Source organism: Pyrgilauda ruficollis, unplaced genomic scaffold (assembly GCF_017590135.1).
Source record: "Pyrgilauda ruficollis isolate IOZ18807 unplaced genomic scaffold, ASM1759013v1 scaffold16, whole genome shotgun sequence".
NCBI classification, from domain to species: Eukaryota; Metazoa; Chordata; class Aves; order Passeriformes; family Passeridae; genus Pyrgilauda; species Pyrgilauda ruficollis.
In genome coordinates, this window is record NW_024514764.1 from 6,849,386 (window position 1) to 7,137,743 (window position 288,358).

Consider the following 288,358-nt stretch of genomic DNA (forward strand, 5'->3'; position numbering starts at 1 on the left):
AACACCTGGTGATGGCTGGGAGGCTGCTCCTGGGTCCTGGGACTCAGGAAGTGCCAGGGCAGCTTCTGCAGCCACGTCCTTGACAGCAAGCAGTGACCTGGTCAGAGGAGTATCCCCGCTGAGGGGAACCTGGGGTAGAAGTTCATCCAAAAGTTGGTAGAAGTTGAGGTAGAAGTTGATCCACCTGGCTCTGGTTGCTCTGGCTGCAGCAGAGTTTTCTGCCAGCACAAAACAACTAAATGGCTTTAACCTTTGCATTTAACATCCCTTTTTGTCATGCAAGAGTTCCTTCTTCCAGAGGTCTGTTTTCAAGCTGCTCCAAGCCCCTTAGCATTGAGGTGAGGTGCCACATCTCAAAGATATGCACTTTGATGGATGAATTATTCTCAGAGTGAGAGAAGGCTGTAAAAGAATTGCACTTGCCTATTCTTGATGGTCTCAAAGAAAGTAAATTCTAAATTTCATTGGAGGAGGTGGTGAATTGGAGGTGAGTTTGCTGTGCTGAGCTGTTGGTTTGGAGCTGGAGCTGAACCACTCCCCTGCCATCTCTCCCAAACTGAGGGCATCCTCTGCTTCCCTTGTAGCACTGAGCTCTGGATCATTCACCTCTCTTAGCTCCATTCAAAGAGTCAAACTGTTAAAATGGTTGGGGAGGACTGTTTAAGAAACTCTTCACATCACAAATTGCACAGTAATGAAGTTCTTTGCTAGATATATAATGAAGAGCTTTCAGGTTTCTGCCAGTAGCTAAGTAAATCTGTAATTATCAACTCTGCAAGGTAGAAATTTGGGATGAGGAAGGCTGATCTGGTGCTATAAATACATTGGTTGATAGTGTAATATAGATCACATATGCCTCTCTTGAGAATTAGTGTTTAGGTGCTCACATTATTGCTGCCTAAACTGTAAAGTCAGCCCAGGAAAGTTGAAAACGTGCCCTGGCTTGCTGCTCATTCATGTCGACTTCCTACAGACTCTTCTGGCTTTTGGTCAGTGGGAAGGCTGGGGGCTGTGAAAACTGAAGGCAGGGTCAGCCCTTTGCTCCTTCCAGAAGCACTGGTAAACAATTGCTGCCATTCAGGGCTGCAACAGCCTTTTGGCAGAAGACTTCTTCCTTTTTCTTTTTCTGTGTCATTGACACTGAAGCATTCATTCTTGATATTCCTGTCTAGTTAATGACCACTTTTAACAGCTCTGTCTTCCTGAGGAAGCTCAGAGGGGCTAACCTAAGGCCAGCCTCAAATTCATCGACAGGGAGGCACTGTTGTGTGGGTTTGGGCCAGGACACAGAATGTAAATAATGATTTCCTGATCCTAATGGGCAGAGGGCAGAAATCTAAGGCCATTCTTTGACCTTCTGCAAAACTCAGCCACAAAAAGCAGATATTGCTCTTCTGTCAAAAAGGGAAGCAAGGGCCAGAGATATCTAAGAAAATAACTTCTATTCCTTGTTGAGACTCACCTAAAAGAAAACCTTTGCCCCTCAGGTGCTGAAGTCATGTTAAGAAGTCTTGCTTTGTTTTTTTTTCCCCAGTGATATTCACCATCTATTTTCAAAGATTAAGTAAATATATGACTTTACTTCATATCACCACATCCCTGCTCTCTGTCCGACTTTCCCTACAGGTGACTGAAGCAAGGCATATGTGCTGTCAGTGTCTGAGAGGTTTTTATCACCTCTAGCTGGAAAAGAAGCTTTGTTCTAACCTACCTTAGGTTCGGTAGGGTTAGACCCTACCACACAGTGCTGTAACTCACCTGTGTTTGATGGTGCTTTGGACAGGACTGAGAGTCCACCCTGAGCTTGCAGTGTGGAGGTTGAAGCTCCTCCTGCAGCACCTCCTGGCTCCCTGCACAGTCACTAAGCACCAAGTTCCCTTTTAGGTGTTTTGGCTTTTTCCTCCCAATTTATGCAAAGAAACTTCCCTCTGTCTTACAGGACTTGCCAAGCACTTGTCCCAGTTCTGGCAATCATGTATAAAGAGAGATGAATGCATCATAAAATGTGCATGGCTTGGAGAGAGTTTCTGGTCTTTTGAAGAGGTCTGCTTGCCTTCCCCGCAGTAAGGCACTTTGAGCCCTGTGGATGAAAAGCCCAGCACAGTGCAGAACAATGAAAGCACTAACAGTATCTGGGATAAATCCTAGAGGATTAGGCAGGCCTGAGATAATTATCGTTTTCCAGCAGAGGAAAGAGGCAGCAAGCTGTGTAGACTTCTGAGTTTTATCTCTTCTCTTTTTGCCCTCAGAAGAGGAACTTTCATGCTCAGTTAGTATGAAAAATATGTAATGAAACTCTACAGCAAGTAACTTAGAAGCTAAATAACTCATTAGTACTTCTGTCCTCCAATTATGTCCCAATTTGTGCACCCCATCAGGCGCTGGTTAAATCCTCCTTTATTTTGTGTTTCTGTCCATTACACCAGTGATCACTTGGATGCCTTTGAGGTTTATCTGGGCTGTGCCTGGCTGGGAGTGCAGACTGGAGCATGGAGCTGCCTTTGGACAGAGTTTCCTGCCCACAGCTGTGTGCTTTCCAAGATTGTCACTACCAAAGGCTGTCCTCTCCCTCCCCCCAGGGTTATAATTTGCAGTGAAGCAGTGACAGAATCTCAGAATGGCTGAGGTTGGAAGCCATCTCTGCAAACTGCCTGGTCCATCACCCCTGCTCAGAGCAGGGTCAGGTTGAGAGGGTTACCTGGGGCCATGTTCAGGTTTTGAATATCTGCAAGGATGGAGACACCACAGCCCCCTAGGAAACATGTTCCAGTGTTTGCCAGAGACATCAAATATAGGATAAAAAATGCCAAACCTTTTCTTAGGTTTGAATGGATTCTCCAATATTTAAATGAGTGTCTCTTGTCCTGTCACTGAAAAGAGCCTGGCTTAGTGTTTTTACTGCTTCCCATCAGATATTTACATGCATCAAAGACACACTGCCACTCCTGAGCCTTCTCTTCCCAGCCTGGGCAAACCCATCTGTCCCAGCCTTTCCTCACGTGAATGATCCAGCCCTCAGTCATTTTAGTAGCCCCTCACTGGACTGGCTCCAGTACTTGCCCAGAACTGGAGGAGCAGTGCTGCAGCCCTGTCTCCCCAGGGCTGAGCAGAGGACATTAATCACCTGTGTCTGCTGGTGGTGGTCTTCTACCAATGCAAGTTGCTGGAAATATTTGCCTTCTTTACATCACAGGATTAGGCACATGGCTCGTTCATGTTCAGCTTGGCACCCACCAGTACCCAGATCCTTTCTGCAGAATGGCTAAACCTACACGTTACCCATTTTTCAGAGAGATGCAGGTAAATGAAAATGTTCTTATCAGTAGAGTGGTTTTGCTTTTCTTTAAGCAGGCCCTTTGATCAGAGCTGTGTGAAAGAGCCACCCCTGCATGTTTGTATTTGAGAGGGCTGTAACCTGTGGTACACCCGAGCTGTGATGTCCCACATGCTGCTCCCCTCTTCCAGCACTGCTGAACGAGTGGTTCCTGTCCTTTGTGCAAACATGAGTGTGACAGCCTGGAGCTAGCTGGCCATGAGCCAGCAGCCAGCACACGAGCAGCTCCATCAGGCAGAGCTCAGCAGAGGCACTGGCTCAGGTCCTGGGGAGCTGGGCTAGCCCAGCACAGCCCTTCTAGCAGGGCTGGTTAACCTGAGCCTTGCTTGTCACTGCTCTCCTGCTGCCAAAGCTGGAGCTACTCTGGACAGGGATGAAGTGCACTCTATTTATTGCATGTTGTAAATGTGCCTGTAGGTTGTTGTCTCACTTAGACTAAATTCTATGGAAAGGTTTGGATACTTAATTCTGTGCCACCAGCAGGAATTAAGCATCCAGCTCTACCTGAGGATCTGGTCCTGAGGCTCCTAGGTCAGTGTTGCTCAAGAGATATTCAATATGATTCAGTGGATATAAATCATCATTGTTCTCTTTATCTGAAAAAAGGCTGCTTTGATTTATACCAGCTCAGGAGCTGGTGTGCTGTTTGTGTAGGAGGGTGCTTGCACTCCTCCCAAAGCCTGTGGCTGTGTCTCAGAGTGATCTGTATTCCACTGCAGCGTAAAGTTTTTTCAAAATTTGGGAGCCATTTGCAACTTCAGTGCCATGCTGTGACATGATGCATTGCTTTGTAAACAGGGCTTTAAACAACTGAGGTCTTAAATCCATAAACTGTCTGAGGCTTGGCAACACTTTGAAAATCTCTTTGCCAAATAACATGCATTACAGTACCCTCCAAACAAGATCTGACTGAAATGTTCAGGTTCCTTTTGACACTCTACCAAGACATTATGAGACTACCTAGGGCTTATTTCCCATAAAAATAATAAGATAAATGTATTTGTGCTGTGTGTAAAGTGATGCATCTGAAATACATGACATGCTCACTCCCTTTGATGTTTTATTTCCTCTAGGATAGCATCCTTTTTTTAAAAAAAATAAATTATTGCTATCAATTTTGTGTTTGGAACCTGCTTGCTAAGACATCCCCCAGATGTAATATCCTCCCTGAGACACTTCAACATTTGTGCCTCTTCTCTTCCCTCTCAGCTCTCTGCTCTCCAGATGGAGCCCAGTGGGGATGGTTGCTGTAGGTACTGATATGTCTTCTGTTATTTTTGTGAACACATTTCAATTCATCTGCTTTCAACAGTTGGGGCTGTTCTTCCCCTCCTCTTCATGAAGACATGGCTATATTTTTCTGCAGTTCTACTTTTCACTAAGGCATCCATACGACCATTCTAATTTATCATTTCACAGCACTTTGCTGCTTTTAAACACTAAGTTGTGCAGGAGCACTCGTGTTTGTCAAGTGATGTGGCTGCCTCACACCTCACAGAGAGCTCCAACTGCTGCCCAGGCTCTTGGTAATGAGCTTTCTCCAGCCTTGATTAGTGTGGTTACATGTGCTGCTGCTCTGCATTCTTCTTTGAGACGCGTGCTTAAGCCTTAAAAGCAGGGGAAAAGTGAGAAGTGAACAGGCAGAGTCCTTTGACACAGGTTTGATGTTGATTTTTGGCTATGAAATCCTTAGTCCTGTAAATTCTGCTTGTTTAAAAGACAGCCCTGAAAGCTGACTGGGCAAGTGCCCGTGGACACAGCAGCCCTGAGGTGCATGCAGCAGCTTGGTTTTCCTGCTGCAGCCACTGGAAAAGCAGCAGTTCCTAAGTGGTCATACCCAGGGATGGCCTTGTTGTGACCACGTGCCCAGCTGAAGTGTATTGTGACATCTGAAAGAAAACAGGAGTTTTAGGGAGGCAAAAGCTCTGCACCCTGGTGCAGGGTGTTAAAAAAATAATCAAGAACATTTTCAGGGTACACGTGCATGCCATTCAGCAGGGAAGCAGTTAATAACCCAATTACTTCACAGCATCCTCTTCAGCTTCCATTTCCACTCTCCTTTACAGCAGTCTAAGGGCTGTTTCCAAAGTGCCCAGACATTCTCAGAGCTACCTGGTGAATCATAAATCTGCAGACTGTGTTCTCTGAAAGCCAGCAGACACAAATGATGTAAAATGAACTCCTGCCTTTTGCACTAACACCTCTTAACATTTATTTTCTCCCTTAACTGACTTTATGGACTCGAGGAAGGAGTAGTATATTTTGGAATTTTTCTTGTTGGGCTTTGTATTGCTCATTACACACCCAACTTTTCATCTAAGAGGAAAGTGCTCTTCTGTGGTGGTCCAGAGGCCACCTGGCACTTGAGGAAAACCAGGAGCTAATACCCAGAAAATACAAAGCATGTCTGGAGGTGGGACAGTTTTAGACCTTCCTTCTGGGCACAAAGCCATCATGCATTATTTATCATATACTGAGCAAACAGAGAGAGCAAATCAAGATCTCAGCCAAGTCACTGATGAATTAGGATGCCTGTATCATCCCAGCCAACACTGCTGAGTGAATGACTGTAAGAACCCATCTGTGTCTGGGGCCATCTAATTGTGGAGGTTATTGGCAGAGCCTGGTTTGGGGCCAGCACAGTAGTGCCCATCCTGTCATTTTGTCGTTGTTCCTCTCAGATCCATCACCCAACTTTTCTGCACACAATCACAGTCAGACTTGTCTCAAAGGGGAAAAAATGTGTTTAGTAATCTCTTTGGTTCTCTCTATGCATGGGCTTGTGGAACCTGAGTGGTTATTGACCCAACAATCAGTGACACACGACTGGAGATGGAGCCTTTTTTGAGCTGTTGTTTAATTTTGGCATGCACTGCGTGAAAGAGCAGCAGGGTGGAAAGGGTGTTCTTCCCTCCTGCCATTCTTCCTTCAGATTCATTCCTAGGCTTTGATCCTTGGCTGCCCAGGATGTGAAAAACAACTATTGCAAGCCTTTGATAGATAAGCAGGAGGTTCTGAGGGAGGAGGATATACTGAGTGGTGAGTAAGAAAGGCTTTATGCAAACTGTTTTTTACTTTCATGTCCCCTGGGGTGGGCTCAGCTGAATTCAGTCTCCATAAGGGTCTCTGATGCCAAGATATGCCCAACCTGGAACACTTCCATCCCTTCCTCAAGCTGCACAGTGTTAGCAGGAGTATAAGAGCAGCTGTGGCCTCTGATTCTCAAGTCCTGCTTGTTCCTGGAGCTCCTGAGCAGCTCTGAAGGTTGGCCCCTGCCTGTTTCACAGAGAGGTGAGGGGCAAGCAGCTCCTCTGAGGTCTAAAACCAGGGGCTGTTTAGAGAAATTGCCTTCAGCTCCTCTGTGGGTGCTGTTGTCAGGGAGGGGGCCTGGCGTAACCCAGATTTGGCCACTTCTAGTTCTTCAAAATGCCAATAAACAAAAGTGTGGCAAGCAGGCAGATATCTGCCTCCTTCCCAGGCTCTGTTTCTCAAGGTATACAAACCTGAATAGAATGATAAAAAAGTGGGAAAATTTACAGACACAGCACACAATAAGAGAATTATATTTGGAAAAATTATGGAAATTTTGTAGAAAATCTATAATTTGCCTGAACAATGTGAACAAGCAAACCACCTTCTATCTGACTCATTATGTCTTATTGAGAACTGAATTGTAAGTCTTCCTTGTTCAAGCATGATTAAGACTTACATGTCTCTTGTTGGCAAGATTTCCTATTGAGCAGAGTAGCAGCCAAAGAAAATGATGGTACAATTTTATGTGATTAGGACAAATCCTGCAAAATCCGGGCAATTTTCACTAACTATGTCAAGACAGCAACTAAAACAGAAACTCTGACACTTGTCAAAGCTTCATTGTTGGATCAAACAAATGTTTCTAATTGGTGGAGTCAAACTGTGTTTATTCATATCTCTATGTTTTCTTCAGTTTTGGTTTTTTCTTGTAAACATCTGTTGTTTTTCTGTTACTGCTTACGTAGTCTTTTTGTGCACATTTCCAAGAGTGAAAACATAGTTCATTCCTCTTCAGCTTCATTTAGGGGGTCTTCTGCACAGTTAATTTTTTTCTTGTAATTTTCTTTATTACTTTTCAAATAAATTCACAATAACAATTGGGAAATAATTAGGATAATCCAATAGGATTTACAAAAAGCCTTGTGTTGGAGATCTTGTCATGCCAGTGTGAGTATTCTGTACATGCCAGAGATGAGAAGAAGAAAAACAAAACCAAGTCTGCAAATTAATCTTAAACTATTCGCTTCTTCAGCAACTGGAAATGTAAACATTTAGCTCAAGGAAAAAAAATTAAAGAGGACAGTAAAAGAAAGAAAAACATAAATATTTGGTAGGTTTGCTAATAGCCTTTGAAGGCATAAACAGTGCTGGGCAATAGACAGCCAGTGGAAATGCCAAGAGGAGGATTTGTAGCTGGTTAAGCCAAGCTCAGGCACTGTCCCTGTCAGTCCCTTCTGGTTTGGGATGAGCTCACAAGGGTGTGCTATCAAAGCCTCAGGCTGTGGAGTTGTCTCCATCTGTAAAAAGTCTTGATCCTGTTTACTTCCTCATGGATGTCTGCACCTGATTTTTGCTGTATTTATCTTGGAACCATCCTGGGTTTGCAAGCACAGGGGTTCATCTGCCCTGCTCTGCTGCCAGCCCAGTTGAAGATCATGAGTTCCTTTGTTTCAGGTGACTTTATACTGTTGGCCAAGAGTTTCTCCTTCTTCCTTAACCCCTTGTAGTTCATCCTTCTCTGTGACACCCAACCTAGCAGCCTCAAACTGCCACGAGGAAAGGACAGCCCCCCAAGACACACGCAGGTCACAGAGGGGAGAGCTGGTGCTTGGGTTTGCTGTTGGCTCTGGACAATATCAGCCTCTCTAAAAGCCTTTGTTGGTCAATTTGATTTGCTATCAATATGCTAATAAAATCAACTTCTCACAGACATTTCTTTTGTCATATCAGAGGGAGCTTCTTCCAGCCCAGCTCCTGAGTTTTTCTCTGGGACATGTCTGTGACTGTTATTTCTCTGTTTTTGATGGGCAGGTGCATGACTGCACCTAGCAATAAACTCCCCTCAAATCTCAGGTTGCTTTCTGAATGAAACTGCTATTACATGTAAATAGGATATATCTCTTTCTTTATTTTATCATCTTCTGCCTTACATGTCTGTCTAATGACTCAGTGCCTTGTTATCACATCTGCTATTTCTTTTCTCCAGTAATAATTATCAATTATCTGGTTTCTTTTAGAAGTTTAGTTTTGTCATCTTTTTCTGTGCTATGTTACTCTCCACTATTCTCTAAATAAATTTAAATACCAGAAATTGTTAGCTGCAGTTTACATGCCCTTTAATCCAAAATGTTACAGGCTAAATATTTAAGTTAGACCAAGATGTCCAGAAATATTTAGTGTCATTTTAATTTTAGAGCAAAATTAAATGTTTTTACTCCATTTTGCATCAGCCTCCTCTCTTTTGTTTTTAGCATCAAGATTCGGAAAACACCTACTACATTTTCTTAAAATTTGAAATCAATGAAATTGTCAGGATAAAAATATGATGCAGCTGCATGAGTGGTAGTGCTGAAAAAATAAATTGCTCTCTCCTTCTCCAATCCAATATTCTTCCTTGAAGTGAAATCCCTTGCAAAATGAAGGCCAAACTCAACCTGGAGAATCACCTGCAGAAATATCCTGACTTGGGCTGTCAAATAACTCTGACTTCTTTTAGTTTTTAGTGTGGAGACTGGTTCAGTAGTTTGTTTCTTAAGCAACACTTCATGTCTTTCATAATTTTACCTAGGTTATTTTTAAAAGTATTTTGGTGAGACCTAGGAGCAGAGTTTCAATGGTTTTGATCATTGCCTGCTTCACCCAGCAGTTGGCCAAGATAAAATGCTACTTACTGCATTTTGTACCCTGTATGATTCATAGAGGAGGAACAAAGGTAAAACTTGTAGAAAAAAAAAAAACCCCAACAACAAAAACCCCAACAATCAAATCCCTGTGAGCAAACATTTGCACAAACGAGCACAGAGCAGATGTGTGTGATGTTTTGAGGAGAGCTCAGACCCCAAGGATGGAGTAAGGATGGGCCCAGCAGGGAGCTGTGGATGAGCGTCTTCAGGGTGAAATACTTTTCCTAATATAGACTCCTGGAATCTATGAGATGCATATACAATATCATAATTTCCTGTACTGTAACTTATGTCCATTGCTGTGAGTCCTTCTGCCAAGATTTAACTCTTTCAAGGCAAAGTTTAATAAACAACCATCAGTGTGTTACAGCTACTACTCCAGTCCAAATAATAAGCAGGAGGGCTCTTCTTGAGATGGAGTTATTTAAAATGAGCTTCTTAAAGGTATCATCATGCCTAAAAGTGCAAATTGGAACCTACAAGCACTGTAACCTCTGGAGCAGGTGTTCTGAAATCCCGCCAGCCATGGCACCCTCTGTGGGTGTGTGAGAGGCTGGTGCAGCAGCACGGTGCCTTGGTAGGTGAACACAGCACAACAGGTTGTTTCAAATAACAGGCAGAAGGCCCCAAGAAGGAAGTTCAAGCTGGAATTTGATTCTGTGTGGGCATTTCCACAAGAGAAAGGTGCAAAGAAGTTGGCTGCAAATGGAGCAGGCTGTTCTCAGGTGCCCTGAGGAATACAAGGGAATACAAGAGCAGCAGTTTCAAACCAGCTTTCCATTATGGTTGGCTCAACTTAAACAACTGAGCTGGGTTTTCTTGGGTGTTTAATGTATCCAATATCTATTGATTTCAGCTGGTGTTGGTACATGCTTGACTATTTCAGAGGTGTTGGAGCAGCTGCTGTGCCCAGCCTGCTGCACGTAATTGCTGAGCACAACAATCTCAGGGCTTGTTTGGCTTCCCTGCCCTTTCCCAGCTCACTATCTCTTGCCTTATCCTTGCACTGCAATGCCCTTAGGACAGGACTAGCTCTTGTGTTGTGTGCAGCAATTGAAGTGATAAAGATCCTGGCTGTGCCTGGTGCTTCTAGGAATTACTGCAAAAAAATTCCCATAATTATTTATTAATATGGTATGCATCAATGCAAGACATTTCATTGGCTTTAATAGGCTTTGGATCAGATTCCTTAGTACCTCTGGCCTTTTTGGGGTTCCATTATTCATGAAGGAACATGTTTAATTCAGAGTTAGGGACTGCCAATATAACGAGTGTACCTTGTGCTTTTATCTGTGGATACAGAAGTTATCCCTGAGCTCGGAGCTGCTGCATCTCCGTGGATGAGAGCATGGCAGACCCCTCCTGAGGGTGCTGGTGTTGGTGTGAAATAAAGCTGGAGTTTTTCCACCCAGTGTGGAGGATTTTCTCTCTTTTGCCCAATGATGGGCAGCGCTCACCTTGGGCCTAAAAGGCAGCTCTGCCAAGTCAGCAGAGGAGTTTTACAGGTCAAAGCAAGGGTCATGCTCTGCTCCATCCTATTTTCATTCAGGGGCAATTTTCTTGTCAACCTTCCATTATCTTTTCCCCAGCTTTTACTTGAAGATAAAAAGAAACAGCTTATAATTCATTACAGTTCATTAAAATGAAAATAAAATTTATTTTGCATCAAAATGAAAAAATATGACTTGTTCATTATTAGCATATAAATGGTATTTTTTATGTCACTCTGCCACAAAATCACTTACATTTTCAATGATCACAGCACACAAAATTAATTTTTGATAGCCTTTTGTGATTTGGTTCAAAATTCTCATTTCTTTTTGTGCATTAACAGCAAACTGTATCCACTGCTATTCATACCAAATTTTAGATAATGAAGCAATTAAAAATACATGGATTGAAGATCTTATCTCATTTTTCCTCTGGCCTATTTCTGCTTCATTATTCATGAAGGAATATGTTTAATTCAGAGTTAGTAATTGCAGATATATCTAGTATAAATTGTGCCTTATATTCTTTTACCCAATTTCAATTTATTTTAGCAAATAGATCTATGGGGAAAAAAGAGCAGGAAAGACAAAAGGGCAAAAACTACATCTCAGTGTCTCCAAACAAAACCTTACAGGTCTATTGCTTGTAAAGTATGTCTGCAACTCGGGGAAAAGTTGAAGCAATGAAGCTCTGTACTTGGCATATTAATAACCTGGCATTCATATCAAATAGCTGAATTAAATTATTCTGATTTGAGGCAGTTTGAGAGACCCCAAGCCTCAGTGTTACTGTCATTCTGCTGCTTTATCCACAAAGTCAAAAAGTCCCAAATCAGTGAAACGCAAAAATAACAGAGATATAAAAGTAGCAAATAGCAGAGTCAAAATAAAATTAAGGTGTTTTAGGCAAAGCAGAGGAACCTTGGGTTGCCAGAAAGTGCAAATGAGTTTGGCTGGTGTGTTTCCATGTGCCTGGAGTGCGATGTGTAACAGCTTGATAAAACATTCAGATCCTGCACACACAAAAATCACGAGAGCTGTCCCTGGGTTTGGGGTCCAAGGCAATAAAAGCAGTCCCTGCAGCAGAGTGAGCTGGGAGGGGGCTACCAAAGGCTGCTCTGGGCCAGGTGGCTCCTGCCTGCCCCTGCCAGCAGTGCCAGGGGCTGGGCGGAGGGCAGTGAGGGATGGCAGAGGACACGGGCAGGAGAGGGCTCGGAGCAGCCAGCACAGCCCAGGGCTGCCAGGGCAGCTGTGCCAAAGCTGAGTGCCTGAGCTGGGGCACGGCTGAGGGGTTCGGGTGGTGCCTCTGGAAACAGCTCTTCGTGGGGAGGTGCTGCCAGGATTAATTTTAACCAGAACCGTGAAGGTTAATTGCTGCTGGTTACTGCAGTGCCAGGGGCCTCTCGTTGGGTTGTAGGCTGTGCTCAGGAGTTGTCACAACAACCCCCTTGTCCTGAGCCTTCTGCAGAAGAAAAGAGTGGCATGATGTGGGTGAGGCTGCAGCTGTTCCTCTGACCACACCTCAGAGTGCTCTGGAAGAATCTTTTGTTTGAATTTCTAAGGACACAGCCCCAAAACTTCCTTTATACCAGTGGGACTTTGTGTACGAATGTCTCAGACTTGAAATAGAGTTTGTAGAATTAACAAGTTGGATTTATTAAACATTGTGATCAGCACTTTCTGGTGCAATTATTAATGCAAATATTTCAGCCCAGTTATTTGATTAAATGAATAACTTGCAAAGTGATGCATAACCTTTTCTGCGTAGTCCTTGATTCATAATTTCAATAAGTTAATTAATTACAATCTTATTTTCTCTCTTAATGAATTCTGGTTAGCTTTGATGGCTTTGGAAGCCTTAAACATGTTGTGAACGATTCTCAGTTAAAGTTTCAGAGGGGCTTTATGTTCCACAGGAAATGGCTTTTGCAAACTCTCTGATCACCTTTCCATACAGAGCACTAACAAAAGTTCTGCCCACCTGCTGCTCCCTGTGGGGAAAATCCCTCCCTTCATGGATGAGCATCCTGAATTTCCTAGATGGCACTGACAGGCACTGCTCTCAAATAAATCACAGTGCATTCAGTTGCTGTGACCAACAAACCTGAGCTGTCCTGGGTGAGCCACACAGGGACCCGTGTCCCCGGAGCCCTGTGAGGCCACGCAGGGTGTCACCCTGCCCTGTGTCACCCCTGGTGACCCTGAGCATGGCCCAGCCCTTGTGTCCTGAGGCTGCCCACGAGTGCCTTCCCTGCTGCCAGAGCCTGCTCTGCTTGAACCTCGCTGTGGGCTCCCCACACGCTGCTGAAATTAAATATAATGCAAAATCCTTCCAAGTGCATGACATCTCTTTTCCTGGAATCCTGTCCTTACAAAGTGCACTAGAAGCAGAGTTCCTGGAAGTGGGACTGGTGCACAGAGAAGGAGTTTCCAGCAGGGTTGTGCTGTGGGATGGCTGTGGCTGTGCTGAAGCTGACCTGCTGATGGCTGCTGGGGACATCAGGGTGCTACCAAGCCAACAGTGCTGCCCCTGTAGGAGGAGACAGCTTCTCACCAAATGGCCCATGCTTTTCCCCACTTTGGCATGGTGCTTCACTTGCTCCTGCAGTTTGACCTTGATTTTTTTTCCCTATTCTGTCCTGTTTGGATTTGGTCCTTTATCTTTTACTGTATCTTTCCAGATTTAGGCTGATTTTGGAGAAAGGTGGATGGAGGCCACGTGTTTGGAGATTATTCCATTGTCTCAGATTATTCCATTGTCTCCTCCATCTCCTCCTCCTTTTGCTCTTTCCTTTTTTGCCACATCAATGTTTCTGATCTGCCTTGCCCCCCCATCACCACAGTTTACTCCCTTTCCGTTGTTCCACTTTCCTCCACCCTTTTGTGGGAGGTGGCATGAGAGAAAACACCACTGAGCTCAGAGCAGTCATCTCCTTGCCCTCCATCTATGCTGTAAAATAGGTGACAAAGCAGCCCCAGCAGGTGTCCTTGAGAGAGACCTGGAGGCTGGAGAGGCTCAGACACTGAGCTAATAACCATCTCTAATTAAGAACTGGGTAGTTCAGATACCCATCAGACACACTATCTGGTCATAAGCATGAGCTTGGCACAGGCCTGGAGCTCCCCTCCTCAGTGTCCTAGTCTGCACTGAACGGTCATCTAAACAGTCCCACAAAGCAAGGCTTCATCAGCTTTGCTTCATTAGAAACTAATTAGAACCATCACCCCAAGCTGGAAAGATACCTTTGAAGTACAAATATTTCCTCAGATTTTCTTAATCAAGGCTTTCTTTTTATGCCCCTCTATATATGCTGATTCCAGCCAGCACATGAACTAGAAGTCCTGGAAGGCTGGGAGGGAAAAACTCCTCTTGCTGTATTTCCAGTTGGATGAAAACCAAAAATCCATTGGAAATCTCATGATTTCCAGCAAAATGTACTGGCCAAGAAAATCTGGAGAAATTGCAAAAAAAGCATCCAGATGTCTGGATAAACCCCTGGAATTAAAAAAAAAATCGTTGGAAGTGTTTTTTTTTGTTCTTTATACAGAGAATAAAACCTTATTTATCAATATTAGTAAACTGCTCAAAGAGCAGGGTGCCTTAAAGGCAAAGGCAAAGAATTAGCTGTGTTGTTTGTGTTGATAAGCTGATGGGCCTAAGGGCTTGTTTGGCCTGGACAAACAAATATTCTAATAGGAAAGCAAATTGTGAAAGGCAACTTATTCAAGAAGGTAACCTGTGCAAAAGAGAGAGGGGTGTGTGTATGGTTTTTCTCACCTCTCCCACACTGGCCAGGGAATGTCCTCTGTCAGTGTCAGGAGCAGTGCAGGGACACCAGTGCCACTGTCCCCTTTTCCTCGTGCACCAGGGGTCAGGACAAGTGGGTGGCCATGTTCTCCTGCATTCCACACTGCCCTGAGCTGTGGTTGGAGGTGGGGAACATAACCTGAGGTACAGACCCAGGATGAGACCTTTATTCATACAGTTTCAAGATGCCCCCCATGAATTCAGTGCAGAGTGGCTCAGATCTCTGAAGAGCAAGCTGTGACGTGGCCTTGCTGTTTCAGATGGTTTTGTTGTTTGCTCTCTGCATCTTTATTAGCAGCACTCTGTCAAGGCTGCTGCATTAAGCATTGATCCACCTTGACAGTGGGAGCAGGGTGTGCATGTTGAAGGGCAGGTGTCACCCCTTGCCAGCAGCACCCTCACTCACAGATATTTAACCATTCCTTAGGCTCCCAGGAAAGACACATGGAAAGGGCCACTGGTGCTGAGAGGGCACAGAATGGCACTGCTGACTAAAGCATGGCAGGCAGGAAAACTGCACTCCTGAATTTCACACCTGGAAACCTGCCAAGCAAGAAGGAACCTCAGCCAGCCTCGCTGCTCTCCTGTCGAGGTGCCGTCTGCTCGTTCACGTTTGCCAGGTGGGAGCTACTTATCATTTCACAGCAATTCTGCAGGCTGAAGCCTGCTGACCTGTGGGGAAATTACTCAAAGGGCATTTTATAGCACTTGAAGCTTCAGCTATGCCTAGTGATAGGCTCACTGCTCTAGTTTTGAAGGTGCTTCCTGCAGTGATTCTTTCATGAATTGCCACTTCATGGCATAGTTTCAATTTCTAAACATTCTGGGATCCCCTTGAAATAGCCTTAAGGGAAGTGGCAGGTTCTGAAAGTCTTGATGTCCTCTTGAAAGCAATTCAGATGCCAAATGTTGGTCTCAGTATTGGGAAATGAGCAGAGGGCTCTGCCTAGCTTGGTGGTGACTAAGGGAGAAGGGGTCTGACCTTTGAGGGTGTTTGAAAGGGAAAATACTAATTGCTGTGTTTCTGTGAAGGGCGTGATGAGAGGCACAGATGGGCAGGGTGTTTGCTTCTTTGGCTTCTTGTTTGTAATTTAGCTAAAGGCACTGGGAAATTTCATTGGCAGATCAGAAAAAATCTACAGCAACCTAAGCAAGGCACACAGCCCTGGCAGCTGCCTTTCTGAATATTTTAACTCCCCGCTGCAAAACTCTCCCCACCTTCCTAAGTGGAGCAATCTTCTCACAGCCCGGCTTCACTGGGATGCTCTCAGATTTTCTCACTCTATCCAAAGTGCCATAAATATGAATCTCTGGTCGCTTTGCTCCTCCTGAGCGGGGGGCTGCTCCCTGGCCTCTCCCTGTGGCTGTGCCAGGTTTGTCCCAGGCCTGCTGGCCTCAGGCCGGGCAGTGATGTGCAGTCCCCGGCGCTGTGCGGGACGGGAGCAGCCAGCGCTGGCAGACACCCTCAGGACATGTCCCCTCTGCAGCAGGGGCTGTGTCCCTGCCACGCTGGCCCTTCTCTGTGCTGCCGGCCCTGCAGACCCCCGGAGGCCCTGCCTGCAGCTCTTGGCAGGGCGATGGGGCCGGGCTGCGTGTCTGGCAGCGCTGCAGGCCTGGGAGCAGCGCAGGGGCTGCAGGGCTGCTGTTCTGTGCCAGCTGGCGCTGCTGGGCAGGCACTGAGGGGAACAAGCCAAACACACCCCGATGAAATGGCCCAGGCAAACCTTCCCACAGCCCCACCATTCCTCTGTGTTCTCCTGGCTTCATAAAGCACCTTGACTTCAAGGTGTCTGCTCACTGCGCGTGCGAATTTGGCTTGAACATCTGATAACTTTTATTTGTAAGTTTTAATTTTGGCAGAGTTTAGGTGTGGGGTTTTTAAAAATTTATTTGAATTCCCTGGCTAAGGAAAAGTTTGAGGTTTAAATTACACAGTCGCATTAACAGCAGTCTGTATGTTAACTACAGTAGTTGGTGGGCTTTGAAAGGTTTGCTATAAATCACCTCAGCTCATGGCATTTATATTCACTGTGGCTGTAGCTGCAGGACAGCCTGACACCCAGCGTGTGTGCCCTGTGCGGGAGGAGTGCACTTGTCCCATTTTGGTTCAATCACAAATATCATATGTTTTTAATTCCCTTTTCCTCAAGGGCTTTTAAAATGAGAGCTAAGACAGGCATTTGCAACTTTTTTTTTTTTTTTTTTTTTTTTTTTTCCCCAGGGCTGAACTCCTGTGTTTCAACATAAAATTTTTAATCCAGCAGTAATGCCTGGGTGTTGCCTGGACCTCCAGGGACTGCTGGCATGTGTTTCTCCAAAACTGATGTGCCTGCTGCAAGCAATTGTTCTCTGAAGTCTGTTCAAGCTCTCAGCTTGTTCTCCACATCCCCCCACCAACCTGACAGTGCCTCAGCTGCTCCTGTGATGGAAATGCTTGATGGCATGTTAATTAGTGCATCACCTTGTCAGTTCTTTGCAGTCTCCCATCTACCTGGCCCTACCCTTGTCTTTTCTCATCTCTTCTCCCTGGGCAGTGACCCCTCTGGCTGAGCTGCCTGATGGATCTGTGTGTGCCCCAGTCATGACACTGCTCCTGAGAAGCACAGCTTGTGAGAATGTGTGCCCTGGGAGGCCACCAGCTCACTTTCAGGAGATGCTGGGGCAGTGAATAGCCCACACAGCTATTCCCTCCTGTTCCCTCCTCCTCGTGCCCCTCACCCCATTAAGAAGTGAGCCAGTGATGATGTGCCCATCCAAACCCCAGAAGTCCCTGAATGCATCACATACATGAATAATTTTAGCACCCTTTCCTCTCCAGTTTGAACTTTCTGTCACTCCAAGAAGAGCTCAGGAAGGATCCCATGGAAGCTCTCCCTGCTGTGGGTATTCCTGGTCTCCATCAGGAGCACTGGAATCTCTCCAGGCTCTTACATCAGCTGGCAGATGACTCACCCTGGGTGTCTGCATTTCTGTCAGTGCTGAGGACACAGCTGGGCTGGGGAGCTGTGCTCAGCCTCCTCTTTCCAGAGTGAGGAAAGAAGGCTGAGCCAGCTCCTGGTGCCACTCCAGGGGGTTCAGGAGGGTGTACCAGTGTCCCATGGGAGTCTGTGGGGCAGGTCTTGTCTGCATGGTATTGGATATGATTAAGAAGTGGTCAGATATTTTTCTTCATCCTCTATGACACACCACCTCCCACCTTCTATTTCTTCATTCATCTGTGGAAATTTTAGTGTTTGTGCCAGTGAGACCACAGCAAAGTCTTTTTCAGCTTGTCCCATTGCTCATTCTGGAAAGCTGGGCCAATCTGACTCCCTCATAACCTTATAATATCAGAAAATGAAGTCCAGGGTTTCCTTTCTTCTCTGTAGTCCTATGGTCTCTCTTCTTTTTCCAGCATTTGTTAGTTGGACCATCCTGAAATTCCATTTTTGGGAGGTGTGCTCCTTCTGTGTGCATTTCTTTCATGTTTTAGTTACACCTTTGGGGTATAATTTGGTTTCAGTTTTTGAGCAAATGATTGGCAGGATAAGAAATAACTCAGTAATACATAGTGAGGGATGTCAGTTGTTCTTAAAGGTGGCAACCTTCAAAAGAATTAAGATAACTTTTATGGGAAATAAATTCTTGTTCAGTCCAATGGATAGAAGAGGCTGTGGATTAAGTGGGGCCAGTGCCTAGATAAATTACTGGAATCAGTTAATGGGGGCAAAAATGTCAGGAAAAGCCAAAATGGGCTGCAGGCTGCTTTCCTGCTGCCTTCTGGGTGCATGAGTGCAGGTGGGAGCTGGAGCCCAGACCAGTATGTCGAGGATTATTCTTTACACCTGGGTGACTCTCAGGCTGGACACTATTGCTTAACAGAGCTCAGCTCTGTGTCTGGTGTTAGTCATGCAAATAGCACTGAGAAGCACTTAACAGGGGGAAAAAACCCAGAGAAATGGGGAAAACAAAATAGTTCAAGTCCTAGAAAAAAAGCTTTGGGTTTTGATTGAGTTTTGAAAATAACTGGAGCGTGAGAATATGGAAAGGTGAGGAAGGACTGCTTGAAAATGATCTGTGAGGAAAAAGCAAATTTAACCAGATTGAAAAGGGTAAGGAGAAAAGAAGGAGTGGTGGGCTCAGACAGTCTATGGAAAGGGCCCAGTGAAGCCAGGAGTGTCTGTGAGAAAATGGAAGAAAAGGTGGTTTTGGAATGAGGAAAGCTGCAGGAGTCATGTGAAGAAAGCAGAAGTGTCACATATATTATTTTTTTTCCAAGTGATTTCACCTCATTCACTTTTCAAGCAGGAGGGTGAAAGTCTCAAGCAGGCAGAAAGTCTCTTGAAATGTTCATTGCTTTCAGCTTCCAGCCACCCTGGAAAGCCCTCCAGAGCAGGCTCTCACAGTAATTCAGCACATCTGCCTCTGGCTCCAAACGTGGGGGAGGCTTGGCTGTGCTCGGGGCAGCTGCTGGGACAGCCTGGGAACACGAAACCAGAGCCTGGGGCACGGGGGAGGCTGGGCTCTGGCTTGCACAGCAGCAGGCTGCAGAAGGGTTCGTGCCAATTCTCATGATGCTCAGATGGATTCATCTATCACTTTGTGGTCTTTCTGCTGACACTGCTTGTGAGGGGTCAGGCACCCCCTAACTGCTGGTGATGGGCAGCTTTCCATCCTGAAAATCCCACTGGAAGAAGTGATTTAGGATTATGGAAATTGGTAGCTCACCCTAGAAATTCTTGTGCAGCGGTCTTAAAAAGGAATTAATTGTATGGTTACATGTGTGTTTGTAGAGTATCCAGGCAAAATCTAAGTACTGAGCTTTTGGGCTTGTAATCTTGCAGAATATGAAGGCTTTTCACTGGAAATGCACTTGGCTGGTAATTTTCAACATTAAGACCAGCTGCTTTCTTGCAGGCATTTTAAGTGTTTGTAACTCTGTACTATTTTTTACCTTTTCTAGCTTTGTAATCATGCAGTTTTCCCTTCATTGGGTAAGAGCAACTTCTTGATGGGAATACTGTGGGTATTCTTTTTCCCTCCATGAGGGTTAAATGCAGAAAGTGGCAATGATAAGAAGTTGTGGGTTTTAGTCTATCTTCCCAGGGTCTGAAAGCTCAAACACATGTATAAAATAATTTAAAATTGCTTTGAAAATGGTCATTTCCTTTTCTGGATCCTGGATTATTTGTCTCTGTTGTCTGGGTCATGCACCACCTGAGCACACCATGCACAAGGTGAGTCACTGGAGCACCTTACCCTCTTGGGGTAAAATCAGTATTGGGAAAAGCATTTTGTTTTGCCTTCAGATCTTTGCTCTCTAATGCACTGAGTGACTCTGCATTCAGTTCCAGTAGCTACATGTGCCTTGCCTGGTACTTGAACATCTCTGGCCAGAGGTTCAGGTCATCTGCCAGCCACAGGCCTCTTTCTGCAGACCATTTCCCCAAACAGTGTGGTGTCAGAAGAAGGGGAAAGCAGGAGTTTGTACCATTTTGTGATCGGTGGCCGCTGGCATTTGACGTTCCAGCTGAGCGAGTTGCCAGCTGGAGCAGCCCAGCCTGCTCTGATTCGGGTGCGTGCAGCACACAGGCTGCCCTGGTGTGAGATGGCCGGGCTCCTGGAGCCACACCACCCTCCCTGTGCAGGGTCCAGCGTGGGGAGATCCCTGCTGAAGCTCTGGAGCTGCTCCATCTGTCCCCTCCTGGCTCGCACAGCCTCAGCTCTGCCTTCCCCTCTGCAGGACCCTCTGCAGGGGCTGCAGAGCCTCAGGCACAAGCCCAGGACATCTCTCAGCAGAGACAGTGACTCCTGCTTGTGGCCCACGTTCTCCCACAGCTGTGGAGCCACGGGCCCTTCCCTGCAGTGGTTACAGCTGTGGAATTCCCCAGTGCTGCCGAGATTTCCCAGCAGCAGTGCCGGGCTCCAGCCCCCATGTGCTGCACTCTGAGCAGATGTTGGAAAGCTTAATCGAGGCATTAGCTCCTGCAGAGTGCTTCAGCCAGCACAGTGGCATTTTGCAGCTACAATAATCTCCCCTTAGCACTTCCAGTTGTGTTACTGCTGCAATTAGCAACGTGTTTATAGCACTGAAAGAGACCACTAAGAGCATTCGGGCTGGCTCCTGGGCACCGAGCAGCAGGGTTTCTAACTTTCACTTGTGATCATTAGCGCTAAAGAAAAATTACACTGACCTTTAAGAAATGGCCAGGAAATTGTTAGAGTGCATGGGATTTAGGAACCAAATGCTCTTCTAAGTTCTTTGCGATATGGCAACCTAAATCCCTTTAAAAATCTCAGTGTTAGATTTCACTGAAAGCAAATGGATTTTTCCTAGATCATTAAAAATTGAGGCTAAAAGGGAGCTCTGGAGGTCACTGTTTTCAACCCCTTGATCAAGGCAGGTAAAGTGTCAAACTCTGCTCTTGACACAGAGCTGAAGTGGGAGAGAGCCAAGAAGCCTTGAAAACACTAGCAGAGATTTCAGTGACCATTGAAAAGGATCATAAATAACTAACTGATACTAACTTTTGAATGGTCCTCCCTGGTCCAAGCTACTGAGCCCCTCTCCAGGCTCTTCCATTGTATAAAGGGGGTTTTAATGTTTTCTGTGCTCACCAGAATAGTGTTGGAGTTTGTACAGATGAAGTGTTCTGTTGACTGCTGCTGGTTACACTTTGAAGCTGCAGGTGTGCAACAGCCCTTTGGAAAGTTGTTTGGGGACAGCATCTTCTTCTTGAATCCCAGGATCACTTAGAAAAGTGGTGTAAACACACTGGACAACTCCTACTTCAAGCACTGATTCCAAAGGAAGGGTGGAGTTTTTTATGACATAAGCTATTTCTTTATATTCCACTGTTATTTCCCTGCTCCATTATTAGCTTGACCTTTCTTCCCCATCTCTAATTTGTTCCCAAACTTCCCCTGTAAAAGAAAAAAACCTCCTCTATAAAGCAGTTACCATGATTAACTATGGTTTTTCTGCCCACAGCCCCTCTCCTTCTCCTGGGGATGCCAAGCCAAGAGCCTGCCATGCCCTGGCATGTCTGGGCTGAAGGTCTGCATGGCAGTGCTCAGATGTGTGCTTCAGGTGCCCCTGTCCTGCACTGGTTTCAGATGGCTCTGAAAGAGCATCTGCTCCTTCAGCACACCGAGCTACTCGTTCAGGAGGTGGCTGCAGTGCTTTTTGTTTACAGAGAAGCCTGGCTTTGAATCTCAGAGGAATCTTCCTGCAGGCGGCCTGTGGCTCATGGAGGAGCTCTGTGGACACAGACATTCACTCCCAGTGGAGATCCGTTTAGGTGATGCTTATTCATCACTCCTGGGAGGTAGGGAGTGGAAGTAGGTGCACTCTGACATCCCAATAAAGAATATTTTAAATTTTTTTTTTTTTTTAGTTTAAAAGTGTAACTTACCAGTGTAAATGGAGAACAAAATGGAGAAAAGTCTGTGATGAAATATTTAAGTTCTTCACATCTTGGTGTTTTCATCTCTGTACCTCGGAGGGACAGCACACTCTCAGAGGCTGCTTTGTAGTGCTGGGGAGCAGCAGCATTTTGTCAGAGCTTGCAGCACCTCCCCTGCCTGCAGCCCTGTGCTGCTGCCAGCTGGGGCAGCTGTGCAGGGGGAGCCGGTGCTGCATCCCAGCCTCCCAGCACAGCCCCTTGTTACCAGAAGCCTGAATTAATCAGCCTGGACAATTTATTAGGTTAGTGAGGAATGACAGTGACCCAGAGAATGAACTCTGGCAGAGGGGTTGAAACAGAAGTTGGGCTTCTGCCTGTCCCCAGAGAGTTTTGAAGTGTTTTATTCAGGGAAAAGCCTGCAACAAATGGCACCACAGAAATGTGGGGATTGCTTGGGGGCTATGAACCAGTGAGTATTAAGGTTGGATTTCCAGAGACATCTGTTTATGCCATCCTCGTCCCTCTGTAAAATTCAGTGGAGAGCATTTTACTGCTCCAGCTTTTTAAGTAGGTGAAAGACAGGCACACAACCCTGTGGAGAGACAAGTTTTAGGGGACTACAATGGATGCAGGGCCCCTGTTTCCTCACCACCTGCAGCCCTCACCCTGCTCTTCAGCCAAGCTGCCCAAAGACTGCAGCAGCCAGGCTGGGTGAACAGATATGGACACTCTGAAAAGAAGTATGATAAGATGGGAGAAAGAAAATCATACCTTCCAGACCCTTTTTCTGCAAAGTCACAGAGGCAAATCAGAGTACGTCTGAACAGCCTGAACCTGAGCTTTTGTTTCAGGCATCTAAGAGAGCTTTTCATTGATGAGGGTGTCTTGTCTCTACATGTGTGCATGACTGCCAGCAGCTCAGAAAGGTTTTGCCTTGGGAGCCAGCAGAGATGACATCCCACACAGTACAAATGAGATGCTTTCACCTTTCCCTGATGTGCTTACAAAAATTCACAGCAAAAAGCTTTCCCTCCCTGCCTTCTCTCATGCCATGGCTGCAGTGCAGGCTGAGCCCACAGGCTGGGAGTGGAACTGAGGAGTGCTCCTTCCAGCCCCTTCCAGCCCCTCCAGCCCCTTCCAGCCCCTTCCAGCTGCCCATCAGACTCTCTCTTGTGTCTGGCCCAAGATGGCAGAACAGCTTCCAGGCATCTGCCAGACACAGAGACTTCTGCTCTTCATCTGGAGAAATGGACTGCACAGCCTGAAAGGCAAAAATCTGTTTGCTGGCATTCATGCAGTATCAAGAAACACGAGAATCTGAGAATTACAGACAGGAACAAAGAACAAAGACATTAAGTTCCCAGTTCTGGTCTTTTTCTGTGCTATTATACCAGGAAGAAAACCCACTGTGACAAATGGACAGTTGAAATAAAAAATGTCATTACACCAGTCTGCTCTATTACAAAAACATGCCTGGGCAGGTAAAACAAAGACATGTGACTTCTTTATCTTTGGTGCTAAATAGTCCAACTTTCACCTTCAAGGTAAACTATTTCCTGGCTTGTAATTTGTAGTGGGGTTTTGATTTCTCAAATCAGCTAGCGTTCTTCATTCATTATAAACATGGATTTAAAAGCAGAGAGTAAAACCATCTAGGGGCTAATTCATTCCTAGAGATTTTTTATCAGGAGCTGGAGTCTTCATTATCTGAATTTTCTATTAGTTGCTGGAAGGTGTGCATTTCTCATAGAGACTACCACATGAAAATGTGAATAACACATAATAGAAAAGTGAGGAGGAAAAAAGGGCCTCTGACTGCCCCTTCAAATGGAGTTTCACAGCTGAAAAAAGGGCAATACCCAGTAACAAGCTTCTGGTCTGCTCAGCTGCATCTGTAATATTGGCATAGATTTTGAGCTTGTTTTTTCCTTGCTTCAATATTTTATCCTTCTGTCACCCACAAGCAGGTCCTTGCGTGACTTTCTGGTGATGCCCAGGGTGGTAGTGCTGCTTCAAGGCACTGTGACACAGACACAGCCTCACATGCCAGTGCTGGGTGACACTTCATGTGCTGAGCTCCAAGGAAACCAGGGAACAGCTCACCCACCACCCACAGCAAGCACAGGGCTGGGGCAGTGCCAGGGACAGTGCCAGGGACGTGCCATGTCCAGGTGCTGTGGCAGCCACAGCTGGCTCTGCGGATGCCTTTGGGCCAGGGCTGAGAGCTGCAGCTCGCTGGGCACTGGGATCAGAGGGAACACAGCACACCTGGGCAGGGCAGGGTCAGGCAGGGCATGCACTGTCTGTGCTGCTGGCTCTGGGTGAGGGACACGGGGTCAGTGTGCTTGTGAAATAACAGAAGAGTGCTGTGAACAAACCCTTCCCTGCTCAGGGCGCTGCCAGCACCCCGCACCACACACTGCAGGGCAGGGCAGGGCAGGGACCCCCTGCCCACCCTGCAACCCTGGGCAGCAACACCTCTGTCATCAGGGTGTGATCGTGAAAGCACAGCCTGGCATAAGGGACTGAGGGGGATCTTTGGAAAACTATGGGAACTGGAGCAGTAAGGGGCTATGGAGAAGAAGGTGGAATTATGGTATATCAGATTGTGCCCTTGGTCACTCCATGGTGGGTGAATGGCTCTTCAGGAAGGAGATAGGTGTGTGGTTATGTGAGTCCTGAGGGTTTGTAATTGCAAATATTATGGGTATTTTTATTGTGTTAATATATGTACTAATATATCATTGATATAACATAAAATATATTAAGTAATTATATTAATATTGAGCTGGCAGGCGAGAGCTGGATGTAGAGATTAGTTCCTCCTCATCCTGCTATGTTATGCAAACCCATAGGAAAATTATTATCTCATTCACTTAATAATATATTGAACAATATCTCATACTCTCAGCTAATTATACCTGGGTCAGGTGGGTATAAATTAGCTGCTGTCATACACAGCAACCAGGTCTGAAGAGACACAAATGTCTGATCCAAATCTGAGTAAAATCTGATAAATCTGGCACAGCTGCAGCTTGCATCTTCACATTGCACCTGGAAGGGAGTGATGTTTCCTCTGTCCCCATAGGGAGCTGTGGGATTTAATGGATGTTAATAAGATATTTGGGAGCCACAAAGGCTGGATACTGAAACGAGCAGTGAGTGATGCAAAACTGATAGACAGTTAAAGAAAATGGAAGAAAATGAATTGAAATCTCTGTGAGACAACTCCACCCTGACCCAGAAAGACAGTATCCTCCAAACTTCACATGCTCTCAGGCAATTCCACTGAAAACATTGACTGCAAATGCCTCTGTGCTTTGTATTAATCCTCAAGGCAAAAGTAAGGTCACTGCTGCAGAAGAAGTGGTAGCATTTTCATTTTAAAATAAGCCTAGGGCTTATTGAATCTCGCTCTAATTAGGAGGTCTTTTTTTTCCTCTCTGTTCTCCTCTCTGCTCATGCTGCAAGACTGGCTTGTTTCCTTGGCCTTGAAGTGGGGGGAAAGCTTTCGTTGGAGATTTTTAAACTTCACAGATCTTTTGCTTCTGGCTTGTGTTTGATGGCTGTGCACAGGTCCCGGGGAGCAGGCTGTGAGACGTGTCTGAGTGGTTTAGGAGCCCTGAGAAGATGTGTCCTGCTCCCCTTGGCACTGCACTGGGACCGTGGCCCCTTGCACTGCTCTGTCACCAAGCACCAGGGCAGGGGCTGAGGAGGGTCCCTGCCTCCCTCTGGTAACACTCTGGTGGTGTAAGGCAGTCACTGGAGCTTTGTGATGCAGGGCATTCTTTGGGTGAATGTTGGCTTTCAAGGCTTGAGATTTAACAGCAATATGTTTGATCCCTGTTGCAAACAGGAATCAGAGGCCAAAGGAAAGCAACTTCCCCAGTTCTGCAGGCTGTGGAGTGACCAGCTGCCGCAGGGTGAGCCCCCTTTGCTGTGGTGAGAGGGGCATGGCTCTGGCTGGGGCACTGTGGGTGCAGAACAGGCTTTCACTGGTGTGGGGAAGCTCACTTAGGAAGAGCTGTGCTTTCAGCACCCAGCTCTCAGGCTGGTTCTGGGACCCAGTGCTGTGTTCGTGGGCATTTTGGGGCATTTCTGCTCAGGACTGGAGCTGATGTGGGGGTGGGTCCCTCAGACAAGCAGGGCAGGAGCAGGGCTGGCTGCAGCTGGGCTGGAGGGCTCGTGGGTCAGGAGTGACCATGACTGAAAAACTGTGGGAATATTACACCAGCCAAGTGCAGGGAGGGCCTCACTTCTCGCTAGGCTACTCCTTTCTCAGCCCAGAATGAACTTTACCAAGTAGGAAGAGGCTCCTCTTTTGCTATCACACTGTCATCATCTCCTCTGGGTTTTTAATTTCCTCTGCCCCTGTCCCATTAACGCTAGGTAAGTGTGCTAGGAAGATAAAAATCAGCTTACAACTTTATGGACAATTGATTGGGAGAAAAAACCAGATTGCTGAGCATAGCTGGCTGAAGCCTGCATATAACCTCTTAAAAATTATTTACTAGATACTCAATAAAGTTTACCAGAACAGCCTTTAAAATTGCAGAGGCAAGAGCCTCAGGGGAGATTTCCCTTCTCCACTCTGTGCCAGCCCAGCTGTGGCTGTTGGTAGCATTAGGAGTAAACACAGCTCCAATCGACACACAGTTGCTTTCTGTTTGCAGCAATTTTAAGTGTGATATTTATAGGCATCTCTGATCTCTTTTGATCCATTCTATCCATTTGAAGAAGCTGTGCTTTGAAAAAAACCACCGTATTCCTCCTTTCAGTGGTGGAATTAGAGAAAAATGCCACGACACCAACTTTCAAAATGCTTCTGATGCCTTTAATGTTTATTTTAGTGCCTAAAAAATATCTGAGGGCCTGATCCAGCAGCAGACATGGGTAAGGAAAGCAGCAGCAGATCTTATTGCACGAGTTTATGGCTAACATGTCTGTGTAGTGCCAGGCTCGGAGGTTATCACACATACTCCCACATAGAAGATTAAGTCCCTGCTGGAGCCATCTGATGTAAATACATTTGTACCAAGCCTGCTCCCCCTGCCTATGCATATTCATGAGGTGCCATGATGCTCTGTGCAGTGAGCACCATTATCAGCCCTGGCTGACAAATGGATCTCTAATGTATGTGTGTCACACATGGATCTCTAATCTAATGTACGTGTGTCACCTATGGATCTCTAATCTAATGTATGTGTGTCACCTATGGATCTCTAATCTAATGTATGTGTGTCACACATGGATCTCTAATCTAATGTATGTGTGTCACCTTCTAATCTAATGTATGTGTGTCACCTATGGATGTGTAATCTAATGTATGTGTATCACCTATGGATCTCTAATCTAATGTACGTGTGTCACACATGGATCTCTAATCTAACGTACGTGTGTCACCTGTGGATCTCTAATCTAATGTATGTGTGTCACACATGGATCACAGGAACTTTGGAGGGAAATGCGTTCCTGGGAGCTGAAATTCCTGCTTTTGTTACAGCACAGCACAAAGAGAGGATGGTACAAAGTCTGCCGAGGCTGGGTGGCACTCAGCATTCACAAACTGCAGACAAAGGCACCTCCCTGTCGCTGGAATTGCTGCTGCTGTCTGGAAGAGGAAGCTGTGCTAGGAGCAGGAGAGACTGGTGCAAGAGAGGTGTTTGGAGAAGAAAATAGCCCCTCTGAAGGACCTTGGCTGAAGCCTGGGAGAGCACAGACCCTGAGTAAGGCTGCAATGGAGTTTCCTGAGCACGTGGAGCTCAGCATGCCAAGGCACACAGTAACCAAGGCTCTCCAGCCCATCCAAATGGTGCCTTCACACCTGCACTGTGCAGCCACACCATGTGCAGCTCCTTTGCCTGTTTTTAAAAGAAAACATACTCTTGAAAGCAAAGGTGTTCATAAAGAATTCATGCTGAAAATGAACCAGGACATGCTCAGGGTGTGGCTCAGAGGCAGCCAGACCATTCAGCTGGTGCTGGATGATCAGAAACTTCTCAGCTCATGAGCCTTTCCTGTGCTGCACATATTTACACATCCAGAGGGCTATTTTGTGCTCAGTACTGAGGCTGAACAGGGCACAGCACAACTGATGCTGCTTGCTTTGTGCACACAATAAACCATCAACAGATGGTGGGTAGCTGGTATCCTTTCTGTGTAATTCCAGAATCCTGCCGAAGCAGTCTCTAATAAGCACCACAGGTAACCCAGAGGCTGAAGAACCCACATCATCCCTTCATATTGACAGTGCAGCATGAGGAGCTTTAATGAAATCATTGCTCTGTTGATGCAATCAGGCCATGGCACAGAGTCACTGCCCCCAGGGCTGCAGCAGTTGAGAGCAATCAGTTCTGTGTTAATCTTGTGCAGCACAAGAGCATGCTTGTGTTCTGAGCTGAAGAGCAAGTGATGATAGAAGCCATATAAACAGCACCCATAAAGGCAGCAGTAATAACCTGGTGCAGTTTTTTCAAGATTGTGCTATCCTCTGTAGCCCAGCTTCTTCATCCAAACAAAATTCTACCACATGAAATCCATTGGAAAGCTCATGTCAACCCTGAACACACATAATTGTTATGCCTCATTAATTTGGTGTGTTTATTTGAATTGGCTGGTGTGTTCCTAAAAGACGTAATCTAGCATTAAAAAAAAAAAAAAACCAACTGATTGCTTCACAGAGCTTTGAATGGCTCTAAGTGAAAACTGCTCTGATGCTCATTTGTCTTTCTCATTGGAATGCAATGGATAGCTCACAAATGAACAGGACTGGAAAGGTGTTTAATTTATGAACCAAGATGTAGTTCTAAATAATGCCTAATTAAATTCATTCATGACCTGGCATGTGATGCCTAGCTTAGCCTGGGCATTGCAAACCATTAGTAAACACTTTAATTGTAATAATTGCCGCTGGCAGTAATTATTTCCAGGAAGGCAGCTAATTTCAATCAGCAGAGGGAATCTGAAAGGTGAGGAGCACGCGTCCTTGTCTTTCTGAAGTACCAATAAAAGGAGCTGCACAGCAGAGTGACAAATACTGGGCAGTGCTTTGTGGGTGAGGTTTGGAGGAGCTGAGGACACTTCCCAGGCACTGGAACACCCCTCCTTCAGCAGCAGATCCAGAGGGAGCCACGGAAGGTGCTGCCAGCCCAGAGGCTGCAGGATGGGATGATTTTGGAAGATGTAAGGCACAGACAGGGGGATGTGCATGCAGTACCCTCCCTGTTACTGCCATGGCTGAGATGCAGTGGCTGCCTGTGCTGTCTCTGGTTCATTATCTGGGCCAGGAGCCAGCACTCTGCCACACTGCCAAGGGGGAGCTGCCAAACTCTGAGGGAGCTGTTTAGGCTGGCCTGAACCACCTCCATGTTTGATTTCTGGAAGATGGAAAAAACTGGACCTCTGTCCAAAAACTGAGAATTGAGCATGGGATTGTTGTGAAATGCTGCAATTAGACACAGAGCTGTAGACAAGGAATAAAGTGCACCATTATATCTTTGTTAAATTAACTTTTCCACCAAAACCCTGTGATGCTCACTGGGAAGATGTCACTTGTAATTTTTTTCCCTGTGCACTCAGCGTGGTTCTGTCTTACAGGCACTTTAGCACTGAATTAATTACTACATTAATGGATGTCTATAGTCCATTAGTAAATTAAGACCTGATGCTAATTCTCTTGGGGGGAAAGAGAAGGGTGTCTATTTAGTACCAAATCATTCAGTTCGTTGCCAATGGACTCTAAGTGTTCAAAGGCAGGAAGAGAAGTACATCAAAGACACTTTAATTTGAAAAGCATAGGGGAAGCTGATCTCCAGGCCTGTCCATGTTACAGACTGTACAGCAACACATAAATTAACTTTGAATTTATAATCAACCACATCACTAGGGAGTGGGTAGGATGAACCTCTACCACCAGGCATTTTCTTGAAATAGCACCTGACCATGCAGGTTTTGGAAGGGTACAGGTAACCTGAAATTTTGTGGAGATATCAATTTAAATGAGGGAGATTTTTCCTGCCTGCTCTCCAAATCTGACAGATTTGATCAATCATCCTTGAACTCCAAAATAAATTTAGGAGAAGCCAGCAACACAAGGGCAAAGAAAACAAGGACAGGAGTAAACACAACATTGTTAAAATTGGCAGAAGTCCGCTTTGGACCCTGCCCAGAATCCCAGGTTTGTCTGTACGTGTCAGGAGTGCTGCTGTTGTTCTGGTGGGGTTTGAGGTCACCCATGGCAGTGGCTGCAGTGATTGTGGCCAGGTTTGTGTGCCCTGCTCCATCCCCTCTCCCTGCCCTGGGAATGGGCAGCCCTACCAAGGCTGCTCTGCTTCCTGCTCAGGAGATCCAAATAACATCTGCATGCTCAAACCCACTCCTGCCAGAGCTCTGCTGCCTTTCTGCTCTAGAAATGCGAGCCACGCTTCTGCATTTTACCTTAATAGTATACAAAAATGAAATTTGTTCCGTAAGGGAGGAAGTCACCATCCAAAAGCTGTTCATGTGGGTTTTTCCTCTCTGCCAGCAAAAATATAACAGTTAATTAGGCTGGAAAACCCAAAGGAAAGTGAATTCTGATGGCCAATCATGAAGTGGCATGGAAAATATCTCCATGACAACAGAAATTTATAGCACTTCAATTTTAATATATCAATGGATAAGGGTAGTTTCACAGGCACTGTGCAGAAGATATACCCCCTCCTTCTTCTCTTGATAGTCCCTGGATTAAATGGGAGCCATGTCAGTGTGGTCCCAGATGTGACAGAGAAAACAATATCATGAAAACTGAAAGTTCTGAAGGCAAATACATCACCAAGGTGAAAACTGACTCTGCTGTGTAGGACAAACAGGTGGTCCTTTTTTTGGTGAGATACTGCAGTATATCACAGCGATTTCTTCCCATATTTTAGTGCTATGCTTGCCTACTCAGGGCTCAGCTCAGTACATGTGGCACAAGGAGGTGCCAGTTCCCATCCCAAGAGCACAGTCCACCTCTTGCAGAGGTTATCAGGGATTGCCATCTCCTGATGTTACTGTTTTATACCCCATGATGAATTCCAGGGTGCAGAAGAGAAAAGCAAGGAAAAGATGAGTTCAGGGATCATTGATATGTATCCCAAAGTCTGACCTACATTCTCTGCTCGTGAGGAGCAGGAGTATTATGCTTCCATCTTAAATACTGTATTCAATGTATTTTGTAAATTCATCCATGGCCATGAATGTCTCTTATAGGAAATGTCTTGTAGTGTTTAGCAGTGAATGAATCATTCAGACATCCATGGATATTTCATTGATAATTTCACTAAAATTAATTTATTTGTATTTTAATTTAAGAATCAAACTTAAGTATGATAGTATTGGCTGTTGGAAATATTTGCCTTTTTTTCTTTTAAATCCTAGCAGGAAATATATCACTTTTGATCAGATTTTATAGGCTGCTCCTGCCCATAAAAGAGCATCTCATGCCTTCACCTACAAAGAGCTCATCTCTCATTTTCACACACTTGAACCTGTTTTGTGTGGCTCCTTCCCACCAGCCCTGCCTTGGACTTGGCCTCCTGGGCAGAGCTGGCTGGGAGTGCTCAGGGAGAGATATGTGTCTATAAATATATGAAAATGGCAGGGTGAGGAACCACAGCCTTCTGGTTTGTTTTCTGTAATACAATATGGAAAGTGCTAACAGGATTAGCCTTTTGTGATGAGTGATAACAATATATTAAAAACAAATGTTAACAGGCAGTATGAAATTGCTAACAAAGTAGAAATTTGCTAATAAAATTCAATGGACTTAATTGAAACTTTGATAATGTATCTAGCCTTGAGAACCCTTTTCCACAGAGCCAGCAGTGGGATAGTGAAAGAGGAGGATTTTCAGTGCAGAGCCCAAGGCTGCCACGCTTCTGAATTCTTACGCTGCTTTTCCTGCTGCAAAGTGACCCCTGGCACCTGGGAAGTGAACATTTGCAGGTTTTCAAATAATCCAGGAAGGGCTGAACCCTGTCTGAATGTGTTACCTGTGTGGAAACCAAGGTGAGCAAGAACCTACCCGAGCCTCCCTGAGCCTCGGGGCTCTCTGGTGATACAGTGGCTACAAGAATGGGTGGAAAATTTGGCTTCAGGGCACATTTTGTTTACTTCTGTGTATTGCCCTAGGCAGCTCTCAAATTATCCAGGCTCCCATGAATCTGCAGAGCTGTAGGAGGACTCAGAGATCTGGGTGAGCTGAGGGTGAGCAGACTGGGGTCAGAGCAGGGTGGGACCTGGGGAGAGCAAATAGCTGATGCCTGCCCTGCAACACCCTGCGCTCCAACTCTGCAGGGAATCTGGGCTGGCCTTGTCCTCTGGCCATGATATAGGCATTTCAGTCTTCAGAAAAACTTGGGAAATTCCATTACTAAAAACATAAATAGATTCCAAACCAGCCCATTTGGGAAGGAAGTGAGAGCAAGGGCAGAAAGATGAGAAAATGCATGGAGGGAACATTGGTAAAAGCAGACAAAGGAATCTAAAATGCAGAACAAATAAATTAATTGGATAAATAGTAGGACAAAAAGAGGCAAACCAGAACAGAGACACGTGTCCTGTAATAACTCTTTCAGAACTACTCAGATTAAAGGAGAAAGTAGAGATCAAATGAGCTAATTTAAGCAGATGCCAGGCTCAAAGGATAATGTGAACCTTAATTACTTACTCTTACTCTTCCTTCTCTTCTTAACTAAGTCAATTTCCCAGACAGTATTTTTGAGTTTTGCCAGACAGGAACCCAACTGCACATTTCAACCAAGGGCTTTGGCAAGGTCCTCTTCCTCAGCATGTTCTTCTTTCCGTTTTTCCTTAGATTTAATTATTTTCCAGCCTGGCCTACCTGCTCCCATGCTGAAAATCACTTTAAAAGGTATTTATGAGCAGTGCAGGGAGTGGCTCAGATGCTGTAAGGCCCTGCTCCTCTGTCAGACAGGACATCCTTTGCTGTTCCTTAACCTCATCTAATCCCCATGGCTGCAGACAAAGCTCCTGCCACTGGTTCTGCTGCACCCAATTTCTGCAAGCTTTTAGAGCACTTCACAACATTTTCCCACTCACGTTTGAGCTTTCATGTACTTCCTCAGTGTGGGACACTTGTGAACTTCAGGCTCGTTTCAGAGGGGTTAGGATCCCCTGGGGCACTCCTTTTCCTGCTGGTGAGCTCAACATTTGCACTGTGGGGCCGCCCACCGAGGGCTGGGAGAGTTCAGTTCTGAGCAGTGTCCATTGCCCACATCACACTCCAGACTGAGCTTCTTTCTACTCCATGTGAATTTTCAAGATGTTAAAGAGTCACTGTATCTCCACAGGAGTAAATGGGAAATGAATGTCTAGTGAGGTGCAACAGAAAATTAGAAAATTACATTTTTTAATAGGTTTGCATTTTAAATGAATAATCAGTCCACTGATAAGATATAATTTCTTGGGACCACAGAAAAGATTCAAGGAAAGGCAGTATTTTCCTTTTGTCTCACAAGTGACTCTCAGCTGAGAGAAATAACACTCTTCCTAGAGCAGCAACTATAGCAACAGGAGGATTTGACTGGGTAGAGGTCAGGGAGTATAAGCTGTTTTTCACTGCTGATTTTAACATGCCATCCTCACAATTGGCTATTACTTGTGGTGTTAGGAGCCCTTTGTTGCGATTATATTTCATCTGCTGCTACGGTGTGCTGAATAATTAAAGCTGTCAGCACAAAAATGAAGTATCTATGCACCTTTGAGAACAACTCCAAAATAATTTGATGTCCCAGTTATCACAAGAAAATTATTAACAAAAGAAGCTACCCACAGGGCAGGAAAAGAATATGCTTTGGGAGCATCTCTGTGTATTTTCCACATCATATTGCCTAGGACGTTGTCACCAGAGGCAGTCACATGAAATTTCCTGGTAACTGCAGGTGGGTGGTTTCTGTAAGGGTGTTGGGGGTAAATTTCATGCACCTCCCATCAGAGTAGGAGAGCACAAAGCAGGGGCTTGCAGGTGAGGCAAAGGGGTGTTCCTGTGCCCAGCCTCGATGCCCATTACCCCGTTGGCCTTCAGGAGGGAAAAGGTTCACGACACGTCTTCATCTTCACTGCCCAAGGCATGGCCTGACCTGCTGTGGTGCTTTGTGGGTGCTGTCAGATCCATCAGCTCAGGGGCACCTGTGTCCCACCAGGATGCAGGCAGGCAGAGGAAGGGCTGAATGGTCCCTCTGTTTTTTCCCACTGAGCACACCTGTGAGCACTCTAAGGTCCTTTTCTGCTATGCTGTGGGAACAACCTCATGTTATTTTTGAGGGGTAGGACAATATTGGGAATACACAGCTTGCTTTACAGCCACAATAACAATTAGAGATTAAAGAACATTGGCACAGGCTTCTCCAAACAGGAAATTCAGGAGGAGCAAAGCAAAAGCAGCAGCACTTTCCTGGGGATGGATGGGGGGTGTTCATACACCACGGGCTGTGTGTTTGCTCTGAGTGTGCCCCCCATAAGTGTCAGGCTATGGTGACAGAGGGATTCCCCTGCCATTTGTGGCTTTCTTCTGCAGGGAGGGACACACACAGCTATCAAGGTCTTACTGTAGCAGAATCATGCCAGAAAAACACTCACTCTCTGAAATTCCTGACTGACATTAACACAACCCTGTTATTCCAAGCACTCAGAATCTCAGTGCACAGCTCAGTACAGCAGGCTCCAGCTGCTCATATTGTAGGACTGCACTGGAATTGTGTGAAAAATGTGCAGCTAGAGGAAAATACAGTGCATAACATTCTGGGGCTGGCAGAGTTTTCACAGGGCTGTAAGAACAGGCTTAGCTTTGCCATAACCTCCCATGGAAGTGCTGTGCTGCTTCCTTTTTTCATTACACCTGTTTTTCGGTCCTCTGCATCATAAAGGAAATGGGTGCCTTGTGTGGTTCTGTACAATAATATCCCTGTAGCTCATACTGAAGTTAAAGATAAACCCTTATCTTCTCTGGGTTTCTTGCATGAAGCTCCACAAATCCTGAAGCCACTAAACACAGGCAGACTTGGGTCTCAGTGGAGCTTCTCACCTATTCAGTCACACAGGTTTGTCCAGAGGCATTTAGCTGCTCAGAGGCACAGAAACCTGAGTAATGCCTGTTTGCAATTATGTGTTGTAGCTGGGCACATGGCTCAGCAGCAGAGCTGCCATTTGCACCCACCAGTGCCCCTGGATGTCACCCATCTGGCCATGTGCCATGGGTTAGCTCCAGGGGCAACTCAGCCCCACAAAGCCACTCACTCTCCCACGGTGGGCTGGGGGGCAATCAGAAGGGTAAAAGTGAGAAACTCATGGGCTGAGATAAAGACAACTGAATAGGTAAAGCACTCAGAGCCATCAGGACAACCCTGTGCTGAAGAAGGGCAAGAATATTTCATCTCTAAGGCCAATGGAAAGAGTAATTTCCCCAGAAGCCAGAGCTGCTCTAGGTTGTCCTTTTGCTGGAATCTTGGTTGTGTCTGTGTTGAGCTCAGGAAGTTATCACATGCGCAGAGGTTGGGGTGGCTTTAGCAACAATCCTGTTTGTGTTTGTGCTCCGCATGGAACAGTTTAATATTTGGGTTTTTCATGAAGCTCCAGTGTCTGCTTTTAATAAAATGGCCTGCAAGCAGTCAGATTTGCTTTTGTATAGGGGAATAAATGACTCTTGCCTTTTGGGGTCCCATTCCTTCAAGGCACACATAACAAGCTGCTTTGCCCCCTGTTTTTGCCTAGGGCTTCATTTCACTGTCTAGATATACCCATATATATAAATTCTGCACTAAATACAGAGTGTGGAATAAAGTGTATACGTGCATGTGTATGTATCTGGAGTCTGGAGACAAAGAAATACATCTATATATAAATACATGGAGTTCTGTATATAAACATACAGAGTTAACCTCTTGGTGGGGGGATTCAGCTGTTGAGAGGCTGTTGCCCTTGGTGTCAGTGTCTGTGGAGGAGGCAGCACAGCAGCACACAGGGCTTGCCTGAAGCTCCTGAGGGCACACAGCCCTGGGATGGAGCCCCAGGTTTGCTGCTTTTGCTGGGAGAAGCTCACGGGGCTGCAGGAGCTGAGCCACGGGGACATCACTCAAATCCCATGTCCTGTTCCCACTGCTGCCGTGCATCAATTTATGTTTAGCTTGTGACTTCTGCCCTTGTCTTCTTTCCTGCCAGCCTTTAAGGTTTGTTGTGCTTGTTTGGCTTACCAAGGCCTTACAGCAAAGCCATCTCCCTCTGAACAAAGTGCACTGCAGTGAGTGTTTGGAGCATCCAGGTGATGCCTCCTCACTGGCACTGGGCTGGCTGTCCCCGCATGGCCACTGCCCACGCGGCACATCCATCACTGCCTGTGCAATGGGAATGGCAGTGCTGCTCCTCCCTGCTGCCCTTCCTCCCCTGGGGACTTTTCCCCATCCTGGAAATCAGTACACACTGCTAAGAATTGCTAACCAAACCTCCAGCTCTTGAAAATGGACATAATGTCCTTCCTTCTCCCTGCTTAGATCCCTTGTTCAGTGCAACTCCCCTGTCCCTCTCTTGGCATTTAGCCATTTGTGGGCTTTCTACAGGTTGATGATTATTAAGAATATGTGCTCATATTGCATCGCTGCACTCTGCTGCATGCCTGGAAGTGATGCCACTTGCCACAAGGACAGCAGATGGACAGAACATTATGTAAAGAAAATTAATCCTCCTGTGGTGGGAGTTCCCCAAAATGGCAGAAAATGAAGGCAATAAATTAAGTGCATAAATATTTGCATCAAAGTCTAAACCTGCAGGGCACACAGAAAGGGCACATATTGTTAAATCTCCCATTTTGTATTGCTTTATCAGGCAGGGCCATTATTGCATTGTAAAGGATATATACTTTCCCCCTCATAAGGAGGAGAGAACTGTACAGCACCAGTGAATGAGGTTATAAATTGCTGAGATATATAAGGCTTGATTCTGAGCCCGCTGGAGCTGGGGTCCAGGCTCTCATGCTGAGAAGGTGTGCATTTGGTTACACTTCTGTCCCTCTCTCCTTATTTCCAATTACCTAGAAGAAAATAAAAGACTTAGAGCATTACAGATGGTGTTGTTTAAAGATGTGGGGGCCAGCTTTTTGGTTATAAATAGGGATTATTTGGGAAAAGCAATGGACAGTGCAGTGTTGATCAAATGTTGAGGCTGTGTCTTAGCTTTGGGAATGTCCCAGGCAAAGCAGTCTGATACTGAGTGGACAAGCTGCAGCTGCAGTGTTTGGAAACAAATGAGGGCCTAATTCATTCCTGATGTCTCTGATGTGAACAATCTGAAGGGGAAAATAATCAGCAAATGTTACAGTCAGCTATTTCTGCTCCAGAAAGGCAGAAGAAGCCACAGCACAGAGTACCTCACACCCCTGTGGGCTTTACCCCTTCAAAACCGTGTAGGCTGGTCAAAAAGCAAGGGCAGGATCTGCCTTCTGTGAGCTGACACACTGTGAGAAATCCTGTGCTATGTTCTGTGCCCTGAAGAATGTATTTCCATCTGTATTTCCATCTAGATCATGTTAGGATCTAAATCAGACCGATCTTCCAGTTTAATGGTTAAATGGAGAATAATAAAACATTTCTATGAGTTAACATGGGGCTGATAAATGGAAAAATAGGAAAATAAACAGCCAACAGCTCCCATGTGGGATCAAACAGGATTATTTTTTTGTCAGATTGAAATGAAAATGATGTTTGTCTAGGGTTTTTTCTGTTGTTGCTGTCTTTCACCCTTCCTTAAAACAGAGATTAAACTCAATTCCAGAGGAATTTACTTTAGAGCCCAGCAGCAAGGTTAAAAGCCGAGACACTGTGTGTTTTACCTGAAGAGAGGAAATGTTCTGCAGTGTTGTCGAGGCTGAGAAGCAGAGATGTGCTGGAGTTGAGTGCAGTGGTCACAAGCCCTGGGCAAGCACAAGAGCCCTGCCCAGCTCCTGCTCTGGGGGCCTCTGTCCATCCATCCCTCGTGGCTCCAGGTCTGGGCGTGACTGGGACTGCTCCCAGCTCAAGGCCAGTCCTTGCCATGGGGAAATCAAATCCAACTGCTTCAAGGTAATAGTTTACAGGAGGAAAGCCTCATTTCCCCCCAAAAGTACAGCAGGAAAAGCCCCAGCTCTTTGTGGCTCTGTGTGGGACACAGGGCTGGGTGCTGCCAGGTGTGCACATAAGTAGGACTGGAGAAAACAGAGCCATGGAACCTGTTGGGTTTTTGGACTCTTTTCAAGCAATTAACCTTTAAATATTAGCTAAATCCTTATAAAATGGTGCTGAGCCAAGTCCTGTTTCTCTGGAAGAGAAAGACTCAAGGTTCATGGAGGAATGTAAATTGTCAGTATTTCTTTATATATTTCTTCCATCCCTTTTATTCAGGATTGAAAGAGTTAATATAAATTGGACTAATTTTTTGCTCTGCCCTCAAAAAATTTTTTTTTTGCTATAAGAAAAACATTAGGTATGTGAATTCAGTGATGTTTTGCTACAAACCTCCTGCTTACAAAGAATGTACTGAGGATAAAAGAGTCCAGAGAGTTTGGTGTAGTGAGATTTGATCTGGGGGACTAAAACATCCACAGTTACCAGCTCAAGAAAAAATATCCTCTTTTCCTGCTCTGAGCAGCCTCCCAGAGCTCTTCTGGGAGCATTAGGGGCACTGCTGGTCTTGGGGGCTCTTTCTCAGCCCCTGAGATGCTACAGGTGTTAATGGAAATGACAGGTTTTGGCTATCTGAAGGAATCCAGGACTGATTTATTCCCTCTAAAAGAGTTCTGAGGTGCACACAGAGCAGAGCTGAGCTCTTGGACAGCACAGAGCTCCAAGGGGAGCATTGCTTCTCCATCTCCTGTGTTCCCCTGCCCCTCCAGGCACCCAGCCCTGGGGCTGCTGGGGAAGAAAATGTAGAAAATGCCATTCTCCTTTGGGGAACTTTATTTTGACTGTGCCCTTAAATGGAAAGATTTTGAATGAAAGCTATTTCCACAGGAACCAAGAATTCAGGGTGTTTATTTATCTCCTTGTCACTAATAAAACCAAATTGCCTGTTAAAAATAGTCCTTGTGCCTTATGCAAACAGGCAGGGGATGATGCAGCAGGCAGGGAATGAGACAGGAAAATGAGTGATCCCAAAATTACTTCTCTGTCTGCCACAAGGTTTGGGAAAGGTCTCAGGTCTCTGCCTTGCCATGTGCAGCCTTGGAGACAGAGCTTCCTCCTGCCAGGAGGTGTTTGCTGCTGCCTGGGACGTACCAGCCCTGTGGTCACTCCAAACAACCAGGCTGGGAGCCACCAGTGCTTTTCTGCAAATATTGTTAGTGCCAAAACCTCAAACAGGGCTTGGGCTCCCAGGATGGCAATATCCTCAGGAGCTGGTAATTGAATATAACAATTCCTGTGAAAAGCAGTCATTTATCTCACATTAGGTGTGATTTTTTTACACCAGACCCTCCTGTCAGAGCCTTCGCAATGTACCAATCTCAGGGAATGCTGGGGCTGCTCCTCCTGGTGCAAAGAGCTGAAGAGAGGAGCCACAGAGCTCCTTCCCTTGCAGCTGCACCCTGCTAAACCGCAGCCATGGTGTCTCCAGTGGGAGAAAAACCAAAATCACTCATGTGCTGGAGCTACCCAGTGGGTTATTCAACACTTGTGTAACGAGCTGCAGCCAGGAGAAGCAGCAGGGCTGTTACATCACTCCTTGGATCAAAGGTCTTGGTAAAGCTCCTGGTGGGTCAGAAGAGGAACGAGGCTCAAAGTGCAGGAACAGGAGAAAGGATGGGACAAACCCTCAGAAGCAGCGTGGCCCGAGCCCACACATCATCTTTCAGCTTCTCCCCAGTCACATTGGCTCTCTAATGTTTCATTTATGCCCAGCTGAAGCAACTCAGGCCCTGCAGGGACAGATGGGAAGAGGCAATGCTGGAGCACATGGAATACATGAGGGAACTGCTGCACGGGCTTGCATTTGCAAAATGTTTTTAAACTGCATATTTGTCAGCATATAAATGCAACACTGAAAATCATTAGGAATAAAACAGCAGCAGGAAGCTGTGGACATGACCAACAATTGGCCTGGAACCTTTCATCTTTGTCCCCTGAGCTGTATCTGATTGTGTCCATGTCACAGAGGCCTCCTGAGGGCTCTCCTCGTGTGACACAGGCATCACCCAAAGGGCTGTCACTGTTTCAGAGACACCAGTGCCTTTTCCTTTCTATATATGTGTGTGTGTGTGTGTGTGTCCCCAGCACGCTGCAGCTCTGTCCCCACTGCAGGCAGGAAAGCCCTGAGGCAGCACGTGGGGCACGTGCTAATATTTATCCCTTTGCTGGTATTGATTACCCCCTCAGGGACTTACAAATAATTCAGTCTGAATAACAGCATCCAGAGAGTGCAGCTGCAGTGACTGGTGATGCATCAGGGAGATGAAAAGAGCCTTCCCTGGAAATTTTCATGCATGGACAGGTGCTCTGCTGTGTGGGTGGACATATTTCACCACCCTTGCCATGCAGTGATGGATGGGTGACAAAACAGCTCCAAAAAGACAGGATAGGAAAGTTACAGCACAAAAGAGCTTTCATGAGATTTACCTACCCGTGAAGCAAAACCAAAAATCAGGACAGGGTCATCATGCTGGGATCTGGTTTTCGGAGCACAGCTTGGGGTCCCCAGCCAGCAAAGGCTTCATTCTCTTCTGACATATTCTGATGCTGCAGCTGATTTCCCAGTTAGGTTTGGAGATGACAGGGCTGTCACTCAGCTGTGCTTTTTCACAGTAGTTTAAAAGTCAGATAGTAAGCAAAACTCCCAAGCTCCTGATGATGCCTGTCTCAGGAGGGAGTTTTCTCACCAGAGTATTGACTGGTGCTCTGCTAGAAGGCATATATTAAACCCCAGGTCTCCAGGTAACTCTAGCCCCAACTCCGCTGAAATCCAGAAGAAAAGGGAATTCCTTGAAATTATGTGTTGCTGAAAGATTTTCTGGGGTTAAGGTGAGTGAAAAGCTTTGTCCTAACATGATCAGAAATGTCACAGAGAGAATTTCAGGCCATTCAAAGTCTTTCGGCTTAACAGCACCTGCACAAGAGGGGATCTGAACCCTTATCCACCAAAAGCTGAGGTCATAGACCCTGTATCATCTTTTCACACTGAGCTCCCAGAGGAAAATATTAAGAACAAGAGAAAACCAAACTAAACAAAAAATACCCCAGACTTACAGACAATGCTCTCCCTCTAGCATGCTCTTGAGATGATTCTATTAGCCTTTAAGGAATTGTGTCTCATATTTCCCCCATCCCTCCTTACTTTGCAAATACCCTAGAAGACCTTCAAGGGTTGGTCCAGAGCCCTGTGCATGGACAGGAACTCTCACGGCACTGCAGTTCTTCCAGCATGTCAGAAAAAATTCCTTTAAGCGTCCCCCAGTGTAACTCATCTGAATTAGTCCTGCTGCTGGTTGTGGGAGGAGAACCACTTGCAAAGCAGGGAATGAATCACTTGAAAATGAATATTAAGCTTGTTTGGAAATGAAACCAAAAGAACTGAGTCAACACAGACTCCCTTCCCCGTGGGATTCAGAGCTGCTCAGCAATCCCCGTGTCCCGGCAGCGCTCCGGGTGTGTGCAGCATCCTCTGACAGCCCGGCTGCAGGGCAGCCACCGTGCCCCAGGGTGGCAGTGGCATCCCTTCCTGGGCTCTCCTGGCACCCAGTGGCAGGGGTGAGCTGAAACACAGTGCTCCAAGTCTTCCACTCCACTCCCCAGGGGCCGTGCCCTCACCTCCCTGACAGGGGGAATGAGTCTTGCTGTCTTTCCCCTGGCTGTGACAGCACCAGGCTGCTCCAGAACTCTTGTTCATCCCCATCCAGACACAGTGGGGCAAGGCAGGATCCTGCATGCTCCAGGGTGTGTGGGATGGCTGTGCTGCTGTCACCCTGCCAGGCTTTCTGGGCTGCCCAGGGGGCTTTTGGCAGTAATTGGTGGTTTTCCATGGGAGCTACTAGATAATGCTTGGGGTTCTGTGGAGCCACGCTACAAAATAGGGATGAACTTGTCAAAAGACACAAACTATACTGTAATGAAATATGGACATGGAAAGGGGCCAGACTCAGCTCTTCTTTTCACAACAATATGAGTTGTTTCAATGTATTTTAAATAGTTACTGACTTTGTTGTTCATTCAGCTCAAACCATCTAAAATAATAAAAGAATTAGAGGGAGAAAAGGAAGTTAAAGGTGGTCAGAAATCCAGCCAAAACATTCAGCAAATAAAGAAACCCAGCCTGCCTGTGTGTGAGCAGCAGTATTTGGGGTTAATGACACTTTTTGTCCAGACTGGAGCAGAGAAAAGGAAATTCTCAAGACTTAAAAATATTGCTGTAATGTGAACCGCAGTTCTCAGCCAGCTCTTGTTCTGAAGTTATTTATTTGCCATGACTAATTTGCAGTTTCAAATGCGGTCACCGCCTCACACGTGGCAGTGTGGGCACCGGGACTGGAGGCACTTGGAGCCCAGCAGAAGTTCCCATGGGCAGTGCCAGCCCTGCTCTGCAGCCCAGAACCAAGCCCCATTAACCCTGAGTTCCTCAAATGCATTTCCCAGGCGTGCAAACCAACACTGAAGTGCGGATGCAGACTCAGATCACTGCCTCACTATTTCTTGTCTTGCCCTGTTGGGTTTTTTTTTCTTTTTTTCGATTAATCAGCCCAGGGATGCAGAGAAGCCAAGTGTCTTGACAGCACAGAGGTAATTTGGGAAGGGCAGGCGGGCTGTAAAGCTCCCAGCAGTGGGACCAGCGCTTGGCTCAGCTCTGCTGTTGCCCCTGGTTTTAGGGTAAATACGTTGTTAAGTTTGTTCAGCCAAGCATCGCTTCCCATTTTCCGTGCCCAGAGAGCAGGATGAGGCAGGCAGCACTGCAAACACAGGTGGTTTAAGGGTTCTCCCCACCCTAAATCTCCTCTGTGTGGTGAAGAGAGCGTGTCCTGATGCCCCTTTCCCAGCACAGACAGTCTGTACATCTGCCTTTAATTAAGATGGAAAAGGGGGGCTTGGGGGGATTCTGGGTTCATTTCTGTCAGTGACACTTTCAAATTCCTTTAGTTCTGTGTGATGCACATTGGGCATGAGCTGAGATGCACCAGGCAGAGAGCTGGGCTAAAAATAAACCCAGTGTCACTGCTGTGTCAGTCTCTTGTTGATATTTCTTGGTTTGTTTTATGACATCTTCGAGGCCAGTCAAGTGTGGGGGGAAAATCAAAAAAGAGAGAATGTTTGCTTTTTGAGGCTGGATTAAGAGTGAGCTGGTACAAATCATGTCATTTCACTGAGTGGATTCAGAGCATTGCAGTCTCTGTGATGCTGGTTCACACTCATGCTCGAGCACTCTAAATAAGACTTAGCTTGTTCTTGTTTAATAATAATTAGCTTGGGCTAATTCTTAATGCACTAGCACATTGATACCAATTTAATTAAATTAGATGTTAATTAATTAAAGGAATGGACAAATTAAATCAGCACTTACCTATCCATGTGAAAGAAAGGGGCTGTGTTGCAGCTTGGAGTCAGCAAGCAGCAGAGTGCTGGGCTCCCCAAAGAGAGACCAGGGGAATGTGAGGTGTCGATACAGTGGACCTCAGGTTAGTGACTTTCTGGATCTAGGGAGAGAAGGACTAAATCTGACAAAAAAGCTCCTAAACAGGAAATTCTGGAAAGAAATGCATGCTTTTAAATGCATTTGGACATTGCATCAATTGCCTGGGGGTGCAAGGTCTCTGCAGGGAGCAGGTCCCAGGAGCATCCCAACTCTGTGATGGCTGCAGTGCTCCCTGGGCTGTCCCTCCCCAGGGACACCTGCCTCCCCCATGGCTTGGCTGGTCCTGCTGTGGCCAGGCTGCTGGGAAGTAGCTCACAGCACTTTTTTACTGGAGGCAAAAAGTAATTTCTTCCTGTGAAGGCAGGGCTGGAGCCGTCCTCTGCTAATGAATGCAAACCATCAGTGAGCAGTAATGGAAAATCGAGGATGATGTGGCAGGCAGTGGCTTGCTTTCATGGCACCAGAAAAGCCCTTTTAAATTTAAATTTAGCAAAGAATTTAAAGCACATATAGGCAGACTCTATTAGAAAGTGAAATATTTGATCTTGGCTATTAATCTGTTATAAGAATACTTTCATTTCCTTGCCATGTGTATCCAGTGATAGACTTTCATAAATGAGATCACATTAAAATGTACTTTATGTTTCTAGTCAAATCTATTTTATTATTATGCAAGTCCTAGTTAAGGAAAAAAAAACCCAAAACAATTACAGAGGCAGACTAAGAAGAGCACATTATTTTAACTCATTTATACAAGTGAAATACTGCTCCTACTTGAAGGCTACTAAACACCCTACAAAGAGGTTGCTCCATTGCAGCCATGCTACCAGATTTGGGATAATTTATGGGCAGTAGAAATACAAAGAGAGTCTAAAACAGCTCATGTGGTGTGGGGTACTGCTATGTGTATACAGACACAGAGCAGTATTGAGTAAAATATTAGTAAAATACATACTTTTATGTGGATTATATTCATATCAAAGTATTATATTCATATTGAAGCATTACATCTGGCCTCTGTCTTACTGAAATCAAATATATTTTAAGGATGGTCCATAATTAATGTGAGCTGTCACTCCTGACACACTGCACCCTGGGCAGACAAGTGTTTTAGAAGTTTCCATGTGGCCAGGGAGGCTCTGCTGCCCAGGTGCTACCTGTGGACACTGCAGGGATTGTGTCAGCCCAGCTTGGCCAGTGGTGAGGGCTCTGCAGAGCTGCACTGCCTGCCCTGGTGGAGGCATTAATTTAGAGAAGAGACCACTGTCAGCCTGGAACCAGCACAGAGCATCATGATGGATGTTTTAGGGCGAGAAGAAAAAAATGCTTTACATCTTATAACTCACTTTGGCTGATTAGGCACAAATGTCTGTTTTAAACCTTCAAGCCTGGGCACCCAAACCGTGTCATAATCCTGCCACTTTTTGGATGTCTTTTCACTCCATTCAAGCAGCCTGACAGAGAGCCAGCAGGGGCCACAGCATCTGCTGTCACGCTGCTGGAGCAGAAAGCTTTGCTTCCAGATTCACCAATGCTCCAAATGCTTCCCCAGGATGGGGCAGCCATGGTGTACAGTGAATGTGTACATTGACATCCTGCTGTAGCTGAAAAATCCATTCTGGTGTCTTCCAGAAGAGGGTGCAGCTCAAGGCTTGAATCTGAAAAATGCAGGATACTTTTGGATCATGTTAATGCTATTAATAAATTAACCTGAAACTCCTTGCCTGTGAATTTAGGATCCTGGCATGGCTCTGCTTAGCTTGAGAGCTGGCCAGAACAAACTGGTGCTTGGCAATTTACCCCAGGACATGAAGTGTCTGAGCCTTGTCCCCCAGAGTCCCCCAGCTCCAGGTTCAGCCCTTCCCCATCCAGGTGGGATTCACAGTTGGTGCCTCAGCTGTGCCCCAGCTCAGAGCCCTGCAGTCAGGGCAGGGAGCAGCCAAAAGGCTGATTTGGCACCAAAATAGCCACGATCATCTTTCCTGGAAGAATGAAAAATTGCCATCCATGTCTGGTTTTAACTTTAGCACAACCTCAGTGTCTCCTCTTTTTAATCGTTCATAAGACAGTGAAGATTTGCAGCTGTTTGCGTTTGTGAAGCCTCAGATTACTAACAGCCTCTGATTTTTAGAAAATAGGTTACAGATTCTTTAGCAACAGATGAGAAAATGCCAAATTTCAAAATCCCCATTGTCAAGGCAATTAAATACCGCGTTCCTGTTACACTTGGTTTACTGGGCAGCTATTAGCAAACTGCTCTGCCCTAGGTCTTGTGTCATTGTGTGAATTAACCATGTTCTAGACTATAAATAATAATGACAAGAAGAGACCTTAGGCATGGCAGATGCAGGGATGTGGTGAGGGTGTTTCCAGCAGACAGAGAGGCACAGACTTTCCTGCCAGTGTGACACTGCCAGGGTGGCACCCTCTCAGACCAGCCTCTCCATGGCGACCTGGGATTCCTGTGCCTTACAGAGCAGATCTCACTGAAGTCTACAAGGCAAACAAAACACTTCAGCACCTGGTAGCCTGATTTCCAACTCCCCCCACAACCTTTTCTTTAAAGTAGTGGCCAATGACGCATTTGGAGATAATTAAAACAAAAGTTGAGGGTTTTTAGTTTTAATATGCCATGACTATTAGCAGCTGGATTAGGAATCAGCCAGCACAAAAGCAGCATATTTCTTATACCAGCTATAAATAAAACCAGGCTTCAAATTTGAAAGCAGGATTTTTTCCCCTTTTTCCCCCTCCACATAAAATCTTCTTTGTGCCAAGACTAAAATATTAGCACTGTGTTCCATCCTCTCTTTAAACAGACCTCATTGCATGTAAGTGCCAAAAAAGTGGAATTCCTGAACAGCAGGTGAAATGAAAACACAAGATCAAATGCAGTTCTGGCTGCCAAGAGAACCTGCAGTGCGGCTTGGGGGTGCATGAAAAGTCATGCAGCTCCTGGTGCTGTCAAAGACTTCTGGAAGGTCATCAAGGAGTTTTTTCAAGCATCCCACATCAAAAATCTGTGCAGGGAGACAAACCTGCAATACATCATGGGGGTGGTGCTAAAGATACCAATCATCCCTTTTTAGGAGAATTTAACTTTTCCTCCATCACATCTATGGAAGCAGCTCTGTGTGGAGACCAGGCTATGGAAATAAATGTAAGTGCTCACACTGGGTGAACATTAGGCAATGGCTGGTTTGGGTCCATAACCCAGCAGGGAGCTATGGAAGAAATGTGCCTTTCTGAGCTCATCCTTGCACTTAAGGCAAAGGACACATATTTTGCTGCTCCTGGAACCAGCCAGCCCTTGCATTGATTCATATTTCTGCACCCAGCTGGACATCTGTAAGCCCAGAAAGACAGAGTCTTTCTCTTTGGCTGATGCACCCTTTGGGGATGCAGGGAAGGAACTGCTCCAGCACTGCTCACAATTAATGGCCTTCAGAAAACACTTCAGTTGAGCTCCTTGTTGATCCCTTTGCCTACCATTCCTTGTCATCACTGGAAAAGGCAGAGAGGCTCTGGCCCAAAAGCAGACACCTGGATTTGAAAACAAGGATCTGGACGTTTCTCTGGGTCCCACTGTGCTGGCAGTGCTGGGAGCCTGCAAAGTTCATCCCCTTCCACCCCTGCCCTGGGGGCAGCAGCAGGGGAGGCTGCAGCACTGCCTGTGAGCAAGGACTCACAAAGATTCCCAAAAGGCACTCATCCATGCTTTCCCCATAGTGGCTATGGCTGAGAAACAACTGACCAGGCAGCAGCACTGGGATCACAGGTTGGAAGTGCTCAGGCCCATTTTCCCTCCTAAAAATCACCAAGCAGCAAAGATCTTTCAAATAAGACACACATGGGTGGGGTTGAAAATAATACAAAGTGCACATGCTCCTAAAGACAGCCTTTTTTTTTTTTTATTATTTTAAAACTCTGCATCTGAAAACACCATATGACAGAAAGCATTATATACACTGCAGTGTTTTTGGTATAATACAGTATTTCATACATCCATTTCTTTTTCTGCAAAAAAATTTGCTTTGTCGGACAAACAACCAAACTCCCATTGACAAAGAATACAGCTAAGGCACATTGTTTCTGCTAAATGAAAGACAAAAGGGTGCAAAAATGGGTAGTGCAATAATTGCTGAAAATCACATTCTACTACAAGAAAAGCATTCTGACTTTGAACTTTGATTACTGGTCAATTTAAGACATTTCAATATCTCATAAAATACTCCTTTAAATAAATAGCAAAATATCTACATCTTTCAGTGTGTTCCATTTGAATTTCCAATTTTTTTAAGCTTTTTTTTTTACCTGTATATACACGGTTTTCCTTTTTCTTATTCAATAGATTACAAAATATTTCTGTACAATTTTATGCATATTATGATCTATAACAAAATAGTTATTTCTTAAAACTATATTACCACCAGTCTTTGAAAATGACAGAATAGGAATAACTTATTATGGACTATGTTAGGCAATAGAAAAATCCAATCAAATCAAAACAGAACCAAAAGGACAAAGTCAGAAAAATAATTTCTTTACATTGAATTAATTATTTTAGTTTCACAAATCTTGTTTTATATGTAAACCCTTTTCAGTTGCCTTTGGGTTGTATCCACATATGAATACCAACGCAGGACAGGATTTGGGATTCCTAAAAGCACTGCAGCCTGCCGGGAATATTGGTGCTACTCACTGAAACATGACAGTTCTCATGAAGTATTAAACAAACCCAACATATACAAGCCTTAGCAGAAGTCATTGCTTTCTGCTGACTTTGACAACCTTTGAAAGAAGCTCCAAAAGCCAGATTTTCAGAAATGCATTTATGACAAAACAACCATGTTCTAAATGTACGGTTAGATTCCCAAACAACACCCAAAATCTGGCCCTATGTGGTGACGTTCTTCAGATTTTAAAACCATACCATTAAGAGAATATTTCTTCTCCCAGCTACCAGTACAAATCTGAGAGGAATGCTACTACAGCATGTTAAAATGAGTGAAATTACTCTTCAATTTGTCTTGTGCATCTGAGAGCAGTCTGTCCTGTTGTAGTCTGAAGATAAATTAGAAGTTACTAAGTTTGTACTTTGTATGTAATTAAACCAAGTTCCTTATCTACAGCGACTTGCAAGAAACAGAGCTCATAATTTCCTAAGGTTTATATGAATGTCTGAGACTTCCTTTTGCCCGAAGGGAAGGTCATTTTCTTTCCTTAAAGACTGCATTTGTAAGCAATTTCCATTGTATTTGTGAAGTGTAAGCTGACAGCAACACAACTGAGCTGTAATAGAAATCTCAAGGTGCCTTTTATTCATTCCACAACAAACAGAGAAAGTGAGCAAGACACAGACAACACCAAAGTTCCTAACACAGTTTAAGGCCACATTTAGAAAGGATGGAAGTAAGGCTTTCTTTAAGGGGCAACACGCTGGATGCCACAATGGGAACAGACACCGAGCGATCCAAAGCTGATAGGATTCATCCACAGAAAAGCTGAAACAACACCTAAGTTTTGGCCAGCAGGTCTGTGCCTTTTTTTGGATCTAAGCAGGAAAATAAAATGAAATGCCATAGACATCCTCCTCTGGAATATTCCCAGCAAACTGAAGGTGCTCCCCTAGCAGGAGTGCTATTGTCTCAGTCAAGGGTGTTAATTACAACAGAACCAAAGACAAGCCGAGTCATTACAATATACAAATGCAGCGCCAGGAACCGCGCCTAGAATTGTCACTCTGGTATCAGAGGCACCTGTACAGTATCTTGCTGTTTATTTGGCAAGGTTACAAGTAATACTTCTAGGTTGTAACAAAGTAGAAAGAGAATTTGCATAGATTGTACATTCAGTTCAAGGAGATTTCTGGTACCTTTTTTGTTGTTCTCAGGTAAACGTGTTTGCAGACACAGTGAGGTAGCAGCTGTGGTAGCACCCATGAGCAAAAGAAGGTAACCAAGGCAGAAGCAAAGAGCAGAGTGACCAACACACTACTGTTAGTAAGAAGGAACGGAATCAACGTGGTACCTGCAGTGTCACACCATGAGGGTAAGTGCCCCCAACGCCACTGAGACACCCTAATGCTGCCCTGGTCCCGGGTAGCACAGGCTGTAAGGCCTTGTAGCCTCAATTTTAAATGCTCTCAGCCTAATTATTCTTTCCCTTACTGTGGTGATGATGGTGAAGGTTTTGAAGGTCCATCTCTTCTACAATACACCTTTGTAGGGAATTACAAATCAGTGTTTGCTTGCCTTTGAAGATTCTGCAGGAAAATGTGCTGTCCTACAAATTCTTCCTTGCTGTCCTCAATCCTAATTCACATTTCTTTGGCTCCTCTGTGCCTGGCTGCAGCAGCAGCTGCCCTCAGGGCTCAGCAGTAGGTATTCCTGCTCTCAGGAACTCCTCCTGGGCCTCTGGAAGGGCAGTGCTCTGTCCTCTCTAACACTGCATCGCTCCCTACCCTCTCTGTCAGCATCATCCCTGGAGCTGCCTTGGCAGAAGCCTGAGGGTTTGCTTTGCAAAGGCTTTTTTACGTGATGTTTTCAATTGTCATTTAATATGGGCTTAAGTCCTACTAATCCTTAAAACTACACTGGAGGTCTTGAATGGTAGAAGTAAAGACACATATGGATCATTATCTTTTCACAACTGGACTGAAGCAAAGGCCAGTGAGAAAGGTTGCCAACCATGTCCCACAAGGTCTGTCTTATTCTGTTACTGAAATATCAAACAACCAAGTCTCCTCTTAAATATATCAGATTCCCAGGCCTGAAAATCAGGACAAGGTAACTACTGGCTTTCACCAACTCCTTCCTGTGCAAGTACTGAACTGACTGAAGGCTGCTCTGAAAAGCCAACTTTCCTCATCTGCAGCTGGGTTTCTGAAGAAGCCTAGGGGATTTAGCTCAGTCAAGCATAAAACTTCCTGCTCTATGGAAAGTGCTGGAGTTGGCCAAGATTTCATGTGGCCAACTCCTGAAGCTTTGGGAGCTGGGAAGACAACAAAGAGGGCGTGTTAGCCAGTGGCAAGATGGCAATTCTCTGATGGCTGCGATGAAAGAGAACTAGAGAAAGCAACAGAAAGCTGGTCCTCATTGCTGGGCCACAAGAAACATCTGGATCTTGTTTATCTGGATCTTGTCTATCTTGTTTATCAAAGCTGAGATCTCAGGGCATCAATGGTTTTGAGCCTTGCTGTGCAGAAGGAGTCCAGTTTGTTCAAAGGTTTGTTGCAATGCAATTGTGTGAAACTTTTGCAAAGTTTCGGCATCTTCTCTACCCTTTCTCTCTCCCTTAGGTCAGGTTTACACTATCCCCGTTCTGATTCACTGACTTCACTACTGTGCTCACTACAATCGTGGCTAAGAGTGATGGAGGCCTCATTAGGATGGCAATTAGTGCTGCAGGAGATGGAGGGAAAGTGAATGCACATTAGCTGGTACTTTTGAAGGTGCTGCAGGATCACTGTTAATACACCATTAAACAACTGTACAGGCATTGTGCACTGAAGCCAGTACCCAGGAAAGTCAATTTGTAACACACCAATGCACATTCCTGTATCTCTAGGCTTAGCAATAATGAAGGCTTAACAACAGAGATACAGAGGGACTTTCTTGTATAACACTTGCTATCATGAAGGAATTGTTAAAATTCTCTGCTTGCTGAGAGCACAAAAAATGAAGACATAATTTCAATTCTAAAAAAAAACCCCTTGAATATCAGAAAATGAAAATGCAAATATTACTACTCAATGTCCAAATGTCATCAAAGAAAGAATTGGACCAATGTGAAAATAAACTGTCACTTGAGCTATTTCGTTTAGCCTTGGGGTTTAACATTACCATATAAACAGGTTTGCATAATGCTGAGCCTGACTTTGGACATAATTCATTAAATCACGTATGTAGATGTTCTGCATTTTGCCATATTCCCTTTCTATGTAATACAGATTGATCACAGGAGTGTTACATGGCTGTCATGCAGAATGGGCAGGGAATTTAAACAAGCAGAGCATTATACACAGAGGATTAATGTGTGCATATGGAAATATAAACCCCTCCCACTGAAAGGAATTTTGATCAAAGCAGGCTTCCAGCTGGGACCCTGTTCAGCAAGGACTGGCCAGTGTGACTGGAAAAGAAAAAGAACACCTGCAAATTCAGGTGAAGATGCATAACTCTTGTGCTTTGTACCAGCTGTGGGTCCCTGCTCTGAATTCTCCTTTTCACCAAATGTAAGATCTGTGAAGTTATTCTCTTCTGACCATTGACAATGTTCTTCCCAGGCTCCCAGTGCTGCCATTTCAAACCAGAGGAGCCACTAAGCAGGACTAAGTTGGGCTTAACAGCATCACCTTGGAGCCAGCTCTGATCCCTGATGCAGAGTCTGGCTTTATATGGTTTTAGTCACAACTACTGGACTTTGGAACTCAGACACTGAGTCTCATATATATCTTTTGGATCCATGTCTGCATGATAACAGCTATAGTAGAGGTGGCTGTTTATGTCCAAAACTTGACACTGCCCCCAAAAGATGTTCCAAACATGGCAGCTTATCTTTTGATGACTTCAAACAGACAGCATTTATCCCTAGAATACTGTTATACCCTTTATTTATGCTGAACTTTGAAATCCTTATTTAGCACTAGCGCTCTGGAAGTTTTGCCTGAGAAAGGACTGCAGGATCAACCCCTTCAGCTCCACATCTTATATTTTAACAGCAGCACTGGGATTGCCAGCTTGCTACAAAACTTCACTGTTTTAAATGCTTCTCGCTTTTCAGAAAATAATCTCATATAAATTTTCTTTGAGATATTTTAAGCCTAGCATATAATGCAAATGGATATATCAGCAACCATCTGTTTTCTTTCCCTTTTTTGTAGTAAAACAAAATAATTTGCACCTTATTTTTCAAATGATAAAAGTGGCAGCTTTTTTCCGCAGAAGATGTGATTGTTGTCACCTTCTTCTTGGTCTAGTTAATGAAAACTTACAAAAAAAGCACTTAAAAACATTCCTGCTTAAGAATAAAATCATCAGATTTAAAAACGAAGTTATCTGCATGCGTGTGCGTGGGTGCACCCCTACACATGTGCTTATGTGCAAGACAGACTGAAGATTTTGTGGCTACCTCAGGAGTCTTACCGAGAACAAGCACTGCCTGGGCTTGTTAATGGATTTTATTGTGTGCCTTAAATGTGACCTTCTTCATTTAAGCTGCAGGGCTTGGACCGTGCAGTCGCCATTGCATCAGTGTGACTAAAGCCCTGGATTTCACAGTGAGGATTGGAGGTCCCCAGAAAATATGAACTTCACAAAGGAATGTTACATTAAAAACAAGCACTGTTAAAAACCCCTACTGAATAAGTAATAACACTGTGATTCTATTACATAAACCTGTTGGCAACCCTGGTTTCACACACGCTTGCCTCTAGAGCTGGTTGAAAGGCTGGAACATTAACTTTACTGGAATATTCCAATCAGCTCTCATTGCTACAAACTTTCCTAAAGCTACCCCTTGTGACTGACAAAATCAAGACAAAAAAAGAAAGGGAGGTGTGAGGGGAGGAAGGCCTTTTCTTAATAAAGGCAGCTTCAGTTAGTAAAATAACATCTTCAAGCTGCAAAAGCAGCACCTACTAATTAGTCATTGACTAAAACATAAATAATAAATACCTAAATTGTTCCTTCTATGCATCCATTTTTGTGCCAGATAAACATTTCAATGCTCTGCCTTAATGCCAGCACAGCTGACACCACAATTTCAAGTCCAAAGCAAACTGAAGTAGCTTTAAACCAACATGACAGAGATACTACAAGCCACGGGGATCTGTGTGTTACAGTCCTACTGCAAGTGTTGTTTAAAAGGGAATTCAACCTTCCTGTGAGACCTGATTATGGAATGATCTAAGGGTCTGTTTCCCTCCTGATGCGGACACTTCACTTTCAGCAGAAAATTATCCATGCACACAGAAGGGTGAACAGATACCTTTCTTTATTACAGCAACAGGACTTCTTTCCTAATTAACCCAGTGGCTTTTGATGGTCTTTTTTGGTTCTGTTGCTAACTAGAGATTAACACGGCAACAACAACAAAGTGCACGTTTTTGCTAATGTAAAATACATTAGTTGGAGATGAATTTGTATATAAAACCTGTATTTTAAATAGATCTTGGAATGTAAATTAATCTTTCCCTCCTGTAGAAAATGCAGGTTGAAATGATGCAAAAACATGCCTATTTAAAACAGGATACAGCCTGCTAGGAATTCTGAAGACTGGCAAGAGTAGATTGTTGACAGAATAAAGTAAAAGCATGGAGAAACATGGCATTGTTCTCCTTCCTCTGGCTTTGGGCAGCGACCTACATCCTGCACAGCCTTCCAGGTGCCCTGGCAAAGCCTGGAAGCATCCTTCTTTAGGAAGAGATGGAGATCTGAGACCAAGGAAGGGAATTAGTGTTAAGACTTATCAGCCACTACTCAAATTAGGGAAGAAACCTGTTGTTGCTGATTTAGGTCCCAATTTTACAATTTTACTGGTTTACAACTCCACTGCCTGAGAAAAAACTCAGCTCAGCTCATGAGCAAAGGGTGTGAGCAGACACATCACATCCCACCCCAGCCTACACCACACACCTGCTCTACTGGCAGCCTGTGAAAATATTCAGGTACTGGTGGCTTCCAAAAATGCCTGCAGATTTGACAGGGCTGAAATTCAAAAAACTTCTTTGTTCTTTAATAAATACTCTTAGTACACTGACCCTGAACCCGACTGCATGAGACATAAAAGACTACTATAGCAAAACACTGGTTTCATTTAGAGTTTATCATTAAATTTGTCTGAAAAAACCTCTGAAAGGAATCTGAAAGTTTCTGCTTTTGCTCGTTTTCTCTAACTAGGATAACAGGCATCAGCTGTGTCCAGAATTACTTTGTGTTATTAAAAACCCAACTGAGGCTGTACCATAATTATTTCAGATTCTCTGAGGTCATGTGGCCATACAGGCTTCAGCCTGCAGGAACCAACCTCCCCAGGAAGTGTAAGTAGAAGGGAATTTTGATGTGACTTATTCATTATAGCAACATAACGAAAGCCTATGAAACAGCAGAGGCACGGACAAATTTATTTTAAAAAAACCCTTTAGCAGCTGCTCCTTCACTGCCCTCCCCATGGCTTGGTGCTACTGTTTCCAAGCCCACAGGCTGGTGGGTGCAGTGGCACCTGGAATGGCCGGGTCCCCTTGGGACAGCACAGGCTGTGGGATGAGGCAAGCTACTCCCAACAGAGCTGATGGAGAGGGCAGTGCCAAAAGCCTTGTCAGAACTTCAGAACTTTTTTTTTTTGTTTTGGTTTTGTTTTTTAAAAAATAATTATATTTCAGTAAGTAATAAAAAAAAAAAAAGTAACTTTCCCTTAGGTTTCTGAGACCTGGTGTGAGATTCACAGAGAAGCAAGGTTCAATTCCCTTTTAAAAAGCTACGCCGGGGCAGAGCGGAGCGGATGCTACCTCAGGCGGCCGTCGGGTTTGACGGGGCCCAGCTCGGACTTGGGGTCGGGGCTCAGGGAGCTCCAGGCTGTCTGGGCACAGCCCTGCAGCACGGGGCAGGCCGTGGGCCCCACGCTGCAGATGTCCACGGCCGACCAGACGCTGCTGACCAGAGAGTCCACCCAGGCGTCCAGGCGGGCGCCCACGAGCCCCGCGTTGCGCTTGGCCTGGTCGGCGCGGGCGGCGCTGACCGGGATGTTCAGCACGGGGTTCAGGCCCTGGAAGCTCTGCTCCATGTAGGCGTTCTTTGGAGGCCCGCTGTGCAACTTGATGGCTTCCTCTGGAAAGGCAGAAGCAAAGCCCAAAGTTAGTGCATTGAAAAAGCCTCCGCTAAGGATCTAAGGGTACGGTAAATAAAAAGAGCAAGGTTTAGGGGTGAGCTGTAGCCCATTTCCCACACATTGCATCGCAGGGGTTGTGCTCAGCTTCGGCACTCCTCGTGCTCAGTACTATGGATTCTGCTCCTGCAGAATCCTCCTGTGATTCTCATCCTGCAAATGCTGTCTTAGCAGGCAAAGCTCTGACCCTGAAGATAGAGCCACCCTTATTATCAACGTGTACAACCAACCCCAGAGCTGCACGACATCCAGGACTGGCTGCACCTCGAAATGAGGAAACAGTTCAAGGACACCTGGTGCAAGAAGTCTGCCAACCCCTGTCAGACATCCAAGTGCTATTATTGATTTGTCTAGAAGAAAGAGCCAAGATCTCAGCCTGTTTGGTTGTGTTTTTTATTTTTTCCCCTAAACAGACAAACCTTGCCCTGCTGTGGAAAAGCCACAATATTTGTTAGCTCCATCTGCCTACAAAACCCAGGTGGTGCCATTTTTAGCACTAAAAGGACAACACCATGATCTTGGATAGACCAGACCATAATGAAACACAGGTAGCCCCAGCATTATTCCTGGAAGTGCTCCAGTCTCACTGGGAAAGTAGTGTCCTGTGAGAGTTATATTTTCAAGCTCCTGTGCTGAACAGTAGATCACAACCATTCCCTAATGACAATTTGCATTGTGGTTGCTTTCCTTACCTATCTCAGCAAAATACAGTACAATACCCCAAATTTGCAATATTGCAGTAAAAATCATTATCAGGCTGTGACAATCCTTTCAGAGACCTAAACTGGACACTGTGGGTCAGGCTGCCCCTGTCAAAGGTCGTCTGACTTCTGAGAGTCTGAGTGCACCAAGCTGCTGCTTATAAAATCAGGATGAGACCCTTGAAAAACCGAGTGCCTGTTGGGAGCAAATCTCCAGCCATTTCTTTCTGCTCTCAGCTGCCTTCCCCAGCATCCTCACTCTGGCAGCACAGAGGATATGTTTAGCTCTGCCAACAGACACACTGTCTAGAACAGAAAATGGGCCCATTCAGGCTGCTCCAGGCGAGGAAAGCCACTGCGCTCTGCAAGCGTCAGAGGCCAGGAATTACATATTCACAGCTACAATTCCTTCCACATGTCCTTGCTGCTTGCACTGCAGCCTGACACTGAGTCCTTTCTTCCATGCAGAGGACAGCATCTCAGGTGCTGGAAATAAATCCTTGTATTTATTTAGAGGGAAAAAGAGTATAATTGGAGCTTTGCTGTTACATTTGCAAAGGCTTTAATGTCAAATACTGTGCAACTCCATTACTTCAAATCCCCAATTAAAGTGCTCCAGCACATGCCCATCACCATTATACATCACTTAACTGTTCCTGCATTTATTTAAACCCCTCTTTGTATTTAAAATGGTAGATACCCACAATAACCTGTATTCAAAATTAGTTCAATCTGCACACGTGTCAGAAATGTGCTCTGCCAGAGCACTGCAGTTTAAGAAACAGAACAAATACACATGATTAAATTTCCTCCTTTGGAAGCAATTAAATATGGAAGACTTGTTTGTCAACATATTAGTTAAACAGGAACATTCTGAGTAAAAATTCCCAAATAAATAAGAGTTGGCATTACTAGCAGGATCATCTGATTGAAACAGGCAATTCAGCGAGCTTGTTGAATCAAAGCCTGTTGCACATGTGTTTGATGCATGGAACAAGAGAGAGCTTTATTCAGACAAGAAACAGGACGAAATGAAACTTGCTGTTCTCTCTGGCTCAGCCTTGTACGTGTCCCAGGCTTCAGGACTTGGTGGATTATGAGGATTGGAAAGGATGAAACCTGCAGAAACTGCAGGACTCAGTGCTGGCAGAGCAGCAGAGGTTGTGGGAAGGCTACCACTGCCCACAGTGAAAGGTGCTGCTGCAGTCAAGACACACAGAGAACCCTGACCTGGAACAGGTGGGGACTGCCTGCCCCGCAGCAGAACAGCACCCCAAGTTAGGTGTCAGCACGTCCTAGAAAGGAAAAGCTGGGTAACAGCAACCGGAGTGCAGAGTCACATGTACTCATCAACAAGAAATCCTGGGGACCAGAACCAGAACCCTTCCCTGGAGCCTCCAAGTCTTTGCCAAACAGTTCATAGCAGAAAGCAGGGAGGATGCTGCTCATCTGAGCAATGGCACATGGGCTGTTCCTCTTTGCATTAAAGGAAAACTGATAGAGAATCATGACTCCATAATTTACTGAGCTGGTACAGAAGAGAGACAGTGAGGCTCCCAAGCCCTGATATGCTGTAAAAAAGGAGGCTGGAGCTACTGGGTGTGCTCTTGAAGCACTGACACTTCAGCCAAGTGTCATGAGGAAGAGCTCATGAAAAAATAATGGAGAATTAAAGGCTTGCCTCTAAATGTTTAACTACTTAAATCCGTATGGTTAGCACAAACACCTCAAAATCAGCTGAATTGCAGAATTAAGCCAGACTTTTTGTATTGGTGCTGGCCCTTTGACTTCAGGAGGATGTGTATCAATGCAAAATATATTCCTCTGACTTGAAAATATAAATTTAAAAAACTTGGTTATTTTTGACCCCTATTTTTATTTGCTCTTCACCCATATGTGAGGACACATTTCTCAATTGACTCTTCTTGGTCTAACTTTTTTGGATTAAACACACAGCCTATAGCCAGCCACACAGGCTGGGATTTTGGCATTTTTGTGTGGGTTTCTTCATCCTTTTGCAGAAAAAGCAAATTAGTTTAGACAGAGAGCGGGCTAAGGAATGAAAAATATGGTTACCTTGGTACACATTAAGGCACTAGACCTGTGGGTTTTTTAAAGCAACACGAATGTACAGCTTTATTTCTTTACTTGAATTGTGTTAAAACCCTCTGGCAAAGAGGTAATTTTTTATTGACATTTTGTTTGTTTTCTCTTGCAGCAAACAAGACAGTGCTGCATTTGCTCATTGTGGAGCTAATCGACTCCTTGTCAGCTGGATCTGAACTAAATTTCAAAGCAAATCCCTGTCTTCAGGGTTTTTCTCAGAATGATGATTCCAGGGCATGTCTGCTCTTCTGCAGTCGTGCGCCTGCCTGCTGCTATTACTGCGTTTATCAAGAACATGTCATGTTACCTCTGGTTAATTTAAAGAAATCACAGCAGTTCTGACACAGGTTGCCACCCACTTTATAATCTGTATAGATGCAATTAGAATTGATTGAGCCACTGCAAACAACCAAGGGCAAAACAAAGGTTTCCCAGTATCTGCTAATTGAGATGATCTATAAATATGGATTAGGTCAAAAGGCCGTTGAGGTGTCTGAGTGCATTGCCCATGTCTGCTAATGCTGTCAGCCCTTGAAAGGGGGCATAGGGACCAGGCACTGGTATTTGCTGCTCCATGGGAGCAGCAAAGATCAGCAGCCCCATGTCCAGGACATGCCATCAGGCTGGGAACAGAGTGGGAAAGATCTCTCTCAAACCAAAAAAGGAGGTTGCTCTTTTCTCACTTCTCTCCTTGCTTGAAGGAGGAAGGGTTTTTAATGTATTCATTTATTTACAGTCCAGGGTTTACTATCGCCTTGAGGTTTGGGGGCTTTTTCTGCTCCAGAAGTGAACCTGCTACTGGCTCACAATAACCTATTTGGCTTTAATGGAACAGGTACTATCCATTAAATGGATGACAACTCATTATTGGCACTCCAGCTGGGAGAGCGCAGGGGAAACTTTGCTCTGAATATAAACTCAAATTTAAAAATGAAATTGCTTTGGCTTTTTCTCTTTCCCTCACTGTGACCCTGGAAGTCGATCACACTTGGCCTTTAAAGAGCAGGGAAGGGGGGAAAGTGGGATGATGGGGATGCAGAGACAACCTCTACTGAATTTGCTGTTTTCTTAGGATTTGAAGTCTGCTGGGTAGCTTGGATTACAGTCTGTAAACTGCTGGCTAAGTGCTCTGAATGACACATGTGGTTTGCTTCTGCCTCTGCAGTCCCCTCACAGGGGAGCTGGACATCTGGCCTTGAGTCTCCAAGTACTCAAATTCTGGTTGCCTAAAGCTGCCAGCGAAAGTCCCCCATTCCTGTGTGATCTGCCAGTGATCTTACACGGCTCTGCTCCCTGTTTTGTCTTCTCCACATCCCATTCCCTCTTTGTCTTGGCACTTTGGAGAAAGTGAACCTGGTATCTCCAAATGATTTATCACAAATGCACTTAATTTCCTTTTCTTTTCTTTTTTACTTTCTCCAACCAAGCAAATACTTGCAGGCACTCCTGAGCCAGAGTATCTGCTGAAGGCAGAGCTGATCAGTGACACAACTCAAAGCAGAGAACATAGACACAGATTTGGATGACTGGAGGGGGAGAAGGACCAGGAAGGAATAAGTAACATTAGATTATAGACTCTCCACTAAAATACCTTAGGGAGCCATATTTACAGTGGAAATACCCCAAACAATATTCTCAGTAATTCCATGTAAGATCTGATCTCTCACAGATTCAGGTTTTGAAAAGGTCAATGAATCTGTGTTTTTAAAACAATTTGCATTCTATCAGCTACTCACATCTGGACACAGCATCAAAGAAAACTCTCACTCTTGATTTCCCTTTATGGGTTTACTTGCATGCAAAGAATTTAGGCCAAAATTAATAAATAACTGGAAATAAAAAACCCGAATAAACGAGTGGCATATGCTGTTTTTATAAACTGCTAAACAGAACATCTTTGCTGGCAGCTGTCCCATGATTATTTTTTTATTTTGAATGCAATTATGAATTTGAGAGCCATGATACAGGAATGAACATGTTTTTCTTTGATAATTCAAAAGAAGAGCCAGTGGCTCTCTTCATGATGCTGGGAAACCAAAACAACTTTTCCTTGTTGTGCTCTGGGCTGAAGTGATGCGTAGATAAGCAGTGATTTAGGAAATACAGGGATTGTTGTCATGCCCATGCTCTCAGGATACAAGACATTAGTGGATGCTGCCAGTTTTGTGCAAATGCTTTTTAGATTGGCAAAAGCAAATTGCACACAAGATCATGGAGAGATTTTTATGTCTGTAACTTTGTGGACTCCACTTTCTATATCTGGAGTGGATAAGACAGAGGGGGCAGAACCATTATTGAGGAAATGACATGCAAAGTGCTACAAAATGTATCAGTCCAGGGCAATCTTTCTGACAAGGGTTGTTTTTTTATCAGGGCAGGGGAGGGCAGGGTGGGGGTTGGTGGTGGTGGGAAGAAGGATGGTTAGAAAAAGGAAATTTTTAAAGAAATCCCTAATAAAACATATTCCCATCTTCTACTGACAACTCTGGGCTAAGTCTGATGTATTTTAGTTTTATTTTCAATGTCAAGACAGGAAAATAATACTATCACTTCATTTTAGAAGATTCTTGGCAGTTTTTGCATTGTTTACGGTAAGAGAAATTGTTCTTTTAGAAGTTATAATTCTTCTGTCAAACTCTCATTATGCCTTTATTTGGCAGAGAAAAATGTATTTAAAGAATAAAGTGATGACAAACTGACAAAAATCTGGAAATCAAAGGTAAATCATGATTGCCTGCACAGAGCACAACAGTGTCACTGAGACAGAAAGCCTTTAAAAAAAAAAAAAGGGAATTTGCATTGTAAATAAATTCTAACTACAGTGAAGTGTCACTGCCTGCCCCTGTAATTAACTTTCTTCTCTACCTCCATGGCTCAGTCATCTACAGATTACACATCACATCATCAGTAGCAAATCACTCCCGAGACTTTCTTCCTAGACGATATTGTTCCCAAACTTTATATTTCATTCCTGTAGTAGATTCCAGTTACCACAAGAACAAACAGGCTTCTTAACAAAAAATGTGTGCCCAGTGTATCAATGGGTAATACAGAGTAGCTACACAATTTCAGTGGAATTATTCCTGATTCAGAGTTTGAACCAAAGGGAGTTTTGTATTTACACCATAAAGCGCGGGCTTATTTTTGAGGTCTGATACATGTTTACCTGTCCATGGGGCTCTCACATTGTAGGGAAAAGCAGCAAGGTTGCTGGCTACATGCCACCTTTTCCATCCAATTTATGTCTTAAATGCTAAATTACCAAAGAACATGGAATTCATTAATTTCCAGCAGACAAGTTGGTAGCAGCTGCATTCAGAAGCAGGCTGCCTCAAACTTTGAAAATGTATTCCTTCTACACATGGTGTCTGTTCACAATTTATCATTGCCTATTAGCTATTAACAGCAGTGGGTTGGAGGTGGTTTCATTTCTGCTTAAGAAACGATGCCACCAAATGTTAGCAGCAGAAATCAGTAAGTTCACTCTTGTGCTGGAAATGTGTGGAATCAAGCTCCTGTTGAGTGAGATAAGGGCTGCATTAGCTCTCAGCAGTTGTCTGCTGGTGTTTGCATTACAGAAGCAGCACGTTGTGCTGGAAGGTAAATGCCTGACTCAGTTTATTCACTGCCTTGTCAGGAAGAAGAAGTTCTGAAAACTTAATAGGATCATTCATGTATCTAGGAAATTTAAGATGTCTAAAGTTATGAATATTAATACTGGGCAGATGGAACCACTTGAGCACTTTAAGAAGAATGGTAAAGATATTCAGAGCAACAAGCTTGTTTTGATCTTACTGAATAAAAAAACCAGGTGTGGCTGTAAAATGTTCCCTCTTCTCCCAGCACAGTGTCCTGGGCACTGGCTGCAGACCCAAGCATTAGGATGGTGCCTGTGCCATGCAAACATGGGAGCCTGCAGAGCCTGGCAGCCCCAGAATGGCCTCTATATTTGGATGGCTCAGGGCTCCTGTGACAAGGAAGAAAACAGTTTCTTTCTAAAAACTGTCAGTGTGGGTCTGGTCCCAGGACTGTATTTGTAGATATTTCTGTAACACAGGTGCTTGGCAAGTACTGAGCAGGTTTTGGCAGGTATAAGGCAGAAGTGAATGCCTGGACCTGATAATATGTCAGGTGAGCTCTGGCCTAGGGTAATTTTGTCTAATCCAGCATTTTGTATATTAATGCTTTTATTGTTAAATACACAGGCTTTGTCAAGAAAACAATTTGAACACATGTAAGTCTCTAGAAGGAAACATGAATGAAAAGCAGCACAGAAAGGTCAATTTTTCTTTCCATTTCTAAATGATGGCTTTTATAATAGCTGTTAGATTATTGAGAGTCTGAAGTTCTCTGGATTCTGAACTGTGCACAATTTAAAGCTACAAATAGTCTTTTGTTCAAAGTGGCTGTGTTTTACCAACTGGATACAGATGCTTCCACTTTTCTTAGTGCAAAAGTTTCTTCTGACTTAGTATCTACAAAATCCCTTTCTTTAATCCTTTTCCAGTACACTCCTACTTCATTTTTAACAGCAGCATTGACAGTGAATACAGACAAAATATCTATTCCTGTAGCAAATAATAAAACTTACCTTGTTTGATAGGCTGCTGATTTGAGAAGGTGAGAGGAGTAACGAGGAATTTGGTTTCAGCTACCTGTACCCAGTGGTGCAGAATTTTTATTGTCCAGACACCAGGTCGCAGGGGCAAATTCAGAGGTGGTTTGTAGTGAGTAAACTCAGCACTGGATTCAATAAGAATATCATATGTTGCTGCAATCACATTAATGGGATCCACCCAAATGACAGTCACGGTGACATTGGGGCCTTTCCCCCACTTCTGCATCCCCACTGGCTCATCTGTTGGCCCGAGGAGTCCTCCGAAATTCCTGAAAAGCCTTTCCTTGGCATCCCACTCAGTGCCAATCTGAAATGAAAGAGCACAGGGTTGGTAGCATCATCTCTGTAAGCACCTGAGAGCTTTATGGCAAATAAGGGCTCTCAAGAGACACAAACCCTATTTCTCTAATCACATGAATTATGCATACATATAAAAGCAACATGACCTAAGATCATAATGCGTACACAAATTATGAGGCAAGCAAGAAGGCTTGCTTTCTTGCTCCCTTTCTGATTGATAAAAAGGTTTTCTTTATCTCAGAGTGACACAACAGATGATAGCAGCCCTCTCTTCCCTCCACAGAAGCAGTCAACAAGGGACCAAGCTATTGGCTGTACACAGCCTATGCACAGAAAAAAAAGTGACCTATCATCTCCTGGGTCATGAAAATGTATTATACACTGGAGAGATGGAGAGATGAACCCTGCAGCTGCTGCTAGGACCAGGAAAGACACTTCAGTTGCTAACTTCAGGACAAGTCACAGTGTGTCCTTTACTACAATCCACTCATGAGATGTTGTCTCTTTGTACTTCCTTCCTGCCCAATGTGGGAATTTATTTCTTGTAAACTCTTATTGTCATAATAGTGACATTGTTTTTCATTTATTCACTAACAGTAAACCAGTTGATTCACAATCTAGTGTAAATACTTAATTGGCCTTTCTTTTTCCTAGCAACTTTCATGTTGCAGTGCTCTTTGTATGAATTTCAATGGTTCACCCATAACCTGGGGGATGACACAAACTTCCAAGCTGCTGCCACTAACACTTGTGCACTACTGGAAACAGTTTCTCTGACCAGCCAGCCTTTCTTAGGCCAGTGGGAAGACTTCAGTATCCCAGCACTAAAGCCAGCAGGTGTTTATGAGACTGACACTATAGAACCTTTCCATCAATTCTCCTGTGACCACAGGACTGAGGGCTGCACTTCTGCTTTTGGAGGCAGTTCTGGTATGAAACCCCTCAAAGTCCTTCTGGTCTTCTTCTGCCCTACTCTCCAAACAGTGCAGATGACCAAAGAGTTGATTTCTTCCCTCTATAGAAAGTCTCTGTGGGTGACCTCTGGAGACCCATGCACACACAGGCAGGATCCCCACTTTCAAAATATGTAGATATTGCAGATTTTCCCCACAAAGAGCTGCCCTTCTCCCTAAGCTTCACCTTACAAGGGCAAGGTCAGAACCTGCTTTCCTGAAAGCATAAGAAAGAATTGTAGCTCATTTGCTTCAAGAGATTTTTCTTCTAGATTTCACTTCACTTCATGAGAATAAGTGATTCCAATATAATGCCTAAATCTCCCCAAATCCCCAAAACATAATGATTACCTGATGCCTATTACCTGTACTGGAAACTGTCCAGTCTCCAGTCTCTTCTAAATAAATCCCTATGGTTGGCAGACAAATTACAGGAGGACTGCAAGCAAAATGCTACAAGGTCAGTAAAATAAAACCCTCCCATCCTAACTCCATCTGTCATCACACAAATTCCTCCTAGCGGGCTATGACACTGCAGAGTATGAGACAAAATGAGCCTTCCTCTACTCTGCAATCAACACAGCATTTCTGGTATTTCAGAGGTATTTCACCCAGCACACCAGCTAATCAAACCAGACAGCATAGCCCAGATATCAGACCCAAGCATCGAATGCCTCGAGGAGCTGTCAGCGTGCGCTCTCCTGACAAGACTGACTGAATATGTATGGAAATAAGCTGAGAAAGAAAATTTCCTGACCAGGCCTTATTATCTACTCTGCCAGCCTTCACTGAGGTGCAGCCATATCACAACTACCAGCGCTCAAGGGACCTGGAAAGAATAAAGTCACACATGTGAAACCAACCTACACCCTCTTGGGCAAAGAAAATCTGTAAGGAAGCTCTTTCTACCACATTTACTATTTCTTATTGAAGAAGTCATTGCAGAAAACTTACTTCATCCTCAAAAATTAAACATTCACTCCTGACATCCATTATCTCCCCTCTAGTTTCTCATCCCTGAGAAATTTTATTTTTCCACATCTTTCCCCTTGCTCCAACCTCCAGGTGACACTGCTCTATGCCAGGCTGCACAAAAGGTGTTGAGATGTGTTCACACGCACAAAGGTTTATCAGACTGCTCTGTGGAAGAGCTAAGGCTACTTTTGGGGAAAAATTGTAACACAATTGTTGTCTGGTTGTTAAGCTCTGTGCAGGCATGGCACTGGGCTCCCTAAAGCAAGCCAAAAGGGCAGGGGAAGAGGGAAGGGAAGGACAAGTGCCCCTGGATCCCTGCGTGCCCCAGGGCCAGGGCTCACTCCAAGGCTCCACAGGCACCTCGGGGAGGGAAAGGCAGGGAGCTGTACACTCTGTTCATGGGATCTGCCCTTTATGTCTCATTTCCAGCTGGGGACATACTTTCCCATGCTGCACAGCTTGCAGTACCAGCTGCTTTTAGAAGCACAATATTTTATAGGGAATTTTACTTAAAGCTCTGGTTAGAGGTTTATAACCCACTGAACTTTACACAGCAGAGTTCCCAGTACTGAGATATCCGATTTTACAGGGCAAGAGATACTACAGACCTATAACAAATTTCACAGCTCTTTAAAACATTTTGATTAGGCTTTCACTTTCAAATAGAATACACCAAGTATGGATGGAATCAAGCAGTAATGAATATCTGATAAATTATGAAGGGATGTAGCACAGAAACTGACATTTTCCACATCTTTATTTTAATCCCTTATTTTGGGCTTCAAGAGCAAGCACTGTGCATGGGATACACTTGGAAAGCTGGAAACCTCTCATTGGCTCAAAATTTCTGTTTCTATCTCTGTTCAAACCCAGATAAAATTTTTCCAAGATAAATTATACCCTGATTATGGGTTTGTGTCTCATTGCTCACCACAAACAGGACCATTAGGTTCACACAATGCACACTAATTGCCTGCCACCTAGTTTATTTTATTCTCTGTGATGAATCACAAGTCTTAACAAGACCAGAAACAGAATTTAACTGATAGAGGGTGAGCTGAGACTTTTAGTTCTGTGTAGTAATTCAATCCCCTGCCCTGCACAGAGAAGCTGCCTGAACCCAGGCTGGCAGGACACATAGTGTGTGCATTGTGCACGAGCCAGTTTTAGGAGGTGTGGGAGTTCCATGCTTGGAAATCATCTCTTGGGTTTCCTGTAAGTTTATTTTCTTTGACTCAGCCTGCAGGAGCCATGTGCCATCGAAATACTGTCATGAACTCCCCCCAGGTGTGGGGCAGTCCAGCTGGCTGATGGCTTCCCACTTGTCTTTCCAGGGTGTGGGGTGAAATCTGCTCCTCAGGAAGAGAAGTCTGAGAGCAGCAGAGGCAGGGGCTGGAGAGATCCCATCAGCTCTGCTGCAATCTCAGTTGTGCACCAGGGTCACAAATACACTCGAGAGCACATTCAGTGCAGCACATTTGTGTGCTCTTCCTGCTGGCCCCAGTGCTGCGAGCTGGGACAGAGGAGAAAGTTCCCAGCTAAAATAGCCCCATTCAGTTTAAAATTCCTGCCAGATCATGGGGTGAAAGTTTTTGAAGAACAAGCAGTTCTACATCCCAATAAGCATAAATCTTAATTTTATTTTCTGTGAACACTGATGGTTCTATCTTAGCTAAACTGCTAAGTTTGTTTTCCACATGCTGGACCGTGACAAAGCAGTGACATTTTAATAAGCAGTAGCAGATCAGAGCTTTCCAGCCACACTGAAGCTGAAGAAGTTAATGTTGGATTTATAGCAGGGTAACTGAGACAGTTATTTGGCTCAGAGGCAGAGATCCCTGCAGGCCAAGGGAAGGCAGAAAGTAAAAAAAAAACCTATTAAAAATTAAATTATTTACTCTTTACCTCCTGGTCTTTTAAAATACAAATCATCTATGAAAGGAGAGGACAATTAAAGAGGTTAGGTGAGGAAAATAAAATGAAAACAAGTAAGCAGCCACAAAAACTCTTTTTGTTGAGTTTCAAATAGAAGAAAATGTTTCCTTATGCTCAAAAAAGCTCACCAGTGAGTAAATTCTTAAAAGTACTAAATAAGCAGAAGAAATACCCCTACAAATCACAATAATTGGAGCTTGTATGAACATTTATCACTGCATGAAATGGCAGGCTACCATCCGACACATTGATAAATGAAACACACTTTCCATCCATCTCTTTAATGGCACATTAGTGTCATGGATTTGCCATGCACACCAAAACACTGAATCCCACCTAGGCATTTCTTAATTGCCCAAGAAGATGGTAATTTATGGACTTAGCCATAATGACTGGAACACATTTCTTCAATCAATTTTATACCTTAATTGAAATTTGCGGCTTAACAAGAAAAATCATGAAATTAACTGCTCAGACAATTGTGTCTTTAAAACAGAACACAGATGTCAGGTCCTATTAGTGGTCAACTTTCCTGATATATTTTAGGTAGATTGTTTATACTCTATGACAGACACTGGGACAAATTTCTAGAAAAATAACAGGATTTGTGGGAAATCTCAGCTACTGCTGTGATAATTATTTTTTGTTACAACATCAATATTCTGTTCACATGTGGTATCAGTACCTGACTACCACTAATTTTGAGAGGTTTTTCCAGTGTACTCTTGAGAGACACAGTTAAACATGTCACCATTTACGTCTGGAATTGCAGAAAAATGGCATTTTCCCCGGGAGCCTTTCACAGCACTCACAACAAACATGGTGGCAAAACTTTTAAGTTACTTTTAAATTACAGAGCCCCTTTAACAACAATGAAAGGTTTCCATTTATTTTTAAAACAGAAGGGAGGGAGGACACTCAGATTAATGTAAGAAATGAATGTAGAACACAGGCCTGAATTGCCAATGGTGTCTCCTTCTATGATGAGGATGTACACCATGCTAGAAAGCCACTCTCACCTCAAATTTACATGGAAATACAGTTTCCTAAGGCTGCTGATTTAGTGTTCACTCTCATGATGCCACAGGTGCACATGGCTGGCTAGGAACACTCACCTCTGAGAACTGCAACCTCCCAAAATCACTCGGTGGACTTGCAATCTTGAAGACTTTCTTAGGCATCACCCACGTTTCCAAAGTTTCCAGTTTACTGACAGCCAGATTGGTTGCGTGGTGTCTGATCAGGAAGCCTTGGAAACGGTCAGCAAGGAAGTAAAGGTGGATGGAAACTGGATGGCCCATTGGGTAGTATCTGTAAAACAGCACATGCTCATCAGTTATGTAAGAGAATGGAATCTCCATTTACTTGGAGCTAGTGGCTTAAGAAGCATTCATTTCAACTAGAAAATTCACCGCTGTACATGAAGAGATTTCAAATGTGTTCATGACTCATTATCAAATATTTTTAGGCTGTTCCGATTACCCCGTAATGTAAAAATATGTTACTAAGAATACAGGCTCATTAATTCCATATCCACAATTCAAAGCTCTTTAGGACATCCTTCTGTGTGCCAGAGAGCTCCTCTCCCCCACCACCTCTCCTGGTAGAAAGTGGCACTCACAGATTGTTAGGGTGCAGCACTGTTTGCTCAGATAAGCTAGGATAAAGGATGCCCTAGGATTGTGCCTGTGCTCCAGAGCTGCCTTTCCTGCCCAGCAGGGTCAGTGCCTGTCTGCACAGGACAGCAGGGAGTGCTGTGTGACCAGGCACGGACCTCTGGGCCCCCTCCATTCCCAAACCCCTTCCCCAAGGGCAGGGCTCTGCAGGGTGGCACTGCAGCAAAGCACACCAGGATCCCATCCCCATTTTAGGTCTCTGTATTTTAGGGAAAAAACTTCACAATCTTTAAAGACTTGAGATTCCTTTTGCCATGATTTTTTACTCATAATCAAAAAAAGAAAAAAAAACCACCTTGAAAAAGGTCAAATAACTGGGCAAAACCAGTCATTGAGAGATCTGGAAGCCTTCAGTTGCAGTTGAGATTTAAAGAAATTGTAGTCACAGCTTCAAATAATTAAAACGTATGGTTGATTGTCTGCTATGGCCTCAGAAACATCTGTAACAATGTTTGGGTACATATGGATGCATAAATAATTAAAAATGTGTTATTCATAGCTCAGAAATCAAATATTTTGCTACTTTACAGCACTGACATTAACTGCAAAACAAGTTAAACCAACCAGCATCACACCTTCCCAGTAAGTCAGCCAAGACTGACTCCTCAGGCTTGTAACCACAATTAAAGGATGAGCACTAAGGATGAACACCAAGGAGGACTTTCCATTGCATGAGGTCAGCAACACCCCAGAAGGAACTCTCTAGAGCTGGAGAAATCAACATAAGAAGACAGGGTACCAACAGGGCCAGCACTGATGGACTGAGCAAAACCACTGCAAAGCTACGCAGCCAATACCAGCAACAATCTGACTTCTGTTCCCAGTACTAAGACCTCCTGTTTTCTATGTGTGCAGCAGCAAATATTTACAATATCCTCGAAATAGACTGAGTAAATTGCCTCTTGGCAGTGGAGAGTAAAAATGCCTAGAGATGGAAAAAATGAATTAAATCTAAATCACACGTTAATGTTGCTCCCATGGAAGATGCTGACACTCCATCTCCTTCGGTACCCGAGCAGTCTGTGGGGGGCACAGCTTTCTGAGGCTGTGGGCTGGCCCTTGTTAGGAAAGTGTGCAAGGCAGCTGCTCTTACAAACATCCCCTGGGCTGCTGTGGGTGGCAGCATGGGCCTGACTCCAAGGGGGATCCGAGGCTGGAGCCGCTTTCCTCGCAGCATGAGCTGGGGTGCTGCACACACAGGATCAGCCAGCAAAGGTGCTCAGCCCAAATCCATCCTGCCATTACTGCATTAGAGACATGCAAAACCACAGGAGGGAAAGAGGAAAGGTATAGGTGCAAACACCTAGAAGGACAGAGGAGTATCAGAAGAGAGGAGATGTGAATGATAAACCTGAAGATCAGCCATCTTTCTGTGATCTGAACTGGATGCTGACTCACAGGGTCTTGAGGGGGCTCAGGAAGGCATGGAAACGAAGCCTCCACTCTGCATCACTGTTTGCAATTCCTCCCTGCACTGTTTCATGAGGCTCCAGCCTGCTGTAAGGAGCTGTGCTTTATCCTGGAACAGCTGCAGTCATGGTGTTCCTATCTATAATCTGAGCAAGCTTGAAAAGCACCTTGAGTTCCTGTGCAATGGAAAGTTCCTCAGAAACAAAAGTGATAATTGATATAAATCAGCATCAGAATACTGGCAAAAGGACTGAGAACAAAAGTAATGGTCAAATTATTTCATTACCGGTTATACATAGTCTCCATCCTCTTTGCTGGCTTCACTCTGCAGGACAAATGACCCAGGACTTCCTTAGGTCTGCCTTTATTTCATACAAGGAAGGCATTCTACTAGTGATTATTTCTAATTGTTATTGATCTTTTATTGCTTTGCACCGGTAACCTTCACTGACAAAAGTCTAATAGGAATCTGCAGCACTTATTGCCACATCTTTCTAAATGGGACATTGCTCAGCACTTCCATGACTAATTTAGGAAGGTCAAGGCACATTTGGTTCCCTCTCGAGAACACAACAGGGGCAACGTCCATCCATCAAAGCCCATGGAGTGTTTGCGGACTTAGGCTCTACGTGTTTTCTATTAGGATGAAAAAGGGCAGGCTCCAGAAATACATTCTGAAGATGGAATTAAGAGATGGTAAAGTAAGACATAAAAAGAGGAACCATCTCTGCCTTGAATCTAAACAGCTCCAGATGTGTTTGCAAGCAGCAAACATCTACCATGAAGAGATCCTTTTCTATGCAATTCTAACTTCAGGAATTCTTCCTTCAAATCCCTTTTAGACTGAATTCTTCTTAGCCAGGCTTATAGGTGAAAAAGGAATCTAGAATATAGGCAGAATTTCCTTTTAAAGAATAAGGATGTTCATTTGAGATATATTTATCTATCTATATATAGATATATAAACACCTACATACATTTTATGTATTTGATGCTAATAGATCTTACCAGTTGCAGCACTTTTTGGCACAGAGAACTGCACCAAGCAGGCGAAGTGAGCCAAGCAAGCTCTCTGCACTCCATGTGTGCTCCCAAGGGAACAAACTAGCAAGGACCATTAACCTGCCTGTGTTCAGATTTGTTCTGAAATCCTGTCCTCTGCTTTTGGTAAGCATAATAGAGGTGAACATGACCTCTGCTGCTATCACACGGAGAGTTTAGGAGCTGAGGCTATAATACACTTGCTGAAATTAATCAAGGGAAACGCAGCAGTGGGGGTAGCACTGCCCAACTGGATCCTGTCAGTCTTCATCAGGCTGGAGAGGAGCTCCTTAAAAGTGCAGCAAACAGGTCACATAATGTCAACCCGGAATAACCAACGCTTTATTATGGACATAAATACTCCTGGAAATCAGCACTGTGCACTTGCAGCTGCCTGGCTGTAGGCTCCAGCCAGCACAGCCGAGCAGAACGAGCCTCCCCCGAGCCTGGCGGTCCCTGTGTCCCCCGGGGCAGCGAGCAGAGCAGCACTGACCTGCAGCTGTTGTCCCCAGCAGCGTGGAACGAGGTCTCGGCCCTGCGCAGGCCCAGGCGGGAGAAGGAGTGGAACATGGTGAGGGCCACGTCGCTGAGCGCGCCCAGCCCGTCGGGCTCCTCGTACACGTTCTCCCAGTAGGAGCGCAGCCCCGGCGTGCCCGCTGGGTAATTCCCATACAGGTAATAGTCCAGCTGGCCAATGATCTCCTGATTCACCACCGCCTCGAACTTGCGGGCAAAGAAGGTTGGCCTGGCAGTCTGCTGTTGGGACAGGAGAGGAAAAGTCACTTGTGGCAGCAGCTCTCTGGCCACAGACACAAACACAACTTTCACAAAGGCTGTGAGGAGATCAAAGAAAAGAATGAGAAACAATTCTTATCTTAACTTGCTGCACCTGGTATTGTGAATGTGTGGAATGTGTTATGGAGATTTGCTTACCAAAGGGTGGTTTCTTAATTAGCCAGTGGTGATGGTGTTTGGGCTGGATGACCAGTTAGGTCCAGCTGTATTGTAACTGTCTAGAAGAGCAATGGGTTTCTTAATAAAGAGATTATTAATTAACCTTCTGTGAATCATGGAGTCTATGCTAATTATTACCTGGCTGAGGGCCCATTGCAATGATAGACACTGAGTTCCCATTCTCAGATATGACATTTTGTCTTAAACAATGGGTTGGAGCTGAGGACATGAACTGTTTCTCAACATGGGCAAAGATGACTTAAAATGTCACCTTAGGGACCATTCGGTGTTAGGAGTGATGTTAAGATTCAGCTAAAAACTACATAATTACACAATGAAAATCCCTTCAGACCAACAGCCACCGGATGCTGCCTGGCTCACGAAGGCTCTCCAAGTGCAGGAGGGGTGGGAAATGCTCTCCAAACCCCCACATTAGCCTGGACACAGTGCAGCACTGGCACATGTAATGCAGGGAGCAAAGTGTACTGGGGCTCAGAAGAGGCAGAGCAGCATTTTCTGTGTATAGATTTGCTGCTAGGCGGGGGTAAGAGGTCTCTGGGAGAGGTGCCATTTGTGGCTGAGGTTTCTCCACTTCCGAGTGGTCCTGCCCAGATTTTTTCTCAGCGCTTGACATAATCTTGGGCACATAACTGCTTTATATGCTACTCAACTAGCATTAGCTTTCAAAAAGTATTTGTTTTGCCTTGTTCATATTTGAGCATAGGTCCTGAGGTGCCAAGGAGTTCAGGAGTGCCCCAGATGGTTTGAAAATTCTTTTGAGGATGCCCAGTTTTGCTCTGAGATGGCGCATGCTGTGGGCTTTGTGATCTCGGCTCGCTTTGTGCCTCCGTGGGAACAGCAAGCCCCAGCCTTCTGGTGCTGTATGCTCATGTGAGGGGCTCTTTCACCAGAAAGTGTCAGAAGCTGCCTTTTCATCTATTACAATTTTAAACTTTCCTTTCCAGCTCGGTTTACCTGATTTTTTTCTGAAATATTGTTGTGGGTTCACAGCCTGGAGCAGGTCAGGCTCTGCAGTCTGGCAGGAGTTTTTAAAGATTTGCAATTTATTCTGTGCTGGAGAATTCCCTGTGATTGGTGTTTGGGACAGCAGAGCCTCTTTTAGATAACATCTCATTTGCTCTTTTTGTGAGTGCCTGTGTCACTGACTTCAAGCGTGCCTGCTAGACAGCACATTACAGTAAAGAAAAGATCTCTGTTTCAGAGCAGTCATCATGTCTCTGCTGTAGGGTAGCACATTCCCCATCCCACACAGAGCCTGAACAAACATGCTTTATGCAGGGAACCCCGAGGAGCTGGAGGGATGGAATTGCAAATCTGGTGACCTTGAAACAAGTGGCTGTTCATTGTCAATAGGAGATGCACAGGCCGGATACAGCCTCGAGACGGAGTGCACCCCGGAGCACAGGACTCGCTCTCATGTCTGCCTCGAGGAAACTATCACAAAGGAACTGATTAAACCTTTAAAGACAGTCCTGCCAAACCTGGGTGATCAAAACCTCATGACTAAGGCTCCCAAAATCACAAGATAAACTTTAATATGATTGTGCTGATGAATATAATAACAAAAATGGATTTGTCTTGTGCTATGTAAGTCTCTAGCATGCAACTCAACAACTTCTAAGCTTTTTTTTAAAAGATGATAAGCATTGCTTAACACTGAAAGCCAGGAGTTTTGTGAAATTATGAAAGCACCTGAGCTGGAACATTGGAAAAAAAACTTCTGCAATAAACTCACAAGAGTTATCAAGTAATATTGGTACAGTCAGAGATGTGTCAAGCTTCCCTCCTTTCTAGCACAGCCATTTACCAATGCCAAGGAGTCCAAAGAGTTCCTTTGTGACCTTACCATGCAGTGGAATGTCTCTGGGACCAAAACATAGGAGAACTTATCTTTCATTCTCCTGAACTTAAGATCAGACCTTCCTCACATCTCTTTCTCCATCTGCCTGATGGAGTCAAAGCTTCCCTTCCCTCTCCCTGCTGCAGCCATGCATTCAGCCAGCTCTCCACCCAGTACAGGGCAAAGAGCCTCTGCAGGTGTGTTCAGTTACCTGGAACCGGTGGAAGTCTGCTGGTTTGAAGTCATTGGGTGAGCAGCCACACCAGTCAACAATGTGCTTGTACTGACACTTGCAGCCCAGCTTCCTGTTCCAGTTGGTGATGCGCAGGTTGTTGTCCACCATGGAGTCACAGAACGGGCTGTTCTCCAGCACGGTGTGAAAGAAGGACTGCAACAAACACAGAGCACATCACCATATTTAGCTCCTCAAACTTCCATTTTCTCCTTCACTTCAGCTCATGGGCCCAAACCTAATGCAGGTGAACTATTTTAGTTTGAAATGACAGGATTAACAAGCTCTATTGTTCTGCCACATGTGAAACACACTCCATGTGCCTCTATTCCATAGAGCATGGAAAAATCACAACACTCTACAGACCCAAGCAAACTGTAAGAACACACAGCTGAGGTCTTGCTCCAATAACCTGGCACAGAACAACTGCACTTCTACAATGACCAGCTTTGGGAACTGGCAGCCCAAAGGACTCCAGGAAAGGCACCAGTACCAGCAATCATTTTATTTTTATTTCAGCTGTATGAGCAATTCTAAGAAATACCCATTATTTCCCTTCTGTAAGTTGCTCCCTGGTCTAACAGATTTAGGACTATTTTTCTGAACAATGTGCTAATGGCATATTTCAAGTTGTTTCCCAAAACAATTGTCAAAACTGCACCATCACCCTGGTTACTCTGATAAAAATACAGTCTCAGACAGCTCTTATGTGGGTGTCTATCTCCAGCACTCTGAAATGCACTGCCTGTTGAATGGCTTTGTTCTGAAACATGCAGTTCACCCTAGGCACCCAAAGGACATTCTGCCTCCTGCATTTACGTCTGAAATTGTAAGTCTTTATTTGCTGACTCATGGCAGCATGGAATTCCCATTGGGCAATACTAATTATATCATCATAATAACAGCTATTATATAAACCATGCGTAATGGGGACTGATATAGCAGGTTAACAGGTCAGTGAAGGCAGGCCCATTTTACAAAACCAGCTATGTATCTTGCAAGGAAAAACTTGTAGAAAAAAAACTATGGAATACCATCAATTTTAGCTCTGCAAGAGACCATTTTTGGAGCAGTGATTTCTCTTTAAAATCAGCAATAGTAAGTTCTATAAATAACCAGCATAACATTAGCATGGCTGGCCCCCAAATAATCCCCCTACCCTTTTTAATGTTAAATGACAGCCCAGTGAATATGGATTTTATGCTTGAACTGTTTGGTTAAACCCATAAAGGCATCCATTCTCATTCAAGCGAGAGTGGAAAAAAAACCCTACCCAATTACCCATTGCCCTGTGTCCTTTTATGGCAATACAGGAATTTCTCTAGATAATGGATGAAAAGGTTATCAGAGTAGAGAGAAAAGGTGATTTTTAACAGAAATGGGATTAAAAGAAGATTATGCAACATGTGTGGGGAATAATAAACTTCCATCAAAAGATAATAGTTGCTGTGCTCCACCAGAAGCTAACGAGCAAGATTTGCAAGATCGGTGACATCCATCCCTCAAAATGTTCAGGAACCAAGGCAATTATGGGTTTAAAGGCAGTCATCAGCTCTTCCTTGGGCTGGCTGGCTGCTGCAGGATGTGGAGCAGAGCCTGGCAAGCCAGGGGAGCAGTGTACCTGCTGGGGCAGGTGTAGCACAGGCTGCCAGCCACGGCTCTGTGCCCTCCCTGCAGACAGAGCACATTGCTGCACGCCAGGCAAAGCCCCACACTGCTGTGCACTCCCCTTCTGCATCACTTGCAGCCAGAGCGACTCCTGAGTGATCTAAATGATTTGTGACTGTGCCTTCTGGCTGAGTTTTGAACAGAACAATAAACCTTTGTTTGCAGGGTTTATATTTTTAAAGAAAAGTGCTGGATAATAGCAAGGAAAGCTACTTATGAAGACAATTTGCCATCTCTAATATCCTTCAAAAGCTTTGTGCAGGAACAATTTGCAAGCAAAGGGCAGCTGGATTTTTGGTTGTTCGGTAACAGATTAATAGGTTTACAAGTACAAAACAAAGCCACTCTTTACAAAAAGTCCCACAAACAAACAAGGCAATAAACAACTGCAAAAGATGTTCTAACCCTAAGGGGCTTACTCATCATAGAAGTAAAATTTTCATTACTCCCTGTGGGATGCTCAGTGATGCTCCCGCACCTGATGCCCAGTGACATCAGGTGAAAGCCCCTCTGATTTCAGTGAGATCTTTGGGACAAGCAGAAGCATTGCAGGTTTGAGCACAGAGAGGGATTCTTTGCATTCACATACCTCGGCAGGAAGCAGCGTGTAAGAGTAAAACCTCTTCATCTTTGTTACCAGATCATCATTGGAAAAAGTGACATATTCCACAAACTTCCTGTTCAGGAGGAACCAGTCCGACCCTCCATCGACTGTGATTCCTTCTGGGATCTTGCGGTCCCCCAGGCGCCACATGTGCGTGTCACACTCCAGGAAGAGCCGATCCAGCCCCTGTTTTCTGATAAATCTGAGGGAATGCAACAGGAGCCATCAAATGTTAATTTGTATTTTGCTATCATCGGGAGCTTTATAAATAAAAAGCTACTTTCTCAAACAAAAAAGGATCAAAAGGTCACTTGTTTGTATTTCTGTTCTATTCATAAGTAATGTAGGGAGGTTTAATAAATTATTAATCAGTTATATGTTCTGTTACAGAGGCAAAGATCAAGAGATTGCTTTTAAACATCATTTACACCTTCTGCTGTCCTAAGGCTGTGCAGGTGACAGAGCTCTAGGGCAAGAAAGTCCATAATGTTCATCAACTCTGAACAAACCACCACAGAAGAACTGCAACATGAACAGGAACTAAACACATTCTTCTCTCTCTAAATAAATTCAGTTTTTAAAAAAGAGGAAAATGTACATAAAGGTAAAATGACCAATTTTCTCTTATGCTATTATGTCATTAATTTTTCTACAGGGATATAGCCAATAAGGAAGAAATACCATTGTATTGATCTTTGCTGTAGAATGAGCAAGTTTGCTCCGTTTTCAAGTCTCTGGGGAGCAATGTTTTGTTATTGCTGAACCATGAATAAGAGGAGCAACTGCAGAACTGCAAAGTTATGGAAATGAATTATTTGAGACCAATATAAAAGAAGAAAAGCTGGGAAATCAATCTGTGTTTGAAAATGCTTTGGACTGAATGCCCCCTCATCTTTTGAGGCTGTCTGATCCAGGTTTCTGTTTGTTATTCCATTTGGGAATTATTCCCTTGAAGGAGATGCAGGGCAGCTGTGAATTAGCACCAAGGTGGGCTGAGCACCATCCACCCTGGTTGGCTGTGAGCCCTGGGCACATCCCACATGTTCTGAGCAGTAACAAATGCTCACTGACCACACACTGGAGCAACCCACAGCCTCCAGACCTCTCTGGGTGCAGGACCTGCAGGATAACAACAGCTGAGGCAAGAGGGGCACAGCCTGAACCACACACAGCCATGTCAGGGCATTTCAGGATTAGCAAGCCAAAATGACATTTTAGCAGTCCTCAGACACATGCTACTAAAGGTAAGGGAAAAGAATAAAAGTTAAGGAACAAGTACCAGAGCTTTCTGGAGTCCTGCATCTGGAAGCATGAGCATTAACCCCGTAGGCCAACTCCCTGGTTCAAGTTCTGTTCTATACCAATCAAAGAACTGAGATGCAATTATGAAATGGTGCATATTAATTTTCAAAAGGACCGTAAATGACTTCAGGGTCTATGTCCTACTGATAGCTATGTCTCTTTTCACAGTATGAGAAGAGCTTCTCTGTTAACACAACAGTGCTGAAATGCGTAAATTAGAGTTGAGAAATTTTTCTTTCCATGAACAAGTTTCTAATTTCATGTTCCATTATGAAGGATAATAGAAAAGTCTTGCAATTTTAATGCAGTGCTCTGGAATGTAATCTTCAAATTCAATATTTATGCAGTTATCTCCAAATCAAATATTAATGTGCCTGAAAGTTTGGTCATTTATTTATTTCTCTTTAAAACTAAATGCTCATTAGAGTTAATTATTTTAAGAAAATAACAGAACTTTATTGACTATATTTAAATAGGAACATGAAGTTCTTTTCCATGAAGTTATTTCTTTCAACTGCTATCTCTACCAATTTATCACCTTTTACTCTCCTTTTCAAATGGAAGGCTCTTTGATTGCAATAGAAACCCTCAAACAAAAGAAACCACCTGGCTACAACAAAAACTGCTCTAGGTAGAAACTGCCTCAGCCTGTGTGACATGATCCAGCTCCCAGCTCCCTGGTACTGTAACAGCTTCAGCCTTTTTATCTGAACTTGGCAGCAGAGGAGCATGACCATGCTCCCAATGAGAAGGTCCCAGCAAATCCTGACTCACAGCTTCATGTTTTCCAAAGTAGTTGACAGGCTCCTTTTTTTTCTATACGTGCACAGTTCTATGGTTTTTTTGAGCTAATAGCTTGGAAAAGCAAATCTCAGGATATGGAGCGAAATAAGCCAATTCCTGGAAGTACAGCTGTTTTCACAACAAACCTCAGCCCCCAAATCTTATACAGCTGGGTTACTAGAAGAAAGTAAATGTACTTTCCAATCGCTTACCCTCCAGCAAGGCAGCACAACCCAGCTAGAGATCTTCAATGCCTTTAGAGATCTCTAAAGATATGACCCTTTTGCTTGTGCGTCTTGAAACCCTCCTAGAAACATCACACCAGGTTTCAGATATGTACCAGCTGAGCAGGTGTTTTTCAGAAGGATCACCCTTACTGAGCCTCTTCACACAATCACAGCACCTCAATGGAATAAGGCATTAGCAAAGCAAATCATTTCTGTGGCCTACAAAGCAATGATTTGTCCAAGGGGCTGTGAAGACACAGCTCTCCACTGGGCAATGGCTTGCTGCTTGTTTATGTTCCCTGGCAGCCAAGAGACCAAGTGTATTTCAGATCTGCTGGAAGTTAAATAGGAGAGTGCCACATTCACATTCTCTGAAAAATCCCTTCACCCAGGATTTTTCTCCTGGGAAACTGAGAAGCCCCTGAGAAAAAGGAAAACAATTCTTATCTCATTTGCTTCTACTCTGTTTTGCTCACGTAGAATGTGTTTGGAGATTGTTTTCCCACAGGTGATTGTTTCATTGGATCTTGGTGTGAGTTATTTTGACTCATTGGCCATTCAGTGCCAAACTGTGTGGACTCTGGAAAGAGTCACGAGTTTTCATTATTATCCTTTTGTCGTTCAGTAAGTATCCTTTCTGTATTCTTTAATACAGTATAGTATTCTTTAATATAATATAGTATCATAAAATAATAAATTAGCCTTCTGAGAACATGGAGTCAGATTCATCACTCCTTCCTTCATCGGGTACCCTGCAAATACAATAGGAGAGGCTGCTGGCACAGAGAGCTGAACAGCAACCAAAGTGGAAAAGGTGGATGAGGCTCCCTTTTGTCCCTCCAGGCTCTCTTCTAGGAGGACTGATGCTCCCAGCTACTCCAGCAATAGCGATTTCAGCACTCAGGCAGGCAAAAACTTACTCTAAAGCATATTGAATACTGCCTGAGAGAAAGGGAAGGGGTATTTGTATGCCACATAGGCCTTTCCAAGAAATGAAAAACTCTTGGACACTACAAACAGTTCATAAAGATTCTTGACTAGCCATCCAAGAATGATTGCAGCCACCTCTGAAAAGAAAGATAGAAAGATGGAGGGCAAAAGCATGACCCTACTGATTTGTTTCTAGTCTCATGCTGTATTTCATTAGTTTCTGGTTATGCTCAAGGGAATACCAAATCAGTAAATTTTATGAAGCCAGGCCAAGCTTCACAAAGAGCAACGAAATGCAAAAAAAGGGTTTTCTTCCCCTTGTCTTTCTCTCTTGTGTCTCTTGCAGATAACTGCTTGCAGATAACTCCCAAATTAAAAGCAGGGGAAAAGAAAAAAGGATTAGTAATAGCATTTCCTTAATCTTAGTCAATGTGGAAAAATTCAGGTGCTTCCTGTCACCCTGAACATCAGGTAAGACTGACATACCTCTGCCAGCTGCAAATGCACTGGCCAGAACAATGACATGTTACTGAACCAAGGTATGGTTGGCCAAATACAACAGGGATTATCATCAGCTGAAGACAACTGGCCTTTCTCCTAATCCAAAAGAAAACAACAGGAGGAAAATAACAATCCTAGGAAAAGAGTCAACCAGGAAAAAACAGAATTTAAAAAAGACTAGGATTAAGAAAAGCATAGCATTTTGCCTTATTTCATAGAACACTCAATCTAAGACATCTTATGCTTCCCCTTACAAATTTTAATCCTTCCAAAAGAGCCTCCAGTTTTGAGGGCCTGGGATTACACTCAAAAGTAAGAAGGAAACACAGGATATGAAGAAGTGCGTCAGCACCTGAGCTCAGCAATCAGACACTGACACACATCAAAGGTGCCACTGAGCCCTGTGTGGGGAGGCAGCCTCACAGGTTCCAGAGAGTTATTTTTACACTTTGCTAAGAAAACCCAGCACGTGGTCTGTCACTGAGTGTAGATGTCAGTCCAGGCAGCTCATGATTGCAATCCGGCTCAGGGAACTCCTCTTACTTTGTAGTTTATTAAAAAATTTATAAATGCATTTCAGACAAGATTCTAGGACTGTATAACACATAAAGCATTTGTGACTTGTGTAGCACATACTCCTATAACATGAGTATAAACGCAGCTCAGCTCTTATGATATGTTGTAACTGCTAATAAATATTGCCATACAGTTACTTTATCAGCAAAAGTACCACAACCAAATAGCCTCCTTTCTGATAGTTTTCTCCACGGGACAGTGCAAACCACAGCAACCTGTAGAGACCCCTGCTCCTAAATGCTCTACTTAATTACACAGTAAGTCAGAGAGTTTGCTGTTTTCTTTTTCCTGAAGTTTATGAATGAGTAAAACTTCCTAAAGTATCAGAGGTTATCAGATTGCAAAATGCCATTTACCAGTAACTTTATCACTTAAAGGTTTTTTCTGGAAAGAATATATATTTTAAGGTGAAGAGGTTTCTTCTGAAATGTTTCCTGGTTTTGGCCTCTTGTCTAGAAAACCTCCCATTGACATTTCACTGTTAACCAGGTGCACCCACCCAGGATCTCATCATCATTATTCAAGATTTAAGAATAAGAACTATGAATAAAAGTTTCAAAACTCCAGCAAAACAACTCCTCACAAGTCAAAAGGCAATGTCAATGTCAAAGCAAGAATCTGTAGAGCTAGGAGCTCCACTAGCATCATGTCCATGTTTCCCTGAGTGTATGTGGACAAGCTCTGCATGCTTTGACTTTATCTGCTCCTCTTTTCATTGCCTTTAGATGAAAATTTGAGGAATAAAGTCCACTTCAGTGCAAAAAGTCAAGTAAATATTTTTACAGATGAGAAATGTGAGAGTCACTTGCCAGCAGTGTTTGCACAGCCACCCTGGGAACACCTACCAGAGTCAATCAGCTGGGAAGAACAAAACAGTAATTTGCAGTTTAGGTGACCAACTAGAAAGCACTGAACAATAATTTGACAATCTTGAGTGTAGCAGTTGCAAGAAGTAATTTGTGAGCAATCTCTAGGCTACCACACATCTCCATAAACCAGGCACTGAAAAATTCTTTATAATAAGCAGATTAATGAATCTCAAACCTGTGCAGGGCAGAATCATTCCCTGCCTGCTCAAGGTGGAAATTCTGGCCTCCACTGAATATGCTGAGTCCAGCTGACCCTGATTTCCCTCCATTTCCATGAGTAACTCTATTCTACCAAGGGTTAAACAATATTTACATCTGAAATAATTTACAACTGGCTATTTAAACACAATGTCTATATGGTACCAGCTATTCATCTGTTTTTCTCAGGCTAGGATGTTGCAGTGTGTTTCCTGAGACCTTCCTGTCATGCTGAAAGCCTCCAGGGCTGATCCCCCACTCCCAAAATGGAGGTGAAGCTTGAAAAGGGGAACAGTGTCAAACAGAAATAGCACCTACTTAGTCTGTCAAGATGAGGAAGATTTCCACCCAGTATGACAGGCATCGTGTGGAAAGCACAGAACAAACAATTCCTGCTGTTTCAGACGGCCTTAAAAATTCAGTACAGACAGAAATGATAGAAGAGAAAGAATAATTGTAACTTGCTTTTTCAATGTGCTTTAACTATGATATCCTAAATGCAATTGCTATGAGGTCAAAAATGTTATGAGAGCAGAATTCTTATCTTTTGTTAATTCCCTTACTCAGGGTAATGGAAACACATAAAGTAAACACATTATTATCTAAACAATCCCCCAAAGCTTTAATGACAATGCAGAAAAAACCATCAACAATATCAGAAAGAATTTCTCTCTTGACTGAATTTGCTCTTGTAAGATGGGGCTTATTTCCTGATTGGGCTTATTTCAGGAGCAAAAGCCAAAGCCATAAATAAGCACACAAACTGAAATGCTTTCAGCAGTTTTGCCCACTGTGCTAAACACTCAAGAGTTACCAAGGAACAGAAGGAAATCTCATTTTCAGATGTGATGAGTGTTTGTCACCTGTGTCTCTGCATGGCCCAGAGCAGAGCCCGTGGGAGTGCAGGGGAGGGAAGGGCACAGCCTGCACTGGGAGGTCTCTGCTGTCCCTGGGAGCACAGGGATGGGCTTCAGAGCAGAAAACCCAGGTGACACAGCCACCAAAAGTAAGAGAGAGCTGAGAGACGCAGTTTGTGATGTTTGCTCCTGGAGTTTCTGTGGCAGAAGCTGAACTGCAAGTGATGGGAACAAGCAGCTCTGCTGGAAGCATTTTTTGACAGTCCAGGGAGCAAAATGAAAAACTTTCTAAAATTCTTTAGTTGTAGGAAACTTGCAAAGTCTATTTTTTGCAGTAATGACTCTACTAGGAATTGCCTTGTTTTGTCAACAATTCCATGCATTTCCTTGTGAGCATAAAGCTTGAGAGAGACTTTAAAAGACTTTCCTGTGGGTTTCTTAACTCCATTCTTCACTTACACAGTATCTTTCAAGGAATACTGAAACAGCTTTTAGAAGGTCAAAAATGACATGGCTTTCTTTCACCATAAGGTAGGCCACAACTCAAATGATTCTGTTTCTTTTTATATTAAATAAGCAAAACTGCAAATTATAGTATGCAGAATGTAGCATGATCTCACCACAGACAGACTGAATGATATTAAATCTGACATTTTACCATCTGTTTGTCTCCAATAAAAGTCTTCTCTGGAAGGATTCTTGTCTCTTCACCTCCTTTCTAGTGACTGAGGGCAAGTGTGAGTCACTTCTATAAAGGTTTTCAAGCTACCAAATCAAGTCACTGACCTTTGGGTACACCAGGGCCAACAACATCTGTGCAGCTTCAAATGATATTTTCTGTCATAACCATTTTATAAAATGCCTCAGGACCTCAGATGACAGGGCTGCAAATGAAGTGTGCTGCTCAATGTTCTTAGACAGCAACAAGATTCCTGATTATTTCACCTGTATCTCAATTTCCACCTCCTTCCTAATTCTGTCCTTGCCCCATAAAGGATGGCTACTACTGCAAACCTTCTCAATTGAAGGACCTTCCTGAACCAGCAGATGATCTTGCTTGTATACTCTAAGAACAAAGAACATCCTGCTTAGTCCCACGTCAAGACATATGGCTGCTTTTGTTTCTCTTTGCACTGACAACTTAGAGCTCTGTTTTCCAAAAGTGAGCAGAAAAAAAGCCCTACAAGGAGGTGAATTGTCAAGCTGAAGCTGTAAAGGCTTTATGACTCCCCTAATGCTTAGCATAAAGCACTAAGAACATTTGAAAGTTAGCTGTAATGTCTAAATTTTTAAAGTGCAGCCTCTTTGCAGAGAAGATGCATGTTGCTATTTCAGTCACTACACTTCTCATGCAACTGTTGTACTGAACTACTTCCAAGCAAAAAATAGATCTTAGTCCATGTGCTCCGGAATACTCAAGTGTTCTAAAAAATTTAGCAAAAAAAGCATGAGAATGAGGGTAATTTGTGCCAAAGGAACCACCAAATATGTTACAAGAGCAGCAGTGTAAGCGCTGCTAGGACATGTGGCTAGACTATTCCTACAGCAGTGATAATTAATCCATCCTTTCCCCTAGTGTTTGGGCAATTCATCAGTGCAATACACAGCAGTGTTTACTCTGTGATCCATTTTGCTAACTGACCACCAAACCCCCATCAACTCCATGAGCAGCACACCAACATCAGCATGTGCCACTGAGGAAAAAAGGAGCGTCTGAAATGGGGTGAAACGGATGTGTGCCAGCAGTGCAGATCTGGGAACGTGCCCCAGTCCTTTGGTAGCTAAGATTTCTCCAGCCTCTGACAGCTGGGGTGGGATTGTGGTGCTCCTTGGTACACTTCACCAACACCTCTAGAATTATCTGGAACCCAGAAACAGGACAACACAACTGCAAAGAACAGCAGTAATGAGGAGAAAAAATCAGCAGAAGAAAAGAATGTGGACACATACCAAAACTTTAAGGGTCTTTTCTTTAGCTGTTTGTATTTTGCCAATGGACTCAAGATTCCTCTAAGATCTAACCGCATCCAGCCTTCTCAGCATGTTTACACTGTTTCCCAAATGACTGCTGGGGAGAGGTTTCTATACAAACCCCCCTCTTCCTGCCTGTCATTGCAGATGTCACATTTGACTGTCTTTATGTTTTATAATACATCCGACAGGTGCTGCTCCCGCCAAAAAAGAAAAAAAATCCTCTGTGTATTCCAAATTGCAATAGCTTATACAACTACCACGTTATTCACTTGCTTTTAATAGTCTAAGACACTGAAAAGAGGAGGAAATGTGTTGCCCACTAAGCACTATGTAACAACTCTAGCCACTGTGTGCAATTTCATTTCATACATCCACCTCTGTCAGGAAATAATGCTTCTCCAGCTGAGCGAGGGAGCCATTTTCATGTCCATTCTCTTTGCTGAAGCCACTAAAGGAAAATCAGAGTGATGCACTTTTTCATGGCTTTGGCATAACTAAAAGAAAATTTAACTCTATAAAAGGAAGCCTGATTTCTCTCCTTATTTGGCAGTAAAACAAGTACTGATTGTGAACATGGCTTGAATACAAAGTACACTGTAATTGAGCTGTACAAGCATTGCAGGTTTAAGATGGCACTTCTAATCTTTCTCTGTTGTATGATCCAAAGGCTATGATGACTTAAAATTAAAGAGTTTTCAGTTGTTTACAAGGCTGACTTAGACACTTGAAAAGCTTATTGATTAGGTGCCATTATTCATCCACAAATTAAAATTAAAAGTATCAGCAAGGGTTATACATTGCTTTTAATTACATTTAGATGCTGTGCTCCTGTATTATTAGTTCCCATGTTTTGAGAAAAACACCTTGGACCAGCTAAATCATTATTGGCCAGTATAGGCCAGTGTCCTCTCCCTTATTATGGCTTCAATTTGTTGTTTTAAACAAAAAAAAAATCTGTTCCAGTGTGTTTTGAGATAGGATATCCAAAGGGAGTTTTCTTTTATTGCCCAACAACATGGACACTGGCCTGTGTTCTAAAAACTGTCCTTTTTTTTTCTTTCCTTAACTTTTTGCTGCCAACCCTTGAGGCTGTTGCTTCTCTTCCAGACCCCACTAAGCTCCTGGCCATGTCATTCTCTTCATGGGGTCTTTCTTTTCCCCTGGGCTGTGACAGGAGAAAGCAAAGAGCAAAATTTAAAAACTGGAAAAACTAGTAGGAAAAAAACCTCATCCCTTACTCTTACAGTGAGCAAGTCACTGAGTTTAGCTGTGGAAATTCCCCAGGCAAAGGCCACAAGAGGCTGGGAGAATATTGTAAAGCAGCACCACTACACACCCTCGTGCTCCCTGGGGACACTGGCTGCAGGACACAGGGTGACAGCCTAGGAGAGCCCCTCCTCTTGGCTCACCTGCCTGAGCTGGTAGGAGGCATTTCAGCCCAGAGGACTTCCCCACTCTGACTGCAGGGATAAACCTCACCGGTGTCAGCACAGCTTACACACCGGGGCACTCAGTGAAGATCAGGTGGGAACTGTGTGTCAGATGGGGGGAGCAGAGGGTACACTGACCAGTTTAGTCAAGACTGAGTCACTCAAACACTAAACATGAAATATTAGGCTAGAAATCTTCACTTCAGCTATTTTTTTCTCAACAAGTAGATGTAGAGCTGGAAATTCACCCACAATACAAGCAGGGGATAACTACTTTTTGATCAGCTTTTGGAAACAGTGGAATGAATTTTTACCCAACACCAGCATTACTCAGAGATGCTTGCAGCTGCTGGCTTGAGAGTGTCTACAGCTGCCTGGGCTGTGCAGGAGGAGGGAAGCCACTCTACCTCCCTCACAGAAAATTTGGGGACATGCCAAGGGCTAATGTGAAAGGATCCATTCATCCAGTGGTCAGCAGTGGGAGCACTTATAGGACTCAGGGATTAGGGAACCGTGGCAGACAAGGATAGCAAATCTGCACTCATGTTCCAAATCATGTTCCCTGATACACAGGGAATTTATGGTAGAAATCCAGGAAAAAAAAACCCAAAACACAGTGACATGTTGTAATAAGCTAAAAGGTATTTAGTTGTCTATACAAAGAGAACCATGAAACTACTAAATGAGTTTGCTATTCCTATGATGGAAGGACAAGTGGCACATTAGCTCATTTCATTATTAAATTAATATCAGCTTAGTGTGTTTAATTGATTTAAATTTTACCAATCCAGTTGAAGTTGGCATGTTTGAACCAGCCTGATGTTGGTGTGTCATAATCCATTAGTTATTTTCCTTAGCCAGCTCAGGGAATTTGAGAAGACTCAGGAGGATGAGAGGAGCAAGGAGGCAAGAGACCAAATGCTTTTCCCTGGCTCTTTCTCTCCTCTTTTCTACACTAACTCTGCTGTCCATCACTATTGCCAGCTAGAGCTGAGTCTGCCAATCACTCTGACACTCTGCATTTCCCAAACCAGGGACTCTCCTGTGAAAACTGTTGACTTGGCTTTAAATATGACTCCTCGCAGGATTATTTTTTACTACCTGCTATAGAATTTGTGCATCCACAAGATGAATGCTCGTGAGGACTTAATTTAAACAGGAACATGACAGAATTGATAAATTTGGTGACAAGAGTAAGAACGGCCAAGAAGAGAGAGAGAGACTTGTGAGTTATTCTGCCTGCCTGCTGTGCTGAACACATGACTCAGTGTGTCACATTCTCTGGGTACACTTGACATTTTACAGAATAAAGGGAAGACCTGGTGGCCCAAGCAGAATAAAAAATATTTTTAGATGCAAAGCCACTGGGGCTCAGCATATGGAGTTGCTGGAAGTGCAGCAGGACTGCTGTTATGGTACAAAACCAGCAAAAAAGAGGAACAGCAAAACTATGAATAAAGAGGAAAACAGGACCACTGCAGTCAGATGGGAAACTTCTTTCATCTGCAGAAGTTGTTAAAGCCTTTGGAAGATGGTGTTTGGTCACTGCTGCCCTCCCAAACCACAATGGCAAGTTTAAGTACTACTGATGAATGGTGGGAAACACAGCACATTCCTTCTCCAAGACTTGTGCAGAGGGGATGAAGAAGGATTTTCATTCAAGGACCTCCAAACTTTAATAGACTGTGACAAGCTCTGGCCACCATCACTCTTGCTGGCATTGAGGCTGCTACAGGCTCCCACAGCTGGGGCTCTGCCCATGGCAGGCTGTGCTGCAGAGCTCAGCTAACCCAGGCCTTGCTCACCAGTGCTCCTGGGGCCACCAGGTCAGTGCTGGTGTGTGGGCAATTGCCACTTGCTCACAAAACATCAATCTGTGCCGAGTCCACAGGAGGATGCATCATCAGACTGCTTTGAGCCTCTCTCCCCACAAAAGCATCTCTGACTCTGGGAAGGAGTGACTCTGGGCCAAGAAACAACCCCCCTCAGGAAAGGGTTTCCTCCTCATTCACTTCTCTTTCCTGGACTAGGGATTTCTTCAACCAGGTGACACTGGAAACCATCACCATACAATAATTGTCAGTGCTCTGGTTAAAATAAGGCAAGGAGAGGGCCAGCTCACCTTGCATTGTCCCTCCCATGTGATTTCAAGAAGTTCATGTCACGGTATCTGGACAGGAATGCCACCAGCTGATCGTTTGTCCTGTGAGAGAAAGAACAAAAGGTGCACAAATTACACTGTGAAAACCACTGCATCCAGAGCAATTTATATATTTATTGTTCTCATTTGGGGACCATTCTCTGATTCTGAAGGAGGTGGTTAAAAAAAATCTTCCATCCTGCTGCTAAACTTCAATGACCCCCTCTGCTCAGGAAAGCACACTTGGAAGGAAGCACAGATTTATTACACCTTAACAAATTTCTTATCAACCCTTGGTAGGTATTTCAAGCACTATAACAGAGTATGCATGAAGTAATACTGCTCAACACTCCTTAAGTATGAAAATCCAGTTGCAAGATGACTGCATTGATAGTTCCATTTTACATGCTTTGCTAGATATTTCCTAGGGAATTTGGTTCAGTATCTATTGGCATTTTATTTGTTTTCACTGTGTAATAGAGAGGAGGCCAAGGTTGGAATGCATAGCACAAGAGAATTTTGATGTCAAAAAGGCAGTATAATCAACAAGAACAAAGGAATTTAGAAGGTTAATTCCAATTAGTATGACAGGCAATCTGACACCAGCATTTTCAAAATTTCAGCTGACATGTCCAAGAATGTATTTATGCTTGACAGCTTTTGTGGTCTGTTCTTTCTTTAACAATGGAGCAAAAATGTTCTCTGTTTATCGAGGTCAGCATATTTAGGAAAACTGAATAAATCACATTAAAAAGATCTTAATCTCCTGAATTGCATTCGAATCCACAACTTTATGGATACAACACCGTTTAAGTAATTGGTCTGTAATGAAGTTGGTGGCAGAAAGACTCAAGATAAAAGAGCTGTCAATAGTACTGTATTTTGAAAACATTTCATTATTATAAGCCATAGAAAACTAAGTTAAACCTGAATGTGTTTAACTGTACAAAATGTGTTTAACTTCTGGAGTCAGGTTGCAACAACCTGGAAATGTTATCAGCCAAGTAAACTATTTTCATAATCTCATTGATATTATCTAGACCAAATGAATTATCAGTCAATCAAGCATCCTGACAGACAGGGCCCAGAGACCTTCCTCCTTTACTGCCTCATGTGAGCTGCAACACCTCCCAGGGTCAGACTCTGCATCTCAATCTGGCAAACTCAGAAGCTGCTTTCTGTATAGTAAGCTGTGCAGATTTTCACATTTGCTGCTCCAGTGACTCTCCATCTTACTGGGATGAATAGGCATTTAGTGAATTTACTTAGCAATGCTTCCACATGAAATGGTTTCAATGGCTGACATCTTCGGGTGAGTTTCTAGGCAAAAGCTGGCATGCAAAGATGATCTTTAGAAATATAATCAAGTTTGGAAGTGTTTGAGCTTTAATTTCCTTAAAGGATAAAAATCAAGTCAACCAAAGTAACAATCCACACCACTCAATAAAACATTATCCTTTCTAGATTGCTCACCAACCTGTATTTTGCTATTCAGCAGTACTCTACCAAGTGTATCAGGACTTGGAGCTGCCATACAAACTTCTCATTGCTTCTCAGCTTTTAGGTAATTCTTATAAATGTCCAAATGATGCTTAGCTCTCAAAGTAATCAATAATTGACTTTTCTCTCTTCTTGAAAACGTTGGAGGTATCTTGGTCCTACTTTGAATATTTTTAATTTTTTGTTTTAAAGAACTTATACAGAGTTTTACTCCTTATCAATTAATATGCTTCTTTTCATGTGTTGACAACATGGAACTAAAACATCATAGTTCCATTTGGTAAAACTTTCTAATTAATTAACATTTAGATTTATGCAGTCAACCAATTCTATGCTCAGCATGGCACCACACTGAATTTCTATTAAGCTTTCACTCAAAGTGCTCCTTCTGGCCCCAGCATCATGAGGATGCTGCACATCACCTCTTATTCCATCAGAAGGCATTAAGAAGAAAATCAAAGGCATTGAACAGGCCATCGATGTTAATGCATTTGTTAAAATCCTCCTCACCTTTCAGAAACCTTTGCCTTGAGGGGCAGATTTCCTAAATGCCTCTGGCACAGATTGCTGCCACGTTCACATCCAGCAGCAGCAGTCTCTGCCGTGGCAGTGCCTCTGGCACCAACGCCTCTGGCACTCCTTTGGAAAAGACTGGAGACGTGGGCCTGCTTCTTCTCTAAGTAAGGCAATCAAAAGCTGAGCTTTTCAGCTGAAGACATCACTGGGAGCAACAGCAACTCCACACTGCCAAATTAAATTCTGCTGTAGTTCCACAAATTTCAGGGATAATTCACTGAGCATAAATTTGGCACAAAATCTTTTACCAACTATCACGGTAAAACAGAAAGTAACAAGTGCAGCATAGCCTTCCTAAGAAGGAAATAAAGTCATGAGAGAGGGAGGGTAGTTCATGCTACTGATTAAAAATACACCAATATTACATATCACATGCCTATCAGTTTCCCCAGTGTGTAACACATCATGAATACAGATTGAGGAAAAAGCCCTTCTGCAGTTGGTGCCTGAGGCTGGACCTGATGGATGCATCCACACAGCTCTCACTTCTATTTCCTTTTGCTATTAAACTCACTTGGAGGGCAAGGCACCAGGGAGAAGGATTAGTCAGCTGGTTATCTGTATCACTAGCAGGGAGGAGGACGGTGTGAGTGTAGAGAGGCTGAGAGAAAATGGGCATTTTCAGGTGTGCAGCACACAGGGAGAAATGCAAAATGAATCCTCCAGTGAGTTCCAAGAGTGGAGAAAACCTGTGTGTGGGGGAGGGCTGCCACGAGAAGATGCCAAGTGAAGAAGAGTGATGGGAAACAAAGCATGTTTGAGTTCACTGATGCAGATCTGGCGTTCAGCAAGGGCAGGTCTGCCAGCTGGGATGGGGGTGCTCATCTCCCCCAGAGCCTTGCTGAGGTCACCTCGCTGAGGTCCTACAGCTCCCCTCCTGCAGCAAGGGTGACAGGGCTGGCAGGGGCACTGTGCCCACCTGCTGAGATGCCACTCAGCAAAGCTCAGCCAAACTCCACAGGGCTGGGCTCAAGGAGGGCAGCACTCAGCTGGGCAGGCAGTGAGGATGCAAAAGTGACACAACCCATGGCACTGCTCAAGTGGGGATGTGGCTGAGCCCCTGGGCTGGGACTCTGCTGGGGGTTAGGTCAAGATTAGAGTTACAGGTCTAAGGGAGAGAAAAAGGTGAGTCCTATATCCAGAAGGAAATTCAGAAGATATTGCCAAAGCAGAGCAAAATCTACTACCAGTGTTTCCTCATGAGCAGCCCCTGGCCTGGGACTGAGGTGTCCCAGGGTGAGAGCAGGCAAACCAGGCACTCAGTAAGCACATGATGAGCATAGCAATAATTTCAGAATATGGCCTATACACTGAGGACTGAAATGAGCAACTGCAAGAGAAGCAGTGACTTCGTGTTTGCTTTGTCTGAACACGCAGGAGGTCTGTGCAGAGAGCGATCCCTGCACACAGCCACGGCCAGACCCTGCGGGCAAGAGGCCGTGCTGGCTTTAAGCAAACCCTCCAACCCTAGTGACTAATCCAAGCAAAGAGCAGAGATGCCCTCAGTCTGCAGCTGTGAAAACAGATTAGGAAAGCCTTTGGAGAATATGAGAAAAGGAAATCAAGATATTATTACTTTTGGAGGATAGTGATGGCTAATAGAAATGTTCTGATTCAGCAAGGTACTTGCTGAATCCTTCAGCAAGGTTCCACAGGTATGGAAACAAGATGGTTTGATTCTGTGTAGGAATCAGATGAAGGAAAGAGAACTGCTCTCAGTTTATTAATTATACATCTTGATTAACTTAGGGCTATCTAATGACAAGTCTGCTGGCTGCTTCACAGGAGGAGTTAGTGCAGGGAGGGGAATAGCCCTGGCCATGGTGAGCAGTGGTGGCAGCAAACACAGCTTGGTGTGGGGTGCTGGAGAGGCAGGCAAGGATTACAAAAGCAGCTGAACAGGCAAAAAAAGAAACACAAAGGCAAAAGTGTTTGGGAGAATAGGGCAAGGAGGCTAAAGTGGTTTGAAGCAGCCTTCATTGCTGAAGCAGGGATGATGAAGGCAAATATACAGTCAGAAGGGATAAGTCAAAACTGTTACAAGTTCTCCCAGTGCCCAAAGCTTTGGTGTTTCCACCCATTCCTGCCTGACTCATGCCCACAGTTTCCTTTCCCAGGACTCCTGTGACTGTGTGAAGGCACAGCCCCACAGAACCCAGACCTACAGCAACCCTGGCTGCTCTTTGCCAAGAAACTGTTTCTACAAGGCTGCTACAGAAGGAAAAGACTGCAGAGAAAAAACCTGGAATTATGGGGCAAACTCACCTACTCAGAGTTAAGCATGATATTAATGGTTAATATGGCTAAACACAGTTTAACATGCAGATGTGCACACAAGAGCCTGAAAGTGGAAGAATTGAATGCCTTAAATTCTGCTACTTTCTTTTCAATGAATTCTTACAATTATACTTAAGCTCCCTGATTCCAGTAAGTTATTAAATTCATATTCATTAACCCAGTATTGTAGAGTATTAGAGCATGCCACCACTACCAAGCCCCGTGGCAGGAGAGTTCCTTCAGGAGAGCTCCACACCTGGCTATTCCTAGCCTGGGGCTATCCCTCTCCCTCTTCCCCAGGGAGTGCCTGTGCTCAGCCTGGCTCCCAGGTCCTGCAGCTGCCTGACAGTTCTGCAGCACTGCAGGGCACAGAGGAGCTGGGCAGGAAGGAGAGCAGCCCAGGATACAGGGAAGGGTTTTTGCCAATTGCTGCACACACCTGCACTGCTGCAGCCAGTGCACTGTGAAAGCTGCTGGGGCACAGCAGCACTCGGGGCATCCTCCCACTGCAGACAGGGATCCTGACCTGCTCTGGTCCCCCACCAGGCCAGTTTGCACACTTGTGGGCACACCATGTCAGCTTACAAAAGGATGCAACAGACAAATGATTCAACAGAAAAAAAGCAAAAATCTACAAAACCCCCTTCTGGAACACTTACAGCAGGATGATCAACCATGCAAATGCAGCATGAGAAGAATATGGGAAAAGGTTTGCAGGGTTCAGCTTTCAGACCCTGGATAGACAGCCTGACCCTCTTACTGCCACTCCCAAGGCCTCCTGCCTCTCCAAAGGCAATTTAGCACTAGGGGAGGCTCAGGAGAGCCTGACCCAGGCTGAAGTAAGAAAAAATCCCCAAAAAGTCTTCAATCTAAAATGCAAAGGGAAAGGCTATACTTAGCCTTTGCTATCCATCACAGAACAAAGATTAGCATGGCAGGCCTTTCTCAGCAAAGCTGATTCCTGTAACAGCCATTCATAAAACAAACCATAAAAATGAGAACAGCAGATATGATTTCAGAGGCCAACTGCATGAGGAAGGCTCTGGGTGACAGTTAATACCTCTGCTTTTACAACAGTGTTGTCTTAAATGGTTTGTTTTGTCTTTCAAGGCAGGTTTAACAGAGGAACAAGATAATGGAAGAAAACTCTTGCCTCAGCAGCTCAGCTGCTGGAGTACTTGGAGATCAGAGCCGTGCTCCAGCACCAGCGCTGCCATCTGGGCTGGGAATTCACACCTGTGTATTTCCAAGTGTCAGCCTCCTGCATTTGGATGCTGCAGGCACTGATCACTCATCACAAGGGATGCAGCTCCTCTCCTGCAGCCTTGCCAGTGTATGATGCTCAAGACATTCTATTAGCAATACAGTCATTTTGGCTGCGCTTTCAATTACTGCTTCCCATTCAACCACTGTCTGTTTCCTATGGAAAAGAAAAGAACTCGCATAGTCAAAAAAGAGTGGAAGTCTTTTTTAGATGGCACACTGCTGAATAAAACTCTTCTAGTGAGAGTACATAAATGCCTGGGTACAAAGGAGATCTGCTGAGAGAAAATAGAATACACTGCATCGTCTGCTTCCTGAGCCACTCCACAACCTATTTTCTATAAATTCAAGGCTTCAGATGATATTTATAAAATAAATAAATAAGCCAACTGCTGAGAAGAAGCAGCACATGCTTAAATGAAAATCTTAAAGAGACTATATAAGAGAATTCCACCAAGGATTAATGAACAAATGTGATTAAAACTATCTACAGCTCTGGACTGCTGCCAAAATGCTGCCAGCAGTGTTTGATATGTAAATGCTTGAAACATTTGCTGTGTGTACTGCCGTTGATGCAAAGCCTCTATAGAGAGTTTCTCCATCTAATTAGAGATATTGGTTTAGCAAACTTTGGAGTCTATAAAATCCTCAATGTCTCATTATTCTTTTAAAATAGAATATTCATTTGTTTGGAATGTTTTCCAGCTATATCCCATGAAACCCTGAAAGGCCCTTGGCTAATGAAAAACTCCAGCCCAGTAGCAGCTGATAAACCCTCCAGCTTTTATGATAATAAAATTCTCACCACATGCACTCATTAAAACTTTGTAACATCGCTTTTGACTTTCTTTAAATATTCACTGGGAAAAAAAGCAAATTACTCGATTTCCAATTATTTTGTAGCACAATTTCAACACAGCATTTTAAATCTCCAGGACCTTATCAAATACACCATATATTGGTGCAATCACTGTGTCTCTGATCTGGTGAAGCCCTGAACAGTAAGTGCTGAACTGTAGCACACTTGGAGCTCTCCCAAAATGATGCAACTTTCACACTGTATTGTCGTAAATTACTTCATGGGTCAGGGCCCACATGTCCATGTGTCCAGAAGCAGAATGTGCAGGATTACACACAAGGTCAAGAGCTGAGAGCTGTCCTTAAACTCATCTTCAATCTCATAGGGGCACAAGTACATTTATTAAGGAGACTTTTCCAGGGAGGCCAATGCAGTTATAACTCGGATTGTCCATCTCCACCACAGGTATGTCACCAACTCACCAATATTTAACTCACTGGTGTTTATGAAGCATTTTTACAGAATGCCTTCAGTCCCAGGAGTACCTTTGAATTGATCCTAGGAATTAATTTGTCTCTGACAATGACATTTTCTCAGCATCCTCGCTGCTGCAGTAAAAAGTAAATAAGAAAAACACTACTGTGTAATACCATTTCATATGCACTTCTTTTTCTCTGATTTTAAAGCCACTATAAGTTGCAAGTTACTATATTTTAGAGTAAAACTACAAAATACATTAAGGTAGTTTTCCTTTCATAAATCTAATTGTATGCAATTGCTAAGTCTAGATTATTTGTATGCTTAACAACAACAAATGCACTGAAAAATACTTGAATAACAAAAGCTTCTGAAGTACCTTCCAAATGTGCAACTGCGTAAGACCTGGTAGACATGAAAATAATCAAAGATAATTGGCTACGTGCAGGATGACTTATTCCCTACATAACCTGGTATTGATGCATGCAGCTCAGAGGTATTTTGCTAGAAAGGAAGGAAATGTTTCACTCTGATTTGTTAAACAATTTTCTATTTATTTTTCTATTTAAGTTTATGAATCATCAGCATATCACCACCATTATTTATTTTTTCATCTTGCTAGCCCAGAATTTGTGTACCTGACAGATAGCCTTTGCCAGAAAGGCCTATAAATGCCTATTTCAAATAAATATTTTTAAGCAAAGGCAGAGATGTGTGTCTAACTTAGATAAGGGCTAGAAAACTTGTTAAAGGTATATACTGTAGTAAAGCAAAATTCCTCTCCTACCACATTCACAAGAGATGTCAGTTTAGTTGAACTGCATGTATGAAAAAAATGCTCATTTTTATCAGTGCTGGCAAAAACTGCTTATCAAGCCTTGCTGGCATTCCCATTATTCAAAACTGGAAATTAAAATAATGCAAATTAGTGCAGAAAAAATACAGCAACATGGGGTTTAGACTCTTCAACTTACACTCTGATCTAAAATGCTTAGCATTCATAGAATCACATGATTACTCAGCATTATGTCAGCTCCAAACATAGAATCACAGAAATGCTTAATTTGAAAAAGACCTTTAAGATCATCGAATCCAGCACTGCCAAGCCCATCACTAAACCACATCCCCCAGTGCCACTCTCCCAAACTAAGGTGCCAGCCTTGAGTGAGCAGATTTCCTTTGGGCAGTGGTGCAGTCATGTTCACGAGAAGTTTCTGTTCAGGGGCTTGTGAAAGCTGTTTAAGAGAGAGAACTGCCACATCTGCCTCCTTCCCAAATAATGATACAATGCAGGAGAAGCAGCAGGGCAGGCATGGGCAGGTGAGCCTGCCCACACTGGGAAGAGCTCCTGGGAATCTTGTCACATGCAGGCAGAGGGGTTCACACAAAGCACAAGGAGGCCAATGCTCCCCTTAGTCACTTTAGCTGACCTTCCACTAATAGCTGCCACTGACAATTCAGTCAGCAACTTTCCAAGGTAGCTGTGCTCAGGATAAATGGAAAGAATTGTGATTTCCATGGCAAAAAAGCACCAGTTTGGTGGATGACACCAACAAGTCCAAATGCAAATGTTTTTAACCTTTTTCTATTTGGATGTGAGGACGGATTGGACGCAGAGTGCGGAGCTAATGAACATACACAATCTGCTGACAATTTGGCACAGAAAGGCTGTTTTAATAACACACTGTCAAAGGTCTATCACATTTTTCATTTCCATCAATAAGGAAGTTGAGTGTTGATGTAAATGATCATTTTGATAGACAGTGAGCAGGAAGCAGCCGTGCACCTGAAGAGGTTATCTACACACACTGCTATTTACATTGAGACACATCTAAAGAGGATTCATGCCCAGAATTTCTAAATTTATTGAAGTTATTTACTTAGTTTTAATCCTATAAGGAACAAAAACAATCTCTCTTTTCAGCATTTTTCTGTTTTAAAACTTTTATCACAATAAGGGCTTTCTCTCACTAGGAAAAAACCCCTATGGAGTGACAGAAACATTGGTAAATGCACTTTCTGCCCAAAGTGCATCTTTGAAGGTACATAAATTACCAAAGTTACTTAAAATATTTTTAGTACCGTCAATAGTGAGACAAGTTCCCTCTTGCAAGTCCTTTAATCTATGAAAAAAATACTTTTATTTCTATCCATTTTTCTACTGATAAAGCACTATGCAAAGGGCTTTATTCTGTTTTCATATCTGTAATGCTCCAGGATGAGTGCAGGGCACTCAGCTTATGCTTGTGTAAGCCAGAGCACAAACCCAAAACAAATTCCAGTCCCTGGAATAGGCTGTGGGAAATCATAACAAAGGTTTTGTGGTGTTTCCCAGTTTAGAGGCTGTGAAGACGTGTTGTTCCATGTGTGACAGCATGTTATAGATGAACATCAGCACTCTCCTGCTCTCACTCTGAGAGGTGCTCTGTCTTTCCCTGTCTTGTCTCATGGTAGGTAATTCCCTATAGGAAAACTTCCCAAGCAACCATTTCTTTCCATAAGGCCCATCCATTGTGTCAGAGTGGCAGCAAATGTAACTGCTGCCAATTACTACATGATTTCTAAAGCTGCTGAAAAATATTTGCCAAGATAACTTGCTTTTCACAAAGTTGCCTTTGCCTGTTATTATAATAACAAACCATTCCATTTCCAATCACTGCCTCAGTGCAGGGATCAGGATAGAGAACTGCCACATTTAACTGCCACAAACTCTTGATGGGCCATGGCCCTGTGAATGCCAGAATATCACTTGTGAGGATGCTGCACCACAAAGAGTTAAGACAGACAGGATTGTCCTGTCTCACAAAAACATCTGAGTTCACTTGATATCTGCTGGAAAGCGTCTGAAAAAAGAGAGTACTGAAATACTTGACTAACCAGCTGCTAATACCCAAGGATATTTAATTATTAAAAGTAAACATGATATAATTTTAGCTTTATAAAAGCACTGGGATTTTATTTAGTACAGAATGATGCTCACTGCTTTGTATTTTTCCAGTGTTTCTCTGCTGCTGCATATTCATGTAGAACCTCATCTGCCTACACGATACATCCCATTTTGATGAAAACAATAATCACTGATTAAATAAGCAAGTGGAGTGAGCTTCAGAAATGATCAAGTTCATTACTCAAATTAGTGAGACTTTGTACAAAACGAAAAAATCTAGATATTGGGCTGAATAGGAGCTTTTTGTTTGTTTATACCGTGTATATTTTACATTGCATGGCTTATATTCAGCAGTTTTTTCACCATCTCTAAAATTAAATTATCAAGAGTTTTGTGCAAAAAGAGAAATTAAAATTAAATATGAAGCATAGATTTAAAGAAACCATTCACTTCATCCAATTCACACATTCCCACGTGCATCTGAAATTTTATTTGTACAAGTCAATATGTAAAATGATTTGCTAATTGCTGAAAAATGGTTTGATAGTTGTTGAGCAATTAAAAATGCTCAGTTTCTTCCAAGAAAGTGGGAAGAAAGAATCCTCCTTCACTCTGCCTCTCATGGCAGAGCTCTGCCTGGTGGGGTCTGTCAGTCTGGGGGTACAGCCCTGCCACAGCAGAGACCCTCCAGGACCCCCAGGTGCCACCCGGGCCAGTTCCATGCCAGGGATGGATTTACTCAGCAGATCCAACTCGGATTTAAAGTTCATCATGTGAGCTGTGTGTTCCTCCATCAGCTGCAACAGCCTTGCAGCTTAAGAGTCATGAGAAATCTTTGCTTTTCTGAACGCAGGTGTTAGGGTGCCACTTACCCAACTTTAATGTTAAATTTTGGTGATTTCTCCGTTTTTGAAACATAACCTGCTCACTCTGACTGTGCTGATGGTGCTGACACCCCACCATCCCCCCACTGTCAGAGGGAATGTCAGAGGCTCTGACTGTGCTGATGGTGATTCATCCTGACACCCCACCATCCCCCCACTGTCACACCAGAGCCATTCCTAGCCTGCCCAGGATACCCCAGAGCCAGCAGGAGCCCACAGCCACCACGGACAGCTCGTGCAGGACTCTGGGAACACCTTCCCTGCACTCTCCCTGCTGAAGCCACTCTGCCCCAGCCCCTCTTTGCAGGGCCACCTCCAGCTCCAGCAGGGAAGGCAGGACAGACAGGATCCCAAATGGTCCAGCCCAGCATCCTCCCCAAAGCTCACAGACACTCCCTGCTGCCACACCCGGTGTTGTTCCATGTCAATAAAGAAGCAGAAACTGCTCACGCTAAGCTTGGGAGCAGCAGGGAGCTGAGACTACTCTCCTCTTGCTGGGAAAGGAAGCAGGAAAGCCCCTTCTAAAAGGGCTCAAGGTATAAAATTCAGCACTTCTGGGTCTTGCCACCTTTTGTTTAATTTGCAGTGTGATCCTGGACAAAAACTGGCCAGCTCTGTGTGACATTGCCCTGAGAGCAGGTGGTTCTTCTGATGCAGTGGGGAAGATGGACCTGGGTAAAGAAACATTTCCCCCCCATCTCATACTTTCTAAAAGTCCAGAGGGAACATACACTCATCCAGTGAGCAGCTGCAATCTCCTAACTGGAATTATCCCAAGGGGGGAGTGGTGGGACTCCACCAGCACAAGGTCCCTGTGGTGCTTTCTGTGCCAGGGATGAAGCCCAGGGCTCTTCACCTGCCCAGTGAGACCCCAGTGCTGAGGCACTTTCACAAACTCCTTCAAAAGTGAAGTGAATTATTACAAACCAGCCCCTCTCTGCAGCTCCTCCTGGGCCTGCCACTCCCTTTGATCCCTGAGCTGCTGAATCCACCTGTCGGAGTGCATCAACGCAAGGACCAGAAGGCAAAACAGGGAAAACGGGGTCAGGCTAATGGGATTTAACATTAATTCTGCACCAATCTGAAAAGATGGAATAACAGGGCCTGGGGGGTGAAAGGGATAATGAACTGAGAGTTGATGGAAAGAAACTTAATTGGTTTTAACAACAGAAGGTCACATTTTGTTACCTTTATTTGGGTTGAGCAATGATCTTATTTTGACAATTTGTGCCACCTGATATCTTGCCCTACTGTTGGTTGGGACTGTTCTGGAGTAAGCCAGTGAGGAATGCAGAGCTGGGATATGAGGCACAAACCCGTGGCAGAGAGGATGTTTGCAATGGGAATGTTCAGATCCAGTCCCTGATATAACTGGGGCTGCTGAGAAAACAGCTGGCAAGGTGGGAGGCTGATGTTCCTGCTCACTGCTGTGCTCAACGAGCTGCAACCAACAGAGTCTTATTCCATCAGAAGAGAACCAGGGCTTCACTTCAACTCAAGAAAAAGCTCTAGGAAAGGCACATGAACTTCAGTGATACAATCTGTCACCAGCGATCTCCTGGCACTACCAAGTGGACAGGCTGTGACACTGAGCCATTTCCTGGCTGCCTCTCCCCTCATCTCCTGCAATGGTTCACAAATGATTCTCCAGGCACTTTGTGACAATACCCAGCACAGGTATCTTGTGACACACCACACATACCGCTTTCCCACAGAGAAGAAAGATCAGGGGTTTTAGCCTTCAGCTGCAGCTCTACAGCTGCCACCTGTAACATGACTTGAGCCCCTTGGGAACAGCTCCAGTGCCCACACAATACCAGCTGCACAAAGGTTTAGCAATGACCCTCACAGAGCAAGCAGAGCCACGGTCCCTGCAGGCCCTTGCCATGGGAATCATCTGAAGCTGCCTTGCACCTGACTGGCACAGTGCATCCCATCATATGAATACAGTGATCTGAGCCACTGCCAAAACATCTGAGGCTGCCTCAATTAAAGCCATAAGGCGACAGAAATAACCAATTTGGATTTATAGACCTTTTAGTCTTCAGCTGTCCCAAGAATGCATTGTTGCAAGATTACCTGCTAGAAGTGACTTTGGGGCAGCAAACTTTTAAACCAAGATCAACTCTGCATTTGGAAAAGACTTGGCCCCAAACCAGCTCCTAATGTGGCAAAGAGTGCAATTATCCTGATGAAAGCTTAGGGATGCTTGTGCCTCCAGCTGGTTCATCAAGTAATGCTGAATGATGGATATAATTAAACTGCGTGCAGCAGAGTGGAATGTGCTACAATGAACCATTTAGGGCCTCATCCCCTCCCTTCAGCCTGGAGCTACAGATGGGCCATCACAAACAGTCAGTGGCATTCAGCACTGCTATTTATACAGGAGATTCAGAGGTATCCTACAAATGCTCTGTGCAGGTTGAGCAGAGAAGAAGTATTCCACTGTAGTAAGGTGCAATTGTAGAAGCCAGCTAGTCCCTAATTCTACCTTGGATTGTACAGCAAAATGCTGGTCTGGGGTTTCTGATTTCTGCACTGCCGGGTCAAAGCTCCCACAATTTCTCAAGATACAAAGTTTTGACCAGTTAGCATTAGTCAGGACTAGAAAGAAAGAACGAAAAAAAAAAAAAAAGCTTTGGAAAAAGAGACACATTCTGCAGCAGATCCCTGCAGATGAAGAACACCACACACAGAGGTGCCCAACTCTCTTGTGGGCCACCCAAGCTCTGCAGCACTGGACAGGCTCACAGATCCTGAATTTGGTCTATGGGGCTGCAAGAGCTGAACAATCTTCAAATACCATTCAACTCTTAGACTTTTAGCCCTATTTTCAAGAGAAAGAATTTATTCATCTCTCCCTCTCCTTCCTATTTCTGTATCACCATTAAAAGACTGAATCAGAACAACATTCTGGCTCACCCTTTAATGGCCTTTTGGTTCACAACTATTTAAGAGTGACTTGGGAAAGGTATAACAGCACGTGTTGTGTTATCTTCACTTTGAACTGCCACCAGATATTATTTTGCAGCTGTTTTATTGTAAGTGGCATCCTGAAATCTAAACAAAAGAGTGTCTTAATGGCAATTTCAGCAGATTTTTAATTTCCTGAGAGAATTCAGCGGGACCACGAAGGGAGAGCACATTTAAAATGCAATGCCTTTATAGGAACATTTCCCTCTTTCAAGCACTTTTAGCTTTTGGAATTTTTATAATGATTTCATTGAACTTTCTAAAAAAATGCAGCAAAACTCAAGGGAGTTGAAGAGACATTAAAGTTTCTGCTCACAAACCCCAGGTAAACACCACAAGGACTGTTCCTCTGCAGCTTCTGTTACCCACCTCAGACTTAATCCAAAGTAAAAGTCATTTGGAGCAAAACTGTGGGAGAGCACACAAGGGAGAAGGTCACACCTGGGATTTCCCTGGTGATCGACATCCCACTGCAGCTCAAACTCCACTGGAGCTTCTCGCCCAGGAATGCAGTGAGTAACTAAATACCAAGGGAAAGGCTTGCCAGGATGGGGCAGCTAGTGGGGAATTTCTCTAATCATGGCTTTAAAGTACAAAAGCCATTCTGCACAAAGGACTCTTTTCTTGGCTTGGTCACCCCACACTATTTGTCCACAAAGACAAGTTGTAAGTGAAAACCAGGTTTTGTAAATATCCCTGGAGCTGTGAAGGAGAAATACTGAGCTGGCCAGATCCCTCATGCTGCTCATTACCTTCCTCTGCCCCAACATATTAGTTACCCTCACAAAAATACTATTCCAGGCATTACTGGAGCATCCTGATGACAAAAGATGGAACTTTAGTGCACATTATCAACACTGGTGCTGTTACTGTTTATAGATAAGGCTGAATGGCTAACGAACCCAGGCAGACTCACATTTAACTCTTTTTAGGAAACAGACTTTTTTCTCAGTCATAAATAAGTAAAAAATAAATTACATCCAGAAAGCAAATGGCAAACAGATGAAAACCCTTTGGCTCTCTGCTTGAGGACCTCCCTGTGAGCAGCCCCAGAGCCAAGCCAGAAGAGAAGGGGCCCCCAGCCAGGCAGCCCAACAGGGCTCAGTGCCCATCAGACTGCAAGTCTGGCATCTGGGGCTCTCCTCTGCCAGGCAGATCCCCTGGGGGCCAGACACCAGCTCAGATGCTTCAGTTCTCATGGGAAGAGAGGAAGGGCTCCATGTTCAGCACTGTAATCAACAGTGTCAATGCTGCCAAGTACAAGAGCACTTTGAGTAAAAATCCTATTCTAAAACTGTGCCTTACTGATGCATCTTTAATCTTCAGGCAGAGTAAAGATGCCTGGATAGCCAATTCCAGTTTGAGGTGCATTTATTTCTGTTGCCAGTTTCAGGCTATGGAGCACATCTCAGAACTACTGAATACCCAGAGGAGTAACTATGAGCTGCAGATGTCAGTCCCCAAAGCAAAAGCTGCTTTATATCCTTAAATCCAGGAGGGGAAGGCAGAAGGAATAACCTCAGCTGCTGTGGCTGCACAGAGAAAGGGTGGGCCTTCCATCACTAACATTCACCACCTTGAAGAAAACATTATGCTAACATCAGAGGTAAATAAAATTTTTGAGCCACAATAATTTCCACATTTTACTCCACCCATTTGTGACCATGCACAAAGCCACTGCTTTCCCAAGCATTGATAACTTAACAGTAAAAAAGAGAGGTAGAACAGCAAATCAAAAAGATAACTTTCAAAATATATATAAATCTCAAGCAAATGTGCTGGCAAAGTGAGGAAAGAAGAGAATAAAAGGTTATTTGAGGGATTAAAGAAAGAAGCAAATCTGAAATTCTCAGAGAATGCAGATTCAAGAAAAACACTGATAAACTTCCTTTTGGACAGGAAAAAAGATTCCCTATGAAGCATTAAGAGTGGATTGACATCTGGCTTGCCAGATAACAATATTCTGAGCAAACAAAGCCACATACAATGTCAGTGACAGCCCTGAGATAAAAACCTCAGGTGCTGACATCTTAACAGATGTTGTAGTGCCAGAGCTACCTGTGGTGCACTCCCCCCTCGAAGCAGGGAGACGATTGAGCACTGCTTCAGCCCAGGATAACATTCCAAAGGGCACTTTAAAGAACACTGAACTGTTTGCCTAGTGCCTGGTACATTATTCTAGTGGCAAGGCCTGCTTTTCAGATCAGCACTGCAACACTTCATGTGGGGTGTAAGGTCAAACTCAGCCCTGGAAAGTCAGTATCCTTTATCCAGGCTTTCATGTCTAGCACCAATTTATGTAGTGCCAGGAAGGAGAGATCTCTAGAGGACAGCTCTGAAGTCTGAATCTCAGTGAGACACAGAATTGTTAAATTAAGTCCAGTCAAATTGATGAAAAGTGAGATGGAGAGAAAGTGGAACTGCCTTCTGAGCCAATGGCTTTGCCTTATTTGCCATTACACAGCTCTCATCAGCCCTGCTGGCTCTGGGATTTCTAAGCTCACAGCCAACAACAGGGCACAACTGGGTCTCAGACATTTCTCCCAGAGCTAGAGTGCTGTATGTGAAAGCTAAATGCTTTATTTTGGTTCTAAGAGGAGATTTTCCTGTATTTCCAATATTGCATTTCAAGCCTGCACATTGCAAAAGCTGAGATGTTTTGCAAGAGCAGCTGGGTAGCTCCAGTCTGGTGTACCCAACTCTAGGCAAACTGTGTTCTCTTTTCTTCTCCCTGTCACCTGCTCCAAAAGTTGTGTCATTTGGTCACAGGTGAAACTGGGGCAGGTCATGGTGAACTTGACAGAACAGAAATCATCCCTGATGTAGTTTCTATAGAATGGTAGTCACCCATGCTTTGCAGGGGATGAAACTGAGCCAGTGGCAGAAACAAGGACATGATCTCTTAGGTAGTTCTAGCACCTGAAAAATAACTTGAAAAAGTGCTAAAGCATTTCTCCCAAAGGTTGAACTTCTTCCTAAAATCTGTTGATTGTAATTATTTTCACCTATCACAAGAAGAAAACCTGAAGACCTCTTCCCTGCACTCACACCTTTTCACTCTTGGCAAATATTCTCAGGCCCAGGGACCTCATTTAGAAGTCATCACTTTGGTTTTTTATCAACCAGTGTTACCTTGTCCAACAGAAGGCAATACAATGAAGCAACTGCAGGTCAGTCAATAGTTATTTGCTAGCTCAGTTTTTTAATTTCTGTGTGTTATTCTGGTTGGCAAAGAAAATCTTCATATTGGCACCTGTTTAAAGGACCAGGGCCAGTCAGATCATCCCAATTACTCCCTGCATTGTGTAGTACCTCAGGGGCTGTTTTTATTATGATACACCTTCCATTCAAGTGCCAGACCCCAACTTCCACTGAACGTGTCTCATTTAACTGAGGCTTCCCAACACAGGTTTTTATGGGAAGTAGGGCTGCACAACTTCATCCTAAAATAATGCCAAGCAGCAAAACACAAGTAGTTTCACTGGGTTTTATTTAAGTTCTTTTTTGTTATACCTGATTGCCCATAATGGAAAATGTAGTTGTATCTGTATTCCTGACTCCATCAATAAGACACTTTATTTTCTTACTACTCTGAAGCACTGCCCAAGCTTCTGCTAATAATTTTGCTTGACCTTTATTAAAGACCAAGCATTAGCTGGCAATTAGATTTGGTGATCCCTTTGGTGATTGAGGCTCAGTGGTTTACTGTGAATTATAAATAGTTCAAATGTTTCATTATATTTATTCTTTATACAAGCTCTGTGGCCAGGTAAGCACTGACACGATATTCACTGTTAAATGATCTCATTAAGCTTCTTAATTTAAGTGGTGCAACACTTCACCTGCCACATTATCCAAGGACTCCTGCAATGCACATTAAACATTCAGCATGAATAGATGCTCTACCATAGTTCACCTTGTTGGGAGTGAAATTTCAGTCCCTGAACATAAGGTTGACTACTTTATGCTGTTTGTCAGAGACAATAAATAATGCAAATAGATAGTCATGTAAAGTAAGAGGTTGAAGACATCAATAGCTTTCCCATAAGGTTTTGAAAGAGGCTGTCAAAAGAAAAGACTTTAAATTATGAAAAAATACCACTAAAATGAAAAAAAAGTTAAGGAAAAGGAAGGAGGTGCTGTTTTCTTTTATTTCTTTGTGAATGCAATGACTGTGAGAGATGATTTCTTGAGAACCCCGCAAATCTGTTTATAATTATTCACGAGCCCAGAGCAAAAGGAGGGACAGTCACACAACCTCCCATCTGTGAGTTGCTTGTGAAGGTTTGTTTTTGGCCATTTCACCTCTCCTTTTCCTGCTGAGAATCTTTGACAGAGCTGAATGAATTCAATGTTGGATAATGCACCACATCTTTTCACTTAGGCCAACAAATGACATATTGCCTCTTGATTAAAGGGAAACACTTTTGTTGTGTTAAAGGAAGCACCTTTATGTCCAGACTGTTTGCCAGTGGTTTGTACTCAGTAAGAAGGAGAAGCACATGGGTTAGAATCTCCTCTGTGCTAGTGCTAGACTCCACAAACAAAACATTCAGGCATGAGGAGGAATAATAAGGGTATCTGGATTTTCCTGCCATACATATGTTTTATTTTACACATTTTTAATTGTTTCCCTCACAAAATGAATAGTTCTAATATTTTCCCCCCATGCCTTTATATTTTATGATGCTGAACATCTGCTTCTGGACATCTCTTCTGAAGGATGAAAGGCTCCTGGCAATTCTGCTGTAGTCTGTGAGCAGACCAGACTGCTCCCTGGACAGATTTAGGCTTCATCATATTGTATTAACCCCACATATTGAGTATGGCTTTTTTGACTTAGAAGGCTGGATTAGCTTTTATTATCAGAAGAGAAGTAGTAAAGGTTTCAGTATTACAGATGGAATGGCAGATGGGAAGCAAAAGCTTAATATGAAGCAGCTCTGGATAAAAACTATTAATCCACAAAATTCATATGTTCTTATGCAGGGAAACCTAGCAAAACCCACTGCAGTATGGCTAAACAGAGAGAAGTATAAAGTGCCCCTAGCCCATTATCTGACAAATCATGGCATGGGGTCTGAAAGAAAAAAAAGAATCCCCCAAACACCCTATTTAGTATTTCCTGGAAAAACAATCAGTTCTCTCTGGGTTATGCAGGGAGGTAATGCCTTCCTAAAGGTTATAAATAATAATAATTTATAGCACCTCCACCATGAAAATTAAATGGTCTCATATATATATATTTGATGAGACAAGACTTTCACGGTTTATAGCTGTAATATTCCATATAAAAAGAAATACTTAACGTTACTTGTAAGTCACTGTCAGTGAAGATGAAGCACTAAAAAGGTTTGTTATTTTTTGTTGGAGCGCATCATGGGATGAAGAGGAAGCATGTTCCCTTCAGTTCGGGTAACAGAGTGCTTTGGCAGGAAGGGAAGTGAGCACTTCAGAGCCTGCCTGGGTGCCGAGAGCCACTGAGAGCCACCAAGAGGCCACCAGAGCTCTGAGAGCGGCTGCAAGGGGCAAGCACGACCTTCCAGAGCTCCCCATCTGAAGAAACAGTGCCTGGCATTTCTCCAGCAGAGGTGGAATGACTGAGACAGCATGGCACCATCACACAGACTCCGTTAACACTGGACCAACTGCAGTCTGCCCCACAAAGCCAGTGGTTGTTGGTGGCCATGTCTGCAAGCCACCGACCCCATCTGGCCCTGTGGTTTGATTTGCTCCACAGGGAGCTAGGAACAGTTCAGACTGCCCCAGGTCATGGCCTCAGCATTGCATGGTGCTTAGGGTGGGCTCAACAGGATTGAGGATAACACCTGCTGGCACTAGTGTACGACCATACCAGATCTTCAGCAAATCCTACCATTTATCCTGTTTAATTTACAATGCCATCACCTGCTTATTCCTTCATGGTCCTGCATTAGTCCACTGTTTAGCATCAATACAGTATTCCTCACCAGGAAAATGAATAATCAGATATAACAAGTTCACTTTTCCTAAACTCAAGACATATACAGGAAACTACATACTCTCCCCTTATGAGCAAGGTTGATATGTCAAAACTGTTAGTTCTCTTCCTGTTGCACATCAAAAGTGTTTAAATAGTATGATTTCTTAATTCAAGTCCCCATGTTGTAATATCAAGGCAGTCCCAGTAACTCTTGTGCTCTAATCTTTCTCCCCAAAATGTGTTGCATTTCACTAAGAGTGCTTAGAAATGGGCATCAGCAATAAAGCCTTTTGTCAGTCCTCACAAAATCCTTCCTAAGGCATAGGCTCAGGGGTTTTGCTATTGTTCACTTCAGTGGTGATTTCTGTCCAAGGAGTACCTTCAGGAAGGGATTCAAGCTTCGAGAGAGATCTTGGAGAAACCTCACCAGTGGAAGCATATTTCTTTTCCAGGAGTATTAAAACCATGTTGTATCATCCCTCATGAGAAAATTGCCCAAGAAAGTCACTTCCCCTTTCATTGGTTCATTTCAGCATAGAGGGAAACAGAAGCCACAAGAATTTTGTGTTTCCTTCTTTTTAATAACTCTTACAACCTGAACCTAAAAACAGTTTCAAGACACTTGGGGGTTTTTTGGGTGGCTTTGTTGTTGTTGTTGTTGCTGTTGGGGTTTTTTTGGGATTTTTTGTTTGGGTTGGGTTTTTTAACAGATGATCTACTTTTGCACAATATAGCAAACTTACTGAATGCAGCTCTGAGGCCTGAGTGATGTAAATCCAGAAAGAATATAATTTCATTTAAAATCACAAGACTTATCCTGTGATGGTGTGTGAAATTCTTAGCCTGATGCCATCTGAATGAGGATATTCAGGCAACGGTCGGTGCTGAAGATATAACTGACTCCTAGCAACTTATTTGTCACTTCTACAGCCATTATCCTCCACAGAAAAAGTACTAAAAGAAGGGAGAGGAGTACCTGAATCTATACTCATACCTTCAACCCTTGCTGAGACATCAAATCACACTGTTAATCAGAGCCCTGGGAGGGAGGAATCTCTCCATGCCTGGGTTTAATTTGCTGAGCTCCAGCACTTCTGGCTACTTTTGTCATCCTCTCTTGCAGGTACCCTTTTGCTGGAAATAATGACTAACTGGAGCAGCCTCTCAGTGAAGTTCCCCCCCAGGCAAATGGAAGACACACAGGGTACAGGCAGCTGGTTGAATACTTGGCTAAATTGTGGCTGTCAGACACCAGCTCACCAACAGGAGTTTTCTGCTGTAAAACAAAAGAAACTGCTCCTCTGCTTCTTGCAGCACAGCACAGACACATCATTGCTTATCTCCATGCCTCCTTTAGGAACAAAACATGTACATTCTTAAAATACTCACTGTACCTGATTGGGTAGTCGGCAGCACTGAGGTTAATGAAGAAATCCCAGGGCCAGTCACTCATCTCCATTAAGTCCTTCATGGTCTGCAGGTAGGTGGTCAGAAGACTTGCTCCTCCCCAGATAGTGGCCATTCTCCAGGAGGTGGCTCTCACATTTGGGTACTGGCTGGCAAACTGCAGCACTTGCCGATGCAAGTAATTGGATCGCTTTACAGGAGAAAAGAGTAATACATTCAAGTTATTCTGTCCAAAATTGTCTCTCCCTGCATTCACTAAGGGCCTACCCTACTTCTTGACTCACTGAGTGCTGCCATTGCTTTGCCCTCACTTACTGTGGCACACAATCTTCTTTTGCTAAATGTGCAGAGAACCCTGGTTAATATTTTTTCTTACAACTACAGTAATCACTCAGGAGTGTGATTAGCTTTATTCACCTTTGTCATCATAGAGCCCAAAGGGTTTTTGTAAAGGAGGTGACTGCCACCATCTCCCTTTCACAGTGTGTCACTTGCCCAAGGCACCTCAGGTCAGCTCTCCATCCAGTGGGCCACCACCTCACTCTGCATCAACTTATCAGTTACTGCTAACTAAATGTACAACAGACAGACAAGGGGAGACAGAGAAGGAGAAATGAAGGCTGTTACATAACTAAGATAACAAGAAAGAAAATTTAAGGGGAAAAAAAAAAAAAGAGGCTCCAAACATTCCTCAGATGGGAAGACAAAAAGTGACATGCACTTTATGCAGCAGAGGTAAAGGGAAGATGAAGAAGATGGCAAGGATGGGTAGACTGACAGATGGTGAGACAGGCAATTTATAACCAGTGATATATTACCTTGTCAACATGAATGTAATAAAAATGGTCTTTATGGTAAATAGCCTTAAACATGCGCTGGAGCTGCCGGGAAGCTCTGCCATGAACAACCAAGACAAATGCGATCCTGACTGGGTTGGCTGGCATGTATTCTACGGAGTCCTCATCCCACTGAACATTGTTGTTGGCTTTTCCTGTTCAAAAACAAAACACAGGACATCTCTGAGTGTATCCACAGGGCAGGGGTGCAGAGAGCAGTACACATTCCACCTCGGCTCCTTCTTCAAAGGCCCTTTGTAGGGCAGGGTGAGAACTCCCGAGGCGTGCCAGCCTGTGTCCCATCCCGTTTGTACCCCTCTCCTTTGTCCCCACATGGTGCCACCACCCTTGGGCAGCAGCCCATGCCCATGGGCCTCATCCTGAACAAGGCTGCACAAGCACAGACAAGTACCCAGATGTTTATGAGTTGTATCAAGCTCCACCTGAGTACAGACATCTGAACCTTCAAAGGAATCATCTCCAAGTTTGTGACTAGTGTCCAAAGTACTCAAACACTGATAAAGCTGATGTTCCCCCAGAAGGAAAGCCCGTTGAGCAAAGCTGCTTGTTCCCATGATCAGCACAGCTCTGCTGAGAAGCTGGTGGAACTCTGCTACTGAACAGCTGCTGAGGATTATTGACAGGTAGCATTTATTGGTAACAGCAGATGTGCCCTGGAACATTTAAATGCAACCTGCAAGTCTTCACTTTTTCATGGAGGAGTGGGGCTCCTCCAGTACAACTGAAAATACCTGTTCATTTCTATTTTAACAGAGTAATTTCTGGTTTTCCTTTTCTAAAGCAAACACCACAGTGTGAGGTTCAGTGCTGATAAACTGAAGAGCTGGAGGGACATTTCTAATAAGAAATTTAAAGTGCTTTGGTTTTGGTTTGTGTACCCACTCTGCAATTCAAAAACCAGAACACAATGTAAGAAAAACATAATTTTATCCAAAACACGACATTCATTCTTCAATGAAACAACACCATTCTTCAGTGCTCTGACCTTATAAGGACCTTTCTCAACAAAAATAATTTAGAAAGAACCTGAAATTTTGAATACTAGCAGACAAAGCACGAAAGTCCCTCCAAGCTGAAAATCTTCCTCCTGCCCAAATTTTCCACTTGCAGATTTTAACTTCATTATTTTTTAAATTAAAGGAATAGTGTTGTCTTAAAAGATACTTGATGTGTGTCCCCCCTGCCAGAGGTACAATATTCAAATTTCTAAGATCTGAGCTGTTACCAGTTTCTGCACTTAGTGCCTTTTGTGATGTTCCTTTCTCCTCCCACCTCCTCATCCCCCACCACCTCAAGGCTCCTTCTGCAGATAGTGGAGACATTTGCTGCAGGTTGTAGGACAAATTTGAGGCTGTTCCTGGGCTCAGTTATCAGACAGCCTGAGTGCAGCTACAAAGCCCACTGCACCTTCCAAAACATCTCCTACAGTTATTAAAAACACATGCTCATGTCTGTTTGATTTGATATAAGGAACATGAAAGGAGAGATTTGCCAAGAGTGAAGTGAGATTAAGAGAGAGGGAAAGACACTTTTCCCCAGGTTTTTGAAACTGGATACATATGTTGGAAAAAGTAAACAATACCAAAAGCTTTCTTTTTTTTCCAAATGTAATAATTACAAAATAAAGGCTGGACATAGAAAAAAGACCTTTGCCTAATCCTTCTTGGGCATCTCCTCCTTGTTCAAGGCAGTAGTATAAACTTGGAAAAAACAGACCAACTGAATGTTTGCAGAGCACTGTTTAGGTGATCAAACAATTTGATGCCCTTGATTGTACTGAAATGCCCTTGGGTATCTGAAACACTCCTTTTAGACAGCCACAAGTTAGAGGTCCTGCTGCAATGGGAGCAGCACATCCCAGAAGGGAATGGTTTCAACATCTCCCACAACTCTCCCTTCAAGCTTCTCCTCAGCAGAACTTCTCTAACACACTTCTCTAAGCCAGAGTCTGTTTTTCCCAGGAAAGCTGTACATGTCAGAGGTGTCCCCTGTGCCTGGAACGGGGCTCTTTGCTGACTGTGTCAAGGCAAAGGCAGTGGTGCCACTATCCAGGAGCACACGCAGATCCCAACAGCACAGAGCCCACACAGGCTCCCTGCCCCATGGAGCACGCCCTCCCTGTCCACAGCCCCTCAAGGATCATCTCTTTGCAGTAGTGCTGCTCATAAATTAATGCAACTTTATTGCCCCCTGTTATATTCAGACCAGATATTAGGAAATTTCGAGCTCCGTAAGTAATTCTTAACTTTACACAGGACACAATTTAAATGGTATTTCTTTAAAAAACCCTCCACCAATGGTTCACTAGGACTCAGAGGAATATTAGAACATTAGAAAGAAAGCTTAAATTTAATTTATTTTATAATTTGCAGTTTGTTTATTATGACCATTAGCCTATGCCCAGTTCTCCTGTTTTCTCCTGTGCAGCTGATGAGCTTTGCCATGCACATGCTCAGCGTTTCTGTAGAGTGACAGGGACAAAAAGGGACTGTGAGAGAAAGAAAATGTGCTTGCAAAGAGAACTGACAGGGGAATGAAGGGCAATTGCAATTGCAAAAACAAGCCATTTTTCTTTTAAACTGTTTTCATTTCAAGCTGATGGTGTCCCATCAATGAACTCAAATATTTTTAGTGGTTTTCATTACATTTTTGGATACCTCTCTTTCAAAATCAGTGATTTTCTGCAATGATATTCAGAAGGTGAGGGGAATTTAAAATAGTCATATTGTGGGCCTTTTATTTTAATCTAACTTGCTGTCAATACCCACACTATCATTTATCTAGCAATTACTGAGAACAAAATCCTCTCAAATTTTCACCTGAAATGCCACCTCACTGCATCAGTTTTCTCTAATGAATTCCTGCAGTGACTTATTTTGTTCTCTTCTGCTTTCCTTCTCTAACCTTTTTTTTTTTTCCTCATATGTTAGTTTCCTCCTTTCTCTTTTAGGTTTAGGATTTTTATACTTGCGTTTACCACCTGCATGCTATTATGGCTTTTTAAAAATAATCCTATTTGTGGCTGCCTGGAGTTTCACAAAGGAAGAATGATACATTTTTTCCATCTGTCAGACTATCTGCTACTTTGCTCTATACTGTCACTTCCCTGGTTTAACTCATGGCTGCTTAGCACCCTCTATTTTGCAGACTACTTCACCAATAAAGAACCAGCCTGGTTTGTGAAGAAGATGAAATTGGCAGGAAACATTGAGTTGAGGATCTGCTTACTAAAAAATACAGTAGGACTTCAGATCTGTATGAGCAACGCCAAGACCTGAATAGCTCCAGCCACTTCATTTCTATAAACTCATGCAGACCAAAGCCTAGCTCATCATGTCAGTGCCTACATATTAATGAGCTGCCTCAGGTAGGAGCTCATCCTCTTCAGGCTGTTGTACAGGATACATAGAAAATGCATCAGATGACTTCACTTAACATCCTACCATTCACTAGTGATAAAAATCTAAAAGGATTTCAAGGAAGCACTTGGATTTGACAGCTACTTCAGTACATCACTACACTGCATTCTCCCCATGCACTAAAGCTCAACCTCGGTGCTGATTCCAGCTCCACCCTCAGTCACTTCAGTCCTGCAAAAAGCAGCTGCCAAGATCACCTTCTTCTCCCCCAGCAGCTACATGAATCCATGGACAGCTTCTTTCCTCTGCAGCACTCCCTATTCCCAGCCTTCACTACACTTGTCACCTCTCAACATTCCACCATCTGCCTTTCAAGAAAAATGAGTCAAGCCAACACAAGAGAATTCCCGTCTCCTCCTGCACAGGTCACTTGGGGCAGTCTCAGTGGGACTGGAGGTGCACTCTACCTCACCTAGAAAGCTTCTCAGAGTGTGGATATTGCCAGTTGAATGAAGTTTCCTGCATGTTTAGGGAATTCCCTTTTTCTATGATAATTTACGCAGACCAGTGTTTTACAAACCTTAATAAAAAGCCCATAATGTCAATAGAAAGTAAAACAAAAACCATCAGTGCTTTATAAACCATAATAAACCCCCCACAATGTTAATACAAAGTAAAACAAAACCCATGAAGAATGTGATTGTTACAGTTCCATATTGGGAGCACAGCTCTACCCTCACAATTGCTTTGCACATATGAGTCAGTGGGGAGAGTGAAAGGAACATCCTCTTTATGGCCTCTTGGCACAGGCAAAACAGCCCTGGCCTTGAAGCAGGACTTGCCTTAAGGTTTCCCAAAGTTTGCTGTTTCATTACACAATGGGAACAGGGGATAGAAGAGAAACTTCTCACATTGCCTTGCTCCAGAGAAACCTCAGCAGAAGGGGAAGTGCACACCCAAGCTCATCTTCCAGCCCTTGTATCAAAGAGCATTTACTGGGCTGCCTCCACTGAAAACAAAGCCACAGCATTTTGCTCTTTCACCAGATGTCTTTCACAAACTTACTGAGAAAAGTAAAACCTTCCCTTTTGTTTCCTGCTCAAAGCCTGACAGGCCTGACATCAATGTGTTAGCAGGAAAACCTGTACCTGTTTTTGAAGATAGCAGGAGAATCTCAGCTCTAGTGCAATTTTAGCTTGTATTTTCTATGCCCAGAGAAATCAATACTCATAATTAAGAGCTTAATCTTCAACTGTTGCAGTATTACTGAATACCAGAATAATGAAGACAGTGCAATCATTTTCACATTTGTTGTGATGCCACATTATGCTCAATCATCCTCCAATATAACTCAGAGCCAGCCTGCTGATCTCTTACCTCTACTGTTAATTAATGGGATCACACTTCCCCAGCAGCACAAAGCAATCTTTCAATCTATTTTGTGAGCCATCTTATGTTTTGTAAATCAATCCATCCTTCTGTTCTCAGTTTGGTATTGTCCTGGCTGTCCAACAGATTTCCTCTGCACAGAGATGCCTGGATGCTGCTGACTCCATCTGAGCACAGCTCTGTGTGTACCCTGTGCCTTGGTCCATGAATCAATGGACAGAGGACATTAGTAGAGTTATTGCTGTGTAGCTCAGCAGAGTATTTGCTGCTCTTACATCCATAAATGCAATCAGGAGCCCTGTCATTATAGCAGGAGTATGAGCCATAATCACTCCAAAGAGGCGGAGCTCTGTAGTCCCTACTTGAACTCCTAGGAGCAGCTCCATTCCCTTCAGTGGCACCATTTCTGCAACAGCCAGCTGAGTGGTAGGTGCTGAACTCAGATTTCCACTATAAACTCCTCTTCAACTGCTCACAACTCAACAACACAGCAGGTTGAAAATTTCCAGGCTTGGCTTTCATCTAAAAACGTTTTGCGTTTTGATTAGAGCACAAACAGGTTTGCCTTGTTCAAATGGTGGTAAGACCAAAAATAAATAAATAAATACAACGTTTTCATTTAGGACACAAAAATTTTGTATCAGACCTAGTAACAGAAGTAGTTGGAGGGTTATATAAAAACCACCAAAAATGTCACTGAGCAATTTACCAGTGAGCCAGGAGCTGATGAGAAGTCTTTGTCTGAGGGTTTGATAACAGCAGCATTGCCCTGGGCTGAGCCAGAACTCCTGCTGGAGCCAAGCCTCAGTGGTCCATCACAGCAAGTGCATCTCATGCCATCAGGCTCAAGAGGAGAATGCCAGAACCTAGAAAACTTCCTTTAGCAACATTGGTCCCAACTTTGGGATGCCAATTTTCACTTCCAGGCTAAGAAATTATTCATTTGTTTCCATGGTGGTCCTTGTGGAAATCTTCAGTGAAAGAAAAGATTGCAGGTGAGCACTGATTACATATATATATATATATATATATAATATAAAATTATTACAATTATGTATATGTAAAATGCCCACTGGCCTCTGGTCTGCTCACTGTGCAGAAAACTCCTCTGGTAAATAAAATCTCTACCATAAAGTGGAATGAGCACCTTGTGTGCCCATTGAGCCCAGCACATCCACTGCCCAGGCCAGTGAGGGGCTCTAGCAAAGCAAACCAATCTCCTGAAGAAGAAAATTATCATGACTGGTCATAGGTGTGGCTTTTCCTTGTGGGTTTTAAAAAGTAGGAGAGGTGAAATCAGTTGAGATGATCTCCTGCACAACTGTCCCCAGGCATGAGGATTAGAGAGAGATGGTTATAACTTACAGAGTGAAGTGTTGCTAGTTATGTTCTGTAGATTTCCTTAAAACTGCTGTTACCTGTACTTTTTATCTCTGAGCTAGCATTGAGCACTTTGGAAAAAAATTCAGAAATCACGCTGCTATTGAGGAGTGGATATTCAATTTTTTTGCAGAAATATTTTATCTCAACAGCCCTGTTCTACAACCTTTCAGTCTCAGACTCTATCAAAAATTACAGGAACAATTTATGATCCTCTATAACTTCATATGATCAAGTAACTCACAAACAACAAATCAATGCAAGGCAGGAGGGAAGCAGTGAGACATAATTTAGAAGCACTCAGTGGCTACTGCATTTAACATTAAAGAGACAGATTTCAGTAATGTTCTTTCCATGCTGAGAAGAAGCCCTGGCTTGGAACAAAGGAGCTGCTGATGTGGGCATTTTGAGTCTTCTTTAATCATTTCAGAGGGTGACAGCATAAACTTAGGGCAGTCAGAGGAGAAGAGTCACTGCCTCACAGATGGAAATTCCCTCCATGAGATCACTGGAAGTTTCTCTACAGTGAGTTTGTGAGCTGATAAGCAGCTCTGCAACCCTAAAAAATTTATATAAAAAGGGAAAGTCACTGTAATTACAGATGTAGGTTCAGTTCTGCTGTCCATGAACAGAAAAATAAAAGGCATGAAAGAAGAAAAGGTAGAAAGATAGAGGATACATACAGAACTGTTTCATATTCACAGCTGGATCATAAGAAGATGACTTTTTTTTCTATTTTATTCTAAGGGGAAAAAAACCCCAAAGACATTTCTCAGTTTGGGAATTTAAAAGAAACCACTTCCACCCCAGCTTTGTCATCCTCCTGTTACAGCTATGTAACGTTTGTGCTGCATGCAGCGCTTCCAAAACTCACTCAAGAATCCATTGGGGCAGACATCATCCATTACAAAAATCCAGAAAACACCCTACACCAGAAATTTTGGTGAATGTGTCTTTTTTCACATGATTTGCAGAATTCATTGTAAATGAAGAAATATAAAAGTCTTGAGAACAAGGACAGAAATTTTTTGTATCACAAACCTGCAAAAGCAGTTGGGATAACACAGAACTGTTCAAAATCAACCTTCAGGGTCCGTGTATGTGTGTGTGTGCAGCAGCAGCACACTCATATTCACTAAATTTCTAGCAAAAGCAGGCAGCATTTGGTTTGGAGCAGCCTACCATATTTCAAACAAAAACATTTATTCTATCTTGCAGTCAGTATCGAGTTATTACTTGAAACCATTTTTATGATTTGCAAATGACCAACTAATTATCAGATTCCACTATACTGCACTTGCAATACACACTAAACTTAAATTTACTACAATACTTATCTAGGCAGGCCAATCATCTCTGCAACAAGCTTGCTTTTCTGACTATTCTAATTATGAAAATGGTAGCATTCCTGGGAGACAAATCTCAATTATTTGTAGTTTTGCTGGAGTGCGTTAGTCAAGCATTTTCTCCCTATTCCTACTGACTGCCATGAATAAATAACACTCAAAAGCAACAGTAAATTAATTAATGTTGAATTAGAATGAATCTTGTAATAATAGTGTTTATCATATCAATTAACATCCAATTAGCACATCGTGATCAGTGTTATTAGGGTGAATACAAAATGCCTTTTAAATGAGCATCAGGCTATTTTTACTACATTCAGTGACATTACTGGACTTCAGAGACGTAACATAAAACAGATCCAAGAACAGACACAAATATTCCTTGCAAAGACCATTGATTCCTCTTGCACCTTACACCTTAGCTTGACTTCACAGTCCAAACCCAACCAAGCCCTGGGCTACATCCAGGGCAGCGTGGCCAGCAGGTCAAGGGAGGATCCTGCCCTCTGCTCTTGTCACCCCACCAGCAGAGCTGCAGCCAGTGCTGGTGCCCCCAAAGTAAGGACATGGAGCTGTTGGAGCAGTCCAGGAGGCCATGGATGAGAGGACTGGAACACATTCCCTGTGAAGACAGGCTGAGAGAATTGGGGCTGCTCAGCCTGGAGAAGCAAAGGTTCTGTGGAGACCTCATAGGAACCTTCCAGTGTCTGAGGGGGGCCTGCAAGGAGAGGGATCCTTTGTCAGGAACTGTAGTGACAGGACAAGGAGCAATGAGTATAAACTGAAAGAAGGGAAATTTGGGTTAGATATTAGGAGGAAATTCTTTACCATGAGGGTGGTGACATACTGGAATGAGTTTGCCCAGGCAGGCTGTGGATGCCCCAACCCTGGAAGTGTTCAAGGCCTTGAGCAATCTGGTCTAGTGCAAGGCATCCTGCACATGGCAGGATGATCTTTAAAGTTCCTTCCAACCCAAACCATTCTTTGACTCTGTGACTTGACATTTGAGAGGTTCTGTGCTTGGAAATCACAAAAAAGTAGAAAGACCACTATTTACAGGCACCTGTGGGGCACAGCCTTAAGAAGAAACTCAAAGAGCTTTTCAAGCTTGGCTCTCAGGACAAGCCCACAGCCCATTCCCAGCTCAGAGTCAAAACTTGTGGACCCCAACCAGCTCATCAGTGCAATCAGGAGCAGCTCCTGAGTGCCCCAGTTCCATGACAATACACCCAAGATAAAAGGAAAAACAGCAGTCCTGTCTTTTTTGGCTGACACATCAGGCATGAGAGTTTTCTCACTGTGTGGAGCCACCCTCCTCTGACAGAAAGCTCACTGCAGGAGGAGACACTTCATTCAGCTCGTGTGCTCCAAGAGCTGACTGGTGCTCATTAGGAGGGGAAAGGTTACAGAAGGCAAGAAGTGAAAGAATTGACATGAATTATGTGGTTTAGTTATCTTATCCACCACTGGTTGTTGCTAAGGATGCTCCCATCAACAGCTCCAAACTGATGAGAACAGGAATTTGTCATACAAGAGAAGTCATCCCACCACTCCCAAGAAAACTGATGACACAAACCCAGACTGAAATATTTGTAAAACCTAATTCACAGTTTGCATTTTCTGAACAATCAACTACTGATTTAGGTGGCCTGAATTACACTCCAGAGGCTGCCAGTCCTCTTGCTGCAGATGGATTACATCCCAACTGGGACACCAGTGACAGCCTCACCACCCTCCATGCCAAAACCAACAATGGGCTTTGGAGTCAGCTCTCCTCTGAAGAGCCTCCTTCCCTTCCCTCTGAAAAGCCTTTAGATTTCTTGTGCAGGACAAGAAGAAAATGTAGAAAATGCCCTAATTTCAGTTCAGACTTTCTCTTCTGCCTCAAATCATCAGGAAGTTTAAGCCTTCAAGGAACAGAAACTTGAAAGTCAATCAGTTACTATGGAACAATCAACATAACAAATACCAAGCAAAATAGCAACAGAAGTATATCAAGGCTTATACTTCAAATTAGCATTTGAAACAGCCTTTGCTGATTGGAGTGTCTGTTCCAGTGTGTTTGGAGACTGGCACGCTGTAACCTTTACACCATCTCCTCCTCTCATGCTCACAGCAAGAATAATCAATAAGGAGTGAAAACACAAGCAATTACACACATCTCTACTTCACATAACCTCCCAGGAGATATTATGTACTGCTGAGACTACCAAGAAATGAATAGGTAGATAAAAGCACGTTTGTTACCTGCCTGATCAATGTTTTCCCTTTCTGTTTTACTGTGCTGTCATCTTTCAAGTCCTATGTAAAGTATCTCTTCCCCCAAATAACCTTAAGAAATTAACAGTTAATCATTACAATCAGCTGGTGTAAGGCCAGGACCAAGTTAATTTCTACCATATGAGTATCTGGTCTGTTAACTCAAAGTTAATCCTCCCTTTGAGATTCCATTACATCTGTCTCCTATTTTTTGAATGCAGAATTGGAAGGACAGAGTCTGCCTTTATTCTCTGTTCAAGATAATTCTGAACATAGTGTTGGAAACAGACCAAAAAAGTAAAGACTTTCACATGTATTTTACATAGCTAGTTTGAAAAGGTCAAGTTAGGTACTGAGAATTAAGGCTGCACTAGCAGAAGCAAAAATCAACCCTCATACCTGTTCCCTGTGCCAACACGGTGCAAAATGGGAAAGTTTAGCCTCATGTTTGAGCTGGCACTTGCAGTGTGAGTGAAATTAATGGGAATTTCACAATACAGTCAAAAGAGAAAGAAAAGATAAATGGCACAGATCTGTGCAGATTCTCTCCAAAGCTGTCAGGATCTGCTTCCCCTGCATCCCTTTGAGTTAAAGGCTGCAGGGCTGGGACTAAGCACTGCTCACAGCCTCACACTGTGGCAATAAAAGATGTGTCAGATATCAGATTCACCTACGTGTAGGTACAATAAATACATATACGCCTCAAATTTGTACACACTGGTAGATTAGCTAGGAAACAGAGGGAACTGAAGCATTTAAAGTAAAACAGCACATCTAAAATAGAAGCTTTCCCCAGAAACAAATGCAGTTTATCCACTCAGAGTATACATTTTTCAGCATAACTAATTTTTTGATATATAACTGTTGTCAAAGATCCATTATGTCAAAGGACACTGGCAAGCAATGGTTTTGTAAAATGACCCAAAGAACATCTCATTTGCCCCTGTGAATAGTAACATATGAATTATTTTATAACAGATCAGCTTTTGTGCTTCCAGAAAGCACCTGTGTACTCTTTGCCACCATGTGCACTACGTAAAGGATTATTGTGGAATGTGAATAATTTTACTCAACAGAGAAGGAAAAAAGGACAAATCTTCTCTGAGTGTATTGCTTGTCAGACAGAGGAACACAACATAATTATATTGTGACAGTTCCACCAGCAAATAGATTCTACTGTAAGCAATTAACACTGGTTCCTTCAGCAGACTTCAAAAATGTAATTGTATGGTATGCTCAGTTACAATAACATCTGATTAATAAATGACACTGCACTACTTGAGCTAGATTTCAGCATATACAGACAGGTTAAAACACAAGACAAATAGATGGATGTTAATTCTTGCACAGGCCACCCTTACATCCCAAATTTTTTTATTAATACAGAAAATGTCAAGGACGTAAATATTCACATTTTCAGAAAAAACAAGCCAGTGACAATGAGTACTCTGGATCTAACTAAAATGGAGAATTTTGGTCTCTGCAGTGAATGTAACATCCTATGTCTCTCCTCCTGGAGATGGGGAAGGTAGGGCTGGGCTCTCCTTCCTGGCTGGAATGCTTTCCAGAAGCTGCTTCTGATCAAGAGGGATTAGTAAAGATGGTTTAAGAAGGAAAAAAAAAAATCATCAGGCATTAATCCTCTAAACATTTCATAGCCAACATATCTTTAACACAATCCCTCTAATCCAATTAGGGTGCCTTGAAAATCATATCTTGAATTCCATGCTTCATTGTGATGGGCTCTTTGTGAGTGAAAGAGGCACTCAGCAAGAGCTGCTGAACACCTGCTCTGCTCCACAGCCCCCTCCCCAGCCTGAGCTGAGCCCCAGCCCTGCCTGCAGCAGCACCAAACCTCAGCCCTGACACACCAGCACTTTCCACATTCACCCCTTTGAAACAGCAGGGAGAACAACTCTTAATATAAAGCTTTTGCCAGCAAGGAACAAATTAGTATGAATTAACTGAGCTTGATTTTTTAAATGTTCTCATGAAAATTGTTTGGGCTGGTATTCATGAGGATGTATATTCACAATTAAAGTGATGGGCAAAGGATAGAACAAAACAGCATAGTCTTGTTGCTAAAATAAAGGACTTGCACTCCATTACTCCACCACAGAATAAAAGGATCCCATTAACATACCACTAGAGGAAAACAAAGGGAAAATCAAATTGCCAGCATCAGAAAATGTTCAACAAGAGCAACATAAAGTGATTATTCTGTATTTCAATTGACATTACAGTTTTGTTAAAAAAATCCAATGTGCAGAAAACATCACTTTATTGACTAAACAAGTTACTGGCTGCTGTTAAAAGCATCTGGGGAGAATTTGTATGCAAAATGCATTCTCGCAATAACACCATAATTTATAAACGAGTTATAAATTTCTCTCAGATTTTAACAAGTCTATGATGCCCTTGGATGTCAAGGAGCTGCTTAAACAGTAACTTGTAGAAGGGTCTTCTCTATACTGCACAACAGGAGTGTCTGTGCAATGTCTGAAACAAAGTCATGCTGACTTTTTACAGAAATAATAATGGAGATAATTTCTAAAATTATCTTAACTCTGCCCCTCAGAGTCTCTTCCCATTCTGCAACTTCATTTCAAGTCAGCAGCCAGAGGTACTAAATTTGGCCCCAGGCAGTTCCCATTTCCTGCAGCTGGGACTGATCCTGCCTCCCAGCTCTGCTGCCTGAGTGCTGGCAGGGTTGAGCAGGACCTTGGCACAGGGAGGCTCTGCTTGTGCACAGCCCATGCCCCCCCTCTGAATCTGGGCAGCCTGGCAGAAGTGAGCTGTGCATTAGTGTGGATCTCCAGGAATAACTTAAAGGTGCAGCACACTGAGACAGGGCACACATCCAAGTTGTTATGCATTTTAATTAGGTAAAGCAAGTGCTAAAAACTGCTTTGAAGGTCTAGATGTAATCCAGCAGTATTGCTTTCCCATATTTGGGTTTTCCTCCTGCCATCTCTCATTCTTACACAAACTATTTGATCATCCCTATCACAAGGGGAGGCTTAAAAGAGAAAAATAAAAAAAAACCAAACTCAAACAACTCATGTTGAGATGTAATTCAATTCCTTCTCTAAAATGACAGAGCCCCAAACAAATTCATTCACAACTTGGCTTTTATGGTACAGTAGGGCATGAAAATCATCAACTGGCTGCAAAACTGCTAAGTAAACCTAATTTAGGAGATGAAAATGTGTGAAACACAAGAAGCATCTCACAGATTGTAAAATGACATGTTTATTTAAAAAAGAGACCAGGAAAAACAAGAGACGTTGGCACTGGATTGCAGTAACAACCCAAAGCTGGCTGGCTGTCGGGTGCTCAGAGCTGCCCATGACTGCACTCCCAGCAGGGCAGGTGCTCACAGCTCAGACACCCAGCACCTCAGGGAGGGAGGCAGGAAAGAAGCCCCAGCAGGTTTGTTGCAGAAATAGTTCTGTAACAAACAGAGGAATAGGAATAGGAATAGGAATAGGAATAGGAATAGGAATAGGAATAGGAATAGGAATAGGAATAGGAATAGAGCCAGGAAGCACGGAGGTCTCCAGCAAGGTCTGCTCTCACTGCAGCAGCTGCTCTGCACACACTCCTGGGAGGCTCTGCCTGTCAGGAACTCAACCTCCTTACAGCCTGAAAGCTAAATCCCCCCCAAAGATGATCTGTAATTGAGACAAGGAGAAATATTATTTGTTAAGGGAAGGAGGTGGTTAATGAGTAGTAACAACATAACTTCATTCAGTTCATCTGCTGAATTCATTTCAGTCCATCTCCTACTCTGCAGCCCCTCTGAAGTCAATGGAAAATGGACAGTGTAAAATCAGCATCAAAAGAGAATTAGTATGTCTGAGTCAAATTCTGCTCATGTACCAGTTCTGAACAATCCCTGATCTATAAAGATGCAGATTAACTTTGAGCCTCCTTAACAATCCTCCATCATGGCTAAAAGAATCAAAAACACCTGAGCTGCAATTTCTTTCACGTATAATTTAATTTCCCCATCTTTATTTTGACATTAAAAGAATGATGAAAAATCTCTTCATATTATTTCTTAAGACACTATTGCTAGAAGGTGAACTGTTTATCCACACACACACACCATTCATTCTCACCCTTTTTCTATGAGACTGCATCACCCTGCCTTTACTGTCACAGCAAGTACCAACTTTATGAAAGAACACTTAATTTCTGGAATGACTTTTTATGTAAACTAATCCAATGTCTCCTGACACCAAATTCTTACTGTTCAACAGCACAACTTTCTTAGAGTTGAAGACAACAGCTGAAATAGAATGCCTGTGCTGGCAACATTTTTATTAGGATAAAAAAAATTTATAAAAGCAAAAGTGAACCAGTATGGAAAAGTTTAATATTATTGTAAATGAAGAAGTATTTAAAGGTAAAAATTATACTTGACACCGTAATTACATTGCCCCAGAGTATAATCCCAAAAGAACACAGAGACCTTTTGCCAAAGGTGATTTGAGTGTTAATATGAAACTCAACGTGGGCTCATTTTAATTACATATGTGCCTGCTGAGAACATATGATAGAGCCCAAAAAGCTAATTCATTGTCAGCATGACAGCAGGACCTAATATTAAATCTTGCACACCAAGTAAATTTTCCAGATTACCAATTACCACACAAAAATAGGACACATTGCAAAAGTGGAAATCAGCATGAAAGCAAAAATACAAAAAAATATTGCCAGAGCTCAGCTCTGGGCCAGCAGTGGGTACAGGAAATCTCCCAGCAGTTCATCCTTTTTTCTTCAAAAACAGCAACATGCAGCTGGTCCATCTCTACCCCACTGATGCCAGGTTTGCACTGACTTCCACAGCAGTGATCCCCACTGACACTGTAATAAAGTGGCACTGTTGTCTGTAAAACTCTTTAGCAATATATAAAAGCACTTTGAAGTAGATTTTAGTGTACTTTTTTCTTTCTCTTTTTTTATACTTAGCCCTAAATTTTCTTCATTTAAAAGAAATTACTGAGTGATTTTTTTGTTCTCGTGAGTCCCTGACAGGTTTCTGGCACTGAAAAAAATGTTAGGAGTAAGTTTATACCTCTTAATGCTAACAAGCATTTTGATTTACTTTTAATTGTGGATAAATTCATGCACCAGTCAGTATTTTCTACAGAAAGTGCCTGGAGTATGAAGAGGAGAGCCCAGAGTCACAAGGATGAGCTAACCCTGGGGAAACGAGACATAACCACAATTCTGAAGGCAGCAGAGACCCAGCCAATACTTCTAACTGCAGCTTTACCTGGCCTTTTGTTGCTTTACTGATGCATTATTAATTAATAACTACTGAGCGTTCCCAACAGAGCATTTTAAATAGCAGCTGAATTTCTTTATGGATGATTATGAATCATAAAAGTAAATCTGCAATGTTCAAAGCAATAAACAAGCCCAGGTAGGGAGCTTGAATTGCTACAAAAACTGCCCTTTGAAGCTGGAGGTTTTGGGGGTTCCTAAATGTCTCCTGTGTAGTATTACACAATTTCCAGTCTAGATTAATCCAATTAGTCTGAAGAAATGTAGGATTTCCTCCGTTTTGCCTCAGCACAGGCAGATGATGGCATTTTAGAAAAGCTGCAGGGTTGGTTTGGTTCACTGCTTCATCCAAATGAAGCTACACCAGTTTAGGCCAGCTAACAATTATAGCTTCAGTACTCAGCCCAGATAATGAAAAGAAAACTGTCAAATCACAATTACTTCTATGCAAGATTTATGCAAATGATGAAAAATATTTCAGCAGCTCTGAAATGTATTATTCAGTGATGCAAGGTTTTCACATTCTACTTGAATTCTGGACAAACTTACCAAGTACTGAAGGTGTACTTAGGGCACCTCTGTGGTATTGCAGCTGGACAGTTTTAGGCATAGTTGAAATAAATTTGTAATGCTTTAAGATGAAAACTCATTTGGAGATTCTATTTATCCATAGGGTAATTTTCTCTACCTCTACCTCAAAAAATGAAAAGCCTCTTACTATTTGAATAAAATTCCAGCATTAGTTTTCAACAATATCACTGCCTTTAAGGCAAAAAGGAGCTCACATTCCTATTCACTCTTCACTAGATTTAGCTACTATCTGAATAAAGATAGGGATTCATGGAAAATAGAAAGAATAACACCTTTTTATTTTCAGATATTAAGATGAATCATTATTCCTCCTGATGTGTTAGAAGATATTTATCAGTTTGAGTTATGAGGCCTTTCTGACTGTGAAGACTTAAATATCGATTTAATGCCAACTTAAAGACTACTAAAAGTGTAGGAGATTGCATTAGATAAATAATTTAACAATAAAAGGTATATCAAGGCAGACATTATTGCAACCTTCCACCAATCAATCACCATTTTCCATGTTTATCCAATTTTCATCTCAAGGTTCTGTATATCAAATTGCCCAGACATACACTACACAACTGAAATAACTTCATCATTGACTAAAATTGCATAGCCATTAAAATTCTCTAATATTAAGACAGCTGACATTATGTTAAATATTGGCTTCAGTTCCATAGGGTAATAAATTTTGACCTAAATCCAATCTTTCATGGATAGCTGATTCATAATGAAAAATTACTGGTTTGTCACTTTACCTTGGGAAATTTATTGTGGAAACTAATACAGCACCAGGCAGGCTTTGAAATATATGACAAGTAAAACCACAGTTTCCTTCCTAAGCACCCTGAAACAAAGGGAACAGATTTGGTCTGGCACAAAAACATCAGACATACTGATAGCTACCACAAAAAGAGAGAAAGAAAAAAAAAGAGAGAATTTTTCCTCCTTAAAGATACTTCTGTTCAGCAAACTCCTTTAGGGAACTCAGAAAAAAACCTGTTATTTTTAAACAAAATTATTTCAAAACGCCTCGATAAACAGGATTTAAAATCCACATAAATACCAAACTAAGAATAACATCACCACTTCCATTTTTCCTCTGCATGGAGTTAAATACCTGGACTGAACATGACATGAGCTGTCTGAGGTGTCCCAACGAGCCTGTGCCACATCAAAGAACAAAACCCAAGTTTCCCCAGTATTAAGTCTAGCACTTAACTTCTATTAGTGCTTATTTGGTTGGCCCATGATATGGTGTAATGGAGCATATTCCTGCTGTTCCTCCTTAGTTTAGAGCTCTTTAATAACTTCTAGAGCAACCACATTGCATCTTTCCTTTTTCTTCTCCTTGAAGTGATCCTTCTGCTTGAATGGATCTCAGTAGAATTTTCTGAGTGATTTCAAGTTTGCACATTAGGGGCCCCCTAACATCCATGATTTATTTCCTAAAATTTTGCAGGCTGCAGCAATGTAAAGCACATGCCATGACAACACAAATGTTTGCATGTTTGGCAAATTATGTCTACAAATGGCCAGAAATGATTGAGAGAAATCAAAATGAGTGAGCTTGTGTGCTAACTGCAGCCTTTTCACTTGTAAATGATGGAGCTGAATCTAGTAGGATTTCTTACTAAGATTTCCTTTTTGATGACCAGGTTAAGAATGCCAGAGATGTCTGAAGCTTCCTTGTAATATTCCTCATGAGCCTGTCAGAAGTGATTTTCTCATTTGCTTTTCAGGCATCTGCTAGGTAGAACATTTTCAGAATCAGAACTGCCTACAACTGTTCTTATTCCCAAATGCTGGATGGGCTTTGCTTTGGACTATAAACTTCCACAGACTGGTAAGGCAAGAATCCCTACCTCTTTACCTTTGCGTGCTCCTATAAGAACAAAATTGTTTTGTTTATTTCTAAGTGAATTTAAAATTTTGGTGATAGAAGTGCATAGAGACATTTTATGGTTCACTGATAAAGGTTATAGAATAAATGTACTGAAGTAAGACATCACTGAAGAGGGGTCAGCACAGCTACTTTGTTACATCAGTTACACCTGTAGCCCACTTTGCTTTGAACACTTCACAGGAAGCTTGGGTTTGTGATCACCTCCTGGCAGAAAATTATAGATTTGTTTACAAGACCACATCAGCTCTGTGTAGCCTCCCTCTGCTCTGGCTTGGCAAGTCCAGTGTGTGTTATACAGAATGTATAACATGTCCACAATGTCTCTTGGCAGCTCTCCTCACAATTTATCTCAAACACACCTCTCCTTAGCCATTTGTTTCTCTGACAAGGTGGCCAAATGAGCCAGGCTGGCTCCTGTCCAGCTTTCTCTTCTGTAAGGGGGTATATTCCTCACATGCTTTTGAATAAATGACCAAAGAAAGTGACTGTCACAGACAGAGAGAGTGACCTGGGGATAGATCCTCAAATCTGCACATTGTCACAGGGAAATTCTTCCAGGGCAGCTACACCTCAGTCCCATGCAGAAGAGAAAGTACAAATGGGTAAAACATATTGCAGTAAATTTCTCATTTGAACTTCCCTTTTCCTCTCTACTATTCACTAAATTGCCCAGAATGAATCACAGCCCAGAAATAGATGAAGAACATGAAAATGTATGGTTCTGTTTAGTCATACTACAGCTGAGCTGCACACGATTATGCAGCAGTAACACACACAGAGCTTTCAGCCTGAGAGTAGCAGGGATTGCAATGCTCCACTGCACAGCAATATTCCAGGGCTGCCTGGAACCCTCCATTTAAAATTAAAACCACAGGTGAGTAAGCAGCCAGACTGCTTAAGCTGCTGTTCACAGCCAGTCACCAACAAAGGTGCATTCTCACCAGCAAAGTGTTTCTCTTACAACTTGTAATGAGTTACAGAAATTAATCAAGACTTCAACAAAACACTTTCATTAGTATGGGCAAGAAAGTCTCCACAAAAGAGACACAATCACCTTGCAACAAAGAGAATTATATAAACCATTATATTCTATTTACACCGGGGGCTGACCTGAACTTCAGCTGAGTAGAGAGGTTTCCAATGAGATTTGCAGAAAAAGATCATTTTGACTGACAGCTTTTTTTGAGATGCTCTATGACAGGACCTACAACTGTTGCAGACTATTGGGGGAGGTTTAGGTTGGATATTAGGAAAAGGTTCTTCACCCAGAGGGTGGCTGGGCACTGGACCAGGCTCCCAGGGAGGCGGTCAGGGCTCCCAGGCTGACAGAGTTCAGGGAGTGTTTGGACAGTGCTCTCAGGCACAGGGTTCTGCTTTAAAAGGCAACATGCAATCCAGGCCATCAGAAGAAATCCTACAATTTTCACAATTTGAAAGAACATACAATTGCTATTCAAATTATTTTCCAGAGACCACAGAGTTTGAGTTACTAGACAATGATTTTGCTCCAGAATAATTTTGCTCTTTGGCTTAAATCTTCCACCATTTTTACAGTAACATCTGTGGATGAGGACAAATGGGTGAGCACTGAACACAAGAGTTGATAGAGACCATTCAGCTTGCTGCAAGCCCTAAAAGAAAGAACTGAAAAATTCTTTGGCCTCCCTGGGGGCTGGTGAGAAAGCTAGAGAGGAAAAATTATGGACTTTTGCCATGGGCCTTTCAGTAGGGCCAGAACTTTAAAATAATATCTTATTTTATAGTAAAACTGTAAAATGCGTCAGACTTTACTGTGCATTCAGCTGAGCCTGTTGGTGACAGCAGCTGGGACTGAGAGATGGGAGTGCTCTGTTCCTCCTTACAAAGGTGCCAATCAGGAGTAACTTATTTGACACTACTAAGTGATAAATCAGTGAGGTAGCTGGATATTAAAATAGTGTGAGCAGTGAATCAGGGCTATTCACTTCTAACACGCTCTCAAACTATCAAAGACAAGCATTTACTTGGAAGACTAAATATACAATGAGCAATTTCAAAATCTTTTTCAAGGTTGCTCAGCTACAGATTCTTGTCATTCAGTTTTTCTATGGAAGTCATGATTACCCACGGAGAAAAAAGATGGATGTTTTAAAACTACCTTCTGCATAAGAAATATTTGCAACAGAAACAAATTATGGTTTGGAATCTTAAAATGGCAATAATAATGTCCTGTAAGATTGGCTTCCTGCCTGGATTGCTGGCATTTTAATTCAGAGTTGGATCTCTTAAAAAACTCTTCCTCATTTCCAAGGGAAGCCATTACAAACCAGTGATCTCATAAAGCTCAGTGACTCCCGAAATACATCAAACAAATGTACCCTTTTAAAAACCTTCCTGAAACAGGGTGCATTCCCTTTAATTACATTTTTAATACAGTAACAAACTCTGTATATATTCAAGGCATTGTTTCAAGAAGCCACAAAACAGAAAAATTCTTTGCCTTGGCTCAGGAGGAAGAAATTAAATGTCAATACTTTCCCGCCCAATTATTTTAAAAGTAATACACTCAGTGCCACTGGCTTGAAACTGAACTATGCCAGCCTCGAGCTGCAGCTAGCATGGCATTTCTGAAACATAACATTTCCCCATTCTCAAAATAATAGTTCATCAGCTGCAGATTCCCATGAAAACTGAGTATTTGCTAAGTAATGGTACTTGGAGAAGTGCAGTGGTTAGAAAGACAGAGCTGAATCTGTGCCCCTTTGTCCTTGGTGGCATTTTAGGCTTAAAACAAAAAGCAAATCTAAAAGCTGCCTGCTTACAATTAGCATGTTACACTGACACCCTGACACAGTTTTGTTATGGTTGGAATGTCAAATTAGGAAAGAATAACACTGAAGCTTAACTGAAGCTCAGTCCAGTACTAATGTACACAGCTGCTTGCTTAGCATTGAATAAAATTAAGATAATTAGATGCCATGTTTCCTCTTCAGAGTTTGTCCACTAAAATCATCATAATGGGTCCACTCCAGAGGTCCACCAACCATTTTATATGAAAGACATTACCTATGAAAAAGAGTAGGACTCAAATTTTCCTTGTACAGGGGGAGGTTGGGTTTGGTGCTTTTGTTTTGGTTTGGGTTTCTTGGTCATTCTGATTCTTCTCCCCACTCCCCCCAGCTCATACCTCATATGAACAATTTTCTTTAGCCACAGTTGTATTTGACTTTCCCCACCAACACTGTCCACACATTTCAGGATCACTGGGAAGCACTAACGATCATTTAAGTACTTTTCTTTCATCTCTGTACATACACAGTAATCTTTATCAAAATATTCACTGAGCTTCTGCTACCCTCACGCTCTCTTCCCAGGAGGTTTGCAGCAAGGACATACTCAGCCATTATCCTCTCCCACGCTTGCCCACGCTCCCCCTTTAATGCTCCATAAAATGATAACATTTTCCAAAACAGAGCCTTGGTGAGAACTAGGACTGCTGACCATAAATTTTCCATCCCTTCTGCCCCTCGCTCCTTGTGTCATGTATTGCTCCCAGCATTTCCTTGAGATGCCACGTGCCAGATGATTTCTGCAGGTCTGCTCTTGGGGACCAATTCTGCAGCCCCCAGACCCAGAGGTGATCAGACAGGCCTAACGTGGAGAAACGTGACCAGACAGTAGCACCACTCATTTTTCTCCTGACAGTGCCACAGCTTCACTGGTTTTATTAGAGTTGGTTCTGCTTCACACATGTTAAGGGGAGAGACACATCACTTATTTCATAAATTCATTTAGCCTAAAATGCAAGTACTGAATCTTGAAACGGCCCTTTATAATGAAAGCAGTGCTGGAAACATGGTTTCCAGAACAGAACACAATCTCTGTACACGGTGTAATTACATCTCAGCATTCTGCAGAATACCAGTGCATGGCTTAAATGCTATTAATTGTAAGCAGTTTTGTTCCACAGGATGTTGTTTGCTGATAACTACTCAATTAGGGTTATTTTGCAATTAGTCTACTCACAGTAAATTTACTGCAACCAGAGTCATCTGTGGTGTAGCAAATTAAAATGCTGTCTGGTCTCCATGTGCAGTGGCTCTTACATGCTCCTTAAACTGTGTATAGCTCACCACAGTGATTCTGTCACACTAACAGATTAACACACAGGAAAGCAGCAGCAGCCAATATAATTTGGAATCCTGAAACCAGCAGAAAAAGACAAATCTGGGGTTCAATGATCTGTAGATCAAACCCAGTGAGTCCAAAAATGCACTGCCAAAATGTTAAAAGCTAAACAAACCACACATTTATATGTCACTGTGTGCATACATGCATATTGAGCAGATGAAATTCTCTATTTGCTTCATTACATTATTTTAAAATTCTGTACAGGATGCTCAAATTTCCATGCCTTGAAGAACAGCTCTGCTCCACCCCAAAAGTATTTGGCATCTTGTGGCTTCTCCTCTCCATTCCTGTGAATCACATCTCTTTCTGCTGAGTGCTTTGAAGTCATCAGATAAAAACATTATGGACATTCAGATTGCTACTACCTGTGTGTTGTTCAGTAAGCAGAGCTCCAGAGCCCTTTTCTCTCAGTTTGAAAACAAAAAGGTTGTGTTTCTTAAATAAAATGGAAAATTTTCTTCCCAGCAGCCTCTAAGAAGCTAAAAGCACTTGCTTCAGTGTGCCAGAGCAGCATTATCAATAAGGAACCAGGGAGAAGGCAGTCTGATCTGCAAAAAGCTCGTTCAGTGATGATAAATTATTTGGAATGAGGGAAGCTTGATTATTTTCCTACTTTATTGCAAGTTGGGTTTACCCCACAAGGATGAAGGTAGCGGAAAACCTGTTTGATTTAAAAACTAACAAAAGACAATGAAAATACCCATGGGAAATAAATCAGGATCAATTGAGGCTCTCTGCTTTCCTGGGGACTTCTCATTTGCTAGAACTACATCTTAGAAAACACTTCTCAAAAAACTCTGCTATGTACTTTGATCTATCTAGGGCCATAGATCTGGGCCAAGAATAAAGCCAGCTGTGTAATTAATGGTAAGGATTAGGCCAGAGTCTGCCCTGGGGATATGGCAGCTGAGAGAAGCTGGCCCAGAGGAGGCCTGGTGCAGATACCACCTGGGGCTGCGCCTGTGATGACTCCTGACCTGGTGGCAGTGACCAAGCAGGAATTGTGCTCTGTGTCCATCCAGCAACTCTGCAAGGCAAGGGGTGCAGAGCTGGAAACTGCCATGATCACATGGAAGTGAAAACCAGAGAACTCAGGGACTGAATCCAGCCACTGCTCAGCAGCTAGGCTTTTTTTCACCTCAGGGGGACAGGAAGTAGAAATCACAAGTTCAATATCATGTTGAAATGTGGAGTGGTGTAACTGCAGCTGCAGTGCTGCCCATTGCTGCTGGGCAGGGGCAGGGTCACAGTGGCCATTCGAGGACTGTGCTCCTGCCCACAGTAATAATGGATCTGTGGCGGGTAACGTGGCACAGATCAGCTCACTTGTGCTTTCTTCAAGGGGATTTTATCTAGGTGCAGAGTAATGGGTATTTTAGAGGCAAGAATTCTCATTTAAACTTCTGCTTCTTCCCAGTGCCTCTGCACAAGAGGAGGACCATGCATGATGATGGACAAAGAAAGGAGGCAGCTGGTCCCCATGCACCCACAGCTTTGGTGAGCAGAAGGGAGCCTGTCCCAGCAGGAGAATCAGGGTCTGTACAGGACTAGGCCAGAGATGGCCCCAGCAAGGAAACATCTGCCACATTGTCCACAGGTTGCTGATCCCTGTATCATGTCTCCTGAGACAAAAGGAACTCCCCAAAGGTTGTCTGCAGGTACCTTCTCAACCTGCACAGGTCTGGATTTGCTATTTCCTCATCTAACCTTGTGCTGAGCCTACACTTCCCGTCTCACATTTACTGAACGCATTTTCCCCAAAACACACTTCTACAAGGCCAAACATTCCCTTCTGAGCCAAGGGAGACTTGCAAGCTGCCCCTTGCCCTGCTCTCAGCCATGACTGGGTGAGGCTGCACCTAAAGCCTTCGACACCAATCTCCTGTGCCACAGCATTTGTGCTGTGTTTTTAGGATCAGCTTGCAGGGAAATGCCAGCTCACCTGCCCTGCAAGCCAGGTGACTGGGGAAGGTGACATGTCCTGTTCTACTGCTCCAGCAGAAATGGCCTTTGAGGGACTGCAGCCCTCACGGAAATAACATTGCACGTCAGATAGGGGACATCATGCTCTTGATTTTAACAATCCTTCCTTCTATCACTGAAGAGCCTTACAATCAACTTCCTTTGCCTGTTGCCTTTGGAAACAATAGCACACTTTAAAAAGTAACAGCTTGCATGACCCTGTTCTCGTTGATAACCACTGGAGTGAATGTATCACTTAACATTTATGACAATCCAGCTGGATGGAATCCTGCCCATGATTGATAGCTACACTTAGCAGCGTCATGGTTTTGATCAGCTGAGACAAGATCCAAGGGGATTAAACGCTGGATGACATCTCAATGGAAACCACAGCACTGGGAACACGTTTATATGTTGGGATAATGGATGAATGTGCTGCTCCAACGCATAAATATTTATACTTCACAGTTTTGCTGAAAACAGACAGGAAACCTTTGTTCAAACCAAACTGATGGGAACAACACTCACATGCTGAACACACAGACTCAGACCCCAGATGTCTGACTGCTGCTGAAAAACACCAGATTGCTTTTTTAAAACATGAAGTGCCTCTACCCACATCTCCCCCTACCAGCAATCCTACCAATGGGGTGTCTTACATCCCCAAAAGCTGACATCCAGTACTTCACAAACTCTCCTGTAATCAAGCTCAATTCCTTTCAAGGACCAGCAGAGTTGATGAAGTCACCTTTCACGAGGGATGGAGTCACTCTGTGAGTGAAGAAGAGCAGTATGGGAGGAGTGGGAGGAGAGATATGGGACCACAACACACTAAGACAGTGGATCTTTAACGGGCCTATAAAATTCAAGGGATCTACCAAATTATATACATAAAGGCCTTCCAGTAGGCACTGGGTGCTTTCAATTTTGGGGCTCCCCCATGTCTGTCTTGATAATTCTGTATTCAAACATTTGGGAAATGACTTCAAGGTCTGGATCTCCTCCATAAGTTTGGTGACCCAATCTTCTTGTGCATTGGTGCTTCCTGCATTAGCAGCTCGTGTCCATTCCATATGCTGCTGCATTACCACTGCTCCACAGCAAAGCTCCCAAATCTGCTCTAAAGCAACCTTGTATGGAACACAGGATGTCCAGATTTTCTGCCAAGGAAATCTGGCAGTTGAAGTGGTTAACTTCAGCTGTCAGCATAGACAGGAGGAAATAACCTTGAGGCAAAGAAAAGTCAACATTTTCCACATATATCCATCTGGCTAGGCTAACATCTCTCTCAATTATTCTTTTTAAACAAGTGTCACCACTTCAAATAAAAAACTAAATGAAACTCTAGCTCAGCAAACCTAAAAATTTTAGACACAACCTTTTTACACCTAATTTTTTTAAATGCAGTATATATCCATACCACGAGTTTTTCCTAAATTAATCACATTTGGACATTTTCATCATTTTTCTAGACATATTTGTAGCTCCCAGTTTTCCTGAGAATTTCACTCTGACATTACAATGGAAGCATTTATACCAACATGCTATGTACGTATATGCTGAAAGGCTTCAAGTGTAAAATGTGACACTGTTCTTGGTTCTAAGACCACATTATTATCCTGACTGCAGGTCACAAGAGATAAATCCTGTATTTAGAAAAGCCGCAGTAAATTTTTCTTGAGAAACATGTTTTTAAGGACAGCAGTTGTTTAAAACTTCTGGAAAGTCACCCTGCACCCCTGGGAGACAGATTACAAGCAGGCATGGAGCCATAGGTGTGTGCAAAATTGCACAGTTGCAGTGTCTGCCCACACTAATGACAATACCTTCCAGCTCTGGCCAGGGTATCACTTGCATATTTGTATATGGGATACATTTACCTACACAAGATTTATAGCACTGGTCCCATTACTAAGAATATCTTCTTAGATCCCAAAAGTGTAGGGCAGTGTTGGCAAGGTGCTAGCCTCCCTCAGCTTTCTCACAGACCACAGCTGACTGCCCTGCCCTTGGGGAAGAAGGGGGAAGAAAAGGGAAGGAATAGTAAGGACATCACAGTGGGTTCCAATAGTGGCACCTCAGAGGTGCCCAGGGGTTCTCACTGATGTTCATCCTGTTACTGATGTCTGCTTTTGCTCCATTTTTAACTTTCTACTGTTCTCTTGTCTTCCCTTCAACTTGTGCTGCCTCTTCCCTTCTTCCCACTGAACATCATGTGTTCTGCCTGCTCCATTTATTGTCTCCAGTGTCTGCCCACCCAGCTTAACAATTTGGAGTATTACCATGATAAGAAAGGGAGAAAAAACACCAAAAGAGATGTGGTAAAAAACCAAAACAAAACAGTCACAGATGCACTGGGGTGGGGAATGGGGGTGCTCAGACCATTCGTCCTGATAAGATGCACCATCTAAATTAAAAGCCTAAGAATCTTGTTACAGGCAGATGTGCTTTTTTGGATACATTCTCTGGGGCAGCTCCTCTTTTTCCCTGTCTGTACAGGGAATTTAATTTCATAATCTCTGTAATAGCAATGCTATCTTTCTCTCTACCATACTGAAATCACCCTGCAGTAACCACTGCTTTGTGATGGTGCAGTAAACAAGCCATTAGAGGATGTTCCCAATGAAAGGAACTAAATATCCCCTGGTTCCCATGGATGCCCATGTCTATTCTACAGTCTCAAAGCAAGACCTATTCTCTAGTTTATAAATCCTCTCTGCACTTTCAGCTTGGACAAAGACATGGCACATCCATGCATGGCCAGTTACAGTGTTGGGACTCTGGACTGTTGTATAAACAAATGCTGCTGTGGGTAATGTGCTCCTTGATCAATACCCACTTTGGTCAACTGATCAATGCTATTTTTTTTTTAAAGGCATTTTACTCTATGGAGATTTTATAGCTGGATGAACAGCGGCACATGAAGCACTTTTTGAAAAGTAGAAAAAGGTCAGCTCAGACATGCAAACTGACAGCAAACTGAGAGGTAGCTCATGATCTGAGGACATGGAGAAACCAAAGCAGCAATCAAAGCTTGGCTTAGGCCAGCAGAGGTAGCAGACTTTCCAGCAGGGATTTTGAAAATAACTTTTGCTGATTCAAGAACATTAAAAATAGAAGTTAGCCCCAAAATTGGATTTTTCCCTGTGCTTTTGGAATTTTTTTTTTATACTTCTGATAATTACCTGGGTTATCAAAATGCTTAGGACTCCACTGTGACAGAAAAATAGTCATAACAGCCGTAACAGCAATGCCACTCATGTATTGGTTAGCATAAAGCTCCAAAATTCACTGTTTCACTGAATGGCTGTTCCCTGATTACCAAAAAGCACATAACTCCTGCACAGCATGGCAAGATTTTGACCATTCTTCTCTGTGTCTGTAGATTAAGAACTAAAAGAAACAGGAGTAGCAGCTGAATACCTAGATCACACTGTGCAATAAAAATCTGGTGGAAGTGAATTCTACAGGAATCCACCAGGGATCTTGTGACATCCATATTATTCCCTTGTTCAAAGGGAATTCAAAGCCTCCCTTGTTTTCATGGGCCAAGTCCATTACACATTCCTGCAATAAAGCCATTTCTGTCATCAGAAGGCCATTCCAATTACACAGAATGCTTCCCCCAAGACAGTGTTTTACTTCTCCATCTCCCAACTTACCCTCCAGGGCACAGAAGCGTGTCACCTGCTCTGGCATCAGCTTCCCAATCTTGTGCTGGCAGTAAACGTCCGCGATCTCCTGGCGACACTGCTGGGACTTGGCACGGGACATGGCCGAGATTGCCTCCTTGCCTGTCACCTCACACTTGGGTGGCTGGTCGTATTTCAGTTCAGGGGCACTGATCTCAAGCTTTTTTAAAAGATGCTCTGTGGGAAATCTGTCAATCTCCTTCAGGTTGTTGCTGCTGCTGTTTTTTCCCAGGTGATCGCTGAACTGCACCACCTCGTTGGAGTTCTTCCCCAGCAGCAAGTTCTCCTTCATCTTTTCCTCTTCCAGTTTCTTTCTCAAGTGCTCCTTTTGTTTGCTAAGGGGTTTTTTTACCAGCTCAGACTGGTGTTTTTGTCTCTGAGTCCTGGGAGCAAAGTTACTGTTATCAATAGTTTCAAAGTCCTTGGGGACCGAATTTTCATTATTGCTGTCTGTTCGCATTTTCTCTTTCGGTCGGTGGGAAAAATAGCCATCCTATAAATGGGGAGAAAAATTACACTCATCTTACTAAACAGTCACATCCCATGCATTACAAGCATTTCTTACATGAAAACATAGATCAATTACAATCCAGCATACTGCAGAAAAACACCCCTGTGTTGGGGTTTGCAGCAGACCGAAGCTGAGAGGCCTCTGGGGTGCCCAAGTCACCTGCACTGGCTTCTCTTCTTCTCTGGGCCAGAGTCCAAGCCCTATCTCAGATGGAGCAGGGAGGTTTTACACAGGTTTCTGAGCAGTGATTAACCAGACATTTCACCCTGACACCATTAAATATCCATGAGAAAACAGACACAGGTTTCAAAGGAGCAAAAGCAGGTCCTTCAATGCTTTCCTTCACTCCTTGTGATTAACCATCACAGTTTGTATCCCAGAACTGCCTCATCGCTCTGCAAAAAGCACCACATGACTACAGCCTGAGCTGTCTTTCAGTGAAGTAACTTTGCCACAAAACAAATCCCTCCCAATTTTGAGCTCCCACACATTTGAACCCTCCCTGGGAAGGTCAGAGTCAGGCTCAGGTGTCAGCTCTTACCCATCATGTTCCTCCTCTTGATGCTCTTAGATAAATACACAGCCCATAACTTTGCAACATGCAAAATCTATCATATAAGGAAAAGGAATAGACCATGTTAAATATTTGTCTGCATCAAGGATGAGTGAGGCTGAGCTGCCTTTGCTCCAGCTGTGGAAACTTGGGGGGGACACAGTTTTTAGATATGTGGACATGGAAATATCTCTGTTTGCAAAAGTGAACAGTAGCAGATAAAATCAATGATGAATGGTTATTAAAACATCTAAAGATAGGAGTAAAAATATTGATAGACTTTTTGAGTCTGTCCTGTTTCCTTTCCACTTATGGAACACATAACCAAAAATCAGAGACTAGGAAATGACAGCATCACTAATGATGACTGATGGGAGCATCTTTTAGCACCTATCAACCACATTTCATATTCAAAACATTTTATCAGCATGAGCTAATTGTTTCTCACACCTCTTTTGTGAGGAACTATTTAACAGTCAGGGTTTGCAGAGAAAGGAGAGATAATGACTTATCCCAGGCCATGCAGGGAGTCAGTATCAGTTTGACCTCTGAAGCTCGGCAATGGGAAATGTTTGAATAGTTTATTCATTAGAAGAAGTTGTTTAGTGAGTGAATAAAGTGATTCTCTCTCCATGAAAATGTCAGACACAGATGAATGCAAAGGAGTTTAAAAAAAAACCCCAACACCAGACAACAACTCACAAACCAAAATCCAAACACTTTTCAAACAAACAAAATACTTCTAGTTTGGGGAGAAATGTTTGTTTGTTTTTTATTAGAATTCTAACGTTTAAGTGAAACATGAAATAAATTTATTTTCTCAGACTTACTTTAAGGAAAAGAATAGCATTTATACAGAAACACAGGTTCATTTAAATAGAAGAAGACTTTCAGGCTCATGAAGCCCAACCATTAATCCAGCACCCAAGTCCACCACTAAACCATGTCTTCTAGTGCCACATCTACACAGCTTTTAAATCCCTCCAGGGATGCTGACCCCCACCCCTTCCCTGGGCAGCCTGTTCCAGTGCCTAACAACACTTACCATGAATAAATTTTTCCTAATATCCAATCTAAAGCTTCCCTGGCACAACTTGAGGTCACTTCCTCTTGTCCTGCCACGTTACCTGGGAGACAGGACCAACCCTGCCCTGGCTGCAGCCTCCACTCAGGGAGCTGCAGAGGGCCATAAGGTCATAGGCAGTATTTCAAGGCAGCCTTCATTCCCAGGAATGACCAAACTAAAATAAAGAAATTACTTTCAGAGCCCAGCTCCCACCACTTGTCCTGTATCTTCAATGAGTCTTCCAAGAAAAAAACCAACTCTGTCTTCTTCAATAAACCTTTTCTAAGGTCTCCAAGGCAATGCCACAACAGGATATTTCTACGTATCTTGGCAACATTCTCTCTCACAGGCTGACTCTTGCTAAATGATTTTCATCTTCAAATTAAAAAAAAAAAATCCTAATCTGTAAAGCAAATATATTTTGATAAAAGGGAAATGAAGGGGGAGGAGATTTGCTATTGGTTCTTCACAGTGGTTTTTATTACCCACAAAGGAGACCCTGGCCTGCACCAGAGCAAGGGCACACACCTCCCATGTCCTGGGAGCGCAGAGCCCTGCCCACACTCCGCCCTCCTGCTCCTTCCAAACCTCTCTGCAGCATGACAAAGTGCCAAAACATGAGAGGTGTGGGCACGTTCTTGTTTCACACAGCATCTGGCACTACACCTAGGTGATGTTTCAATGGGAATCTTTGCTCCCCAGTTTGCCAGCCCTGCAGCAGGAGTGCTGGACAAGCTGTGCAGCTGCCCTGGGGCTGCAGGTCTGGGCACTGCAGCAGTGATCCCACCACGGGACAGAGCACAGGGCTGGGATGAAACCTCAGGAGAAAGGGCAAAGCAAACAGCAGATTATTGGTGTATGGTTCACCTCTTTAAACCATTTTCTTCTTTCAAGTGCTTTTCCCCCTCTGGGAAATGTTTCTCCAAGTCCGCATGCTGGAATCTGAAATAAACAAAATAATTCGAAATGCTTCCAAGGCAGACACAAAATGAAGCTGGGCCACAGCTCTTCCCTGCCTGCAGGGACAGTGAACACCACAAAAACTCCCACCACACAGGTGTGGCACACCCAATGTCTGCAGGGACATCGCTTTGGGAGGAGCAGGGACTAAAAATAAAGCAGGGTCTGTACAACAAGTGTAAAACCAAGAGCTGTAGATAACACTGAAACATAAAACACGTAACAAATACCCCAGCTGGAAAGTCAAATCCAGCCTCGTGCAGTCTCACACCTGTTGGTGCAAGTGTTAAATGCCACAAAACCTGAAATCTCCACCCACCTTTGATCTGCATTTCTCTCTTGATTGCTTTCACCAAAGCCAAGCGTGATTTTTACAGCACAATGATTTCAAGATAGGCTCCACACGTGAGAGCAGAATGTTTGCAGTGCAGAGGAAATGAAACTCAGCACTCCCAGCTTAGAACAGCAGCAGCTGCTGACAGTAAGCTGGGCTCATTTGTGAAGTTCAGGGCTACAAGCAAAAAGCAGCACATCAGGTGTTCAGCTGGCTACACAAAGATGGGTTTTACTTGCTCTGCAATACTTTATTTTTACAGTGCTGGATTAATTGCAGATTTTATTCGTCATGGATGTCTAAGACATTCAAGACAGGGCAGAGTCATCTCACAGAGAGATGAGCTTGTAACAGGCAATCCCAGTTCTGACAGTACCATGTGACATACATCAACAGGTTCACTGTCTGAATCATCATTTATTTCAACTTTTATCAAGCTATTTGTTAGCAGCACCTCCCTATCTCTGTGCTTGCAAATCACTGAAAAAATGGAAGGCTATACCAGGACAAAATGAGAAGCATTAGCCCATTAATACAGCCTGTATGTGTCCACAGCCAAAGATGAAAGCAGTGTTTTCAAACCAACACCTAACACTGCTATTGAAAGCACCATTTTGGTCTTTGCAACAGAGCAGTTCCCTCTAGGCATAGACCAGAAGAGGCTACATCCAAAATCAACTCATTTCAGAGATTACTTATTAAATTTATTACAGGTGTCACACACAACACATGTCACTGAAGAGCACATACTTCACCTGTGCCTTCCCTGGAGTCCTAACCTCTGTAAAGCCATCCCCTCTCGTCCAATCACTCCATGCCCTTGCTCAAAGTCCCTCTCCAGTTCTCTTGTAGCTGCTTCAGGTACTGGAAGATGCTATAAAGAAACCTCTGGAGACTTTGCAGCACCTTATTTTCAAGATGAAGTGTGACACTGTTGATGTCTATCACAGAACACAGGCCTAAGAGAAGGATTGTCACAAGCAGAAATGTTCTGTCCTAACTTTGTCTGGTTCTCAGAAGATACAAGGAGAGGTTAACTGCTGAGTGCTCAATGGCAAGAGCCCTGGCAGGGAGAGTTTTAATGACTGTGGGGCCTCTTCTGAATATGCAGTTCAGGAATAACAAGCAAATATTCCAAAACTAGAAAAGAACAGTCTGTACCCAGGAGTGTGCATGAGATCACTGCCAATTGCATACTGATTGCCATTGATGTTAAAAATAGTATTATAACATTAATGAAAAATAACACTTTAAGCTCAGAGCCATTTTATGTATTGTGAGAATTTGAATTCTGCTCCAAATCCCGCTCCCTATTGAACACACAGGTTTCAATTCTCCAAACTCCACCTCTGGTGTGTTTTGCTAAAGTTTGTCAGACACAATGTATGCTCTTTGGTGTATTAGCCACTTCATCTGCAGTGATTGAGGGTCTGGGGCTTAGGTGCTCTGAGCTTGATTGAATTCAAAGTCCCATCTATCTCAGGAGTGAAGGCCTGGGTTTCTGCAGAGACTTTGCAATCTACTGAGGAAACCATGGAATAAATTGCTGCTGTCACCTGCTACAGACCCAGCAACAGCTGCTGCTGCTCACTGCACCTAGCAGAAATACAGAGAATTTGGAAGAACTTCCCAGCTGTCTGTAATGACAAATGGATTTTAATGACAGCCTGTTAACACTCTCAGAGGCTTTTGCAAGTACAACCCACACCAGTTCAGCCAGACCCCAGGTAAATTTACACACCTGCACACTGCCTCTCTTCATGTTTTGCTTGCCTATATTTGCAAGACACATCTGTCAGCTATATTTGCATCCAAGCTAAGCATGTTCAAGCAGAAACATGCATTTGGGGCTACCCAGGTCACAAATTCTCCTGTACTCTTTCAGGTACATTTCTGTATCCTGCATGCTAGAGGCAGAAGGTTAAAGACAAAGACCATGGCTCCAATAGTGGGCACAGGAAACCTCCAACAAGCCAGCCCTTTCTCAGTGGGGCATCCCACTGCAGGATCAGAACACGCTGCAAAGCCATTAGGTACAGCTCACAGAGTGTCCCACTGCCCCTGGAAGTGAGTTCCTCTGCCAACAGCCTGGATTAGGCAATAGGACTGGTAATTTTTGCAATACACAAAAAGCTAGCACTAGACAATTTCAAATCTGCTTTCAGAGAGAGAACCTAATGTGCATTTAAATCAGCAGAGACCCAAACATCAGCAGACAGGGGCGTGCCAGCTCTGCAGACACACAGGCACACAGACAGTGGCTGAGGGATCCAGCTCGAGGCACCAAAGCCAAGGGAAGAGCCCACACCGTGCAGGCAGGCACTGCTCCAGCATCCCCTGCCACACACCTGCCGAGGCACAGTGCTGCTGGAAGGCTCCTTCTGCACTGGCTTTGTAGAGAACCTAAAAGAAAACCCTACTCAGCACACAAAGGCACACAATAGGAGCTTGCATTTATCTGCCAGAGGTGTTCACTGCATTGTGCAGAGCACTTCCTCCTGACAGTAAGGAAATGCTCCCTTCTTAGGAAAAGTTATTCACTGTACAATTTCTTTATCAACAAAGTCCTATAAATACTATACAGATGGATGGACCATGTGCAACCGAGCCCTGAATGGCAAATGTTCACAGTTACAGTTTATCTGACAACTCATTTTCTCCCCAGCACGGAAGGATTTGCTGTCTTTTTGTACTGAGAACATATTCTCATATTTTTCCTCTGGCAAAGCTTGGTACCTCAAAGACACAGCAAAACAAACCAGAAATATGCACATGCATACACAGAGCAACAATGAAACACACAGATCTTCCTCTAAATACAAAGTACTGCACATGCTGGCCTTGAGGAGCAGCTATTAATCTAACACCTGTACTGTAAAAAACTACATGTTTTTCCTCCTTTCACATAGTAAAGCACCCAGTTATTGACCTCCTGTGAAAATATGCAATGCCTGGGCAGTCATGCAGGATCACACACAGCTGAGGCCCCAGAGCTGGGGCAGGCACTTGCTGCTTTGCTGGGCTGGGCTGTCCAGGATCCAACCAGCTCACAGCTCCCAGAGGTGGGGAATAGCTTCAAAACCTGCATCACATGTCAAAGCCTCAGAGACCTAGTCAGCTTTCACAGGACCATCTATTTTACCTGTCCTGTGACTGAGAAGAATTTAAACAGAACTATGAAAAGATAATTAAAACAAGTTTCTGTTCAATATTAATCACAGCTGTGACATATTAGTTGGTAGTGCTTGTTAATTACTTCAGTAAAGAGACCTTCCAATTACCAGAGGAGTCAGGGGATGGCATCTCTACAATTAAATATTTTTTCTTCTGCTCATGTATTTGTGCATTTGTGGGCTGTTTCTTAGTTGAAATCAAAACCTTTTGCATTCAGAAGTACAAACTTTACACTGTGGTCACCCCATTGTCTCCTGTCCTACCACACTCACATCTTTCAGACTGTGAAACCACCACTGCTCTGCTTGAACTCCTCATGCAGCCACATGGATGCAGAGCAGACATCCCATTGTGCCATCAAAACAAACAAGAAATTGGGAACTTTAATTGAAGATGTGGTTGATGTGCCATGAGACCCTTGGAAAATGAGTACTTTTGGCAGGTTTGAACAAAAGCGAGGCCAAAGACAGCAGATGGAGGAAAGGCAGCAGATGTTAATGTAGTTATATTTTTCCATATGTTTTTCTGTTTTGCTGTAATAAGTACATTGTACTTTAATTGTCAGTGGCTGAAGACTTAGGAGAAACATTTTGTGAGAAATATATTATGTTACTTTATGCTTTTCATTAGAGAGGGAGATGCAAAAGGTGAAAATAGATTTATTGACTTGCGAGCTGGCAATGATGAAAGATATAATTGCTTCAAACACAGTGCTTTCTGTTATGTAAAAGGAAAATGAGACAAAGCAATAATTTGGGTTAAAAGGGGGATTCTGACACTTGAAAAAGCAGGAGTCCTTCAGGTTCAGCTCTAACAGATACAGGCACAGCCAGCCCAAAACTATTGCAACACTTATCATTTCAAAATGCAGAGAAACAGATGGACCACCACAAAGTGCACAGGGGACCCCTCAGTGGAACATGTGCACTGGTGATTGTTTGGAGGACTATTTTTTCCTTCCTTTCCAAAACTGTTGCCATCCATTTTTATTTTTCCTTAACACCAATTTCAGCAGTGTGATCCAAAACATGAGAAACAACATCGTAAAAACATCATTAATAGAAGTTGCTTTTATCCCTTTTTACATACATACACTAAGGGAAGATGCTCTGGTTTGAAATAGAACGAAAACAGCTTCAAAACTTTGGCTGCTTTCCTCAAAATAGTTTTTCTGGTTTTTGCTAACATGTGACTTACTTTCAGAGTGATTTAGTTTAGGGAGTAAAATAATATTGCATCCCTCAAGAGACCAATCAGATTTTCACATTTGTTCCAGCTTAGCACAGTAACTGTACAAAAAGCCATCCTTATATCAAGAGTAATTTCAGATGTTCTGGTTATTAAAAAGTTTGGAATACTGCTAGAGGGAGCTGTGAAAGCACACATCCATAGTCCTTCCAAAACTGACCACTTTTGTTTTCTGCTACTTTAAACTTCTCAGGGAAGTTTGCACTTTGACAACACAGACCAGTCTAAATGTATTAAACGTCTGTAACAGAACTTGATTTATGACCAGTAACTGCCCGCACTTTACACATTTTGTCCTCTTTCAAATGGCACTGAACCTCATTAGGACTCCAGATTCAGGCACAAGCCCTGCTTTTGGCAAGGGTTCCTCCCAGGGACTCACCACCAGGAACAGCAACACTCGCTGGGCTGGGGCAGTGACAACACTGAGCTGGGGCAGGTTTTCTGGCTGTGTACACGCACACTTTAATAGTTCCCACCTCTGCCTTGCAGCAGCTTTAGCTCTGCCTGGGTGTGGGCAGAGAACCCACCCCTGCATGATACAAGACATTGCTCAGTTCCCAGGCAAACAAGCCCTCAAAAGACCTTCATTCGAGCATCTGTCCTGCAACATTAACCAGCGTTACTGAGCCTCCTGGATCCACTTCAGCACAGCCACATCTTTAAACAGAATTCACCACAAAACCAGGAAATACGTGAAGGAGGACTGGCCTGACAGTGCAAAATGCAGCTCCTGAGAAAGCTCGGGAAAACCCTGGAGGTTTATTTTCCTATAGCTTCTCCCCTAGAGAAGCTGGATCTTACAGCAAAGAGTTCAAACATGAAGGAGCTTACAAGGAAGTCAGTTTCTTTCAAGGGAAATTATTTAAGTGACTTTTTATAAGAATGTCTATACTTTGTGATCCTTGAACAGAACCCTCAGTTGAAAAGACTGAGCAGCAGCAGACACTAATTAATGCCACACAACTTCTTAACAGGAGTTCAGCAGGTGGGGTCAAGAACTGATAAATCTACATGATTGTTTTTCCTGATGGCTATTCTGATACTGAAAGGAAAATGTGAGAGCTTCTGTGTTTTTATTTCTCACCAAATTTTACTGCTTCATTATTTGACAAAGGTGCCCCAAAGAGATAGTATGTAAATAAATAACACAAAGTAAGAACAGGGGTAAAGCTCAATAATTTCCATGTTTAAACTATGGACATGATAACCACACTGAATACCCATTACCAGCCAAACTTTCATTTTTATTTTTTTACCTTTCCCTCCCAATAACCTAACCCATAAAAAAATAATGCTGTTAATCTGAATTCCTCAGCTTTCATCACTATTTCTTTCATCCAGAATTCAGCCAATATAGATTTTATATCTTTCAGAGCAGTAGTAAACACGTGAAATTGCTTCCTGGTGACTTGTTATTAACTAGATTCCAACTAAATTCATGAGGATGCCTATTCCAACTCCAATCTAAACAATCTTGAGCAGCCCAGGGTGAATTGCTGAGACACACAATAGATCTCTGGCAGCTGTAGAAATTAAACATAATCAGAATATGGATGGTAGAAACCAGAGACACCCTCTCACACAAATGAAAACATCCTTGTAAAATACAGTCAGTTTAGCACAAACGTATTCAGCCTTAATTAGGTAGAAAATCTATTTAGATGAATATAATACAAAGAATAACAATGAACTTCAGGATTACATTTTGTTACTTGGAGGGAAAAAAACAACACAAATAAATGGGAAGTAATTGGACCTTATTTAATAGTCTCAGACTATCAGCTTGAACAACTATAATCATTAAAGGCCCTGCAGTGATCTTCTACTGATAAATGCTGTTAAATCAGAATTACAATACAACAAGCATGAAGAGCAAAGCCTATTAAAATGAGCAACACTAAAAGAAATAGATTAATTCAAATCTTTTTTCACCAGCACCACAAGGAGTCTTTGAGCCAAGCACATAGAAATGAAAGGTTTTCATATTTCCTCTTGTTTTGATTGAAATATTAACACTTCCACACAGGTGATTACTGCAGGGGGACTGCAGATGAGCAGCAGTTACCTGCTGCTGGATTTGTGGATGTGCTACATACTGGTTTGTACCTTCACAAAAAGTTCTTCTGCAAGACCAGTAGTTACATTCATAAAATAAAATTGCAAAAGCCAGAGGATTACTATGGGCTCTTAGCTACCTTGTCAGCAGTTCAGCCTTCCTGAGAGTTCAGCCTGGGACTGGCCTCAGCAAGGGTGGTCTGTGTGGTACTGCATTCTCAGTTCTTGCAAATTCATTCAGAGCTATACACATGAGCAGTTTTAACAACGTGATGAAAGATGACAGAGTTCTGGGGTTAAAAGATAGAGCAAAATAAAAATTTCCAACACCAAAAACAATGCAACTTAAGTTCAAAAACTTGTAAGGATCGTGAAGAATATATGCATTAGGAAAAGACATCAAAAAGTTTCCTAGGAAACTGCCCTCTTCCCTTTCTTGAATAAATACTCACTTTGGAGACCAAACCCTTTTTCTGTACTGTACTAAACACACTGACTACACTTAAGCCAAACACCTCAAGTATAGTATAGTGCCCAACCTTCTTTAGGCACAGAGCAGCTTTCCTCTCATGCTGTAAGCAGTGCTGTCAAAACAGTTATTTGTAATTACACTGCATTTAACAATGGTCGTATTTCCATAACTCCACATTTACAATTCTGTCAGAAACAAGGACTCCCTCCACACACAGTCAGTGATTATATCCCAGCATATCCACATCCTCAGCTGACAGAACCAGATGGGCAGCACAGCATCATGTTAACTTAGTCACTGTTCATAGACTATGCCACACAGAAAAATCAAATCACAATATATTCATTGTTATAATGAATATCATTATGTTAGAGCATAAAAAAAATGGAAGGCAGAGAAACAGTGATAAAAAATGAGTCCCGTCTGTCTAGAAATTCTTGTTTGTTTCTTCTTCTTACCTTACTATTTTAAACCAAAAAATAATGTAAAGCGAGCTGGAAACTTTAAATTTGCACCTACAAATAGATATTGTGTGAATTTTACCAGATTAAGTTGTCTTCTATATACACCAGCACTAGTCCAAAACATGCTGTGAGGGAATAGAACAGTGGCTATACTCAACAGTGGCATTATTTCCACTTAATTGGAATTAAATGGGCAGTGGAAGGATGATTGCAGGATGAGATTACTACTTTTGGCTTTCTATACACTTGCTCTTTGGATTTTTTCCTTGATTTTGCAGCACTCATCAACTCCCACCAAGCACTGTGATAGGGTGAAAGGCAAAGACACGTTTCAGTTCCAGGGACAAGGTGTCAGTGATGTCACACATCCAGTGGTGCTTTCTCTCATGCAACAAACGAGAAAATTCAATCTCTGTTTTTATATCTCAAACCTGGTGTACAGGATAGGATTTAGTCTTTTATACACTAGAGAGTTCTATTTTACAAGCATATTTAATAATCTACAGCAACCTTAGTGCACATACTACTACTGTAGTGCACTGTAATTCTTTAGAAAGAAACTGTTTTGAGAATTTTCTGATTGCTGGAACACAGTTTCATTTGCAGAGACAGCACAATGATAGCTCACACATCATGCTATGTATATCTTTCAAAACATGTATTTCTCATTAATAATTTTACTATGCCAACCATTCCAAATATCAAAGTGACACCTGACAATTATAATGCTACATGTTCACCAACATAATAATAACGCTTCAGCAGAGTGATATTTGCAAGGGTTTGAAAGGAAGAAAATCTCTACCTAAAATCTCGCGTAGGATGCATAAACTGCAGAGATGAGGGCACTGCCAGGAATCAGCCTAAGGGAACTGTTGGTATTACAGATTTGAAGCTAACAGCTTCTAATGCATGGTTTGTAAGGATGGATCTATCCACGTGAAGCAATGCCAAGGAGAGACAGACACACACTGTGTCTCTTTAGTGATGGGGGCAGATCAAGTACTGTCATTCTGCAAGCTTTGGCCCTCATATATATCCAAGAATATATGTCTATATATTCAAAAGACTTCCAGAGACCTGTTTTGTCTGATGAGCCGCTGTCTCTCAGTGACACGATGCTGCTGCGAAAGGTGCAAATTCAGCAAGTGTCCACACTCCTGGTCCTTGTGCACATCTGCCGGCAGCAGATCGCCTCCCTTGGAAGCAGCCTGGAAAACCCACGGGCGCCTCAAGGCTTTCCCGGAGAAGCCCCTTGTGGTGACAGGTTGCACATAATTCCCTTTCTGAAGGATGTTTCGGGAGAAGCAGCAGGGGAAAGATGCCGAAACTCGGCCTTCTGCCGCTCCCCCGCCGGGCCAGCCCCGCCGCGATGGCACAGAAATGTTTGCTCAAGCCCGAGCTGGCCGGAATACCAATGGAGGCCAGCAACGAGCTGAAGGGCAAACAGGAAGAAGGGAAAAGCCCCAGTGACACAAAAGAAACAAAGAGGCGGAGATGAGCTTTGCCAGCAGGTACCGCATGGCAGTGCCGAGCGCTCCGGGCCGCGCTCGCTGCCAGCGCAGCTCAGCGCGGCCCTTCCGTGTTCTCTGTTGGCACAAAATGATGTTGGCCGGGCAGATTTGAAGAAAGCTGATGCGAGCTGAAGCCTGCTGTAAATCTGCATGTGATAGGATGTGTTTCGCAGGCGGTGAAAGCCGAGAAGGAGCTGTCGTCTTCACTCAGTTTAATTCCTGTGTGTCCTCTAGAGCAGCAAAAGTCGTCATTAAGAAACAACGAGCGTCTCTCTCTCTATGGCTCAGATTCTCAGTTTATGCCCAAATAAATTTTATGTTCTTCTGAAACCCCTTTGAATGGCTGTTAAAATGGGCTATTTTTGGCTTCTTGACTTGCTCAAGGAACTTAAAAAAAGCAGACTTAGGAATGTATTAGGCAACATTTTCTCATTGCGTTGAAAACTCCACGATAATGAATGTCTTGGAAAGAGCAACAAGATTGTTATCATCCTTAACTCTTTGACCGAAGGCATGAGCTGGGCTGCTTCCAGTAAACAAGTGGTTCGTGTTAATTTTATAGATGTGATTGAAATAAGTAAAGAGTCACTTGAATTATTTTTTTCCTTTGCAGTTAGTGAATAAATGTGGGCTAGTTGGCCAAAAGCCCCCACTGACACAGACTATTGCAGCAAGACAGTAGTGGTTGAAAAACCCCTGTTCATCTTATCTGCCATCAATCATCCACAGAGAGAGGGAATGACAATTGCAATGTTACACATCTATAAATACAAATTCCTCTGTTCTCTACAGCCAACAAGACTGTTCCCACGCATAAGGGTATTATTCAGTGCTGGTTTTACAAATAAGGTGAAATTCTGGCAGTGCCCACCCAGAAGTCAATGGACAGGAGGAAGCCATCCTACTCCTGGTGAGCCACGTCAGCTCCACAGGGATCCAGCACGTTCCAGCACTGTCCTGCCCACAAAATACACCACAGTCTGAACTCAGAGCAAATCTAGATGATGAGTTACAGCTGCTTGCAGTGCTAATTATTCTATGCAGTGCCCATATTCTAATGAATCTCCTATAAAGAAGTGGTACTTTTTTACAATATAATTCCATTTATGTTGTGAACTGGCTGGCAATGAAATTTCTGAAGCTATAAACACATCTACCTTGAAAACTGTCTCCAAGTATGTTCAAAGAAAGAGGCTGCTGAGCAAGGAACAAAAGCCAGGATGATATTGCATGGGGCAGAAAAGTAAATCTACTTTCACTGTTCTTCCAGGATTTGGAGGGGCAGAGCAGGGCAGAATGGTAAGATAAAGGATATCCAACACCAGAAAAAAACATGCATGAACTCTGATAAAAATAGATTCTAAGCAAGGAAATTGACTACCCATTGCACTGAGCAGTAAAACTGCAGATGCACAGCTCAGTGCACAGGAAAAGGGCAAAGCCAAGAGTGCAAACTGAAAGGCAGCTATCTGACATGAAAAACATAATTGACAAGTATTTGTAGGAAATTGTTTAACACCAGCCCTCTTGACTGTCAGCCTGACATTCATTAAGTGCAAAGAAAAAGTCTTTAAAAAGCAGCATTTAATTACTTACTGAATTGCTATTACAAAGCAGTTGTTTTTATTTACAGATCGCATTAATACAAATATGATCTGATCCTGATCATTAGGATTAACTGTAGTGATCTTGTTTGCCAACAATAGTATCTTTGTACTTAAAGTAAAATGTCATTAAAAAGCCATGGGAAGTTCATCATTAATGTGCAAGCAGTGTAATCTTAATTTCCTCCTGCAGATACTGAACTGAGACCAATCATGCAAGATTTTCCAGTATGTAAAATAACTGTCAGTTTTCATTACAAAGAATATGAAGCAAAAGGAACGCTGAAATAACAAGGCTGAAACAATTTTCCAGATTTAGCAAAACCCATGCCACACTTTTTCTAAGAGCTAAAGAGATTTTTTCAAGGGGTAAATTTCCCAGGAATCCTGAAAACAAGATGCAATGTTGCTTTGTTCAGAGTTCAGTTCTGGGCTGGTAAGACCACAGTAGGCTGATTATTCAACCTACCTCTCATGCAGATGATGGTACAACCTCAAGTATATGGCAGATATTATTCATTCAAGAAAAACTGACTGAAGATCAGTGGAATTGCCAGCAGTTAAAGATTTTAGTTCTTGATAGTACAAAAATGATCAAGCAGACTTAATGACAAAATGTACAAAGCCAAGAGTAATGTATGGCTCAGAAAAGGGAATTACAAGGGAAGAAATCCAATCTTCAAGAACAACTTATGTCAAGCAAGTGCAGACTGTGACATCAGCACATATGGATGTGAAGGTAGACAGCTTTCAGGAATGTTAAACAAAGGGCTCAGACCTGCAAGACCCTGAGAAATTTACAAAAATTGGGCAAGAAGTAAGGAAAACAAAGCAGCTTTCTAAAATGTCAGTGTAAATGTACAGGTATCAAAAGTTTTACATATTAATCAGGACAATCATGGTATAAACAATGGGAAAGAATAAGTTGGATAAATATCTAGATTATTCTCTAGAAATTATGGACAGTTTGAAGACATTAACTTTGGACTAAGTGTATTTAACACTTATTTAGTCTCAATCTCCTTCATACTATAACTTCTGACCCCATCTTGAACCTTGCTGCTGGGCACCCATCCTGTCAGATGCCATCCATGGCAAATACAGTATGTTTTATGTTTGTCTTTTAATCTTATCTCTCAGCTTCTGCTTTGGTGTTCAATAGTTCACCTTTTGTCTGATTGCTGCCCTTGCCTGGGTTCCAATCTTTGCAGAGCTGCAAACCTGTCAGACAAGGAACAAAAAACTCATTTCTAAATAGATAAGGGAACATAAAAACAGCCATGGGTCAGGTTCCACCTGAAGTCAGGACAGCAGGTTTTGTGAAGTGCTGCCAAGATGAGTCAGGCTTCCTCCCCTTCTGCCTTGCTGGTGAAAGCGCATGAAATTTCCCAAAACTTTTCAACTTCAAAGCTCTAATACAGCTTCAGCCAAGGACCAAGGGCTGCACTGTTTCTCCACCCCATCCATCCCTACCCTCCATCCACCCCAGCAAGGCTGCCCCTTACACTGCTGGACTGGCACAGTGGTATCAAGAGGGAGGCCTCAATGTGGCCTGGCTCAGGAGCCCTGAACGGGGTCAAGAAAGCCACCAGTATTTTCCAGTTCTTTGTCAGCAATGAAAGTCATCAAACAAAACTTGCAAGCCTCTCCCTAATAACCCCTGAGGTCAACATCTTACCTCTTATTTCTTAGTGACACAACAAATTGGGATCAACAGTTTGCTTTCTTCTCTTACTATTGTTTCTCAAGTTTCAGATAAAAATGACATTTTCACAGTTTAGTAGTTTAGAGCTAAAGGCTTATTAGTCAAACTGGAAAAGATCTGAGTATAACTGAAAACACGGGTTTGACATTTTTAGCAGTTAACTCCCCAGGACATTGCATTTCTATTGTTGTCAAAGTGCTGGAACAAGCCTCAAGACTGCACCATGCAAAGCTGAAACAAGGATGGGCTGAGGGCTGCCAGGGTTTTCCAAATCCATGAGCCCAACACTGCAGTGTGCCCCAGAGACCCCCACGGGAACAGCAGAGCCTCCTGCCCCAGCTACAGCCACACCAATGAACCTGCAGGTGTTGGTCCATGGACCCAGGGGACACAAGAGCACATTTAAGAGGTTCTGCAACCACAGCCATCGTGGCCATGCCATTGTTAGTGAAGGCAAATCAAATGGAAGTCGCTGGGAAGGCTGCAGCGTCCTAAAGCAGAGTCTGGTCCCTTGTGGCACTGCTGAGCCAGCAAAGCACAGCTACAAGGATTTGACAAGGTCTATCAGGCATTTATTACCCCCACAGCACAGGGTAGGGCAGTTCATCATGTTCAAAGGAGCATGTATATTTTCCTATTATAAATAAAATGGTTTGAGGTTATGCTCCCTGCATGGTAACACTGTCCCAGTGTTTATGCTGAACATCTTTCACATGGTTTTGTTACCCAAACTCCCCCCTACATCTATGATGGTGGTCTTGGAAGGACAAGAAAGAGGCATTCAAAAATGCATGCAAACTGCATGTATACTTCAACAGGAATATTTTCATGTGTGCAAAATGAATAGTTAACCAAGCAATTCACAGTCAGGATAAAGCTACTCCAATACAAAAACTTTCTGTCCCTCTAAAATCTGGCTTATGTTATCACAGAAAACAAATTAAAATGGATGCCTTGTTCCTTTTCCAGACATTTCAATCAAATTTTTGACTCCCTGCAAGTCTCTGCCTGTCCTGCTGGTAATGACCTCCATCCAGGAGACAGGGCATGGAAGAGCACTGAGTGCTTTCACAACTTTCTGCCTTCCTTTAATTTGCCATCTCTAACATCAACAGTCCCAAGTCTCTCTTGAATTATCACTCCTCAAACAGGCATATTGACACTGGAGATCTTCCTCCTACTTTTCAAGTACCATTAAAGTCCTTATAAAGATGCACACAAAATGGAAATATTTATAAAACTGTGAAACTGAAATATGCTACATATGCTGAAGACTAAAGTAAAAACAGCAGATGTCATTATTATGCATACTTATTATATATTTACATTTTATATATCATTTACATATTACACACTTCCTAATTTATTTTTTTAAAATATCAACACACTTGATATTATCAAACAGCTTTTTAAACAAAAGCCTGGAAAAAGCCTGTTTGTCTTCTCTGCAACCTCATAAATTTGCAACATCTCTTATAAAGATCTGTTTTGCAACAAAGTAAGCAAAGGAGTGGGTGGAAGGAAAAAGCATTTTTTAACAGGCATCCTCTTTGCTGATCCAGTTAAAGGAAGCTGGATATTCAGACAAGTGGTTAAAATGTAAAAAAAAATTCCATGTTTTGCAATGGCAATAGATAAAGCTGCTGATGTGGCACCTTCCCAGTGCTAAGAATTACAAAATTTGTGATTGGAAGCTTTTCCTGCCCCAGTGAAATTTTAGGTGCTAAGGCACAGAGAGGCAACTCCTGCTGTTTGCTCAGAAAAGGTTAAGGGAACAAAGGAAAAATCAGCACATTTGCTTCATCTCTGACACTCACTCAATCCAGGGTGACTCATGGCTGCTGACAAAGCCTGGGCTCTGGAGGAAGCCTAAGGCTTTTTGGTCTCGTTTTTTTAATTTCCAAGTGAGAATAGCTGTAATTATCACGTAGCTGACACTCATCCCACTAAAACTAGTATGTGCATAAAACAGCTAATAAAACAAATAAATTAGAGCTGGATGAGAGCTGGTTATGGGACCGGTTCTGTGCAGCCTGCACAGCCCAGCAGCAGCTCTGGGAGGCAACCAGTTCCCAGTGGTTTTCCAGCAGCTCAGCTCCAGCAGAAGGCGTTTCCTCAGCCACAGGGAACTGCTCTGGACATAGACACGGGTCCTCTGAGGAGTACAAATGTGGGAGCACAGCACTGTGTAAGCAGAACAATCATGAGGAAGTACAAATAGAGCTAAGCAGGGCTGACCCACAGTACTGTGAGAATTCAAAAATCAATGATAATAGTCAGGTGAGAGAGTTGTCCAGACCTGTAAGTGAAACAGAGGCATTTTCCATGGGAAAACTACAGCTCATCTAAAACAAAATAGGAGGCAGCAAATTCAATTTGCAGATTCAGCAAATTCAGAGGGAGAAAACAAGGATGATTTATCTCTGTGTTCTTGCTGCAGTCTGTGGCCAGCTTTCACTAAAATGCAATGTGTCTAATGCTTATACAGCATCTTCCATCCCAAACACTCCAAAACACACAGCTCCACTGAAATATTGGACATTTCAGTATCAGCAAAAGCAATCAGTAATTCCTACTGAAAAATTAAAAGAAAATATCTTCCTGAACAGCTTCAGAAAGCTGTGGGCAAGTATCCTACATGAGCATCAAAACAGGACTCCTTTAACCAACATTCCCTTTCTAAAAAATCTAAACAACATCACATTTGGGCTGACAGTTCATTTTACATTAGAGAGGCTTCAGAACCAACTCACAAAGTCTATATATGAGAATATGTGCCAATATTAAATTTAGATAAAGTCATGAAGTCTTTCTGACAGAGTTCTGGCAGCTGCCAGTTTGTGTCTCACTGATTTTATAGGTCAAATAATAGACATTCTGATGTCAGACATTTGAGTACATGATCATTAAGCAATACTTTAGCAAATCCAAAAGAGCTTAGAAGCTACACATATGGTCCACAACTGATTTTAGCACCAGTAAAGCAACTGTATGTTGCTATAATAAGAGATGCAACTGCTGCACTCAGATGACACAATTAATTTAGAAACTACTGAGCAGCAAGCAGGCCCTGCTATCCTGACTGTTCATCTAGAGCAAAGAATGACTTGTCAAGTGAGCCACCCTGTTACTCAATGACATACAAACGGGGGCCATGCAGCTTTTCAGCAGTGCGTGCCCATCACTGAATTGTTGTGGTCTGTACCATAGATCAGTGCCACACTGATGCCAAGACAATTTTTTGCCTTTTTTTTTATATACCTTTTAGGCATTCTTAGTGCCCTTAGCATGCATACTTATAATTCCTTAAGTCTGATAACTTGACATAGTCTTGATATTCTGTTAAACCAAAAGACCAAACATCCTAAAGACCTTGTAGTTGGAGGCTGGAAAACCCTATGATATCTTAGGAAACCAAGGCCCCCTCTAGAATACATCCTGTAAACTGAGATTAGGCCATCTAAAGAAGAATACTTCGAAATAGGAAAATATCACACTATTCATTCAAGCCTCTCACTAAGACATCTTTGTTAGTTATGCTAATTTGTGAGGTCTATAAAATTGTACATGTAATCTACCGTGTGCATTTCGACATATTCCACCTTGGCAAAGTGTTGTACCATAAAGACCCTTATTAAATAAGAAAGAAAAACCCTTTACCCTTAAACATGTCTAACTCTTAATTTTAGGATCAAGGAAAAGGCATCAAAGTGAAGAAACAGCAAACTGACAACACATGCATATAAAGAAGTGACACAGAAGGTAGAAATATAGGAGAAAAGAAAACAGGGAGATGGTGCGTGTAGAAATGTAGGAGAAAAGAAAACAGGGAGATGGTGCTTGTCTCAGGGCCTCAAGGAGACAATTTCAGATGAGTCTGAAGTCTCTACAGCTGCCATCCCTTAAAGGATGCCACACTGTACTGCAGCTCTGTAGCTCGCTGCCTGCACTGCCTGGCCCCGCAGAGCAGTGCAGATCAGACAGCTGCACGACAACACATGCATATAAAGAAGTGACACAGAAGGTAGAAATATAGGAGAAAAGAAAACAGGGAGATGGTGCGTGTAGAAATGTAGGAGAAAAGAAAACAGGGAGATGGTGCTTGTAGAAATGTAGGAGATAAGAAAACACGGAGATGGTGCTTGTCTCAGGGCCTCAAGGAGACAATTTCAGATGAGTCTGAAGTCTCTACAGCTGCCATCCCTTAAAGGATGCCACACTGTACTGCAGCTCTGTAGCTCGCTGCCTGCACTGCCTGGCCCCGCAGAGCAGTGCAGATCAGACAGCTGCACTGCCACAGCACACACAGAACAGCAAACAGGACACAACCCACCCACTGCGGGGCTCAGCAGCTTGGAGAGGGGGTCTGCAGCTGCCATGGCACACCTACAGGTTACTGCAACCAGCAGCCACCAACACAGCCCACGCTCTGCACCCCTGAGCCAAGCCCAGGAGCTGCTGCCACGGCCACTCCCCAGGGCTCCTCCCTTCAGCCAGTCCTTCTCAGCTCCGGCCACCTGCACACCAAGTGTCCCCACTGCCTTTGCCATGGATCTGCCCCACAAACCAGTGAGCACACAACCCCTGCCTCACCCACACCCCTCCCAGGGAAACTGCTGCCGCATTTTGGGAGCTGCACCTTTCCTGAGCACCAACAGAAAACATGGGGTGCCAATTTCCCACAGGTCAAGCACAGGGAACTCATTGTATTTTCCCTATATGGTTAGGATGGGTTAAATAGAAAATAGTATTAAAATTAGGTATTTTCCAGGAATTATCTATATGCCTCATTAACATGATTATCTTCACCTGATAACCTCCTAGGAGCTATTACAAAAAGCATATGGACAGGAACATCTTAACTTCTCAATTCCTATCTCCACCATAACCCTTGTCCAGTTGTCTTTCTTTGTTCAGATTTCCTTCTGGAAATGACGGAAATGTGAATCATTTAAGATGTGTAATCTGCTATGCAAGAAGAATGACACAAGTTGGGAGGTAACTGAGACAAGCCATAAAATTCTATTTACACATGGCTCTGAACTTCTGTTGCCATTTGAAGGAGCACAAGGGCTCATTTAGAGCTAACAAATGACAATATTTTGCTTTGCATCTCCTGGGTTTTTAACAAATCAGCTGTTGCAAGAATGCTTTTTAACTCCACACAGGGACTTGTTCCATGTGAAGAAATTTCCTGATATAGAAAAAGAATTAACCAAATCAAGGACCCAAGTAGGTCCTAATACATACTGAATTTTAACAGTTAGCCTATGAGATATGTAACCCCAAAACACTCACTACCTTGTTTGCATAAATATATACACAAAGCATGATGGTCAAGGCTATGAAATTACCTACAAATCCATGGAGGAGATATATGTAGCACATCACTGCAAATTATCCCTGAAGTAGGAGGGATGTGGGAAAACCTGGAGGAGAAAAGATTGCTCATGCTATTTCTTCTGGTTATTATCTTTGACTAAATCAAATTACATGCTATTGTTACTCTTAACAGAGCAATAGCCAAAAAGGCACCTTTCTGTGGTGTCAGGAGGAGCCCAACACAGCCCAGGGGCTCAGCACCAGCACATTTCCACAGGCTCTGCCTTTTCTAGATCCTCAGCAAACCTACAGCTTAGACACAAGCTATAAAGGCTCTTAGAAGACTTCCCTGCAACTAATTTAATGGCTTTTTCAAGCAATAAGATAAATGAGAAACAGACTTAATATATTTTCTTAAATCCTACTATGATTAGCAGGAAGATATCAATATAATTATAATTAAAAATATTTTCTTCCAGCCTTACTTTATGTGAAATAAAGACCACCAGGAAAATGAAGATCTCTTTTTTTTTATTCTAAAGCTCTGGGATTTTCTGTATTTGCCTTTCACCCTTACCAGAAGGCCAGAAAAGACACTATGAAGTGATACATTCAATGGATAATATGCCAAGTAATGACAGGTTTATAACTCTAGTTAAAGATTTAACTTTCATACTGAGGCCATGCAGGCTATAAAATATGAACTCATTGCTGTAACCTCCAGTTAACCAGTCTGCCAATTTTACCTCACCCTTTCTTTCTCATTTGTTTCAAAATACTTTGTAGTTGATATTTTGAGCAGAGAAAGACCTGAAACTGTGACCCAAGACAGAGCAAAACTGTAACCACCACGATGTGATAGAAAGGAGGCAAGAGGGCAAAATCTCTGGATTTTGAGATTTTAAGATCTGGGATGTCATTAAGTGGCTGAAGTACAAACACAGAGCAGATCAATGCAAACATGTTCAGAGTTAAAAGAAACATCTTTTGGTGTTAGTGGCAAACCAAAGACCAAAAATGTTTCCTTTGGTACAGTAAACTTTTTTGACTCAACTGAAAAACTACGTTCACTGCTAATTTTTAAATGTATTTTTAGTACAGAAGAGGAATTCTTTCCCAGATGTACCTTGGAGATTCTGTTTTTTCTGCCAGCACAGCGTGACTGTCAGGCAGCTGCTGAAAGAGCGCCCTGTGCGCAGCTGCAGCCGAGCGTGATCCTCACCCTGCCCACGTCGCCTGGGCAGCCCTGCTGCCCCGGGACAGGCTCTGCACAAAAAGGGCCTGTGCAGAGCACAGAGCAGCTTTCAGTGCCCAGCAGGGCACAAAAAGGGCCCTGCAGGAGCACAGAGCTGCTTTCAGTGCCCAGCAGGGCCCGAGCGGGCACAGCCCGGCCGCGGGAGCGCCCGGCTCGGCCTCCTCAGCACTGATGGAGCCTTGTTGGGAGGGAACGAGCCCCAAAGTCAGCCCAGCTCCAAGAATCACCAGGTCTGTACTGTCCTCTGGAGCTGCAGGAGAACAATCTCACCATGAGCCCTTTCAGGGGAATTCTCAGTGTAATTCTCTAAAAAGTAGCTTGTTTCCATAGACGCCTTCAACATCCCTTGATTGCGGCTACAATAATTCAGGAATTCAAATAACAATTCAGCAGTTATGTTTGGAAAATAAAATATCCTACAGAAAACCACCACACAAACAAACAAATAGAAGTGAAAAACCCCCACCCAAACGAGGCCTTCTGTGTCAGGGCAGATCTTCAGTCAGTAAATCAAAGAATTTCTACTGATCAGTAAAGAATTGAGTTAAAACAAGAAAAATGCTTGGATGGAGTCAATTGATTTCCTTTTCTTCCATCTTCTATAAGCAGCAATGATAAGAGGAAGAGAAGAAAGTCAAAATGCTCCTGGTCCTGCCAGGTGGGCTGACAGGCTCTTGCTCCACCTCACAGGCCATGGCTCCAGCTGGGAGCCCTCGCTCACTTCAGGTTTGTGCCTGCTCTCAGGGGGGCTGGCTTTTCTCAGTCATACACACCAAACCTTTTGGGGTACCTTGTGGAAAAAACCACTGCAGATCACTTTGACAGCTTGAATCCCACAGACTTAAGGCCAAATGGTATTTATTAGGGAAGACTTGAGCATTTCATAGCTGTAGGAGCTCTGTACTGGAAGGGGTGGGGTGTCTCTTGGCTGAGCAAGGACCTGGCTCTGGGGCTGATGAAATCATCTCTTCCACACCCTCAGCTCATGGCAGCCCACAACAAAACAGCAAGAAAAGTGATGACTGTTCAAGTGAAAAACAGAGCAGTACCTTTTTAACCAGCTCCACAGGATGTCCCACAGCAAAACATGCATTTGTGGGGTTCAAAATAAATCTACTCCAATTCTAATGCAGTTTTATCTCTAAAGAGAAGTTCTGCTGGTTGACATAGTTGGTACAGTCTGAACAGTCTAAAGTAGCTCTCTGGAGTCCCTAAGGATTAGTGGAGACAAAGTATAATGAGCACATCGGTAGCATAATTGCACAGCAACCCAAGAAGCAAAGAATAGAAAAATTCGTGTTCTTTGTTGCTAACTAAAAATCTTTAAAAAATAACAGTTGCAAAAAAAATTGTCAGCCAGTTACGGCACTTGGCTTGTTTCTAGATGCAAGATTAGGCAATGAGTATTTCCAGCAGCAGCTGCCAAGGCTGCTGGAGCTGCTGCAAGGATGGTACATCTTCCCCTTGGCCCAAACATGGATTGGCCATGGCTGACAGCTGGAGGAGAACCTCTACAACAGCATTCATGCAATCAGTGCAGGTAATTATTTATTTAAATTCAGGTTCAGAAACACAAGACAGGATTATACAACTGCAATGATATTGTATGTGATTTTTGACCAGCTCTAAAGCAGTTTTTACAATCCTGCTGTTATATGCACTGCTGGTGAGACAGAGAGATTAGAATGAATTATTCACATGTGTGTATTTAAAATCTACAGGTAGTATCAGTGCACCACTCCAAGGTAATTTCCAAGGTGTCCCAGGGGGACAGACAAATGCTGGAGAGCACTTATTGTCAGAAGAGACATGTGGCAGGATTTGCCTCCTGCTTCCCCAGCGCTGGGCAATTCCTCAAACCCACTTGAGCACAGGCCATTGTTGCCAGCAGCAAAGCTGCCAGCAGCAAAGCTGCCAGCTGGCCTCTTCCCTTCAGTTTCTTTTGGGCAACTTGGCTTCAGTTTCTAGAAGTACTCTGCAGAATGTGAATGTACAGAATCAATGTACATTTATAACAATGAGATCATTGATGCTACCATAGAATGTATCTGTGTCTGATAGGTTAAGTATTTGTAAAGCTAATGATCCCTTAACTGCACAATGGTACTCTGGTGCTCTCTATTCATTCCCATCAGACATTTCAGGGCTTGGTTTATGAAAGAAATTCTCTTAAGTGTACCAAACGGAAAGCCATGTCAGAAAAATCCTTCCTCTTTACTAGGAATAACAGCAGCTTCCATCACAAGAAAAGTTTACCTCTGAGGTGAAAGGATTAATGTTGATGCTGCTGTGTTCTCTGTACCTACCTTCATTTTCAGCACATCCCAGTAGTATCAGGAGTAATTGAGCTCACTAAATCTCCCAACTTTTTTTTTTGCTGTTTTCAAGACATTTTCTGAAATATGAAGTTAAGGAAATGCTGCAACCATTTTTACTTCTAGAGAAATCAGAGACTGACAATGGAGGAAGGCAACTTAATAATTAACACAGCTCCACAAGGCTTTTGTGCAGAGAACTTCATATATTTGGCATGTAGTCTGCTAAGTCTGGGTTTTCTCTTATGGGAATTCAGAATGGTATGAATGTACTGTCAGAAGCAGTAAAATGAAAAAGTTGTTTCCATTTACTGTGATTACAGAGCTGGTGGAAGACATCCTGATCCCACAAGGCCTGTCTCAGTTGCTGGTTCCAACACACTGCCAGAAATCACACACAAGAAACCTGAGTGGTGTAGCAGGTCAGACATTTACTGCAATCTCAAGATTCCTCTATCCTGAAATCCTCTGCTTTTATGTGTGGAGGCACTAACACTAGCTCAGCTTATTTATGCTGATTTAAAGAAATCTTTATGGGATTTCAACCTCAGTATCAACATAAATGGTCACCTAATTAATGCCTAGTTCAGCTTCTTCCTGTGACTGATGGAAAGCAGTAACTGCTTCTTGCAGAGAAACCAGACTAAATTCTCCAGCCTTTTCCATCTTATATTGATTCAATTCTTCTGATTTCAATACTTTAACTGGCCTAGACTGTTTAGTATCTCTTACAGTGTAAGGAGGTGTCCCACTGCTGCCTACATTGTATAAGACCTAGCTGTGTTCTGGCTCATTACCAGGTTTTAGCTCTACATGAAATGAAACAGCAGCAGAATTCTGCTGGTACATTGTGTTGGTAGTGAAGTTCAACTGGACAGATGGGCTGTCTGGGGGACAAATGGTCCTCTGCACCACAGCAATTGCCACACATGTTGGAACTTATAATATTCATATTTAAAACCAGCCAGTATCATGAAAGACAATCAGACATTTTTCCTAAATAGGCTGAGGTTTTGCATTACCCTGAAGAAAAAATACAAGAATCCATGAAAAATATGGAAAGATTGTGTCACCACTCTGTAGTATTTGACTTTCATCAGGCCTTCCCAGGTACAGACTTACCTCAGTGGATCAATTTTAATGCTGTTACTGCAAAGCAAAGAGTGAAATTATCACTAAATTGAATCTATCAAGTAGAGCTCTTGATAGAACAAATGAGGTTATGTGTTTTTGAGGTCATTGGGATCACATATGGTTATTTCTTCTTTCTACTTTTAATCAGGTCTATAAAGTGGAAAATTATAGATAGACTGATGGGAAGAAAAGGCATCTTTTTTCTCTCCTTCCATATGTATATTACAGGCAGAAAGAACAAGAGAGTTGTATAAAGCCAAGCCTGTTTAATCAGTTGTGGGCAGTTTCATACTTCAGTAACATCCAGCTTCACAACATTGAGCACTTGCTCAGTGGCTTCCCCAAAAAGACTCAGTTGAGTGCATAGGTAGTTTTTGTTGTTCAAACACTGTATCTTCCAATGAATAATCTAATAAATACACTTAGATTTTAGTTGAGTTGTTTTCACATTGGACAAATACCTGGTGTTTTTAGTGGTTTAACAGAACTGGATTTCTATTGTAAACCAGGATGGACTCTTTTGCAGTAGTATTCAAACAAAGCATCAGAACTATTAATCTGATCCTTCTAAAAGGTAACCTCAAATAATTTAATAAAAGAATTGCAGTTTTTTTCAGTTTCATTGACAAGAAAATGATAATTTTTAATACTTGCAAACTGGAGTAATTTTGATACACACCAAGTAATCCAATGCAGACATAAACTCACTTCTGTTCTTTCATCAGCTTACCCATAATTTACAATTGTGTTCCTGCAAGTTTAGTTGGATTGATTTTAATTTTTTTTATTCCAAGCACTGGGTTTAGGCTCTGGAAATATGGGTTTAGGTGCAACAAAACCTTCTTTCTCTACTCTCATAATGAGGATAACATTACCTTACTTCATGGGACTTAAGCAAGAACAAACTCCCCAAGCCCCAGAGCATTGCTGGGTGTATCCTAGAGGAAGCCTCTCCCAGCTCTGTGCCACACCTGCACTCTGACAGCCAAAACCTGAGCCCATGCTGCCAGTTCTGCTGCTGACACTGGAGCACAGAGGGTCTGAAATGTCAGCAGAAGACATTAAAGGTTGTATCAACTACTTTACAAAAACATAGCACCAGCCAAAATATTCACATTTCCACAGTCTGTGACTACAACCATTACTACAGCAATTACATTCCTCTAGAAGGGCTCATTTTACACTCACAAATGCTCACTTTAGACTGCATGACCTAACTTAAATCTGCATTTTTCAAGAGCATTTTTCCTACTTTTCCCACATGCATTGATACTTGAAGCCAAATTTACAAAGGTATTTAGGGACTTTGCAGTAATAATTGATACTTTAGCCAGTAGCTCAACACCATCAAAGCAGGCATGGGAGTTGTACTTCTATGTCATTAAGTACTTTTCCTGTATTTTTACATGTCTGTGTATCATAATCCATTGTGAAACAGATCTACCACATATGCTTGTGCAGAAATATTCTTTGCAAAGTGAATTTCACCACTGCAGAGGAGCTTCGAACCTCAGAATAAAAACCACTGCTAAATTTAAGATTAAAAACATATCTCTTTGGGGAATATTCTGCAACTGTCCATATCTAAAAATGTAACTGTTTTGCATGGGGGTAAAAAAGACCCTCTCCTTAAATGGGATGGGCACTAAACCTAGGGGCAGCAAAGATTATTGTCAAGCTTGTATCAGAGCTTCACACAGGAGAGAGCCTCTGCAAGATTCCCAAAGGCTTCTCTGCAAGAGATTGTTATTCTGGTGTTTTCCCCAAAACTGGGCAGTAAAACCATCCCAGAAGAATGGTTAGAAACCAACTTTACAAAGCAATCTGCACTTCATGGTAACTGCTCTTTATCATTTTCCAATCAACACTAGTTGGCTTCTAATTGATTTTATATTATGTCCCTTACCAGAAGTAAGAATATTGTGTTTACTAGGGCAGCACAAAGAGGGCAGGCCTATTCTTACTGCTGTATTTAATGCTGCTGCTAATCATGGAGATTAGACTGAAACAATTACAACAGCTAATTAAAGAACAATGCGGTTTTTGGCATCTTTTCTCAGACAGCACTACTGGGAATTCCTAACTCAGGCAAAGCAGGGATAATTAAAAATCGAGCTCTGGTTTCCCCTGCACTGGCAGCTGGATCACGCTGATTAAACTGCAAATAAAACACATGAAACCAACACTTTGTAGTGTATCCAATTTCACTTAAAAGGGTCTTTAAACTGAATCATAAACAGAGAAACAGTGCACAACAAATTATTTAGCTGAAGCTGGATATAGTCTTCACTGCATTTTCTTCACAGCTCGCTGTCTCTGGCACTGAGCATGGGACACTCATTAGTGCAGGGCCTGGTGAGCCACTTGAATCATCCATGGCCCTTCCAAAGGCAGCAGTGCTCAAAACATCACACTAGAAGCCACTGAGCTCAATCAAACACCAGCATAAATATTTGGAAGACCCCTGTGGAAAATGCAGAATTGCACCCAGTGACACTCAGGTCATTACTGAAGAGTAAGACAGGGCTAAAACCCCTTCCAGTGAGACTCTGGAGGGTGGATGAGGGGCTGAAGAGCAGCTGGTTTATGACAGCTACAAGTTCAAGACAAACTTGCAGAAATGTCAGTAGAATTAAGCTTTGTTCAAGATGATCTGGTGCTCTGGTGTAAGACACCATGGACAGAAGAGCAGTCAGAGCATCCCTTTGTCCTGCTCAGATCTCAGCACCACCTGGGCTCAACATGCAGCGACCCAGAGACAGCTTAACTTCGTTACAATGACAATAAAAAAAACCAACCTTTACTCTTGGCTAGTGTTTGCCTGTATACTTTTGAGTCACACAGAAGCAGTAAGAACACAAACAAACCCCAAGAATAAGACATGAAAGGTAATGCAAAAAAACCCCAAATTACTTGCCTTAAGCTTGTTTGGGTGTTTAAAAATCTGTCTGAAGTTTGTTACTGTGCTCTCTGGACAAGTACTTAGAGCTTTGTTAAATAACAAGGGAATCTTGTTAAAATTTTTTAGCTAATGCCAAGGAATTTTGTATTCATGCAGCTCTGTGGAGAAACATCAGTATTAACTCATTTTCACTAACTGGGCATACCTCATATGAATTTGATACTGGTACAGCTCAGCTACCCCGAGTCTGTAAACCAGCAAGAACACCACCTTCCTTCAAAATCAAAACTATTTTCAGCTTTATACATTAAGTAAATATATTTAACAGCAACAATAATAATAAAAAACAGGGAGGCTGCACTTGGCACCTGCAATATTGCAGTAAAGCAAAGTGCTTAAGGGACAGGGTGCTGATGCCAGCAGATGCAGAGGAAGGCACACAACTAAGGGGAAGTTTTCTAAGACAAGGCCCTTTCACGTTTTTGGTAAACATTTGAGAGTTTGGGCTACAGGACAGAAAATCTGCTACAGAAAAGGATTAGAGACCAAAAAGGGAAATACATTGTTTTCTACCTACCTACCTACATATGGTGAACAGATTACACAGCAGTCCTGCTTTAGCCACATGTCATGGGAACAGTTTGGAAGGCTGGCTCAGAGTTAATTAAGAATAAAATTATGCTAAAGGTCCTTGTGGAAAAAGCCCAGTTAGCACAGTGGTACTTCAGAGGAAACGCTCAGCTGCTCAAGAAACAACCAGCCTGGGCACAGAGGTGTTACAGACATTGGGCTGGCTTTTGTCAGGAAAACACCAGTGGGGAGTATCTCCTGTGAGCCCTGCCTTGCTATCTGCCACCAGGGAACTGTCCTGGCCAGTGCAGCTGGACACTGCAGCTGGACACTGCCAGCCTGTGCAGCTGGACACTGCCTGCCCTGTGCAGCTGGACACTGCCACTGCAGCTGGACACTGCCACTGCAGCTGGACACTGCCTGCCTGTGCAGCTGGACACTGCCTGCCTGTGCAGCTCGCTGCTCGCCCAGGGTCAGCTCTCTGTGCAGAGGCAGACAGGTACACATGTGAACAACCACAGCCCTGCCTCAGATTAGTGTAGGAATTTGGTGACATTTCAAAGCTCACAGAGGATTTTTAGAACCTAAACTCTGGAGACCTCAGAGATTCCACTGAGGCTTCACATCTATTTCACCCAGAGTCAGCCTGAACTGCCAACTTTTATTCTCTTCATTACCTCAGACAGAGTAATTTTTGCATTTCCCTCGATTTCATTAACCTTATTAACCTAAGAAAGACTTCAAAAATAATTTTAGCAGCCTGGACTGCCTAGAAATTAATGGCAGCAAGCAGTAAAATACAACATCACTCTGACAAAGGGCTGCAAGGAGAAGTGGCTGTTGAACACCAGTAACAGGAGAGAAGAACCAAAAAGCCATATAAAGAAACTTAGTGGCCTGGATGGCAACTTGCAGCATGGTCTTGAAGGTTTCTCCTCCACCTGATCAAAGAGTGACTGATAAGGACTGTGCTGATTCCATTTTGTGCACTTTCTTCCTTAGATGCACATATGCTTTATTACAGGGACACGAGATACTCTTTTATTTTAAGCTATTTGTTATTTCCTATTACTTTTGTTAGTCTCTGGTAACACATAGAAGTTTATAATGGAGAAACAGCTTTCATATTTTTCTCTGAAATTACAAGTTTATTCTCAATCCCTGAGATGATATCTCATGCTTAAATGAAATTTTGGCAAAGAAAAGCAAAGCACTTTACATCTATCCTTCTCCATCTAGTACCATTATGTCTTTATATACCTGTGTAAAAGCAAGCTATGCAAATTTTCCTAAAAATAATGATGCTAGTGTAATTGTTCTTTCTAGGCTATGTTCCAAAACCAATTTTAAACTTGAAAAAACCATGAAAGTGGGATAGCTGGAAAAAATACTTCGTTTTTTACTTAACAATAAATGCTTGAAAGGATCACAGCATTTTATAAGGTCATATGTAACACCAGTTATGACACCACAGTAATGCATTATTCAGTGCCAGCAAAGAATATAAATCCTTGTAATGTACATGGGTGAAATGTGGTTTAATTCTTATTATCCTTTGGCTTTGGCTCAAAGTTCCTGCTGAGCGTTATAATGTTTAGATGATGCAAATTCCCTGAGATGCTTTAATTAAAGCTGCAGTGTAAGACTTTGCCTCTGGCTGTTGGTCACAGTACCTGGCACTTCCATTTCCAGAGTACCACTCACCAGGCTCCTCTGCCCAGCCTGAGCTCGGGCCCCCAGTGAAATGGGCATTTCTGGTACTGGGGCACACTGGTGCTTTGGGCACATGTTCTGTCTTTGCTACTGCATGGCTGAGGTTTATCAGAAAAATATGACAACTAGGAGACCGAGAAAATAAAATTCCTGCTCCAACCTCTCCTTTTTTAACAAGGAATTTCTCTGGGGGACTACATGGATGTTTAAGACCAGGAGATTGCAGCACACGTGCTGCTTTTCAACAGCACGCATTGCCACTGCGCTCCAAACACTGGTAGAGAAAAGACTTGTGGAACTTGTATTCCCTGGTGACTGCCATAATTCTCTCCTGCTCAGCAGCAGGGCAAACCCCTGAACCTCTAGGACCTCTCTGGTATGTGCATGCACAACACAGCACTGGGCTTAAGGAGTATCTTCTGCTCACCTTTTATGAAAATACCAAAAGACATGGTATTGTTTTGAAGTGAAAAACCACCTCAGATCTCTAAACCTTACAACTGCCAAGAAAAGCTTTTCCTACTCAGCTCTGTGGGACTCTCATTCACAGGTAAGGACAGAGCAGTCTGGCAAACACCCTTCAGCATTTTTAGGAATTTCACTCTGTCTTTGCACAGCATTTGCCCTTCTGTGAATGTGACCAGCCTAATGGATCCTTCTCTCCTATTGAATGCTGAAGCAGGCATTTTAAATGCAGTTGTTCACATTTGTTGACTCAAAGTGTACACATCCTGGAAATTCACCACCTTTCAGCATTACTGCCAATGAATAATTAAAAAGCCTATTAAGACAGCAAAAGGCAATTCACTGAAATTATAAGCAAATATTTTTGCATCAGGGCCCAGACTTGGGGAAACACTTAAACAGCACCTTCAATGCAAAGCAAGTGAGCATTCACATTGATGCAACCGCCTGACTCGCAAGTCTTGTGTTTTACTGAGTAAGAGCTGTTACTCAGCTCTGCAAATTACTTTCTCTTGTGGAAACATTCAGTTATTCAAGATTTCAAAATATCTAGCAAAAACAACAGTTTCGTAAGTAGAAAGACAAGTCTGATTTCAGCCTAAGTCCCATAATTTTGAACCTGGATAGAAAAAGCAAATAGTACTGACAGAATTTAGCCTCCACTGTATTTTTTCAGGCATCAAAATACTTAAGTTATTCAGATACACACAATATCACAAAGGCAGACAATAATGGAAATAAGGACATCAAGAAAGTGTTCTACTGCAGGCAGCATATTTGCAAATATTACTGGAACAGAATTAACTGCCACAGAGGGAACACAAACATTAGACACAAGGAATCTCAGTTTGAAAAACATTCAGAAAATGGGTCACATCAAACTAAAAGTTAAATTCTAATTAAGAACATGAAACCTAGGAGGAAAAGCATATGCTGTCAGAGCCACAGCAGTTACATCAGGCGGCGACAAGGGAGGAAAATCTGAAGAGGAACAGGGATACCTAGAGAAACAAAAAAAGCCTCTTTTGGGAACAGAGCATCCCTGCCAGACAGCACATGTGTCTGGCAGCACACCTTGGCAGACAGGCAAGCCCTGCTGACCCTCTATAGTTTGAATTTCCCAGGATGACCTTCCCCAGCTTTCTAATTCTGTATTTTCATGACCAGCTGAGATGATGGGCATGAGGGGTAAGAGAAGGTTTGATGATCTCAATGAAAATTAAAACTACCAGCTGGGACACCACTGGTCTTTCACTGACTTCAATGCCAACTCTGCCACTCAACAAATGGATGAATGCCATTTTCTGAATTATGCCAGTATTGGGATTGGGGTTGGATGGAGCACACAGGCTCAGACAGCTGCTTCAGGAGCATTTGCAAGGAAATTATGCTTTTGAAAATACACAACCTATTCCTGGGGTTGAACGGATTAGCTCAAGATGTAGGACTGTCTACTGTAGAAAGTCATTTAAGCTAAAACAGAGCAAGAATTCACCTTGGACCAACAATTTTTGATTAACTTCCTTTGCTGGCAAGCTTAGTGTAAACTAGGCACTATGCCAAAGCCTCCCAATCCACTCTGGAGCAAATGCAATTTGAAATGCTGCTCTCATCTTTTAACAGCATGGACTTCAGGGTGAATTTTCAGGTAATGGTCAGAAGTGGCACAGACCTATGGATCAGTCATCATACTGGCACTTTGTGTAACAATAAATCAAGCCAGGTCTTTACTAAATTCCTTCAGTGCAGAGTAAAGGAACAGCTTCCAAACCGGTGTGTGCATCGTGGTATATGGTCTGCAAGGAAAAACTGTTACTTTTGTGCTGGAACCACAATTCACCAAAACCATCAATGTTTAGTACAAGCTAGAATAATCAGAAATTTATATTCAATATATTTTTAAATATAGCACATACCCAGACACGATCCCTAAATGTCTTTAACATTAATGAGATCTGCTCACCCCTGGATTCACAGGCACCACACCAGCTCCACCAACTCTGCAGAAGCTGCTTGGTGTTTTGCTGTGACTTCTGTGGCATCCTCTAGGCAATGGACACAACCTGGATTTCCACCCTCTGGCACCACAAGAAGCATATACATGCCAGGAGCCTGTTTGTCATGGAGATGGAAGCCAGTCACTTCATCAAATCTGCAGGCTACTCACACATCTCCTGTACACAGCTCCTCATGGCCACTACTGCTGAGTATGAACCACGACAAGAGTTTAATTTCAGTTTTAGCTTCTCTGAACTTTCCAAGTCCATCAGTTTCCCTCAGGCCAGCTGGAGCCATGCTGGGATTTGCAGCCTTCCTGCAGGAAAGCCAGAGGAGCTCGGCCCAGCAAACATGCACCCACTGAAACCACACAGACCTCCCCAGCTGCAACTGGAGCAGCTCCTCCTGCACAGCACAACCTGCATCTGTCAGGGACCTTTTAAATAAAAACGCTGAACTAAATAGTTTCCTTATGAATGGCCAAGTTTTACAAGTGCTAAATCTCCCACACAAACACCAATTCACTGGGAGGAGCAGTGCTGGCACATCATCAGCACTTTCTGTGCCAGGCTACCCAACCACCACAGGACCAGGAGAGCCAGGAAGGGACTCCTGCACTGGCTGGCACAAGAAATCTGGAGCAGGGACCTGTTCATGCTTAAACTTAAGCTCCACGTCAGAATTTAAAGACAAGATAAAAAACATCAACAGTTTTATGTGTGTCAGTTTTGAAAGGCTGGGCTATAAAGACACAAAGCTATTCAAAAAGAGAAAAAAGTGAATGTTAAGAATATGTCAGTTTGATGCCTAAAATAAAAAGGTAATGACCCCCGCTTACAAGACATTTCTTGTTTTCATAGGCAAAGGAACAGCCAGCACACCTTGAGAAAAGGTTACCAAAAGGCTGACTTGGCGCCTCATTTGTTATTTAAACTGTCTTTCGCTTTTTTGCCCTTAAAAAAACAACAAACCAGCTATTAGCCAAGGCTAACTTTTTGACCTTTGTAAGACACTATGTTCAGCTAGCAAGTACGGTGATAACAGTGCCAACACAAGTTCAAAGCTGAGCTGCCAGAAAGGTGCTCTGTAAGCAGCGATCAAACATCGCTTGTTTCCTGCTTACTAAGAAACCAAACACTGCTGAAGACCACAACCAAATTAGCATCTAGATAATTTGTAAATAATTAACTTAGTGTCATTTTATAGACATTAAGTGCTTGCTCTTCTAATATCATTATTTAATTATCAGCATTTATTAAAATATTTTGTTTGCTGTATGTAAACACAAACATTAGAAGACAGTCAAAAGCAATTAGAAATGTAGGTAACATTTACTACGTAGGACAAAGCACAATTAAATGCTAAAAGACACAGGAACAAAGAAATAATAATAATTCTTTCTGGTTCCTGTGGAGTCATGGAATAACATGTATAATAAATTGTATTATGCATAAGCAGCAAGATGAAAACCATTTCAGGTTACAATTGTTGTACAGCTGACTCTCTAAGTAGAGCAAGGAGCTCATCAAACCTGCTTGTAGCAAAACCTTTCTTGGAAGTTCCACTTCAAGCTTGGCCTTACAAATTATTAACCCATTACCAATGGCAGTCCCTGGCACTTGCTACCTAACAGAAGCCACCACCACAGGCTCCCCCAATCTTAAAACTGCTGATTTTTTCCTCCAGTTGAGCAGCACATGAAGTAGAGAAACAGTCCTGCAACAAGGGGCAGGGAACTGACCTGTCCTGCAAGGGACAGCATGGCATGCACTCTCCAAAGTCTCAGTGCCCACTTGTGGGGCACCGGGCAGCGTGGCCAGCCCACCCTGGGACTGAGTCACAGACGGGTTGTGCCATCCCAGCCTAAGGAGAGGGCTCCTCTGGGGCTCCCACTTCTCAGGCAAGAGCTCCCCACCAAAGGAAACTCCAGCCTTTTCACCGACAGAAGAAACCCTGGCAGGGTGGTGTGTTTGGTTTTGTTTTCTCTGAGGATATAAGCAATGCTTTGGGGTGATGGGCTGTGATTGCCAAACACGGGAGAGGCACTCTGGCTCTGCTGGTGTGAGAGGCACCACTCTCCCAACCTCAGTATTTTTGCTGCATGACAGATTTTGCTAATCCTGTTCTGAGGCTGACAGCTCTCTACACACACACAATGCACTGAGCTCAGGCAGTAATGCAGGCTCTGGCTGGAGCTTTGAAAGGCAAGCCTCGAATTCAGATGCTCTGTCAATTACTGGACACAGCTTCCAAGAGCTCATACAGCCTTATCTAATGCATGGCTTGCTGTGGCTGGAAATACAACTGATACAGGAGTGCAAGGCTGCCTCTGTGACTGGATGGGATGGTGCACAGCCAGGGCTGTCCCTGTCATCACAACTGGGATGCACAAAAAGGTGCTGAAGGGGAGGGGGAATAGCTGGTGGATGTGGGACCTGCCATTTCCACAGCAAAAGTCACCTGTTTGGCCTGGGCCAGCACAAGATTTTCAGTTGTGGAAAGGAACCACATGTTTCCCATCAGTACTAACAAGGGGCCACACCAGCAAGTCACAATTTTGGTTTATTTTTCCTGAAGAGGAAATACAGGGAGTATTTCAAGTAACCCAAGATTATTAGCTTCCATCCTTAATTTCCCATGGAAACATGTTTTCAGACAAATTTTATTACTTCCACAAATGTCCAGCTAGCAGCTTTGGGAGCGACAACTGACAGATTGCCCACTGCCTCAGCATCGTCATCAACTGTGGCAATAAACACTGTTGTAAGGCAGAACAATCAAACATTTGTGTCTTTTTCTTTTAAATCTTGCTTTGGCTTCAGCACTACAGCCCATCCAGTTGCAGTCATTTTCCCCAGTCAGAAGCCAGAAGACAGGAGCAGGTAACACAGAGCTCGGTATCTCTGTGGGATTTACCAGCTACTGATAGATTTTACTGGGCCTACAGCCCAATTAATTCCCCACCAAGGGATACTGGGGAGCTCTGCCAGTGAGCCAGACTCCAGGGACTGCACAGCTACCTCAACAGGGCTGCAAAACGAGGCAGAGGAGGAGGAAGGTGAATGTGAAAAATGCCTGTGTGATCTGTGCAGCAGCCCAGGCAGGTGAGCAAAGGAATCTTCCACCTAACTCATCCCACTCCTGTGTACTGGGAACAAGAGCTCCAGGAGTGGTTCTCCCTGGGCTGGGGGCTCCAGGACTCAAGGGAGGGGCAATTACAGAAACAGACACAAGGCTCGGTGTGTTACATGGAAGTGGGCACAGCCACTTCAAAGCTGCCCTGGCTACAAAATTATTGTAACTAGATCTGGAAACTGCTGCATGTAAAACACAGCTGCGCACGTCTATATTTATCCAATTATTATCTGATTGTTTGCAAGACATTCCTAGTGCATTTTTATTTTCTGTGCTGTGCTTCTCCATCCCAATAATGGAATTAACACTTTAAATCACTTTGCTATGCAAAAGCTATTTATGCCACTGAGGTCTATTCCCAGCATAACTTGAGGAAAATTGCACGAGTGTGTGTGTGGAAAAAAAGCAGCATCACAAAAGCCTTTTCAGCTGTAGCTATTACAGGAAATTAAATAAAACACAAACAGACCCCACATTTCAGTACCACTTCAAACCAACCCCAGAGTAAAATGCATCCCAGACAGTTTTCAAGAAATGCTGTGGAGAAAACAGAGGGTAAAGTGAACCAGGTCACCTGCACACAGCTCTTTGTCCTGCCTGCTGCACAACCTTCACCCTGCAAGCCAACTCACATTTTGCTCACTGCTCACTGGAGCCTGTGATTCAGCACGCTCTGCAATGTTAGCCCAGCAGGGGATGAGTGAATGGGACCCCCCAGCACAGCACTGGAAAACAACAGGTGAGCTCCTCCTGTTTTGATGTTCTGACAGCAAGTGACACACAGGAAAAGGGAAGCAGCACTGAAATCCTTTACAGCCCTCACTTCAACATTGCAACTGTTACAAATACTTATTGTATTTGCAATCAGTGAGATATGAAGTATTTCTTTATTCCTAGATATATTGATCAGAACAACTTCTACATTTATTTCACTCAAAGAAATGAAACAGATACCCAAGCATTCAATTAGTCTCCAAATATTTTTGTTAGTACAACTATTTGCTATGAGCAAAGATGTGCCTTGGAGCTTTATTTAAGCAATCAGCCAGACCTCATGCTACCAAATATGAATATTTTATGTTTTATGTCCACAACCATTACTCTGAAAATAATCAAGATTTTTCCTGTTCTGTGATGTCATTTGAAGTGCAGAGTGTAACAGCACAGAATAGCTTTACAGTACAGCAGAAACAGAATCAGAATAACACATTTGGTTCTGAGAGCAATTGATTATAATTAACATAATTTAGATACTTTATAATTTGTATATCTTCCCTTTTGCCAATTTGCCCTATACAATAAAAACAGGCAAGCACAGAACTCAATTTCCTTTCCTTCACCAAACTTAGCTATTGTTGCTAAGCATTTTGAATGCAGTACAAATTGCAAGGGTACTGCTGGGAAATACCACAATTTCCCTACATTTTTAAAATAATACCTTAGAAGCATAAGGCTTTGGTAGGTGCACTGCTAAAAATATTCATAATTAAAGACAACTGCTTAAGAACACGTCATATTCCTGAAGATTCATCACACTTGAATGGACTTAGGGACAATTAAAACTTGCCCATTTATAGAAATGACAAGTATGTTTTATCAAATAAGCATACAGAAGGGGCAGACAAGGAAACGGACAGCTCAGGAACGCTTCTGGGAACAAAAAGAAATCCAACCTAGAGCTGACATGCAGAGAATACAAGCTGTAGTTCAGGCTTAATTAAATGAGAGCAAGGATGCTTAGCAAGCTGCGCTGCAGAGTTCAGGTAAGAGTAGAAAATGCCCTCTGTCCATCACAGAAGTTCCCTCCTGCATGTGCTGGCTCTGGGAAGTTTGCCCAGGCTGCAGCTCTCACAGAGGAGATTTCATTCTCAGCCCTGTCCACGGGACAGCTTTTACAAGCACCAAGCAGACTGAAAACATGCTGAAAATATCAAACACCCTGCAAAGAACAAGAGAAAGGAATTACATTATTACAAGCACCCAGGTCACTGTGAGCTGACAGGTGCTTTTTTTCCTTACATAAATTAGAAAGTTTTATGTAAGCCTTTTTTTTTTTTTTTTTAAACTTGATTTTTGAAAGAGGTTTCATATAAAATTCAAGCTTCCCAGCATCGGAGGAAGGTTTCCAACACACAGTGTGTAGACTTTTCATGCAACAGACTGTTGCAAAGAACTGCAGTGGCCTTCAATGCCAGACTTCTCAGTTTGTTCATAGTGTGCAAGTTCAAAGCCACTAAGTGCTTCCATCCTGTGTCCATGGTTGAATCCCATACCAGGACTGTAGGTAACAGAAGTTACACAGAGTGTGTAGGAGAAGTTAAAATCTCCCAAAATACTGCACGAGATTGTACCTCAGTATCTTCAATGCAAATAATACCCAGTTAATGCTGCAGGCAATTTTCCACCTGTATCCAAAAGGGACCCACTCAGCAGATACATTTGAAGATGCATTCCCCTTGTAATACCTAAACTCTTTCCTGTGTGATTTAACAATGGGGACATTTCTAGCCACTGTGTTTCTGGGCTTATCTTTGCCAAAATCAGTGTATCTGATTATTAGAGAACAGCAGCTCAGCAATTTGATTGCAGTGGATGCTTCTATGGGGACTGCTTTATGAAGATTTCACAGGGAAGCTCATGAATCCTACTTGTATTTTCATGCTCCTCAGCAGGAAGGAAAACATGCTGTTTCCTCTTCATTTTGACAGCTGAGTGCAAAATCCTCAATTATCATGTGCACAGATCACCACAGAAATTGCAGAATTTTCCCCAGTGGCCATGTCCCCTCAGACAGGTCAGCTCTTTACTTGCCTTGGCACATCATGGAGTGGCATGGATCCCTCCTCACCCCCCAAACTTTGGAATGCTTTGGAAGAAAAATATTTATCTGCATTCTGAAAAGCAATTACCCTGGAAGTTTCCTTTATCTTCACAACAGGATTTTACTCAAGTCTCCATGCTTGTGCTGTTACCAGTCACAATTATCTTGTCACAAAAACTGCAAGACATTCTTTTTCTAGAGGCTCCAAGCTTCCTGCATTCATGGGGTTTTTTTCACTAATATTTACTAAAACTGAAAAAATCCCCAGGTTCCTAACACATGAGGTAACAATAAAACTCAAAGTAGCTCCAAGAGACACAAAACAAACCACATCCCACCCAGCCACGAGGGTGCACATCTGCAGCTCAGCCCAGCAGCCCTCGGAGAGCAGCTCCCAGGGCAGGCACTGAGCACAGCCAGGCTGAGGCCAAGGCTCACCTCACACAGGTGAGGGCAGAGGTGAGAGCTGCCACAGCTGCACTGATTACTCATTTCTCTGCTGCACAGAGCCCCTTTTCCTCTGCCAGGTACAATATTCCATGCTCCTGTACCAGCCAGCCTTGGAGGGCTCCACAGCATCCCATCACACAGTTTGTAACAGGAACAAAGCCCCAGCTTTGGAAGGACAGCAAGAACCACCTCTAACCCAAAGGCAATAACAAACTCCACTGCTCCAAGGGAATGGAAAACCAGGCCAAAATTTATCTCTGGGCTAACTGCTGCTAAAGCTGTCCCATTTGGCTCCTGCTATTTCTGTGAAACGGAGGATGGGAAGTGCAAAATGGAAACAGCCACAATCTCATTAATGGAAATAACTTCTGAAATCATGAGAAAAGGAGTCACAAACAGTCACAGCAGCTTCAGATGTAATGGATAAACAGCTAAGCTGCTGAAAACAGCTTTCATTCTCTTTTTATTTGCTTCATCCCAGAGTTGCTCAGTTTCTCTGTGTGATAGTGCAGGCAAACATGTCTGAGCCCTCCAAAAGAATCCTGATGTGACCTTATCAAACACCTCAGGGGTATCTGGATTTGGCATTAGCCTACAGTGAGATTTAGAGATAGGCTTGTTTTTAAATGTTTTTTTTTTCCAATTAAGACCAAGTTTCTGGGTTTTACCCTAGATGAGAATCATCTGCAAATAAATTTGCCACTCCCTTGAACATAAGTGATTAAGTAGTTGTTAATCTGTTGCACCGGATTTATAAATTACGCTATTCATGCTTTTTACACACCATTTAACACGAGAAAACCTAAAGAATAGTTGTTTGTGAGCTATATAATCACACTTGGGGGAAAGAAAATCAAATGAGGAAGAACAGAAACTTATCTGACTGTATCAAGTTGTGACACACTGTCCCAGCACAGGTAAGTATAAGTGAATCACACTGATCCCCACTATATTGCTATTTCATTAGCACAAGCAGTGTGATTTGGCGGGTCCAATTTGAACAAACTGCTTTGATAGGCCTCTAAAAGAGAACATGAGGGAATTGTGCATCTTTTCCTTGGAAAAACATCAGGGAGAACATTTGCTTAGCTCTCAAGTCAATACTTTCTTCATTTGCACACAAAGCAAAATATAACTTTATATGGGAGTTCAAAGAGATCTGCTGAAGCTGAGCACATGGGAAGAGTACCCACTCTCTCTTCAGAAGGCCACTTGCAGCTATACCTGTAAAATTATCAACAGCTGTATGGCTGATTGAAAGATCAGGGAAAGGAGGGGAAAATATATGAAAAATTCATGAGAAGGCCTCCAGAACACAGCATGGGTTTGAAATGTCAACATTCAAAATACCAACCCAACCAAGGCGAGACAGGAAACCAGAATGCAGTGGAGAAAAACTCTCAAATGAGCTGATTCATGCCAGGATTGTGCAGGAAGCCACCCAGCAGAGTAGCTGCTCACCAGTCCACTCAAATGAATGCAGTGCAATGCTCTGCTCCCATCTGCCCCCAAAGAAAATGGGGGAGAATAAAGCATGCAGGAAACTCATGCAAATTTGGAGATTCTTTACTAACCATAGGAGCTAACATCCTGTTAAAGTCTGTAAAATGTTAAAACTGCTGATGTTATTCTTCTCAAAGTGCTTTTTCACAGCAGAGAAAACAGAGACACTTGCAGCTAAGACTGCTAATTTCTTAGTCAGGATGTAAACCATGAACTTCCACTGTTAATCTGAATGCTTTTGACCACTTCAGGTAAAGAGAAATACATCCCTAGAAACCAAAGTTGCACCCTGACCTTCAGCTGAGAAGGTCCTCCAGGTGTAATTCTGCCTCTCACAGAGAGACAATCTGTTCCTTCCCCACTCCAGGACACCTTCTGGTCTCAGCTCCTGCATGTGAGCAGCTCCCAGCCTACAACACTTTGGGACACAAGTGCATTGCCTATAAGAAGTATTGACTCTCCTCATCTATTCCAACATCAGAAGAAATCAGCTTTCTACAGAAAATGGCTTCAGAAGCAGATGTGGCTTTCAGAAACACTGACAGAAATACCAGTACATAAGAGGATACACTTAATTTCTACCCTTACTATTCATTAAATAATGAATCTCTGCCTTCCTCAACCACAACAAGATCCCTTGAAAATACAGAAACTTTGGGACTGGCAGTCTTGCTGGGAGTCTCAGCAAGGAGCTAATGGGGCAGAAGAGGGAATGCCATGCAGCTCAGAGAGGATGCAGGCTGGCAGGGCAGGGTAAGGAGGAGGTCTGGTGGGGCTGAAGGCAGCCCCTCAGCCATAATTCACAGCAGCTGGAGCATTCCACCAGCTGGAGCTGATGATCTTGTCATTTCTCCTCCAAATGAAAAACTTCTCTTGTTCATATTCACATGTGCATTCTCCCCTAGCACATCACTAACACAAACTCACGTTCTTACACTATTTCAAGTCAGTAAAATTGTAAGTCTTCATTATTACTGTAAATTTCTAGTTCAACAGCATGCACAGATCAGTACTTTGTTACATACACTGTGTTTTGATACCACTTTCTAATGCCACTGTGTTGAACAAACTCTGCGTGATCCTTCCTTGCCAGTTTTGACTCACAAGGACTTGGCTCTGAAGTGAAGTCCATAAAATAGATGTAGTAGGCTTGTTGAAACAAATAACAAAACAGTCAAAAGCTTTCTCTAGAGAAAGGCCAGCAGAAGACAGAGGTAGAAATATTTATGCAGTGACTCAGGGGCATTGGAAATGTGTTCTGAATAAACACTCATCTTCAGTATGCAAGTTCCATAGCCCTTGCTGTCTCCCAAAGATCAGCAAGAATGGAAATCAATGATGCTGCCTTGTTAGAAAACACAAATCAAAGCATCAGTGACTTTGTAAAATCCCTTCTGTCACTTTGACCTTCTGGTGCCAGGCAGCTCCACAGATTCATTACCTTTCATTGTAATGTCTAAAGAAAAAATCAGCAGCACAAGTGTTTGAGAGCAACACCAGCAGCAGGAATTGGAAAAAGGCTGGGAAGCAGAATACACAAAAAGAAATGAGAACACCATGAAAGGATGCTCACTCTGCCTTGAGGACTGTGTCCTCTCTTCCAACACATACAATGAATTCTGCTGCTGCCCAGCTTCACACCAGGTCCTTCCTCACCCTCTGCACCTGCTGCTTCCTGCCAGGAAGCTGCTTCTCTCCTTGCCCAGCCAGTCATGTCAGGAGCTACTGCTACACCTGCACCCTCTCCAGGGACACCACCAGCAGTAAACACCATAAATGTGGTGGGCAACACCAGCCCAGCCCTCTCTTTCAGAGAATCTCTTGCCAGAAAGAAGTGCTGTGGGGGGTAGTACTAACCTGGGTCTCCAAGCTGGTGTAGGGACTAGGAGGTTCAATCTACAAAGAGAGCAGACAGAAACAGCCATTACTCTGGAATAGTGGGAATTAAGGCGTTCTGAGCTGTTATTGGCCTAAAGTAGTGCTGTCAGGAACAAACACACCTGCTTGAACAGGGATGGCAGGATTTTTTATTTTCTTTTAAGATTTACCACTTTTCCAGACATCTGGAAATCACACAGAACTTACAGAATCTCTACAATATTTGAATTAGCAAAAAAAGTTGCAGTAACAGGAATATACCAGAGGGCCATGTGCAGGCCCTCACATCTTTGATTTAATTCTCTTTTACAATTCTTTGATTACAGCTGACTGGTTTTAGATCAGATTAATATTTAACTGGTACTCCTGTAATTTCAAGGCATTAAGACCTTTTCAGAAAGATGATCAAGACTTGATGGTGAAAGGGTTGGCCACATCCTTGGCAAAATTTTTCTTCTCAACAGCTGCAGCTAGCTGTGGTTATTTTGTTTTCCATTACATTTCTTCCTAATGAAAGCTTCTCTCCAGTTTTGCACATTATAATGCAAGTGCACTGCAGATTTTCTGCAGTCTGGCATCTTCCTTGGTGTCAAAATCTGAACTCTTAGCTTAGCTTGGCCAGAGGATTCAAACCTCATTAAAGAACATCTAAACACAAAAGCACAAAATCATCTATTTAGCCTGTTAATTAAAAGGTTAGCAAGAGATAACATCCCTGTAGGAAACTCCATCATTAGTGTTCTGGGATTAGCACTCGCGCAAAATCTTTAAAAGCACATCTTTTAAAGTATAAAGAACATTTAAAACCTCAGTCCTGCTGGTCCAGGTATTACTCTGCAAGGTCTGGCTCTCCACATCCTGTTTAATTGGAAAGCCTAACAGAGCGGAAACAGGTCAATGGTGCTCTCTCAAATCCATCACATCTATCTCAATTAGACACTTTTCATTTAGAAAATTCTTGTCTATCAGATTATCAGGCTCCTGAGACTAATTTTGAATTTGGAGCCATTGTGATTCTCACTTTGGCTAAATCACAGAATAGAATAGAAAAAAAAAAAAAAGAAAAAAAAAGTGGGCTTCCTCCAAGAAACTACATATCCTTTTTACTTTTAATTATGTCTATAAAGCAGCTTTTAACAATCAGTATAAATATACTAAAAAAACCCACAAGCTATCAACCCAGGAAAAAAAAAAAAAAAAGGAGGAAATTGGCTTTGAAAGCCTTGACACACCTTTCCTCCACTCAGCAAGTCACGGGTCACGCAGCACAGTGTGCACAGGTGAAAAAGCCCATGATTACCTCTCTCACACTGCTAACTTAGAACTGCCTGATGAAAGGTTACATTTAACACCAGAGCAGCATTATGACACAGATGTAGTAGATATTATCTGACAACTGGCCAAATGACACCAAGAGTGGAAAGAAACTGAGAAACATCAATGAAATCCAAATATCATGTCATCAGCTAAGCTAGAGGAGGAAAGAAATCATCTGAAGGTGAGAGATGAGGTGAGAGGACTCTTGTCCTTGGACTGCCTTACTCTAAAACAAATGATGGCAACACTCACAGCTCGTCTCATCTAGACTTAGCTGGGATAAACTCATCCATTTTGCAGCTGGACTCTTGAGCAACGCTGGTTTGGTCACAACATTGTCCTCCATTGTGCCACTCACATTTATGTCATAACAGGAGGATCACAACACTAGCAGGTGTGTGGGGCAGACAGAATACAAAGTGTGTTTAAATACAAAAAGCAAAATACTACTCTAACAAAGAACAGCTCAGCTGCACAGGCTCCCCTTTGGGAGATCATCTGGATTTTCTCAGTCGGTGCCAATTTGACTACAGACAAAAGCCTTTTCAACATGCACTGTTCACTTCCAAATGACAATATTTCCATAAGAGGAAGTAGCTACTGTATGTATAAAACATCCTGGAAAGATCAGGGAATTCCTGTAAGAGATAAGGCTTCAGACTATTTAAAAGCTAGACAAACTCAGTCCAATATTTCCTGAATAGAACGGATTTCTTATGTTAATTACTAATTTCCAAAGCTTCCTGGCCAATGAAAGCTGTAAATATAAACCAGGTTTTGAATGGCATTATTCACTAGGCATCAGCATGGGCCTGTGATCTACAGTTTTTCCTGTTTATTTTCCCCCTCTTTTTGGCCGTGGTGAGTTGTGTTCACTTGTGCAGTCATCACTGTGCAGCATTGCAAGGGGGACTGTTTTGCCCCATCATTAGAACAAACACTCAGATGTCACATTCACCTACAAATTATCTGAGAAAAAGCTTGGCTTTTATGGGCAAAAGTATGAACAATCCAGGTTAATTCCTTGCCCAACTCACATGTTTTTGCACAATTGCTAGAGATGGTGATAGGGAAAAACCCAGATCTTTCTCCCAACTGCAGTTCAATGTACAACATTGCTGCCTCTCAGCCTGCACTCCCCTGGCTGTGAAACAAAGAGATGTGCCTGGGTTGTCTCTGGGTGTCACCTCTGCCCTGCACAGAGGTATTTCTTTCACCCTGTTCCCAGCTGCTCACTCTACCTGTGCAGTTACAGGTACACTCAGGACAGCTCTTGGAGCCAACCCTGAGGGTCCCCAAAACACAACTGCAGACAATACATCCCAATTCTCCTCTTTAAGCAAGGAAAGGATAAGGAATAATAAGGAAATTGAGGAATAATAAGGAAACTGAGGAGGATGAAGAAGGTGAGAGGACATAAATACAGTCAAATTTGATTTTCAACAGCAAAAAATAGTTTTAAAATTCAAGCCCAAAGTCAGAAAGACTTTCACTCTTACTGCAGGAAGAGGCATGTTCTTAAAATCATCTGCCTATCACTAGTGCCAAATAAATGTCCTATTTTGGTAAATCCCAGAGCTCTCCTCCATCTCCTGTGCATGGCTTGATGCACAGTTATGGATGACCATGTGCCCAGGAATAGCCCACATGTGAGGGATGAGGGTACACACTTCTTTTTTTAAAGGTACAACCTCTGTGCTTTGTCCAACCTGCCTGGCCTCATTGATTATTAATTGCTAACGAAAGGTAAGAGAGCAAATTATCACACAGAAACACCCAGGAAAAACATCAGAATAACTGGTACCATTCCAAGCAAAGTTTTGGTTGGTCTGTGCATGTTCCACTTTAATTCTAGCAGGTTACAGCAGCCTGACACAGAACCACAAGAGCTGTGATAACTAAACTCCAGGGACAACAGCAATCATCCCATCTGAAATTTCAGACTGCCACTTTTCAAGTGCTGTGAATCATTAATCTCCAGTGCTTGTGATCAAATGAAATCTGTAGTGGGACTGGAGTGTAAACACTATCACAGTGCTGTATAAACAGCCTGACACACTGATCACCTTTAAAGACTGATCAGGGTAAGACTCTGTTTACTATTGAAAGGTGACACTGAGAACAGCAACTCAGCTCTGGGGTTAGGCCACTGTGTCATTCATAACGGGTTAATGCCTCACTCCCATAAAGGAAATACACATTTTCAACTACTTTGCAACTTTCCCAAAACAAAACTAAAGGATAGGAAGGGTTGGAGGAACTGAGGTACAGAAAAATAAACCAAGTATTCCAAAGTCACATGGGAAATATGAGAGAAACCTGCAAAGTCTAGGACCTTGACCATAAGACATGCCTCTCCCCCATGCCACAAAAGATGTTTTTCCAGCAGTTTCAAGCGTCACCAGGTTTGACTCTGGTAACTCCATCTTCTAATCACACATGACTGCAGCCTGACTGCAGGAAAGCCCAGGGCTTAGACTCCAGGTGCTGTTGGCTGCACTGGACCTGTTCCTGCAGACAAACCTCCTCCTCCTCACTGCCCCTCCCATCACTTCTGGACTGCACACCTTTGGTACCAGTGCAGCTCTGTTTGGCTTTGATGAGTGGGGCAGAAACTTCAAAGGATTATTTATACTTGATGAGCAATTTTCACTAATTTCTAGTCACTTCTCTCCATCCCTGGAGGCAGCACAGATCAGAGTGTGGCTTGGCACAAGGCACTGGCCCCCAGCAGCAGTGCCAGTCACAGGTGCCCTCAAGCCCAGAACCTCAGCACTTGCATTGCAGGAGGTTTTCCAGGCTTTGTGCAGCTGGACCCTCAGACACAGGGAAACTGGCTTCTAAAGTTCTGTTTTAGTTTTATTGATTTGTTGTATGTCACTTTACAGCTGAATCAGTTCTTTCAGTCAGCTCATGCCACTAGGCAAAGAGAGTTGTGCTGGTGCAGCAGAGGTGGCCAGCAAAGGCAGGAGCAGGAGGATACCAAGGAAGAACCAGCAGATAAGACAGGGTAAGAAGGCAATTAGCAGTAACAAATGCCAGCACCAACACCAAATACTTCTTCCCATGAAACCACAGGTTCAGACAAAGAGACAAAATATTCACCTAAAAGTGACATTTCACATGTTCTCTCCAATTGCTCTGCAGCCTGCAAGGCAGGACCATGGAACAGCAGCTCCCTGTGTGGGCAGTGCTGTTTTCACAATTTGCAGTTGAGGATTACAGCTATCCCAGGGCGCTGTCGCTTCGTCTCTTCTGCTGACTCATTTCATGACCCAGAGGTTTGTTAGCCTGCCAGCCTGTGGTTTTTATCCTACACTCGAATGTGGCTCAAAACCTTTGTTTACTCACAGAAACAAAAAGTAAAACAAAACAACAGGATTTAGAGGGACTGGCTGGACTGCCACTTCCCTGAGTTTCTGCCACCTCTCCACCAGTGAGGAGGGGCACAATTCAGGTAACCTCCCATACACCCCAAGGATGGTGGTGACACCAGTGCCCTGGAGCAGCAGCCAGGGCACCAAGGCACGGAGTTTCCCTGCAGACATGTCCCTGCAGTGAAACCCAGCCTCTAATTACAGGAAGTGTTCAGTAACCTTAATTGTAACCCTTAGCTACAAGTCACATTAACAGCTGCCTCTGCAGCACCAGCTATCTCACATGCTGACTTATTTGGGGAAGAGTGACTTCCCAGCAGTGCCAGTCCTGCCAGCTGGGGCACGAGCTGCAGGGCAAGGCACAGGAAATTCTGCAGTCACCCAGAAAATGGTCTTGCAGCTCTGACTTTCATCACATTGCCCACCACCAGAGGCTGCACCAATGTCTGCAAAGAGTGAGCATTTCTAGGGTGGTCTGAGTGGAGCGCAGTGACAAGATGTGGATGTGGAACAGCCCCAGTCAGAGGTGCTGGGTGGTCCTGCAGCTCCTGCGAGCTCTCGGGCCACCAGAGTGTGCAGAGGCTGCTCCAAACCACCGAGCTGCCCTCACTGCCAACAGCCTCAGCGGTGCACAGCTTAACCAACCTGCTCTTCAGTAGCAACATGAGCCCACGTGGCTTCTGCCAGCCCTTAATTTTGACAAATGAACTGTTTGTGTGGCCAAACTGCAGAACTGATCCCAACTAAACACAAACCACTGGGTGAAAATGTATTTACTCAAGATCATTTTCTGAACTAGTTTGCTGAGAAGCTGCAAAGAGCAGGAGGGCATCTTAAGCCAGGAGACCACCAAAATTTAAGATGCAAACTTTCACGATCAGTTCTATAAAAGTACTGTCTTGGGCAACACCCCTGAGTATAAAATACAGGCTCTAGACAATCAAAACACTCCCTCACATAGAGGGCTACCCCACCGCCTCTCCTCCCCTGTCTATCCCAACTCTGGATATTTTGCCATCAGAAAAAACTGCAGCCTTTAATAGCTGATGGCTTTGGTACAAACTGTTTTAATCCTTGGCTAGTAAAATAAATCTCTATAGCTCCTCCAAAGCAAAAAAAATCTGAGGGTCTGTGTCTTCTCCCAAATGAATAATCACATGCTTATCCAGCAGTGGAAGAGCAGATCAAATAAATCTAAGAACTGCTAGTTCCTTGCTTTTCAGTAAAGAAAACTGTTCTCTTCTCTGCAGGAGTTGTACAGAAGACAGACTATAGTCATTTACAGAACCTAAACTCCAGCAACACCTACTACTCCTTAGCTTACAGTAACAGTCAGTGCCCAGAAATAGCTCAGAACTCCCTAATACCTCTATAAAAACCATTACCCAAAATAAATCTTACTGAACATTTAAGCCACACACTGAATCTTCTGTCTATTACTGTTCCAGTTACAAATGAAGCTGGAATTATTCCTATCTTTGGTGTCTTTTACCACCTGAAAAGTATCTGCTGCAGCCAGCTCAGCACAGACCTGTGCACATAGCCAGGGCCAGCGACTGCAGCACACTGATAGCAGCAGGGAGCTTCCCCAGATGTCTGTAAAATATGCCTGGCCACCGAGATGCTGCTGTCCCAGCGCTGCTCTGACATTTGGAATGTGTCAGCTCCCCAGGCCAGACATGCTGTCTCACAGGTACGAGCAACAGACAGTTAATGCTTTCACTTATTAACTCCAGGCACACTTATCTTTCAGCCCTGACACCTCAATACAGCACAGCTGCTCCAACACCACTTTCCAAATCTGTGCTTAAGAATGATACATCTGACCAACTCACAGCAAGGGTCAACTGTCCTGCTTTCCTTAATAATTTATTAAGAGCTGGCAGGAGCCACAGCTTTGCTGCACTGTTCAGCTGTTCTAACAAGCTGCACAGTTGGTTTCAGGGGGCAAACGAATTTCAGCATAAAACGCAAATGTGTAAAAAGACAAGGAACACTAATCTAATGGATCAATACAAGTGGGTTGCTTAGAGATGGCAAAGTGCACCGGATGCTGCTGACAGAGATCTTTACCCCCATGCCCCAGCTCATCTCTGAAAGCCCCACACGCCCTTGCTGCTGTGAACCACAGCTTCATGCCCACTTCCCCAGCAGATGCTGCTATGGAAGCCTCCAAGAGAGCACCCCAGGAGCTACAGCCTGGCTATGATTTTGAGTGTAATGACACTCATGGATGTGGGTTATTTGTAGTTCTTGTGATGGAAAGGAAAAAAAAAAAAAGGAAATAAAAAATGGCACATGTCCTTATGCAACATTTTAATAGAGCTGGAGGAGTCTATATTTATAGAGTAACCAAGTATCTTAAACAGCTACATAAAAAAGCACATGGAAGGAAACACTAATTCACTTGAGAGTATAAGCATTGCATTTATAGGGGGAAAAATGTCCTGTCTGACAACCATTCTCTCTGTTATGAGAACAATCTGCCTGAATATTATCTGACACAGGACACAGTGTAAAAAATCAGCAAGAAGACCCTGACCAAATTTAAAGATCAGGCTCATTCAAAGTTTCCAGGCAAGTAAGTTACCAGAAGCAGATTAAAGCCTGCACGGTAAGGAACATGTTCCAAAGTTAAAGCAGCAGCTGAAGAGAACAGGGCAGGGCCAGTTTCAAATCTGGGGCGGGCTGTGGACAGAAATCAGCCCATCAGCACAAGGGCTGCGTGCTGCACTTGGAGCTATCGCAGGTAATCGAGCTGGAAATCCACATCAAAGCACTTGGAAAAGAGAAAGACACGGTGGTGGGCTTAAGTGGTGTTGGCATAACCCCAATAACAACAAAAACAACAAAAAGAAAGCACATTTTGACCAGATTTGGCACTGCACACAGAAAAAGACACCCATGCTTTTGCTCTCAAAGCAGAGCAAAGCACGGCTGTTCAGTGACAGCCACGCTGGGGAGTCACCAAACGCTGCTGTGAGCAGCAGCTTCAGGTCTGAGCCCTCCTGAACCACCCAGGGTCCTCCCAGAGAGGGGCACAGAGCCGGGGTCCTGCCCTGAGCCTTTCCACCCTGCTATTCTCATGAGAAGGATCTTTCAAAAGAATAAACTGAGGACACCAAGAGGCTAGGAACACAGCCCTGGGTTTTTCTTGAGGGAAAGGGAAAGGCAAGGGAAAATCAGCTTTAAGAAAATCCAGCTAAAAATCTTGAGGGTAATAGAACGAGAAGCAGCCCATATAGCTTCATACAGAATAATGCCTGCCAGACAAATTTAATTGCTTTATTTGTTCTTTGATAGAGTTAGAGAGCAGTGGATGAAAGGAACACAGAGGAGGTCATATTTTCTGGATTTTAGGACAGCATACATGTCTCACGAAATCCTAATTGAAAAATTAATTCAAAAAGACTTGGGAAGGGGCAAGCACAGCACAGGAATTGAGAACTGGCTGCAGGACTGTAAACAAATGATAATGATAAATGGCACTGTATTGAGCTGAGGAGAGGTCATACTGAACAAATTCATTAATGACCTGGAACGAGGATTAAAGAGCACGCCAACAAAATCTGATGATTGCATTAAAGCTGGATTGTGTCTGATGGATGCAAGGCTGCTGTGAGGTGAAGGGGACACGTCCAGCACCAGGATGCTGCTCCCAGATCCTTGGCAGGCAGGGCTGGCATGCTCCAGCCGCAGCAGCCTGTCATCCATCGCTCTCACCCCGAGCACACAGCACTGCACATCTCCTTCCCTGCTGGCCACGCCGAAATAAAGAGCATTTCCTGCTGCCCAAGAGCCAAACGAGATGTGTGGCAGCAACGCAGCCCTTGGCACACGTCAGGAGTGCAGGAGTGCACTGACAAGAGGAAGGCTGAGACCTCCCAGTCAAACATAGCCAGGAAAGGAAAATCCCACCACTAAAAATTACATAAATGCCTTAAATCCCACAAAGTTTTGTTTTCATGATCTCCCTGATACAGCTCAAAAAATTGTGGGGTTATGGATTAAAGTCCCTGATAAATCCATTTAGGACCAAACACTTCCTCTGCGTGAACTTACTACATTCCAATCCTTATGACAGGGGAGGAGAAAATTAAAGAAACAAACAAGCAAAAACTCCTAACACAAAACAACAGATATGACCCAAAAAAATCCTGACCGAACAAACAACTTTTTGAAAAATTTGAATGAAACTTTTAACAACAGAATTCACTAACACTGATCTTTAAAGGATGAAATAGATAATTTACTTTTTATAAGTACAGCTGCTGATTTTCAGCTTTGGAAGTATAGAGGGTTTAGCACTAGACTTTGAGTTTTATCAATAAGCTACAGGAAAAGATAAAGAATATGCAGGTAGAACAGCAGTTTTGGCTCCCTTCTGCAGTTTTCATGCCAGAACTAAAACATATTTTTCCCAAATAACAGAACCTATCCATCATTTTTATTATCAGCCTGGATGCAGATCCAAGTTTCATCACTTGGTAAGTTAGAAAAACTCTCATTAGCATCTGTGTGTGTAGGGAGCCCATAAGAACACCTCATTAACTCATTAAAGAGGATTCTCACAGAGATTAGCTTCGTCAATCCTTCATTTAGCTACCAATCCATTCATGTGATGCTATTAAGCCCCTCATAAACAGCCAAGTGCTTAGTAATGGAGTGTAGGCACTCAGGTTTGAACCCTACACTGGTGTACACTGCTGCTGTATTTGTGCTGCACCACCAGGAAAATCACTGCAGCCCCAAAGGATCATTTATTTCCAGCTGACGAGCTGAAGCCAATACGCTGGACTAAGATGGGACACAATAACAGTACCCAAAACCCCGTGATTTCAAACCATTCTTAAACCAACCTTCACACATCACACATTTGTTGACATGACAAGAAACATGCACAGGTAAAAGAAAGGGGTTGCAGTTTTACAGTGCAAAGCAACTGCTGCTCATTGCCTGAATGGGGAAGCAGTCAGCAAGGAAACTCTCACCTCCATCCTTAATTTCCAGTTTTTTCTTCTTTTCCCCTCTCTAACCCCTGTTCCATGCATCACTGCTGTCACACCATCTGCAATCTATTTTCAATAAGCCACCTCTGCATAAACAGCACATCTGGCTCTGCCAAGAGAGGCTCCTTCTCTCTCTTCTGGAACAGGCTTCCAGCACTGCTTAGGCTCACCACAGTCACAATGATGACAGAGAAGCAAAATCTGCCATTTCCACATATCAGACAGGTATTGTGTGTTGGTAAACAGCAATTGTCATCCAGGTGGCCCTACAGCAGCTTCATTTTGCACTGGCCTTCATATGGCACAGTGACAATTGGTCATGTAAGAACATGCACATGAGTCCTTCAATTCCTGCCCAAGCATCTCCATTCCCTGCACTGCAGTCAGTGCTGCCTCCACACTGGGAGGTGTCACAGGATTTCAGCCCATCTAAATTCATATCTTTAATACAGATGCACAATTTTGTTTTCAAGCTGAATAATTCAAAGAACATTAATTCACTCCCATCTGCTTCAATGAAACAGATTTTTAAGACCTTAATTAGCTTGTGTGTCCTTTTGACCAAGCATTGGGTTGGTTTTGGCTGTGGCTATGAATAAAAGGCCCCACAACTCTTTACTGCAGCTCACTTAGTATCATCTCACAAACATTCAGCCCAGACCTAGAAACTGCTCTGTCACATCCAATCCACTTTGGAAAACATAAAATAATCTCTGTTACTGGAGGATAAACGTGGCAGCTTGCAGGATGTGCAGGGGATGTGCTGACCCCAGGCAGCTGCCTGGCACTGAAGCTGTGTAGTAAGTGGCTTTCCAGATCTCAGGAACTCAGACAAAAGATGCTATTAATGGCACTTGGGGCTGGAGGGGGGAAATCCTTGAATGTAAAGTTTCAAGTCACTGCACACTGAGGAAGAGGAGTAAACAACAAGAAAAACTTGCTCACAGTAAAGGATTTTGTGAAAGGGAACTCCACAGCTTGGTAGTATCAAAAGCACCCTAGGAATCTGGGGAATGAGATGGGAGAAACTGTGGGGAGACTGAAGTTAAAAACTGCACACTGCATGGTTCATTTTCCTGTAATTCCTTTTATTCATTGCTATAATCAACTTGACATGCAAAGCTGTTCCCAATTTACTGACAGCTTTTCAGCTGACATCTAGCTCTCAAGGTATTTTTTTTAAAACTTAAATAGCTAATTATTCATTGCCTTAAACCAGGATATATAACAATGTCAGGAAATCATCTGTTCAAGTTATATCAAAAAGCCTTTGGGGATTAGTTCATCTCTTTTGTATGCTGCAGAAAACACTCACTTGTAAACAATTAAATCATCATTTGAAATCTGTCTACACTTTTAGCATCTCTGAATGTGGACTGAAAAACCATAAACAAGTACCTTATTGTTGCATCTAGAACCCAGGCTGAAAGGTTTTCCTCCATAGTATCTTATTTGGTGGAGGCTGAGGGCTGAATTTACAGGCTAATACAGGCTCTCTGTAAAACCCGTAAAAAAAAATCTAAAAAATGCAATAGCTGCTTAAGAAGACCAGTTACACTATTCTTAGGTTATGCTGAGAGCAGAAGACATGCCACAAGGATATCAACACATTTTGGCACAGAGGCACTTGACCTCCATGTAACAGAGTCATGGCTGATAGAAAAAAAGCATTTAAATTTAGCCATAAAGGCTCAGCCATTGGCCTGAATCGACAGTAACCAAACCTCAGAGTACCCTGCTTCAAGATGCAAGCTCCTGCATAACACACATTAGAAGAGACCAAGGGACATCACTGGAGCAGAATCATTTAAAACTGGTTTTAGATACCTCTTTGAAATTAATCTATTGCTTTTTGGTCTCCTACTGACTCACTGACTACATTTTTCAGGGCTGTAGCTTTGTGGAATACAAACACAATGTAAGCAGAACATTCCGTAGGAAGAAGCTCCTTTCTAAGCCTGTCTTGGGTAGAATGCTGCAGCAGAAAGTTGCAGTGCCAGGACAGTGCTTGTCTGCACATCTCAGTCCAGCTGTGCAGCCTGAGAGCTTCCATCACCACCCCTGAAAGGGAGCAGTAGTATTCCACCACCCAAAGTGTTCCTTAGTTTTGAAAATTTGCTTGGGCAAATATATATTTTACAACTACACTGGTCACTCAAGGTTTTCATTACAGAGTTATCCCTATGCTCAAAAATTTAACTCTCTGTTCTACTTCTCTAAATCAAAAACCTGTAAAAGTATTGAGATGAAAGGCAAACTTGCTGTTACTGCTTCACCACTAATTGTGTGATTTTGTGGCTTTAGTACCTTGATAAATGTTTTGGCTAATTGATTTGAATCACTGCAGCTGTATCCTTTTTATGATATAATTGCTGACCCAGTCAAGAGAACAAAACAAATTCTCTTCCTTATGGAATGAAAGCCAAGTCTGTTCTTGTGAAACTACAACTTCCTTAGTTAGTGGAAGAAAACATAGAGCACACAGACAGAGGGGATGCAGACAGCACATCATTGTTTCAGAGAGGAACTCCTCCATGGCCAAGAAATCCACTGAGATGGGATCACGGAGGCACAGAGCCCTCAGCTCTCTGGCACTCTCTGGCCTTTGGCCACAAAAAGGGGCCATGAGCACTTTCTGCCTCTAAGTCAGTGCCCGGATCTGGGATAGTGAGTTAATATGGTGGAAATTAAAAATATGACAGGACAGGAATGAATTTCACATATTTAAAGGGTGTTTCCCAACACCTTGAATCTTCAGCTGCACAGAAAAATTCACCTAGAACTGAAGGTGGAATGGTTAAAGCCAGATCATCTCAGATGCCCAGAGGAGAGGTTTGGGTTTATTGTTTGTTTCTTTTTGTTTGTTTGCTTATTTGATTTTTTTAACTATAACTGAGGAGTACATACATTCAGTTTCTGACATGGTACCTTCAAGTAAATCAACACTGTAAACTGTAGACTAGTGGGAAGTTCTTACCCAAGGTTCTCACCCAAGCATAAGGAAGTTTCCTACTTGCTGGAACAAACAAGAGCTTCTGAGAAGAGTGCAGACTGATCTTCCAGGCTTAGTAAAAAAAAAATAATTACAAGAAGTTGCTGCATGTACAACATCTCTTTTCTTGAAGATACCATCACTGATCTAAAGCATAAATAAACACTGTTGCTCTGTCAGAGACAGATAATTTACTGAACATGACATTGCTAATGGCAATATTATACAAGACACAAGTGTTTCAGACAAAAAAAAAATCTGAAGAAGGTATTTCTCATTCTAACAATTCTGCAACTGACAGGTGACTGCTGGGCTGCAGATAGGAAATTCAGTTTTATCTAAGAGGAAACACACCTCAGCTCATTCTTTGGGTAGTTTCCGAGAGCAACGGTTCCTTTAAATAAAGTCAATGCATATATCAAACACCTCTTAAACTATAAATAACAAGATTCCTGTATATGAAAAATAATGCAGGTTTTCAACAATATCTCCCTCCTAGAGTAACTATATTTTTAGAGAGGTAACAAGTTTTAAAATGCAAAATTTCCACAGCAAAATCTGTCAATGTAATCAACACTGTTCAGTTCTTTCTAAGGAAATGACTTTATTTTTTTAAACAGTCTACTAATTAATGTTTAGAAGAAAACATTTAATTTATTTGTATTATTTTGATTTAAAATAAACTGTAAATTTCAGGGGAAATAAACCATAAGTCTACTTGAATGTCAGCTAACACTGCTCCTATCCTATCATGCATGTATGTTTGAGCTGACACTGCTCATGCCTATCACGTGCCATATCTGTATCGTATCAGAATTTCACTTTGGGGATGACTTGAATTTGAATTTAAAAAGAGCAAGTCACCACATCTGACTTTGGAAAGGGCATAAGAGGTAGGTTTGTAAAGAAAGGATCATCAAAATAGCAATCACTGGCTTTTTAAACTGATGTCTTTGAAAGCAACCAAACACATCCTCTCATTCATTCATTCACTCATTCCTTAATGGCCGGGAGAAAGTATGAGCTGTGCTTCAGGGGAACAGGCTATCTGAAAGCAGGGCTTTCTCAGTAAGCTAGAAATACCATTGTTCTAAGCTAAGCAGAAACTTAATGCACAGCCCTTCTGATCTGTTTTAATGGACTGAAGGTTAAGAAACTTCATTACCTTCTTCAACATGTGCTAATCAGGATCTTTAAATAGGATGGATGGGCTTTATCCTCAACTTATCCTAAAAAAGACAGCTCATTTCCGAAAAAGGAAGCAAGGAAATGAGCCTCTGAATTTTTGATTGCTAGCTGAGGAAAAGTAATACACAAAGCCCTAAAAAGGAGGAGTGACAATGCTGAAGTGAGATGACTCAGAGTGCTGCAATTAAGAGCTCAAACCTGCAGGCAGCCCTCAAGAGGACAGGAGCAGAGGCCAGGGTGGTCTGGCTTGTACCAATCCTGGCCATGACTTTCTGGAAGTAATGAAAGATCCAGATGAGAAGATCACTGATGAGGAGATAAAAATAGCATAAAGTAATGTTTGAAACACATAAATTATATGTACTTCACAGCAGCAGACAGGAAGCATTACTCTCCATGAACACGGGGACTCGTTCATTGAAACACTGATGTGCTCAGCACTACCCCCATACAACCAAAATGCCTTTCTACCATTAAGAGATTATACTCCTTTACTCTGTTTATACTCACAGATGTGGAAGTCTCTATTTCAGAGCATTACTCTGCAGTAAGTGACCATTAAAGATGTCCACACCCTTCCCACCAGGAGACACATTGCAATGTTTTTTTGACCACAGCTCTCCTGAAACTTCAGATGGACTGGATTATTTTCCTTCCTATGCTGCATCACAACAGTGTGAAAACCTTTCTCTGAATTTACCAGAGCAAATCCTTTATGCCTTCAATAACTTAAGGCTGTAAGAAACACTTAAGCCTAAATTTCTCATGGAAAATTAAAAATGAAATTTTACGAGAAATCTCTACATTCAGTAACATGAGTTGATCCCCTCTCTGGAGCCAAAAAAGTGTATTTTTAAAAATGCTTAACACTTTACAAATCCATTTGACTACTCAGTAACTTTGCTTTTTTGTATTTGTTTCTCCAAAACCCACTTTCTTACTGCATGGGATGTAAGAGCAAGTAGAATGCTCTTTCCTTTCACATGTACATCCTGGGAAGAAAACAATGCCATATAAATCAGACTTTTACTGAAGAGGGAGATTAATATATCACTTTACAGCAATCTACTACAAACTAATTCCTTCCAATCTAAAGCCAAATATGCCAGCTGATGGTGTCTAAGGAAAAGAAAAAGTATCAGGCAATGAATAAATTCTAATGACAACTCAAGAACAGTTGAAGGTCTTGAAGGCAAATCCTTTGGTCCTGCACAATCAGTCCTTGTTGATGGCAAGGCAGAGAGCTGTGGGAATGCAAACACTGGATGTGCTGGCATCCTGTAACATGGACACCAGGCTCTAACTCTGCTATTTCCCCGAGGAGCAGCAATTTTCTTTGTGCACAGCAAGGCAGTGTGGCTTTCCAGGGGCGCCTCGCGGCCAAGTTTCACACTTGGGTGAAAGAAGGCCATCGAGTGTGGCTGCCAGCAGGCACCCTGCCCGCAGGGACACGGGGCACAGACAGGGTCCTGCCAGGCTGCCCCCACCTGTGACACCAGGGGGACACTGAACACCTGGGATTATTGCAGAGGGAGGCGGACAAATTAAACAAATAATGATTATGAGGTTTTAAAAGCAATTATTGCTTTTCTTTTCCTTGGACAATCAGTTACTTGATTGAACCCAAAAGAAAGCCAGGACTGACTCCTGGAAACAGCAGTTACCCAAGAGAGCCAACCCTCAAAATGCAGCTGAGACAGGGCTAACCTGAGACACCAGCTGAACACTGTCTCCATTTGCAAAGCGTTTTGTCTGTAGTTCTTGCAAAATACTACCCAAACTTTTTTTCTTTTCATTACATGAAACAATGGTGATATTTGCTTTTCAATTTTTAGGAGGCCACCAACACTTTTAGTGTAACCATGACATTTTGAATAGTATTTTCCAAGCTCTTTGTAATGGACACATAGACACAAACAGCCAAGCCCATTGAAATTCATTGAAATATGAAGCAGATGCATGTACAAGGTACACCATATCTAACATTTTGCACCGCAATATATTTAAATGTTTCTGAGCTGACATCAGACACTGCTTAAATTCCATGCAGATAATGGATGGACAGTATCACCCACAGCTCAAAGCTCTGGGCAACTTCTGCAGCAAGAACAAGTAGCAAAGAGCAGTGGAAGGTAACTAGACATGTTCAGGGAAGGAGTGGAAGCAATCTGCACTAATGCAGGAGTGTGCAAAACCATTCTGCACAGCTCTGCTCCCAAAGGAACCAAAGGCAAGGCCAGTCTAGTCAGCAGACCAAGAGTTAACCCATCCTGCTTGGTCTAGTGCTTAAAAATTAAAAAAAAAAAAAGTGCAAAATAAAACAGTGATGTGAGGCAAGCAACCTAAATTACATGTCTTTTTTACTGTCAGGTGTGAATATCAGTACGAGCAGAAGTCTGAAGTATGCCATTGCAGAGTATCCTGAAAGTGATAAAAAGAGCTCCAGCTAAAAAGAAGCAAACCCCTCCTACACCTTAATATGTAATGCAGAAGCTCCTTACTTTGGTTCATACAAAAATAGCAGAGTTAAGTTGATCACTCACAGACTATCAATTAACATGTTCTTTTTTATATCCTCCCAACAACAGCCAACAGCTGGGAGCCAGTGGTGCTACTTGTCACAGAGGACCGGCACACCACAGCCACTTTAACCATGAAGCCATCTCAGGGGTCCTTAAAATATTCTATACACTGTTATTAAAAACTGTGGCCAAGAGCAATTTGAATTGTGTAGCTCAGAAAATCACAACAGCAGCCTGCCCACGTATCAGTAAATAACAAGGATAAGCAACTTATTAATAAATTAAACCAACCTACACAGAGTGCTTAGCAGGAGAGGACTTGTTTGGGATTTCTGCAGGGTGTATTTAAGTATTTCTGCCTGACGTAGCTTTTATGTCAGGGAGGTAACACAGCAGAGCTCACTGAACTTAATTTATGCTCACTATGCAAACCACAGCCAGCTGTGAATTTATTAAAATCCTTATTGCAATAACCATATCACTTCAAGCATGAAAGTCATAGTTCCACTTTCAGGCTTAGTCAACTGATTTTAAAAAAAGGAGGGTAGGGTTAAGATAATAGTGTTAATAGTGTTTAGGTGACCAATAATTCAACATGAGCAACTGAGGAGCTCCCACAAAGCAGGCCTGCTCCTCCCTGCAGCAGTCCCCAGCAGAATCTCCTGTGGAAGAGCCCGAGCCATGGCTTTGATCCCAGCCAGGCTGGGACACCAGGCCTGGCAACCCAGAGAAACACAGCTGGGTTTGGGTAAAGATGAATGATACATGCACACACAAAATGAACCGCTGAACTCTTGGGCACACCCTTCCATCACCATTTCAGAGCCATCCAGCAGCTCCAGTTTTCCATTCACTTGCCAAATAACTGAATATTTCAAAAGTGCTGAGACTACCTGCAATGGCTAAAGGTAGTACTACCTGTGGGTAACGTGGAGAGAGATATGTCTTCTTTGGTGAAAAGAAAACATGGATCCAAACAAACAAGGGCTGATTCAGGCAGCCAGGAGATGAGGGCTTGATTTCTTATTGTAGATCTGCCACCAACCCTTTGTGAGGCCTCGGGCTACCTTTCGTTTCCTCGTCAGATGTGGCAGCATATTCATACACATTTACAAGGCACCACACTTGTACTGAGGTCAAACAAAACCAGGAATCTTTTTAGCAGATCATCCTACAGATTTCCAGCATTACTATCAAGTGGATTTCTCTAACCTAATCCAATCTAAAACAATTTGATGGGAAAAAAGCCCTTAGATATTTCAAATTCATACTACAGCCCAACTTCAGCAAAACATCATGGGGGTACCTCCTTTGCCTGAGGGCTCTCACCCTTTCAGAGTTCAAAGGCTTACCACAAAAACAGGTGTGACAGCATTTCAAAAAAGGCTGCAACCCTATTTTCTTGTCAAGTTGCAATCCATAGTTTGCAACAGAGCAACTTAAATGACAAAAATTACTTTTGTGATAATTTCTGCATTTATCTTCTTTTTCAAAATCATGTAATATGGCTTTACCCTAAAGGGATGACACCTGAAATGAATATAATCATAACTCCTCACTGGCCTATTAAATCAAAACTGTAAGGAGATAAAAGTCAGTAATAAAAAATTAACTTAATTCCTACCCAAAGCTGGGTGGAAATTTCACTGTATTTATTGAAGTCAATTTGCAGCCAGGCCTTGCTCTCTGCCTCAGTAAACTGCATCCCGTTGAAACAAAGCTGTGGAAATGAACCAAGCTCTAGCACTGCTGCCTCTCAGCCAGGTAGCAGCCCCAGCTCTCTGCAGCTGACACCCACCCCAGGCTGCCTGGCCTGAGTTCTCATCACCTGCCTTGCCCCAGGAAGCAGAGCCACAGGCACTACAGCACTGACACCTATCCCAAACCCAAACCACAGAGAGCAGGCATCCAGATCCCGTGCACAGCAGCATTTCCTGAGCATAAACACACCATACATTAGACTTTTTTGTTGTTGTTTAAATGCTGTGTTTGTAGAATGGAGCAATAAAACTTCTTGCAGGTAATGCTGGCAGGCTACTAGGTTGGAAATTGTCTGTGAGAAACAAGGGCATCCCAACATGATGTAAATAGGAAGCACTGGTTATCCCAGTGAAGGGAACTGTCCCACTGAAGGACACACAGCTGAGGTTTGCAAAAGGAGCCAACTTCACTCAAAACTAATGGCATCTGCATGCCTAAGTGTCAAACACTCTTCAAAATTACAAGTGTTAACAAATATTCAACTGGGACTTAAATAAAAAGTGGCAAATGCCCTCTGGATGGTGCCAGAGATCTGCACTCTATTGAAGTTCTTGAAAATTGTGGGTAGTTGCATCCATAATGAAGTGTTTCACATACGTACCCCAAAAATCCCAAAGCTCAGCTTGGGAGCAGTCTTTACTTTAAATGATGCATTTTGACTGCCTAGCATCACATTTCAACAGTAAATCAATTGGAGACAGCAGGTGAGTGAGAGAAAAAAATAAAACAAAATACACTATTTGCTTCTCACATGTGATGTTGGCTCACCCTTGTCAAAAAAAACAGCCAAGATGTTCCTAATTGTGTCTATATAACCACTGACCTTTAAAAGAAAAAGTCACTTCATTTCAGAACACTCAGAATTCCTGAAAAATAAAATAAATCTGTTCTGTCAACAGAGGACACATCATCACAACAAGCAGATACAGAATGCCATAGGAAGCAGCAGCAAATTGTTTTCAGCACTACACAAACTACAGATTATCTGAGCAATTATTTATGCAAAGCTGTGAGGTGCTGAATGTACACCACGGATGATGTTCTGAGCTGGCCAATTTCAGCCACTACAGAAATGTAAAGCAGCCCTCAGCAAAACCCAACACACAGAGCAACCCCGCTCATGTTTACAGGAGCAGGAGACATTTCTACAGCACCCTGGCTGTGCTCAGCCCTGGCCTCACTGCAGCACACATCTGTACAACAACAACTTTCTTAAAACGACGTAGCCCAGCACAATGACATATGTTAAATATAGCCACGAGAGAGCTGGGAGCAGAAATCCATGAATAACTGTATTGATTGCAGTAAAGAAAACCTGGACGTATTTGGAGTGGAGACATTTCCTGATGAAATTCTTTCCATTTGATAAAAACACAGACATTGTCTTACACCTTTCCACACACTAAAACTGTAAAACAAAACTCCAGACACTACTGTTAAGAGTTCGAGTATCTGCTCAACTATTGTTGCAGACAGGGACCTGAAAATGGATCTTCCAGCACAAAGAAAATCTGATGCTTTGAAATTAACCATAATTCTTAATATCAAACAGAAGTTGGAAAATTTGAATTTAGTTCTATGAAAATTCTAGGTAAAATTTCTTGAATGTTTTCTATGCTTTCACTTTAGGAGATGAAGAATTTACTCTAGTGCCCACATTATCCCACATGTATAGTCATTAGCAGGTACTGTATATTCAGACTATATTGTAAGTGATGGGATAGAACAAGATGACAACAACACTAGGAGGGTGGCAGAGCAGTAGTGTCTATTCTGGTCTCTAGTTCTTTAAAGTCTTACACTGAGTTTTCACACATGAAAGTGCATTTCCCAATGTGAACAAATAAATAAATAAATAAAAAGTCAGATATTCTACACTGACTATCCAATCTGTATGCGAAATTCCTCCAGATTCTGGCTGAGACCCAGACTAAAGTTGATTTTACTACCCCTGAAAATTCAGGCAGTTACTTTGTGCAAGTATTACCGGTTTCAAGAATTCACTTTATTGCCAACAAACATTAGGAAACTTCCCCAGAGACAGCTCTGCCCCTCTGAAAGCCACAGGCAGCACTTTTGAGAGTCACCTCTCAGGGGTCCATGGCAGTAACTTGCCTGGCACGTTATCCTTTAACATCCTCACTTTGTGTGCTGCTGGTCCCAGTTTCCCCCCTTACAGCAGATGACAGGAGCTAGCGCTGGGTGGCTCCACAGCTGGGCCATTTTGGGCCATTTTGTGGCCACCACAGAGCACTCTGAGCAAACAGGAACTGGCTCAGGCACAGGGTGCCATGAGCACCCAGCAAAGCTGGGCTGAGGCTCCGTGCAGAAACCCCAAGAGGAAGCGCCGCAGCAGTGAGAGTACGGCACACACAGCTGGGATTCATGGGGCAAAGAGAAAAACGAAAACCAAGAGTGGTTACAAGATGAGGAACAGTGATAACAGCCAGGGAAAGGGAGGAAGAGGTAGAGACAGTAAGTTTAAAAGTAGGAAGCTGAGAAAGAACTTTACAGGAAGCACAGATGGGAGCTCCTCTTTGTGAGCATCTACCTGTCTGCAGGGGCTGGCAGAACACAGTGAAGCACCCAATGCTAGCATCACCTCCATGACAGGCACTTCAGCAAAAATAAAATCTTTCTCTTCCTGAAAGCCTAAGCTCTGCCCTGAAACATAATCCTCTGCTGTTTGCTTTTCTGCTCGCCTCCTTCCATCAATCATTTCAAGTGCTAGGAACCCACAGTCCTTGCTGTACCCAACAGAGTTTTCATTACTGATACCTCTGCTACCTTATCCAAAAGATCAGAATTTCAAAATCTGCATTGTAGGACACATCTAAATTTCCTTTTTTAAAAAAAAGCCCTACAAACATGTAATGAACATGCAATAACCTATATTGCTGCTGTGTTTGTCAAACTTCCTCAGGGAATCCTCTGCATAGCATTTAGAATCCCTTTGCGCAAAACTTTCAGCCATGCATGAATTAGATTTGCAGTGAAAAACCGTATGAGAAACCCCAACAGGCAGGTGGAACAGCTATGTTCTAGCACAGAATGGCTCCCCTACACCCAATAAAACTCTTGCTTTGTCATTTACTCACATTTAAGTGTTCATCTTTCTGTTACCCAAGCAGCAGCATGGAAGGTTTCTGTCACACTAATCCGTACTGTGTGAAACAGATTTTAAGCAGGTAAGCAAAGATGAAAGTACTTCCAAACAACACAGTAAGGAGCAAGAGCAGTACATTCTAATTTGGGGGCTCAGGATCATCACCTTACACAGAAGTCTGCTGCAACTGAGAAATCAACACCAACACAATGATAGCTCTCACCAACTCATTACTGTAAGACAGAAAGTGCTTGCAATGACCAGAGCACATATGCAGGAGTACAAATGAAGCCTGCAGTTGTGCAGGATACACAACCTGTTCACTTCAGATGAAACTGGTGAAAATAAATATGCAGAAGAAGACAGAGGCTACCCACATTGTTATCAAAGCCCAGCTAATTTATTTTTCCATCCATTATGCCTAGAACGCTTGGGCAGAACAAAGCAAATTTTTTTCTTTTTCCAAAGCTTTTGTTCTCTCTGCTCACACACATGAGAGTGTTTAATGCCTGTTTTTCCCTGGAAGCACATGCCCCAAGGAGCCCCCTGCCTGAGCAGAGCAGCTTAGGATGTGATGCTCAGCTGCCCCAACCCTGTGGGGTGTCCCACTGCTGCAAATCCTGGGAGCAGCAGCCCTGGGCTCACTGAGAGCCCACTGGCACTGCTGCCCAAGGCAGGTGCACACAGGGAATTCTGATGGGCTCCCCATCGCTCCCAGACTTTTACAATGTACAGTTTTAACAGGATTGGCTGCTTTTGAGGCACTGTGAATGAGCCAATATCTATAACTGTGATTTTACGTGACTGAAGTGTCACATCCCAAGCAGAGCCTGCAAAAGACTGTCCAAATGCAGATCAGGCCACAACAACATCCAGAGATCCTGGAGAGGGAAAAGCTGTGCAGCCCCATCACACAAACCCATCTGACAGGATCTTGAAATGAAGCCTAATACAAGTTTCTCCCTGACAGAGTCCACACCAGGCCTCTTGCTCTCCAGAGGAACAAAACAGGCATTTTTGTATGGAAACACTCTGCTCCTTTGCCTCCTGAAGACTCGGAAATCACACACACTTATTAGTTATTCCATGCAGGCGTGTGAACCTTTGCACTTGGATGTTGAAGGAAAAATTTATCCTTGACATAAAAATCAATCACATTAACAGTGCAACTTTCCAAACTCCTGCAGGTTCACTCCAAAGAGAGCACTAATTCTTTTTTTAACTTTGAATGAGTCAGATAAAGTGCCTGCTCAGGGCTTTGTTTGTAGGAATTAAACATTTATGTGAGATCCCTGAGAATTTTATGCAACAGCATTTAGCAGAAAATTAATGTTTCCAGCCAATTTTTATTTGAATTTGTATTCAATACCACAGGATTTTCTTATGATATTGTATTGTAGCAACTGTTTCAAAGCTCCCAAACTTGTTCTCTTCCAAACTAGGGAAATTTGGCAAATAGATCAGAATTTATGAGGTATTTAAAACAAAAGGATAAATGACAATGGGAAAAGTTTGACATGCTGATGAATAATCAGAAAGCTAAAGGAAGAACTCTTAGCAGAAAATGTTACAAAGTAATTTATTCCTCACAGAGTAATAAGTCTGTATGAGATAAAATTCAATTTTTAAAAGGTTTACCATCCCGGCAGTTCATGGATTGGTTTAACTACCATAGCTAGGAAACTGTAGCATTTTGCTGCCAACATGCCATTTCTGAAAGCAGCAAACAGCAACACATACCAAACCATGTCTGTAAATCAATCTGCTGGGAGACAAGAAGTGCTAAATGAATCAAAACTCCTAGTAAATAGTATGCTGTAGAACAGCTCTTCAAAATGGATGCAAACAGAGTAACAGAGCTCTGCAGACAAACTGGTAGAGTGATGTAAAGGTAAACCTCACTAAGCACAATTTCAGGAGATAATAATGAAGTTCTAAGAGTCTTGCCATCAAATCCAAGAGGTTTGACTAGAAAGCAAGCAGCTAGCCTCTAATGTTAGCTCCACAGAAGTCCTAGGACCAACTACTTTTGTTAAAATAGCAAAATACTGTTTTGGAATAAGAATCATTTAGATGCAGGGAGGAAGAAAAGAAAAATTGAAAATCTGGAAGTGTGTGAAAAGCTGCAGCTAAACATTTCTTTTGTTACAAACTGCAGTTTCCTGAAGTCAAACAGATATTTATGTGCAAAGCTGCCTTCAAACCAGAGGCACATTCTCCTCTCTGGGTTTGTTTGTTTTGCCTTTTTTACAATGCAGACCATCGTTGCACGTTACACAAAAGCCCCTGAATAACCCCACTGGGAGTGGGGGCCTCTCTGTGCTGAACATATAGCAAAATAACATTCCTGCTTCAAAGAAAACTTACAAGATCCAAAGAGACAAAAGACTCAATCCAGAAAGAAAATGAGGCACAGAGGCCACCAAAGGCCACAAAAAAAGGTCAACAAGAATAAACCTTCCGAGTTCTGTCCCCTTGTATGCAGCATTACCCCTGCAGAGTCCAGAGGTCTCCCAGCATCGACTGATCCTTGCTCCCAGTCCCAGTAATAACCTGTAACATCCTCTGAAGTCAGGAGGAGACACAGGACAGTGAGGGAAGCTACTCTTGCATTGTGCAGAACAAAAGTCATCCCTATAGGGTCTGCCTCACAAGGCTTAAGTGTAGAGTTCACTTCTCTACAGGAACCAAGATAAAGATCACTCTATATTTAATTTAACTCAGGTGAAGTTACTGCAGCAGTGCTGGACAACTTCACTGAGGCCTGAACTACAACTTGCAACATTAATTTGAAATTCTTACTAGAATTCAGAAATTCAAGAATTATTAAATTATCAATGCTTTAGTAATAAAAAAAATAATTCAGGCTATGAATTAATTTGAAATTATAAAACTAGAGGCTCATCACATAGTATTAATTTATCCATCTTTGGATGCTTTATTATGAATAGTGATTGGTTCATTATATATTCTTACCCTAAGACATATTTTAAGTGTGGTTTAAAATTCTAAATACTGCATTATCAACTGAAATGTGGCAGCAAGAACTAATTTAAATAGAGAACAAATAATGAATACAGTGATAGTTTCTGAAAAACTGCCAGATGACAGAGAAAAACGAACAAGGTCAGCGCCTCACTTGCTATCATCTTGTATTTCTCCAAGTTTAATACAGGACTTAATTTTGAACATAAAATAATACACTTTTCTAACTGCAAACATGCTTTACTTTGAGAGAAGGCTCGGAGGTCATTGCACATTACATTTTGCTGTCATATCTGTCCTTTCAATTTTTTCAAGCTAGAAAGACGCCAACAGGCGACAGGAAATAGAGGTACATAAGAGTTACTTTGTGCATGAGCTCCTGCAAGGTTTTAACTGGCATCACCCCTCACCAAGGTGGTACTTGTGATCAGCTGTTTCCTCAGCTGAGGTTACAAGGTTCTGTTAAATATCACTCAGCCATGAGATGCTCCAATCACTCCTGACCAAGAGGACACACAATCCTTCTTCACGATGACATGCCCTGTCTGCCCTGAGAAGCAACTCATACACACAGGGAAAACACCTCTCCAGATCTCTTAAAAGGAGAGGAATAAAAGCAAGCCAAGAAAGGAGGATCAGCTATTTATTTGACAAAGAGATTTTTAATACAGCTTTTAAAACAAAGCTATCATCTCCATGACACAAAGAAGCACTACTAATCTTATTCCAGGTTTTAGTCAGAGGAGACTCTCAACAAATGCATTGCAACAATAAAAACGGGTAATTTATTTTGAATATTTATTTCTAATCGTTCAGCCAATGCTCAGTCATGGCAGGATGCTGCTCATCACTTTCTCACAACTTTCTCTAGCAGTGTGCTGTCAACAGCTCTGGAATGGAATTGCTCATTACTACTCTGCAGACTCGTAATTCCTCACCTCTTTATCACCTATTTTGCTGATAACTTCAGCAGACCAGCGAGAGCTCATTTTCCTTTGCAGAAACTGAACTGTTTATGCTCCAAACTCCTGATGATACAAACATAAACGCTGGATGGAGGGAAACCCACAGAATTTGGCAAAAGATGGACAGGATCCCACTAAAACCTCTATAACCAAGGAGACTGCAAATAAATACAAGATATCACACCTTTATGCTGTCAGAAAGGTCACCAGATTATCAACGTTTGTTTTAGATAGAGACAGACTACTTCCCTTTCCAAATCTTTACTTTGTTGTGCTTTCTCTTCCAGCTAGAGAAGAAAAATTTGTGCCAATTATGTACTTTGTCATGGAGTGAACATGAAACAAAACTTAGTTAGCAGTTTTTGTTATAAATACCAAAGAGAAAAGTTTCAAAAAGAAAAAAAAAAAAAAAAACCAAAAAAAACCACCCCAAAAGTAGCAGGCAGACACCACTTTCCAACTAAGAGAGTAGAAAAATTTAAAGTTCCTTTAAAAAAAAACTGAAGACTTTACACAGCTTTAACCTGAAATCAAATGTGACAAGAGCTTTTGGATGTGCTGCAAGAGACTAATAGCAACAATTTTGTTAAGAATAAAAAGCTGGTTTGTCACAGCAGCACAACTCCGTGCACAGTCTAGATCTCCAAACACCTGAGCTGTGTATGAATACAAATTCCATCTTGTTATTTGTTGAAATTCTTTTTCCTCAAGATTCACTCTCCACAGATCCTTGTCTTCCTCTAAGCAACAAAACAATGTTCACTGGGAATTTAAAGCTGCTTCATGCAGCATCAAAGTCCTACATCAATCTTTTTATACAGTAGCTGGGATGGGCTGACTCCCTACTGCCTTTCAGGGTGAGCATTCACCCTTTGATCTCCAGCTTCACATAGCAAGAAATCTCCTCCACCACAGAGATATGCATATATATGCACATAAACATATCAATGTACATATATGCATATGAGTACATATACATACTTAAGTAAGGGTGGCTGATTTGTCAACAAATGGGGCACAGGGGAGCATTTATTCTAAGTGCATTTGATTATACCATATTTGAGACAAGTGTGTTTCATAAGCAAGGAGAAAAACCCATAAATGCTTTGCACTGGGAAAAGAAGCCTAAACATCAGCTCAGGATGTTGGTGCATGTGCCACAGTATAAATGTCACAGCACACTGCACTGCCTCAGCTTAGGGCAGAGCTTGCTTTGCCTCTCTGGTGATGTGAACCAAAGCTGAACTTGATTTCAAGTAAGAAATGTTAAAGGATACATCAACCTGAGCTTAGAGAACAAAATGTCAACTTGGTGAAAAGCTCCAGGTGACTTTGACTGCAGTCAGTCACTACCAATCACTACTGAATATTTCAGGTCTTACAGCTCTGCCAGGACTTTATAACTCAAAGAACAACAAGCCTTAAGGTAAGTCTTAACTCCTTCAAAGTAATAGGTTGGACTTGATCTCAAAGGTCTTTTCCAACCTAGTTAATTCTGTGATTGGGAATTTTTCCACCAACTTCAGAGGAGTTGAGAATTCACTACATAATCAATGCTGCATATTAAAGGATAATGGACATTGTCATTTTATTTTAACTCATAAGGGATCTTGAAAAGATAGAAACTAGAAATATCAAGCACAGTGTCCTTGAGCCCAGCTAACAGAAACATTAGCACCATGTAAAGTTCCTGCACAGTGATGTGGATGAACCACACACAAATCCATCAAGAACAGCCTGAGTTCACCTTCAGCCTGAGTTCCACTCCCTGTCTGCCCTTTGACATCCCAACACACCACAAACACAGGTATATTGAACTAAGGCCAGGACATTACCCTGTGACACCTGCACTAACTTCCAGTTCCCCTAGAGACTCTAGTCTTCATTTAAGAGAATTCAACATTAGAAAATTCACAGTTTTTCCTTCCTTCCTTAATTGCTTGTACTGCTGATACAGTTCATAGTATTTCAAACACTGTTTGCCATCTTCCCATTATGCCATGCCATATTATGCCATCATTGTAGGGCACAAACCGCAGTGCTCTTTGAGAAGATGTTGATAACCCCTCATTCATATTATTCAATATCTGAAAGGACTGTGAGTTCATATCAAACATGAAGCATTTGCCAGGGACCCTTGCTGCACAAATAAAAGCTGCATGGCAGAAATACATTTCCAGAGGCATTATGCTAAGCACCAGCTACAAAGACACTCTACAGAGTATGCAAGTGCATCATGTGAATTTCTACATCCACTTTCTTTTGCTATTGATCAAAGTTGGTCTATCTCAGCAAAAAGGTGACAAAACTGCTACTCAAATGCTCAGAAACAATAAATTATCTTTGTTCAGAAAAGAGATGGAAGAACAGCAGTAGAAATACACATCAGTGAGAATAAAATTGAAACAGAGAACGGGAAAATCTGATTTTTAGAAAGAAGAAAGGTGCGAGTGAAGAGGAGCATAGACGTGGACATGAAAGGAAATTTCCATGGCATGCTAAGGGAGCATCCAAACAGAGAGTTCATCTCTGCCCCAGTGAGAGGGCAGGTGAATCAGCCACGCTGTGTGGGCTGAGGGGTGGCTGAAGGTGCAGCCTCCTGCAGTCAGCCCTGGGCAGCGGCCGTGCCACAGGGCAGGGACAGAACAGGAGCTGAGCTTCCACGGGCCACTACCTGGGGCTCACAGCAACTGCAGCTCAGCCTGGTGGGGGAAGGAGACAGCCAGCTTTCAACAAAAAGGGATTTGAGGAGAAGTGCAGCAACAGAGATACCAGAAGTCAGGAGTTAGTAGCGTAGTAACAGAAATCAGCTCTAAAATAATTTAATCCTACACAAGCTGCTTTGAACTTCTCATGAGCAAAGCAACTGAAGTTACCTTCCAGTAGCAACTGATACCTCCAAAAATCCATGAAATGCATAGTCTGAAATCATTATTAAACACAAGTTCTCTCAAAACATATGCCAAGTGTTTCTTTTTTTTTAACACAAGAGCAGGTCCTGCAGCAACACACAGAGCCTAAGTGGTGAGGTTCCTCAAGCTTGCCCTAAAGCCTTAACGTATTCCCGCTCTCCAGTACAAACCATGACCTTGTCTGTAGGCAGACTGTGAGAGCTGCCTAAGATCAGGGCATCCTGCAGGCACCCTCTGCTCCCAGGGCACATCCACCACTGTGGCACAGCTTCACTGAAGATCTGGACATTGTTTCTGGCTTCTTCTTCACAGCTACATTGTCAAATTCTGTTCTATAAGCCTAAAGATCTTACTCTCACAAAAAAATTGTCTAAACAAGGAAAATAATTAAAAAAAAAAAAAAAACAAAAAAAAAACAGGGAGGCAACTTGACCAGAATAACAGCAAAAAGTTGCTTTGTCTGCAACCAACTCACAGTTATTCCTCTTTCATCATGTGTAGAAAGTTTCTTACAAAATTGTTAAAACCAGCATAACCAGAGTTTACCCAGAATTAAAACAGCTGTGAAGGATTTCTGTACGGTACTGAATTTGATTCTGGTTTTGCTCAACTATGAGCAACATAACTGCCCTCCAGAACAGCAGGCAAATATCTGTTCCTGTGGTCATTCCTCCAAGGATGGGACTTAACCTCAGCAGCACATTGCAGCACCCTCACAGCACTTCCATGTTGCAAGAAATGAGCTTTTGGCTAATTTAAACACATCTGGGCAATTCATTAAGTGGTTAATAAACTGTTAACACAACAGGTATTACTCAGCAAGCCTGTTCAACTTCACAGGAAGTTTCCTTGGTTAGGACTGAATTGTTTGGTCCACAGATTCCTGCACACTGAAGCTGCAGCTGAGCAATGCCTTGAGTAGTGTCTTCTTATGAACTGTATCACCAGCAAGGAAACATCTGTGTTCATTTTGTTTATTCAGCAAGTTTTGGAGCATTAGGGATAATAGAAAAGCTTCTTCTCAAGGACTTATGCTCACAGTCAGCAGCTGGAAGGCCAAAGGTTTGGGGGTTTGCTGGGTGTTTTTTTCCCCTTCATACACACACTTAAGGATATTGGTAATCTTAAAAGAAATATTAGGCTTGCAACTAGGTATGTTCAGAAGATACTCTTATTTATGCTGATATGTGCAAACCAAATGACTTCATAAATACCTGTGTTAAATCCTGAAAAATAAAATGCATAGAATTGAAGCAGCATAATCTGCTTCTGCTACTGGCAGGTGAGCACTGAGCTGTGGGAAACATTACCATTCACTGACTTCCTCCAGGCTGAGACAGGTTTGGGGCCACAGATGTGTGCAGCTCACAGAAAAATGATCCCAATTACTGATGTAGCAGAAAGAAGATAAAATGAGTTCCCTCCACCAACTGCTCCAAAACAGAACCAGCTGCTGCAAAGTGAGCCAGGCACAACCCCAGCCTGTACCACTGGTAACAGAATGTAACCATCACTGTCCAGACCTGGACCACCCATCCCACCAAATCAGGACAGCTGAAGTCCTGAGACCCTGAGAGGGTCTCTTCTCTTGGGGCAGGAAAGGTGCCTGCACAACACACCTGGGCACCTCGAGGGCTGGCAACTGTTCTTTAACTGGTTTCAGGTTTGGCTCAAACAAATTCAAGACCCTGAAACTGAAACAGAGAAAAGAGCTCATCTTCTTCTGGGAATCCTGCACAAGGTGATGCCAGGCACATGACTTACACTCAGAAGATGTAGGCAACAGCCACTTTTTGCACAGGTATTGGAATAGGAATTTGTCACAGTAAAGTACATTTATACCATCTCCTAAGTCAAAGCAATCCCAACAGATATTGTAGCAAAAAAACCATCTCATGCTTTTCTTCAAATGCACCTTCTCTTCTGCATTCCTCAGTGAGTCACTTACCAGGCCATGAATGCCCTTTAAACCTTCCAGCTCCTTTGGGAGACTGCTCTATCCAGGATAGTCACCCTGTCACTAAAAAGACCCCAAACAACAAACAGACACGGATGTGTGGCAAACATCACTCCTCAGAGCAGCCTCAGTCCATGTGTTTGCTGTCTGCCAGGCACTGGTACACACCAGCCTGGTCCCTGTCCCATGACTCAGAGCTTCTGTTTGACTGGGAAGCAGAGACAGCCAGCCTGTGTTTTCCTCCTCCAGGAGAGGCCACACAAGCAGCATTCTGTAAAGCTGGGAGGTGAATCTACATCCACTTGCTGCCACACAGACAGAGCACCTTTCTTCTAGACCCTGAGGCTTTGTTTTACTTTTCATCAAAGTTCAGTTCATACAACCATGGCATCATTTAGGTTGGAAATGACAGGAAGATCACTGAGGCCAACTGTTAAAAACACCATAAACCAGTCATTGGAGCTGACACACTGTACAAGCTGACCTGAATACAAGACAACAACTTAAATGTTTGCATAAACATAAACTTCAACATAAATGTTTGCAGTTTAACCTCACACTGGCAGATAGCTGGGCTAATCATCACTTATGGGTAATTTGTATATCTCCTGAGGTAGGGATCAATACATTAAATTCTAACACAGGTAACCCACTTGAATACAAAGCAGGCATTTTAGACCCATTCAGAAACTCCACCCATTCCCTTCAAATCTGGCCCAAGGAAGTCCACAGTCACACACTGAAGCACATGACCTCCAAAAAGCTGACTGAGAGAATCAGAGCTAAAGCATAATGCAACAGAGATGGATTTAACACACCTGCCATCAACACAATGTTTCCATAATGCAAAACTCAGCACAGTCTTCCTGCATGAGCATCCTTAGTAATTCAGCATGGGATTAAATTATTAACTTTCACTGAGACCAAACAAGGCCAGCAGAATATGAAGAACCCTTAAAAAATTTCCTGAATTTTACATTTTCACACTCATAAAACCACTACAAATGGAAAGTGATTGTTAAATAATTCCATCACTGCCAAGAGAAATATGCAGGAACTCAAGCTGTAACTGCCCACCACCACCAATCTCTACTATCACAGGTAATTCCATTCAGAACACCAAACAGAAAAGAACATTATATCTGCACTCCGTGTCCTAATGAAGACACTGTGGCTCTGAAGAACCACAGGTTATTCTCAGTATGCTGTTTTACTTGAGCTCTTACCCATCTGCATCTTCATCCTATAGTAAACAACTGAGAAGACAGAAGAAGGTGGGATTTAGCTGACAAAGGTGTCTCAATATCAGTCCTGTAAAAAATCTCCCACACATCATTCTTACACAGGACAATGATCAAAGGTGGAACCAACCCTGAACGTGAAGATTTTCTAAAAGAATCTGCTACTAAAAGAGCACGAACTTGATGAAGTGATGACTTGCCACATCCTAGACTTGTTTAAAGTGCATGCTGCAAAGCAAAATCTTTCTAAGCAACATTCAGCCTGGAAAGTTCTAGCCTGAGCAACTCTTGCTTATATTTGACCACAAATATTTGACCACTGTGGAATACAGGTATGTATGCATGCCTCTGTTTGCATGAGAGCTGCAAAAGTGAGTCTTGAACACATTTTACTCTAGTAAACAGGAAAGGGAGAAACACAGAAACCACCAAACCACCAACTCTCTACTAAAGAGATGATTGTAACACCTGTGGTATCTCTGTGTTGCTATGAAACTACCATCCTAATCGTAGCAACAGATTTAAACCTTTAAGGATACATTTTGCTCTCTGTAGGCAACATAAAGCAGGAAAATGCTGCAGAAGTGTTTATTTTAAGCCAACAGGAAACAGTATTTCAAACTGGACAACACAATTTAGGAAGACAGCAATTTACCAATGACAGCAAGCAAGGAAAAAAAAAAAAAAACCCACGCCAATTTATTCAACAGTGAAACAGTATTTCATAATGGAGTTACTATTTACCGAGCGTGGAATAGGGACCTGAAGCACTTTCCTCAGCAGCTACCTTCATCCACTTCCTACCAACACAGCCCCAGCTGAGCTACTGAAGTCACTGCCAGCTGAGTGACCCCAGCTGGAGCCTGGAGCAGCCTCTGCAACCACCAGAAACAGGAGAGAATTGTTCAAGGATGAGGAGGAAGTGAGTACACAAGGCTGTGTTAAAACTAAGAATAATACACAAATAATATACAAACATTTACAAGCAAACAAAACACACACAGCGCCCCGTTCATTGCCTACCAAAGGCTTGAAATCACTGAAGCTTAGGTGGCAGAACTGAGAGCAGTTCTGGTAACTAAACTGGAAACACAGCCCTGAGGCTGAATCCAGGAGAGTATGAAATTCAAGGCTTCCTTTCACTTATCCCTTCCAGGTGACACCACTCGACAAACAGGGAGCATCTGGAGCACAGTGCATGACTGCTGAATACGCTCTGCAAAGTTACACTGACACTTCAGAAACAACAAAATGCTCCAGCAGTTGCTGAGCTGTCTCATTGTCCAAAAATGGAGATTTTGATGAACCATTTGGCCTGCAAGACCCTTTGTTTTCCTTCCAGTTATTCATGCATAGGTCCTCGATATGAGAATTACTGTAAATTTACATCAGTGCAACCAGAAAGTGAAAATCCCCTGAAGAACTTAAACTACAGAATAAGCTATTGATAACACTCTGGGAGAACACGAGATCATTGTTCAGACTTGTGATGGTGCTAAAATGGACAAACCAAACCACTTTGAATAACTGCATCAAATTTGTCTGAAATCTTTTAACATATATTTGGTTGCATAATGGCAAACAAACCCTATAACAACTTTCACATAAAATACCTTTAGGTCAAATTAGGTGAAATACATGCTTAAACCCATGCATCCCACAGCACCTATAGAATTAGAGTCTCAGGCTACACAAAGTTACCCAAAATTCCAAATTAACCTGGTTCTTTCTCTGCATCAGCTACCTTTTAAAATGGCTATTTGTTAGGAGATTCACTTCTGGAAAATTCCTGTCCTCTGAAAGCACAATAAATGCATTTCTATTTATCCAACTTTTAAATTAGTTGTGTTCGCAGAGGTCCCATGGAGCCTTGCAGCTGACCCAACATTTTGTTCTTCCCCACACAGGAGCTTGTCCTGCAGCCTGTTTCATGTCACATTTCACTGAAGCCCTAACCAAGGCAGCAAGCACCCCTAAACTCACACTCTAGATGCCCACTGCAGCTTCACACAGGGGGACAGGAAAAGGCCAGTGCAGTCTGCTTTTCTTAAACATCCAGGGATGAAAAAATGACCTTCAAAAGAAAGCAAAGAGAAAAAAACACCATATTTTTAAACTGGGGGTTGAGGGTGAGGAGCAGAAATCTCTGTTTACACTGTCTGTGAAGTGAGCAGGTTTGAGACCATCTTCTCCTAATAAATAGTCATTAATCACTTGCAGTCACTTAGCACAGGAGGTCATGTGGTGGCAGCCTGGCCAGTGTAAATGTTTAATACTGAATTAGATTAGAAAGGCAGGACAGTGTCATCACAGCTACGGTGCTACCTGCAAAACCTACCCCACTTTCCTTTGGTTTCAGTATCACTGAGGCCTGAGCCAGGCTTTGGGGATGGGATGATGTGGTCTTGCTGTGAAGGTGAGACACAGCAGAAGTCACAGAGCTAACTACAGAAAGCCAGATGGCCAGGAGCTTATTGCTCCATTTTATCACTGTACTGCTGTAAAACACTATCACCTATTTGATCATATCTCAGTTATTAGGAACATGAGCACAGGAGCGATGAGCTGCCTGCAGGACAGACTGCACAGGAATGTCCAGCTCTCTCCTGGGGAACCCACCCAGCACACAGGCACTGCCACGCACTGGCACAGGACATGAAAAATACAGAGACAAACATCCTCACTATGTGTGCACAGAGCTGGAGGAGCAGCACTCAGATGGCTTTACAAGAATATTTCATAACCCTCCTCCCCCTGTCCTCTACTCAGCTAGCAGCTCAGTCAGAGCAAACTACAGCTATAATTATTGTCATAATTATTATTTTAATAAGAATCAATGACTTATCAAAATATTGCGCTGAAGACTTTCAGGTCTTTTGTTGTAAGACTGCCAAAAAGGCAGCTCATTGCTGAGGTACTGCTCCATGTACTCTGCTAGCAGGCAGCACCTCCAAGTTTCTATTTCTGCCACTGAGTGACTAAACTCAATTCCAGTGAATGCCAAAATGTAAGCAGTTTGAGGCACAGTAGCTGTGCAAAGTATTATTATTCTCTTAATGCATACACACTAACAGCTTTGTTTACTACACTCACTCCTCTTCTGCTTGTTTCCTTGGTTTTACACACTGTGGGCCAAGTTGCTGAACTTAGATGCCATAAGGTAGCCACCTGAATTCATATTTACTTATTTAAACAGCTGTCAGGCACCCACATCAAGTTTTAAGAGCATAAGCAAGCCTGTAAACATCTAAGTCAATATAGTTAGGTGCCAAGATGTATCCCCAGCTAGCCAAATGTGGATTTCTGCAGACAAGATGCTAGTTTCCATGAGATTATTCTTTTCTACGAGGCAGGATTAGCTTGATGATAGATTATTTTTTATTTACATGCCTGTTCAAGATGACTCCAATCCAGATCTCTGGTAACACTCCATTTCCACAGAGAACTCCAGTTTACATTTTCATAATTAGCAGATGGCCATTTATTTAGTTGGAGCTCCAGGCACACAGAGAAAAAAGTTCTTTAAATAACTAATGACACTGGCAACTGTGGGACTCCTCACCAAGGGTGTCAGTTGTCACCCCACTGAGTTCACAGGTAGAACACGTAGGACTCTACTTGTCTCTGTGACATGCAATGGTGCAATTCTAAAGAACCAAAAATTCCTCTGGAAATGTCATTTTTCAGGTTTGTTGTGCCTCTCCCAAGTAAGGGTCAACAGGCTGGATGTAGTTTCAGGGAGCTTGCTTCACTTTAATCAATACAGTCACGACCTCACACACTTTTTCTTTGAAAGAAGACGCTTTAACTGAACCCTGTGTGCTCCTGAATCAGAAAGAATGCAATTATAAAGAACAAAGATAACCAGAAACAGGTTGAGTTTTAAGAACAAAATGAGATACGTCTCAGAAATTCAGACAGCATGAAATCCAAAACTGACCACCACAAAAAGTCAGCGAGTAGCATTTTATTGAAGAAAAATACTCAGATTTCACCAACATAACTGAACCAAAAAGTACATCTGAAGGGCAAGCAAAGGCTGCAGCATGAAGCAGAAATGAGTGTCCATGACTCATTCAACCAAATCCAAGTTAAACTCAAGTTTGCAGTGTCATTCAGCTTTGTAGAATTGTTTTAAATAAGCATCCCACTTACTCTCTAATAATAGAACAGCAACAGAACAGTAGCTTGAAAACAAAATATATGTGGGAAGCATTCACGATCTGACCTCAGAGTCAACCACACACTAGTGTGAAATCTTTTTTAGCTAACTTTTTTAATTAACTGGTATTCACTTATTGGTTTCATTTCATCATAAAAGAAAAAAAAAACCAGCATATTATAGACGTGTTATAAATAGTTTGTCCCTTGGAGGAATTCTCTAATCATCTCTAAAAATAAGAAGTCATATGATTTCAGTGTCCTGTACTGACCCTTTCAGTACTCAGCAAGGTTACACTGATGTATGTTTAGGTAATGCTACATGTTGCTCAATTTTTAAACCCACACAGTTATAAAAGCCCAGTCTCTCCACTTCTAGCGCATACTTACACTCAAGTAAAACACTTTTTTCAGTCCTGTATTTGTTGTAAAGCTTGGGAATTACTCCATAGGAAGCACAGGTCCACAAGGCATGAAAACCATTTTGTGCTTCCAAGTGAAGCCTGGAAATATCCTTTACTTGCCCAAAACTAGCTGGGCAGCCAATTTACAATACTAGCCCCTTGCTGTGTTCTTTCTTGATCCATCCATGCTAATCAAACCTTGAACTTATCCCACCCTTAGGCTGTACAGTGCCAACACAGAGCAATTCTGAGTAGGAATCCCTGAAGCAGGGTTTGTGGAATCCTGTGCTGAACAGGTCCCTGATGGTAATACTGGTAATACCAAAGTTCCCTTTGTGACTCTGGTAAACTGCTAGCAGCTCTAACTTGCTATTCAGCCTGTAAACTCTTCAAGACAGGGACCTTTCCTCACATGTGTCTGCGAAGCTTCTAGTGCCCAGATGGTGCCATACAAATGAATAATAATTATATTTTCATGTAGACCATTATTGTGCATAATGTAAATTACTTTCACTGATCCAAGAGGAAATAATTTTCTCATTTTGAAATGAAAAGAGGGAGTAAAAATAATGATTACTTGTTTGATGCTCTCATTATAACAATAATTACATTTGTGGGTCCAGAATCCCCAGCTGGTCTGTACTGACTTTAATGGAGTTATACCAATGCATGGCAGCTGACAAACTCCTGGTCCTTGCTGAAGATCTCAACTGCTTCACAAGAACAGATTACTTCAAACCCACACTGCTTTCATGAAGGATGGGACATTAATTAAGCAATCAAGCACACTTTGCAGACTGGGGAGACAAACACCAGACCTGGCATCTACAGAAATGGATTCCTACACGCATGGCAGGTACCTGAGCATCACTGCCATGGCCCCTGCCTTGCTGGCACAGAGGAGCAGGCTTCTGCCCAGATGCACACCTCAAAGGAGCTGAATTGCCTTCTGGAGACACTCACGTCTGCTCATGAGAAGGCCTCAGACCCCACATGTCTGTGAGATTCAACCCAAGCTTAAAAAGGAAACACCCAGAAGGAAGCAGCCATAATCAGCAGCACCAAGTGTGAAAGGGAAGAATAAAGTTGTGACCTGCCAGGGCTTGGCTCCTCTGGAGGAAAGAGATAAAAAACCACAATTGTCAGACTAAAGAGGACTAGTCTGGAGTGCCAATAATTGAAAAACCCAAAACTACCTGTCACCATCAGCTATGTGGCCCTAAACACTTTGCTAAAGATGTCAAGAGGTTACTGGTGAGAGTAGGCAGCCAAGACTTCCCTTGTCTCACAGAGCTGTCTCCCATTCAACATGTGCTCTGTGGAACAGCTACCATTTCTTAAACAAAAATGAAGGACTGAGGTTCCAAGTCTAAAAATCAGACTCAAACACTTGGAACTGCTAGTCCTCAACGCCAGTCATACACACCAGAACCCACGTGCCCTCTGAGTATCCACACAGGGATGCTCCTGCCTCTGCCCAAATCAGACATCCCATCAGCCTCAGCCAAAAGAAAAAAATATAGGACATTGTATTCCAATTAAAGAGTCACTGCAAAAGCTTCAGTGAAATGCCAGATCTAATTTTAACACTATAAAGAAAAATCAGGAAGTATTTGATTAAAATTAATCCTCGAGGTTATATAATTTGACTATTGCTACAAATTAAGATCACTTCATGCTTCCATTGTACTCCTGGCCCTTCAGCAAGCACTAATAAGATGCCATATCACAGACTTCCCATGCTGAAAGGAAGAAATATTTTGAAAAATATTTCTGAATAGAGCCAAAACATGTGGCAGGTAATGAGGACCTTTTACACCAAAATGTACCCATTTTGCAATAGATGACAGGAAGTAAATGGGATTTGTACGCCCCCTGTACAACAGCTGGTCTTCTCTTGCTAAAAAATTAAAATGCTTCTATTTCAAAGGGAACATCTGCAAAATCCCATCACACATTAAAGAATAAAAAAACAACACAACAAAAAATACACCAGTGGCCTGGAAAAGGCTTCTGATCCATCTCATATAACACATTCCCACATTCCTGCAGAGAAGATGCTTAACAAGGTAACTGCTGCTGGAGACCAACAGTCTCATTTGGCTCTAATACTCCCCTTAAATGATGCATACATTACTTCTCTTGCTGCAAAGATTTGTTTGTTTTATTAACATGTGCCTTGTTAAGTGCTAAGACTTTGTAAAAATGATTATGCACCTTCCAGCTGCAGATGAATTGTCTCCCCCCTTTGCCATTACTAAATGATGAGTTGTCTCCATTCTCCCTCTCGATTGTTATTCAAGCCATATTACAGCATGATTAAGCTCCTGATAATAAGTAAAACTGTATTTAACAGTCAAGTCAGTACTATGGACCCATTCTCTAAGAAATACATCATTTGTGGTCACATAATAGCTTGATGCTATTAATTTTATTCACAATGCAGAGTACCTTAACTCAGCAGTTTCACTGATCCTCATGTACTAAAGTGAGACTCAGTTTCCAGAGATTGATTCATTCCGGACTGAAGTTTAATACACAAAATTATTAGCTCACATTAAGCTTCTTTGCACTTTTCAGGTCTGGAGATTTTTCTGAAAACCAGTTTTCCCTCGTTTCCTGTGTTCAGATTAAATTACTGAGGTCACAGGTCTACATCAACAAGATACTTAGAGTGGAATAAATAGGTACCATTTGATTGTATCTGCATATATGGACTGAAACAAAAGGATAAACTGACTGAAACAAAAAGGATAAACCAGTGGTGGGATAGTTCCTGTTTTCTTGAAAACTCATTTGTTGTATGGAGCTTAACAGCTTATTTGACACTTAAGTGCAGCTCTGTAGAGTGAACTCCCAGGGGCTACAGTGACTCTTCAGCAGTAGCCCAGTTCCTCACCCAAGGCACACCTTCTGCCACCCCTGTGCCAAGCTGAGCTTTAGCACTGGTGCTGCACTGAAAGCTGTGCTCCATCCAGAAACTCACTTGTCCTGTACCTCCCACACGGATGCTCAGCACAGGGTAGGTCCAGGCTGCGTGCTTTGTTTCTGGCAAAACAGTGCTGGGAATCTACCTGCGCAATCTAAACATTCCAGGGGCAAATACACTTCAAAAGAAGACTCTCATTTCCAAACCTGAAAGAATCCCAAGCTTTTATGTGATGCACAAGGTGAATTCTGCACTGGTCTTGCTTTGGGGAAGCATTTAGAAAAGGCTGGGGGAAATAATTGATGGACGAACCTTAGGGAAAGTGGAGTAAAGCCTCCTGGGTTTTCTTTCCTGTATGATTCCCATGGTGTTTTCCAGCATTAGAGTTGCTGCTGCTTTGCTTCTAGTTGCAACAACTGATCCCAGTTTTTATAACCCTTAGCATGGAGCAGAGCAGCTCCTGGATGCCTTTCCTAGCTTCAGCAGCCAGCAGGGATTACAGAGTTTAGGCACACATTGTAATTACTTTTTGCTTCTTGCACCTTTAACCTGGTGGAGCACAGCATGAATCACCAGGAGGTGACAAGGAAGGAAAAAGCAAGAAAAAACAGGCTTCAGCACATTCAGCTGATCAACCCATAGAGGATCCAAGCTCACTTTCCACACTGCCAAGAGAAGAAGAAATACCACATTTCCCATGACACATATGAAATTAAGGAGAGACACTGGTGATCCTCAGGACTGTCCCCCCAGGCTTAACTTCTGCTTGGAATTAAAACACCTTACAGGAATTAAAACTGCTCACTGACCCCAAACACACTTTCTTTTCATTCTACAGGTCTCAACCTTTTGAGCTATCGATATGTTTGGTTCCTTTGACAGCTTCATGCTGAAAGAAACATACCATTTCTTTAAAAGAACACACAAAATTTCAGACTGAAGAAATGCTTTGATCCCACACCAGCAGGCAAGAGCTGTATTTCACTGAACTGACAGAAACAGTGCCCTGGCATTTCTGCTTTATGGCACAACAGGCAGCAGTGAAAACCCAAGGCTAGCAGGAGGCACAAAGGAGCAGCACGTACCCAAGGACAGTGCCTTCAACACCCAGTTCCAAGGCAGAGGCCACAGCTGGGCACCACAGGTGCATCCCTGTGATGCACAACAGCCCGTCAGTGCAACATCACAGCGGCAGATGCTCTGCTGTCACATCCCTCTCATCCTCAGCAGCCCCATAGCAGAGATTTGCATCCCATTTTCTTGCCGTTGGGTTCCCAACACGCAACACCCACAAGCCCCTTCCACCATCGCTAGCAGGCTGCACTAAGGAAACCCAAGACTGAGCAGCATGCTTACAGTATTTTCACAAAAAGCTGTTGCACACTTTTCAAAGATAAAGATCCTCCCATAAAAATCAACCCATTCTCAGAAGGGAGCTTTATTCTTCTGTGCTTTTGACACTTGAGTTGTGCTGCATGAATAAAGCTTGTGCAAAGGGTGCAGCTGCCAGAACAGTTGCAAGTACACACTGAAATCAGTGCTAACCATACAGCTGATATTTCTTTAGAAGTATCTATAAGCTGATTTAATTAAATATGGAACAACTGTAGGAAACTGCTTATGACTAATGAAAGCTCCAGGTGTAGCTGGTCAGGGGATCTAGCACAGTAAGCGTTTTCAGTTGCAAAATTGCTCAATTCAAAATTGTTTCTTCCTGCCAAGTTGGCAATTCCCATTCAATTACATGCAGGTACAGTGGCAAACCTTTTACTACAGCACAATGTTATTTTAGCTACCAAATGATAGTGCTTATTGCACGTATCTGACAGCACTTAATAAAAAATCTAAATATATGTTAAACACCTGGTTCAAAGGATTATGTTTCTTTTCCCACAGACACAAATCACCAAACCCTCACACTACTTATGGCTAACTCAGTAAAGTAAAATAGGGATCCCCATTTCAGTCTTTTACACAGGACAATTTAAACAAGAGACAAATTAAAAACAAGATAAATAAAAGCACTGTAGCCTCATACAGCAACTTTCAGACACAGGTTTGAAAAGCACTGTCTTCTTCCAAGTGTCCAAAATCTGGTTTGCATAACTATTTAGTATAAAGGCTCCCATAAGAGTAGTTAGCAGGGCAAGTGAAAAAAGTACAAAAACCACAATCAAGAACTACCTCACAGATGAACATTTAGCAGCCTTTCAAAAGTATACTCCTCAAAATGCATTAAAACTCACCATTCCACTCACAGACCAAAGACACATTGAAATCAATACTATTTTTGGTTAAAATGCAAGACTGAGAAATCTTTGAAAAATCCTTGGAGGGCCCCTCAGATGTGCTTAACCCAAGACACGTGGATATAATGGAACCACTGTACTCACACCAGTCAGCTTCTCCAACTGTTGCAAAACAATTTCACATACACAAACTATGGGAAACATGGATTGAGAAGGATCCTAACTTTGCTTGGATATTACATAAATTGCATTTTAATGTGCAAGCAAAGCAACAGGAAAAAAAATCTTCCTTTATATAGATGATACACAATTCCATTTCTTAGAGATTTTCCTCGTGAACCGAGTCAGAAATCAAGACTGGTAATGTAGGCAAGACTGGTAACTTTACCTACCAATTTAACACAGGTGCCAAGTTTTTAAGGCAGAAGACTACACAAAGACCATTTCCCTGTCACTTTTCCACCAAGCACACATTGCAGTCAATAGGTGGATACTTAAGTGTCAGGGTTTGTATTCCGACCAAAGTAATTTTAAGGATGGTGGCCCCTTCCCAGTGTGCAGGCTAAGCAAAACCACAAGTACCATAAAGTCATCTTGAAGAAGCCTTGCCAAATCACCTCCAAGACAAAGTATTGTTAAGTACCCTGCCACTTGCTTTGAGCATTGTTGCCCCTTTTTTTTTTTTTTTAATATCAAAGTCAGATGTTGTGGCACAGCCCAGTGTGATCCATACCAGTCATTTAGATAATGAGGAGAAAATAGGTGCACTCAGCATGTGTTTTAAAACATGTTTTCTATTCAGAACCCCAGTGCTCCATCTTTAGGTCTTTGATCAAAACTGTATGCAAAAGGCGTGATTCATAACTGCCAGCATCAAAACACTCATATCCAGCGTCTGCGTGTGGCCAGCACGGAAACAATGAGCTCTCGACCCGAACCTGGCACTCATTCCAGCACATCCAGGGCAAATTGGACACTGTGCCAGGACATTTGTAGGACAACTGCTTAGAGTACATGTTCCAACATAGCCCTGAGCCCACAGAAGAGGATAATTTCCTAGAAAGTCTGGGGAGCTGGGATGCGGGGCTGAAGCTCCAGGTGCAGCCTGCCCTCTCCCGGCCCCCTGCCTGCCCAGGTAACAGCGTCTGCCAACCTTGATAACCCACAGTGGAGAGATCAGGAAGGAAAAAGCTGGAGAAGACTGAGAGATGAAAGCATAAAATACTTGATGGACAGGAAAAGAGGCAGAGGGTAAGGTGATGGAGGAAAATAGTGGAGTGTAAATAGCTACATTTATGAACACAGCAAATACCAAGATAAGATAATCTTTAGAAACAAAAACTGAATTCAGTAAAATAGAATTTTAATTTTCACATCTAGAAAGCAGAGCAGGATCTGCACTCAGTGGATGGGTACATACTACAAATTGTCCCAAATGTTAGTGATGGAGTACTCGTGTGCTGGGAGCTCAGCTCTTTGCAGCCTTTCGAGGCCAAACCACTCAGTTGCAATCTACAAGGGTAAGTCACCTCTGAGCCCCAAATTCTTGCTTTCTCTCTCAAGGACGTAAACAAAAATACAGAAACTGACGAAACTAAGCATGCACTTCCAGAGGCATCACATACTATATGTAAGCCTACTGCTGAAAGAATAAAATGAAAACCAAAGGAAGCTTCTCCTGAGCTGGAGAATACTAATATTGGTGGTACGTATCTGAGGTTTGCAAGAACACTGTTAATTTGCTTTTTCACATGCCTAATAGAAAACTTAAAAATAGAAAATTTAAAAATAGAAAACTCAACTGGCAATAGAGCCAGATTTGCAACCCCTTCTGGTCTCAGGCCTGAGTCATTTGAATGAAAACCGAAGAGTTTGCAAAAGAACGAGCTAAAAGACAAGGTCCTCATCCTGTGTGGGCACAGTTTCAGTGTCCCCGAGTCGTCAGCGGTTAATAAAATGATTGCATTACATTTCACTGCCCGTCACCTCCTGGGCCTGTCAGAGCTGTGCAATAAAGAGCAGCGCCTGTGCGCTTTTCCGGGTGGAAAAAGCAAACTAGCACTAAAACAAACCCCTAGGACGGCGTGGGGCAGGCGGCTCTCCCGCGAAGTTCAGGGATGCTGGGATGCCCGCGGCAGGCAGCGCGGGGAATGGGACGAGAGATCCCTCTCTCGGGGAAGGGAGAGGATCCCAGGGATGCATTTTCTGCCTCTGCACCGCGGCCCCGCGGGCTCTGCCGCCGGACCGGGGCAGGACCGGCCCCGCACCGCGGCACCTGCGGGAGGCGCCCACGCGGGGCGCGGGAACGCGAGCCCCGGGGCGACTTCCCCAACTTCCCCGCGCCGCAGTCCCGGCAGAAGTGCCGCCAGACGCCGTGAGACATCGCCGCTCCCGCTCCCCGCCTACCATCGCCTTGCCGTGCGGGGCGGCGGGTCCGCGCCGCTGCGGCTGCCCCCGCTGCTCTCCGCCGCGGTCTCGCTTCTCGCGGCCGCCGCGCTGCTCCTCGCCGGCGTCGAGGGAGGAGAAATTCCAGACGAGGAGGGTCTGCAGGAGCAGCACGGTGAGCGCCGCCACCAGCGCCGAGCGGGAGCGCCGCGCCAGCCGCCGGGCGCACGGAGCCGCCACCATCTTCGCTGCTGCTGCCGCCGCCGCGCTCCCGAGAGCCGCCGCATCCGCCGCGGCACCGAGTTTTCAGCCGGGCAGAGCCAGACGTCAGCAGGAGGAGGGCGGAGGTGGGGAAGGAGGGAGGGGGGGAAGGAGGAGGAGGTGTTCGCGGCGCGTGGGGATGGGGGAAGCCGGCGGGGAGCCCTGGCGGCGCGGCAGCCCGCGGCCGGGCCAGCCCGGGGCCAGGGGTGGGGTTGGCGGAGGAAGAGGAAGGAGGAGGAGGAGGATGGCATCGTTTCGCCTCAGCGGATTGAGAGCGAGAGCAAGGTGCGACACCTCCACAGCCCGGTGAGGTTTGCAGGGATCAGGCACAAGGCGACTGTGACTGAATGCCCAGTGTCTCAAAAAGTGAACATAACGGACGAGTTCAGTTGCCTTTTTCTCCCATACTGATATTGGCTTTCTAATCTGAGAGATCTCATTATCTGATGGTAGGACCGAAATAGGGAGAGGTTTTTTTTAATCTGCCTGCACAGTGCTTCTTTTTCTAAGCCTAATTCCACTTTACAAACCAAATCCAAAGGTAAAAAAATATTATCTCCTGGTAAGAACAGTTGCTTTTTAAAATGACAGCCAGGTAGGATTTGCACAGACCAGCCGGATTTTGTTTCCATTGGAAGTGCTTTAGTTTCTGATCTGAACAAAATGAAACAAGTAATAAGATTCAGGAACATCCTTTATTAAGGGAATTTTCCTAATGATCCAGTGAGGCTACAAATAAAATTTTACAGGGGGTACCATTCGTTGCAACACTTCACCAGCAGATGAAGCACGTGTCAGTTTCAAGGAGTGTCTCTCTCTGAGTATCGCTGACTGCAAGGCGTCTCTAAAACAGCGAGGTCAAAGTACATCATTAGTAACTTCCAGGAAAGTCAGCCCAGAAGGGATCCTCCTGTGTGACAGCAGAGCATCGTCTGGCTGACCTCCCATTCATGCAGTAGAGCCGTGTCCCATTTTTGCCAGCTGGGGTGATGGCAGAGAGCCCGTGATAACAAATTTTGACAGTGTCAGGCTTCCACACCAGTTGCACATGCATCAGATTTGCTGGTCCCACAGTACAGTGAAGTGAGCTGCTAGAACAAAGAAATGAAAAAGGCTCAAAGTGTTCCTCAATATTCTGGCAGGTTCTGCACAGCTCGGGAAGATGATGGATAATTTTTATTCTGAACTATCAAGTAATTGGGCATTGTAAACACAGTCAAGCAAATTTGCTGACAAATATATAAGATAAAAGCATCTTCTATTTGGGATTAAATGATTTGCTCTTCAAAAGGAAGTTATGGTCCTAGAAAATGATTGCTCCCTGCAGCCTTCTCTTGGGCTTGCAGATGGCAGGAGGTGCCCATGGTGCCAGAAAAGAAACAGACTCTGAAGAGGCCAAATGACCAAGCGCCCTCAAGAGCCTCAGGACCTGATTCCAATCCTGCATGCCTCATTGGGAAGTGGGAGACTCATTCCCATGGATACCCTAAAATGGCTAAAAGCCCTAACAGCAGCATCCAAGGCAGGCAATACTTCAGCACAGGGCAACACTGCTTTCTATAAAAGGAGCACAGCAGTAATTGTGATGAACTTGTGATCCATGGTTCTTAAAATTTTTATGACCTATTGGAAAATTTCCTCCAGATTTTATGGGGTAACATTTATGCTGGAAAATGTCTCTGGGTGTTCCTAATCTCTGTATGTAATTACTGTGACTGATAGGGCAGTGAGGAACAGCAGTGCATGCTCAGTCTCACACATGTCCTGCTGAAAGCCCTTCTGGAGAGAAGATTTGTATCCAAACCACAATAATTTATAGGCCATAAAGATCTGAGTCTTCAGTGTAAAGTCAGCCCTGTGTAAGGGTGGGAGCCCCAGCATGAGACACTTCTGCACTGACAGAAAAAGCAGAGCAGAGAGAGGAGCAGACTCTTCCTCCTTCAACATCCTCCTTTTCCCATATTTAGAGACATGTAAAATCTGGAAAGGACATTGCAGTAGGTATGGCATTCATTTTTGAAACTGTGGTATAACCAATGACCACTAACTGTTCAAAACATCCTTATTCTGAGCTAAAGAAAACAGCCAAATAGAAGGAAGAGAATATACCTAATAACATTTTTTTTCCTGTGTTGATTCAAGCTAAAAAGGGGAAAGGGCAATGTTGAGCATCTTGAGAATGTGAAGATGGGGAAAAAAAAATCACAGAAACTGAAGAAATGAACTGTACCAATCCAAAGAACAAACTAAAATCAGAAACTGCATAAAACTGTTAAATTAATTTTCTTATTATAACATTTATGAATAATGGCAGCTTGACTGAGTTGTGTTGCATCAGAAAATATTTAATCAGGTTACACAGAAGACACTTTGAGAGAGTTACCACTCTGAAAATTCCCCATGTTGGGTGAGAATTAGTATCTAGCACAAAGTATATGAGAGAAAAACCAGATTTGATTCTTATATAAGTATTACGTTGGTTGCACGTAACTGTCAAAGAGATGGTGTTTTAAGCGCAGGTAACAACTGTGACTTGGCTAACTTGCTCTAAAATCCCAAGACATAATTGATTTAAATATTTTTTTGCCACTGTACAGGTATGTAAATTCAGTGTGGGTGTGTTTGAGAAATGGAGGGTATCAATCTTGCCTACTTAAAATGACGTAATAAAGGAACCATACTCAGTTCCATTTTAGTCTGATCTACTTTGCTAGATTTACCCATCCTGTTATAAAAAAAAAAATTTGTTTCCTCCTCCTAACAGTGTAAATCCAGTCTAAAATTGCATCAAGTAACCAGACTTTGTACAAAGAAATAAGTGAAGTTGGGAGCAGTGTTAATAAGCAATATCCTTTGCTCTACTTTGCAGAGCTTATGGTCCATCTGGTGAACAAACACTGCAGGCTTATCTGAACTCCAACTCACAGCCTGACTCATAGGCGGTTTCGAAGCACATTCTGTAATCAGTGGAAGACTAAGTTATTTCAGAGTGAAGATTAGCATTTTTCTTAAAAACAGTCAAGTCCTTATTACATCAAAAGTTAGATTTTGGTTATGTGTTATGAGATGAAGGGGGAAAAGGTGAATGAACTGATTTGTCTGAGAATGGGTATCTCTAGTATACTCAGTCTCAAAATCTGTGAAGGATACAGAGCAAATAGCAAATTTGTGTATATTCCTATGATATCAAAAAAATCACAGCACCTAAGGAATGTGCCTTAGGAATAGAAAAGGTTGGAAATAGGCCACGAGCAGTTTTTAATGAGTAATCTGCAGTAGCAATGTCTTTTGAAGACTGGGCTTCTTCCCTGATGTGACAAAGTCTTTCTTTTTTTTTCCTTCCATCACTACCAGAACAACACAAGACTCCTAATCCCTTTAATACATTTGGAGGACATAGACCTTTTCCCTGGGAATCTGGCAGTTTTACTAGTCTAAGCATCAATCTGAAAGAGCAAAACAGGGTAAGAAATTACTCCTTGAGAATTTCTCCATCTCAGACTGCAGATCACTGCCTGCTCTGCAACAAGTTCCCAAAACATTGCTTTTTGTTTTTAAAACACTGATATATTGCTAGACTTCAAAGGTAGAGGAAGTGTATTTTGATTTTTTTGGAACCACAGAACCACCATTAACTTCATGTTCTGCAATTCAGTCATTTTATGGTTTACATGTGTGTTCTTCACAACTCAGGTATACTGTACCATGGATATGCACTCTTCCATATTTTCTTTTCATAAACAAAACCACAATTTTTTGCCAGGTACTCATTTTACATCAGGCTACTCTCCATGTGGGTTATAAAATTCAGGATCTCTCTTATGTGCATGGGCAGAACTAAAGTCTAAAGAGATGTGACCACTGCATGCAAGCAATGCCTTCCATTTCTTCTAAAACTTGAGCTTCCAGCAAACCTTTCTTAATCCACCCTGGTTTCATTTTGCCACATGACAAATGCAAACTCTGGTGTCAATGAATATGCAAAAGCCAAATTTTTGACACCAGCATTTCATTGTGGTAACACTGTCTATAAATTGTCAACTGAACATACTGTGTCAGGATTCAAAGACAATAAAAGCAGGTCTATGTTCAGTTTGTATGAAATACCTGATATGGATGTGGAATGTGTATTACACCTTCCTTCTGAGATAAATTTAGTTCAGGACCTTGGCACATGCTCCACTTCAGGAAGTGAAGGAAAATGGAAGAATTATTCCCTTCACCATCACATTAAAGCATCCCTTTTTCTTTATAATCTCTTGCATATAAAACCTTTTACTACCAGTGAGGGGAAATGGCTGTATATGTACTTTATATACAGCCCTCCATGTTGTGACAGCTTTTTCTTTCAGCCAGTGGTCGAGGATAATCACGGAAGGATTACCCATCTGTTCTTGCCATGTGGCATTCTGTCTCAGTAAGAAGATACTGCAGTTCACAGCTTCCTGCAGTTCTTTTTTTTTCTGATGTTCTCTCATTAACTAGAAATTGTTTTATTATCCATCTGAGTTGCTAAGTTGGAAAGTCTGGGAGACTCATGAAGGTGACCTACTTTGGATTATCTAAATTAGAACTAACCGCTGCCTGTTGCAAATATCATTTTGTTTGGATGCAGAAGGTTTCTTTGGCTTGGGCTTTCATTCTAGGTTTTGCTTTTTTCTGTCTGTCCACTCGATGGAAAAAGACAAGTGGTACAAAGAAGGGTAATCAAAGGAGAAGAGATGGAAAAAGGAGACTTTTTCACTAAGAGTGACTTTGTAGGTTGGGTTTACATGATTAGCCAGTTTTTCAGAACACCCAGCAGTTTTCAGACTACATTTACTATGATGTCATACCATTGCAGAGTATATGTAGAGATTTATCCCAGTAATCACCTGAAACATGTTCTATGTGTCTAAACTTCTACTGAGATATCACTATCACTTGCTGCAGGAAGAGTAACTAGAAAGGAAACAAGGTTTTAAGAAGATTTCAATAGTCCTTCATTTTTCCTAACACTGGAAAATACAGTATTATAAAGACAAAGTTTTATTCTTAACCTCCTGATATGATACAAATTCATCTGCATAAAAGCCTGCTCTGAAAACATATCTGATTAAATAGTGTGACTGTTCTTCATGAACAGAGCCATTTTGTGGTAGTTGATTTAATACAAGCTTTTCTGTCAGGAAACATTGTTTATGATGGTATGTCAAACCCAGTATTGGCAGCCTCAACAGATCATTTGCTACCACCGATGCACTCGTGTCCCTTGTGCACAGTGGGCAGTCCCACAGAGCAGAACGTGTCAGGTGGGGCTGGGACTCTGCCAGTGTGTGACAGGGAGATTTGCCTGAGCTTCTGCATAAAGTCTCCAAACCCTTGGACAAAGCTTCCCAGGGCAGGGAGTGTGGGAAGTGCATCTGTGCCATTTTCCATGGGAGAGGGGAACTGAACAGGTACCCTGATTTCCTGCTGCAGTTTCTAAAACTGAGTTGGCAAAAGAGTGTTTCAGCTTCCCTCTGACACCAGTCTGCCAACACCATGGGCTATGTGGGATATTACAGAGCAAAGACAATTATACAAATTTAAGCAAGCAAATTTGATAACTGCCCTTAATCTTTCTGTATTTAGAAAGTCATTAGCAAAAACAGGTGCAAAAATTTGTTTGGCTGTAATTTGGATGCTACAAGAAAAGGAAGTTTTCAGACAAGGTATTTGATGTGCCTTAAAAGAAATACAGGGTTGTGTTTTTTTTTTAAGAGTAAGGCATTAGTCCATGTATGGCAAAGTTGACTGTGTCATACATTTTATCTGTGTCATACATTTATCTTCTGAGCTAGATGGGACTCACAAGGATCATCAAGTCCAACTCTTATGTGAATGGCCCATACAGAGATCCAACCCACAGCCTTGGCACTATTAGCACCATGCTCCAGCCAAGTGAGCTAATCCAAGTGTTGATCTGTATGGTTTGGGCTTCATAATGATTTCTGCTTTGATGAACTTGAGGACTGGAAGGAAAAAGAGCTGGTAAACCTATCTGTCCACATCAGCAACCTCACATAAAACACACCAGCTCCCTGCAATTTGCAGAGCTGTGCTGCTGACCGTTGCTGAGCAGAGGCTACTGTGCAGTGCTGGCTTGCACACACTTGCAATCAGTGGTTTGTCTGCTGGTGTGTCAGCCTGCAGCTGCACAAATCAGGTGTGCATGGACACAGCCCAGTTACACCACAGAACAGCACATACTTTTGTAACCACTTTTAAGGAGAGGGCATGGTTTGGTGCCCACCATTGCAGCTCTATCAGTTTTTAAAATTGATACTCATCTCACATAGAAACACTGTGGATGTGCTGACTCTTCAGTGAGGGCTGCTGGAGGCAGAGGCTTGTTTTCTCTGTGGTCTCACTGAGGGAGATACTTAATTCTGCTGCTTCTACTTCATTCAGGTCTGCCTCATAAGATGGAGATACTTACATGACTGCAGTTCTACCTTTTAAATAGTACAGTTCTTGCCATGACAACTCAGTGTTGAAATTACTGGTTCCTTCCACCTATTTCATTATTAAGCTGTGGGTATGGCACACATCTGACAACTCGTTTGCCTGGAGAACGTTCTGCTCCAAAAGGCCAGGAGGTGTTTGCCACTGTTGTGGTGGTGAGGTGATGTGCAGGACACACCTGCCTGCTCAAATACCTAAATGCCTGTATGCACAAAACCCAGGATGTGTGCATAGGCCTTTTGAATAGACAAGGAGATGCCATGGATAAAAGTGTAGCTCACAGAATACAGATTAGGGATTGGAATTTAAATTGCAATATTTTGCCCCAGGACTGATGCTAAAAGGTTTCATGTTTCTTGTACAGGTGGAGAAAATTAAGAAAAGAAACGAAATATTATTCTGTGAAGAGGAAAATAAGTAGACCCTAAGTGATTACACTTAGTGCTCTTAAAACAATTCAAGTATTGTATTCTCCAAATTACAATATAAGATAAATTCTTCAGGAAGTCCATATAACAAGTTATTTGTCTATATTGTGCAAGTCACCCTTAAGAGCAAACAAAATGTTATGATGAATTTTAATCCAAGTTCTGAATTGTAGTAAATTTTGACAACACATGAATGATCCACTTCAACACAATCTGCATTTTCAACACAGTGACTTGTGTGACATATGGCTCTTTTGCCCTGGGATGGCTTCTAGTATTGCAATTTGAAGTAATAGTGGCACACACCTTTCTTGATTAGTGAAAATTCTTCATTAGATCTTTCTTTTGCTGAAAAGTATTAAAATAAAATATTTTATATGTCTCATGATGTAAATAAGCACTTTAAATTCCTAGAAATTCAAGCAATTAGGCTCAACCCAAGAAAGCACTTAATGACATTTATGGTCCCAGTGAATTTGGGGACATATGCAAGGGCTTCAATCAAAACTTGTACTTAAGAGCTTTGCTGGGTTGAGGCCTTGCAAAATGATGCTATGCAGATCAGCTACTATTCATAAAATATAATTTAGTGAATAAGGTAATTTGCTTATTAGCCAAAAAAGAGGCTCTAGATTCCTTCTCAAAAAGTTATATACAGGCAGATCTCACATTGCTATTACCTCCTTAACCCTGATCCTCCAGATTTACACAAATGTTGAGGAGACTATAGCTGATCCTATACAACACTGAAATTTCTCAAATGGCCACATTCTTGCCTGGAAACTGAACCAACAAATTTGGTAGCTCATTCTGCTAGATGAACTCCACTGAAACAGATTCTTACCTCAGACTTAGATTTACCTGCGCACAGATGGAAAATGCAAAGAGGATCTGTATAATTTATTTTTAAGTACCATGTAGTGAAGAAAAAGGCATATTATGCATTTCATGCATTATTCTCTACTTTGTGCTGTATGTAATTGGCAGAGCTTTTCAGTGAAAAAACTATCTGACCAAATTCTCAGAGCCTCATGCTCTGCAAAAATCTGTCTGAAGTTAATCTATATTAGAAGTAATATTCAAGTTGACTGCACTCATATGAAAAATGTATTTAGAAAGGTCTAGAAGATACAATCTGCTATTTCTTGCCCGACTTTGTTCCCTGCTGTTGTTGGTCTCTCACGGGATTTCTTGCACAGTGGTTAAGTGATCTATAGTGAGGTTTCAAAAGCAAAGATAATAGGAGTTCTATTCATGGGTTAAACACTTAGCTACTTTAATACAAGATGTGTAGGAGCAGCCCCTAATGACATTCAAATCTTGTTATTGCTGTGCTTCAGTATAGGATATACTTGGTTTTGTGGCTGCAAGAAGCAATTGCCAGAGATGACTGTAAATCCCAAACAGCAAATAAATCCCAGCACATGGAAAAGATGCCTGATTTTGTTCTCACAGCAGGGCGTCTTTGGACTTCACTGTGCTGGCTTCTGGCTTACAGCAATGCAAGTGACCCAGAGCAGTCAGTGGCTGGTCCCATACCTACCCTGGGGTCTGCTGCAGGGGCACCAGTTCTTAGCTTCATCTTGGCCTAACATTTCTAACCCTGCTTTGTAAAACACTGCTGCCTCTTCTTAGGGTCCTGGCCATTCACCTAAAAGCAGTATTGTGGCAAGCTCTGAGCCTTCAGTATCTTTGAATCACATGTCCAACTTACTTTTCTTATGTCCTCCAAGGCTTGCTAGTACATGTCACCATTCCCTGGTGATGATTCTACTGAAAACATTTACAGGAACACTCCTACAGTTCCTCAAGCAAATTTGTTTGACATAGCTCAGACTATCCATTTATAAATTTTAAACTTACCCAGCTGGCTCTGTCAGAAGCCTATTAGGCAGCACTTTCACAAACTGCTCTCCTTCAGAGCAGTAAAGACTATTTGAGAATGGTGATCTTGTCCTCTGACACAGCTGGACTGGAAAGGAAGTGGAAATGAGTGAAAAGAGCAACCCCTCCCCGGGTTTCTAAATAATTGTGCAAAAGGGCTAAAAAAACACTTAGTCTTACTATGGAGAAATGAAAACGAGCACTCTGAACAAGGAGAAACACTTCTGTCTCTGCTGTTTTTGTCTCACATTGCCATTTGCTTCCTCCTCTGGACTAACTTGCAAAATATTACTGTTGACCAAGCACAAGTGTCACAGGAAGAATTAAAAATCTTGTGGAGGAGAAAGTGCTGTGTTCTTTGCCACCTCTTGCTAAAAGTCAATGAGCAAATAATCTAAGTCCTTAACCCAGCATGGGGTTACATTGGAAATGGTAAATTCTGTGACACAGCCTATCTGTGCTGTCATAAGGGGAAAAAAGATAAATGAAAATATGTATTGTATATCTTGGGACAATATTAGTAGATATGCTTATGGCCTTTAAATATACATAAGACTGTTAGAAAGAGAAAAGCAATTAATTGTTCTGAGTTCAATTACAACAAGAAAATTTTTAGAAAGACATTAGTAAAACTTTCTAGGCACTGTTAAGATAATTTAGGGAAGTTGTGAGATCTCCAAAAACAGTTTAACTGAATAAGCTGTTGGAGTGGCTTAAGTGCTTCTGATTTTCCCTGAGGTCAAAATGAGTTTTCAGGATCCCTTCCATCCCAATATGCTGCAATACTACAGAACATGCTAGTCGGTGAACCAAAGGGGCAGGAGCCTGCCAGTTCTACATGGAAACACAGATGAAGTTCATGTTTCCTATCTGCAAATCAGGATGCTAGAAAAATAAACACAGTATTAATATATAGTATTATTTTGCTGAAAGAATCTAGAGAAACAATTGCAATAAGAAGATCCAATCATGGCTTAAGAAATGTTTGTAAAGAGCAGAAACAGGAGACCAGAATTCAGTGTTTGTGGAAGGCTGGAAGCGCCCACAAGGCGAGTGCTGCATTTCCCACCCCAGCGGGCAGTGCCTGTGAGCTCCAGCAGAGCCCTGTGTGGGCAGCTCCTCTGAGTCCCTCATTCAGAGGCTAATTCAGCTTTTAATTGACTGAGCTCACCCTGCAATTATTCTGCATGTAGATGCCTGGCTGTCCCTTGCATGTTGCATGCACTGCAACTGCGTGGCCGAGATTGCTCCTCTCCTTCAGAATTCATGGTGAGCACAGCCATTACAGCAAACAGCTAAATACGGCTTTTGGCCGCCAAATTTCACTTTCATTGCTGTCAGAACATCACTTATCATGGCTGGGCTATAATTTTCAGGCTTGTAAAACCTCAATTGTCATGTTTGGATTTTCTTTAACACTTATTATAAATGCATGAATTTGATTTGTGTAGAATGGAATGACTCTCAGTGGCTCAGGGATTTGGCAAAAAGCTTCATACATTTAATCAAAATTCTGTTTGGCCTAGAGAGGCATTACAATTCTAGATAAAAAATGTGCTTTTTTAATACAGAAGTAATTTGTAATAGAATGTTTCAAAATAATTCTGTATTAAAGATGAACTGAAACAAAAGCAACATGATCTTTTCCTTTCCACCATGGGAATTAATTCAGATTGAGAAAATGGAATTGGGAGAGTCTGATTTGACACATTTTGCAAAATACATGGTGGGTGAGTGCAGGGGAAGGAAGCAATTCCATCACCTTGAGCAGGAGGCCAAGAAGTGAGCACATACATTCCTTGCAGTAATCCTTGGAGCTGTCTAGGAGCCTTAGGTAGTGTTAGGGAGCAGCAACATTTGTGTAAATCATAATCAGTAACAAAGCAAATTACAGTAAGGACTCTTTGGTAAACAGAAAGAGGAAGCCTGCTGAAATTTGCTTCCTTTTAGTAGGACAATTTGGATTATTTATAGGCATCTGAACATTTGGAAAAATCTAGGAAGAATCTTAAAATGCCATATTTCTAAAACAAAAGATAAAGTTTTACCCTTTTTGGGCCATATAACTTGGATCTATATTTACACTGGGTTGAAGCCTTTGACTAAGCAAATACATATGCATGAAGTCTTATTTTTACACTTAATTTTGGTGTTTTGGTAAATGCAAATGATGGAAGAAGTTGACATGAATAAATTGGCACCAGCTTAGAAGTCACCTCATCGCAAAGCGAGAGACATTTGGGACTGTTCATCACCTTGCTGCAGGGAAGGCTTCTGGTGTTAAGTCAGTCAGTCACATGTTATGTATCAGGAATGTTTTCAACTCTAGGCTGAGGAACTACAAGCTCTTGAAAGAGCCAAGAAACAAATGCAATACTTGAGCATGTTTACTGTAAAATGAAGGGCTATTTTATCTCAATCAAATAAACCAACAAGTGAACTGCAATCTGATACTGAAATAAATCCAATTTACTCTTGTGTAATTGCTTATTTGATTCTCAACTATGACATGAAGTTAGAAAACAAATTGATATTCTGTCACTTCTGTTTCAGTAAACTTAACTCAAACAAGTTGCCCTTTAGGTGCATCTTGGATGGAATGGTACTTTATCTTCATCCCAAGGAAATCAGTGTATTAAATTTGTTTGAAAAATTATTATCCAAACCATGACTCCTTTTCAGACAGTGTTTGAACTGCATACTAAAAAGGCCAAATTTCCCCTGAGAGCCAGCACAAGCACAGAGAAGATAAGTACTGTTGTATATCCTCCCTCTGCAAGAAAATGTACCAGCAGCAAAGACACAACATAACCACAGACAAAATCAGTAAGCACAGAAACTGCAGAAATCTTGTGGGCATGGGCATCTTCCTCTTTCCTCATGGCCAAAATACAATCCTGATGTGACTCAGCATTTAAGGAATAAGCTATATATACCCTATACTGTCTCAGCCATGATCAGAGTACTAAATCCAGCACCACATCCACAGTGGGTGAAGTTAATAAACTGAAAGGTGTCAAAACCAAAGGAGTAATGCAAGGGCAGGGGATAGGAGGAGCACCCTTTGTGCTGAGAAGTTCTAGGGGCTGAAAATGTTTGTTGAAATAAAAGAGAATCAAGATTCACACCAAAAAAACGAGGCTAGGTTGTTTAGCACAGCCGAGGTCAGAAAATGGGCTGGCTGACTGCAGCTGGGCACCGCATGGAAAGGCTGGGATCGAAACCGCCCATAGGACACCGCACCCTGGACTCACAGGGAGTAATCACCATCACCTCTAGTTTAAAGGTCAAATCAAGGCAGGTTTAGGAAAAAAAAATTCCCTTAAGTGGTCCAAGGCATAACTAATGGCTGTGCAAGCTGAGAGAAGATTACAAAAATGGGTCCTGTTTTTTTAATAATTTTTCAATTTATAAATGTAGGGAAAAGGCTGTTCTGGACAAATTACCATTTTTTATGATATGTTCTACTTTAATTATAAGAATTTTGGATTAGTTTGTATGCTTAAAGCTACACTATTAAAATTAGAGTTACAGAAACAGATATTAATTAAATAATGAGGTAGGACAAGTTAAGACATGGCACTAAGTACCAATAGGGATGGGTTAGCAGTTTGTAGGAACCAGGAACATTAACAAAGAATTTCCAGAGCAATCCAATTCCACCCATTCAAAAATTCTATTAATGTATATTTATACTCTGCATACAATAACCATTACTACTGCTAAAATATTTAGATTTTATGTAGTATGTACTAGTTCCTCTGCTCTGGTACCCTTGGCCCTTAGATAATAAATAGCATTAGTTTTTTGTCAAGGCATGTCTCTAGGAGACTCTGCGGATAACATCCAGATGACCCTTCCTTACATCTTTCTTGAATAAGAAGGTTGCCACACTCTTCATGCCATACTCATTGCTGACTAATTTAATTCAGATTTCACTGTGATTCTATGTTTTCTAGTTTACTTTGTGTATTCTTCTGGCACATACTTACCTCTAAATAAATTACATGTAGAGGAATCTTGTTTTGCAAGATCTTTCTCAAAATCAAAAATGTTAGGACTTGTAAAAATAAGGTCTCTAACACTGGGTAAACTCAGATTTTTCAACAAATCCTCCATTCCAAACCATCATCACTTTCTCTGATTGGGAGTTTTCTACAGACAAAGTATATCTTTTCAATTTGCTCTTCACAGTTACTTAAAAATTGCTGTTTCACTACCAGTATTTGTGCTTTGCAATTGATTACCCACATTGGGGTTGTCCTGTGAAAAGCATCCCATGGGAGAGCCATGAGGCTCACAATGAAGTTTCAAGACCTATGTATGAGCACCTTCAAAGCAGAAGGAAAAATCCATTTACATTTGCACATGTAGTCGTTTTAATTAGGACCATGGATTTATCTGTATAAGTAAGCACAGGGCAGACTTACTTTCAAAAGAAATCAGTGACTTGAAGAACTCTTCCCCCCCCACCCCCGACTTCATCCCATTGTAAGTAACACTGTAAGTGTTGATTATTTTAATAATAACAAAAAATGAAGAAAGAACAAACCCCAAAGAAGGTTTAAGTGATCTGCAGTGTGCAATGGAGTGTAGATCTGTGAAAGGGCCTGCAGGGGCTCGTCATGCTGGGAGAAGCTGATGTTGCTGTGTCACAGTCACAGGGCCTGTGCTGCTCTGAGAGCCCTCCCCAGGACCTGCCCAGCAGAGGTCCCTGGGTGCAAATCAGCTCTTGTCCCCAGCCCAGGCAATCCTGTTTCTGTCACCAGGGTTTTACACGCAATACGGACCCTCCCTGGGAGCTGAAGGTCACAGCTGGGACAGAGAGAAAAGAGGTGGCACAGAGAAATGTGCTGGAGGGACAAACTGAGGGGGACTTGGATTAGAAGATTCAGAAGCTGGGGTGAATTTGGTGAAAAAACCACAATTTTTGGGCATTTAACCAGAATTATTCTGTTTAGAACTCAACGGAAAAATCTGATGTTAGCATAACACCAGAACAAAATAACCTCTTCATTCCCAGTATGTAGTTATGTTTCCCTGCTTTTTCAAAATTGTGGAATAAATACCTGTCCTGATTTACATGTAATGCAGTGTATTAAATTTTTAATGTTTCTTCTGGGCTCAGTACAGCTTTTTCATCCCCACTACCATTATGCTAATGATGTAGTGAAATATCATTGATTTTAAAACTCTCATTTTCTGCCTTATTAAAAAAACCAAAACAAACAGATGTAAAGCCTAAAATATGATTTTTGCCCCAAAAGCAGAATATTGTTGGCCTACCCTACAGCACCTGGATTAGGAACAAAGGTGAAGTCACAAACCTGAGTATCAGGAACTCCCTTGAAATGGGAGTGGAGGGGAAATACAGAACCCACAAACAACAAAATATCTGAAGGAAGAAATGCAACAAAAATTGGGTAAAATTATCCCTTGAGTAATCCTGGATGAAACCCAAACTAAAATCACTGAAGGGTGAAGCTATTCCAATTTATGCCACAGTAACATCAAAATACTTCCTTCTCCTCAATAAACATCCTTTAATTCTTTCTGGAAAATGGAAGAGTACCACATGTGACAAGTGTTCCTAAGCAGCATGCTGAGCACCAAATGTGAACTATAATTCATAATTCATGCTCAATTAATCATAATGTATAAGGAATGGCTGTGTTAATGCTTCTGCTAACTACCACCTAACCTATTTTGAGAGATGCAGGCAGAATTTCAGCTCTTGTGACTTGCTGTTGTGAGTGACAGACTATGGATACCCCAGCAGCTGTCAAAGTCACCAGCCTTCCCTCAATGAAGAGAAAAGCAATTCTCAGTATTGCAGGAGCTAAGAAAAGCTCTGAAAAGCAGAAATGAAAGTATGTGAGGGTGGAGAACGCTATCTTTTCTCATGTAAATCCCACTGAAAAGCAGCCTCTGTAATCCAAGCCTTGCATCAAACCAAGATTTGAAACAACCTCAATTTAGCAAATGAGCAATTTCCTAGTGATACAACTGAAAGAGGAGAGGTCTGGTGTCTCCAGGTATTGTTCTGGAGTTATTTTTACAGGGCAGCCAGGGAGCAAATCCTGATTTAGGGGAAGAAGCTTTACCTTCATGTGCTACTATTTTTGTTAATCAGAAGGAGGAGTTAAAAATGGACTGGCTCTTTGCTCTGCTCCATTCACATTCTGACAGAGGAAACTGATTTGAATCATTAAAGCCACACTCACAGCTGATGGACCTGGAATCAGCCTCTGCCCCAGAAAGTGTTTGTGGATATTAAAGCTGGACTTCATGGTCCACCATTTCTGAGCTGCATAAGCTGGCAAGAAGAGTGATAACTTGTTGAATCCCTGAAATCCTCTGGCCTAATTTGTGTCATGTGCCCCACAGGTACATGGTGATATTCTAGAATGGCTGCAGCATCTTCAGGTAAGTGCTTATGTTAGAAAACACATATAAAACTACAATGATGAAAGGGGAGAATTACATAAGGAACTCTGATGTGTTCTACTAATGAAATTTGGCTGTTTCACCCTGCCACCTAAATCTTAGGGACAATATGGAACATATTTTTCCAGCTTCTTGCAAAATCATTCCAAGAGTCTCCTGCAGCCCTCAGTATTGCAGGGCTTTCCAGCCAGCAGAAGCTCAGATAATTGTATTCCAACCTGTCATCACTAGACTTTGGGGTGTTTACTTTTTCCTCCCTCTCCATTTTTAACAGCTATTTTCCATCTCAAACCAGTAAAACCTGCCATGGAAAGCTGAGCTCAGCATTCGAGCACCGCTCTTAGAAAATGTCTCGTAAAACTATTGGAACACATAGCATTCTCCTCTCTTGAATACCAATTCCCGGCTGTTACCATCAGGAGAGCCCGGCCGGACAGAATCCCGGGCAGGGCGGGGCTGTGCTTATGGAGGGGCAGCGCTCCCACCTGCAAGGAGACCTGCAAGGCTGGGCAAAGGGGGGGCGAGGGCGGCGCCCCGGCTCACAACACGGGTGCGCTGGGCCGGAGGGGCGGCCGGTGCCCACCTGAGCCCTCCTGTGCTCGCCTAAACTCACCTGAGCCCTCCTGTGCTCATCTAAACTCACCTGAGCCCACCTGAGCCCTCCTGTGCTCGCCTAAACTCACCTGAGCCCTTCTGTGCTCGTCTAATCTCACCTGAGCCCTCCTGTGCTCGCCTAAGCTCACCTGAGCCCTTCTGTGCTCATCTAAACTCACCTGAGCCCTCCTGAGCTCATCTAAACTCACCTGAGCCCTCCTGAGCTCATCTAAACTCACCTGAGCCCACCTGAGCCCTCCTGTGCTCGCCTAAACTCACCTGAGCCCTCCTGTGCTCATCTAAACTCACCTGAGCCCACCTGAGCCCTCCTGTGCTCGCCTAAACTCACCTGAGCCCTCCTGTGCTCATCTAAACTCACCTGAGCCCACCTGAGCCCTCCTGTGCTCGCCTAAACTCACCTGAGCCTTCCTGTGCTTATCTAAACTCACCTGAGCCCACCTGAGCCCTTCTGTGCTCTCCTAAACTCGCCTGAGCTCCCCGAGCTCACCTGAGCGCCCGCGCCTCTGCCCCCTCGCCGCCAGGTGGCGCCGCAGCACCGGCTCAGGGGGGAGCGGAGCCCGCGCGGGACCGGGATTGGGATTGGGACACGGATTGGGATCGGGACCGGGACCGGGGATCGGGATCGAGGAGCCGCTCAGGGCCAGCAGCTCGTCCAGCCGTCAGGGAGCGCACCCTGAGCCTGCCGTGCAGCTTTTATTCGGAATAATTTCTCGCGCTGCCGTGATTGCAGCGGCGCCGTGGGCGCGGAGCCGAGCGCGGAGCCGGGAGATGGGATCCGTGCCGCGCCGCCAGGGTCAGACACCGCCTCATCCACAGCCGCCGGGAAATTGTTCCTCTGCGACAATGAAAGTACTCGCAGCAGCCTGATCCTCAGACAACACCCACGCATGAGCGAGTGTACTCAAACTCACAGTCCCACAGAATCCAATTAAACAACGCAAGAGCATAAAGTCACTCATGTATTCATGGATACGGATAGCTGCATCCAACATTTACTTTGGTCTGGTGCCAGTTACAGTAACCATCCCTTATCTGCATTTCATTTCTCAGCCCTACAATTAAAAGTTACATTCAAGCATCCTCCTCCCAGTGGGCCCGCAAGGATGAAACTTTTATAGGTCTTAAAATACATTATGTATCCACTACTTGTGATTGTTGTCCAGGAAATCTCCAATGGACTCTACAGGGAAAGCACAAAACAATGTACTATGGATTCAGGATCTTGTGCCGATCTCAGTGATTGTTACAATGTCAGAATAAAAGGAACATAGCTACTTGATAATTAATTACACTCTAATTGCATTCACCTGGAAAAAATAGATAGCACTATGGGGAAAATGGGTCAATAATATTAGTAGAGATGATCACCAATCTTGCAATTAGTTAAGCAGAGTCAGTGATAATTTGCATGAAGGGTTCTGAATGTAGAGATAAATTGAACACATGGACAAGAAGAGAAATAAAGCTACAACTTAATCTAAACTAGTGATCTATTTCCCTTTTTTATGGCTGCAGCAGCAGGTTAACCCCTGGAGGAATGGGTGCACTGATGCCACCTCCACAGCTGAACTGTGCACAGTCCACCTCTGCAAAGAGCCTCCCTGCAGGTTTTGGAATGCAGCAGTGCTATACTGGTGTGTGCAAGAGAGATGGAAAACCAGGGTTGCTCACTCCTGTGTAATGACAAGCAGATGGTGCAGTGTAACTTGGCCCAGACGTGGCTGGAGCTGGCTCTCTGCTCAGGGAATGCAGTTGTGCCATCCACAGGCAGAGGGAACTGCTGGTGAAACTTTCTTACTCAAGCTTGGGGCCCTGGTCTTTCATCTAACAGAGGGGAAAATAGACGGAAACAAGGCTTGACTGCTGCTGATTCATGGGGTATTGCACCAAGCCACAAAGAGAGGTAAACTTTTGGGCTGCTATTTTGAGGCCTCTTGCTAATCTTCAACATAGCAGAGCTTTTCCCCAGCCCTCAGCTCAGCAGCAATGACACAACTGAATGGACTCTTCCATGGGTTTGGTAGCACAGAGCTCCCCCAGGACTCCTTGGCTTGTGCCTACAGAATCTGGGAGTCACACATGAGCCCCACCCAAGCAGCAAAAAAATCACTGCTGCTGATCCTGGCATTCAAACACATTGATGAGTCAAGAAACAACAGCTTGGCACAACCAATGAGAACATGAAATTTGCAGTCCCTGAACTAACAGCTTCCAACTCAAAGATCTGTGGCTGTATTCAGTTGGTATCAGTCCAAATGGCTGAGCATTTTTTAGGGAAAACAAGAGTCAGAGAAGTACAGCAGAGCACTCCCAGGGCTGCTGGGTTTAGAGGAGCTCAGCTCTGCCCTCAGCCTGAGCCAGGCTGCCTTAAAATCAGATCTTCTCCTCAGGCATTGCCAGGGTAGGGGAGGAGACAAATCATCAAAAAGGAGCCTTGCAGATTGCAGAGAGAGCACCATGCTCTGCTGTTGAAGTGCAGGGTCTGCTCTTGCACATCTGTGCTGCCATTTAGTCCTTACAGACTGATTCCTTCTCTCCTGGGACTTGCAGCTCATTCAGCATTTCCACTGCCTTTCCCTTTGCTGATGTGCAGTGGGTGTAACTGCTGCCGCATCTGCTACATGGACTTCATACATGGTCAAGTATGTACCATTTTGTTATTATCATGCAAACTACTGCCCTTAGGACTGAAAAGCATCTGCCTCTCAGATGGAAGCATGGCCAGGGTGAGGAACCATTATATACCTACTGTTCAAAGTGCAGTTCTTTTAAACTGAACTATGATGAAAAATATCAACAGTAAAAATATCTGTGATGAAGTTTCCAGGCCTCATAAGGACACTGGGACTCCTGCATGTTGTTGGATAAAAAAAGAATGTGCAGTCGTTTCACAAACGGCTATGAGGCCCCTGTTCTCTTTGATTGTAGCCACTGGTGAAAAGACAATTTCCCGTTAGACCCTTTTGTGGTCCATGGAATGAAGAGCAGGTTGTCCAGCAGAGGCCAGGACAGGCCCCAGCAGAATATCTGAAATCCAGCTGCTAATCGAGAATGCCTTTGCTGGTGGGATCCATAACTGGAATTGGTTATGGACCCATCCAAAGCCATCCCAGATCCTAGGGAGCATTATTCTCACACAACTGTTCTAACCTTGAGGATGACTTGAGCTCTCATCAGCCATCTGCCTTACAATAAGTTGACATCCTTATGTATTCTCTCTGCCAAAAGGCAACTTTTAAAATGCTATTAAAAAAAACTGTGTACAAATTAAACAGTCAACACATTTTACTGCTGCTCAGTAACTAAAATGCTTTCACTATGCTATGCAATCTATAACTGCTGAAATTACTTTCATGTGTGTTTATAAGTCTTCCTATATTTTCTCCTCATTACTCCAAATACATTTTAAAAGCTTGTTAAGATAGATTTGTTGGTATTTTCTATCTAGCTGACTGTGCATGTTAAAGGCTTCAACTGTAACTTTCCTAACTTGAAACACACTATTCTTCATGCTGCTTTTTAAAACACATATCATTCCAACCAGGTACATTAATTGGCTTGTCTGGGGAAACAACTCAGTTTATGAAGTCTGTCATCCTGCTTTGTAGCTTAATTATAAAATAAAATTAATTTTCCTTCCCCCCAGCCAGACTATTTGCTCCGTGTTTTTCTTTTCCATACTCTTCCTCATGCTGCTGTTTAAATTCCAGGGCTGAGTAACTGATCCTGCTTCAGCAGCTGCTCCCAGGGCTGCTGGTGAGAGCAGTGTTCCTGAGGGAATGCAGGATCTGCCAGGGTCCAAAACCGCACTGGTAACCACCTGGGGCTGAGGGGTGCTGCCAGAAGATCATGCCCAAGCTAAAGTCTGCCATTTCCAACAGAGGCAAAGGATTATTTAAGTTATTGCACACTGACTTGTGATGTTCTGTGTACACCCAGTCCCTCTACAGCGCAGCAGGGGCTGCCACATACCCAAAAAGCAGGGAAGCTCAGACGTTTATTTCCAGGGACAAGGAACAACAAACCTGTAGAAAACAGGTGGAGTAACTCTTGTCAGAGCCAGCCCTCAATGAGAGCTGACATCAAGCTCCTTTGAGACCAACACTGAATAAAGTGCCCACCACTGGTAACTCCACTGGGCTCACCCTAAGGGTTTTCTTTTCCAATAGCAGAGTCCTTCCTCAAGGGTCAATGGCACAGCCAGAAATCAAGAGCAGCCCAAATCAGACTGCCCAGGAGAGAAGGAAACTCAGGTGGCTCACTGCAAACCACAGAACTGAAGGATAAAGTCGCAGGTCAGCAGCTGCAGTCACAGCAGGACTCCCACTGACTTCAGAGGCACCAGGAACTGCCCCAGAGAAGGAAAAAAGGCCTTATTCCTACCAACTGAAACCTAATGTACAAAGAAGGGATTTTTAAAAATATCCAAAACTTAAGATATCTCTGTGAAAATTAACTTCTTTTGTTATACTATCCTGCTCATGGTCTAAATCCAGAGGTCCAGCAAGTCCCAGCTCCCTCAACTTCCACTCCTCTGAAAGAGTCCCCTTGATAGGTTGATTTTAAGGCGACTCTTCAACAGTGGAACAGTGCAAAGCAGCAGGATCCTGAAGCACTATACAACCCTACAATACCCACATATGCTAACTGTTTCTTCTTTCTCTAACACACAATTCTGCATCTTTTAGAGGTCGGATCCTGTAAAAAGTCTTCTGAATCAGAAGCCAGAATCTTAACTCTTAATTTGGGATAGAAATCAAAACTGTCAAACTTCACAATGCACATACTACTGCAAATTTGGCTTCTTATCACACAAAACCTAATTTCCCTTTACAAAGAGATCAATCTAGATCAAGACACACATCCTCCAATAAGCAGCCCCTCTGTAAAAACATTCAGGTAAAAATCCTTACTTTAAGAAAGGCACCAGGATCCTCCAAGTTCTCCCTTCTGACTGCACCAGCCCAATCCCCCCACAATGGCAGGAAGGCCATACGTGCCAAGAGTTATTGGCATCATCTGTAACTAGGCATGCTGCTAGTGATTTAGGAAATCTGTTAATGGGAAATTAATTGGAATCAGGATCAGCCAATTGCACAAATTTTCCCCTTGATTAACACACCCACTTGTCGACAGGATGAATTACAAGTCGTGCCATTCACTGACATAGCTGGGCCCAGGGAACTTGTCGGTGCTCGTACAGTGCGGTGGCATTTAATGTGTCCAGGAGCTGGTGATGCTGGCAGGGTTTGCAAAGGGTGGGGGTGCTGGGGGTGTCACAGCAGGAACTAAGCAGGGAGAGCAAAACTCAGTCCCACCCAGCCCCTGCCTGTGATCTGCCCTGGGCCGGGGCTGGAGCCGATTGCTGGCTCTGCAGTGACAGTGACAAACGCGGTGTGACCGGCCAGGAGCTCCACAGCTGCAGCACCTGCCCCAGCCCTAAGAAAGCACAAAGCAGGGAAAGGCGAGCTCAGCAGAGCCCAGCACAGCGTGTGTGCCTCCCTGCTGCTGGGGGAGCTGCAGGCGGGGTTGTGCACACCCTCCTGCGGGGCCCGCCAGCACCGGGGCCTGCACACTGCCTTGCTCTGCTGCCCCCTGCAAGCAGCCAGCTTGTTCCCGTGGTGTTTCTTCTGTGGTCATGGCTGCGCTCAAATCTTCATCTTTCTTAAGTCTGTAACTTAAGAAACCTTGTTGAAGCCACTGAACTTAGAGAAGTGCAAGGCAAGTGTGGAGTCAAAGTGGGTAGGCAGATGCCCAGCAGAGCTGTGGGCTGAGGGCACTCTGACCCAGGAGCACCCAGCACCCTGAGCTCTCTCCTCTGTCCCACTGTGTCCTGGAGCAGCCTCTCCAGAGCATGCCGAAAATACCCACACCAAACATCAGTGGGTACATGGATACTCATTGCTTCAGTGCTGTGAGTATTACCAAATTATTTCTGAATAAAACCCAGACAGGGTTGCCACAAGCATTCAGATTTGGCCTAACGCTGCCCCAGCACGACGGGAAGAGCATGGCTTGCTATGATAGCTTGCAGTTGGCCGTGGGACTTAAGGCAGGCTGTGTTTCTCCAGTTCGGTGTTTTACAATTCCACATTAAGTACAGTGAATGCTAATGAGAGAGCCCTGGAGCTGCTGGAGTGGTCTGTAACAGGGGATGACAGGTCCCCAAGGAGAGGATCAGACTCCCTTCTAATGTGACAAGTGTGGCTGTGTGATTCTCTGCTCTCCTGACATGCTTCCCCTGCTGCCTTGTGAGGAAGGACAGCTTTTATCTCAGAGGAGAGGCAGTGTGATGATCAGCTTTGCTCTCACATGGAGGGGGATGAGTTGCAAATTACCTGCTGTCAGTGGAAGGCCGAAGCCAGAGCAGAATGCTGGGCAGGTGCTGGGCTGGAAACATGTGTGTTAAAAGGGGAGTGGAATGCTTGAAGGGTACTGAGTGTTTTGAGGCAGAAAATATTTTGCAGAAGAGATGTCTGCATAAGTAACATCTTTATAAGCAGGGATATATGGAGATTAGAAATTGCTCCTAGAGCTGTGAGAAAATGAAGATTTACTGCTTTAAGTAAATAGGGAAAAGGAGATTCCAGGCTGTGCCCCTACTTTGCAGGGAAAGCGTTACTATGTGAGTTTTGATGAATAGCTGCAAGGAAGGCTGAGTAGGCTCTGCTCACTGTCAAAGGCAGATTGAGCCTGAGCTCACTTATGGCAGAGCAGGATCAACCTCTGCCTCCGAGAGAGAGCAGTGGGGTCACTCTGCCTGCCCCAGCGCTGCCGTGGTGCCCGGGGTGCCCTGCAGCAGTGAGTGCCCTCCTGGCCCCAGGCAGCCCAGCCACACACAGGCCTGAGGCTGGGCAGGATTTGAGCACTGGGAATCCCCCAGTGGCATGGGTCTGGGAAACTGCTTTAGACACAGCCCAGGGGAGCACTGGACTTCTTTGCTGGCAGGTGCAACAGGAGTCCCTGGAACACCAGACAGAGCAGGACAGTGTGACACAGTCCCAGTGACTGCAGCCAGAGGGGAGAGCAGCCAACAGACACCAAATCCATCTCCTGAGCCCAGAGCCAGCCCAGGGGGCACACGGCACCCAGGCACATCCTGCAGCAGTCACTCACTGCCTGTCACAAATGCATAAATCGTGGGCTTTGCATCCAATTAGTACACAAAGGTGTGAAGATTTTTCTTCATTTAGAAATTTCTTAGAAATTAATCTCCAAAGCAGTTGCTTTCAGTCTAATGCCTCCTGAGGGTTTGGAGGGGGTTATTTGTATGGATTTTTTTTTTTTTTTCTGACTGTTGTCAGGCTTATTCTGAATGCCAAGCTCCTGTTGCTTTACCTGTGCATAAGAGGGTGTTGCAAATGCCAGAGGCAGTTTTCCTTGCAGGAGCCCAGGGCTTCCCACCCAGTCAGTAATGGCAAACACCACCCCCATCATCTTGGAACGCCCACATTCTGTACAGAGAGCACTGCGGATACATTAGTGATCAGACTAATGTCAGCTATGACAGAATAAAAGTCTTTGAAGATTAAGCGGGAAAAAAGTCTTTGAAATAGATATTGAAAAGTTATGCTGTCCTTTTACTTATCTAAAGCTTCCAACAGTGGTCTTGCAGAACAGAACTGACCAGAGATTTCTTTATCATGCATGAAATTATTTTATTTCATCCTGGTACAGGAAAGTACATGAAAATCATGCAGAAAATAGTAAAGTTTTAAGTCTGACAGGAAAAAAGGCAAATAGAATGATTAATGATAAGCTCAGAAATACTATCCCTTCTTACCTGCTGACCATCCCAAACCTGATCTCTGTGTGGAGCCAAGAATTAAAAATACATCAAACTCTATTCAATTTTCAGATATCAGAGAGGTATCAACTGGAAAATGTTAACTCATTCCTTCCTCTGATGCTATTTGCAGAAGCCACACAGTGCACAGAGAGTCCCAACAGAAAATGGGATCTCATTTTACGGCAAGACAAAATTGCTCTTCTTCAGTCAATCAAGCTGTTAACAACATTAACAAAAATAAAAACTCAACATATTTTTTTTTTTAATCAGAACAGGTTTTTAAGACACTACAAATGAAAACATCTTCTGTGATGTCTTCCTTGTGAGAGGGCAGGGGCTGTGTTCTCTGTGCCAAAGGTGTGAATTCATCCACCTGAACCCACACTCACATCACACCTTTGCCACTCAAGGAGTTCCATCATAGGAACTTCACTTTATATTTTATATATAAAGTTATATTCACGTTATATTTTCCTGGTGCAGCTGTAGGCTTCTGTCAGAACCAGCAGTATGCATTCCCTCCCACAGTTTGTCCTGCTCCACAGTCCTGTCCCCTTGCCTGTGCTGAAATCAATGACTGGGCTGGTCAAAGGGAACAGGCAGGGTATGGGATTTTGTGGGGATATTTTTACTGAGATAGTTTCCTGCCAAATTTGGCCAACCACCTCTGCAAGATCCAGCGCAGGAGGGACAGCAGAAATGCATTGCCAAGAGTGGAGCTGGGAGCATTTCTGACAGCAGCTGTCATTAAATAGGTGTAACACCAGACTGCTGCTTATGGGGACTAAGGATGTTTGTTTATATAATCTGGAAGTCAGAAACAATTCTGAGGAAGAGAGTGAAAATTGGAGATAAGTAGGAAAAGGCATTTGAAATAGCAGAGAAATCCATTAATTGCCTCTGATTCCAGGCAACAAATCTGATTTTCCTTTAGCTCATATCAAGCAAAATCTGTCTGCCTTACATTGTTCTGAACTCTGTTAGGATTTGTTCAAAATCTCACAGCCCACACAAAAACTCTGCTGGGCTTCATTGATTTTTGTGTTTGGGTGAGATCAAACACACATAACCTTGCAAAATTCAAAAGGCAGATCATGTGCAAAGAAATTACCAGATACTCTGCCTCCCCGTGATGCTTGTAGGTAAGCTTTTACACAACTCTGTATTTAACTATTCCCACCTTTGATGTTACCAGATCTCAGATGGCATTTCCCCTTTCCTTTATACTTCCTTTAAGCAAGCGTGGCATTTTTTAACTAGAAGCAGAAATCTCTTGGATTCTGAGAGCTGCTTTCCATTGTCAGCCAGAGAGTAACAGGTTCTAACTTCTAAACTTGCATTATCTTTTAAACTAAAAACTGCCAAAATCTTCTGCTAATGGAGGCATGCAGCAACAGAGGCAGAAACATTTGCATGCAAATTTGCTTCAGAATGATTTAAAAATGATGTTACTAGAAGCCTGAAGAAATAACTATTTAAAAAGCCTATCCAATATAATATTTTTATTATTGTTTGCTATTTATACAATAACACTGATATCCCTGGTATTTAACAGGGACATTCATCACTTTACACATTAACTGATTAATCCTAGAAAAATCCCTGTTTGGAAGACAAGTATTGTAATCTTTCCTCTGCAGATGAGGATATTTCAGTGCCACATCTCTGCATCTTGCCCAGGAGCAAAATGGAAGAGGCAAGAGCAGGCTGGCAAAGAGACACCCGGCGCTTGGGGCCAGCTCTGGCCATGCCAGCAAGGTTCTCCCTTGGAGGACAGCCTCAACTTATGGAGCAATGGTGAGGGAGTAAAAGCTGCATAGTGCTGAGGTTAGTGCCAAGAAGAAAGGTGGGAGGGAGCCATGTTGTGGCAGTTCTTTGTACCCCTTGGGATGCCTTTTGCAGCTGCAGTGTGCCTGTAACTCTGGGCTTTGTAGTTTTCAAAACCCTAACCCTAGGCTTAACCCAAACCCTAGTTGAGTGAGTAAAAGGTTCATTTGGCTAATTCTTGTTCAGTGGAGAATCATGTGGAGAAAGCTGTGTTTTGCAGTTCTGTGTTCCCCTTGGGATGCCTTTTGCAGCTGCAGTGTGCTTGGGATGCTGGGCTTTATGGGTTTTGGGGCCCACACCCTGGGTGATTGAGTAAAATTTGCCTAGCTGTGTGGCTGGTTCCAAGGAGAAAGATTGGTAGGGAGCCACATTGTGGCAGTTTTGCATTCCCCTTGTCCTGCCTTTTGTAGCTGCAATGTGCTTGTGATTCTGGAAGAGTGCTTACATTCCTGGTGTGCTGCCTGTTTCTGTGGATGGACCTTACTGCCTCTCTGTTCATCCATGGATATGAAGCAATCCATCCCAAATTAGAGCAGACTTTGTGCCTGTGTGTTGTTTTGCTTGTGTGCACTGTATGCTGTGACACCAGGTAACATGACTGCTCCAGACATAAAGAATAACTCAGCCCCTGGACCTGCAGCCTTAGAGAGCCCAGGAATGGGCACCATGGATGCAGACCTGAGCATTGCATACCCAGCTTGAGCTATGGACACAGTGTTAACCTTTACTTAGGGAACTATCACCTGCACGGGTGTGAAATATCTTCCATGTGATCCTTGATTCGGTGCAGGGCTCAGACCAGCCTCCAGCAGACACTCAGTGTCACAGCTATTTTGCTTGTTACCTGAAACCTCTGGGGACCGGCCTCACTCCACCTGGGCTCCCAGTACTGATCCCACTGCTGCTGCACAGGAACCTCACTTCAGGGCAGAACAAGAAATAAGTATTTGTTTATTTTCAGGCCTTAAGGAGGTGCCTCCTTCCTAGAACTGCTGCCTTCGCTATTAAAACAACACAAAATGGTTTCTCGTTTTCATATAGACACATCTTGAATTTCCCAGCTGTCATCTGACAGATAGGAGCATTGGGAGAGAAAAAAATAAACAAGCATATTGTATAAACAACCCTGGGGAATAAATTTTGCAGAGTCTGAACATCAATGATGTGCAATTCTTTGTTTGCTGAAGTGAGCAAGTACACGAGGAGAACTACACATAACAATTATATTAAAACACTGCACAGGGCTTGAGCTTTAAATATCTCAGAGGAAGAAAACATAAAAGCAAAGATATTTTCAGCTGTTTCTTTAAGAGGGAGAGGTGAAGGTTGTACACAGGGAGTGAACTACCTTGGGTAATCTGAGAGGTCTTGTACTGGGAGAACTGCAGCCATCCCCGGGCTGTGACTTTGGACCTCAGCTAGAAACCCTGCAGAAATCAAACACAAACAAGGATTTCTGATTAAAAAGCTAAAAAGGAAGAAACTAATTAATTTTATTCCACCCAGCATTTCTATTAAAAACCAGTGGGTTTTGTGACATAACAAAGAGGACACACACTCTCAACGGCTCCTACTGCAGGTGGCACAAGGTTTGCTTATGAAAGAGAGCTCACATTTTGGGGATGTCTTTGGAGGGGCTAAAGCTCTACAGTGACATCTCCTAAAACAATGCTTCCCCTGGCAAGATCTGTAAAGTCCAGAGCAATACAGGGCCTCAGATGCATCCGTCTTCTCTTTGAGACAGAAAACCCTTTATAAAAACAGATCTCAAAACCTGATTATTTGTCTTTGGGAAAATGTCTTATCTGCAACCATACCTGATTTCTCGCCAGCATCCTCCACTCTCAAATTTCTTCAAATCATTTGACAGATGTACTCCTTAAGCTTTATCTTGAATAATTTGCTGACACAAAAGTCTCCAGTAATTCCAAAGATCTCAGTTCATTCTGCCACCCTTTTCCCAACCACTCAGCCCTAAGTGTGAGTTTAAGAGCAAAGTATAAAGGGCACAAGGAAAGTAACCAAGAAAGCTTTAAATAGCAGAAAAGTGCCAATCATTTCTTTAGTATAGATAACATTTTCCAAACACACCTATCAATAACAATTCACAGCACCAAAGGAAGAGAAAATACCTTATAATGGCACCAGAATGATTACAGAAATGGTTCATCCCTACAGGAGTACAGAGACATGACATTAACCCTTCCAGCAGAGAAACCTCCCCTGAGCTGCAAAGACAGTGCCATGCATGTCAGGAAAATCTGTCACATAAGAGGCCAGCACTGCCCTTCAGCGTGCCCAGCCGGATCTGGAAAATCTGTTGTAGCTACAGCTTGCCTCCAGCCTTCTGCTTCCAGCAATTATTGATCTCAGGTCTCACTGATCCCTGTGGCAGCTCTGTTAGACAGAACAAAACACTCAAAGTAAATGAACAAAATTAATGAGCAAAATTAACAACCAGGGGAAAAAAAAGCAGAAACCTGTTTATTCAAATAATATACACACTTAAATTCCATTAAGCCTGTTTTAATCCACATGTGGAAGATATGAAGTATTCTGCACTACTTACACCAATGAAACCCTTGGTGGCAGACAGAAGTGGCATACATTTATCAACTCGAAAGAATAGACCAATATTTTTCAGACAAATTGAGGCAGTAAGGACTAAAGAGCAACCTGATCTATTTAAGGATCAGCCTGGGAGTTCTTACAACTACAAACAGAAATAGGATTTTGCTGTAAGCATGCTATAAATGTAGACCCACAGCAGACAGGGAGACAGTCTTCCAGCATTTATAAAGACATCAAAGCAAAGAGGACAGAAAGAAGCTTTAGTTCTCAAAAAAAAAAAAAAAAAAAAAAAAAAAAAAAATTTAAGTTATTAGGGAAAACTTGTGAAGTTTCACAAACATTCTAAAGGTTTGGGATATTCCCACTGGCTGTTAACAAAAGCAGTGCTTTACCTACACTAAAGTTAAAAAGTGTACTTCCTAAATGGAGTGGGAGTTGTGTTTCCTTGGCAGACACCTGATACCGAGAAACCACAAAGGCAAAGAAATTCACAGGAAAGGCTAGAACAAGGTGTATTTCCAAGGCAGTAATGCAAGCAGATAAAGGTTGTCAAAAAGCACCCCTTCATGACAGGGTAATGAGGGGCAGATGCAGCAAATCTGTTTCAGCCTTCACCAAGATTTTCCTTCCTTCCTTCCTTCCTTCCTTCCTCTCTCTGTTCTTTGTCTTTAAGTGTTTTCAACGTTATTTTAACAAAATGTGTGTTGCATTAATAAAACAGTGCAATGGAAGCATGGGCTGAAATACTTCCAAAATTTCAACAGATCAGGAAAGAATACTTTCCCAGTGGTTTGTAATGCGCAGAGTTTACACCTAGTGGTACAAGAGGACATTGTACTGCTGCTCAGAGACTGACAGCCAAGGACACGATTCCAGCTGCGTCTCCGAGGGGTACAATTTTGTCCTACCATCGAGGACAATTTTGACCTACCATTGATGGACCATTGAGGACAATTTTGTCCTACCATTGATCTACCACCACTCCCATGGGCTGGGAGTGGTGGGAGATCAATGGTAGGACAAAATCTGTCCCCATGAGGGACAGCTGAAGGAGCTGGTGAGTGGAACCCAGAGTGTGGTGTGACCCGGGCAGAGTGGCCGCGGTGCTGGGCAGGGGCTGAGCTGAGGGAGCCCAGCTGAAGGTGCTGGTGACTGGAACCCAGAGTGTGGTGTGACCCGGGCAGAGTGGCCGCGGTGCTGGGCAGGAGCTGAGCTGAGGGAGCCCAGATGAAGGAGCTGGTGACTGGAACCCAGTGTGGTGTGACCCGGGCAGAGTGGCCGCGGTGCTGGGCAGGAGCTGAGCTGAGGGAGCCCAGCAGCTCCAGAGCAGCCGGGAGCCGCTCCTGACTCACCGCCGGCCGTGCCCACGGACGCCTGCGCTGCCGGCAGCCTCCTCCCGCTCCTCCTTCCCTGCTGGGACAGCAGCCAGCAGCTTCCAACTCGGTTCACTTGGCACGAGTCACCCCTGGTGACACAGCCCCTCCTGGCTGCCTCTGTGCGTGTGGCATCCCCCGTCGCACGGTGTCACCCCTTGGCTGCTGCCGCCGAGCGCCCGAGCCTCAGCAGGGACAGCAAATGCGGCACAAATCTCCCACTCAAGCTTAGATAAGGCTGTGCTCCTAAAAAGAGAAAGTGTTGTTATAACACTGACAAATTGTAGTGTATTTCTGGGGGAAGAACCAGTGTTGAAGCCACCCTCGGCTGTGGGAGCAGAGCTGAGGAGTTTGCCTGCAGCATCACCTCAGTACTCTCTGCCCAGCCAAACCCCGTGTCCATCTGGGGAAAAGTCACAAGTGAAGGCTAGGACGGTGTAATATCTAAGTGGAGGCACAGGAACACTATCAGTATAACTTATTTAATGCTAATGTTAAGTTGCAGTCAGAAGCTTTGAAGGAAAAAAAGGGCTGTGCTATGTTAAAGAGCTGTGATAGAAAAATCCCACAATTTTGTCCTCATACGATCTTCTATACTAAGAAGTTGAATATGAAGCAAAATCCATAAAATTCAACCAGCATAAATTTGTGAAGTGTTCCTTACATTTGTGGTTTTCCATGTTAACCTTTCAGCCACTGTGAATTGTACAGCTGAGCTCTCCGCATGGCAGCTGCTCTAGGAACCTGGACAAAAACCTGCACGTGCCATCAGTGGCCAAGTCACAGGGGCTCCAACAGATCTAAGCGTGGAGTCACACAAGTAAGGATGAAGGAATGTGGGAAGACCAAAGTGATCCAGACTGTAGGTTGAGTAGATTTCTGTCAAGAGCTACATGTAAGAAAACTTCAAACCTGGAAATCAAGAGTGTAGGGATTTATTTACATTTTTACAGAAGTTAACTAACCTTTCCAAAATACCCCAGATGTTTTAGTTTGAGTTCACTTTGAATTTTGGACCAGACATGCAGATTTTTTGCTTCTTTCCCCAAAAATGTTTCCACAAACTTATCTACACTATTCTCCTTAGGAGAACAAGGGTTGGGGATGTGTTATTGAGCCACTCTGCATATCATGGATAAATCTTAAATGCCACAGGCTACATCTAACTATGGTGCTGCATCTGCATTTAAGACATGACTGAAATATCTGTACATCTCAACCTTTGCTGTAACAATTTTCTTTGAACAACTGAATCAAGAATCCATGAGCCACTTAGGCTTTTTTATCAGCCTGTAAGCATCAGCAGCACATCTCAGAGTTTGCCCTTTACACTTGACTGGGACAAGAGGGACATGCACAGGTATCCAGAGCTTTGCTGTGCCAGCACAACTAAATTTTCAAAAGAGAAGTGATTTTGCACAGCCCATGAAAACACTTATTCCATAGCATCAGCATCCTTTACCAAAATCCTGGTGTTATTCCAGGAGAAGACCTTGGGCACAAAGGACAAAAAAACCCAAGTGCTGAAGAAATTGTGTATCCAGAGAGATCTGCTGTGCCAGTGAAGTACCCTGTGCACTCCAGGGAACCTGAGCAAGCCTCAGCCATCACCTTTGCTGCTGCTGACAAAAGCCAAGGAAGGAATATCCCCACACACAGCTGGATTTTGTCAGTCACACAAACACCTCTGGGGATCTCTATAGTGCTTTAGCATAAGAACAGAGAGATCTCCTTGCCAGCACTTCAGATTATTTTTTCCATGGTGAACTTCCACTGTGTTTTGCACATTACATCACTCTCTTAGACTCTTCAGCTGCTCTCAAAACCTGCTCAAGTTCCTAGTTCTGGCTTTCATTTTCACTTGGTGAAGTGTAATCTAGAAAGCCCTACTTCACTTCTCCCACTTGTGCATCTGAATGTGAAGAGAATGCCCAGGCAGAAGCAGAGCTGGGGGAGGAGCAGGTTTCTAGAGTACAGTAAAGCTCCGCGGTGTTACTTTGGTGCAAGCTATTATTTGATTTCGGTACAGATTTCTTGCTCTTAGGAAAGCCAGTGCTTGCTGAGACTGAGATGACAACAGCTTCCTTCCCAAGCAAATGGCTTCAGTAGCCCCTGGCAGAGCAGACCCCTCTGCCACTCCCTGCTCAGCCCACAGCTCCAGTCAGCACAGTCCAGGAGCACGATCATATTTATTTTTTACAGCTGAGAACTTTGACAAACAGCAGCAGGCAGCAAAGGCCAGTCTATTTATATTTCTTACAATATATATTCTTAAGAATGGCAGTCACAATTATGGAAGCTATCAAAAAGCTAGCTCTGACCTTAAATAAGTGTGCTCCTATGTCAGGCAGTCCCAAGAAGGAGAATTTATGCGGCAGATGCTGAATTCAGAGGAGGAAGAAGAGTTAGATTGCTCTTGCCAGAGATGCCGCCCAGGATGCAGTTGCCAACATTTGGCTTAATTCTTTGTGTTCCTTTAGGACAGGAATTTAACCAAGATTTTACCCTCCACCTCTGGGTCAGACTGGCTTCTGCTCTGTTCCACAGGACATCTAAACCCAGCATGTGAACTCACAAGGCCCCCACAGTGCAGGGGACAAACTGAGTCACACGTGTTTGCATTAACATTGTATGAGGAGCTCAGCAGAGTACAATTAATTCTAGGAATTTATAGACAGAAAAAAAACTGCTGGAGGAGCAATTCTACAGCAGGTTGGATACCTTTTGCATATGCTTTCCTTGATGAAAATCCTGCATAATAACAGAAAATCTTTCATATCTCCTTTGACATTTCAGAGGATGGGACCATTAAGTATTAATTTTCCTTGACAAAGTACACCTTTCTTTTGCAAAAATGAAATCCCAGTCAGAGCACAATGTTCTCTTGTTTACATCTCTCCCTGCTTTAATAGTGCTTTGCAAAATATGCTTATTTATTTTTATGAAGTCAGCTAAAAATTATATTGCTCAAATTTATTTTATGTATTAATTTAGAAAAAAAAATCAATAAATTACTTGGCCCTCCCTTCAGCTCTATTACATTTGTTATCATTTATTAAATGGACTTATTTTAAGTTCATTTGCAAGCAAAATAGTGTTAACTGAAGACCCATTCATCATTTTCTTCATAAGAAAATACTAATGAATGCCACCTAATTACAAGAGAAGGAATTTAAAACAAAAGAAAAAATGGAAAAATAAGAGTATACAGTTTATACAAAGAGTTAAGTGGAAAAAAGAATACTTTTTCAGCCTGCTCCTCATCCTGGCTGTGATCCCTTCAGGCTGCAGCCACGCTCCCACAGGCCATCAATATCCTCCCTGATATTTGACTTGTCCTGAAGGAAGCAGCGTTTTCCATGTCACAGAATCACAGATCACAGAAATGTGTTGGATTGGAAGGGACCTTAAAGATCGCCTTGTTCCAACCCCCTTGCCTTGGACATGGACTCCTTTTATGAGACCAGGTCGCTCAGAGCCCCATCAAACCTGGCCTTGGACACTCCCAGGGATGTACTGCCGGTTTCAGATTTTTGTTCTAGAAAGGATTGCTTTGGAGGAGAGGGAATCAAGGAAAAAGGAGTATTTTCCTTCATTTTGCACAGAGCCAGTAGAAACAAGAAAAATTAGAAAATGGCAAAGACAGAAGAAGCATCAGTTGTAGGAGGAAGGAGTGCAAGGGAAAAGGTGCAATGTTTTTAAAGCATTTTCCTCCTAGTTTGATTAACTTAAAACCAATTTAAAGCAAAAGTTGGCTCTATACAGAGCACAGGCCCAGCAGCACCTCCTTCACATCACATCCCATTCAGCATGGGGGGAATCACTCCCTCCCTGCTCCTTGCCAGCCACCACTTCACTTTTTCTTGTCTGCTCTCACCACTTCTGCTGTCTCCCCTCCTGTCTTTGTCTCTTTGTAAAGCATCCTGGAACCCAGCCCAGCTTGTTCAAGCTCCCAACACATCTTGAATTTTAATTCACTCTCATTTGAAGTCATCTATCTCTGTTTTAAACCCAGACGCAAAGAGAATGAGCCAATTTATTATTACTTAAAACCAAAACAAATCTGCAGAGAAAGCCTGGTTTACTCTCAACACATCACAGCATATCCAGCTGGGTGCTAATAGTGACTTGAAGGTAACTGACCTGGGGGCAAATATTTCTATACAGGGACAGCCTGCTTTGGAAAGCAGCACCAGGCACCCAGGGCAGTGTGAAAACACATCAGTTAAGAGGAAAGATGACAACAGAAGGTGTAAAAGCAGCACAACCTGTTCTCAGAGCACATTACAGCCTTATCTGGACTCCAAGGCTGCCTGGCAGGTGAGCTTTCCTGCCAGCCAATGTTGCATTTCATTCTAATTGGCATTTAAGACATTGCAATGAAACCCCTTTAGTCTATACTTCATAAAGAACAAGGAAAACAGAACTAATTTTTGTCAGTGAAAGGAAAATTTACAACAATAATAAATGAGGCAGGGGAAAATGAGATTCTCTGTTGAATATGATGATAGTTCACAAATACTTTCCATTAAATAAAAAGACATTAGAGTAAGGAAAAAACAAGTAAAGAATTCCAAATAAACACAGGTGCAAAAAGTAAAAGGTGCAACAAATATTTGCCAGTGGTCACCCTGGAACTGCACATTAGCACAAATCACAGAACCATAGAACCACTGAGGTTGGAAAAGACCTCCAAGCTCCCTGAGTCCAGCCTTTGATGAAACACCACCACATCAACCAAACTGTAGCACTGAATGCCACATGGAGCCATTCCTTGAGCACTTCCAGGGATGGTGACCCCATTGCCTCCCTGGGCAGCCCATTCCAGTGCCTGGCCACCCTTCCAGTGGAGGATCTCTCTCCTTTCTGCCTCCTGCCTGTTCTGTGTGCTGCCCAGCATCTGTTTGTAAATTATATATAGCGGACACTGATTTAAACAGAGGTAATATATAAAAGCAGTTTAAATCAACAGTATCAATATTATTTTAGTGTGTTAGGTTTTAATTCTTGTCATAATTCATTGATGAATCATCTTAATGGGTGAGAAGGCAATTCCTTTCCCATTTTCCTGCAATCCAGCAATCTTTGCCCATTGCAACTCTCATCAATACAGAAACTGCAACTGCTTCAACTGCTGATTGCAGAGCCACATTTCATGTTCCCTTCCATGGGAATACATTTGTAGGGATACTAACAAAATAGTGGATTATTTGTTGCATTTCTTTGATCTATAAATAGGACTTCTCTGTAGAGGATATTTTTACTGCATTTGGAGCAATCTTGACACACTCATTCTAAGTGTAACCAAGTAATTTTCATCTCATTTTGAAGTTCTGTGCCTGCAAGAAGTAACTATATACCAGAGTGAAAAGTCAAATGAGAAACCTGGAGGTCCAAGTGAGGCAGAATTTGGGATCAGGACACAAAGCTGCTTTGCTCTTCTCCTTTTTATTTACAGCTCAGACTAAAATCTCTTTCCCTCGTGTCTTTTCTGGTGGCCTGTGAGAAATGAGTTCAAAGCAGCAAAATATCTACTCAAAGCTGTTTAGTTCAAAGCCAACATGAGGTGGGGGCAGTGGTAGGAGAGCCTTGCCCTGGGGCAGGATCATCTCTGGCATTGGGGTGAGTGCAGAGGCAAAATGTTACAATGGCCTGGTCCTGCTGCTCCTGCTGCCTTCATCAGGCTGGAGCCCTTCAGCTTCAGATGATCTCATTCACACTTCCTCTATATAAAGAAATCTTGTGTCACCAGCACATTTTTTTTTTTTTCTAGATTTGCAAGTCTTATTCATAATTTGTCACTTCTGTCCCTGGAAAACTCATTTGTTTGGACAATTTGGTATTGAAAACTGCTTAAAGGTTGTAATTCTCAAAATAATTCCAAAATGGCAGGTGTGCACAGTGGAATGCATCACCCTGGCACTTTGCCATCAACCCAGAGCACAACCATGATCAAGGCACACACATCCCAGCTTTTAAAATAAGGCTACACCATAAGACACCATTTAGTTTTGCTACAAAAAAAAAGAAAAAAAAAAAACTGTATAGCATTCAGAGGACAAGAGACCAGCTCCTGCATGTATTGGGTATTTATAGTCAGAGCATTTGGGAATGCAAATTGAAAGGAATCAATGTCAGCAGGGATGCCTAAAAGAAATAAGTGAGAATTACAGCAATTAAGAATGTTGTCTCAAAGGAAATTAGTAGAGTCCATTAGTTACAATGCCTTAAAGGAAAATGTACCAAAATAAGAAAGAAAGAAATAAATTAAAATATCAGGAAATTAACAGAAAAAATTGGGGTGTAGAAAAGATAATGAGCACAGTAGGTATTTGCCACCCTTCTTTTGTTGATAAGGAAATGAAACAAAGAAATGGTGATGGGAACTGAACCACCAAGAATAACAGAGCAATATATTCTGCCACAAGATCAATGGCCAGCTCGCTCAAGGCTTTGCTGATCTAAGTCCAATTTGTCATCAAATTCTGTAGAAAGTGGTTCCATGGAAAAGAGTGCAAAAAGAAAATGCCAGGCTAATAGGTACAGCAAAAGTTGTATTTATGGTACAACACTGCTGGAGTGTCAAAGGGCTTTGAGGAGAAAAATATATGTTTTATACTCTGTGGATAAATGGATTTCACTGTGCTGGGACCCTGTGCACACTGGCAGACCAGCAGCTCTCGTTTCACCTGCTGAGGTGAAAATGGAACTGGGTTAGCCCAGCCTATCCCAAGTGAGGGTTGTTGCAAATCCTGCCAAACCCTCTGAATTCCACACTCACTGTTCAGAGATGGCCCCTGATGGCCTCAGTTTACTTTTGATACATGACAGAAGTGACATTTTGCAAAACTTTGATAGGAGTCTGAATGTCAAAATGCTGGAAAAACAAGTCTCAATGCAGTACATCTGCCAGCAGAAACGTGAAACACCAATGGCCTGTTTAAGTCTGTGTGGAAACTTGGATAAACAACACTCCACTGTCTGCTGCTTGTGGACTTCCAGTCCTCATTCTGACTGTGTGCCTCAGACACCACAGGCAGGAAGAAACTGAAACACGTAAACCCAAGCAACAAGATTTGAATGGAAAGACAAGAACTGCTTGCAAAACATAACCATTGATGCTCGTTGCTGATGGCATCATGTCATCATGCTGGTTTCCAGGTTCATGGAGAGCATTTATGCAGCTCTGGAAAGGTGTTCCCAATTCTCTGAGTTGCAATGGTTTGCGTCTCCTCCTTCAGGCTCATCCAGATGAATCCTGATGATCTGGCTGGAGCCAATCACTGCTGCTTGAGTGGGTTTAGCAGGAAGAGGTTCAGATGTGGAGACTACAGAAACTTGTGATAAAAGGGAAAGAACCATCTCCATGCCACACTTGCATTTAGGATAAACTGGCTTGGCCATGTTTATTCTCCTGAGGAGCTGGCTTGTATCTTTTCTGCCTACTTTCTGTCTGCACTGTAAAATGTCTTTTCAAATAAATGAAGTTTAGTGACATTTGAGGCATTCAATTATTTCTCTAAGTGCAAATTCTGCATTCCTTCATCTGTTAGCTCCATATATTTAGTATGGATTGAACAGCACCTGCTGACTGGATGAATCATTTGCATCCAAGCCAGAAAATGGGAACTAAAGGACCTCCAGTGCTGCTGTTGAAATTGATGCTACTGATGCTGCCAATCCAACTCCTGTTGCTGGTACTAATCAACACCTCTTTAAAATGATTACAGCATTCAGAGAGGGCCATAAAAGTACCAGGTGGGATACATTTTGTACTGCTTCCTGGTTTTTCTAGACTCTTCCCTATGGGAAAGGATTTATTGGTCCCATCAATCCCTCTTACAGTCTTTAGCACGGGAAGGAGATGTCACAGAGTTTTAATGTCTCATATATTTCCTCAATTACACAATCATTATAACCAGTTTGGCACAAAATACTGTTTTCATCAAACTCGGTATTTAAGGCAAAAAGTAGCATTTGTTAATTTAGCTGCAGATTAATGTAAATTTATATGCATGGATGAAACAGAAGATATTCATTGTTTATTTAAAAGTCTTTTAAACTACATTTACATGAGAACTTTATTTAAAAACACACAACTTTGTTCTCCAGCAAAAGCTGGCACAGTGAATGCAAGTCAGTAAATCTGAAACTGCTGAATCCAGTTCCACTGCATGTCAACTGCACATTAGCACAAATCACAGAACCATAGAACCACTGAGGTTGGAAAAGACCTCCAAGCTCCCTGAGTCCAGCCTTTGATGAAACACCACCACATCAACCAAACTGTAGCACTGAATGCCACATGGAGCCATTCCTTGAGCACTTCCAGGGATGGTGACCCCATTGCCTCCCTGGGCAGCCCATTCCAGGGCCTGGCCACCCTTCCAGTGGAGGATCTCTCTCCTTTCTGCCTCCTGCCTGTTCTGTGTGCTGCCCAGCATCTGTTTGTAAATTATATATAGCGGACACTGATTTAAACAGAGGTAATACATAAAAGCAGTTTAAATCAACAGTATCAATATTATTTTAGTGTGTTAGGTTTTAATTCTTGTCATAATTCATTGATGAATCATCTTAATGGGTGAGAAGGCAATTCCTTTCCCATTTTCCTGCAATCCAGCAATCTTTGCCCATTGCAACTCTCATCAATACAGAAACTGCAACTGCTTCAACTGCTGATTGCAGAGCCACATTTCATGTTCCCTTCCATGGGAATACATTTGTAGGGATACTAACAAAATAGTGGATTATTTGTTGCATTTCTTTGATCTATAAATAGGACTTCTCTGTAGAGGATATTTTTACTGCATTTGGAGCAATCTTGACACACTCATTCTAAGTGTAACCAAGTAATTTTCATCTCATTTTGAAGTTCTGTGCCTGCAAGAAGTAACTATATACCAGAGTGAAAAGTCAAATGAGAAACCTGGAGGTCCAAGTGAGGCAGAATTTGGGATCAGGACACAAAGCTGCTTTGCTCTTCTCCTTTTTATTTACAGCTCAGACTAAAATCTCTTTCCCTCGTGTCTTTTCTGGTGGCCTGTGAGAAATGAGTTCAAAGCAGCAAAATATCTACTCAAAGCTGTTTAGTTCAAAGCCAACATGAGGTGGGGGCAGTGGTAGGAGAGCCTTGCCCTGGGGCAGGATCATCTCTGGCATTGGGGTGAGTGCAGAGGCAAAATGTTACAATGGCCTGGTCCTGCTGCTCCTGCTGCCTTCATCAGGCTGGAGCCCTTCAGCTTCAGATGATCTCATTCACACTTCCTCTATATAAAGAAATCTTGTGTCACCAGCACATTTTTTTTTTTTTCTAGATTTGCAAGTCTTATTCATAATTTGTCACTTCTGTCCCTGGAAAACTCATTTGTTTGGACAATTTGGTATTGAAAACTGCTTAAAGGTTGTAATTCTCAAAATAATTCCAAAATGGCAGGTGTGCACAGTGGAATGCATCACCCTGGCACTTTGCCATCAACCCAGAGCACAACCATGATCAAGGCACACACATCCCAGCTTTTAAAATAAGGCTACACCATAAGACACCATTTAGTTTTGCTACAAAAAAAAAGAAAAAAAAAAAACTGTATAGCATTCAGAGGACAAGAGACCAGCTCCTGCATGTATTGGGTATTTATAGTCAGAGCATTTGGGAATGCAAATTGAAAGGAATCAATGTCAGCAGGGATGCCTAAAAGAAATAAGTGAGAATTACAGCAATTAAGAATGTTGTCTCAAAGGAAATTAGTAGAGTCCATTAGTTACAATGCCTTAAAGGAAAATGTACCAAAATAAGAAAGAAAGAAATAAATTAAAATATCAGGAAATTAACAGAAAAAATTGGGGTGTAGAAAAGATAATGAGCACAGTAGGTATTTGCCACCCTTCTTTTGTTGATAAGGAAATGAAACAAAGAAATGGTGATGGGAACTGAACCACCAAGAATAACAGAGCAATATATTCTGCCACAAGATCAATGGCCAGCTCGCTCAAGGCTTTGCTGATCTAAGTCCAATTTGTCATCAAATTCTGTAGATCTGTACAATGGCCTGGTCCTGCTGCTCCTGCTGCCTTCATCAGGCTGGAGCCCTTCAGCTTCAGATGATCTCATTCACACTTCCTCTATATAAAGAAATCTTGTGTCACCAGCACATTTTTTTTTTTTTTCTAGATTTGCAAGTCTTATTCATAATTTGTCACTTCTGTCCCTGGAAAACTCATTTGTTTGGACAATTTGGTATTGAAAACTGCCTAAAGGTTGTAATTCTCAAAATAATTCCAAAATGGCAGGTGTGCACAGTGGAATGCATCACCCTGGCACTTTGCCATCAACCCAGAGCACAACCATGATCAAGGCACACACATCCCAGCTTTTAAAATAAGGCTACACCATAAGACACCATTTAGTTTTGCTACAAAAAAAAAGAAAAAAAAAAAACTGTATAGCATTCAGAGGACAAGAGACCAGCTCCTGCATGTATTGGGTATTTATAGTCAGAGCATTTGGGAATGCAAATTGAAAGGAATCAATGTCAGCAGGGATGCCTAAAAGAAATAAGTGAGAATTACAGCAATTAAGAATGTTGTCTCAAAGGAAATTAGTAGAGTCCATTAGTTACAATGCCTTAAAGGAAAATGTACCAAAATAAGAAAGAAAGAAATAAATTAAAATATCAGGAAATTAACAGAAAAAATTGGGGTGTAGAAAAGATAATGAGCACAGTAGGTATTTGCCACCCTTCTTTTGTTGATAAGGAAATGAAACAAAGAAATGGTGATGGGAACTGAACCACCAAGAATAACAGAGCAATATATTCTGCCACAAGATCAATGGCCAGCTCGCTCAAGGCTTTGCTGATCTAAGTCCAATTTGTCATCAAATTCTGTAGAAAGTGGTTCCATGGAAAAGAGTGCAAAAAGAAAATGCCAGGCTAATAGGTACAGCAAAAGTTGTATTTATGGTACAACACTGCTGGAGTGTCAAAGGGCTTTGAGGAGAAAAATATATGTTTTATACTCTGTGGATAAATGGATTTCACTGTGCTGGGACCCTGTGCACACTGGCAGACCAGCAGCTCTCGTTTCACCTGCTGAGGTGAAAATGGAACTGGGTTAGCCCAGCCTATCCCAAGTGAGGGTGGTTGCAAATCCTGCCAAACCCTCTGACTTCCACACTCACTGTTCAGAGATGGCCCCTGATGGCCTCAGTTTACTTTTGATACATGACAGAAGTGACATTTTGCAAAACTTTGATAGGAGTCTGAATGTCAAAATGCTGGAAAAACAAGTCTCAATGCAGTACATCTGCCAGCAGAAACGTGAAACACCAATGGCCTGTTTAAGTCTGTGTGGAAACTTGGATAAACAACACTCCACTGTCTGCTGCTTGTGGACTTCCAGTCCTCATTCTGACTGTGTGCCTCAGACACCACAGGCAGGAAGAAACTGAAACACATAAACCCAAGCAACAAGATTTGAATGGAAAGACAAGAACTGCTTGCAAAACATAACCATTGATGCTCGTTGCTGATGGCATCATGTCATCATGCTGGTTTCCAGGTTCATGGAGAGCATTTATGCAGCTCTGGAAAGGTGTTCCCAATTCTCTGAGTTGCAATGGTTTGCGTCTCCTCCTTCAGGCTCATCCAGATGAATCCTGATGATCTGGCTGGAGCCAATCACTGCTGCTTGAGTGGGTTTAGCAGGAAGAGGTTCAGATGTGGAGACTACAGAAACTTGTGATAAAAGGGAAAGAACCATCTCCATGCCACACTTGCATTTAGGATAAACTGGCTTGGCCATGTTTATTCTCCTGGGGAGCTGGCTTGTATCTTTTCTGCCTACTTTCTGTCTGCACTGTAAAATGTCTTTTCAAATAAATGAAGTTTAGTGACATTTGAGGCATTCAATTATTTCTCTAAGTGCAAATTCTGCATTCCTTCATCTGTTAGCTCCATATATTTAGTATGGATTGAACAGCACCTGCTGACTGGATGAATCATTTGCATCCAAGCCAGAAAATGGGAACTAAAGGACCTCCAGTGCTGCTGTTGAAATTGATGCTACTGATGCTGCCAATCCAACTCCTGTTGCTGGTACTAATCAACACCTCTTTAAAATGATTACAGCATTCAGAGAGGGCCATAAAAGTACCAGGTGGGATACATTTTGTACTGCTTCCTGGTTTTTCTAGACTCTTCCCTATGGGAAAGGATTTATTGGTCCCATCAATCCCTCTTACAGTCTCTAGCATGGGAAGGAGATGTCACAGAGTTTTAATGTCTCATATATTTCCTCAATTACACAATCATTATAACCAGTTTGGCACAAAATACTGTTTTCATCAAACTCGGTATTTAAGGCAAAAAGTAGCATTTGTTAATTTAGCTGCAGATTAATGTAAATTTATATGCATGGATGAAACAGAAGATATTCATTGTTTATTTAAAAGTCTTTTAAACTACATTTACATGAGAACTTTATTTAAAAACACACAACTTTGTTCTCCAGCAAAAGCTGGCACAGTGAATGCAAGTCAGTAAATCTGAAACTGCTGAATCCAGTTCCACTGCATGTCAGGGAGCTTGATTAAAGATTTTTTTTTTAAATTAGAGCTCATGTGAGCGAAAGAATGGCTCAGGACAAGAGTCCCTTGAGTCTAGGGCATTTTCCAATCCTTTTTACAGCCCCATCAGAAATACCTCCAATGTCTCTGGTATCCCCTAACACAGCCCCTGGGACTCACAAGACCATGGGGGGTTTTCCCTGTTGCCATCAGTCTGGTGACAGTCACTGACGGGAGCCTGGTGCTGCTCTCCTTGTGGGCAGATGGGCTTACAAAAGCCTGGCTGGCAGCAGGGCTAAGGGCTGCAAAGGCTTTCCACCCCTGCTGTGGGAGGCAGGGAGAAACTGCTGCCAGGACTCTCCCACTGCAGCCATGGGATGGGGTCTCTCTCTGGGGACAGACCTCTGGAGGGTCACTCTGACACTGCCCAGTGCCACCTCAGTCCCAGCACACACTGCTTGAGCTGCTGGGGGACTGAAATTGCTGCTGAGCCATAGGACCATGCTCAGAAAAAAGAAAATATAGGTCCTTCTGCTGGAGGTTATTTGCCAGAGTCAGACAGGAAAGAGGAAAGAAAAATTGACCAAATAATCCAGCTAAGTGATTACACACCAAGCCATTGCCAGTTCCCTGATGCAGACTTGAGGGAACTTTAGTACATTTGGAAAGTTCATGAGTCTGGCTTTGGTTATCTAACAATCAACTGTGAGTTTAAATTGTTCATTATCTTTAATTAAGGAGGCAAGAACAACTTTCTCCTTCACCAGTGTATTTCCCCAGTGCTGCTTTGGCCTTTCAGCTTTATGATGTAAAACGCACAAACTTGGTGAAAAGGACAGCAAGGCAGGTTTCTATCTGTTCTCTTTTTGCTTTTCCAAAGTTCAGTGAGCTAACACTATTCTCACTAATTGATTCTGAATTTTAGCAATAGCTTTAATACAAAATTGTATTGAGAAATTGTAGTCCAGCTCTAAAACCAGTTCAGAAAATTTACCAAAGAATACTTAACCTTGAGAAGCATGAAGAAGAAATTAAATCAGTGTGAGCTTATTTTTCCATAAAACATTATTATTGGCCCCAGGATGAATATATTATAGTTATAGTCTTTCTATAGACTATAGACTTTCACAGAAATTCCTATATAAGAGGTTCAAATATTTCTATAAAGATTTTCGTAGGACTTATTGCTTCTTGCCCTTTATACTTTCCCCCTCCCCTTCAATATCCCTCAGGGCTGTCTGTACCTCTGCAAGGTCTTTAGATCCTAGCCAGATATCCAGTCACTGTCTCCCAATAGTGGCCACCCTCCAGTTTCTCCCAGCTGCTCCATCCCTGCATTCCCTCTTCCCCACCACAGCATCTTGGTCTCCTTCATGTCTCCTTGCCCTGGTCCTATGTCCACATTCGCTTTTTGCACAATTTTCCCATAGCTTTGTGCTGACCTCCCACTTTCCTGCTTTGGCCCTGCCATCCCAGCATCCCAGGAAACACACAGAGTTCAGCAAACACACAATTACAAGGAAGGGAGTGTGGGCCAAGTTTCCTTTAACCAACACTGGGAGTGTTAAAGGAGGCTTAGGCCAGTCCCACACTCAGTCAAGAAAACTCAGCTAGCTGGAAAATGATGCCTCAGACCACAGGCACCTCATCTTTGCTGCAGCTCAAAATTCAGGCAGGAAATTCTCCCCTGCATTCTGCTTCTCCCCTGAGCAGCTCACATAATGAGTGACATGAAGCAGGAAGAAGGTGCTGCTCAGAGTGCTAATCAGCATCCCTGTGCAGCATTCCCTGGATTGTGCTCCTGTAAACACAAGGCAGGCACATGATGAATGCAAAAGAGTGGGACAGAATTAAGAGAAGCCTAATCTCCAATTCACCAAAAATCCTCTGCTCATATGTGCCCACTGCTTTTCACTCCCTGACATCCAGCTAATACTTCTAAGATGTCCATATTGACTGTTTTTATTTGTTTTTGATAGCAAATGTTCTTCCAGTAACAATACAGTTAATGGATAGGAAAGATTATTTTCTGAGTATTTGGGATAATGCAGCTTTTCAGCTATTATGAAGTCATATTGTTTTATAGATTCACTGTCTCAGTATTTCTTTTATGTCCCTTGAATTTGTGTGTGCAGCATCCTAGAGCAGCACAGCACACAAGCTCTCTACGAAACACAGGGAAATCATCACCATGGGAAAATAGCTGGAATAATCTCCTTAAAACTTTTTAATTATGACTTATTATATTTTTGAAGGCTTTGTCTGAAAACTTTGGGAACTGCTGCAGAGATAGAACTGAAATGTATTAAATATGCAAGAAAGTACTAATGTAACACAAGTTTGAATGACTAAAGTTATAATGTCAAAAAAATGTCATGGAAAAAAAATGTTAAATTTCAAAAACAAGAAGCAGTGTGTAATACATTTGACACAACAATCCAGCACAGTTCCACATCCAGTAATACCAATGTTTGATGCAGTCTGAAACATTTAAATAAAGTCTACATAATAAAAATTGAACAGAACTAGAAAGCATGAAAATGACACATCCAAATTCCCTGAGCTATTTCAAAGTCTCCAGAAGGAACTTAAGTGAATGTCAAACTTTGTTTAAAGTTTTTCACCACGATTTCTGTCATGGGTGAAAGAAGTGGGAGAAGCTGATAGAACACTTCAGTAAGGAAGGGCACAGATCACACTGGTGGAGGGGAGATGCCATATTCCCAATTTGTTCCTGGGGAAACCCCAGTGATATGCACAAGATGTGTGTGTCACTGAATGCCCTCAAGTGAACATCTGAACTCCAGCTGACTGAGCTATGTAAGGAGTGAAAATAAATTCTTGATCTGCTGAGCTGGAGAAGGGACAGAACATCTCCAGCCAGGTTTTGAGCAGTTTGAAATAAGGACCCCATTAGGCACCACTGCCATTTTGAACACCCTGAGATAAAATATGCCAAATGCTTCTGGTGCCTGGCTGTGTTAGAACTCGGGGATGAGCATGGGTGGGACTGAGGGTTTCTACCATGACTTTTCTCCCAGAGCTGACAAGCTTTGCCTGAGTCCCGCTCTGTATATCAATTCCTCAGCAAGAGAAATCTCCTGAACTACTCCTCCCAAAGCAGGCAGCACCTGGCAAGCAGAGGCCCAAGCAGCAGTCTCCTCTGCCCTGCCCACAAGGAGCAGTGACAGCGCCCTGTTTCTGTAGGAGGCTGCCCACAGAAGGCAAAGATGCTCACAAACCATCCTGCACAAATCCCACGAGAGGCACTGCTGTTCTGTGCCACCTGCAGAACAAAGCATGTCCACGTCCTTGTGAGAAGCCTGTACCAGGCCAGGGGGCCCAGAGTGTGCCACAATCATTCCCTTCCTTCCTCCCCAGTGGATTGAAGCTCAGTGCTCACAGCTGGAGTTACAGGTTAAGCTCCATCTGTTTAGCAATGTCACGTGCAGCAAGGGCTGATGTGGGAGTACAGGAGTAGCAGCATTTAAAATGTTATCTACCCTGTCTGTTGCCAAGAAGCTTTGAACTGGCTCCCTTGCCCCCAGCTCCCGTTCACCCCTACCTGTTTCCTGACACCTGCACTGCTGCTCTGCCCCTCTGCAGGACCACAGAGCTCCCAGGCACTGCCTGCAGCAGCCCCTGAGCTCCTGCCAGCAAAGGTTACTCACACCTGTCTGCTGGGGAGACTCCCCAAGAGAAATAGGGCTATCAATCAGACACAGAAAACGTGTTGGCAGCCTCAGGCTTTTGGGTGTTACAGAGAGTCAGGCAAAACAGAAAAAAAATAGGTTTTTTTCAAGTCTATCTTGGGTCCTCAGAAATAATTTCCTATCTCAGCAGCCATGGGCAGTCAGAGCAGGAGACAGCAGTGCCCACTAACCAAACAAATGGTGTGTTGTCCTTCTCTGTCTTTACCTGACATCAGAAAAATCAGCTCCATTAACACAAGGTTACTCTTTAGAAATTTTTCAACTTGATTATTCCATTTATGTAATTTATTTTGGTCCTCTGATTCCTATTAGTGGGATCAATATTAATTTAAATCACAAGGCATTTTCTCCTGCTCCATTCATGCAGATCAGGCACACTGCATTTCCCCTGCTTGTATTGCTGACAAATTAACCTCAACTGAGATTACCAAGATCCAGGGAAAAGAATGACTACAACCAGTTTCTCCACTCTGTTTTAGGCAGGGATCAAATGGTTACCCCACAGGTAAACTTCTGCAGAATTCCATACATCAGACTTGGGGAAAAGCATAGAATAAAATTGGTCAATGCCTGAGAAAACCAGATCACACTTAAGATAACACCTTCCTCCACAAAAAGTGACCAAATGCTGCAGCAGTCATCCTGTGGGCAGGGATGAAGGATTTGGTGTGGAGCCAAGGTGGGACTGGGTGTAGAAGGGGGCACAAGCTGAGATAACAGAACTTTAGCTTCCAGGCAGGTAATAATTTAGATAGGAGGGTAGAAAATCATGGATTCATAGAATGGTTTGGGTAGGAAGGGACCTGAAAGCCCATTTTGTTCCACCCCCTGCCATTGGCAGGGACACCTTCCACTATCCCAAGCTACTCCAAGCCCTCTCCAACCTGGCCTTGAACACTTCCAGGGAGGGGCCAGCCACAGCTTCTCTGGGCAATGTAAGTCCTTTCAAACCAAGAGGCAGCACAGTGAATCACCTGTGTGGAAGTATGGGGTAAATCCCACATGGGCAGCAATGCAAAAGGCACAGAGTGAGGCTGGAATAGCCGTGGAGGGCACTGGACAGCCTTAGGACACTGCTCTGAGCAGATGTGGCTGTTCAGGATGTGGCTACTGAGGCAGCCAAGGCTGATTGCCAGTGACAGCCAACAGCTGATGGGCCATTAGCCTCTGCTGGGTCACTGAGCTGAGTGTAAGCAACGAGTTAAACTCCAGATAAATCTGATAAAGGGCCAAAGGCCAAACTATTCACTCACCCCAGTATGTGCAGCTCTGGGGGCCACACCACCCCTGGCAGGTACCCCTGGGGACCCACAGAGATCCACCTGTGAGCTCAGATCTGTGCTTTCACATAAAACCTGGCCCAATCCAGAAAGAGCTTCTTTTCAGTTCATTTAAAATTCACTGTTTGAGAGAATTTCTGGATGCAAGAAGTGAATGATTCACATTGTTCAGGAGTTTCAGATTTCAAGTAGGTTTTTTTAGGAAAGAAATGTACTGAGAGGGAATGTGTTTTATCTTCCAGTTATTTGGAAGGTATAATGAAGATGATACAGCAACTGCCATCTACTTAAAAAATGTCTCTGCCACAATCTTTCCAACAAGCTCCTGCCAGCCATGGTGGGAAGCTGCTCTCACACGTGGGCAGGCACCTGGGAGTGGAGCTGCTGCTGCCAGCACAGCACCCACAGCCTCAGCCAAGGCTCTCCTCACCACTCACATACATTTCATCCAGAAAATGATCTCTGAATACTCCTGTGATACAAGCAGTCAGTAGCATTGTTGATGCAATCATTAATATTATTAACTGGTGCAGTGTCTGTGATGAATGATCACTGAGCCCCATGCTGAGCCCTTCTGAGCAGCAGGGTTTGCACCTGGCCAGCAGTGGCAGGGCTCCTGCAGCTGACACTGGGGCACAAACGAGCTCCACAGCTCAGCAGCTCCAGCCTGTCACTGATTCCACTTTTTCTTGGCAGACTCAGCTGTGCCAATGAGTTCCACTGCCAGATCTAAGCTGGTCTTCACAGAATCACAGAATTAACCAGGTTAGAAAAGACCTTTGGGATCATTGAATCCAGCCTAACACCACCTTATCAACTAGGTCACAGCACTGAGTGCCACATCCAGTCTTTTCTTAAACACCCTTCCTCAGCTTTCATAACTATAGTGCAACAATTGCCAGCCATGTACCACTTCAATTAATTCTTTGGCATTTCTTGCATCAGAATTAAATTATCTTTGCTCAGCTCTGGGCTCCCTGATAAACTTCCCACCACTTTATAAATCTGGTCCCTTATTTTCTTCTTTTTCCCCCTGAGAAGAGTGTGTTTCTTTATTAATGTGACAGGAATGAAGTCCAAGATGCTAAGACACTGAACCAGCTTTTGCTATTCTAGACTTGGTCTTGTAAGCAATGAAGGCATGACAGGTGTGACTTTGAACAATAAATTGGTATTGAGTAGAAAGAAGTTGATTCTGTTTAAATTAAATTGAAAGATAATCACAACCAAACCTGAAGGACAAACTTTGCTATATTAAAGAACCTAGAAACCATCTGGGTCAATGTGTTCAGGGTCCATAGGTACCTGACAGCCTGGAAATTCTTGAATTCAGGATGGTGAATTTCCCAAGAGCTTTTGTCAAAGTCATGGAGAGAAAAAATGGAGGGTTCTAAGTCCAGATGAACAATCTCTCTAAAAAAACATATAATAAGTAAACAGAGAATGCATAAAGAATGGGGAAAAGGTACAATCAGCAGAGAAATCCCACTCAGAGGCCAGAAGATACAGAGAGGGTGAGGATATTTACAAGTCAGTCTGAATTACATCTTCAAAGGGCCATAAAACCACACAGCTACAGACCCTTCAGCAATGTAGCCATGGAGTCCTGAGACAATGGAAGAGTGAAGCAGCCAAGCAGTGAAAATGAGGTTAAAAACCCCCAAAGTTATAATTACAACTCAAATACTTCAAATCAGTTTTCAATCCCTCCCCCCTTCTATTCCTCTACTCCTGTTTTAAACACCCCATGCAGCCTGGAAAATCTGAGCCAAGTGAGCCATTCCCAGCAGGGTTTTCACACAGTGCTCCCAGCTGGCAGCAAGAAATAAAGCACAGTGGTGGCACTGGGGACAGCCAGGCTGAGCATGGACAGGGCAGGCCCCAGGAGACACATTTGGAAGTCTTCATTTCAGTCTAAGCAGGGGAAGAAGTTGGTGCACAGATGACTTTTCTTGAATTATGCATTGGTGAAGTACATTTTTTAGCAATGAATGCTTTCTCTTTTAGGACATCTGACTTATTTAGATATTTTTTTTCTAATACATGTTTTAGCTATAGCAAGTCATCATTCTATGTCTGATGAGTAACCACTATAAATTATACTAAAAATAATGCCTAAGAGACCTATTAAGAAGAGATTTACAACAAACAGATTTTTTTCAGGGCAGTTTTTCTGCCTTATCTCAGTGAAACTGATGTGGTTACCTCCACTCCTGCATTACAAAATCTAGCACAGACCCTTTCTGCTTGCCTGCAGAAGACAGAGGTGCCACCTCTGCCTGGGACTGGCAGAAGAGCCAGTGACTGGAAAGTGCTGCAAAAGGCACAGCAGAGTTCAGGGGTTTCATTGCTCTGATGCCTCCTGGAGCCAGTGGGTGGGCCAGAGACCAACTGCAAACTCTGACTGCTGGAGACTGCTCTAAAGCAGTGAGACCAGACCAAGGAGAACAAAAATTCACCTTCTGGCTGTGTACTGCTGGAACATAGCAGCCTAGAAAGGATAAATTTCAAAGTGTGCCCATCCATTTGTATATGCCAGTGACAGATTTGTTACCTGTATGATTAAAATACCCATTTGTCCACAGGTGGTCCTGCAGACCTCACTGTTCTCAGCCTTGCAACGCCCAGACAGATTGTGGAAGTGCTCCTGACCTCTCCAGCACAATGTCAGCTGTGTTTTTTTGCCTTACATATGGATTCAGCCAAAGCACAACTGCTGATGCTCAGAAAGGGTATTGCAGCATGCAGAGAGATTGAGCTGGATGAGAATCTTGCTTAGACATCTATAAATCAGTTAAGCAAAACCACCTGCCTGCCTTGCATTCAATCTCTTAAAGGATTTCTCTGACCTTCAGTCCCACATCAAGCCCCCTGGTCAGTGGGAAGGGAGAAGCTGCATCCTGCTTTCCTCCCCTATGCTCTCCCTCCCACTTTCCTGTTCAAGAAGAAAACAAGTGAAAAAGCCTGATGCTTCAGGATTCAGCTTATGCCACCTCCTCAAAGTCATCAATAAATCAGAAAAGAGCATAGGAAGAGAAATTGTGGCCCAGCTCCATTATCACTCAGAGTTTCCAATTCTGGAGGTCTTTTCACTGCACAAAGCCAAGTGAGTGCTGCAGCAGTGACCTGACAGAGCAGCCCTTGGTGGCTCCTGTGGCTCCCTTGGCTTTTCCTTTGATTCATTTTAATGAACTATGCAGAGTCTGAAGCATAAATTTCAACCTTAATTCCTTTTTTTTTGGCTAATCCCATGATCAGAATAAAATCTTGGCTTCAAATACACACAGTGCTTTTGGAATATGCCATTTATGTATGGATCAATCACAGATTATCAAAAAGTACCCAAAGCATTATGTGTGGGGGGTTTCCCTCCCCCCTTCATTAAGTACTAAACTGCAAAAATGAGAAGCCTATATGAGCTAAGGAGACATTCTTTTATAGTAAAAAAGTTCCTCACATACTCAGCTCTTTCTCTCTTAGAACCTCCCATAATTTTTCACTATTTGTTAGGTTTTCATTACTTTATCAGGCAACTTATACACATTTTTTTTGGAATATGCCATTTATGTATGGATCAATCACAGATTATCAAAAAGTCCCCAAAAAGTGTGGGGGGTTTCCCTCCCCCCTTCATTAAATACTAAACTGCAAAAATGAGAAGCCTATATGAGCTAAGGAGACATTCTTTTATAGTAAAAAAGTTCCTCACATACTCAGCTCTTTCTCTCTTAGAACCTCCCATCATTTTTCACTCTTTGTTAGGTTTTCATTACTTTATCAGGCAAGTTATATACATTTTTCCCTTACACACTGAGGTATCTAGGAATCACGTTAACTACATTTGATATGAAAGGCTCTATTCACCCATGTGATACACAAAGCCAAAAGATCATGTTAGAAGAACTGTGAATTAACAGTTTACATGGCACAGCATAACCCTGAATGAGTCCCAAAAGGCATCAAAATATGGAGACCCAGTTTTAAATCTCAGATTGTTTTTCTGAAGATTTTGCCTTTCTCTCAGGTCTGGCTGAGACTGGCTGTTCCATTGAACTTTCAGAGATCTATCTAAAATGAGGTGTGAAGAAAGATACAATAACAGGGAGACAGCATCACTTGGATCCATCAGGCCAGGGGGAGCTCTCATCTCATCCAACAGGCTGCTCAGACACAGCTCACAATGAAGTGAGCAGAACTTGGAGGACAGAAGTCTTCAGGTTCATAAAAGCTCTTTTCTGTGGCTTTAGAGTAGAAAGTTTTGAAGAAGAGAGTTAGGCAACAATTTCAGTTCAAACTAGGTGATGTGTTTGTTTTTTGCCTTCTGGAAATTTCAGTGCAAGGCAAGGACAGCTGGGTACCCCAGAGGAACCCTCACAAGCAGACTGCTCAGGTTGTTGGTTTGGTTTTGTTCTCTGAAAAGGTTCAGGACTTCAGGAAAAGATCTTTTGAATTTGACTGCACCTCTACAGGGACCTGAGCACTCCATTGCCCTTGCAGTGTCTTTGGTGGTGAACATGCAGAATCTTCAGCTTCCACAAGGCTTTCCTTGTTTGTCCTGACAGTTAAATGCCATCACCTCTTCTCCTGAGAAAAATTATTAATGAAAGATGAGACACTACATTTCATAGTAAAAAATTAATGCTCCACCAGTAACTGCTGAGAGCTCAGAACATGGAAAGATGAAGCAGCAAGCCAGCTTGCTTCCAAAGGAACAGTCTCCTCAAATACTTGTCTTGGAACCACTCATATCTTTCTGAAATTTCAAAATTACACTAAGCTCCAAGTCTCCTGTGTTCATAACTTTTAAAAAGCAGTCATATTTGGAGAATAAACTTCTGTACTGAGCTCTGTGGGTATCTGACACATGTCAGGCTATGCAGTCTCCTTAAATCCGTCTGAATGACATTACTGAGGCTTCTTTCTAGTAATTCCTGCTGATAATCTGTGTCCACAATGCTCAAGGATTTTGGCTTGACAGAGACAAAAGACAGATTGTGTGGGGTCCTTCAAAGGTCCAGGTTCCTGTGCCTAGGTGCCAAGGGCAGGGTGCCTGACATACCTGTCACCTCCAGGGAGTGAGAGCTCCCTGCTGTACCTCGTGTGCTGGACCACAGCTCAGATCCCTGCAGAGCCACAGGTACAATACACAGACCTCTCCATGAATGTACCTCACTGCTCTGAGAATTCACCATCCTGCTCCTTCCATCTCCACAACAACAAATGGCACAGTTTCACAGCTCAGAACAGCTCTGTGAAGAAGCACTCCTTTTAGTTGATCTTAATCTTACCTGAGACCATCTTACCTGAAGGTGGCTTGCTCCCAGCTGTGTCATCCCTTTTTGAAATGAAATCTGTAGGATATCAAAACTGGATAAAGTGTTTAAAATGTGGGCACACAACAGATTTATACAGCTGCATAGCAATGCTTTCTGGTTTATTCTCCAGTCTTTTCCTAGTAATTACTCCCATTCTAGCTGGGGTTTTGGTTTGTTTAGTTTTGCTTTGCTGCTGAATTGACAATATAATGGATAGTCCCATAAAACCACCCAGAAAAGAGATCTTGGAGTTAATAGCTAGTTCAGAGACCATCACTGAGTGTGTTTTTCCTCCCATGTGCATCACTGCACATTTATCAACAATGAATTTCATCTGCCATTTTGTCAAAGTGTTTGACAATATGAGCTTGGGGATCCATTGCTGCAAACTCCACTTGCCCTGCAGGGTTGGCTCAGCTGAGCTCAGGACAGGCTGCTTGGAGCTCTCTCATCAGCACAGGGGAACAAATCTGCTGGCAAGCTACACCAACACAGAATAGTTAACTCCAGTTAAAAAAAAAAAGAGGCTTAAAAGAGGTACAGCAGGGCTGCCCTTCAGAGCTGTGGGGAGCAGGAAGGAACTGGGGGCTTTGTCCCACCAGCCTGGGAGCATGGAGACTGGGAAAGCACGTAGTCCCAAATCAACACTGCTTTTGCAAACACCAAAACACAGTGCAAATGCACATTAAGACAGAATACAAATGAACAAGCCCTCAAAGAGGCACTGTATCATTTTTGTATTACCCTACAACTCCCTGTGGCGTGATTTGATGTACAGAGCAGGCTGCTTTTCTTACTTGGTGCTTTCCCTCTGAGAGAGCTTGCACACACCTCCACCCTACACCCAGTTCAAGGAATCAATAGTGACTCCTATGGTTAATCTGTTTCTCACAGAGACACTTGCCTTCCCTTCTCAGAGTGCCCTGTGCTTCTGCTGAAGGCAAGGACAGCTCCAGTGAGAGACAGTTGCTTTTGGAGAGCTGATTCAGACAAAGCACCTCAGAGAGAGGAGTCATCTCAAGGCAGTGAATAACACCACAGTCATGAGCCTCTATAAAACAGAAAGGAGCCTGCAGTCTGGGACAGGATTGTTTAGTCATGTCACAGCTCCATGATCTCCAACATGATGCAGTTGTTAGTCATGAAAGACAAGGAGTGCTCTAAATTCAGGAATTAAGCTGTGCTCCAAAACCCAGCAATGTGAATAGAAAAACTGTGTTTGGTTTTGGTGGACTCTGAGTGGTTCAAGCTTTTAGATTCATATTTTAGCAACAGTTATAAAAAAAGGCTTCACATCAGATATATTGGATTATATCATAAAGGCCTTACATCAGACATATTGCTCAACTTGTGTGTTCAACAATCCAGACAAAGTGACCTCAAAATTCAGCCCACAGAGAGCCTGGGTTATCCTTCCTGAAGGAAAAGTCACAGCAGTAGACACATGAGAAACATATGGCCTTACCAAGAGCTTCAGCAACCCAGATGCAGTCAAGCCTTGCTCGTGCAGAGTCCAGGTGAGAGTGCTGAGGTGGTGCTGGAGGTGCTCCCCAGGCACAGCCTCTCTGCAGAGGTCTCCCTGCAACAGCTGCACAGAGGAAAACCTCTCTGTACAGGGGCACACACACCTATGAGCTCAGAAGCAGGGCCTGATTTCTGCAAATCCAGATTTTGACAGAATCTAATGAGATGACAACTTCCCTGGCACCGACCGGTGCTTTTTTCTTTTTTTTTTTTTTTTTTTCACTGTGAGCATCTGCAGTCAGCAATATGCAGGATAATAAAATGCAGCTAGAGAGCCTGACTTTCAGGAAAGGAGAATGCTGTAGCTCCCTCCTATGGCATGATTCATACCCTTTTTCCTGGTCATTTTTAACAGTGACCATCCTATTCTAATATTTCTTTAACGTTCTTCATTTAGTAAATTAACCTGCAGTGACAATCTCAGGGAAGCCACGCACTTTTTGTGCTGTGCCATTCTGCTTTCCCTTAAATTAGAGATGTCTGTCCACAGGAATGCTCGCCATGGTATAAATTACTTAAGGAAAATGGATAAAACTCATCAATCAGGCAAAATAATTTATGATCTTTCCAAACACGATAATCTATCTTGTAATAATTTCCTTCATGAAATGTCATCCTAGAGTTGAATGGCCCAGTTCAGGACCACATTGGGAAGAGACCAAATGCAAGTAGACTGACACTTTTGGCTCGTGAGTTTTGTCAGTACAGAGGGTACTGGGTTTCATGGGGTTTCTGGGACATTTCTTGCTTTCAGAGCCGCCTTCCCCACACCACTGCTCTCCTTGATCCCTCCGATCCCAACAGTTGTTGTGTTGTCCTTCAAAGTATCTGCTTGCATGGCAGCCTCGAAAACATCCATACAGGCAATGAAGCTGATGCCATTATATGAAAAGGGCCATTAAATCACCATTTAAAAAATAATTTTTAACCTACACTATTGGGGTCACTAATTAAAAATCAATTCCTCTCTGTGTTGCAAATCTGACAGTAATTCTGCTTCCAATGGGTACAGGCAAGATTAACAGCACATCAGGTAAATGCAGCTGGGAAATGACATTTTCATTAGTGATTTATTGGGTGTGAAATTTCCACCATGGTGAAATATTCATGAACAAAGCAGGTTAGACTGTCTCCATAAATATCCATGTTACTAATTACTGCTGAAGCCCACGCTGGATTAAATGTTCACACAGCAAAGCATTCACAAGCCACAGGAGAATTCTCTAGGACAAGACTTTTAGGGAGAAACCAAAAACACACAAAACCCAATAAGTAGCAAATTAAGAGCTTTCCTACTAATCACAGCATATCACTTCTCCCATCCCCAGAAAAACAATCAAACCAACCCCAAAACCCCAGGAGAAAGCAAAGCAAAGCGATACAATCTCCATTAATGAAGAGAGCCAGAGAATGAACCTGGGCCTGGGGACCAAATGGTGGAAAAGGCAGCAGCTGCTCCACGTCCCCATCCCTCCAGCTGGGGCAAAGCACGTCCAGGTGAGCATGTCCAGGTGCTCTCACCCAGGCTCCAGGACTGGAGAGCCTTGCTGTGTCCTCACCAGCAGCCCAGAGTGACCAGCGGTGGCCAGGTCACCTTGCCCCTGTCCCCTGTCACCTCAGTGCAGGGACACCTCACTGAAATGGCCCCAGCAGATAGAGATGTCTATCTGCTTGCCTTTAGCACCTGGCTGCTCTGAGTTCTCCTGTGGGACAGAATCAGAGACAGCCAGATTGCCACAGCACCCAGAAAGCTTCAGACAGCCCGTGCAGCCCCAGCCAGCAGAGACCTGCAGCTTTCTCAGGGCATAAAGGGCAAAGTCTGCAGAGCAAGAGGCACTAATTGGAACAGCCCATGCATTTCTGTCTGCTGGCTGCAGGTAGACAGAGAGTGGGACTGCAGGTCCCACTCTGGCACTGGGCAGCGATTGTGTATGAGCTTATGCCAGCTTTCATGGGCAGCCACATCAGGGTCTGGGCACTTCCAGAAGCTGAAAAGGTGAATTTAAGCCTCATTGGCTCCCAGTCTTTGGTACTGGGTATTTTTGTATTCAATTAGATCACGTCACAGCTTTGTGTTAAAGCACAACCACACAGGTGTGCACAGACCACAACTCTCTGGTGGGAAGGGTGAAAAGGAGGCCACCAGGGAGCCCCTGGATTGGGATGGACACCCCATAAAACATTTCTGCTCTTGACAGATTGGCAACATAGGGCCCCAGACATAAACACATTTTGTCTTAACATGACAAGCAAGATAAATCTGCATTGTTGAGCAATCAGGCTTTTCCTTTTTCTTCGCTTTTGTACAAATCTTCCACATGATCAATTGCTTAAGCCAAGGTAACTTCTCTGTCAAATGTGGTACTTGATCACACCAAATATTTCTCATGTTTGGTACTTTCCAACTGGCACAGCTTCAATAGGATTCATTTCCAGTGGAATGAGCTGCCCTGTGCAACAAGGCCCAGAATGGGAGAATCAATAGCTGGCCACAGTTAATAATCTGTTAGGTCTCCTCTGGCTTGGATAGCCCCTGAATAACAACATGCAACATAAAGATATTTAAAGAGAAGTGCAATCCTCAGAGTGCTTCATGTCTTGTAGATTAGAAGATCCAAACTGTTTAAAAATAGCTTTATGAAATCCAATTTTGCACAGTTTTGACTAAATAGAAGAAACTGAAGAAGTGATGAAAATGCAAAAGCAGCAAGTTTAAATGAATTGAGCCTCAGAAGCTATTGGAAGATAATGGCTTCAGGAGTCATCTATTCTGTTCACTGCCAGCTTTACACCAGGGCTTCTGCATCTCTTTTTGAGCTCACTGCTAAAAGCATCACTACATATTACCAACATTGTTGTTGCTGACTAAAATACTTAGTAATGACACAAACATCATTCAAAATCAAATTATCAGATGCACTGACAACATACTCTAGAATTTAATAGCATGTTAAATGATTGTGGGGAAATGTTCTGTGAAGTCAGTGAAGCAGCAGCAAAAACTAATTCAATTCTCAAATGAGTAAAAGTGAGAAACTGTTCTTATAAAACCAATATTGTATTGGCTTACACAGCCAATTGTACACAGCAGTGTATGCAGGCTGGCATACACGGCTGACTTCTAGGGGAAGGAGAAGGAATTTCTTCCTCTAGCAATAACCACCTAATTTTGGTGACTGATGTAGTTCACCTTGAATCAAAACTGCTCCATTTGCCTGGAGTAAGAGTGTCCAACATTGAGGAATTTCATACGTTCAAAATACCAGTCATGACTCAAAAGTATTTATCATTGATGCAATGAACATATGGATCTCAAGTTAAATGAAATTCATCTTAAATTTCTGGAAACTGCTGAAGAGCAAGAGCAGAGTCTGTCTCTTACCTTCTGGAGCAAACAGCACCTGGCATGAAATTCGCATGGAACACAAAGGTTTCACTTTGCCCTAAATCAGTGAAATGTGCATTGATGATCACAAAGCTCCATCAGCCTTGCTCTGGCAGCATGTCCTAGGAGAGCTGTAATTCTCCAGCCATTGTCAGCTTCCAAACACCTCACACCAACATGAAAGAGTTTTCATAATACATCATCCCTTGGAGATGGGTTATAATGGTGCTTGAGATTAAGTAACATGTAATTGAATGGAGAGAATAGAATTATGGAAGTTTTAATAAATTGATGAAAGTTTTAATAAAATGCATGTCAAAAAAAAGAGAACACATATCTTGTTATAAACAAGAAAGCACAGTATGTTTGAACTTTATGCCTCTTATAAGCTCTTTTTTTATTAATGTTTTCTTTACAAAGCTCAGCATGTCTTTAAAGCATTGAGCAAGTCACAGCATTCACAGTGGGCCCATATATTGGCTTAGAATGGCTGGTGAAGTGCTCCCTGTCTGTGATAGAAATCAAGATTTATAAACAAATAAAACAGGCAAAAAAGCTATAAAGTTCAACAAATTCATGCTCCCTAGTTTACACAGAGCTGGTTTGTGTGAATGAAGAACACCAGGAAACTCACTCCCATTTATGCATTCATCCCATCCTGGGATCTGCTGTCCTGCACGGGCTATCCACCCCAAGCCAGGCTCAGGTCCAGCCCTAATTAACAGATGCAGCACCCAGCAGCAGGATTGCCTTTGCCCAGACCTGCTGAGCCTCTGTGGGCTTGCAGCCCTCCTCATCCTCTCTTCTCTCCTCCTGCTGGAGGCAGACTTCAGCTCTGCAGACACAGGGCAGGAGCAGTGCCCAGCTGCCCTGGGTGCCAACACTCCATTTCAGCTGGGAACATCAGGAATGCCCCACACCCCTGCACTCCCCAGAAGTGACTATTGCAGAGCTTCCAGCAGAAGTCTCACACTGAAGAAACTCCCCCATATCTGGAGAAAAAGATCATAGGCCTGGGTCTGTGGCTTTGATGAGCAAAATGCCAACACCAATGGAAAGGATTTATCCCTGTGGTACAGAAGGGGAGGGAGACATGAATGTTAACAATATTCCAGCACTGCTGGAAGCAGGGAGCTCACACACAGCCCTCCCCTCCACAGCAGACACTGACTGAGGTGCAGACCCAGCCAGCATCTGAACTGAACTCGCACAGAGCTGCAGGAGAGTCACAATTCATTTTACTTATTGCATATTGTACTTTACATTTAGTCTTTCCTGCGTCTAGCTATATTATTTAATTAATAACATACTAATAGCCAAATTACAAACCTTACTATTTTGCTGATCTGCCCAGGGTCAAAAACTATCCCTAATGAAAAGCAATCTCTAGCTGCTCTCTGTATTTGGGGAAAACAGGCAGCAAAATTCAACAGATATCATGCACTATTCTTTTGATAGCAATCTGTAAATCATCTTCCCAGAAACAGAATTTATTTGCATTCTAACAACGGCACCTTTTTATGCCATTTATGAACTCAATAGGAAAAAGATCAGAGAAACCTAATAGATATTAGATATTCTGTTTTCTGTTTCTGAATATTTAGGAATATTGATATTTGTAGAGCTGTTACATTGTATTCCCAAACATTAAACATTAAAGTATCTGTTTTTAGGCAGATACTTGACAACAGACATCAAATTTCCATTAGCTGCTTTCTTGTAGAGACCTTGCTTTTAGAAAAGTGCTCAAGACAAGGAGACAAATCCTAAGGACTTTTAATTACATTTATAATCCTGTCTCTGTCTGGTATTTTTGAAAATAAAAAAGCACAGAAAGACAAACAAAACAGCAACTCAGGAAGGGCAGCCCCATGGTCAGCACTCAGTGCCTTGGTTCACTTCCCAGCTTTGTTTTTAGCTACGGGCCACTCAATTTGTCTTTCTTTTTCTCCCCTACAGCAGGTATAACACTCTGATCAGGAAATATTTAACAGGCACATCTGGGAAGAGGCAATTGTGCTGGCACAATTTAAAGGGTAAGAAAGACTGCTTTAATAGTCAAATAGCATATTTAAAAATCCAGGTAGGGGAAAAAAAAGGTAATTTCAAAAGAGAAGGTAGCACAAATAGCCACTCCAAAGTCAATGGGAGTTTTGCCTTGACTTTACTGCAATCAAGATTTCTGCATTAAACACTCGGGGATCCTGTGTCCAGTCCCTGAACCTGCTCCATCTGATGAAGGATCACAATATCTCCACATATTTCACAACATGTTAAAAGTGTACAAGAGGAATACTGAAAACCTGCAGCCAGTGTGCTCAGAGGAGGACAACGTGCTGGCATGTGTGAATTAGGATTGTTTCAGCTTATAAAATAATCTTTTATAAAGACAGGAGGATGACTCCTGCAGCATTCACATTTCCAACACAGTCAGAATCTTTCAAAGCCCAGCATGCTCAGAATGAGATCCCAAGTCCCATGTATTACATTGATTTTATAATTGATTATCTTCCCAGGGTCACTATCTGGAAAGCTGTAAGACATAATTTTTTTTCAACTGATTTGTCTCCCTGGACAGCTGCTGCTTACAACTTCCAGCTTTCCAATAGATGACGACAGCACAGTGAAGGATGGCTTGAGTGCTGTGATCATTCACTTCCACCCTGTGGGCTGCAATCCAAAGATTTCCTACACCTCATTTTTTTCATGCAGTAAATCATCATTGGGAAGAAAGTATCCAGATTTCCACTAATGTGAGGGCTCACCAAATTGTTCACCAAAGTGTTGTGAGGGCTGATTCAAACACATCTGGTGTGAAGCAAGGTGTTCACTCCCACTACTGAGCACGGTTCCCCCTGCTCAGCAGTTCATCTGAAGACACATCTTCCATTTGCAGCTCAATATTTCCAATACCTTGGTATTTTAAAGCCTGTCTTTCCAGGCACTTACTGCCTTGTAACTATATCGCTAAGAATCCAGAGTCCACTAAAATCAATGAGAGTCTTCCACTGGCTCACTGGTGTGAGCTTAGATTTAACCCCAGAAAGACTAGGCAATATCAGGCTTTCATACAGAAGTACTGTCCTTATATCCTGACAGCCAGTGACTGATCTGGGAGGTCCCTTTGTGGGTCACAGACTCCAAGGACAGTGGTGAGGCTCAGGATGGGGCATTGCCATTGCTCCTTGCAGGAATGCAACTGCGGGGAGCAAAATCACACATCAGGAGCAAATGAGTAATTGCCTGTGAGTCTGTCACCTGTCCCTGCTCATCTCCCAAGGCAATCCATACAGGCAATTCCTGTGAAGAGTTCACTTACACACCCCAGCAGGACATTGCCAGAGCTGTGTGCAAGCAGGGGCCAGCACCACTACTTGGTCTGCAGGGAAGATGAAATGGGAAAACCATCCATGAAAGACTAAGAATGCAGAGAACCCTTCCTCTTAGTGGGGGCTGTGCAGCAGCAGCATCCCCTCTCCCATCCCAGCATGCTTCCAGCAGGCTGGAAAAGGAGCTGGCATTGGCCCCTCTGGCAAGGACGCCCAGATTAGTGAGCCTGACTTGTCCAGAGATCTCAGAGACCCTGCAGGTGAGGAGGTCTCTGGAGGGGAGCCCTGCCCTGCAAGCAAGAAGGAACCAGGCTGGTGGTTTCTCTTCAGACCCCTGGCTGCTCTCCAGAAATGGGATTTGTCTCTCCAAGTGCAGAGGGATCACTTTGTAAGTTTTACTAAACACCACCACCCTAGCTGACTTTAATTCCTGGTTACTTCTTCAGAGGTTACCACTACACCTCAGCTGGCAATTATTTTGCTGTGATTAATTACTGGTTTCAAAAGTACCACCTTCATATTTACTGGGCTATATTATAAAGAGCTTTAAACCTCTAAACCTTTGCTTTTTATTCACAGTAGGACAGAAGTCCAGTTATGGTCCTCTAGTACAAAATGCATTATACAGACCTACCAGAAGCCAATTCCTGCTCCAAAGACTTTGCAATTTAAAGCTCTGATTGAACATTTGTTCACATCCTTATCTTGAAGGAGGTAGGTTGTTCCAAAGACTCCAAAGTGATTATTCATCCTATTCATGAATTCAAGAGCATGCATATGTATTTGCACAACTGGAAAAGGCCACAAGAGTTGGAATAACAGCAGGAGGGTATAAAGAGAGATAATTGTGACTAATGCAATAAGCAGTGGTTAGAGAAGAGTAGCTGCCAAGCTGTTGCTGAATATTTTATTGGCAGTGTACTAGGGGCAAGAGTTAAGGAGAGATTTGAAAAAGGACAATGTAGTATTTTGTTGGCTATTAGGAGAGCCTTCCTTATGCATTATTATAGGGAAAAGCACAACATTTTCTGATAGAGATTGGATTAATGGCTTAATTTCTAGGGAGTATTAAATTACATGGCATATTGTAGAAACATTTATAATTTATAATTTATAAGTAAAATGGCATTAGCAATTTACACGAAGCTTAGAGAAATAGTCTAGACAAGAATTATTATATTGAAATCCCAAGTTCACACTACAGGAGTGTGTTTAACACCCTTATCCTGTAAGAGGATCCACCACACAGAGGAAGACATCAGTTTTCCTTCTTTCCTTGCCTCTGCCCTCATGCAGACAGGAGTCAGGATTGAGCAGCAGTGCTGGGAAGAAGCAGCCCAGGGGAGCCACTCTGAGACTGCAGGTGAATGCAATCCCACTCCAGCTGCACCACGTGTGGATTGCAGAGCATCAGGAACTGGGCAGGATCCTTCACAACATCATCCATCACTGAAATGCATTTCAGAGATGGAAGCTAGAAAACAACATAAAAATCTCTTTTTGCTAAATGATGTTATGGATTGTGGGTTTCCTTCACACGTGTCAGCATTTTACTTTTAGAGGGATGCTTCCCTGTTGTGGCTAAAACAAATGTTGCAAGCAATAAAAATAGTACAAGGCTACAAAAAACCATTTATCAGCTTGCAAAGGCCACACAGCTGAGATCTGCAGGCACAGGACAGGAATCATGGCTAGCTCAGAATTACTGCAGGCTCAGGGATGGGAGTGTCATCCCCTTCTCTTTTATTGCCCATTGAACATCCACATTTCAAAATTCACTTTACTCTCCTGTTTTATAATTTCTAACCCTCCCTATTTTTAGCTACTATTTTATATTCCCTCATTTTTCAGGCCATCAGGAGGTGCAGACAACATTGCCTGCCCTTTTAATAGGCATTCTGGGATTTGTAGCAGTAAATTTTGCCCCCAGAAAGCCACACCAGGGTGATGAGCATTGCTGATAAGAGGGTCTAGCCATGCCACAGAGATAAAGGACAAGCTGCCAAGAGGCTGACTGGCAAACAGGCATTGTCACATAGAGAGCAGGGTAACTCTTCCTTCAGGGGGTGCAAGGAGGTCACAGCCAGCCCCCAGCTGCTCTGTGACCCCACAGGGCTGCCTGCAGAGAGTGGCACTGTTCCTAGCAGAGAGGGGGACACAGCCCAGATGCAAATCATCTAAACTTCATTCCAAGTCCTACTATCTGAATTAAATTAATCCTGTACCCTCTTCATGCCCAAAACTCTCTGTGCTGGGTCAGGGGGCTCCGGCATCTGCTTGGGTTGGTTGGAAGGTGCCCTTTCCTGTCCTTGCTCTCCATCCCATGCCAGGTGAGGGGAGCACGAGGACATTCCAGACCTGCAGGTGCTGGAGCAAGACAAACTGCAGCACTGTCACAGAGCTGCTGCGAGTTAGGGCTGAAAGCAGGAACAACACAGTAGTGACAAGGAGGTAATAAATACCAGATGGCAAAAAATTTCCAATTGTTGGTTAGCTGGTGAAAAAAGGGATCAAAGCTCTTGGGTTTTAATATCTTTATAGATAGCTGTGGCTAGGCAGCTTTCTTCAGGAGTTGCCAATACAATTTGTTTTAAAATATTCTAAATATAATGCTAAAAATAACGGAAAACTGAATTACTCACAAGGAATGCCCTTTCTAATAATCTTTAAAACACATCTACACAATGTCACATTTTCAACTTCTGCAAAATGCACTCAAGCAATGGATTCTGTGCAGCAGGGAGGTATTAATTTAGCATTTTAGTGTGAGCCTGTTGTTGCTCAGTTAACTTTAGGCTATTGATGCTTTATTGAGTGAATAAATTAGTCAGGTTCTATTTATTACATATCTTTATTTGGCTTTACATCTTTCTTGTGAGTGCTGAGGGTGAATGGAGGCAGCTGAGGCCAGAGACTGGTGAGCTCTTGGGCACATCAAGACCTTAGACTCTTCTGAGCCACTGGTCAAAACCAAAACATCATAAACTGCATTTTATCTTGCAGGAAGCCTGTAATGTGCAGGGGAATGCCATGAGCCTGCCTGCTCAGGAGCTGCCTGGTCCCACAAAGCAGCACCTTGCTGTAATGTCTTGGTAAGGATGCTTATACTGGATACCAAATCAATGTCCCAAAAGCGGGAAAGTCTCTGGAAGGTCACCATGGAAGAGATGCAGTACCTCACTTGATAACTTTGCAAAAAAACATCTTTAAATGCTGGAAGAGGGAATGACTTTGCTCATTCGTTAAAAACCCTGGCAATTTCAGTGACATTGCTTCTCTCTCTCTTGCCCTAGCATGATTTCACGGTCTCTGCTGCACACTGGAGCATTCCAGAAATGGAGGAAGCATTAAAGTATTTGGGTGCAAGCAGCACGCTGGCACTGCTGGGATTCAAGCATCTCCTAGCAACCAGAGGGGCTGCTGATCCCCAGAACACTCTGCTTGTTTTGAGGAGCCACGCTGGAGCTGAGCTTTAAACAGAAGGCCTAAGTAAATCATTTTACCTGTT

The 288,358-nt window shown here is 43.0% G+C and overlaps 1 protein-coding gene across 1 annotated transcript; it reads right to left on the bottom strand.

Moving 5' to 3' along the window:
• Positions 1 to 47,463: 47,463 nt before the first annotated feature.
• Positions 47,464 to 224,425, bottom strand: XYLT1 (xylosyltransferase 1). Its single transcript, XM_041462661.1, has 11 exons — positions 224,080 to 224,425; positions 137,445 to 137,967; positions 110,102 to 110,274; positions 109,271 to 109,473; positions 88,261 to 88,341; positions 76,477 to 76,693; positions 74,199 to 74,375; positions 71,666 to 71,928; positions 68,161 to 68,356; positions 62,856 to 63,189; positions 47,464 to 55,399 (listed from the first exon to the last, which is right to left on the bottom strand). Exons 1-11 carry the CDS (start codon positions 224,299 to 224,301, stop codon positions 55,077 to 55,079), a joined length of 2,712 nt encoding a protein of 903 aa, XP_041318595.1. The 5' UTR covers positions 224,302 to 224,425; the 3' UTR covers positions 47,464 to 55,076.
• Between the last annotated feature and the right edge of the window lie 63,933 nt (positions 224,426 to 288,358).

What these genes read in the sequence shown, in the direction of transcription:
- XYLT1 (XM_041462661.1), bottom strand. Translation starts at nt 224,301, where the DNA reads ATGGTGGCGGCTCCGTGCGCCCGGCGGCTGGCGCGGCGCTCCCGCTCG. An exon ending in GCTGCCGACTACCCAATCAG is followed by an intron (nt 88,342 to 109,270) that starts GTACAGTGAGTA and finishes TTTCTCTCACAG; the next exon opens with GACAAACGATCAGCTGGTGG. An exon ending in ACACGCTGCTTCCTGCCGAG is followed by an intron (nt 74,376 to 76,476) that starts GTATGTGAATGC and finishes TGTTTGTTGCAG; the next exon opens with TCCTTCTTTCACACCGTGCT.